We start from the raw sequence: 288358 nt of genomic DNA, 5'->3' as shown, positions 1-288358 counted from the left end.
ATTAAAGGAATGCACGACCTTCTTTTGGCCACTAAGTACTCTTAACTTCTGAATCATCTCTCTCAATCTCCTCCTTTCGTTTTGATTCAAATATCATTTCAGTAGTATTATAAAAACTGTTCAAATATATCTCTATTCCACACCTCACTTTTTTGCTGTTATTATTATACATAAAAATTACATATTTTGTATGTATGTATACATATATGTCCATAAACACATTCTATAATTACTTCCATATGTAGCTGTTTTCTGAATAAGAGAAAAACATGTCATGAACTTAGTAGGGACACCTGATTGACATAGCTCAGAAAGCCCTGGACTTAAGCAGTCCTCCTCAGCTTCTCAAGTAGTTAGGACCACAAGTGTGTACAATCACATCTACCTCTCTAATTTTATTTCTGGAATATCTTCTAATCTTCATTTTGGAAGAATATTTTTCCTAAATATAAGGTTCATCATTGATGTTTTCCTCCCAGCATATGTACCATCCCACTGCATCCTGGCCTCTGTACTTTCTGATGATAATTGATCTGTATTTACTGAGGGTCCCTTGTATATGACACATCATTTTACCTTTTGACAATTTTGATACTCTTTTATTGTGTTTAAGTATTTTGAATGTCTAGATGAAGATCCCTTTTTGATATATTATACTTGGAATTATTTTATTATTTATTTATGTTTCTTGAATGCATTTATTCATAGTTTTCCCCAAATTTGGAAAGTTTTCATTTTTTCTATGTCTTTCTTCCTCTCTTACCTAGAACTCTAATTATGTGCATGTTGCTATGCTTAATGGTATCTCAGAGGTTGCTGGGCTCTGTTTGTATTTGTTTGTTGTTTTATCTTCAGTATGGTGGCTGTGCCTTAATTCACTGCTATTTCAGCCAGCAATTGTGACTCTGTAGTTACCAGCCTGCTTCTCTGCCAGTGGTCTACCCACTCAGGCCACAGCCTGGTGGGAATTCTTTTCCCACAGGCACTGACTCTGCCACTGCCACTAAGGGTTGTAGACAGTTTTCCTGTCCCAACTGCCTGCTCCCAAATAACTGGCAGCCGCTTCCCAAATAACTGACTTGGAGACTTAATATAAATTATAAATGCCCAGCCAATAACTCAGGCTTGTTACTAGCTAACTTGTGGTGATATTTTATTTGTGCACCCCAATAAAGCTTATCTGGGAATCAGAGGAAAAAGCCAGCCTCTATATTAAACATAGAGGTCAGGCAGTGGTAGCACATACCTTTAATCCTAGCATTTGGGAGACAGAGATTCATCCAGATCTCTGTGAGTTCAAGGCCACACTGGGAATAGAGCCAGACATAGTGGCACATGCCTTTAATCCCAGCACTAGTTAACCATAGAGGTCTGTAGGTCAGTACAGACAGACAGGAAATGATAGAGCTGGGCAGAAAAAGGAAAGTGATGTAGCTAGGAGGAGAGAGGAAGTAAGAGGGCAGGGACAGACAGTATATAGGTGTGAGTATACAGGAAGTAGCTCCCTCTGGAGGCTGAGGAGTTGGTAAGGTGAGGTTGGCTGTGGCTTGTCCTGTTCCTCTGATCTCTCAGTTTTCACCCCCAATATCTGGCTCTAGAATTTTTTTTAATTAATAAGAACGTTTAGCAATTCGGGATACACTAACTCTTACATTTAAATTAACCCATATTTCTTATCTATGGTTTGCCATGTGGCTCATAGCTTGTTACCTCATTTTCTACACATCCTTCTTCCTTGATGGCTGGCTGACCTCTCGCCTGATTCTGTCCTTCTTCTCATCATTTTTGTACTTTGGTTAGCCTGCCTATAATTCTTGCCTGGCTACCAGCCAACTATCTTTTTATTAAAACAATCTGAGTGACAAATCTTCACAGTGTATAAAAGGATTATTCCACAGAAATTCCCCCCCCCTTTTTTTTATCTAACTAAAAGGGAAAGTTTTAACTTTAACATAGCAGATTATATCAACAAAACAGTTATTAAGTAGGAATTACAGTTGCAACATCAAGTCCATTTTTTAAAATATTTTTTTATTTTATAATTAATTTAATTTTACATATTAGCTATGGTTTCCCCTCCCCTCCCACTCCCCAGCTTACCCCCCAATCCACCCCTGATTCCCACCTCCTCCAAGGCAAGGTCTCCCCTGGGAAGTCAGCCCAGCCTGGTAAATTCAATTGAGGCAGGTCCAGTCCCCTCACCCCTACACCAAGGCTGAGCAAAGTGTCTCAGCATAGGCCCTAGGTTCCAACAAGCCAGCCCATGCACTAAGGACAGGTCCAGGTCCCACTGCCTGGGGGCCTCCTAAACAGTTCAAGCTAATCAACTGTCTCACATATCCAGAGGGGCCTGGTCCAGTTCCATGGGGGCTCCTCAGCTATTGGTTCACAGTTCATGTGTTTCCACTACTTCAACACTGAGATACAATCTTATACCTGTCAGAATGTCTAAGATCAAAAACACTGAAAACAGCTTATGTTTGAGAGGATGTGGAGTAAGTGGAACACTTCTACACTGTTGGTGGGAACGCAAACTTGTACAGTCACATTGGAAATCAATATGGCACTTTCTTAGAAAATTGGGAATCAACCTCCCTCAAGACCCAGCTATACCACTCTTGGGCATATACCCAAGGAATGCTCAATCATATCACAAGAACACATGCTCAACTATGTTTATAGCAGCATTATTTGTAATAGCCAGAACCTGGAAACAACCTAGATGCCCTTCAAATGAAGAATGGATAAATAAAATGTGGTACATATACACAATAGAGTACTACTCAGCAGAGAAAAACAATGACATCATGAGGTTTTCAGGCAAATGGATGGAATGAGAAAATATCATCCTGAGTGAGGTAACTGAGACTCAAAAAACAAACATGGTATGTACTCACTCATAAGTAGATACTAGATGTAAAGCAAAGGATAACCAGACTGCAACTCACAACTCCAGGGAGGCTACCTAGTAAAGAGGACCCTAAGAAAGACACAGGGGTCGCCCAATGACAGAGAAATGGATGAGATCTACATGAGCAAACAGGGGATGTGGGGGTTAATGGAGGCCAAGGGTCGGGGGAAAGAGAGCTTAGGGGAGTGGGATGTCCCAGCTGGATCAGGAACAGAGAGGGAGAACAAGGAAAGAGAGATCATGATAAATGAAGACCCCATGGGAATAGGAAGAAGCAAAGAGCTAGAGAGGTCCCCAGAAATCCATAAAGATACCTCCACAATACACTACTGACAATGGTCAAAGAGTGCCTGAGCTGACCTACCCTGATGATTGGATGGCTGAACATCCTGGCTGTCATGATAGAACTCTCATCCAGTGACTAATGGAAGCAGATGCAGAGATCCACGGCCAAGCCCCAGGTGGAGCTCCAGGAGTCCAATTGGTGAGAGAGAGGAGGGATTATATGAGCAAAAGATATTGAGACCATGATTGGAAAAAGCACGGGGACAAATAGCCAAACTAGTGGAATCAAGTCCATTTATATTTGACAAAATTAGAGAAAATGTTCTATTATTTATCCTATTTTTGATACTCCAAAGTTTTGTACCTAATTTACCTTCTATTATAACTAGGGAAAACTATAACTCTTTAATCTTCAACTCCATCAAAGACCCCAGAAGGATGAAATGTTACCAAATGACATGGACATTAGGCTTCCTGAACAGTCACCCAAAGTTCCTTTGCAATGTTGAGGCATCCAGCTATCGCCTACAGGCCTAGCATAGCTGACAGACTTTCCTGTGAAGCAGGGAATTCTGAAGGACTGTTACTTTGTCTTGGCAATGTTCAGCAGTCACCTTGCTTGTGTCCTGCTGGCCCAGTTTGGACAGTAACTGTCAGCAACTGAGGCAAGGGCAGTTTGTTTGCCCACAAGGCTAGATTTTGTCATAAAGAAAACAAACTCCATAAGGAGTTTCTTCAATGCCCATCATTTTCTCTGAAGTAGATTAGTGCTGCCAGGAGCAGACATTTCTCATAGTCATAAAAAGCCTTAGGTTATTGAAGTGTTTGAAGACCAACTATCTATCTAAATATATCTGTGTAAGAGCTTACAAACATATGTAACAAGAATTATGAGTTTGTCTATTATAGATGACTAACTAATCTGTATTTTTAATTATACATTACATTTTTGAATGAGTTGCATAAGCACAATACCTTAAACAAGAGTAGAGATATACATACAGTATAAATAAATTAACTTTAAAATTGTATCAATAAATAAGAATTATGTATCTATAAATATATTGATCTATACATGATTAATCACTCCTGTGACACAATTGCCATCATGATCCAAACATCTTCCAGTGATCTCACCTCTGAACAATGCTGCATTAAAGATCAAACCTCTGTGTTTCTTATCTTAGCCATTCTGACAGGTGTAAGGTGGTATCTCAGAGTTGTTTTGATTTGCATTTCCCGGATAATTAGGGATGTTGAACAATTCCTTAAATGTCTTTCAGCCATTTGAACTTCCTCTGTGGAGAACTCTCTGTTTAGTTCTATAGCCCATTTCTTAATTGGACTGTTGGGCATTTTGATGTCTAATTTCTTGAGTTCTTTATATCTTCTGGATATCAGCCCTCTGTCAGATGTGGGGCTGGTGAAGACCTTTTCCCATTCTGTAGGCTGTTGCTTTGTCTTGTTGACGGTGACCTTTGCTCTACAAAAGTTTCTCAGTTTCAACAGATCCCATTGATTGATTGTTTCTCTGTGTCTGTGCTACTGGTGTTATATTTAGAAAGTGATCTCCAGTGCCAATGCATTCAGGACTACTTCCTACTTCCTCTTCGATCAGGTTCAGAGTAACTGGATTTATGTTGAGGTCTTTGATCCACTTGGACTTAAGTTTTGTGCACGGTGACAGATATGGATCTATTTGCAGCCTTCTACACATTGACATCCAGTTATGCCAGCACCATTTGTTGAAGATGCTTTCTTTTTCCATTGTACATTTTTGGCTTCTTTATCAAAAATTATATGTTCATAGGTGTGCGGGTTAATGTCAGGGTCTTCAGTTCGATTCCATTGGTCCACATGTCGGTTTTTATGCCAGTACCAAGCTGTTTTTATTATGGTAGCTCTATAGTACAGCTTGAGGTCGGGGATTGTGATGCCTCCAGAGGTTGTTTTATTGTACAGGATTCTTTTGGCTATCCTGGGTTTTTTGTTTTTCCGTATGAAGTTGAGTATTATTGTTTCCAGATCTGTGAATAATTGTGTTGGTAATTTGATGGGAATTGCGTTGAATCTGTAGATTGCTTTTGGTAAGATCGCCATTTTTACTATGTTAATCCTGCCTATCCATGAGCATGGGAGATCTTTCCATTTTCTGACATCTTCTTCAATTTCTTTTTTCAGGGAATTACAGTTCTTGTCATATAGGTCCTTCACATGCTTAGTTAGAGTAACCCCAAAGTATTTTATATCATTTGTGGCTATTGTAAAGGGTGATGTATCTCTGATTTCCTTCTCAGTCTGTTTGTCTATTGTATATAGGAGGGCTACTGATTTTTTTGAGTTGATCTTGTATCCTGCTATGTTGCTGAAGGTTTTTATTAGCTGTATCAGTTCCTTGGTTGAATTTTTGGGGTCACTCATGTATACTATCATGTCATCTGCAAATAGGGAGAGCTTGACTTCTTCCTTTCCAATTTGTATCCCCTTAATCTCCTTAAGTTGTCTTATAGCTCTGGCTAGAACTCCAAGTACTATATTAAATAAGTATGGGGAGAGGGGACAGCCTTGCCTTGTTCCTGATTTTAGTGGTATTGCTTTGAGTTTCTCTCCGTTTAATTTGATGTTGGCTTGCTGTAGATTGCCTTTATTATGTTTAGGTATGTTCCCTGTATTCCTGATTGCTCCAGGACCTTTATCATGAAGGGGTGTTGGATTTTGTCAAATGCCTTTTCTGCATCTAGTGAGATGATCATGTGGCTTTTTCTTTGAGTTTGTTTATATGGTGTATTACATTGATGGACTTTTGCATGTTGAACCACCCTTGCATCCCTTGGATGAAGTCTACTTGATCATGGTGGATAATTGTTTTGATGTGTTCTTGGAGTCTGTTTGCCAATATTTTATTGAGTATTTTTGCATCAATGTTCATGAGGGAGATCAGTCTGTAGTTCTCTTTCTTTGTTGCACCTTTGTTTGGTTTAGGAATCAGGGCAATTGTAGCCTCATAGAAGGAGTTTGGTAATACTCCTTGTGTGGAACAATTTAAAGAGTATTGGTATTAAGTCTTCTTTGAAGATCTGGTAGAATTCTGCAGTGAAACCATCTGGTTCTGGCCTTTTTTTGGTTGGGAGACTTTTAATGACTGATTCTATTCCCTTAGTGGTTATTGGACTATTTAAATGGTTTATCTGGTCTTGATTTACTTAGGTATGTGGTACCTATCCAGAAAATTATCCATTTCTTTTAGATTTTCCAGTTTTGTGGAGTAGAGCTTTTTGAAGTATGCCCTGATGATTCTCTGGATTTCCTCATTGTCTGTTGTTATGTCCCCCTTTTCATTTCTGATATTGTTAATTTGGATGCTCTCTCTCTGTCTTTTGGTTAGTTTGGATAAGGGCTTGTCTATCTTGTTGATCTTCTCAAAGAACCAACTCTTTGTTTCATTAATCATTTGTATTGTTCGCTTTATTTTTATTTTATTGATTTCAGCTCTCAATTTGATAATTTCCTGGCGTCTGTTCCTCCTGGAAGACTTTACTTCTTCTTGTTCAAGAGCTTTCAGGTGTGCTGTAAAGTCACTAGTGTGAGATTTCTCCAGCTTCTTTATGTGGGCATTTAGTGCTATGAATTTCCCTCTTAGCACTGCTTTCATAGTGTCCCATAAGTTTGGGCATGTGGTGTATTCATTTTCATTGATCTCTAGGAAGTCTTTAATTTCTTGATTTATTTCTTCCTTAACCTATTGGTGATTCAGTTGAGCATTATTCAGTTTCCATGAGACTGTAGGATTTCTGTAATTTTTGTTGTTGTTATTGAAATCTAACTTTAAACCATGGTTGTCTGATAAAACACAGGAGTTTATTCCAATTGTTTTGTATCTGTTGAGATTTGCTTTGTGGCCAAGTATGTGGTCGATTTTAGAGAAGGTTGCATGGGGTGCTGAGAAGAAGGTATATTCTTTTTTGTTTGGGTGGAATGTTCTGTAGATATCAATTAAGTCCATTTGAGTCATAACATCAGTTAAGTCCATTATGTCTCTGTTAAGTTTCAGTTTGGCCGATCTGTCCAGAGGTGAAAGTGGGGTGTTTAAGTCTCCCACTATTAATGTGTGGGGTTTTATATGTGATTTAAGCTTTAGTAATGTTTCTATTACATATGTGGGTGCCCTTGTGTTTGGGGCATAAATGTTCAGAATTGAGACTTCATCTTGGTGGATCTTTCCTGAGATGAGTATGTAATGTCCTTCATCATCTCTTTTAATTGATTTTAGTTTGAAGTATATTTTGCTGGATATGAGGATGGCTACACCAGCTTGCTTCTTAAGACCATTTGATTGGAAAGTCTTTTCCCAGCCTTTTATTCTTAGGAGCTATCAATCTTTGAATTTGAGGTGTGTTTCTTGTATGCAGCAGAAAGATGGGTCCTGTTTTCATATCTATTCTGTTAGTCTGTGTCTTTTTATAGGTGAATTAAGTCCATTGATATTAAGGGATATTAATGACCAGTGACTGTTCATTCCTGTTGTTATTTTTATATTTTTGTGGTAGTGTGTCTGTACTTCTCTTCTTTGGGGTTTACTGCTGTGGTGTTATCTATTGCCTGTGTTTTTGAGGGTGTATCTGCCTTCCTTAGGTTGGAATTTTCCTTCTAGTGCTTTCTGTAGGGCTGGGTTTGTGGATAAGTATTGTTTAAATCTGGTTTTGTCTTTGTTCACTCCACCTATGATGATTGAAATTTTGCTGGGTATATTAGCGTAGGCTGGCATCCATGGTCTCTTACTGTCTGCATTGTATCTGCCCAGGTGCTTCTGGCTTTCAAAGTTTCCATTGAGAAATCAGGTGTTATTCTGATGGGTTTGCTTTTATAAGTCACTTGGCCTTTTTCCTTTGCTGCCCTTAATATTCTTTCTTTACTCTGTACATTTAGTTGTTTAATTATTACGTGACGAGGGAACTTTTTTTTTTGGGGGGGGTGTCTAGTCTGTTTGGTGTTCTATAGGCTTCTTGTATCTTCATAGGCATTTCCTTCTTTAAGTTGGGAAAGTTTTCTTCCATGATCTTGTTAAATATATTTTCTGTGCCTTTGAGTTGGTATTCTTCTCCTTCCTCTATCCCTATTATTCGTAGGTTAGGTCACTTTATGGTGTCCCATATTTCTTGGACATTTTGGGTCATGACTTTATTGGTTTTAGTGTTTTCTTTGACTGATGAATCTATTTCTTCTAACGTATCTTCAACACCAGAGATCCTCTCTTCCATCTCTTGCATTCTGTTGGTTATACTTGCATCTGAAGTTTCTGTTCATTTACTCAGATTTTCTATTTCCAGCATTCCTTCTGCTAGTGTCTTCTTCATTTTTTCTATTTCCCTCTTCAGCTCTTGGACTGTTTCCCTCATCTGTTTTGTTCCTTTTTCATGATTTTCTTTCAGGGACTTATTGTTTTCTTCTGCTTTTTTTGTCCTTTCCTCTATTTTTTTTTATAGCATTCTTCCCCTATTATTTTTAATTTCTCCATTTTATTTTTAATTTCTTCTATATAAGGCTCTAGCCTCTTCATGATGTTACTTATAAGGTTGTTATCTTCTGCTTCTTCCATTCTGTGATGTTCAGGTCTAGCTGTTGGAGAAGGGCTAGGTTCTGGTGATGCTGTATTGCTCTTTATTTTGTTGTATGTACTTCTGCCTTGATGTCTGCCTATCTCCTCGTGGATTCGTTCTTGGTCTTATCTGTACTTGGTCCAGACAGAGCTGACAGATTTAGGGAGCCTCTGTCTTGTCCAGGTGGAAGCTCTGGGCCGGATGGGAGCTCTGGTCCAGATGAGAGTGCTGGCTGCATAGGAGCTGGAGGCTGGACTCTGAGTCTCAGAAGTCCCTGGGGTCTCCTTATCTTATCCAGATGGGAGCTCCTTTTGTCCACATGGGAGTTCCACAGCAGGATGGAAGCTCTGGTTCAGATGGGAGTTCTGGGGCGGATGGTAGTTGGGGGCTCTCTGGTCCAGATGGGAGTTCCGGGTCAGGATGGAATGCTGGAGGCTGATTTCTAAGTCCGGAAGTGGCTGGGGTCTCCCGCAGATGGGTGTGGGGGCAAGGCATTGAGCTTGTAGTGTCCACCAGAGGGTCTCTCTAGTCCAGATGGGAGTTCCGGGGTGGATGGGAGCCGGAGGCTCTCCTCTGAGTCTCAGGAAGTGGCTGGAGTCTTGGAATGGGTGTGGGGGCAGGGTGTGGAGATTGCAGGGTCTGCCTGCAGTCTTTGAAAAGGGGAGCCTTCCCATAGGACCCACCAAATGGCTGGAAACTGGGGCCAAGTTGGGCAGGTCCTCCCAGGATGGCTGGTGCCCAGGGGTGGGACCCAGTGGTGGCTGCCTCTCTGACTATAACCCCAGGCACTCAACTCTGGTCCAGATTGGAGTTCTGGGGCAGGATGGAAGCTGGGGACTGGTTTCTAAGTCTCTGGCAGTGGCTGGGGTATCAGGAAGATGGGTGTGGGGGCAGGGCATGGAGGTTGTTGGGTTCACCGGAGGGTCTTGGAGAGGAGGAACCTTCATGGTGGGGATGGGGGGGTCCTGCCCTATGGCCAGAACCTGGGGCCCAGTTGGGCAGGTCTTCCCCAGAGTGGCTGGTGCCCAGGGCTTTGACCCAGGTGAGGGCATTTCTGAGTGTGACCCTAGGCACTCACCTCTGGTCCAGGTGGGAGTTCCAGGGCAGGATGGAAGCTGGGGGCTGGTCTCTGAGTCTCAGGAAGTGGCTGGTGTCTCAGGCAAATGGGTGTGGGGGCAGGATGTAGAGACTGCAGGGTCTGCCTGCAGTCTTGGAAAAGGGGAGCCTTCCCACCATTATTTGTAAATGTTTTGGCCCATTTTCCAAGTTTTCATTTTTTTATGCTTTTGATGTACAACATTTCTAAATTTTTATCAGTTCTAACAACTATTTTTGTGGTTTTTCTAAAATGCCATTGCTAAAACCAAAGTAATAAAGATTTACTGATGTTTTAATATTTTAATACTTACAAGTTTTTACATTTAAACCTTTAATACATTTTAATTAAACTCATACATGATATAGGGTAGGGGTCCACCTTCATTATTCTGTGCAGATATTTAGTTGACAAGTCATCAGCTGTTGAAAGGACTATGGTTTCCCCCATTCAACTGTCCTGGTATTTTTGTTAAAATCAGTTCACCATATACACATACATTCATTTCTGGAGTCAATTTGATTCACTGTTAGTGGAGAACAGTATTTGAAGTCTAGCATCTTGGTAGCAGGTGTGCTCATTAGCTACCGAAGTGCTATTTCTATTCTCTCTTAATGGCAGAGGTAAGAACTGGAGGTATACAGATAAACTGATCATTCTCTCAATTGATACACAATCATGTTAACTTTCTATTTCTATTCAACATCATGGGGGGTAATTTTATCTTTCCTTTTTACATATCTGTAAAAAAGTCTCAAGCATGAAAAACTAGCTTCAATTTTCCTCAATGCCTTTACTTATTTGCTCTATCATTTTATTTAATGAAAGGGATCATTGTCTCTGCTTCACTGTGAGGGTACTGACACAGGACAACTTTCACTAAATCTTGTTCCTGCCCTGCTGCTACAAGGCTAAGAACTCTTATGCCTTCATGAAGTAACTCCAGACACTAGGCACCATGACACCCCATCTGCCCATTCCTCCTCATACATAACTATTCTATACATTCCAACTCTATTTTTAAAAAAATCCAAATTGCTATAACTCTATAACAGTGCAAACAGTTTAAAAGGTGACAGAGATGTTGAGGTTGCCTGTCTGAATTCCAATTTGTGCACATGGATGCTTCTGTTCACTAAGGTAAGAAATATAAAATATAGGTTGGGCCAGAAACATGTTAAAATTTAGATTTATCAAATTCAATGTGGTAATAAGACTGGCTAGTGGAAATATATAATGGGCAGCTAGAAATCTAAGTCTGGAGTTCAGAGATGTAGAGAGAAATGGATTTGTTTATAACTGCATGGAGAAGCTTACAAATGAATTTTAGAAAGAACAGATAGGAAATAATAAAACACATGGTAACAAAGTGGTAGATTTGGAAAAATGACCAACTGTGTCAAGCCAGAGGTTTATTAATGGCAGTTTTCAAAAAAGAATGTAAGTTTGACTATGTGGAAGTTATTGGTGAGTTTAGGAGGAATGGTTTGTCCTAGTTGTAAGATCTTCAACTGTAGAACTTCAAAACCAATATTATGGTAATGGTATAATACTGCTAGGTAGGCTACAGACTTTATTCACTTCTACTAGATTTTACATGCATTGATTTTTCTATATATAAATCTATAAAATGCTAGCACAGGAACAGATTTATGTACTAAACACTAAATTTAAGAAATAAAACTGTTTCATCAGCCTAAATGAACTCTTGTCACACTCCAATAATAATGCATATGCTATATAATGTCCAGTCCCTGACTCTGGAAATCATTAATCTGTTCTTCCTTTTCATTAATTCTAACATTTCAACAATGCTCTAGAAATACAACCATACAATAAGTGAGCTTTTCTTGGGAGGGTGTGTTGAGACAGGGTTTCTCTGTGTAGCTTTGGAGCCTTTCCTGGAACTCACTCTGTAGCCCAGGCTGACCTCAAACTCAAGAGATCTGCTTGCCTCTGTCTCCTGAGTGCTAGGATTAAAGGCGAGTGCAACCACAGCCTGGCAGTAAGTGACCTTTTAAGACTTGCTTTTCTTTCATTTACTATATGCCCCAAGGCTCATCTAAATTATATAGATATTAGCAATGTGTTCCTTTCCACTACAGAGTAGTATTCCATGGTTAGAATGGCTTATTTAGCCATTTACCCACTACGGAACATTTGGGTTGTTTCTAATTTGCAGCTACCAAAGATAAAGCTATCAAGAAAAATTTTGTAAAAGTTTTTGTGCAAAGACAGTGTAACTGCTGGGTCATGTTAAGTATACGCTCAACTTTATAAAAATTTCCAAACTCTTCTACCCAGTAGCTGTATTTTACATTCCTGTCATTGTATATCTATATCCTCAACAGTATTTGGCACTTTTACTATTTTCTCTTTAGCAATTCTGATAAGTATATACCATACCACACTGTAGTTTCAATTTGCATTTCCCAGTGACTTATGAGGGTTAATATATTTTCACATAATTACTTCTATTTATCCTCTTTAGTAACAATGTTTATGTCTTCTTTTATTTTCTAATAGAATTGTTTATTTTTGAGTTTTGAGCATATCTTTTCCATTGATCAGACATGGTTTAGAAGTAATTTCTTGCCTTTCCTCTTAATACTTTGCAGAATAAAAAGTTTTAATTTTGATGAAGTCTAAATATTTACTTTTTTCTTGTAGACTGTGCTTTTGAGTTGAAGATTAAGTACCCGACTCTTGAAAATTTTTCTTGAATTTTTTTTTTAAGTTTTCCATCTTACATTTAAATATATGACATTTTGAGGTACTTTTAGAATATATTTTGTTGGCTTGTGGAAATTCAATTTGTTGAAATGACTGGCCTTCCTTCTTGATCACTTTGTACTTTTTCAAAATTAGTTAAGCATATTATTGTGTTTATTTCTGAATTATATTTCCTGTTCCATTGATTTATACATCTGTTCTTCTGCAAATATCATAGTATCTTGATTACTGCAGCTTCATAGTAAGTCTTGAAGTTATATAATGTGGGTCCTCCAACTTTACATTTTCAAAATTGATTTAGTTTAATAAATTGTATACCTGGTATTTTCAGCTGCCCTATAAAAAAGAAAATGAATAAAGAATAATTTTGGTGGAAGAAAATTAGAGAAAATACAGCATTTACATTTCATATGCCCTAAGAATATTTATTTTCAAATACAAGTATGCCTCAGAATCAGCTAAGTAGGTCATATAGATATCTGGGTTTGAGCCTCAAAGATTGAATTTGAACTTTGAAATTCAACTGATTCTGATGCAAGTGATTCTGAGATTTTGAAAACAACAATCTAGGCAAAAATGAGACAAACCAAAACCTCCAATTATTATTGTGGTTGGAACTGATACTGTTTTTTTCTTTTTATTCTTTTTCCAATTCCCACTTCAGTTTCTGAAGACACATATCAATTAGTGGCTACATATGAATGAATAATAAAATATAGTCATTACATTTTTTGAAGTATGATTTCTATTATAACCTAAATCCTAAAAAAATCATGGTCATCTTATAATTGAATTCTTAGACTGGATCACTAAGAATTTGCTTTAGACTCAAATAAGCTAGAACTCAATTGTTTGCTTAAAAAAGCATTTACACAGATCCAAATTTTGGTAATCTCATAATATGTATTTAGAGATCAAGAAGGAAATCCTGACACATGATTCTAAGTGAGAATAATCAACAAATGTGAATGCCAATGAGCCACCTGCACATCTTTCCATTAACCCTACAGTACTTATGATTTACTTGCCTAGCAAAAACATCAAACTATAACATAGAAATACTAAGTGTTCTTCCTTTATCATATTATATAGGATGGATATATCTGAAAATAAAAACCAAGACTTCAAATTCTAAAAAGTTTATGTTGCTGCTGCACATCTTTAACGCCACCATTCAGGAAGCAGAGGCCAGTGGACTTCTGTGAGTTCCAGACCAGCCACAGCTACCTTAAAAAAAAAAAAAAGTTTATGCTGGGTATTTTCATATTTTCTTTGAGAATAAATATTTAATGCAAGCATGGTAGGTGGTACATGCCTTTAATCCCAGCACTACAGAGGCAGAGGCAGGTGGCTCTCTGAGTTTGAGGACAGCTTAGTGAGGTATGCATAGTGAGTTTGAGGGCAGCTAGGGATACACATTGACACTTGGCCTCAAAAAAAAAAAAAAAAGAGAACAAGTACTTTTAAGTTTTAAAATAAACTTATCAGACATTTTATTTCCAGATATTCCTTGCTAATGTACTTCCTATACCTCTTACAAAATAACTTTCATATTCTGTTTAAATCATCCTACATTCCTGTGAAAGAAACCAGCAGCTACAGGTAAGAGGATTCTATAAGCTCTGGGGAAATTTTAGGAACACAACTTGTATTTTTAGATACATAAAACTATTGGGTATAAAAAGTACTCCAGAATTATCTGTCTACATAGGAGTTACACATAGTTTTCAACTATATTTCAGCACACAAACTGAAATATTACCGTACTTCTGTCCTCTTGCTTTATTCTAGGGAAGACAGCTCCTCCATAAGCTCTTCCTTTTCTTGTTGCAACTCCTGCAAATGCTGCTGGTTTTGCTCCAATCTGTCCTCCAACCACTGTAGTAGAGGCCCACTGACTGCTGACATCTGGCTGCACAAATTCTTGGTAAACACTTCAATAAGAAAAGGGAAAAAAAACCAGATAACTATGAAAAGTACTATTCACTGGCATGCTCCTACTATACTACCAACAATACCTTAGTTTGGGGCAGAGGAAAAAGGGACTGGAGGAATAAGTTTCTAAAGTATAGTAAATAGGACTGGTAGTCAACTATTTTCAGTAGTCAACTAGGGGGAAAAGAGCTGAGCAAAGCAGATGCATATTCTGAAGCCCTAGATCCATAAGCCAAATAGAAATCTAACTATGTAAAAAAAATAAAATTAAATTTAAAAAAGGAGAAAAATGGCTAGCTCTTCATTTCTTCAAGTGAAAGGGCTAAGAAAACACAGAAGGGTTCCCTTTTCCAGTAGGACTCTACAGTCTCCTCAAATGGAAACAGAATTAAGTCCATGGAAGTTAAGCTTGTCTCTCTTGATCAGCACTAGAGTCTTGTGTCTAAAAAGCTATCTGGCAGAAAAAAGGTACTTAAACTTCTTTTTTGATGAATAAACAAATGAATGGATGCTATTTAGTAACTAACCTATCCATCACTAATTTTAAATTTTCTATTAAATATGAATTCTTTCATATATAAGTGCCTGTCTCTAGGCACTGCCCAGGTACACTGATCAACTTTTCTACTTTTGAGCTGTTACTACGTTTTTTAAATCATTGTGATTTTAGAGTATGGTTGTATGCCATACATTACCAATCTTAACTCTTTGTCATGTTATATTGAGATAAACATGATGAGATATACCAAGCCATGCTTCCTTTCTTGTCTTCACAAAGAGGTTTTCTACCAATCAGAAAATTTTCCACTGGTTGTTGTGGTGCACGCCTTTAAGCCCGGCACTTTAGAAGCAGAGGCAGGCAGATCACTGTGAATTTGAGAATAGGGTGGCCTATATAGTGAGTTCTGGGACAGCCAGGGCTACATAGAAAGACCCTATCTCAAAATAAATAACAAACAAACAAACAAATAAAATAGAAAAGAAAGCTTTCCACTGTTCTTCACCAGTGACTTAGTTAATAAATGTTTTGTTGTTGCTGTTTTTGTTTTAGTTTTACTTTTTTTTTAAAGTCAGGGTCTCACTCAGTAGCCAGGTTTTATTCTGGAATTCTCTGTAAAGACTAGGTTGGCCTCAAACTTATGGCAGTCCTCTTGCCTCTGCCTCCCAAGAGCTGGTACTACAGACATACAACACCACACCTCAATTAGTCATTAACTCAGGAAATCAGGGTTAGCTGAATAGTAAGTGTAGCTAGGGATGTGTGTATGTTGAAAAAAGTAAATTGGTATGTATACTATACTGAGTTTTTTGCTCCTTAGACTTACCCAGGAATTCCTCTATTTATTCACATGGAAAACTTCCTGCCTGATGTATTCCCTTTCCTCTATCTGACTATCTCTTCCAACTCTTAATACAAAAGGTTGGTAGTAATGTGATAAAATCAGTTCATAATGGTATATTGCTAAAATTTCTGGAAGTTACTGAGCATCCATGCTATGGAATACTACAGGAACTAGGGTTCCCTAAGAGGTAGTATTTAAACATATACCAGCACAACACAGAGCTAGTCTATAAAAAAGCTTTTCTGGTTTTCCTTCTGTCTTATCATAAAGCCACATTTATAGTATTTAAGGGTCTGTAGGGTTCCAAGGATATGTAAGGAGCAAGCTTAGTTAAATTTCTTGAGACAAAAACTCCAAAATAAACTAAAGTTGCTTCTATAAATGAGTATGTCAGAAATCACTTCATATACTCCAGAAAAAAAAAAAAAACAACTTACCTGAGCCATTATGGATCTTGGTTACTGAGTCCAGATGTGTAAGACTAAAGGGATAAGATACTTTCAGTTAGCAATGAAGCAGAATCAAAATGGTCAGGTGTTTAATAAAATTTAATAACCTGCATCAGACCTTTGACAATTGGATTAGATGAACACAATGATTTGAGTTCCCACCATTGTTCATTTTAAATTTATTTTGGGGATATGGTTTCATTTAAAAATTCAAAAGATAATTCAAATAAATAATTATGAAATTACTCTCTCTCACTAAAGCTCTTGATACACTACACATTTAGTAGATAAGGCCTAGTACTACACAATGGGACCACTATGGTGGTTTATTTTAACAACCAGAAAAGGAAATGTGTTTTGACTTGAAGGATCCAAAACCTATGAGGCAAGACAGTAATGTCAAATAGATCACTACAATATGGTATGAGAAACATGATTTGAAGCTGCTGTGAAGCTCTCTCCCAGACAGGTAGAAGGAAAGGGGCCTCAAAAGCTGAGCTGTTAAATAAAGGGTTTTCACTGCAGTTAACAAGAGAAACAATAAGAGTTTCTACCTGTGAATCCTTCTATATGCATCCTGTTCTTCCTGACACAGGATCTTTGGCAGCTCTACTGCTGATTCAAGGCATACTTTCCCAATAGTGATATGAGGTACAATATGGATTGGAATTTCAATTCTTTCATACCTGCAAGGCAACCAATTTAGGTCACATTTTATCCCTTAATTAGGATAAGTTCTCTACACTTTAACGACTTTGGAATATGGAGTGCTTCAAAGATTATATATTACTATAATCCATTAAGTTGCTCAATTTGAAAGTGGAGAGAGTTCAAATTGGGCTTTTCTGGAGAGCAAATTAGAAGTCTATTTGTACACTCATTCGATAGTCCCTTAGTGAGTTTGAATCCATTTCTGCAAATTTAATACAATCCTTTAGGAATTCAAAATCAATATGGCCAACTGTCCAAATAAAAGAAACAACTAATAATGCTTTTAGTCAATAAGTTGCCATGAAGCTGAATAAACTGACTCCAATGCAGTGACTATCAAATGCATTTTGTAGATGAAATTATTCACATAAATAACTAGCATCCCTCAATTTTTATTCTCTTCTATGGATAAAACTACATAAGATATTTATACATACTCCCATTCCATGATAGAATGGAAGGTACAGACAAGCTTGTTCGAAGTCCAATCAAGCTACCTGTATATATTTCTCACTCCCAATATGCCTAAACTCTACATTAACAGTGGGGTCAGTGGATGATCCAGTCTAGGGGCCTTCTACATTATGAAACCCATGGGTACATGGTAGTAAAGTAGAGTAAGATCTAGTTCTCTGCTGTTTTCTCTTCCTACCCACCAAAATGACTTTGGGTCCTATATCATAACTTAGATGAAACATACATGACAGGATATTACAATTATCCTTCACTTATCCATATTCACATAATCAGGAGAGAGTTAATGAAACAATATACAATAGTGGCCTTTGAAGAAGGCCACTTTGTGGGGTAAAACACAATGATTATTATTAATGATGAGTCCAGAAACACTAAACAAGTCAGTCTGCTATTCTTAATTCCCTTAACAAGGTTTCCAACTAAATTTGCTGGGTGTATAAGCATAAATGGTCCCAACAGTATACCATATTTGAACATACATTTCCATAAATCCATTGAAGAAACAGCAGAGTTTCTGTTAGTTGACCAAAAGTGAAATCCTAGAACCAAGGTAAACCATAGATATCTAAAGCTTATGACAGAGATTCTGCCTCTGATAATGAACTAGTTGTTATAACCAATCTTCCTACTAAAAAATTAAAACTCACTTAAATCAATAACTGTCTCACAGAAGTGACTGGAGAGCTACCAACAGTAAGTAATGGCAGAGCCAACAACTAAAGAGAGAGAAAATTTCAGAGATGAGCCTCACAGTTGGATCCAGTTTTCCCAGAAAAGTATGATTCTAAGTGAGGAAATGTATAGGAAAGAAGTTGCAAAGAGTTTTCAAAAGTACTGATGAGTTCAGAAAGACAAAATTATAGCTGAGGACATGTAATGGTAGAGAAGCTCTGAAAACTGTTCTCGGGCATATAATGGTAAACATACAAGGAACAAAAATAGAACTATATATTATTGTACTGGCTGGTTTTGTGTGTCAACTTGACACAAGCTAGTCATCAGAGGAAGGCGCTCCAGTTATGGAAATGCCTCCATGAGATCCAGCTGTAAGTCATTTTCTCAATTAGTGATCAATAGGGGAGGGGACAGCATATGGTGGGTGGTGCTATTCCTGGGGTGGAGCCTGGGTTCTATAAGAGAGCAGGCTGAGCTAGCCAGGAGGAGAAAGTCAATAGCACTCCTCAATGGCCTCTGCATCAGCACCTGCCTCCAGGATCCTGCCCTGTTTGAGTTCCTGTCCTGACTTCCTCCAGTGATGGACTATGATCTAGAAGTATAAGCCAAATATACCCTTTCCTCCTCAACTTGCTTTTTGGTTATATGTAGTACGGATCTTAAAGGTCTTATTAATAAAAACAAACCCAGAGCCAGGTATTGGAGTGAATGCTGAAATATCAGAGAAGCAGAACAAGCCAAAGGTACCTCACGTTGCCAATTCCTCAGCTGATCCTGTTTCCTCACACCGGAAGCCTCTGAGTCCTTATCCAGAATGGGTCTCAGCTGAACTGCTGCTAAAAGCCTAAAAGCTTAACCAGGCTCTAGTTCCTGGTTTTCATGCCTTATATACCTTTATGCTTTCTGACATCACTTCCTGAGATTAATGGCGTGAGTCACCATGCCTGGCTGTTTCCAGTGTGGCTTTGAACTCAGAGATCTGGATGGGCTTTGAACTCAGAGATCTGGATGGATTTCTGCCTCTAGAATGCTAGGACTAAAGGTGTGTGTGCCACCATTTCTGGCCTCTGTATCTAGTGGCTGTTCTATTCTCTGACCCCAGATAAGTTTATTAGGGTGCACAATATTTTGGGGAACATAATATCACCACATTTCCCCTTTTTTGTTTAAAATTTTTAAAAAGCTTATAACTAATAAAGAAAAACTATATCCACTAAGTATATACAATATACACAGTCAAGAATTATACTAACAATGTCTAGTCCATTAACATTAGACAGATTCAGACAAAAAACTCCATTATATACATTAACAATATCCAGTTCATTATCATTTGACAAATTCAGATAAAAATATTCATTACTTATCCTATTTAAAACAAGTAGTTCCTTTTTAAAAGTAGATTTAATAATCTCCCTTTTTATCTTATCATATCTATATTCCCTCTTTTTTCTTCCCATAATAGATTCAATACTCTACCTTTTGTCATTTTTATATCTTTGACTTTTTCTTTTTAGAGTAGATTCAATGAATGATCTACCCATTTATCCCATTATTTATCTTTTTTCTTGGAGTAGATTCAATGATCCACCTCATATCTATATTCTTTTTTTCTTTTTCTTTTATGTTTCAAACAAAAACTCTGAATCTAATCTCCTTATTCAGCTTTTTTCCTGACCATTAACAATTAACAACTTGTAACCAACCATCATAAACAATGACAATTATCCATAAGCCACTGAATGACCAAAAAAAAAAAAAAAGGAAAAAACCCCAAAAAACAAAAATCACGCACTCCACCTCTTGGGAATGTGGGCATCATTTTCTTAAAATTACCTCCTGTTTTCCGGGGGCAAAGACATCTTTAGGGGATCCTGAAGAGAAAATTTTGGGGTTAATTGTCAAGTCCTGTATCATTTGTCCAGTTTCTGTATAATGGGGAAGTTCAGGGCTTATCTTAAGTCCTTGTTCAAGTAGTCTGTGAAACTGGATCATCTCAGCAAACCATCTCAAAATTTTCCTGAGCAGTTTGTAGTCCAAAGCCGGCTGATCTTTCCTTGGTGTTAATCAGCTTAATGGCTTTACCATAGTCCATGTGGAATCATCTTTGTGGGGTCCTATCATCCTTTTGAAGATTTCAGTTGCTGTTAGGTATGGTCATGGTTCCCTTTAGAATTTGTGTGCACCTCCTCTGTGGTTTGGAGCAAACACAGTCTGATAAATGTTTGTCTCTCAGAACCATGAACATTCTTCCCTAGAAGAGAAAATCTTCACAGCAATTTCTCCCCACCATTTGTCTTGCCAAACTTTTCCAAAATGACCTTTGCTGATGCTTTCTTGTAACATGATGGTCCTGGCAATTCTTCTCTGAACAAGAAGCAGTAAACCCTTTGTCCCAGGTAGCAGCATCACCAACATGAAGAGAAGCAGCCAGCAACTTGGAGCAGTAGCCGTTGCCTCCATGGTCCCACCACCACTGTTTGTGGCTCGGCCACAGCCACAGCCACAGCCTCTTCTTAGCAAGCCTCTTAGGCTGACCTCAAACTTGGGATCCTCCTGCCTCTGCCTCCTTCAGTAAATCTAACCAGTGTGCCACCACAACTGGCAATGTGTAGCTCGGGTCTGAGCTGGGGCCTGTAAGGCCACACAGGCAAGTAGCTTTTTCTGGAATTCATACCATGAACGTTGGGCACCAGATGTAGCACAAATCTTAAAGGTCTTATTAATAAAAACAAACCCAGATCAAGGTATTGGGGTGAATGCTGGAAGATCAGAGAAGCAGAACAAGCCACAGTTACCTCACCTTGCCAATTCCTCAGCTGATCCTGTTTCCTCAGACTGGAAGCCTTTGAGTCCTCATCCAGAATGAATCCCAGTTGAACTGCTGCTCAAGAGCCTAAAAGCTTAACCATGCTCTAGTTCCTTGTCCTCACGCCTTATATACCTTTATGCTTCCTACCATCACTTCCTGGGATTAAAGGCATGAGTCACCATGCCTGGCTGTTTCCAGTGTGGCTTTGAACTCACAGAGATCTGGATGGAATGCTAGGACTAAAGGTGTGTGTGCCACCATTTTCTGGCCTATGTATCTAGTGGCTGTTTTGTTCTCTGCACAATATTTTGGGGAACACAATATCACCACAGTTATAATATTTCATCACAGCAATAGAAACCCTAACTAAATATAGGGTCTAGAAGCCTAAACTTGAATTATCTCAATTCCTAACTAAATACAAAGTGATCTGGTAGTTCTACTAGCTAGAATATAGAAAGCTACAAAAACCCTTTCTCTCACTATAGAAAATATCAGGTAATAAAATATAAAAGAAAAATATCTATTAAGTATGAATACAAAAGTAATTTCAAATAAATTATGTTCTAAAAAGGAACAATGAATAGACTATGAGTAGAGAACAGTGACCACTCCTCATTTGAGACAGAGAAAGGTACATGATAGGGCTTTGTCTAAAGCTTAACTTTGCTAGGAGTAAGGAGAAATGAACAAGGCTTGTAATTATGCAGGTGTATGTGATAGACTGAAACATGTAGAAGCCTTAAACAGAATTGATTCAACTCCACAATCAAATTTAAGCCACAAGCTTTACTAAGAACATGGGAATGAGATTTGGGCTGAAAAGCAGAGAGATCTTCAGTATTTCATATTTCTTAAATCTAAAATCCATGCAATGCATGGGAAATGTGATGACCATAGGGCAGATGTCATCCTGTGCTCATATAACAGCAATAAAGATAGGTAGGTAGGTAGGTAGGTAGGTAGGTAGGTAGATAGATATACAGATAGATAAATAGGAAATTAAAAGAAAAAAAAGGAAAAAAAGAAGGAATTTTAAAAATAAAGTTGGAATATAGTTCTGACTTAAGTAACTTTGGAATAGATGGAAATGATAAGCCTTAAAATTTATATAAAATACTTCAATTAATAATGAACTAATTCTCTTTTTAAAATTTTAGACAGGGACTCTTGATATAGCTCAAGCAGACCTGGAACTCACTCAGTATCTCAGGCTGGTCTCTAACTTGTGATCTTTATGTTTCAGCCTTTCTAGTGTTGGGATTACAGGCCTGCATTATAATATCTGGCTCATATCTATTCTCAAATGTACATGGAATTCTCTCCCCAGAATATACCACATGTTAGGCCATAGGTATCTTAGCAAAATTTAAAAGTATTTTTTTCTGATTTCAGCATAAGGAAACTAGAAATGAATGGCATGAGGAAAAGTAGAAAATCCACAGATGAATAAGTTAAACAAGATACTCTTAAACAACAAATGGGTTAAAGAACTCCTAAGAGAAATGAGAAGAAACCCTGAGACAAATGAAAATGAAAACACAGTTAATCTATTACGAGATGAAGAAAAATATTTTTTGATGAAGAAAGTCAACACAGATTATTTATAGCCACAAACATGTACACTAAAAAAGAATTAATAAGAAAAGCAAGATGGCTCAGTGGGTAAAGGTATTTGTTGTACAAGCATAATGACCTGAATTAGATTTCCAGGACCCAAACAGTAGAAGGAGAACTCCAGAAAGTTGTTCTCTAACCTTGACATGTATATCATGTCATAGCACACCTCCACACATCATACACATGTGCATGCAAAAGCACACACATGTAATAAATATTTTTTAAAGTTGAGCGTGGTGGTACACGCCTTTTATCCCAGCACTCAGGAAGCAGAGGCAGATTGATCTTTGAGTTCAAGGCCAGCACAATCTAAAAAGCAAGTTCCAGTACAGTCAGGGCTACAAAGAGAAACCTACACAGAGAAACCCCATACCAAAAACATACATACATACATACATAAATGACATTTTCAAAGAAATTTACTTTGCTACAGATGCAGATAAAGAGTTCCAGAAATTCATCCATTTAAGACCCTGTCTGAAAACAAAACAAAAATTCAAGAACTTAAAATAGAGATTAGGGCTGGTGAGATTAGGATGGTTCAGAGGGTAAAAGCACTTGTCAGGAAACTCTGACAATTTCAATTTAATTCATGGAAACTACAGTAGAACAAAAGAACTGACCCCCAAAACTTGTTCTCTGACCTGCATGCCATGTGTGTACACACACCGCATACACAAGAAAATAAGCCAACAACCCAATTTCATACCTCAAAGAGAAAAATTTGACTAAACCTAAACCAAGCAGAAAGAAATGGATAATAAATAGTAGATAAAATAGAACAGAGAACATAAAATCAACAGAAGGAAACAAAAATTTGCTTTTTAAAATGAACACAACTTTAGCAAGATAAACTAAGGGGGAAAGGAAGGATCATTCAAATAACTAAAATTAGAGTTGGAAAGGATAATTAAAACCAGTGGCAATGATGAGGCTTGGGAGATGGTTTAGCAGTTAAGAACACTGGCTGCTCTTTCAGGGGACTGTTGTAGTTAGGTTTCCATTGCTATAACAAAACACCATGACAAAAAGCAAATTATGGGGGAAAGGGTTTATTTGGCTTACACTTCAGCATTGCTGTTCATCAGTGAAGGAAGCCATGACAGGAACTTAAGCAGGGCAGGATCCTGAAGGCAGAAGTTGTTGCAGAGGCCATGGAGGGGTGGTGCTTACTAGCTTTCTCCTCTTGGCTTGCTCAGCCTACTTTCTTATAGAACTCAAGACCCAGGGATGGCATCACTCACCACCGGCTGGGCCCTCCCCCATCCAGTCACTAATTAAGAAAATGTTTTACTTATGGAGACATTTTCTTAATTGAGGTTCCTTCTTCTCAAATGACTTTAGTTTGTGTCAAGTTGACATAAAACTAGCCAGCACAAGGAACTCAGTTCAGTTCCCAGTACCCACATGGCAGCTTACAACCATATGTAACTACAGTTGTAGGGGATCCAACAACTTCTGGCCTCTGTGGGCACTGCATACACATGGTGCACAGGCAAGCATTCAGGCACAACAATTCATACACATAAAAATAAATAAATCTTTTTAAATGCCAATGAAATAAAAAGGACTATAAGAGGATATTATAAACAACTGTATACCAATAAATTGGATAACAACTGTATCATAATACTCTGTAATAAAAAAGGTTATTGTTCAGGCTGGAGAGGTGGCTCAGCAGTTAAGAGCACTATCTGCTCTTTCAGAGATCCTAAGTTCAATTCCCAGCAACCACATGGTGGCTCACAACCAACTATAGTGGGACCATATGATCTCTTCTGGCATAAAGGAATACATGCAGATAGAGCACTCATATACATAAAATAAATAAATAAAATTTTAAAAAGTTTATTGTTCTTTTTTAAACCTTTTATTTATTTTATTTTATGTTTATGTGTGTTTTGCCTGCATAAATATCTGTGCACCACATGCATGAAATAACCATGAAGACCAGAATAAGTTGATGGACAATTGTGAGCCAACTCACAATGTGGGTGCTGGAAATCAAACCCCAGTCTTTTGGATGAGCAGCAAGTGCTCTTAACTACTGAGCAATCTGCCCAACCCCTAGTTTTTTGGTTTTCTTAAATGTTGAGGAAATATTTTATGAGGAAATAGTAGTTATCTGTGTAGTTAACTAAGGTACCAATTTCTGAACACTCAAATATAATTTTTGAGGACACACTTGAACTTTAAATATAATGGTCCTTACTCGGTCCTCAGAATTAGTGTCTTTCTGGGACCAAAACACACTGGATTCTCCATCAAGCCATGTGATGAGAATGGTCAATGGTGGAGACAGCAGACATTCACTATGAGACCAGGATTCTGTATAAACCTCCCCCAGCAACAATTTCCAAAGACAAGGCACTAGTGAAATTGTAAACAGACAAAATAAATAACCTTTTAAAAACTAACCTTTTAAAAATTATTAGAACCAGGTGCAGTGTCTCATTTCTGTAATCCCAATTACTTGAGAAGGAGAGACAGCACTTAAATTCAAGTTCCTCCTGGGCAACTTAGCAAAACTCTGTCTCAAAATAAAATTTCAAAAGGGGACTAGACATGTGGCTCAGTTGATAAGAGTACTGGCTTAATGTGTATGAGGCCCTGGATTTGATTCCCAGCACTGCATAAACCAGCAGTGGTAGTACATGCCTGTTACCCCAGCACATTGGAAGGTTTAGGCAAAAGGATGAATGAATGATCTTTTAATAATATGAAAATGATATGCCCTCCTTATACCTCTGTAATGTAAAGACATCTCTCCCAGAGCCCTCAACTCTACTGAACTCAGTGCAGGAGCCAGTCAAGTTGGGAGTGAAACATCTGATATTTTAGATGTTTATTCTGTCCCTTCCGATCAAGAACATTGAGAACAGAGCTAATTATTTGATTCAGTTAGTGCCATTATTATTTATCTAACAAATACAGAAATCATGTTTGTTTCTTTATCTGAAATACAACCTAGCCTTTATGTACCTATTTTCAAGGACTGGGTTCTTCATATCCAATACTACTAAGTATTCTAGACCAACTTATCTTTAGTACACAGTATTATAAAGGATTCTTTTTTAAAAAAATAACGTGTGTGTGTGTGTGTGTGTGTGTGTGTGTGTGTGTGTGTGTGTGTATTTGTGCAGAGATCAAAAGACAACTTGCATGAGCTGGTTCTAGCCTTCTACCACACGGGTCCCAGGGATCAAACTCATGATGCTAGGCTTAGCAGCAAGTACCTTTACCCACCGAGCCACCTCACTGGCCCAAGGATTCTTTTTTTTTTTTTTTTAAATTGGCCTCACGTTTTTAATACATTTTATATCCTAGTAGCTACTACCAATTAAGATATAGTTCTCTTCTCCCTTCTTTCTCTCTTTTGCAAGAGTTTCACTCTGTAGCCCAGGCTAGTTTCAAACTTGTGACAATACTTTTGCCTTGGCCTCCCAAATTCTGGGACTTTAAGTATGAGCCACTGCACCACATTCAGTTCAGCATGGTTAACTTCTAATTACAAAAGTATCAATAACAATGTATAGTCTATTTGCATTTGAAAAATTCAGAGAAAATAATTCCATTATCTATCCTATTTTGGTAAGTCCAAAATGTACCTGATTCACTTTCTATCCTAACTTATATTGCTAACGGAACTGTCTTATAATGTCTTTCAAATTTATACACTTACAGCTCTTAGTGAGTTTTTCTGAAATCCTTAACAAAGATAATTATAACTATAACTAACTGATCTTCAACTCCCTCAGAGACCCAATAACAAAATAAATTAATAAATACAAAAATTTAAAGTGCTCACTTTGGCAGCACATATACTAAATGATACAGAGAAGATTAGTATGGCCCCTGCACAAGGGTGACACACAAACTCATGAATCGTTCCAGACTTACAAATAAATAACTAAACAAATAAATGATAATAATTACTTATATATTCATGATTATGGGGTGCCAGAGTCACTACCATTTACGGAACACTGGCATGTGCCAAATACAAATATGGTAAATATTTGATCTACATTACCTCAATGAAGTCTCACAACATACATGCAATACCACCTACGCTTATTTACTTATCTCTTTTTTTTGTGGTTTTTCGAGACAGGGTTTCTCTGCGTAGCTTTGTGCCTTTCCTGGAACTCACTCTGTAGAACAGGCTGGCCTCGAACTCACAGAGATCTGCCTGCGTCTGCCTCCCAAGTGCTGGGATTAAAGGCAAGCACTCTTATTTTTTACTTTTAAAGATTTTTTTTATGTGTCTGAGTATTTTGCCTGCATGTATGTCTGTTCACCACAGTGTACTTGGTACCCAAGGAGGTGATAAGAGCACATCAGATCCCCTAGAATTGAAGTAGCAGATGATTATGAGCCATTGTGTAGGTGTTGGAGACTGAACCTAGGTACACTACAAAAGCAGCAAGTGCTCTTAACTACTGATCCACTTTTCCAGTCCACTACCTCTTTTACAAATACAAAAACCAGATGTTTAGCTGGGTATGGTGGCACATGCCTTTAATCCCAGCACTTGGGAGGCAGAGGCAGAGGCAGACTGATCTCTGTGAGTTTGAGGCCAGCCTGGTCTACATTTTAAGTTCCCGGACAGCCAAGGGTTACACAGTGAGACACTGTCTCAAGAAAAAAAATCAGATGTTTAGAAAACTGCACTAACTTTGCTAATTCATAGCCACAGGGATAAGTAGACTGTATATTTAGTCTTCAAAGTCAGGCTGTTGGACTCCAGAGTGTGAGTTATAATTGCTGCAACACATTCATAAATTTTTGTGTTCCATTCTGTCTTGTATCCAACATAAATATAACTGTTATAATTTTGGGCCAGGCTTGTATATATAATCTCAACATTCAGGAAGCAGGATCAGGAGGATTGTCACAAGTTTGAGGCCAGCCTGGTCTATACAGTGAGACCTGGCTTTAAATAACAATAAAATAAATTGTCTTTCAGAAAGACTAGAGCAGCTGGGAGTCCCATTTACCACCAGCAATACAGAACAGCAGCCACATCCAAACTAATCACTACTTAAAGCAAAACTAAAATAAAACTACGACAATTTGACAGGGGAAACATGTTATCAATTTATAGCTTAAAAATAAAACCTTTGTTTTAACAAATAATTTTGCCATCTACTGTCATCCATGTTTTCACTTCAATTGAAGATTTTTGAATTGTTATATGGTCAAACCTGTCAATCTTCCACCATGCACCATTCCTTTGATGTTATATACTTAGAAAACCTATCAGTAATTCATGTGTTCTTCAGTTCCCCACTTAAAGCCATCTCAACTTTTTGTTGGAACATAGCCAGTTAAAACTGAAACTCATCTGCAGATTAGTATGAGCAGATAAACACTTCTACCTTATTTCTTTCTAATATTTTATAAAAAGGTCAATGTGGAAAAAAAAATTCTACGAAACAGTTGAAGACTTCTTCCATTGACCTAAAAAGAAATAGCCATCAGAATGAATAAATCAGTAGAATGAAATTTCAGTAGTTCTTGGTCTTATGTCAATGCCTTCTTGATTGGGTCAAGTTTCTACAATACATTGTTACCCATCCCAAATTTGTTAAACGGGTGTTTGGGATTCCCTATAGTGTTTTCTGACTGGAAGAATATCCAGGTGTCATTCATCACATTCTTCCCATGTTCTGAATCAACTGTAGTCACCTGCTTTTACAACTAGAATCAAATGAGGGGCACAGAAAAAACTGAGCAAACCTGTCTAGAGCTCCTTCTAAGTGTCCATTAGAAACATTAAAATAGTAATTTGTATGCTCTCCACTAGAAAAGACATTTTGACTTGCACCATGTTCATTAAGAAACGGACTGTAGCCGGGCGGCAGTGGCGCACGCCTGTAATCCTAGCACTCGGGAGGAAGAGCCAGGTGGATCTCTGTGAGTTCGAGGCCAGCCTGGTCTCCAAAGTGAGTTCCAGGAAAGGCTCAAAGCTACACAGAGAAACCCTGTCTTGAAAAAACAAAACAAAACAAACAAAACAAAACAAAAAAAAACAAAAGAAATGGACTGTATTCATTTTCTTTAGGATATTTACCAAACAGCATATGTTCAAAAAAGTGACTTAAGCCAGGAATATTTGGAGAGCCTGACAATGAATCTATGTTCACAAGTACTGCTGATGACTTGTCTGTGGTGGGATCACTGATTAGAACCACTATGATACCACTAACCAATTCTAGTCCATGATATTCTTGATAATCTTGGTCTTCTATTCTCTGGATAAGAGTATTATCCATTTTGCCATGGAGGCATCTCCCCAGTCCCTTATTATTATTATTTTTTTACTACCTCTAAATCTATAGTCATGTCAACTATTTCATTATTATATTATATTGGTAGTTCATGTCTCTCATCTCTTTTCCAAGACAGAGTCCCACTGTGTAGCTCTGTCTGGCCTAGAACTCACTATATAGTCTATGCTGGCCTTGAACTCACAGAGATGCACCTAACTCTGAGTGCTGAGATTAAAGGTGTGCACCACCATGTCTGGCTCACTCATCTTTTTATTGATAATTTGTCTTTATTGTTTTTGACTTTTTGAGACAGGATCCCATGTAGCCCAGAGTGGCATTGAACTTGCTTTGCAGCCAGGGTAATCTTGAACTTCTGATTCTCCTGCTTTCACCTGCCAAATACTGGTAGATTATAATTATTTACCACCAAATCCAGTATTAAGACTTGTTTGAGACAGAGTTTGGCAATGATCTTATGGTGTGGTCTAGGCTGGACCATAACTCATTATGTAACTGAGATTTTCTTTGAACTCACTGCAATCCTCCAGACTCTGCCTTCTAAGTGTTTGTATTACAGGAATGAACTATCATGTCCAATGCTAAGATTTCTTTCATAATATTCTAGATAGTATACCTTTACCAGTTATAAAATTGGCAAATATTTTCAACCTTATAGGCTGCCTTTTCACTTTCTTAGTATCTTTTCACACACAAGTTTTATGTTTTGCAAATGTATCTATTCTGTTATTCATGTTTTGCTGTCACATTTATGAAAACTTGTCATATTGCAAAACTCAAATGTCATGAAGATTTAACCTATGTTTTCTTCTAAGTGTTCATGGTTTTAGCTTGTACATTTAGTTCACTGGTTTATCTGTAGTCAATTTCTATATATGCTATGAGGTAGGGGTCCAACTTAACTATTCTGTATATAGAGTTGTCAAAGCACCACTCAGAAGAAAATATTCGCTTCTTGTTCAATGACATTGACAACCTTGCTAAAAGCTGATTTTATTTTATTTTGGGTCTCTCAGTTTGTTCCATTGGTCTATATCTATATTCTAGTTTCACACTATGTAAGTTTTAAAAACGTATTTCTCTGATTTGGTCTTTTTATCAATATTGGTTATTCCATGCCTCTTAGATTTCATAATTATCTTGTCCATGTCTGCAACAGAAAGGACCTTTGTAATTATATAAGTATTTTGTTGACCCTAGATATCTTTGTAGAGTATTTTCATTTAATAATATAAAGTATTGCAGTATATCATTGTGTTAGTTTTTGTTTACTTGATAAAAATTAGAGTAACCCGAGAAGAGGGAACCTTAATCAAAAAATTGCATTCATCATATTGGCCTGTGGGAATATCAGTGGAAGCAATTTCTTGATTAATGATTGATGTGGGATGACCCAGCCCACTGTGGATGATACTACTCTTGGGCAGGTAGTCCTTGGTGCTATAAGAAAACAGGCTGAGAAAGCCAGTAAGCCACACTTCTCCATGTCCTCTGCACCAGTTTCTGCTCTAGGTTCTTATCTTGAATTGCTACATTACTTTCCTTCAATAACAGATGGCAAGATATAAGGTAAAACAAACCATTTCATCCTCAAACTGTTTTTGTCATTGTTTAATCACTGAAACAAAGAAGCAAACTCAAACAATCATATACATATACATATACATATAAGTATATATGTATATTTTTATTTCTTTTAGTACTTTCTAATTTTAATGGATCAAGTTTCTCCTTGCCTTGGTTAAATTTTCTCTTACATATTTTACTAAATTTAATGTTATTTTAAATGGAATTTTTTCCCATTTTCTTTTTTTGCACTGCTGATAAATAAAAACTGATTTTGTGCTTTGAACATGAACCATGAAACTTTGCTTGTCTAACTTTGAAGCTGAACCTGTTGCTCTGGATAGAACTATGAGTTCAATACTGAACAACAGTGGCAAATGTTTATTCTATTTCTTTGTTATGTGACAAACTTATTTGTCAACAATGAGTATAACAGCTAATTTGCAGTTTTAATAAATGCCCATAAATGTTGTAGAAGTTCCCTTCTATTTCTAGATCTCTAAAGAGAAAGGGAGGAATTTTAGAGGGATGTGGAAAAAAGTATTTGACATAGGTCCTAGTAAGGAAGAGAAAACTGTAAAGAAGATGTTGATGTATCTGCTTCTGCTAACTATAAGGTCACACTAACCTTGATTTCAGGACTTCTGCCTCAATTCTCATAACTATTATTAAGAATAAAACATTTCAAATAAGTAGGACTCAAAAAAATGTCTCACCATTCTTAGGAATTTACTAGAGGATCTCTTCAGCAAAATGACAATGAATCAAGAATACAAACTATAATGGATAAAACTCAGGAGTAAAGAAACCAGCCCCCCATCACCCTGAATGTCAGTTGAGCAACAAGCCGAAAGGAGATGTCAGATGAGGACAGGATGATTTCATAGAGTAATCCTTAAAATGTAGGGATTCCAAGTGTTTTAATATTATTTCTAAGAGTTTAGAACTCAAGGAAGTGATAAAAATGAGGGAGAAAATCTATTCAAAACATCACATAAAAGCAAAGCAAAAATTAAAAAAAAAACCTATGCAAAAAAAGCAGAATCATCATAGTATACTAGTTGACATTAGTTAGTTGAAGAGGGAATAACATTTACCTAAGTACAATGATGGAATTTATTTTTTATTATAATTAATCAATATACAAAACATAAACAATGAAATTATTATTATAATCTTGAGCACAGATGTTTGTAACTGAAAATTTAGTAATCATGAAGAGCTAAATCAATATCATCTAATGTCAATTGTTAATACAATACAATGGCAAACTTTAGGTGGGTTTGGAAAGCCCAACACAAAGGAGGCACAGGCAGCAGGATTACAAGCTCAGACTGGAGTACATAAGACCCTGTCTCAAAACACAAAAAAGAAGCAAACTTCATTAAAGATCAGAAAAATATGAATAAAAATAGTAGCTACATTTTAGAGAATAGAAGTTGGATAGTATCAGTGACTAGCACCTTTATTTGTGACAGCAAGATAAAACAAAAACAATAACAGTACATAGAGTTTAGGTTGTTTGTTTTGTTTTATTTTTATTTTTATTTTTTTGAGACAGGATATTACTATATAGCCCTAGTTGGCCTGGAACTCACAGAGATACGCCTGCTTCTGCTTCCTCTGTACTGAGTGGGAAGGTGGGATTAAAAGCACACACCACCATGCCCAGTAATAGATTACTATGGGTTTTTTTGTTTGTTTTTTTTTTTTTGTATTGGTGTTTTGCCTGCATGTATGTCTGTGCAAGGGTGTCAGATCCCCTGGAACTGGAGCTACAAACAGGTATAAGCTGCCATGTAGGTGCTGATAATTGAATCTGGGTCCTCTGGAAGAGTAGTCAGTGTTCTTTACCACTGAGCCATCTCTCCAGGCCCTGATTACTATATTTTAAGGAGAAAATTAATCTATACAAACATTTAAATGAAATATTATAATTTTGAAATGACTTTTTTGGCAGGAAGGCAAGAGTTACATGTAGTGGATAGCCATCCCAGCATTGGCCTGGAAGTTCCAACCCCCATTGAGGCTTCGGTAATGATCACTCCCACAAGGCGGGGCAGAGGAGGGAGCAGAAGACCCAGGATCAAGAGGAGGGCTCTCGCTTGGTTCCGGGACGCTGGACATTGGAGGTAGACCGAGCAGAGTTCTCCAGAGAACACCGCCGGACTGCACTATACCTTTGCCAGACCCTGCAACCTACCCCTTCATTTGTAAGTTACCCCACAAAATAAACCTCCCTTTTAACTACGTGGAATGGCCTTAATAATTTCACCAATAGTTACATTCACTGAAAATGTTTATGTAGCAACAGAGAAGTATCTACAAAAATCTCTAAATTTCTTCACATTTGGTCTTTGTTTTAGAATACACCAGAGAAAGGGAAACTAGCAGTACAATACAATTTGGGAAATGTAGACCAAGACTATGGTAATATAGCTATAACAAAGAAACTATGTATCTGGCTCAAGCTTCCTAGACTTTTACAATACCCAAACTGGTGAAGAAATTCTAATTTTTCCTAGTAATGTTAGTAGGTAAGAGTAGAAATATAGTACTATTAGTATCTTACTAATGAAAAAAATTAAATGAAACAGAACAATCAATTCCATGACTATGCATCAGTCCCTCAATAATAACATCTCGGTCATACTTACTCTGAGCTTTTTTGGGCTTGTATGGATTGGAAGCAAGTATAGAGCACCCGACCAGTCTATTAAAAAAAAAATAGAAAGGAAATGTCATACACAAAAGGATTCACTTTGTTGTTTTTTTTTTCTTGAGACATTATATCTGGATGTCTTTAAAGAGTACATTATAGTACTCAATATACATATACAATGTGTAATACCTGATTCAGTATAACAAGCATTTCTGTCTTTAACCACTAATCATTTTTTTTGTTTGTTTTTTGAGACAAAAAGGTATTGCCTTGGCTGTCCTGGAGGTCGATCACTAGACTAGGCTGGCTTCAAACTCTCAGAGATCCACCTGCCTCTGACTCCTGAGTGCTGGGATTAAAAGCATGAGCTACCACCACCACCCAATGTACCAGTAATGATTTTTGTGTTGGAAATTTCATAGCAATTTAGTAGACTCTAACTTAAAACTCAAAGGCTTTTATGACATATTAGGCTAAAAGAGATTCCAAAGATTATAGAATATGCCATAAACAAATCAATTTCTGTGAGAAGAATCATATACACAATCAATACAACTCTAGCCAAACATCTTCTCATGAGACAGAATTATTAATAACTATGAGAACCATTTATTATTTATAATGACAATAAGCAAATTAAAAGTGAAAAAAACCAAAAGCATTTCAAAAATAATTATAAATTTCCAAATATTGAATTCTAGTGTTTCTGGAAGACAATGAATTTATGGAAAATATTCATTATTCACACTATGATCAAAGCTGTATTATCTTTTGCCTAGATTACTGGCAATATCTTCCTAACTGGTTTCTCTGATGCCATTAATTTCACCCTTCCCACGCTAATCCTGTCCAGTTCATTAGCAATATAACCTAGAGTAATTCTATTAAGACATAAAGTCACCCTGTAATGGCTTCCCAACTCAGAGGCAAAGTAAAGGCCTTACAAAAACTAGTTCCCATTATATTTTGGGCCTCTTTAAGGATGACCAAATCAGAATACTTCCAAGAGATAAAAAGACTAGTGAAATAGGGTATTGCAAAGTAAGTATAAAAATTAAGGCTGAGGCAAATTGGAATATATTGTTATGGTCTTTTCTCTACTACAGCCAGACCAACTTCCTTAATGTTACCTGAAAATGCCACACTCACCTTAGGGTGCTTGCACTTCCTATTTCCTCTGTCAAGGATGATCTTCCCCCAAGAAATATTCAAGATTTGCTCCTTTACCTTCTTCTAATCTTAACTCAATAACCCTTTCCATTGAAAACTGCCCTGGCCATCCTATTAAAATTGCAGAGATTTTTCTCTATTCTGTATCTATTCTGTGTACAAACACACACATACATACACAAATGTGTATGTACACACATACACTTATACATACAATACCTTTGTGTTTTTATCTTCTATGAAACAGGAAAAAATAAGTCCTACAAAGCCTTGATCCATCATTTGGTACATGGCTTGTGTACGAACATCTGAAATATAAATAAAAATATTCTGTTAATAACTTGTATTTAACAGATTTTATTTAGAGATAAAAGTAGTAACTAGTTACCTTGTCAACATTCATATTCTACAGGCAAAATAGATACTGTAATGATAATATGAATGTCAGGAAACAGTTTGCCAAATTAAAGATTATGAAAAGTTTGCTATTAAGTAATAACTCCAGGGTACTTAGCCCAAGAGTAGCCCTACCACAAAATGTAGCATAGAAAAAAATTGAAAACTTCAGCTATCCCTAAAACTTGATAATTTCCTTTAGACTAGAAGATAGGCTTTTTCTTAGAAGGAAAGCCTTTTGATGTCTATGCTATGTAATGGAGGAAAAATTATATTCATTTGAGGGAAATAAACAAACACTGCAATCTTATAACACTTACCAACATGGGATGGCCAAACAGTTATATGAGGATGGGAATGATACCAGCCAACAACTCTCATGGGACGGCCTGTTAGTTCAGCCAACCTGTATGTTTGTCAAGGTATTTTCAAAATAAGAAAAACCCTGATGCTTACAATAAAGGCTCAAAATACATAGCTAAGGTTGATGCTCAGAACTTCCAATGTTATTCACTTAAAGTCAAGTTTTTCTTAAAATATAACTCATATTTCTATTATATCATCTTACTCCAATTGTGCAAATGTTTGGTCATTCAAATCGTTACATTCTCTGCAAAAAAAGCTTGTTTAAATCTTCAGAATTCATTTATATTCTCAATTTGAGAATCTTCTGTCCTGTCTACTCCCATTTTCAGTAAATAAAGAAATAAAAGTGTGTGTTTGTGTGTGTAAACACAGATGTATATTCATATTCACTGGTTCACAACCTTTCTAATACTGTGACTCTTTAATACAGTTTCTCATGTTGTGGTAACCCCCCAACCACAGAATTATTTTCATTGCTACTTCATAACTGTAATTTTGTTGCTGTTATGAATCATAATGTAAATATTTATAGAGCCAGAAGGTTGTCAAAGGGGTCATGACCCACAGGTTGAGAACCCTATATGCTGATATGTGTGCATTGTAGGAAGGAACAGGCATGCTAGGCAAGTGCTCTACTCCTAAGGAGATATACTTCAAGCCATAATATTTTTTTAATTTATTTGATTTCTCTATAGTAGGCTATCAAATGTTAAAAACAGCAAAGTAAAGTAGTTACAGGCCACATAAAGTCCACAGTTCGGTTTCCCATGTCCTGTAAAATGCTGCTTAATTTTCCTACAAATTACCTATATTAAAATACAACCAATGATTGCCATTTCGACTGAAGTGAAATGGGATCATAACATAATTGATTTACACATCCTTGATGGCTGGATGTTAAACACTTTTGAAATATTTATTGACTGGTCATGCTTCTTCTTCTAAAAAAGGTCTATTTTTTATTTTATCTGTGTGAGTGTTTTACTTGCATGTATGTATGTACCATGTGCATGCCAGATGCCGAGATGCTTCTTCTTTTGAGAACATGAACCATGAAAGAGAATTTAATGCTATTTTTTCCTAGTTTCAACTCTGTTATAGTTTCTTCTTTTTGTATAGATAAGTGAATAAAAATGTAATTGAGGAACTGAGGAGGTTAAGAGGTGGTTGCTCTTCCAGAAGATCTGGGTTCAATTTCCAGCACCCACATGGCAGAGTGCCAAGGGATTTGATGCCCTCTTCTGTCCTCCAAGGCATTGAATGTACATAGTGCACAGACAAACATGCAGGCAAAACACCCACACAATTGATAATGAAAGTAAAAATCCCTAAGTGAAGCTCCACTGCTTCAGAATGGCCATTCTAACAGTATTGAGATGTATAGAGCTTGGGACTGGGCAATTGTTTGGTGGCTAGGTTAAACTAGCTGTTTTTATTTGAGGTAATTAGAATAGTTATTTAATTTTAAAAAGAGAACACTGTCTACTCAGTTCATTGTGCATATATTGATTCACAGGGTTTTCTGGTGTTTAATTTTTGCAATACTTTATACATTCTAGATATTAATTGCTTGTCTGAAGTATAGCCAGCAAATATTTTCTCCCATTCTATGTATGTATGGGCTTAGTGGTTAAACAGCACTGGCTGCTTTCCTAGAGAATCCAGTTTCGATTCTGAGCATCCACAGGGCAGCTCACAACCATCTTTTAACTTCAGTTCTAGGAGATCCGACACCTTTTTCTAGTTTCATGGGCACCAGGCACACATACACAGACAGACACAGACACACACAGACACACACACACACATACACAGGCAAAACATCCACATACATAAAATTAAACATACACACACACACACACACACACACACACACACACACAATACATTTTATACAACTAAGTCTGAGGAACAGTCCACTTTTTGAGATAGGATCTCACTATATAGGCCAGGCAGGCCTCAAATTTGCAATCCTCCTGCCTCCACTTCCCACAACCTGGAATTACAGGTGGAACCATCACACCTTGCTTAAATGTGCTTTCAATGTTCAAACAATGAGAAAAATTGCTTATTCCTCTAACTGTGGTGGTATTGTGTCCCCCCAAATATTGTGTGTTCCCTGAAATAAACTTATCTGGGGTCAGAGAACAGGACGGCCACAATATTAAACAGGATAGGCAGAGGTAGCACACGCCTTTAATCCCAGCACTCGGGAGGCAGAACCAGGCAGATCTCTGTGAGTTCAAGGCCACATTGGAAACAGCTAGGCATGGTGACACACGCCTTCAATCCCAGGGAGTGGGGGCAGAAAGAGAAAGATTATATAAGGTGTGAAGACCAGAAACTAGCAGCATTTGGCTGGTTAAGCATTTAGGCTTTGGAGCAGCACAGTTCAGCTGAGATTCATTCTGGATGAGGACTCAGGCATCCAGTCTGAGGAAACAAGACCAGCTGAGGAACTGGTGAGGTGAGGTAGCTGTGGCTTGTTCTCTCTCTCTGATCCTCCAGCATTCACCCCAATAACTGGCCTCAGGTTTGTTTTCATTAATAAGACTTTTAAGATTCCTGCTACATCTAACCTATCTCTTTAGCTGTAGATGGGGAAGAATGTTTCACATGGTAGTGAAGAGTAGATGTGGCACTCTGTTTAAGGTGTGCCTGGCTCCCAGTAAATGCTTGACAAATAGTAGTTGTAATGGTAAAACATAGTCTTGTACCCAGCCATTACCTGTTTGGGAATGGGTTGGTTTTCACTTGAATATAACAAGTAATCTCAATTTAAAAAAAAAAAAAAAAACGTAATTTTCAGAACTATAGGAATTTTTGTTAGGGCAGTTAATTCTGTTTGTTTTTAAAATATACAAAGTAACAATGTCCACTAGACAGGAAACAGATAAAACAAGCCTATGAGATGACTTCCAGACCACACAAGAGTAGGGAAGGAAAACAAAAGTCAAACCTGGTGGACTACTTAGAGCTTAAGTGGATCATTAAGTCTAGTGGCTTTCAGGGCAGAGAACATCTTCAAAGAGACAGAACCCTAGATATGTCCAGTGGGTCCCACTTGAGTACTCCACAGGGCACAGAGGAACACAAGTGTGTGAGGGAAGGACCTGAGGCCTAAGAAAAAGTAACTACCCTTTACAAGGGTAATGGTAAGGAACTACTTGACTCTGAGAAGCAGGATGGGGACCAGCAGTTATTTCCCCCTACACATACCCTGCCAAGGTAGAGAAACATCTTTTAGGAGGTAGGGGGGAGAGTGCTTAGAAGGGTCCTATCATAGTAGTGACAAAAACCTCCTACACTCAGAGTTGCTCTGCTCTACACAGTTCACCCTGAAAAGGCTCAGATGCTCTCCAAGTTGCTTAACAGAATCCTAGAAGCCAGCACATGGGTCTGTATACCAATACAGAAATACTCAGAAAATAAGGAAAAGGTAGACTGTGACATTAAAGTCCACATGGCCAGGATACAAAGTAGCAGCAAATGTAAGGTAAGGAGATGAAGAACACATTTGTGACTGTCAGGGATTAGGTGTTGACAGGGAAACATTGGATGTGACTATGAAAAGGTAGCATAAGAAAATAGTTTTATATCTTTAAAACTTTTATTATTATTGTATGTATGGTTTGTACAGATGCAATGTGCCACAGTGAGCATGTGGAAAGCAAAGAACAACTTTTTGTAGTCAATTATCTACCTTTAAGTGGGTTCAAGGGACAGAATTTAGGTTACTAGGCTTTTGTACAGTTACCCATGGAACTATCTCATTGGTCCCCAATTCTGAAAGTCGACTATTTCAGTGGCTATTTATATCATGTTGACAAAGTAGCATAGAACTATAAATATTCTATCTCTGTCAATTTCCTAGTTTCTTTTTATGCTATAATTTTGTAAGATATAGCCTATAGACAAACTGGGTCAAGGTTACAAAGACTTTTCTGTATTATTTTTGTATTCCTAATGAATTTACAAATATTTCAGAAACAGAATTTTTAAAAATGTAAAGGGTAAACAGTCAGGATTAATAAATCAACAAGAAAATATAAAAAGAACTACAATTTTATTAGGGAGCACATATAACAGTAAACACATTTCCAAGTAAACAGGAAAAAAATCACTACCCTTCTTTCAAAAAGATAATTTTTATAACTATAAAAATCCTCTTGAAAAATAAAAGATTTTCAAACCTATAAAAAACAAATTAAATAAACAGATAATTTAGTAAAAAACACTATCAACTCTTAAAAATGAAAACCTAATTTTAAGCTACATGTAATGAAATATATCTTTCATCGCAGCACTCAGGAGGCAGAGGTAGATGGATCTCTGTGAGTTTGAGGCCAGCCTGGTTTACACAGTGAATTCTAGGCCAACAAGAGTTAAATAGTGAGACCTTGTCTCAAAAAAAAAAAGAAAAGAAAAAGAAAAAGAAAAAACAACAAAAATCCTGTTTACTTATAAGAAAAATATAAGTGAGGTACAAGACAGATAGAGCTACATAGTGTGACCCTGTCTCAAAGAACATGAAAAAAAAGTTGAAAGAAATAAAACTATTTTATTATTGAAACAGAGTCTCACTACATACTCCAGGCTGGATTCTACCTTGTAAGTACTGGGATTACAGGCATGTGCTATCATACCCTAGCTGACAAATTATTTTCCTAGGCAGATTAGCAATAGTGAAACACAAAAGAATCATTTAGATGAGGCATCACATTTGGGGGCCTGTCATGACACTAATGCCCCAGTTTCACACAGAGCTGTAACCTTGAAATGTGCAATAGCTCTACAAGCTGACAGCTAGTTTGCTTTGTAGTTTTTCATGAAGTAATTAATAGCATTTTTGGTCAGGCTTATGTTCTCTATAGAGATCATCACACCATTTGGGATTCAACAGAATGTGTGTATAAGTGCATACTCTAGAAAATGTTAGCAAAGTTTTCAAAGCTTTGGTTGGTAAAAATGTATCTGATGAAGGAGTATCTCAACAATTGGATCAGTTGAATTCTTGAATTAGTTTCCTCAATAGGACCATGTAAAGCTTGAAAGGTAGGGAAGATGAAACCAAGCAGGCCATGTTAGGAGAACCACATAGCTTACTACTGAGATACTTGCACACTCATGCTCACTGCTGCTTTATTTACAACAGCAAGGAAATGAAAGCAGCCTAGATGTCATCAACTAATGAATGGATAATTAGAATGTGGTGGTGTTAGAAAATATTATATTGAGTGAGGTAACCAAGACCCAGAAAGACAAACGGCATATGTTCTTTTTCATATGTGGATCTTAGCTTTTAATTTTTATATATGTGTATTTTTGTGGGAATAAATTTTGTGTAGAAGTGAGGAAACCAGAAAGAGGCTTATGAGGGGCAGGAATAGGGCTTTAAGAAAGCACAATGAGGAGGGTAATTGAACATATGTGGAAGCAGAAAGAAAATACTGAGGAGAGGTTTAAGTGGGTGTGGGGGGCAGAGAGATGGTGGAGCAGAGGGAATGGAGGGAGGGTAAACTGAACATAAGCATGTAGGAAAATATCATATGAAAACTTGCTACTTTGTAAAGTACAACTTTTTTAAAGGTAGAAAATGTTTAAGAAACAATACCTGAATACACACACACACACACACACACACACACGAGAGAGAGAGAGAGAGAGAGAGAGAGAGAGAGAGAGAGAGAGAGAGAGAGAGAGAGAATGAATTAGATCTAAAGGGTCAATATGGAAACCAGAGAACATTCACCAGGGAGAAAATTTATGAAACCACCTAAAGTAAGATGACACTAACAATTGCATCAGTGTGGCCCAGAAGCCCCACAGCACACAAAGCTTTTAATAGTAAGGATATTTCTGCCTCTGTTGAGGCTGCAGACAACTGCTCTGGAGAAATTTCTACACGGTCCTTTCTCTTATCAGAACGTCGCAAGATGATGACAGAATGAATGTGAACAATTCTGATGGTATCCATCTAAAGAAAAATTCAAAGAAATGGTTATTTCTCTCTCTGGCCAATTACATTTCTCTCTCCAATTTCCTGTAATTATAGGATTACATTTTATTAAAGTAGCAGTAGAGAATTTCAGTTTTGAAAACTGATGCTTTTCTTACTAATGATGCAATATTATATATATATATATATATATATATATATATATATATATATATATATTTAAATTTATATTGTATTTTTGAGACAGAGTTTCATATAGTCTAGGTTGGCCTCCAACTTGCTGTGTAGCTGGAGCTGGGCTTAAACTCCTGATCTTCCTGCCTGTACCTCCAAAGTGCTGGCATTACAGGCATGCATCACTATTCCTAGTTAACAAATGTTTTCAATACACCATATCCCAATCAAGATACATATTTCATAGTATTTAGATCAAGGATGTACTTTTTGAATAATCATCTAAGATGTGCAAAATGAATTATCATATGAAGGAATATAAAACCATTCAAATGCTAATAATATGGTTGATGAGAAAGTATTGTACATGATACTACACTAAAATAATGGAGAAAATCAATGTTAGAGGAAATCAGAAGAGTAACTTACATTAGAAAAAAATAATTATAGAGAAGGTAGGTAAATGTATGTATTTGTTGATTGCTGTACATGGACATACAGAATTCCTACAGTTGCCGTGTAGGTGTATGTATATATATATATATATATATATATATATATATATATATATATAAGCTACAGAAGAGGTAACATGTGAGTAAAATGTTTGGGAGACAAGTTGGTTAAGTGATGTAGTTGTACAGCTTGAGGTGGAATGGAAGATAGTAAGACTAAGAAAAGACAGAATGAATGAAAGGATGTACAAAGTTTCTAATATCATGTAGTAGATTTCAGGATGAACTAAAAGGAAATTAAATATGGCAATGTTTTTCTGGTAGTGGTTAAGCTTCGGCTCAAACAGAATCAGTTTGGAAACCATCAACAAAATTTTCATGAAGTAACAAAAGAAGTATGGAGAGTGGGGCCAGAGGTCTGGGCCTAAATCAAGAGGGGTACCCACATTTATAATAGTGTAGAGTAAAAAGGAGAAAGACAAGACATAAGGAAATGGTTCAAGTTTGGGATTGAGGTGGGACAGTTGGCTTTCAATGACAGAAGTGGTAAGATAAAGATGAAATCTGAGAGGAAGTTTTTGACATAAGCTATGATCTCTCTACTGTACAATATAAAATCCATTAGGCACAGCTCTTAAATATGTCAAGTCTGATTTTAAATGAAACATAAATATGATGCTCACTGTAATTAAAAGGCTTAGTTCAAAAAAGGGGAGGGGGAAGAATGTGAAATATCTCAATGTTTCTTAAATATTGACTACATATTGAAATAATACTTATATATAATAAAACCAAATAAAATATACCCTTATATTAACATTATTTTCATCCTTTTGCTGTAGCTACTTATTAAAGAAAATGTGAATATAGTTGAAAGCATTTTGGTATGAAAACCTATCCTGAATAGACAAAAATCAAGACAAGGTATCAATTTTGTAACAAATACTGACTATTCTTTAATAAATAAAATGTTGCTTAAGGGACAACCTGTTCTTTTTGCTGTTGTTGTTTGACAATGTCTTACTCTACAGGCCCAAATGGCCTGCAACTCACTATGTAGTTTAGGTTAGCTTGTAACTCCTTTGCCTGACCTCTTGAGTGCTGAGATTACAGATGTGCGCTACCTGGCTTTATAATTTGTTGAAAACACAGATAGCTCTAGAGGGCTTATATCTCAGAAGGTTGTTATGCTTTTGTATTATTCAGTTATTTAGACTTCCCATAAATCATGTGTTTCTATTTTATGTGGCTTTTCACATAGTCTCCCTTCTGTGTACATATTTTCACTTGGTAAGCTCTTTCATATTAAGTTCCTGACCATACTATAAATAGCTAGTCATTTTCCTCTCATATATATTCTTTCATAATAGATAAACACTTATTTCTGCTAGAACACAAATTGTGTTCTATTTATTTTCACACTTTTCTCCTGTACTAGAATACAAGCTTCTCAAAGCAGGGCCATATTTCACTTATGACTTTCTTACTAGCAACTAATACAATGTGTGGTGGGCATAGAGTAGACGAAAAATAAAATTAGAAACAGACAGATGAATCCCCTCTCAAAGAATAACAAGACAAATAACTGACTTTTCAACAGGATCTATGAAATCCCAAAGATTACATCTTAGAGAACTAAAATAAAATACATGCAAACCAAGAATTCTATACTCTAAGAATGTATCCTTTAAACTGCAGACAAAATAAGGACATCTTCAGATGCCTAATGAAGGGACTCTATTATCAGGATAGAAATGTTACAGTTCTTCAGACAGAAAGATAATTCCAAAAAATGAAGAAATGATTAAGTGCCATAAAAATATTTGCATAAACACAATGAATACAGAGTGAACAAAAAAGCATTATCAATGTTAAATAAAGCTCAAAATACATATAAGATTAAAATGTATGACAATAATCCAAAAGGTAGAAGGGAATAAATTAAAATAAAAAATATTTAAAAGTTTTAGTATAAATACTCCCCAACATACAATTATTCAACCAAGGAATTTTTAAATTTTACACTGATGGGGATGTGGTATATAGTCAGCAGAAATTGTACTTCAAATTTAAATCTTTTCCTGGGCTGATGATAAACATGTAGCATAATAGCTACGATGTTTGGTCTATATTTTCAACTTACAGTGAGTTTATTCAAGATATAACAAATTGTATTATTGGAGAGATGGCAAAAATAGTTGTATTAAACTGTAACAAATGACGAATACATAATGCAATATGTAGGATAACCACTAAAAATATAAAAGGCTATTATAAAAAATGGAGGGTCAAAATATAATAATTGAAATATATTTGATTAACACAAAAGAAGGCAAGAAAAGAAAGTAAAATAAAAGGTGGATTAAATAGAAAGCAAAAGAATGGTAACTGTAATTCATATATATTGGTAAATACTAAAAATAACAAACTCCAAATAAAAAGATCATCACACTGGATTTTTATATGCTGCTAATAACAGCTATAAATATTGGTATATAGACATGCTAAAAAACAAGAAAAAAACTTTACAAAAGAGTAGTGACTAAAGGAAAATATAGAATTAATAATTAGGTTTTCTTCTTGAAAATGAGAGTGACTTAAGTATAGTATTTGTAGTCTAATGTGACTTTTTAAAAAAAAAGATTTATTTATTAAATGAACTTTATGTATATGGATGTTTGTCTGCATGTACATTCTCACACCAGAAGAGGGCATCAGATCTCATGGGACTACAGTTATAGATGGTAGTGATCCACCATGTGAGTGATGGGAATTGAACAACACTGGAAGAGCAGCCAGTGATCTTAACCATGGAGCTATCCCTCGCCCCTGTGACATTTTTTTTTTAAATAGGAGAAGTGTTATGGTTAATCTGGGTTGTCAACTTGGCTGGATTGACAAATGCCTAGAGTAAGATTAGGAAAGCTCACTTCTAATGTGCCTGTTACAGCATCATTTTCAGAGAGGACTTATTCACAGGAGAGTAATCCTGCATGTGGATTCTCTATACAGTAGTCTGGGAGCCCAGGCAGAATTAAAGAAAAATAAGAGAAAGCCTGCCAGGGCAGCCTAGCTCCATCCTTCCTGAGCTAGTGCATGTAGCACTGTCACCATCGCCCATGGCCACCAGACTCCAGAGCCTTCAGCCATCTAATGAAGATGCATAGCAGCTATGATCCAGGGAGCTCCCAGGCCTGGATTGGGGCTGCATCATTTGTCCTCTTTGCTCTGAACTGAATTATCCTGCTCTCCACTATGCAGAAAGTCAGTTTTGGACCACCAGCCCCCCAACCAGGTAAGAAATCCTATATTGCCTTTTATAACAAATATCACAGAGAGGGAAAGAAAGAGATCTCAATTCTATTGCTTCTGTTCCTCTAGAAAACTTTAACACAGGAAGAAAGGCAGCTTAAGTTATTATGGTGAAGGAGTTTGTATATAAAGATAATAAGTAGATGCTTTAAGGCCTAATAGCTTGGAGAAAGGATAAGAAACAATTATTTTTATTGTAGTTTACAGAATCATTAGCTTCTGTTATATTGAAGGAAAATCTAACTGATTTTATACAGTTAGCTTAGAGAATGGCATGAAAAGTGGGGTGGGAGTGCACACTCATGAGACAAGCCAGAGTGGGCTAAAAGTCATGACACCATGAATAGATTGCCTATGAGAAGTATGAATAGACTACTTGGGACTAGGTAAAAAGGAAACAAGAATATGAACCAAACCTCAAAGTCTTAAGTATAGTAGGAGAAAGGCTAGAAAACAGGCAGTGACAGTAAGGAGAGGAATGGGGTAATGTTGATCAGATTATTTCTATTGATCAAGTAAAGTTCCCACTTGTAAAGAACAGAAACTAACTAGGTCCCATTCTAGTGAGATTTTTTATCTGATTTTAGTAGAAAAAAAAAACAAAAACATGCCGCACAATTACAAGTGGATTAATATCCTGGCTGAAGTCAAACAGACTGCAGAAATTCCTCCCCAGCTGAAAATTTCCATCATGCAAAATTTTTATCATACATACCTTTTCTGCAACTGTGCGCATTTCAGTTCCAGTGTATGTAAATTTGGAGTCATTCCTATTGGAGATAGATTAGAAAAGGGGGGAACTAGGGTTTGGAATAGAAAAAGGAGTCAAGGAAAAATAAGATCAACAACCTTAGCTGAAACAAAAGAGTGGGGAAAGGGAACAGAGTAGACTCCAGGTATTAAGGAGGGGGCTTGATAAACAATAAGCTATGCTTTGCATTTTAAACAAAGGAGACCCAAAGGTTTTACCATCTTGCAAGATTTCAAGGTACTAGTAACCTCTACCAATACTGTAGGGTTCACAGGGGTGGGGGTGGAACAGGACAGAAATCCACTGATGATTTAGATGGAGGAATAGATCAACAAGAGAAAAGCCTCTCAATGTGTGGATATTATCTGCTACAATGAAAGTTACTGGCATATATATCCCTGACATTTAAGGAAAGAGAGAATGTAAAATACAAAGCAAGAAAATGGAAAGCAATAGAGCCAAATGTCAAGTATATTGATAGTCATTTTTAATAAGCTGCCTTTATTTCAGTTAACAAAGTTCTATTCGTGTACCTATCATGCAGTAGCCAATTGGGCTCCTGGAGCTCCAACAAAATTCTATTTATAAGAACTTTTTACAGGTTCACTTATGATGTTGGTTTCTTCAGCCAGATTTTTCTACATGAGAGTATAAATGTCTCAAAAATCATGCTATAATATAAGGTTAAAATGAATCTTTAGGGCTGTGGTAGAATTCAGATTGTATTGTTAAAGGAGCTCTGAACTGTAAATGTTAAGATACAACCTGTACACACTATTACCAAAATTGTTGTAGTTCTTCACTAAGAATCAGTTTAGAGATTATAATATGATGTAAGTAAACAAATATATTCTTACCTTATGTCATCATTCAACTGGAGTAGGAAAGAGCAGAAAACATTACTGACACATTGTTTATTAAATTATAGGGATGCAAATTTACATGAAAATTAGGTCATATGTTCATACACAACAGCATGAAAGACTGGAGAATTCAATCTGAGCACTTTAAAACTACACTTTATTTCCTCATCTACTTACACACCTTTGTAACATTTAACCACAACAGACTTTGGAGTCCACAAAACCCTTCTGACCTGAGTACTTTGCCCTACTTTAAAATGCTTTAGTGATAGCTCTGCTTCCCATAAGGAAAACTGGTAGCGAGACGAGAAGCTTTAACTGTGGTCTGCTTGTTTCCTAATACCTCGATATCCTCATTATACCAGAATGTGTTTTTGGCTTGATTTTCAGCTTTGGTCACTGGTGTGACAACTCCCACCCCCGTTGGCTCATGCAGACCGCTGAGGGTTTGCAGGAACATAAGCATGGATCGCAGGGCCAGAGGAAAAGGATCCCGCGACAGCATTACAAAACGCAAAAGACCTAAATCGCTTTCCTGTGGCCTCCCAGCCGCTTCGGGTACCAGTGGGGTCTGATCAGCAAGGTTTCAGCCAGGTTGGCCGACCTACTCACCTCCCCTATACACAGACCCATCACCTCCTCCTTTTCAGTGCTCAGAGCATGGTTGAGACAAACTAGAAAAGCGTCAGACTCAAGATGAACCGCTTGAACAGCTTGCACCACCTGCACCGCCATCTTTGTCGGCTCCACACGTCCGCCTACCGCCCACAGCAGTCTGGCCAATCGCGTACTCCGACGCAACCTTCCCAGCCGGCCGCTCAATGCTCCGCCCAATCCTGGCCTAGCGGCGCGGTTTTCACAGAGGCGGAGCCTGAGGCGTGGAGGCGGTTCCCGCCTAGCAGCACCTGGGAGACTCCCTGGTCGGTCTGGGCTGGTGAAGCAGTGGGACACTGGTGGTGGCTGACAAAGGCAGTCTCTGCCCTGCTGTCAGGACCGCTGGGTGACTGGGTGGCAGGGAGGCGGTATTTTTCCGCCAGGGCGGACGTGGGCTGTGAGCAGCTCCCAGGCGCAAGGGCAGACGCCTCCACAGTGCTGGCGCCCATTTTGCCCGCCCGCTGAGGAGAACCCTGAGCGGCCTACACGCATCAGGGACAGCTCTTTGAGGTGACATCGCCACGAACTACGGCCTCTTTTGAAGTTGGTCCTAAAACAGTTAAGGTTTTATTTTATTTTGTTTTATTTCCAAGTCACAGCCCTTGACTCTCTCTGGACCACGTCTTGATGCTGGCCTGACCTCCTAACTTCGGTTCTAGTGGCCTCGACCTTCGCCTTGGGCTTACATCGCGATCCCTGCTTGAGTGTCCCCGGGTGGGAGACCTGGAAGTTTTAGCGTAACTGTTCCGGAGAAGGTGTAATTAGTCCAAGAAACATTATATACATGTGAGTAACCTTTTACAGAAACAGTGTTTTACTGTGTCTGAAAAAGTAACTCCAGTTTGCTTGCTGTTACTTTTTACAATAGCTCTTAGATATATATTTATTTGATACAGGAAAAGAAGGATTGAGGGAGAGACGTAACTTTTATTCGGGTTTGAATATATCACATTAAGTAACTAATTCTAGGAAATTACAGATTTCCCCTGATCTCTTTCCTGGTGTCAGACATGATTAACTTATATGTAAAACTTATTTTATTTTAAAATATGCCAAAGAACTAAGGGATAAATAAATGTACAAACCTTCCTTCCAAATTACAAGTTTACCAATTACATGAGGGATTTAGTATTGATTATAAATGAAAGCAAAATATATGCTATGCAGCCTCCACAGCTGATAGGCTTTTGTTTGAATTTGTTTTTTAAAATTCCTTTTTTAATTCTGAAGCCAGACAGATATGGCAGTACTGGAAGGGAACTTATTCAAGGCGCTATTTGAAGAGGTGTTGATGCTTTGCTCTTCTCTCCCAAGTCAGTTCCAACCCAAGTCTCCCCACAAATACTGTCCCAAATCCAAGGCACTGTGGTGCAATATATATGCCAATAACCTCTCTTTTTACCTTATGCTTATGTCACATCTTTCCATGATTAAGTTTCATAATGATAAAGGTTGGAGAAACTGCTGGGGTGTAATTGGACCTATCTGCATTTTCTCTTTAAGTTTCAATTTTATGTCTTATGTTATTTTCAGTTATTGTTCATAGCTAACATGTCCTGCCTTGGTGGGGCAGCAAGAACTGCTCATCTTATTACATTGCTTAAGGGATATTTTTGAATTTATCAATTTGTTTAGCTGCCTTCAAGAAGAAAAGTACTTTTTTTTAGTCAGTCTCATATTCTAGAATATTCATGCTACCTTTTACAGCTCCAAACATTTGGCCAGAGAGGGAAATAATGATTAACATTTATAGCAAGCTTATTATGTGCTAAAGACTCTAAGAATTTACATACATAGTGTGTATAAACTGCTTCAACTGGAATTAGGCTCTGAAATCTCTAGCTGTGTGAACTAGTTGGAATGGTTATCTAATTTCTCTGTCTTACTTTCATTACCTTTAATCGGGAATAATACCAATGCCCATCTCATAGCATCCCATGAAGATCAAATGGGTCAGTGTACCTAAATATATGTTTTTGTTTCTGTTTTTTGTTTTTTTTGTTTTTCATTTTCCAAGACAGGGTTTTTCTGTGTATCCCTGGCTGTCCTGGAACTCTCTCTGTGGGACCAAGCTAGCCTTGCACTCAGAGGTCAGCCAGCCTCTGCCTTCACTGGGATTAAAGGTGTGCGCCACCACCACCCAGCACCTAAACATATGTTAAACATATGAGAAGTGTTTAATAAGTACCATTGTAGTCAATATGTTCATAATTTTACACCTCAGGGAAACTGAGGTAGAGAAAGATTAGGTTGTCTGAAGGTCACAAAGCTTCTAAGTGGCACAAGCAGGATTCATTCATCAGCCAAGCCGATACCTGGACCTATGTTCTTTGGCAACTGAAATCATAATTGGATGAGGATATTAAATGGCTTCAAATAATTAGCATATTCAACTTATTGATGCTACTTAAAAACTCAAATACTTCAAAATAAGGCAAGTCATACTCTTGTAAAGAAAAAAAATACAAAACCATTCTTCCTGTAAAGGAAAAAAAGGATGGTTTTATTTAAATTATAACCAAAGGAATCTCTTCTGTATTCTGAAATTCATTTAGAACCTAATTTACAAAGTGTCTAAAATAATGTGTCTAGGACAATATGGCTTTTGGAATCAAGGCAACTTCTGTGGAGGCCATATCTTTTAGTGGATGCTATAGCTGTAAAGTTATGCAAACATATTTTGGGATGCATTTGTATCTGAAACTGGTAGTATTTTTAAGTTAAATTGCATAGGTTTATATTCCATGTATTGTATTGTACTAAATTTGTAACTAAATTTATCCTGCAGTTTTAAGAGATTCCTTAGTTTGGAAAATCCTGTATTTTGTGAACAAATACCATATGCCAAAAAAAAAGGTTCTCTAGTCAAATAAGTTTGGGAAATGTTAAACAATATAAAAATCTCTGTACAGTATAACTTAGTTGGAGTTTTTACTATACTAATATGCTTTTATGATCTCCAATGTTCCCAAACTTACTTGACCAAGGAAAATGTTGGGATTGAGGGTTCTAAAGAATCACATTTATGGAAATGATGTTCCATTCATCCAACATGTTATTTTTATAGACTTTGATCTAAATGCCTTTTGCTCAGCCTTTGTATTTATCTACTGAGGGTGTTGATGTTTTCATAGTTATATGGTGGCTTATCAGTCTTTTGATCACTGCCATTGCCTTTTTCTGGGCCCTTATACTCTGAATGATAGGACAGAAATCCAGGCTAACATGCTGAGTGTTGTTCTCAGGGTCATCTTGTCAGTGCCCAGCCTGTTAACCTTTGGAGATCACAGCAGCACACTATACGGCTTTTCTTCTGAGAATATTTTGTAGTGCCTCATAGTAATTTAGAATATCACATTCTATCTGCCTTCTCTTCCACTGGAATTATTTCCTTCCAATGTCAGTATGACCAATAAAGTTTTGTTTTTATTCAAAAGAAATTTAAATGTCAACATGTTGGTTGTTGCTAGGACCTATCTATATCTATGAAGTTGAGATGGTCTTGAAACCCTTAACAGTTGGCTCCTGCTTTAAAAAATTCTCTCTCTCTCTCTCTCTCTCTCTCTCTCTCTCTCTCTCTCTCTCTCTCTCTCTCTGTCTCTCTCTCTCTGTCTCTCTCTCTCTGTCTCTCTCTCTCTGTCTCTCTCTCTCTCTCTCTCTCTCTCTGTGTGTGTGTGTGTGTGTGTGTGTGTGTGTGTGTGCGCGCGCACACACTCTATTTTTATATTGGAATTTACTGGGGGTGTTGTGTATATGTCTAAAGCTCTACAAGAGAGGCATAACACTTGTATTTGCTAAATGAAAAAATGGCTTACAAATGTATATCTAGAGACTCACGTATATTAGGCAGATAGAAAGGAAGAGAAAGGGTATGCAGCTTGAAACAGACCTGTTATTTGAAAGAAATTTTAGTTTGAATACAGTGGTAATGGTGATATTTGCTGGAACTGGTGATATAGGGTGTAGCAACTGAATGAGAAGAAGAAATTCAAGATAACTTATAGTTTTTGAGTGTACAGAAGACTTGACATTGCCATACAGAAAGTAGAGTTTTGTTAAGGAGAAAAGGATACTAACATAAATAAGTTGGAAATGAGAGAGTACATCTAGATGAAAGAGGGAATATGTGAGAGGTTCAGAATAATCACTTGGGAAATAAATGGATAACTATCATACCTATTTATTTGTCACAAAATGTGACCATATTATCTCTCTCTCTTTCTCTCTCTCCTTTTTTTTTTGAGACAGGGTCTCCTTATGTAGTTAACCTAGGGCTTAGCTATAATATACTAGTTGGCCTCAAACTTACTATATATATAGCCCAGGCTGGCTTGAACTTTGCTCAGCTTCTGGCATGCTAGGATTGCAGGCATGCACCAACATACCCATTTTGAGACAATAGTTTTTATTCCTCCTTTCCTTTTAGGCAGAAAAACAGTGTTAAGGGGAGGAAATCAAATTCAGGATGGTGTCCTTGAAAGAAAGAAGGACTAGGTTTAACATCATTCCTTTATTTCTGGCTTCTCATTCCACATCATGATTGACATCTGGTTTTCTCTGGACAGTATCACTTTGAGGACTCTAACAATCTCCCAAACTATGCTTCATTTCCTTTCCCATTAATAGCTACTTATTGGGAATGGGGGGCAGTCTCTATTGTGACACAGATACCCACTGATGTATTTGTGCTCTGTAAAAGATAGAAATACAGTGAATCTGCATCATGATGCTATGAGTGGTTCCCATGAGATTCTGTTCATGAAAAATGCATCTGAAGTTATGAAATCTAAAGCTGGGCATAGGACTATTATGGAGAGTTTCCTTGCCACCCCAAACTCTGAGAACTGTACTTTATTTACATCTTTTAAAGAGCAGAGAAATATTTTTGACCTAGTTTGTAGAATAAAAATTTACAACTATGCCTCTTACAAAAACAGGCTTCTGTGACATCCTGCTTAAGTGAAACAGGGAGCTAGATGGATGGCTGTTGTTTGCTTTCAGAAAGTCGTGAAACTACACTCAATATTTTTCCTAAAATGAAAACCCCTTTCTGGATAAGCCTCAGTAGTATAAATAACTTTTAAAATAAAAAGACAGGTATTTCTTTTACCCTTGTAACAAACTTAGTCTCATTTTAGAAAGCCATATACATCATTGAGAATCTTATTTAAAATGTAAACTGCTTGGGAGTGGTTTTTTATCTGAAGAATATGGCATGCATGTGTCTGTTTCACTACTTTTCTGCCAAAATCATGTATCCTTAGGTACACTTTTACGCATTTTTCTATTGCTAACACACTACCATTGAATACTGCTTTGTATATGCAAAAGAGAGAAAAACCAATGCCCAGCCTCCTACAGTTCTCATCTCATCTCCCCACAGAACAAACTTAGAATTCTTGAGTGCTTTGCCATAGAAAGTTAGCATTACCTAGGCTTTGCCTGAATATCACTTCAGTTTCATTTTCAGAAAGTTTAAGATGCCATTTGATATGTGTAGGTTTACAAATAGATATGTATGAGGTTTGGTTCTGGTTGGTGGTTGCTAGTCCCAGGTCACCTTGCTCACTAGTGAGTTCATCCAAACCTCAAAAGTCACACCTGTGTCCTGTGCGCGGATGCTGCAGGCTTAGGTGGAGAAAAGCAGGGCTAGAATTGGAACCCAAAGCCCAGAATGGCAAGAGAGGATGTGGGGGCTCCACCCGATCATCTCTGGGTTCACCAAGAAGGTGTCTACCGCGACGAATATCAGCGCACATGGGTAGCTGTGGTGGAAGAGGTAACTGCTTTAATTTTAGTTTTTTTTTTTTCTTTTACTTTCAAGTAACCTGGTTTCTATCTAGTCTCAATATTCTGATGTCTTTGGTTTTATCTTTGATCATTCCTATTAGGAGACAAGTTTCCTAAAGGCTCGAGTCCAGCAAGTTCAGGTTCCCTTAGGTGATGCAACTAGGCCAAGTCACCTTCTTACTTCCCAACTACCTCTCATGTGGCAACTCTACCCAGAGGAGCGCTACATGGATAACAACTCTCGCTTGTGGCAGATTCAGCATCATTTAATGGTACACATTTTGCTCAATCATTTTCCCTTGTACTGGGGATCTTACAACGGAGTGCTTTATAAACTTTCTTTTTTTCTGATAGGTCAGGGGAGTACAGGAATTACTGCTTAAACTTTTGCCTGATGATTAACCTGGTATGTATTTCTATTTTTTTCTCCTTCTTCCCATTCTTTGTTTTCACTCTATTCAGTTGTAGTAATTTGAATGATTTTTTTTTTCAGGTGCTGGAATTCTAGGAAGATATGTTCCTCTGTTCTATTCACACCATTCACCACTACAGTGCTCCTACCCTTGCGGGCTGCATGGGGAGAGGGTAGTTTGAAAAACTACAGAAGTTTAGGAAGGGTCATGAAGAACACTGCCAATGACACTACAGAGAGGGTTACACAGGGAAGAAATCAAGCCAACAAAAGCATTAGTCAGGAAATGTAACTTGAAATTGACTCCTCTGGAAATTGCCATAGAACCTTTAATGGACTTCATCGGTTGAACCTGGGATCTGGTGAATCCCACAAAAATCAGCACATGCTACAGAACAGATGCCCTCATCACCAAGGACTTGGTACTGATTTAGAGAGAAGAGAGCAGCTTCTAGCAGCATCAACATGTATTTGTTGCTTATTTCCCCTGCAGCAAATCACCTGTCTTTCCTTCTTCCATTCTGTAAATATCTGAGGTTTTGTCCTAGTGTTTCCCATCCCAGTACTGACCTAATTTGGATCTACTGAGATCTTAAGGAGTTCTGGGAGAAAAAGGTTATTTGTACTTATAAAATTAGTTTCAAAGGCTCCTGTGCCTTTCTGCTTTCTGAAACTGTGTCTTTGAATTGTTTTTACAAGTTTCTCATCAAAACCTTGTGAATCTAAATTCTTTGATTACAAATATTTTATATATATGGCTTCTATTTGACCTCAATAGATAATGTTAACTTTAATTGGCACTTTTCTCAAGAGGTAATAGCAACTAACATTGCTAATTCCAGGGAAAGTGTTTATTTTACTTGTAAAATTTTTCCTGAATTAAAGCAGTCATGACAGTTTATGTACATTAAAGTAAGGTTTTGCTTTTTAAAATGTCTTGGGCCCAGAGCAATGGTGCATGCCTATAATCCCAGCTATTTGGAAGACTGAGGCAGGAGGATCACTTCACGCCAGGAGTTTGATGCCAGCCTAAGAAAAATAATGAGGCTCTGTCTTAAACAAAAAAGCACTTGGGTATAATAGCTGCTGTGTATTGAGTTCTTAATACTTTCCAGTTACTATTCTGTGCACTTTATTTATTTTATCATGTTTAGTTCTTCCATCAGTTCCTTGAGGTATGTATAATTACTGTTAACATGAATAGTGAAAGAAAAAAATGTTCAAGAAGTTTAATCATTTACCAAGGGTTTCTTTTGTGAATCATAGAACCAGGCATTGGGCCAGGCCTTTAAAACAGTGGTGTCATTCTGACATTTGCTTACAATATTCAAGATGACTAGATTGAATTTTTTCATGTCTATATCTTATATACTTGAGATGGAAATATAAAAATATAGTTGATTCATCTTATGAATTGAGAAAGAGTATTTTTTTCTAACAATTGTAAGGTCATTCTACTTGCCCTAGAAGAAAATTCTATGTAGATAGGCTTCAAAGTCTTTATAACTAAAAAAAAAAGCAACATTTTAATAATTTTTTTTGTTTTAGTTTTCTGGATATGCCACAGAAGGATCCATGTCAGAAACAAGCCTGTGAAATACAGAAATGTTTACAAGGTAGTATATAGATTTTTTTAAATAATATTTTTAAACTTTATCAACTTATAAGAAACTAATGATATTATCAGCAACTTTCATTAACTTTAATTAACTAATTATGAATATTTTCTTCATTGTATCATGAAATGTCTAGAATATTAAAGGAGTTGTTATGCAAGGAATGGGAGGCTATCTTCAGTGGTAGCACTTGCCTAACATGTGCAAAGCCCCAAGGGTTCCATCATCAGCACCACATATACACAAAAAAGTGATGTCGTTTAAGCTATGGGTTCTTGAGTTCCATTGTACATTAGAATTACCTAACATTTTTTTGTTGTTGTTTTGGTTTGGTTTTGATTCAGGGTTTCTCTGTGTAACAGCCCTGGCTGCCCTGGAACTTATTTTGTAAACCAGGCTGGCCTCTAACTCAGAGATCTACCTGCCTCTGCCTCCCAAATGTACCTGGAGAACTTTAAAACTTGTTTAGCACACTTAAAGCAGACTTCCTGGAGGTAGGGTCTGAGCAGGAATCATTTTACAAAGCTAATCAAGTGATTTTAATTCACAACCCCAGCTAGGAATTACTGAGCTAGCCAGGCTGTGGTGGCAAATGCCTTTAATCCCAGCACTCAAGAGGCAGAGGCAGGCGGATCTCTGAGTTCGAGGCCATTCTGGTCTACAAAGTGAGTTCCAGGACAGCAAGGACTAAAAAAAATTACTGAGCTAAGCAGAGTCCTTCTGTGAAAAGACTGGTTTGGAGTTGAGGATATGGGGCTGTGTGGTTTACTCATACTATGCTGACTTTATCAGTTCTAAAGCTTTTCATGGAGTCTTAGGCTTTTCTAAGTATAGAATTGTATTTATAAATAGAAATAATTTAACTTCCTGCTTTCCTATTTGTATTTATTTTATTTCTTTCTCTTGCCTGATTTCTCTGCTGAACATTTCTAGTACTATATTAAGTAAAGGTAGAAAGAATAGAAACCCTTTTCTAGAGGAAAAAGTTGCTTTAAGTTCTCCCCTATTCACTATGATATTGGCTACAGGTTAGCATTTATTCTGTGAAGATACAACCCTATTATACCTAGTTTCTTCAGGGTTATTTTACATGAAAGGATGTTGATTTTTCTATTTATTTGTTTGTTTGTTTGTTTGTTTGTCTGTCTATCTATCTAATCTATCTATCTATCTATCTATCTATCTATCTATCTATCTATTTATTTAGGAGCTGAGGACCAAACCCAGGGCCTTGTGCACTCTACCACTGAGCTAAATCCTCAACCCTTTTTTTTTTTAAAGATTCATTTATTTATTATATACACAGTGTTCTGTCTGCATGTATGCCTGCAGGCCAGAAGAGGGCACCAGATCTCATTACAGATGCTTATTAGCCACCATGTGGTTGCTGGGAATTGAACTCAGGACCTCTGGAAGAACAGTCAGTGCTCTTAATCTCTGTGCTATCTCTCCCGCCTAGGATGTTGAATTTTATTGAAGGTCTTTTTCCTACATATATTGAGGGGTTAGTGTGGTTGTTTTGACTCTATTTATATATTGTATTTATTGGTTTCTGTATATTGAACCATATTTGAATCCTTGAAACAAGACTAACTCTTTTCGTTGAATTAAGTTTTAAAGTAGTTAATTTAGACTTTCTATATGTATGTTCATTAAAGGATCTTTGATGTTGTATGTTTTTTACTGTTTTGACTCTTTGTTCTTTTGGGAGCCCGCCACCCAGCTTCCAAATAAATTACACATAGAGGCTTATTGTTAATTATAAATAAATTATAAATAATACTCGGCCTTAGCTTGGCTTGTTTCTTGCCAGCTTTTCTTAAATTATCCCATCTACTTTTTGCAACTGGGCTTTTCCTGTTCTCTTACTTCTATAAATCTTACTCTTACTCTGTGACTTGCTGTGTAGCTGGGTGGCTGGCCCCTAGTGTCCTCCTCTCCTTGTTCTCTTGCTCTTTATTCTCCTCCCAGATTTCCCCTTCTATTTATTCTCTCTGTCTGACAGCCCCACCTATCTTTTCTCCTGTCTCACTATTGGCCATTCAGCTCTTTATTAGATCATCAGGTGTTTTACACAGGCAAAATAACACAGCTTCACAGAGTTAAACAATGCAACAAAAAAGAATGCAACACATTTTGCATCATTAGGAGGGAGGAGATGGGATCTGTGGGTGGTATGTAGAGTGAGTGGAAAATGTCTTAATAAAGAAAAATGAAAAATAACATTTTGCATCATTAAATATTCAACAGCATAAACATATGTAACACATCTTAAAATAATATTCCACAACAATATTGGTTTTGTAAAATAAATTTGGAAGAATTCTTTTCCTTTATTTTTTGTATATGGTATTTTGCCTGCACATATATGTCTGTGTATCACATGTGTGCCTGGTGCCCATAGAGGCCAAAAGAGGGTTTTGGATCTCCTAGAACTGAAGCTACAGACAGCTGTGAGCCATCATATGTGTACTGTGAATCAAACCTAGGCCCTCTAGAATAGCAGCCAGTGCTCTTAACTGCTGACTTATCTCTCCAGCTCCATTCTTTCCCTTTCTATTTTATGGTCTAGTCCAAGGACCATTGGTGTTAATTTTTTGTTTTTGTTTTTGTTTTTAAAATAGTGGTTGTAGACCATCTGCATAGCGTGCGCAAAGCCCTAACTTCAACTCTACTACCACAAATATGTCAGGATCTGTGCTTTTCTTTGATGGGAGGTTTTTTTTTTTTAAATTTTACTTTCAGTTTCATTGCTTGCTATTGATTTATTTAGATTTTTATATTTGGGAGTTCAATTTTGATAGGTCATATATGCAGAAATTTGTCCATTTTCTTAGACTTTCCAATTTATTGACATACCATTTTCAAAATATTATTTCAGTTGTTTTTAGTGTAATATTCCTTTTGTCTCCTATTATTATTATTGCTTATTATTATTATTATTGCTTATTATTATTATCATTATTATTATTATTATTATTATTACTGCTGCTGCTGCTGCTGCTGTTGTACTGGAAGTTGAACCTGGAGCCTTGTGCAAACATTCTACCAATGAGTTATTTTCTCATGTCTCTTGTTACTTTTTAAATTTTGAAGTTATCCTGTCTAGCCTTGAACTCACTCCATGGCCCAGGTAAGTCTTGAACTTGAGATCCTCCTGCCCCAGCCTCCTGAGTATTTTAGGATTATAGCTCCATGCCATTGGGCTTGGATTTTAATTTTATGAATTTGAATCTGAATCTTCTTTCTTTTGATTAGTTTAGCTTATTTGTCAATTTTGTTTCCTTTTAAAAAGTCAGCATTTTCATTGATTCTTTGTATTTTTTGTGTTCTCTATTAATTTTCTACTTGATTTTTATTTTCTTTCCATCTATTAGTTTTGAGTTTGGCTTGCTCTTTTTTTTCTCTAAAATCTTGAGATACATTCTTAGGTATTTATATGAGATCTTATTTTTTTAATATGGGCATTTATAAATTGTGAGTTAAAATGCACTATAGATAAAATAGACTTGACATACTTCTAGAGAATATACAATCTAACAGCAGCAGAATACATATTATCTTCATCAGCCTATGGAACTTTCTCCAAGATAGATCAGGATGTCTGGCTAAATGGTATGTTGTTCCCCATTCCGAGAACTTTTGGTATATATAGCCAGCCTGAGCCACCACTAGCCCATGTTTATATGTGGCCAAGTGAGGATTCACTTGAGGCCCTCAGTCTGTGTAGCTGAGAGACTGACAAATGGCCTAGCCACATGCTATAATATCCCCAGTGCCTCTGAGTTCTGAGCTGTAGGTGGAGGAATGCAAGAACTAAGCAATCCACAGGTGTTGGTCTTAGCACTCTCAGTCTTAGAACTCATAGTAAACCACATGCCATGGTCACCTTACCTTTATGTTTTATAACCCTTTCAAGACCTAAAAAAAACATTGTTAGCTCCCACTTTTATTTTTAAAGAAGGGGGATTAAATTTGGCATTCAAGCTTCAGTTTGCTATGAAACTATGAAAATGTGGCTTGTGTGCATTTTTTCTAATTCATCAAATTACAAAATGGGACTAGTGGCCACTAATCATATTGAGAACTACTGCCAAAGACACTTAACTAAAACAGAAATTATATATTAAAATAGCATTCAACCACTTAAAAATTGTGATTTTTTTCTTCCTATTAGACCTTTTTAGATAGTTATTAATGAATTATCCTTTTACTTCTTGACCTGTTGACAGATTTCTAAATCAGAAAGAATTCAATAGAGTTGGGTATATCTTCCTTCTAGGTGCTAAGTGAAAAGTGTTGGAAAATGCTTAATTACCTGGTACCTTCTTAGTTCTATGAGATCATTAATAAAACTTGCCTGTTTTTTAGCCAACAACTACATGGAATCGAAGTGTCAGGCTGTCATCCAAGAACTTCGTAAGTGTTGTGCTCGATATCCCAAGGGAAGATCTCTTGTCTGCTCAGGATTTGAGAAAGAAGAAAACCTGACACTAAAGTCTGGATCCAAGTAAAGTTGTGCTGAGAAGTTAAATTCTGCTTCATGTTTCCCTTAAATGTGTTTTATTTACTACCTCTTCTCCACGCCAGATAGCAGCAAATAGCAAATGAAAAAGTCAATTGTAAGAGTTAGCAAATATGCCATCTATGCAAAATAGAACAAAATAACCTGTTAGAAAATAAATATGTGTAATGTAAAAGGGAGCTGCTAAAATAAACCTGTTTTACATGAAAATTTTGGTTTGTTACTGACTGTATTTTAAGAGACTATTAGATTCAGATATTAATGAATTCTCCTTTAATTCCTGAATTGAGACTGTTATCTGTATCTTGACCTTGTTTGCCAAATCTTGGATCACTGTTGAATATAGATGAGATACAGAGCATTGAGTTTATTACAGAATAACATGAAACACTCTGAAGAGTAAGTGGGTAATGGTCAGAGACCATTATGCCAACATACCAATAGAGGTAGTTTGTATACTATTTTCTTTTTTTGTTTTTTAACCTTTATGTGAATAAGTATTCTGCCTACATGTGTGTCTGTATACCATGTGTCTTGGATCTCCTGGAAGTAGAGTTACAGATAGTTGTGAGCTGCCATGTGGGTGCTGGGAAATGAAGCTCTGGAAGAGCAACCATTGCCTTAACCCCTGAGCAGTCTCTCCAGCCCTTATTGTATACTATTTCCTAAATTTCTAGAACAGGCAGATTTCTCAGGGGTATTTTCCTGTTCAGGTGACTGATAGTTCATTTGGATTAACTTGCAAGAATAAGGGAACAAAGTTATAGCTTTGTTCTTTACCAGAAGGCCCCTGGCTTGATAGTAATCTTATGACCTTCCCAACAATTCAGAATATAATCTACCCACAGCCAAAGGTACTCAGATCCCATTCTTTGGATCAGTAATCAAAGTCCCACAGTTTCAGTTCCTGGTTTTACAAACTGCTGATTATGGAAGAAGCCATCCTCAATAAACTTCAAGCCTGCTAATACATAACTAGCTATTTAACAAGACCAGTAGTGTCAGTGATAAAACCTAAGTTGCATGAGGCCCTCTAGCATTAGAATCATAATACCTTTCATAGATTATATGCTACAGTATTTTAAAGTTTTTTTTAACCTAACTCAATACCTATAATTCAGTTTCCTTCCAAATGCCAGTAAGAACATTGTTCTTTTGCATCCCCACCACAATGCCTAGCCACAGATATTTAATATTTCCTCAGTGATAGGAAAAGCACATACAGAATTTTCCCTCACAAGGGCATCTTGGCGGTTGGAAGCCAAGGAATACCACAAAGTCATACCATGCAACAAACCTCACACAAGAGATTTATAGTGGAGAGACACAGAATGGCAGCTGCCTCTGACCGGAAACAGACAACAATAGGCTGGGTAGAGGGGCAGCCTTGTGAAGGGTCTTTGAAGCATGCACAGTGAGCTAATGGGAAATTACAGTGTAGTTAGATGTATTGCTTGGACATTAACAGAGTCACAGGAGCAGGGAGGGGGCAGGGTAAATTTCCACTGGCCTGTTACTGTGTTACAGCTCTAAGGAGAAAAGTTTCTCCAATATAAGTGTTGCAGCTCTGAGGGGAAACCTTTTCCCCAATTCAAGTATTACAGCTCTCTGAAGAAAAAGACATCTTGGCAGTTGGGAGAAGCAATGAGTTTTATTGGAGTTAAATAAGGAGCATAAACGACTCAAAGGCAGCTGCTTCTACAAAGCCCACTCCAGCACAGGTGACAGCTCATAATGGTGGGAATCTGGAGCACACTGCACAGCCTGCAGGCAGTTCAACAGCTTGAGTATCTCAAGTGACTCATTTGATCTAAACCTCTTCCATGTAGTCCAGCTGGTTTCTGATTTTTCCAGGAAGCTGGTTTGGTCTTAGCATCTTCTTTGCAGTTTGGCTGGTCTGAGAGGCTTCTTTGTAGTTTTATTGCTTGCTCTGGGAGGGAGGAGCCTAGTGAATCGGGTCAATTTCAGGGACTTCCTGAAGCTATTTTGAGTTGTTTACCTTCCTGCTTAAGGAGCTTCCCTGCAGGATGGAATATTTCAATCTCAGAGGAAACTGTTACAGAACAGTCAGGCAGGCAGCAACAGAAGTAAGAATTTTAGGTGGTTTATTTATTATTTATTTCCTTATAACCAAAACCTATTGTAGTAGATCCAGATAATATCAAAACAAAACTGCTGAAGGAAAGAAACCTGTTGATAGCTGGTAGCTATTTTATATCCATTTGCTTTCCTTAAGTAGATGTTAGTTCTACTGTTGTCCCTCATCCCTCAAAAAGAAAAATGCCTTTTGGAACTGGGGATGTAGCTCAGTTGGTAGAGTACTTGGTTAATGTGTACAAGGCCCAGGGTTTGACCACCAGCACTGCATAAACCAGGCATAATGATACAAACCTGTAATCCCAGCACTCAGGTGAAGTCAGGAGGATCGGGAGTTCAAGGCTATCCTCAGCTATATAGAAAGTAGCCTAGACTAGGTATGACCTATCTCAAACAAAAACAAAAACAAAAAAGAAAAGGAAAAAGATGCCTTTGTAAAAACGTGAGCAAGAAAAATCTTTTGTTTTCTTTTAAGTGTCTGTGTGATATGACTGCACTCATGTGCATACCACTGATACAATCTAGGGGTCTTGATTGAGTTCATTTTCTCTGCCATTTAAAGAATTGAAAGGCATGAAAAATCTCAAGGGCAACAGGTGGCAGCAGGAAAATCACAACCACCACAGAGAGAATCAGCAGTTGAAGAAAGGCTTTTGTTGTGAGTGAGGGGACATATACGTACAACAGACACACAGAAAAAGGACCTTTGCAAAGCAGAGTGAGGCCTTGGGAAGACAAAATATCCAGTCTCTTCTTGGGGAGTTGGGATTTTTAAATCTCTGAAGTGTTCCTTCCCTAATAGGGTTCATTAGTTTGAAGAAATATAGGATGGCTCATTGGCCCATAACTGTTCTGTAACATTGTTGAGCCAGTTCATCACCAGGGGAGGCTTGTATTAAGCTGCCAGACTAATCTCAAGTCAGGAGTGTCTGCCTACCATGGTGCACATTTGGAAGTTCTCATCCCACAATGGCACAGCCTGGTGAATTCTGCCTAACCCTCTGTCGTAGTTAGGGTTTTTAATGCTGTGAAGAGATACTATGACCATGACAACTCTTATAAAGAAAACATTTAATTGAAATGGCTTGCTTACAGTTTCAGAGGTTCAGTCCACTATCATCATGGTGGCCAGCATGGAGGCCTACAGGCAGACATGGTGCTGGAGCTGAATGCTACATCTTTTTGTTTTTTTTTTCTTTTCTTTAGAGGCAAAGAGGCGGCAGAGAAGCAGAGAGGTGGCAAAGAGGCAGAGAGATGGCAGAGAGGCCAAATGCTACATCTTGCAGGCAACAAGTAGTCAACTGACACACTGGGTGGTATCCTTTAAGAAACCTTAAAGCCCACCCCCATGGTGACATATTTCCTCCAACAATGCCACACCTAATAGTGCCACTTCCTTTGGAGGCCATTTTCTTTCAAACTATCACACCCTCCACACACCCTCTCCAATTCAATTCTTTTGTTCAAAGCAACATTTTTTTCTAAAGCATTCCTAGGAATCACTGTAAAAATGAAATAAAAAGGCTTCTTCTGTGGTTAAATACTTGAAGAATGTTAGTCTAGACACATATAAATGGTTAGTTTCCTGCCAGAGTTTAGTTTTTCATGTTAATATGAGATACAATTCTTTGTAGTATTTTTCTGTTGCAAATTGAACCTCGTTTGTAGACAAGCATTTCTTTGAGTGATTTTTCTCCAAAGTGACTTTCTGGAAATATGCTATCTGAGAGATATTTGGTCCTCAAAGAAGGGTAACAATTCTAAATTCTCATGAAGTAATTTAAGTGAACTCTCATTAATATTAAAACCATTTTAATAAAGCGTTTTACAATTATAATGTGTATATCACCTATGAATCTAAATTGCACTTAAAATAACATTTGATAGTGATTGCTTAGGACTTAGATATTACTCATAAAAATCAAACAATTGCTTTTTGCTGTTTTATTAGTTATGTTTACTTAATAAAGCTTTAAAGCATTTTAAATGTTTGTCTCCTAAAGTATACTGCCTTATTTTGAGTTTCAAAAGCTTCCAAGTATTTGGTCCTTTCTTTAAACTATCCTGTCTTAGTTTAAGTCAACAAATCTATTGAAAGACATTGACTTAAATTTTATTCTATTTAGCTATTATGGCATACAGAAAAATGAGTATTTTTTATTTAACACTGACCAAGACTAACACTGAAACATAGTCCTCCGGGAAGAACTCTTGTGACAACTGTGGTCTCATCTCTCATTTTGGAAATACAAAGCCCTCCAAGTAGCTATTAGTGATTCTAAGTTTAATCACTTGGTTGGTGATTGACAGACCTTAGCAAAGATGTTGCTTTTCAATAGCAATGGGTAAAATCAATTGTAGGGTGACATTTGGGCAGCAAGTGAACATTCTATTACTCTACAGCCTTTTATTCAGTAATTTCAGCATATACTGATGGCAAAAATCCCTTTTTCCATTTTGTTATAATACACCTTTCTTCCTTACAATGTAGCTCAGTAAATTGTGGTATTACATTTGTGTTCAGTATCCAGAAATCATTTCAAGTTAATTTTAAAATAAAATTTAAAAAGTAGTCGCTTAACAGAATGTGGGGCATTTACCCACCAACCCTACAGCTCCCCAGAGTTTTCTTGAGTGTGAGCAGCATGAAATATTAGATAGAAGGATTCATAGTGTGAAGATAAACAGATAGAAAATAAAGGATAGCCTAGAGAGGGCCTGGAAACTTTTCCAATGGTCCCGACTGTCTCTGCCCCAGGGTATTTATAAGAGATGCCAAGGGGGTGGAGCAAAAGACCTCCTCCCCCAGCACAGCCAAGTGCAGACCATTTCAGACACCTGCACTCAGACCTGAGGCCCTAATCATCCTCTATGTGGACCTGCTGGGTAAAGCCACAAAGAACCCGAAAATGGGCTCCCACAGGTCCCCCTTTCTTAATATATAAAAAATAACTCATTATTAATAGCTTACAGCAATCTCCACAACTGTTACACCTCCCAGTATAGGAGTAGAGGATGATATAGATGGCTTTTCTTTTTTGAATCAGGTCCAAGGTGACTACAGCAGTCTTTAGCTGCATCAAGCCCTCTTTAAACCAAAAAACTCAATGCAATCACAAACTTAGAATCCCTTAACTTCATCATTACCATTAACAGACTAACAAAAATATTGCTATACATAGTCACAATTCCCCCAATCTTACAACTAAACGCAAACTCTTAACAGAACCATTTGAACTAGCATATATGGTGCTATATATAGTTAACAATTTTCTCAGTCTTATAACTTCAACTCTTAATCATTTGAATTTTCTTGCTAACTGAACATAGGAAAAACTTCTGATGTATTCACATCAAACTTAATTATTTCCTTAATTCCACAAAACCAGGGTGCATTAATACCAATAGGTTAAACATAATTTCTGCAAATGTAATTCAACCTTAATTCACTCATAACTCCTCCTTTTCTTTATAGTTTTTTAAATAAAATCTCAAACATGGTTAGCAAAAACCCAAACTTATACAATTCCTACAAACCCATATTGAAAAGCAATATTCTCAATCTAACCATTAACACTTTGAAAACTTTTGGCAAAACATCCAAAAGCAGTTTCATAATAAAACTCTTAACACTTTAATCTTAGTATACCCATTTGCATTTCTTACTAACAAAACATAACATTAATTCACTCAAATAAAATATTTTTAAATTAAATAGACCAAGGAATATTAATTCTCTCTTTTCTTTATAATTTTTTAAGCAAAGTCTCAAGCCTAGTTAGAAAACCAAAACTTTTCCATTTAAACAGTTCCATTTGCAACACAAAAACAGTTCCAAAAGTAATTCCATTTGTACATAAACAGTTCCATAAAACAATTCATGAATCACCAGTTAATAAAGCATATATGCATACATAAAACTTCATCTTGACTCTAGGTAGAAACAATCAATTTCTTCATTTAAACAGTTCCATTTTTAACCCAATTCCAGAAAACAGTTCCTAGGTCATTACTATAAGTAAACTCACTCAAAATTGTCCCGTCGCAATGAAATCTCTATTGTTCATTTCATTTCTTAAGTCCCAAAATTCAAATGATAAATTCTGGTACTAGCCTTCCAAATATGAAGAAATCCATAACCAAAATTTTTTTGTAGTTTTATCTCATTATTTTAAGTTCAAAAAATTCAAAAAAGTAAATTCTGGTATCAGGCTTTTACTTCCAAATACGAAGAGATGTTTTACAACCAAAACTTTGCAGTTAACAATTTTAGTTCAAACAAGCGTCTCTGCAACTTGTGTTCTCAGAGAGATCTTTTTAGTTACATTAAGTATTGTAAACCACACCATTTTTTATGTTAGCTCAGGTTTTTCTGTGTTGCGTTGATTTTCCACGGATCTCAGCTGTGGATGCCTTGCTGTGCTGGTTCTGGCATCCGCCATTCTTAGCTGCTTAGCGGCTTCTAGAGTTTTTGAAACCATTCAGACTGCCTGCTTTGCAATCTACTAGGACACTACCTTCTGTGTCTCAGGTTCTTTCACCATATACATTAAGCATAGATTCACACTCAATATTTACACTTTTTCACAAACTTACATATAACATGTGCTTAAGTATAAACTCACTCAACATTACACATTTTTACAAACTCACATATAACGTTAACATCTACTTATTTATACTCCTTAATGAAACTATAGAACTACTTTAGCAAATATATTTCTTATTTACTTCTTATATGCTTATATTCATTTCATCTTCTTATTTCTTAAACTTAGCATTTACAAGTAGCATCTTTACTTCTTACAAGCTTATTAAGACTACCTTAGATATTTCTTGCAAGCTTATATTCTTAAAGGAACTCTATAGATCTATTTTACAAACTTATACAGGGCTACCATTAGCATATATTTAACTTAGCAAACACCTAAAGACTTCTTAACACAGATCTAACAAGACAGAATAATTTCTATAAACTCACATGTCTTACTTATCTTTTTCTACTTACTCTTAATTATCACGGTCTCTATTTAACTAGACAGGAAGTACATACATCATTTCTAAAGTTTAGAGTTTATAGTCAGCTTTGCTATACAACACTGGGATTTAGTGAGTGTTGTCGTTATAGAGTTGTGATTCTAGTTGCTAGGGAACTGTAACATTCTCAGGACGAAGCCACACCCCAATGTTGCAGAGGTTTCTCAGCCGTTCTGGAACTGGTAGAGATGCACTGTCAGTGGTAAACGGTTTTTAACTAGAGGCTGTCCCTTCACCCAAATTCATAATAGCTCCCCTAAGTGCTTCAATTCAGATAAACGTTTCTACTGCAGCAGTACTTTTGGTTTGTTCTACCTAAAAACTTCACTTCACACTGAGGGTGAAATTATCGTATTTAGCTGCTGTGAGCTCTAATATGGCCCACAAAGCATGTCAGTTTTCTTTTGTGGAATAGCATCTTGAATTTGACACATTTTGACTTGATTGTTGTTAGTTAGTTCCTATATTTTTACCAAAACTGTTACTATTCAAAGGAGTCAAGAACATAGATGTTCTTTCATGAAACATATCCTTCATTAACTTATTCTGAGAAAAAGCATTTTCAGGATGTAGTATTTTCACTTCATTAGCTTTAACTCCTGATATTATTAGCAGCTGTGGTATTTAACATTGATTTCTTATAAGGAACTTTCAGGTGAAGCAACTCTTGTAAGACAGCTAGATTTTCTGAAGTTTCTTCCCCATCTATAAAGCAGTCATTTCTTTTATGAATGACTGTTTCCTTTGTCTCCCTTATTAGATTTGCAAAGGAATCACTCATTGCAGGCTGTTTGTTCAAAAGGCAAAGAACTTTATTTCAACGTAAGTTTCTTCATAAACTGCTTTCCCTTGTTTTAAGGATTTTAAAGTGGCTTGTTTGCTCTTATAGGTAGCTTTTTTCTGATCTGAGTTCTCAAGAGGTAAGATTAAGCTTTCTAGCATTGCTTTGAGAAGAAACTTCATTTTGAGCTGAAAAGATTTTGGACAGTATCGTCATCTTTAGCTGAAAAACTACATTTCCCAGAATGCATTTCTCTTATCAGCTCCCTGTTAAGAGCTAGCTTATAAACTCCATTTCCCATAGCTCTTTTTGGGTCCAGGAGTCAACTTCCAGTATTTTTACCGGACTTGCTTATGAAGTTTTTGCTTTTGCAACAAGAGATTTGAACCAACAGTTTTAAGTTTTCAATTACGAGACGTTGGGAGATTTCTGTTCTGAGCTGGCTTCAACAGGTGTCTCTCTTTCATTTGACACTGGCCCCCGGAATTAGAACTGCACCTGCCTAGTTAGCCAGCATTAAGGCTGGCATTCCTGATAGCAACTTTCCTCGGGGCTCAAGTTTGCCTTAGCTAGTCAGTGGAAAAACAAACTTTTACAAGAGAGCTTTTTCATAGTTCAGAGATTTTTTTTCTCCCTCTGATAGATCTTTATCATATTTCGTTTTTTCCTCCCCACCAGATGCAGAGCTTCAGATATCTCAGGCTGCTCTGTTCCTCTGCTAGGGTCTCCCCACCCCCCCCCCCCCCCCCCCCCCCCCCACCCCCGCCAAATCTGCCTCAAACTTTTAGCAGCTTTCACAAGTCATGCATTTTCTGGGGAGGAATCTGTCCCAGACAGTTCCCAGTTTAGTCTCAATTTATCCCTTCTACCCCAGAAACATTTCCCAATGCCACAGTGACAGCTTTTTTGCTTCTGAAGGTAGGGGCTTTAGTCCCCTTCTGTTTTCGGGGTCTGTGTGGTTTGCATACAGACTGAAAATCTAACAAGGGAGGTTTTTGCAGTTTCTACTCCCATTAGGGCAGGTGTTTTGCCTCATCAGGCCTTCACCTGACCCGGTCCCCCAGTGGGTTGCATTTGCTTGTCTGGGTGCTCAAGGACAGAGCTTATGCCAGAGGCAATCACCCCTCAGGGCTACACTCCCTCATCTCAGCAGGAGTCAGTTGAAACAAAGCTTTTCTCAAAGAGATGCTTTCTCTGATAGAAAAGAAAGCTTTACTCCTGGATAGTTCTGTTCTGCCCTGGCTGGGCTCTTTCCCCAGACAGCGTTCTGACTCAGCAGCACAACTGCTTTCCCAGAAAGGTCCTTTCTCTGGTAGGAAAGCTTTTCTCAGGTTTTTTGCAGCTGTGGACCTATCAACCCGGGTATTTATAGAGATGCCAAGGGAATGGAGCAAAAGACCTCCTCCCCCAGCACAGCCAAGTGCAGACCATTTCAGACACCTGCACTCAGGCCTGTGGCCCTAATCATCCTCTATCTGGACCTGCTGGGTAAAGCCACGAGGAACCCAAAAACAGGCTCCCACAACAGAATTGTAATTTTATTAGCACCTACTTTCAACTCCTTCAGTGTTCTCTGTCTTCACTGCTCATCAAGAAAATCTGAGATATGTGAAGCCTCAACCTACCACAATGGCATCCTGGACCAGTCAAGTCAAAACCCCTAGTGTAAGAGCCACAAATCAACATTTAAAATTCCACAGGTGATTCCCTTGTGTAAACAAGGATGAGAACTGCTGCTCTTGGTAATCACATCATTTCTTAACATCTTAATATTGGAAAAAGTAGATAGTTTTGATACAGCAAAAATGTGAAAAGAGGCACTGGGAACAGAAAGGAGTGGGAGGAGGGAAAGAATGAAGGAAGAAGCCTAGGTTTTCTTCAAATTCTCCATTTCTTAAGGATAAAAGCACCACAGATCTGAACCACACTGCATGGTTTCTGGGAAATCAGGTTCAGAACTAAAAGGTTTCTCCAATGGCTCATGGTTATCTGATTAACTGAACAGAAAACCTATTTTAAATACTCTATTTCACAAAATCAACTTCTCATGACAAAAAAGAAAGGAAACTGCTAATTTAGGCAGCAGATTCATTTCCCTGCAAGGGTGGCTAGATAAGAGCTTTCCTCTCAGATGAAACAAACACTGATGGTACACAAAAATTTCAAATTCATTTGCATATTACTTTTCCAGGAAGAGATTTGTAATATTTTTCCAACTATAAAAGTATAGCTTTCAAATAAGAGCTTAACCCTTAGTTATGTCCACCTTTCTGGCAAATATGAAAGAAGAATAAAGAGGACATTCCTAATAATTAACTACAGAAGACCTCTGCCTTCAAAAAACCACAAGCACACACCTTAAAACTACAGTAGCTAGAATCACACAGCTCATTCTTTGCTGAACCATTAGATTCTTCCACTCTAATTATGTATGGTCTGCCAAAATTCTAGAGACATTAACCTCCTAGATCCAATAGCATGGGCTCTGGCCCAAGTGATGAGTCATATGGGGGAGTCAAAAACCTCAAACTGTTTACCAGTGTCTATAGAGGGGTGAGAGGTCAAGGCAAACAAAGGCTCATTTGGGGGAAGTCTTGTTAGCATTTTATCAGAATGATGACACTTACTGCAATGAGTGGGCTGCTCTTACACAGGTAGGCATCCCCTGGGTTCCTGGTTTAAAAAAAAAAAAAGGTTTCACAGAGCCTTGGGTAGAGTGGAAATGTTGGAATTTATCTGTTCAGCTCACACAGGTATGCCAGAAAAAAAGAGTGCCTCTGCCTCTCCCCCTTGGCCTTCTGTCTGATGGAGAATGTCATAAACATTGTAACTCTGCAGCAGCATCCTCATCCTACCCTGTCCCTTGTGGGAGGCACACTTGGTCAAATGGTTGTCCAGACTAGTAAGGATGCAAGGCAGAGCCATAGTACCCCTGTGGGGATTAGAAGTGAACCAGGGGCTATAGGGTACTGATGGAATACACTGTTCCTGCATTTCTGCCAGTAGGGTAAACAAAAATATCAACACATTGTCAAACACCAAGCTTCTCAGTGCCTTATATATTGACAATGATCAGTTGTGGTGGTTCTGTGTTCCCCAAAATATTGTGCACTCTAGTAAACTTATCTGGGATCAGAGAACAGAATGGCCACTAGATAAAGAGGCCAGAAAATGGTGGCACACACGTCTTTAATCCTAGCATTCCAGAGGCAGAAATCCATCTGGATCTCTGAGTTCAAGGCTACACTGGAAATAGCCAGGCATGGTGACTCACGCCTTTAACCCCAGGAAGTAATGGCAGAAAGCAGAAAAGTATATAAGGCGTGAAAACCAGGAACTAGGCTGGTTAAGCTTTCAGGCTTTCAAGAAGCAGTTCAGCTGAGATCCATTTGGATGAGGACTCAGAATCTTCCAGTCTGAGGAAACAGAATCAGCTGAGGAATTGGCAAGGTGAGGTGGCTGTGGCTTGTTCTGCTTCTCTGATCTTCTAGCCCTTCACCCCAATAATTTGCTCTTATTAATAAGACTTTTTAAGATTCGTGCAACAAACCTCTCCATCAAAGAAAATCAATTCCATCACCTCTGGTAAGGAGACTATCATGTTGTTTGACTCTGGGCACTTGAAACAAATCATGTGCCCTTCCAAACAGGTCTTGATAATCAAATGAAAACAAATGCATTCAACAGTGTAACTGCCTAACCCTGTTATCATTTCGGTTGTGCATGGAAAGACAGCTGATTTTTTTCAGAAAACTTAATTTCCCATTCAAAGTCAGGCCTGCCTAGCTCTTTTCTTGCAATGCTGGGGATTGAACCCAGGGCCTCACACATATTAGGCAAATGCTCTATCACTGAGCTATAACCCCAGTAATCTCCCATTTAAGATGAAAAAATATGCTGACACAATGAGGCGTCAATAAAGGTTCCCCAAAGTGCTTTAGGCTACTTATGTGACCAATGAGCTAAACTGGAACTTGACACGTGCACACTGTGACTAATCACCTTCCGCACCAGCTCTACACAAACACAAGTGACCACATGGACCCTGACCAAACTTCAAAACAGACCTATAGATTTTTGTTTGTTTTTGTTTTTTGAGACAGAGTTTCTCTGTGTAGCTTTGCACCATTCCTGGATCTCACTCTATAGACCAGGCTGGCCTTGAACTCACAGAGTTCCACGTGGCTCTGCCTCCCAAGTGCTGGGATTAAAGGTTTGTGCCACCACCATCCGGCGACCTATAGATCTTATTTCATTCAGACAATGAGGGTAGAATGTGACTTTAGACTATTACCTATTACAACCTTTCAAAGGAACTCCAACCTGATAATCTTGATTATAATCAAAGCAGATGGGCCAGAAGTTAGCTACCAATCCACCAAAGTAGTAGTAGATGACCACTCCCCACCACATACCCAAAGGGGCATTGTAATAGCTTTTGCTGTCACCATTTTTTGATGTGGGTAAGACATAGGGAGAGTAACATGGCTACAGGCAGAATCAACATAAAGGGCACAACTCCAAGAATGATACAGAGAACTATAAAACAGATGATATCTCACAGTTATCAATATATATTACAAGTAGAATAAGTAATATTGGCTTAAATTTTAATACCAAAATGTAATGAGGAAATACAAACAGGTGAATCCTAAAGAGTTTTATACATTCACTGGTAATTTCAATTTTAAAATTCAATACATCATTGTTAAGGTATGTCAAAAAGTAACTATCTTTAATGTATGACCTTAAAAAAACACACTATTGCACACGAGATCATCTACATATCTAAAAATTCATTTGGGGTAAACCTAATCTTTAACAGGGAAGAGTTTTCTTTATACAAATAAATATACTCAATAAATATTTGAAATCTATTAAGTGGTAGGCCCTGTGGGTACAATGAAGATGACAGGAGACTTAGCTTTTGGAAGATGATTTCCTAATTGGAGATGAGATCATGGTAATAGGCATTATAGCAAAATCTGAAGTGCATACAGACTTTTATTTTAAAGAATAATTTTGATGGAGACTGCATTTGATGGAAATAATTTATTTCACATAAACTATCATTGTCTTTCTAAATTCTGAATGCCTGGAACATCTCTTTAAAATTCTGGCTTATATGTCATATTTCTAACTGGATAAAGAAACAGTATTTCCATAGAGGAATACTGCTACCCCTAATATTTTAACAAATGTGAAGAATATTTGAAATTTCAAAGCACAGAAGCCTTTCTATGAAATAAATATTTAACAGTTTCTTCCTTTTCCCACCTAAATCACTTGAAAACAGCCATGACATGAGATGCAGTATGTGGTAATGGTGGAAAACATTTCTGGACTGGATCTTTTTTTTTTTTTGTAGTTTTCGAGACAGGGTTTCTCTGTAGCTTTGGAGGCTGTCCTGGAACTCGCTTTGTAGACCAGGCTGGCCTCGAACTCACAGATATCCACCTGCCTCTGCCTCCCGAGTGCTGGGATTACAGGCGTGCGCCCCCACCACCCGGCTTGGATTGGATCTTAATACCAAAAAATGACTCATCTGACCATCTAACAATGAATTTCTAGCAGTTGGTTTCCATAAAGACTCACCTATCAAATACAATACCTATATTACTTCATACATCTTTATCAGAAGTTCATTTCATATTCAATCTTTTTAGTTACAGTATTTATACTATCATTTTGGCAGGATAATTAAAGCAAGTATAAAAACCTCTTTTGCCAGGTGGTGGTGGCACATACCTTTAATCCCAGCACTTAGGAGACAGAGACAGGCAGATCTCTGTGTGTTTGAGGCCATCCTGGTCTACAGAGCAAGATCCAAGACAGCCAGAGCTACACAGAGAAACCCTGTCTCGAAAAAAATAAAAACAAAACAAAACAAAAAAACAACAACCTCTTTGTATAATCTAAACTCAACTGAAAAAGAAAGCACATGCCAAGATACCAAAATCTTTAATGCTTAAAGGCAAATGTATTTCGTTCCTTTCCATGTAACACATACTAAAGTAATTACATGCTTCTTTTCCAAATCAAGTTTGGAAAAGGATTTTACATAGAGGAACGGGAACATTCTTATTAAGCTACTAATTGACCAAGTAGTGAGGAGTATACTGGGAGAGTTAATATCTACTGTCTTTTCCAACATGTCAAGCTCATGAGAAGGCCTATATTAACCTTGTACCAGAAGAAGCCTATGGAAGTCATTCAGATTTGCTACAACAGGGAGGAAGGCATGGGAGGAGAGGAGGAAGAGGAGTGTTGATTATCCTATGTTTGAGTGTAGAAGCTGCTGGAAAGAAAAAAAAAAAACAATAAAATGAAGTTGTATTTCTTAGGATGCCATGCCAAGCAGAAAGCCTCCAAAAAATCCTCCAGTCACTAGAACATTCTTCTTTACAAATGACACAACCTGAAAGACAGAAGATTTTGATACAATGAGTTATTTTGCTAAGGATGTTGATCATTTCCATTACTAATGACTGTAGATATAGTCTTATTTCCTTATTTTCCAAAGCTGCCACCTTCTTGCAAAAGTTTCTATTCATCTGACGTTTGGCACATACATGGATAGGCACCCTGTATGGCTCTCCTATCAACTTATTATCTCTCCTGACCACTTCCCTTACTAAGTAAATGTGAAATATTATATCTTACATTCTGGCTTAATCATTTCTTGTTTTTACATTATGTGGTGTGTTTTTGTAAATGTATGTATGTGTTATACATACTACATACATGTATGTATACACACATGTGCACATACATGTGGAGGGCCAAGATTGAAAGGTGTCTTCATAGCTCACTCCCACCTTATATATTGAGGCAGGCTCTCTTACTGGACCTAGAGATTACCATTTGGCCTAGTCTGGCTAGCCAGCTTGTTCTGGTGATTTTTGCAATAGCCCTGAGACTGAAGACAGGCCACCATACTTACCTGGCATTTACATGTGTGCTGGGGATCCAAAACTATGGTCTTTAGACTTGCATGGCAATCGCTTTACCAACTAAGCCATATCCCCAGGCCTGGCCAAGTCATTTCTTAAACTTAAGCACAGTGTCTTCATTTTTCCAACTAAGTAAGCCATTTTGCACCATTACATTACATTCCCATCACTGTCCATCCTCTTTGCACCATTATGCAAAGTCCACAGAGTCTTATCTACCACTGTATTTAGAGGTCCTGGTTAGCTTTAACTGTCAACTTGCCAAAATCTACAATTATCTGAGAAGAGAACTCAACTGAAAAATTGCCTAGATCAGCAGTTCTCAATCTGTGGGTCATGAGTCATCCTAGACCATCAGAAAACGCAGATATTTACATTATAATTCATAACAGTAGTAAACTGTGAGCAGCACTGTTCCCTAGGCAGATGATCCTGAACTGTACAAGAAAGCTAGCTGAGCAAAAGCCTATCTGCCAACCAGCAAACAACATTTTCTGTGGTTCTTGCCACATGGTCTCTGGCTGTGAATTAAGTTCCTTAGTCAGAGGTGATAGCTGTGTGGGATAGCAAGTAGGCAGCAAAGATACATTTGTTTCTCTCTGCTCTCAATTTAGGATTAATGTGATTAGCTACTCAAGTTTCTGCTTTGACTTCCCCTCAACAATAGCCTGAACCTGGAACTGTAGGCTGAATAAACCCTTTCCTCCCTTATATTGCTTTTGGTCAGAATATTTTATCCTAGAAACGAAAAGGAAGCTAGGATATTATGTCTCCTTGCCTCACCTCCACTGCAGCTTTTAACTTTCCATGACTCCCACATTTCTTTAAACAAAGTACTACCAGAGGGAAACAAAAAAAAATTTACTTACATTTTTTATATGTGTATCTGGGGAAATATGTATATATGAGTGCATATTCATGATATGTAGAGGCCACATATCATCTATGGCTATTTTCACTCTATATGAGGAAGTCTGATTGTTGTGACAGAGACCATAACTCAAAAACTGAAAATATTTACCATCTGGCTATCTTCAGAAAAAAAAAGTCTACCAATCCATTATTTAAACATTTTTATTAGTCATGTGCAGAACAGAGTTTGGCTATCTCAAAGATAAGCAGGCATAGAGATAAAATGTAACTCAAAATGTTCACATTGGCAGTATACCCCACCCACAATGATACCTTTGTTCCTATAAGAACTAGTTAACATGCCGGGTGGTGATGGTGCATGCCTTTAATTCCAGCACTTGGGAAGCAGAGATAGGTGGATCTCTGTGAGTTTAGGGCCAACCTGGTCTACAGAGTGAGTTCCAGAACAGCCAGGGTTGTTACATAGAGAACCTCTGTCTCAAAAAAAAAAAAAAAAAAAAAAAAAAAAAAAAAAACAAAAAAAAAAAAACAAAGGAAAAAAAAGAAGAAAATAGTTAACACAACTACTATCTTCATTTGCTTTGTATTCCCATTCACTGACAAAGGTCACCAAATATTTCAATTACTAAGCTTTACAAGAGGCTGGAGATACACTTCAGTAGTTAAGAACACTGGCTGTTCTTCCAGAGGACCTGGGTTCAATTCCCAGCACCCACATGGCAGTTCACAACTATCTGTAACTCCAGTTCCAGTGGACCTGATACCTTCTTCTTGCCCCTACAAGCAGCAAGTATGTACATGGTGTATACATGTAGGCAAAACACCACATAAAAAAATAAGGTAAAATCTTTTTTAACAAAAAATACCTTCTTCACTTTCTCAGAAAATTGAGAATAGATCTTCCTCAAGACCCAGCTATATCACTCTTGGGCATATATCCAAGGAAAGCTCAGTCATACGTAGCTGAAAGTTTTCCCGTGTCTCACCTGGCTGTCAGCTGGGACAAATCTCTCCCACTCAGGTCCCCCAAGTAAACACATAAAGGCTTATATTAATTATAACTGCTTGGCCATTAGCTCAGGCTTATTAGTGACTAGCTCTTATACTTAAATTAGCCCATAACTATTAATCTATGTATTGCCACATATTCCTTAGCTTTACCTGTGTCCCATTACATGTTGCTCCTTTGGCGGCTAACTAGTGTCTCTCCCCACCTTCTTCCTGTCTTTCTCTTTGAATTTCTCACCTGCTTCAAAGCTGTCTTTCCATAGGCCAAATGGCTTTATTTATCAACCAATCAGAGCAACACATATTCACAGCATACAGGAAGACATTCTCCCATCAATCATACAAGGACACTTGCTCACCTATGTTCATAGCAGCATTATTCACAATAGCCAGAACCTAGAAACAACCTAGATGTCCCTCAACTGAAGAAATGGATAAAGAAAATGTGGTGCATATATACAATGGAGTACTCAGCAGTGAAAAAGAACGACATCATGAAATTTGCAGGCAAATGGATGGAATAAGAAAATATCATCCTGAGTGAGGAAACCCAGACTCAGAAAGACAAACATGGTATGTACTCACTCATAAGTGGATACTAGATGTAAAGCAAAGGATAACCAGACTACAAGTCACAGCTCCAGAGAAGCTAACTAACAAGAAGGACCCTAAGAGGGATGCATGGATCACCCTGGGAAGGGGAAATAGATGAGATCTCCTGAGTAAACTAGGGTTGAGGCAGGGGAGTGGGGGTAAAGGGTAGGGGATAGGGAATGAGAACATAAGGGAATGGGATGGTCGAGCTGGAACAGGGATGGAGTGGGAGAGCAATGAAAGAGATACCTTGATAGAGGGAGACATCATGGGGATAGGGAGAAACCTGGTGCTAGGGAAATTCCAAGGAATCGGTAAGAATGATCCCAGCTTAAACTACTAGCAATAGTGGAGAGGGTGCCTGAACTGGCCTACCCGGTAATCGTTTCAGTGAATACCCTAACTGTCATCATAGAGCCTTCATCCAGTAACTGATTGAAGCAGATGCAGAGATTACAGCCAAGCACCAGGCAAACCTCCAAGAGTTCAATCGAAGAGAGGGAAGAGGGATTCTATGAGCAAGGGGCATCAAGATCATGATGGGGAACCTACAGAGACAACCGATCCAAGCTAGTGGGAACTCATGAACTTTAGACCGACAGCTGTGGTACCTGCATGGGACTAGACTAGGCTCTCTGCCTAAGTGAGACTGCTGTGTAGCTTGGTCTGTTCAAGGGGCCCTGGCAGTGGAATCAGATCTATCCCTGCATGAGCTGGCTTTCTGGAGCCCATTACCTATGGTGGGACAACTTGCACAGCCTTGATGCAGGGGGAAGAGCTTGGACCTGCCTTAAGCGAATGTACCAGGTGCTACTGACTCCTCATGGGAGGCCTTACCTTTTCAGAGGAGGGGATGGGGGTGGGTTGGGGAGGAGGACTGTGGAGGGGCTGGAAGGAGGATGAGAGGGGGATCTGTGGTTGGTATGTAAAATAAATAAAAAAATTCCTAATAAAAAATGCCTTCATGAGCTGGGTGAGGTAGCCTATGCTTATTATGCTAGCACTCAAGAAGTTGAGACAGGAATTTAAGATTTTGTCTCCTACAAATTGTTTCTACAGTAATGATATTCTAAGATTGACATACAGAATATAGTTTTTATCTCACTGCTCCAAGTTCTTTGTAATCATAAAGCTTTTTATACTACTGAGACAATTATGTATCCCATTTTGTGCACAAAACTGCTTGTACTTTTGATATACTAAATCTGAACAAGGCAAGTCTTACCTCCTCAGCTTTGCTCTTAACCTCAGTTGGTATTTGGTTATTCTTACGAATCTTCAACTGCTCTTTGGCTTTTTTCATGTCTTTCTCTACTCGTTGCCAGTCAACTTTGATGTACCCAGTATGGTTTGCCAGCTACAATTTTAACAGTGAAAAAAAGAAGTGAAAAACACGGTCTTTGATATTTCTTTTTGTCAAGATAAATCATGAAGTAGGTAGACAAACATTCTTCTAACTTTCTGTTTTCTGAGACATTTGCTATTTTTTTTAATGATCTTCAGGCAAAATGTCCATACTATATTCAAGGTTCCATGCTTGGTAATGGAAATAAACAACTGTCCTCAATTGCTGGCAATCCTTTAATGTATATGCTGAAGTTTTCTTTACAAAGTTTTAAGTACAATTAAAAAATAAGATGGTAAAATAAAAGTCAATGTACTAAGTTTAATTGTTCAAAAATAAAAATTTTAAATTAAAAAATAAACAATTTTTCAAGGAATTGTGAATAAAATAAAATTGATTCAAGTATGTTGTTTCTGATAAATTAGGGTTATCCAACTAATAAAGAGAATGACTATAGTCCATCAACCAATCCTCCATCAATACAGCCTTTTCTTTCCTATAAAAATTTTGATGTTATATCTAAAATTGAAACTCTCCATTTTTTTCTATCTAGAGTCTGTAGGTGAATTGCTAAATGATCTTATTAAATAAAAAACATGGAGCCAGATACAGGAGTGAAAACTTGAGAGATCAGAATAGGGAAAGCCACAGCTAACCTCACCTCACCAACTCCTCAGCTTCCAAAGAGAGCTACTTCCTGTCTATCCATGCCTATATGGCTTTCTGTTCTGTTCTCTCATTGGCTCTCTCAGCCCAGCTACATCACTTCCTCTTTCTGACCAGCTCTGTCACTTCCTGTCTGTCTGTACAGACCTCCAGACCTCTAGGGTTAGTGCTGGGTTAAAAGCTGTGTGTCACCAAGCTTTGCTCTGTTCTCCAGTGTGGCCTTGAATTCACAGAGATCCAGACAGATTCCAGCCTCCCAAGTGATAGGATTAAAGGCGTGTGCTACCATTGCTTGACTTCTATGTTTACTTATAGTGGTTGGCTTTTCCCTCTGATCCTCAGATAAATTTTATTGGGGGGACACAGTATATTGGGGGGACATAATACATCATCACATTTCCCCATTTGTCTATTAAAAAAGTTATAACTAATATAAGAAAAACTATATACAATAAGTATAATAACTATATACAATATATACAAACAATAAATACATCAACAATGTTTAGTCCATTTGCATTTGACAAACTAAGAGAAAACATTCCATTATTTATCCTATTTTGGTAAGTCCAAAATGTACCTAATTCACTTTCTATCCTAACTTATATTACCAACAGAAAACTATCTTATGCTGTCTTTCAAATTCATACACTTAGTGAGTTTCTTTTCTGAAATTGTTAACAAGGAAAACTGTAACTACAACTATCTAATTTTTAACTCCCTCAGAGACCTGCCAGGCAGGATGTATAGGCAGGGCGAGCAGACGAAGATAATTCTGGGAAGAGGAAGAACAGAGTCAGGAGTCACCAGCCAGACACAGAGGAAGCAAGATGACAAGGCAGAACTGAGAAAAGGTACCAAGTCACGTGGCTAAACATAGATAAGAATTATGGTTTAATTTAAGTGTAAGAGCTAGTCAGTAATAAGCTAATGGCCCAGCAGTTACAATTAATACAAGCTTCTGAGTGATTATTTTATAAGTGGGCTGCGGGACTGTGGGGGCTTGGCAGGACCGAGAAACCTTCCAACTATAAGTCTTTTCTTAAATTAGTTACCCAAATAAAATGGAGAAAATATGTATATATCAAAAGGAAAACATTGTCAGTCATAATCAATGAAGTTCTTATAGAAATCAAGAAAAAGAAAAACATTTGGGCTGGAGAGATAGCTCAGTGGTTAAGAGCAATGGCTCCTCTTCCAGAGGATCCAGGTTCAAGTCTCAGCACCCACATGGTGGCTCTTACCCTTATAAATGTGAAATAAAATGACACTAATGATTAAGATTTCACTCAATGGTTAGTAGCATCCAAAATAGTACACAAAAACAAATGTATAGACTATTTTAGAACATTACAGCCAAGGTTACAATTTCTTACAATTGTTAATTGGCAAGTGGAATTTCCAAACTAGGAAACTTAATAGACAAACCTGAAGTAGAAAGAATCCACCTCCTACAGCTGTTGCAGCCAATTTTCCAACTTTCTGGAATATGAAACCAGTGCACCTGTGAAACCAAACTAACATTAGACAAAGTGATAGTCTATCAGATGCCCACAAACCTGAACTTCTGACAATGCTCATATTCTACTTACTTTGAGATGATCTAGCTCCATCCTACCATCTATAGAAATAGAAGGCCATATTAGCCTCCAGCCTCCTACAGTCCCTATTCATAAGTACCCATTATACATTCCAAAGTTCACACTAGCATCCTGGCCCATCTCACCTCCCCCTCTACCCTAAACTTGTTTCAGTTAACAAGTTTTCCCTCCTCTTATACCCCTTTGTTGTCTATATAGGCCAGGTTGTTTCCCCTATTTTAACTATTCCTATTGATCTCTGGTCTCTACTTGCTGTCTCCTCTTTTTCTCTTGGATCTAGACTTTTTCAGATGGCTCTAGATGTTCTTTTTCTTTCTTATCCACAATAAAAAAACTCCCCCACCCCCAACAATGGAGTGGCCATTTCAATGGTTTCATTACTGCACCCTTTACATATAGTAAGAATGCATGCATGTACTACCATATTAAGCTCATCAATTAAAAACATACATGCAAGCTGGGCATAGTAGGGCAGATCTTTGATCCCAGCACTCAGAAGGCAGAGGCAGGTGGATCTCTATGAGTTTGAGACCAGCCTAGTCTACATAGAGAGTTCCAGACAGCCAGGGCTATGTACAGAGATAGTGTCTCAAAAAAAAAAAATTACATGCAAATAGTCTAAATACCATTCAAAAGGAAGAGATTTCAAACTGGATTTTTAAAAGATTCAGGCTGTAAAGATAGTTTAGTGAATAAAGTACTTGCTGTATACACACGAGGACTTATGTTCAAATCCATATAACACATATAAAAGTGGGTGCTTTAAAAGAGTAAAATCTGGCAACTGTTCCCTGAGGCAAAGCCTGCCAGCACCCGACTGGAGTAAGAGGTGAGTCTTTGACCTCATACTGGAACACCCCAGCCCCTAGGCTTCGGGGCAAGGGACACAACCCTGCGCGCCCACACCACCACTCATTGCAGTCCCAGTTACAGGCCAGTTGGTAGGCAGACCTCCTGCAGACAGATCAGACTACAACCATCCCCCATCAGACCCTGAAACCCACAAGCCCCACCTCCCCCATATCCCACTCACCCTCTGACACTGCAACTTTTCCCTGAGACAGAGCCTGCCAGTGCCCCATTGAACTAAGAGGTGAGTCACTGTCTAGGTGGGTCCCAAGAGCACAACCCTGTGCCCCCACACCATCACCCATTGCAGCCCCAGTCTCAAACCAATAGGCAGGCCTCCTGAAGACAGGTCAGACTACCACCATCCCCCATCACACCCTGTAACCCACAAGTCCCACCTCCTCCAAATCCTCCCCCACAACCGAGACCAGACGGCAAGTTGTTCCCTGAGACAGAGCCTACCAGCGCCAGATTGGACTAAGACCTGCTCCCTGAGACAAAGAGTCCATCAGCACGGATTAGACCAAGAGCTCCCACTGGACCAAGAGTATCTATCAGACCAAGAGAGGCTCCCTCAGATACAGATAACGCTTGCATCAAGTGGAGAAAGAGAAGGGTAGACACCAGTGCAAAAATACAGTCAACAACATAAAAACCAATATGGTTCCATCAGAAGATACATCAGCAAGACCTGAACAGTCCAACAAAGAAGAAACAGTAGAAATTGACCTAAAAAATGACCTTAAGAAGATGATAGAGATCTTTAAAGAGGAAATGAAAAATTCCCTGAAAGAATTCAAAGAAAAGTAAAAAAAAAATGGGAAGCAGTCAGTAAATCCCTTAAAGAAAGCCAAGAGAAAGCAATTAAACAAGTGAGGGAAACAATCAAGATTTGAAAACTGAAATCAATACAATAAAGAAGACACAAACTGAGGGAATGCTGGAAGTGGAAAATCTGACTAAATGAACAGGAACTACAGATGTAAGCATAACCAACAGAATGCAAGAGATGGAAGAGCAGATCTCTGGCATTGAAGATACGAAAGAGGAAATAGAAAATCAGTCAAAGAAAACAAAGTCATGACCAAAAATGATCAGGAAATTTGGGACAACATGAAAAGACCAAACCTAAGAATAATAGGGATAGAAGAAGAATAACAAATCAAAAGCACAGAAAAGGCACATCTTCTATGATTCAACAAAATCATAGAAGAAAACTTTCCCAACCTAAAGAAGAAAATGCCTATAAAGATACAAGAACAAAACGTAACACCAAGTAGACTGGATCCAAAAACAAACAAAAAAAGCAGACCTATAAGAATAACACCTGACTTCTCAATGGAGACTCTAATAGCCAGAAGGTCCTAGACAGATGTTATGCAGACACTAAGAGACCATGGATGCCAACCCAGACTATTATACCCAGCAAAACTCTCAATCTACAGAGACAAAGTAAACAAAATATTCCATGATAAAACCAGATTTAAACAATATCTTTCCATAAATCCATCCCTACGGAAAGCACTAGAAAGAAAAATCTAAGGAAGTTAGATACACCCATGAAAACACAGGCAATAGATAGTTCCACACCAACATATACCAAAGAAGGGAAACATACAACACTACCACCAAAAAATAACAGGAATTAACAATCACTGGTCATTAATATCCATTAATATTAATGGTCTCAATTCGCCTATAAAAAGACACAGGCTAACAGAATGGATAAGAAAACAGGACCCATCCTTCTGCTGCATACAAGAAACACATCCCAAGTTCAAAGACAGACACTACCTCAGAATAAAAGGCTGGGAAAAGACTTTCCAATCAAATAGATTTAAGAAGCAAGCAAGTGTTGCTATCCTAATATCTAATAAAATAGATTTCAAACTAAAATCAATCAAAAAAGATCCAGAAGGACATTACCTATTTATCACAGGGAAAATCCGACAAGATGAAGTCTCAATTCTGAATATTTATGCCCCAAATACAGGGGCACCTACATTTGTAAAAGAAATATTACTAAAGCTTAACTCGCACATCAAACCCATATACTAGTAGTGGGAGACTTCAACACCCCACTCTCACCAATGGACAGATTTACCAGACACAAACTTAACAGAGAAATAAGGAAACTAACAGACATTATGATTCAAATGGACAGAATAGACATCTACAGAATATTCCACCCTAACACAAAAGAATATACCTTCTTCTTAGCACTGCATGGAACCTTCTCCAAAATTGACCACATGCTTGGTCACAAAGCAAATCACAACAGATAAAAAAAAAAAAAAACTGGAATAACCTCCTGTATTTTATTGGACCACCATGGCTTAAAGTTAGGTTTCAACAACAACAAAAATTACAGGAAGCCTACAATCTCATGGGAACTGAATAATGCCCAATTGAATTGCCAATGGGTCAAGAAAGAAATAAAGAAATTAAAGATTTCCAAGAATTCAATGAAAATGAAAGTACAACATACCCAAACTTATGGGACACTATGAAAGCAGTGCTAAGAGGAAAATTCATAGCTCTAAATGCCCACATAAAGAAGTTGGAGAACTCTCACACTAGTGACTGAACAGCAAACTTGAAAGCTCTAGAACAAAAAGAAGCAAACTTACCCAGGAGGAATTGAAGGCAAGAAATAATCAAATTGAGGGCTAAAATCAATGAAATAGAAACAAAAAGAACAATACAAAGAATCAGTAAAACAAAGAGTTGGTTTTTGAGAAAATCAACAAAATAGACAAGACTTTATCCAAATTAACCAAAAAGCAGAGAGACAGAGCATCCAAATTAACAAAATCAGAAATGAAAAGGGAGACATAACAACAGACAATGAGGAAATCCAGAGAATCATCAGGTCATACTTCAAAAACCTGTACCTCACAAAATTAGAAAATCTGAAAGAAATGGATGATTTTCTGGATAGGTACCACATACCAAAGTTAAATCAAGACTAGATAAACTATTTAAATAGACCAATAACCCCTAAGGAAACAGAACAGTCATTAAGAGTCTCCCAACCAAAAAAAAAAAAAGCCCAGGACCAGATGGTTTTAGCACAGAATTCTTCCAGATTTTCAAAGAGCTAATACCAATACTCTTCAAATTGTTCCACACAATAGAAACAGAAGGAACATTAACAAACTCTTTTTATGAGCCTTCAGTTACCCTGATACCCAAACCACACAAAGATGCAACAAAGAAAGAATTACAGACCCGTCCCTCATGAATATTGATGCAAAAATACTCAATAAAATGCTGGCTAACCAAATCCAGGAACACATCAGAAAAATTATCCACCATGATCAAGTAGGCTTCATCCCAAGGATGCAAGGATAGTTCAACATACAAAAATCTGTCAATGTAATACACCATATAAACAAGCTGAAATAAAAAAAATAACACATGATTATCTCATTAGACGCTCAAAAAGCTTTTGACAAAATCCAACACCTCTTCATGATAAAATTCTAGAGAGATCAGGAATACAAGGAACATACCTAAAAATAATAAAGGCAATTTATAGCAAGCTGACAGCCACAATCAAATTAAATGGAGAGAAACTCAAAGTGATTCCACTAAAATCAGGAACATGACAAGGCTGTCCATTCTCCCCATATATATTCAACATAGTACTTGAAATTCTAGCTAGAGCAATACGAAAACAAAAGGAGATCAAGGGGATACAAAGTGGAAAGGAAGAAGTCAAGCTTTCACTATTTGCAGATGATATGATAGTATACATAAGTGACCCCAAGAATTCTACCAGGGAGCACCTATAGCTGATAAACTCCTTCAGTAAGGTGGCAGGATACAAGATTAACTGAAAAAAATCAGTAGCCCTCCTATATACAAATAATAAATGGGATGAGAAAGAAATCAGAGAAACCCTTTACAATAGCCACAAATAATATAATATACTTTGGGGTAACTCTAACTAAGCTACTCTTGCAAGACTCCCGAAAGTTGCTTGCGTCCTCCCATTTCTCAGGTATTATTATATTCCTTCTCAGGTCTTTGATGGGATTAAAGACTAGCAGTTATAGTTACAAACTTAGTATATATTTAATATCTTAGATAGAACATATTAACTATCAGATTCAGGTTCTTTAGGATAGGACACTTTTTGAAATGATCTTTGTAACACGCAATTTACCTACACTCTAGACTTCTCTGGATTTTAGTATGTGTTTTTTGCTTGATATTGTTCACATTGGTGGTAGTTCATCTTATCTAGGTCATTATTCCTCATTACTCCTTGACAATATTTGATAACCATTCCTTTGTATATAGTCTTGTATTAGGTTAGAACCTTCTTATTTAGACAAAAGGGGGAGATGTAGTGGGTAGCCATTCCAGCTTTGATCTGGAAGTTCCAACCCCCATTGAGGCTTTGGTAACTGTCATGCCTACAAGGTGGGGCCAAGAGAGGACCCTGAAGACCTGAGAGCTGGATGCGCCAGCTCTTTTGGTTCCTGGACCCTGGACACTGGGGGTAGACTAAGCAGAGTTCTCCAGAGAACACCTCTGGACTGCGCTACACCTTTCCCAGATCCTGTAAGCTACCCCTTCACTTGTGAGTTACCCCACAAAATAAACCTCCCTTTTAACTACGTGGAGTTGCCCTAATAATTTCACCAATATCTATGTTTTACAATGGTCTTAAGGCAACCCCTATAAAATGGTCGTTCTACTGGAGATGGAGGAGTAGAGGGAATGGAAGGAGAAGAGGGAGGGGAAACTGTGGTCAGTATGTAAAATAAAATGAAAAATTTAATTAATAAAAAAATTAAAATTAAAAAATTTACAAAGTGTTATCCTACTCCCAAAGGTGCCACAACCCGCAAGTTGAGAACCACCATCCTAGAAGATTATCAAACACAAGAATGTCTTGAGGAGTCTCAAACCCTGCAACCTAACAAATGACTTTAGGAAATTGCATTTCCATATACAAGTAATGAATAACAGGAAATACAATAACATCAAAATATGAAATACTTATAGGCATTTAAGAATCTATGTTGTGCTGAGGGTGGTAGTGCATGCCTTTAATCCCAGCATCTCAGTGAGTTCGAGGCCAGCCTGGTCTACAGAGTGAATTCCAGGAAAGGCGCAAAGCTACACAGAGAAACCTTGTCTCAAACAAACAAACAAACAAACAAATAACAAATCTATATTGATCATATATTGTGATATATTGATCTCATATCATTAGACTGTATATAAATTACAAAGCTGAAAAAAATCAAAGAAAATAAAGTGATAGTGATCAGAATAATACAATACTGGCACCAGGACCAATTTTTAAATGAATTATTTTTATTTTTTCAAGTATTTTATTGGTGTGTGTGTGTGTGTGTATCATATGCATATGTGTACACATGTGTGCACATGTGTAACTTGCCATGACATACATGTGGAAATCAAAGGACAACTTGTATAAGTCAGATCTCTCCTTCTACAATGTGGGTCCCTGAGATTGAACTTAGGTCTTCAGGCTTCATGGTAAGCGCCTTTACCCACTTAGCTTTATGCTGGCCAAAAGACAGATCAATTTAATGCATAGATGGTAAATTGATTTTTTAATACTTTTATTATTTTTTTAAAAGATTTATTTATTTATTATGTATACAGTGTTCTGCCTACATGTATTCCTGCAAGCCAGAAGAGGGCACCAGATCTCATTACAGATGGTTGTGAGCCACCATGTGGTTGCTGGGAATTGAACTCAGGACCCTTGGAAGAGCAGCCAGCGCTCTTAACCACTGAGCCATCTCTCCAGCCCTGGTAAATTGATTTTTAATACAAGTATAAAGACATGGGATTAAAGCACGCCCTGTTCCATTCCCTTTTCATGTATGTTTATATTGTTTCTACTTTCAGGTTATAAATAAAACTTGGAACATTTGTGTGAAAAATTTTGTATAAGCATCTGCTTTCATTTACTTGTGTAAGTGCCAATAAATAGTATGGCTGAGGCATACTATAAGTTTGGTGGTATACAATACCACTTGGGAGACAGAGGAAAGAGCATCACAAGTTCTGGGCCATGCTGAGCCATAGACACCACTGCAAAACAAAACAAAACCAAAACACACAAAAAAGCCTCTTAAAACTCAATACTATAAAAAAAATGACAACTTCACAGGGGGAAAAACACAAAATTTAATAAAAGACAAATCTAAGTGGTAAATAAATACATGTAAAACTTTTCAGTTTTACCCCTATTTGGGAAAACGCAAACAAAGATCACAACGAGAAAACCCCAACCTTTTTTTTTTTTTTTTTTTTTCTCGAGACAGGGTCTCTCTGTGTAGCTTTGCGACCTTTTCCTGGAACTCACTTGTAGCCCAGGCTGGCCTTGAACTCACAGAGATCCACTCTGCATCCCAAGTGCTTGGATTAAATGCGTGTGCCACCACCCCCCTGCCTGAAAACCACTATCTTTAATGGCTGGCAAGAAGTTACCAGTAAGGCAACAAAAAACATGGTCAAGGATGTAGTGCAACAGATACACTTGGTCCTTGTTGACAAGTGTAGCCACTTTTGGGCAGCAGCCTGTCACCTCATCAAGTTGAAGATATATACATACAATGACTTAGCAACTACTAGGTACATACACCAAAGAAATATGTATCCATGCACAATAGGAAGTTTGTATAAGAATTTTATTTTGCCAAGTGGCGGTGGCACATGCCTTTAATTTTAGCACTCTGAGTTCAAGGACAGTGTGGTCTACCGAGCTAGTTCCAGGACAATGAGGACTATACAGAGAAACCCTGTCACATGCAAAAAAAATTTCATATCAGCATTGTCTGCGTTATTCAAAAATTGAAAAAGGTCAATATCAGACATCAACTGCACAAAAATATACTATGGTATATTCATATAATGGAATTCTAAATACAAATGGCAGTAAGAAATTACAGCTTCATATGATATGGTTGAATATAGAAAACATCAAAAAAGCAAGAAGCAAAAGAATTCATAGTAATTGTGTTTATTCAAAGTTTAAAACTAGGTTAACTACAATAAATTATTAAAATCATAAAGGCAAAGAAACAACTCCCCAACAACTTTTAGAGTTCTGGGGGATACTAGCTGTATTTTTTAGCCTCAGTGGTTGTTAAATGGGAGTTTGTTCTCCAACTATTCCATATAGACAGCTGTTCTGTGCATTTGTATTACAGTAAGATTTTTCAAATGGAGTTTCTGAGATAGATAGATTGGTTATTCACTCACTAAACTGGCTACTAGTGTAATAAATATATCAAAAAATGAAAACTGACACATTAACATCTGACACAGCTAATAGCTTCTTAATCTACCACTTGCTGACTATGTAACCTTGATCCAGATTCTAGATTCTAGATAAATATTCTGAGCCTCAGTTTCTACAAAAAGCATAGATATTAAAAGTACTAAGTTCAGAGTCATTTTTAAAAAGGAAATGAGATATCTATATATAAACTTGAAATAGTGCCTGACTTGTACCAAGTACCTGCATGCAAGAGTTTTGGCACCAGACATAACCATTCCATGGTATGGTTAAGAGGACAGTATTTATTGTACATATGAGAGAAAGAACAGCCAGAGGCATTTGGAAGAGTCCAGAGCAGAAAGAGGAGTAGATTAAATTAAATTGGCCAGCACTGGACGTGGCTAAGGCTATCTAGGGAGAGGAGAATAGCAGGGGATAGAGAATAGAGAGAGCATAGTAAGAACAGGAAGAACAGAGAATAGTTAGAATAGCCAGATTATAAGAAGGGTGAGTAGTTGGGGGAAGGGAAAGGCCAAGAGATAGGTGTGAAAGTTTGGAAATATATACAAGTACTTGTGAGTAAAGGACTGAGGGACCCTGGAGGCTAGCATGGACCTTGATATGCTGATAGGTGCCACTAGTATATGTTAATTGGACAGCCATATGTTTCTTTTGTCAGAAGTAAGGGAAATGACTCCTTTTGGCAGAAGAGAACCAACTTCACAGGTTCCTGAGGAATGCTGGCCTTTATCTAGACACCAGAAATCCTCCTATAGTTCAGGTTGAGTTCATTTCTGTATATTTGAACCATCTTTTGGAGTTTGGGGAATTGGAGTATCCTTTGGGTCTGACAGTAGCACACATAAATACCAATAGTCCTTTAATTTGATGGTTCACTACATGCGTTGACCAATTTCAGGGAAGTCAGTGTGTTTTAACTAATTAGACAGTTTCTGTAACTATGCTACTAAATCAGGCACAAAAGAACTGAAAATCTTTAACAGCACTTACCATCCAGTAACACCTCCAATTAACAGCTGAGTTGCTACACTATACTTTTCAGCTGATGGCCCAGATTCCTGCCCAAACAGCTTACGCCACCATGGTTGCTTTTTAGTTAATTCTGCAAGATCCAGTGCCTCAAATTTTTCATCAATGTTTCCTATAAGAGAATTAAGATATGCAATTAATGGTTGCTGAGAAAGGAGACATTTTCTTCAGTAGTATAGCCAATGGCAAGGTGCCTATGCTGTAGTAAATAAACTCTCATCCATGTTCCTGTAAACAACTCTAATTAAACTCAATGGGTCATCAAAAATAAAGTACAGTGAAGACAAGATATAACAATTGAAGGGGGACTATTATGGAAAAGGATGGGGACCAGCAGGAATAAGGAAGGACAAAAAAGTGTTATGGGGCGTATATATGATCAAAACACATATAGATGTATGAAAAGTCATAATAAAGTCTATCATTGCTTATGGTTAATATATACTAATAAAAAAACAAAAAAGAACTAAAATAAGAAAATATTTACTTTTATAATAAATTACCACCATTCTTAACTAGATTAAGAGATTTTTAAGGAATACAGAATACACACACATTATATTTTAAATAGTTGGAATTTTGGAAAATCTGACTAAAATAAATTATTGGACTTCTATTGTTTTTCCTCTCAAATTTAAAAACAATTAAACTGACCTAGAAAAAGCAAGTACTATTGGATAAAAGCATTCTAAATATAAATATTTTTAATTTCTCTCTTTAGGAGCTACCTACAAACCAATTTTCTGTATTATACGGATCTCCAGTGAATAAGGCAAACAACATTTGACTAAGAGTTTACTAATTTACTAGTCAATATGTTTAATAACAAACTATCTAATAATGCAAAGAAAAAGGTAGGTACCACTTATTAATCCCACTTTGTAAACAGGAAACAAAGCTTTGGAATGTAATGCTTAGACCAGGAAAGGAAAACAAGCCAATAAAAAGTCTAATCCCCTTGTTTGTACAAAGATCATCTTGGGTTTACCTACTCTGTCCAGACCTTCCCTGGAAACATACTGCATTGAGACAAATGTCAAAAACTTACTATCCAATGCTGTGTACAAACAAAAGAAAAAGCCAAGAATTGTCATTTAAAATATAGAACAGAAAATAGAGGCAAAACCAGAGATGATCCAAGATATTAAATTATGCAAAAATGTTCAAAAGGTTATACATATATATAATTGGAGTCCAAGAAGATTACTGGAATAGGAGAGAAGTAACATTCAAGAGGCATGTTGATGTGACTCAAGCAAGAAATGCCAAGTGGGCTGGGTGGTGGTGGCATACACCTTTAATCCCAGCACTGGGGAGGCAGAGCCAGGCAGGTCTCTGTGAGTTCGAGGCCAGCCTGGTCTACAGAGCGAGTTCCAGGACAGGCTCCAAAGCTACACAGAGAAACCTTGTCTCAAAAAATAATAATAATAAATTAAATAAAAGCCAAGTGGAACTCTAGAAATGAACAGGGGAATGAAGGGTACTTGAATGAGTACTCAGGTTTATATACAAATGAATGTTATTGTATAAAACAATACCTAAAGTAGCTTGTAAAATTTAAAATATACATAAAATTAAACAAGTGATTTCTAAATTACCAGCACGCAAAATAAAAAATGGTAAACTATGGAATACCTGTGGTGGTATTGTGTTCCCCAAAATATTATGTACCCTAATAAACTTATCTGGGGTCAGAAACAGAACAGTCACAATATTAAACATAGAGGATAGGCAGTGATAGCATATGCCTTTAATCCTAGCATTCCAGAGGCAGAAATCCATCTGTTCAAGGATACAGCCAAGCCTGGTGACTCACACCTTTAATCCCAGAAAGCTAGCCTTTAATCCCAGGGAGTGACGGTAGAAGGCAGAAAGATATATAAGGCGTAAGGACCAGAAACTAGAAGCATCTGGCTGGTTATGTTTTTAGGCTTTGAGCAGCACAGTTCAGCTGAGATCCATTCTGGATGAGGACTGAGAGGCTTCCAGTCTGAGGAAACAGGATCACCTGAAAAACTGGCGAGGTGAGGTAGCTGTGACTTGTTCTGCTTCTCTGATCTTCCAGCATTCACCCCAATAACTGGCCTTGCGTTTGTTTTATTAATAAGACCTTTTAAGATTCATGCTACAAATACCCTCCCCTCCTAAATTTATGGAGATTAAGAAAGCCAAGCCTATGAGCTATACTCCTACCTGAGTTTCAATATTAAGATGTTCATTTTCTTTATAATATAGTCCTTAGCAAAAAAAAAATGTCCATTACAGGTTAAGGCAGATGTTCTCAACCCCTTTGGGGAGAGTTGCACATCAGATATCTTGCATATTAGATATTTATATTATGATTCATAACAGTAGCAAAATTACAGTTATGAAGTAGCAATGAAAATAATTTTATGGTTGGGGGTCACCACAACATGAAGAGCTGTATTAAAAGGTCATAGCATTAGGAAGGTTGAGAACCACTGGATTAAAGGATCCTAAATTTTATATAGATAGGCAAAGAACCAATAATAGAGTTCCAGTTACAATAGCTGTACAACAAACTGCCCCCAAACATCATGAAACAAAGCTATTTTGTCTATGGTCTCCAGTTCTTTGCATGTGAAATTCAATCACAGCATTAAGACTTCTTTATTATTCTGTGATACCTGAGGATTTAGCTAGGAAACTTATAGGGCAGAGTCTGGAATAATCTGAGAAGTCTATAGTCACATGTGCAGACTACTTTTCTAAGAGGCTAGAGTGGGCTTCTTTAATACCATTGTAGTTAGGTTCCTCTCGAGTGGAGGAAAGATCAAGGACCTGAAAAAAACAAAACAAAACAAAACTGTGTAATCATTTTAAATCCTAGCCTCGGAAGTCATACAGTTTTACTACCATCAAAATGAGATAGAGTAGTTCCCACCCAGATTCAGAAATGAGGAATATAGACTCCAATTCTTACTGGGAGGGGAATATCAAAGTCCCACTTAAAACAGGCCATGTGGGAGAATACAATCTTCTATATGATACATGGCCACAATAATCTTAGGGAGAAAGTTTAAGTGCATTCAAAACTTACAAAACTACAGTATAACAGAGCCACTTAATTTAAAGATTTATAAAGCTACAATATTCAATAAGGTGTTACATTAACCCAAGTATAGACAAAAATATTAATTGAAGACAAAAGTCTAGAAATGGATTTATACATACTATTATGTGATTTTCCTAACAAGGTACACTAAGGTAATTCCACAGTAGAAAACAATTCTTCTCAGTTGTGTTAGAAGCAGTATTCATTTTTTTTTCTAAAGAAAGGTTCTACCTTACATCATACACAATAAAACAATCTATGTAACATAACAGTAACATATCACCATATGTTTTAGAGAATATCGCTGAAAACAAGATTTTTTAATGTAATTTTATCAAGCCCATTCACTCAGTAGATGGCTCCAGTCAAAAGTGGGATTTAAATTGGATGTAGTGCCACGTGCCTGTAATGCCAACACTGAGGTTGAGTGAGGCTGGAGGATTTGAGTTTGAGGCCAGACTGGTCTACACAAAATTCTCTGTTGGTGGGTGGGGTGGGGTGGATAAAAATCAGAATGCCCTCTAGCCCACTCAATTTCATCAGTCGCTCACTAAACACTGCTAAACAAAATTTACAAGTCTTGTCTATGGGCCCAGGAAAACAATAATTATTATAAGCACTACAATTCATGTAAGCCTCAAGACTTCTCAAAAATTCCTAGGAACTCTCTTTAGCAATTGCATCACATGCGCTGGTTAATGAATTGACAGATTTAACGTTAACCAAATTTAGAGTAAGAAGCATAATTTAAATGAAGTGCTCCACTGGAGTTTTCTCTTGAGTAGGCCAACTAAAAGTACCATCCTATACCTTCTACTATTTTCAAAAACATCAATAATACAATTAGGAAAGCATCAATGAAAATGAGGGCTGCCAGGCATTTGAGGGGCACATCCTAAGAGATAAACTCGCTTGTGTCAGGAAGCCAAATCTCTTGAGAACAGGAACTGAATCTCAATAGGATACCTCGGTAGGGGAGGTGCTAGCTGGCTGGAGGAGCTGAGCAGAGCATGACCTTGGCCAGGCCCCAGAGCACCCACCGGAAAAGTCTCCGACCCATCCTGTCCGGGCGCTACTGAGGCTCCCAGAGGCAGGAAGAATGCTGCAAGCCCTCAGCCATCCCTCATCCTAAGCCAGGAAGGTGATTCCACCCTGGCCCCCCACGCGCGATCCCGCCTTTACCTTGACTGGTCGCAGCCATTTTGGGGGAACTAGTATCGCGAGGACACAGCTGCAGACCGCGAGACCATGGACAGGCTTTAGTCATCCGCAGCTGGCTTCCGGCAGGTGAGGCATGTATTTCCAGTCCCCTGGAGGCAAAAGAGGGCGGGCCTGGCACAAAGAGACAGCTTTCCTGTTCCGGAGCAACTGCTTCACCAACCTCAGTTGCAGTCCCACGCACGCGCAGAGGAATGCTTACTATCCCGGAGAAAGCCTTTTCACCTTAGGGATGACAGGGTTTATTTTCGCTTTATTCATTTATTTCAGATTGTGCGTATTTACGTAAACAGTGAGTTTACGTCATTCTGGCTCTCGTTCCAACGCTGTTTCAGGCTGGAAAATGTATCTTACACATTTTTAAAGCATTCTAAGTACATTAATAATGTATACTTGTATTATAATGGCTGCTTCTTGTCCCTCTTTTAAGAGAATTATTTTTATATTATGTATAGGGATGTTTTGCCTGCATATATGTCTGTGCAGCATGTGTGTGCAGTACCCACAGAGGCTAAAAGAGGGCATAGGATCCCCTAGAACTGGAGAGTAATGTGATATCGCAATTAGAGCTGAGACCTTCATTTTCTCTGTACACTTACTAGTTGTGAGTCTATTGCAAAAAGAAGCTTCTCAGATGAGGGTTGAAAGATGCTCTATTTTGTGGGCATAATGGGAAGAAATTGGGGGGGGGGCACTTTATTTCTGTGTCCATTTAGGAAAGCAGTAGTATTAGGTTCTTCCCTATGACTTAGGCAGCCATAGAGTTTTGGCCCCGTAACAGGTATGAATTCTATCCTGTTGAGCCTTAAATACAAACATAAAGTGATTGGGAGTATCTTGCCATGCCAGACATTATTGTAGCTTACAGGGTTCATAGCAGTTGCATAAGACTGTTGGTAACTTGTCTCTCCAAATAGCATGCATATAACCTTACCGCACTGTGAAATCTTGTCAGTGGGGGTAAAGCTGTTTGGTTTTTTTTTTTTTCTGTCTTTCTCCCCCACCCCGCATCTATTTTTGTTAGATAGGTCATTGTCAGCTTGATTTCCCTATGTTTTATGACCCAGGTATGTTGTAACTTCAGCAATAGGGTCTTACCATCAAGTTCTGTAGACTAAGTGCCAGTAATGTTGGCAATAGCCTATAATGTTTGGATGTTTATGGGGCCATTAACTCCAAAGGAGTTAACCTATTCCTGGCAGTGGGCATTATATTTATTAGCTTGTGGTGTTTAGTAGGGACATTGTCACCCTGTTGTAGGGGAAACTCCATTTGAACTCTTATGTATATATACATGTATATTTTAGAAAGCTACAGTAGTAGGTTTCCATATGGTCTTTTCAAATATCTTTAGTGTTAGTAAACACTCCCCATAGTCCCTTCTCTATTTGGACCTCCCATCCTTACCTTCACTTAACCCTTCTTGTTCAGTTGGTCCTCTTCTCTTTTCCTATCACCTGCAGTCTATCCCACTTCCCTTGAAATCTGCCTTCCCTTGCTGGCCCTGGCCTTGTTTCCTGGTCTCTATGGATACTCCAATTTAAAAACACATAACTAAATATTCAGAGTTAACATTCACATATGAGAGAGAACCTGATTTGTTTTTCTGGGTCTAGGCTACCTGACTGAGAATGATTATTTCCACCTCTATCCATTTACCTGTAAATGTGATAATTTCATTTTTCTTTACAGGAGAATAATATACTATTGTATGAATTTACCACATTTTCTTTATCCATTCCTCAGTTGATGGACACCCAGGCTCTTTCCATTTCCTGAGTATTGTGAATTTAATAGCAATTAACATGTTATCACATTTACAGGATATAGAGTCCTTTTGGATGTATCCAAGAGTGATATAGCTGGGTCATATGGTAAGTTTGTTTCTAGCTTTTTGGAGAGGGAGGGTGTCTTAGTTAAGGTTTCTATTACTGTGATAAAATACTATGACCAAAAGCAACGTGGAGGTGACAGGGTTTATTTTGGAGGTGACAGGGTTTATTTTAGCTTATAAAACTTCCAGATAACAAACCATCACTGATGGAAGTCAGGGCATAAACTCAAGCAAGGCAGAAACCTGGATGCAAGAACTGAAGCAGAGACCATGGAGGAACACTGCTCCTTATAGCTTGATCAGCTGCTTTCTTATACAACTCAGGACCACCTGTCCAAGGGTGGCTCTGCCTATGGAGACCTGAGGCCTCCCATATTAATCATTAAATAAGAAAATGCCCAGCAGACTTTCCACAGACCACCTGATGGAGACATTTTTTCCTACTGATGTTCATCTTCACGAATAACTCTAGTTTATGTTAAGTTGACAAAGTAACAACAACAAACAGGACAGAGGACAAAAGTATCTTACCTGGGTCTCTAGGTCATATAGGCAGCTTGAGAATTTCTGTGGGGAAAGCAGGCTGGGATCTGGTGTATCCCAAAGGGGGCTGCTACAGAGAAGCTTTTACATTTCATTCAGATTCCAGAATCTTCACCATCTATAGTTTCTTTGCTGCTGGTACTGAGGAAGAGACTTTTAGAACAGTCTAGGAATCTGAATACAATTGAAATCTCTTCTTCAGCATTCTGTTCCTTTCTCAAGTATTCAAACTTGGGAGGGTGCTCTCAGGGAATGGGTTAAGCCTTAGCTCAGCCACCCTTTTCCTGTTCCAGTTTTTCCTGTGCCTGTTTCCTACTGTTAAAAAGGAAGCAATCTTTTCAGTTCTGCTTAGTGCTAATGAGACTGTTACTCTTAGAATATACATTTCCATAAAATCCTCTGCAAAATATTTAGGAGGTTTCACTAAATCATAAAAATTTTACATTTTTTTCTTCTCGAGAGCTAAAGATATTTTAGAGAAGAGTTAATTTTTCACTTCTCTAGTTGAACATTTTCTAGTAATAAAAGCCATGCAAATAGCACTTTTCACTTGCATCTTTCTGAGCCCTTTCTATTTCTGCTCTAGTGCCACCAGAAGATATTACCTAGGTGCAGTGGAACTGTACTGGAACTATAGGCAGAGTGACCTGCTCAATGTGCTGCATACGGACACAAGGTAAAAATGCTCTGTTGAGTGTAACATTGTGAGGATATGATTTTGACTAGAAGAAGATGCAGACACTAGGCAAGGGTGGATAACTCATAGTTAAATCCTTCAAACATTTGCAGGTAAGGTGTGCATGCAGTCTGATTATTTGTACCATGCTGCTTGCCATTCCTTCTCAGGGACCTAAGCTTTTCATTGATTTTTGTTGTTTGCTCATTGATTCTTTGTTGCATGCTGCCACTGTGATTTAGAGACAAGGAGAGTGAAGAGGCAAGGAGCATGGGAGAGAAAGAGTAGAATTTCCCTTGGCCTAACCTAACCTTCCATAGAAAGAACTGAAACAGTGAAATTCTCAGGAGTATGCATATGATAAACTTTTTATATGATATTTGCCATGGCATTAGAAGCTTTTCATCTTTAGGAAGGGATTCTGGTTTATCTCATGAGATTAGACCATTAAATGAGCTCCTCAGTATTATAGTGGTCATTGACTTATTTCAGTTTTCCCTCTTCTTAAATCTATTATACCTTGATTTGATAAAGTATTGAAACTGAATTATATACTAGTCTCTGATTTTGTTAAAGTACTGTCTGTACTTATATCTCCTTTGTCATTCTTAATCTTTCTTTCCCTCTACGCCCTTCTCTCTTTTTCTCTCCCTCCTTTTAAAAATAATACTTACAGGACATTTCCTGATTTTATTGGTTTTTGTCAATAAATATCTTTTGGGTTGATTTATCATTTTTTTCATTACTTCAGTTTCTGCTTTTTAATTTCATTAATCAGTTCTTTCTAATTTTATTTGGATCACTTTGTTATTCTTTTTCTTACCAAGTTGAATGCTGAAATTAGTTATTTTACATTTCACTGTGGTTTTTTTGTTTTGTTTTGTTTTGCTGTTTTATTTTTCTAGGCAAGGATTTTCTGTGTAATAGCTCTGGCTGTCCTGGACCACACTTTATAGACCAGGCTGGCCTTGAATTCACAGAGATCCACCTGCCTCTGCCTCCCGAGTGCTGAGATTAAAGGTGGGGGCCGCCACCACCTGGCTTATTTTGTAATTTTTATTTGTTTTTTGTTTTGTTTTGAAACAGGGTCTTACTTTGTTGTACTGACTGTCATGGAACTCACTTTGTAGACCAGGCTGGCCTTGAACTCACAGAGATCATCCTGTCTCTGCCTTCTAAGTGCTGGGATTAAGGGCATGCACCACCACACTAGGCTTTCATTGTGTTTCTTTAAATGTGTACTATAAAGTTTTAAACAGAGACAGGAATATGAAAGCAGAAAAATCAAGCTTTCAGTCCAGGTTTGGCTACATAGTACATACATGGCCAGCCTGAACTACTGGTGACCCTATCTCAAAATACCAAAAGAGAGAACAGAGATTTAAACACAATGTATATATTATACTAATGTAAATGCTTCATAGAGTTATATTATAAATACTGCATAAGTATTTTTGGTTGTGTTTCACTTCCTCATTCCTCTTCCACATCACCCAGTCTTGTTCAACACACACACACACACACACACACACACACACACACACACACACAGAGTTTTGCTTGGTCGTTATTAATTTTATAAAACTGGGATATTATACATACTTTACATACTTCACTCACTAACAGCTTGTAGAATTCTCTACACATCAATAGACACAACCTTACTCATTCTTTTTAATATCTGTATAAGAGCTGTGTCATACAAATAAACACATTCATCTCATTACCATTTTGGGGGGTGGGCTGTATCCTATATTGTAGTGTACTGATATAGTCAATCATTCACTCATTCATTCACTCCTTTTTTGGTGCTTGGGGTGGACTTCAGGGCCTCCTATTTTAATCATGAGTGCGTTATCACTGAGATACAGTCCCAGACACATTGTTGTTATTTTAGAAGATTCTCTGGTGGTATCGTGCACAAATGAAATAGATGTTTTAGTTTTTGTTTTGTTTTGTTTTGTTTTTGAGACAGAGTCTCTCTATATATAGTTCCAGCTGGCCTGGAACTCACTTTGTAGACCAGGATGGCCTAGAACTCATAAATATCCACCTGCTTCTGCTTCCTAAATTCTGGGATTAAAGGTGTGCATCACCACAACCAGCTGTTTTAATTTCAATTTCTAGAAAGTTTAAGACTCTTCATACATTTCTATCTTCAAAGTGTGACATTATACTTACCTCTGCATTTGCATCAGAAATGTCTTATGTTATTGTTTAACTTTTGTCTGTCTTATAAGCATAGAATAATATTATATAATTAATTGTAGTATTTTTATTTCTGCTGAGATTGAGCATCTTTTAAAATGCATTTTGTCTATCAGAGTTGATTTTTTTTTTTTAGATTTTACTTTTTACATACTTCACCAATATTTCTTTGGGGTCCTCCCAAATAAAACACTTTTATTACAAGTATTCATTATCCTTTATGTATATTACAGTTTCTCCTAAGATTATTTATCTGTTGTCTTAGTTTATAACTATTTTCAAAACAATTTTTACAGTCAAATATACATTTTTCACATCCATAGATTAGTTGTTTAAAAATGTCTTCCACATCTCAAGTTTATATGTATATTCTTCCAGATTTTGTTGTATGAATTTTACATTTATGATTCCAGTTTATCTTCACATTTTATTTTGCATGGCATGAGAGAGAGGGATTTATTTAGCTTCATTTCCATCTGTGTCAGTAGCCTATCATAATGGCATCACCATACTCAACTCTCTAGCTTTTTATTTTTATCATCATTATTGAGTTTTGGTATTAAAGTTTGATTGACTATCATATAAATTAATGAGTATTCCAGCATTTTCTATAGAATTATCTATTGTTTAAAAACTAGGCAATACTCATTTATGATTCTATTTGGTCACAATGAGATTTAGGATAGTGTTAGTAAACTCCAGTGGGCAGCTTTTTCAGTTTTACAATTGCTTTACTACAGTGTTTTGCTTTTTCATGAGTTCTTTATATTCTCTATAGTTGCCTGCCCTTAAATTCCTGTGTCTTTGCTATTTATCTGCGAATAAGCTTGCCAAAAATTAGTTTGTTTTGTTGTTGGTGGTGGTCCTTTGAAAGAATGAATTCTGGAAGTTTTATTTTGTTTGAAACAGGATCTCATATAGCCCATGTTGGCTTCCAACTTACTATGTAGATGAAGATGACTTTGAACTTCTGATCCTCCTGTCTTTACCTTCCAAGTTCTAGAATAACAGGTGTGCATCACAACATCTAACATTTCTAAGTTAATTTTAAATGTTTCATTATTTTTGTATTTAATACATTGTTTCTTCTTAGTTTCTTTTTGTTTATCTTGCTATGCTTTCCAATACCTATGAGAAGTTCTTTCCTTTTTTCAACTTTGTCTTATATTTTTTTATTTTGAAGATTTTATACATGGGTATACTCTATTTGCATCATTTTACCCCCTTATTCCATTCCAACTTTTCTCATATAACCACCAATTTTCTCTCAAATTTATGAGTTCATGGGTACAATATGCCTGTTCTGTCCAGAAGGCACTATCAAAAGCAGTCATTCTGGTCCTTAGACTCTTACAGTCTTTCTGCCCACTTTTCCATGCATGATGTTTCTTGAGCCCTGTATATAGACACTTTGTTATAGATGTCTCTTTTGGGACTGAGTCCCCATGATTACCATTCTCTGCATTTTGACAAGTTGTGGCTCTCTCTAATAGACTCCATCAATTTCAAAAGGAAGCTTCTTTGATGAGATATCAGAGCTGTTCTTATCTATGGTAAAAATATGAGTGTGGAAGGTGGAAACTATATTATTTTAATGATAGGGTAGTAATGGGTTCTCTTATACGGCCTATGAACTCTTCAGCCACAGGTTCTTGTCTAGGTTTATATGCCAGGCAATGAGTTCCCTCCATTGCCATCCCATCCCTGAATGGATTTTAGATCCAATTAGACAGCTATTGGTTACCCCAAAGATACAAGTGCCAGTATTTCATTACTGAGGCATATTGCTGGTTTCATCATTATTGTTGTTCTTGGGCTTTACAACTAGGTAGGACTGAGGATAACTTTCCTTTCTTGGTAGCTTTCATAGCACCTTCTGACACTATGAGTGCTAGTCCTCAGGGAGTGGGATTCTAGGTTAGTACTAACTCAATTCTTCCAAGTTCCATGACCAAAGTGTGTGATGTCTTCAACAATAGGATGTTATCTTCATATTTTGGCAGGTAGGCAAGAGCAATGACAATAGCCTATATTGTTTTGGGGTGTCTCTTGGACCCCTCCCAACAACTTGAAAGGAGATATCCTTTGCCTGACCCACTAACATATTTGGGTTTTTATTAGATAGACTATAGCTCCCAGGAAATATTATTTCACTGTGTAGGGTAACTGCATTAAAATGTAGTGTGGGGAGTGGAGGGAGAAGGGGGAAGGGAGGGAGAGAAAGAGCACATATGTATTGTATGTAATTTTTTCTTTTTGTTTCTTTTTTTATTTTTTTCTTTGAGACAGGGTTTCTTTTCTGTTTTTTTGTTTGTTTGTTTGTTTGTTTTTGTTTTTTCGAGACAGGGTTTCTCTGTGTAGCTTTGCGCCTTTCCTGGATCTTGCTCAGTAGTACAGGCTGGCCTCAAATTCACAAAGATCCGCCTGCCTCTGCCTCCCGAGTGCTGGGATTACAGGCCTGCACCACCACCACTCTGCTTAACTTGTAATCATCTATAGTAGTACCTCCTACAATAAGAATTCTTTTTGCTTGAGATTCTTTGACTATTGGGACCCTTTTTGTTTCTATATGAACTTAAGATAGTTATTTTTATATTTCTATGAAGGAGGAAGTTGCAATGCTGATGGAATTGCATTGAATCTGTACATTATTTTTGATAGGATGGTCATTTTCATAATACAAATTCTTCCGATCCTTGAGCATGGGAGGTCTTTCTGTCTTCTAATGTCTTCTTTAATTTCTTCAGTGTTTTAAAATTTTGCTGTAAAGGTCTTCCACTTCCTTAGTTAGATTGATACCAAGGTAATTTTTTAAAACAAATTTATGGCTTTATTCATTTTATGTGTATGAGTGTTTTGCCTGTGTGCATGTCAGTTCATCACTTGAGTGCCTAATATCCACCCACAGAGGTCAGAAGAGGGATCCCCTAGGACTGGAATTCCAGTCAGTTGTGAGCCACCACATGGGATTTGGGAACCAAACCTAGGTCCTCTTTAAGAGGAGCCAGTGCTCTTAACTGATGAACCATCTCTTCAGCCCCCATCGGGGTAATTTTTGAGACTATTGTTAATTGGGTTGTTCCCCTGCTTATTTTCTGTTACATTGATTTCTGACCTTGTGCTGGCTAGTTTTATGTCAACTTGACACAAGCTATAGCCATCTGAGAGGAGGGAACCTCAATTGAGAATATATCTCTATAAGTCTGGGCTGTGGGCAACCCTGTGGAGCATTTTCTTAATTAATGATTGATGGGGGAGAACCCAGCCGATTGTGGGTGGTGCTGTCACTGGGCTGGTGGCTCCAGGTTCTATAAGAAAAGAAGGCTGCTGAGCAAGCTATGAAGGGAAAGTCATTAAGCAGCACTCTTCCATGGCTTCTGCATCATCTCCTGACTCCAATTTCCTCTCTTGAGTTCCTGCACTGACTTCCTTCAATGATGAACAATGATATAGAAGTGTAAGCCAAATAAATTGTTTCTTCCCCAGGTTGTTTTTGGTCATGGTGTTTCAATATAGCAATAGTAACACTAAGACAAATTGATACCAGGATTGTGGCATATGGCTGTGACAAGCATGACCATGTTATTTTGGGGAGGATTGTGGAAGGACTTTGGAACTTTGGCATGGAAAAGCTGCTGAGCATTCAGACCTTGGTGAACTGTTCTATGGGAGTAAGAGATGAGGATGTTAAGAGAAATGCAGAGAATGGAGTCCTGGTTTGTGAAGTTCCAGAGGGAAGTTTGAGAGTCACATAAAGACTCTGTCGGGGCCATTGCATATCTTGAATTAAGAATTTGTGGTTTTGGTCAGCTAGGACTGAATAGTCAGCCATGATTAACAAGAGACCAGCACCATTAAAGTGAAACCTTTGTGTTGCTGAGAAATTGATAATGGTTAGCTGGAGCTGAGAAATTAGTGGGGATTCGGAAGAGACCAGCATCACTGAGGTAAAATCTGGGAAGTGTTTCTGACAGCACACAGAATCTGTGCTCTGCAGGCAACCAAGCTGTACTGCTGTGGATATCACTCAAAAAAAAAAACATGCTGACAGCTGAACTTGGTAGAGCAAAAGTCACTCAGGTGGTACTGGTTTTGAAGACATAAAGGGATGGAGAGCAGCTGAGGCTTAGCACTGTGAGTGCCAGGACAAGCCATTAGTGAAGATGCAGCCTCACTAGCAGTAGGAGGTCCAGGATTAAAGGAGTGATGCAGAGAAATTGAGGCTTGGCAACATGAAGAGAGCCTAAAATTCTATTGCTAAAAGTGCATGTATATCTGTGCACCATGTGTGTTGCTGGTGCCTCAAAAAGGCAGAAAGGGCATCAGATCTCCTGGAGCTGGCATTACAGATGGTTGTGAGCTGCAATGTGGTGCTGGGAATCAAGCCTGGGACCGCTGGATGAGTATTAGTACTCTTAACTGCTGAGCTATCTCCTCAGATCCTGTATTGTCTATTTTGTTTTTCTTTTTATTATTATTATTATGTGTTTAATTTTACACATCAGCCACGGGTTCCCCTGTCCTCCCCTCTCCTGCACTCACCGCCATCTTCCCCCCAGCCCCTCCCCTCCTTTCACATGTCCTCCAGGACCAAGACTCCCCTGGGGATTCATTTAACCCGGGTGGATTCAGTACAGGCAGGACCAGTCCCCTCCTTCCAGGCTGAGCGTGTGTCCCTGTGTAAGCCCAAGGTTCCAAACAGCCAGCTCATGCACTAAGGACAGATTCTGGTCCCACAGCCTGGGTGCCTCCCAAACAGTTCAAGCTATTCAATTGTCTCACTTATCCAGAGGGCCTGATCCAGCTGGGGGCTGCACAGCTGTTGGTTCATAATTCATGGGCTTCCATTCAATTGGCTATTTGTCCCTGTGCTTTTTGCAATCTTGGATTCAACAATTCACACTCTTACAGTCCCTCCTCTTTCTTGCCAGTTGGACACCTGGAGCTCCACCTGGGGCCCAGCCGAGGATCTCTGCATCCACTTCCATCAGTTATTGGATGAGAGTTCCAGCATGACTGTTAGGGTGTTTAGTCATCTGATCACCAGACTAGGTCAGATCAGGCTTTCTCTCGACCATTGCCAGCAGTCTACAGAGGATATATCATTGTGGATTTCTGGGGACCTCTCCAGCACTCTGCCTATTCCTGTTCTCATGTGGTCTTCATTTATCATGGTCTGTTATTCCTCGTTCTCCTTTTCTGTTCTTGATCCAGCTGGGATCTCCTGCTTCCCTAAGCTTTCTTTCCCTCAAATCTTGCCCTGCATTACTCCCACTGTCATCCAGGTTGTTCATGCAGATCTCATCCATTTCTCTGTCATTGGGTGATCCCTGGTCTTTTCTTGGGTCCCGTTTTCTATGTAGCCTCCCTGGAGTTGTGTAGCAGTCTAGTCATCTTTGTTTTACATCTAGTATCTTCCTATGAGTGAGCACATACCATGTTTGTCCTTCTGAGTCTGGGTTACCTCACTCAGGATGATTTTTTCTAGATCTATCCATTTGCCTGCAAACCTCATGATGTCATTGTTTTTCTCTGCTGAGTAATACTCCATTGTGTATATGTACCATATTTTATTTATCCATTCTTCAGTTGAAGGGCATCTAGGTTGTTTCCAGGTTCTGGCTATTACAAACAATGCTGATATGAACATAGCTGAGCAAATGCCCTTATGGTATGATTGAGCATTCCTTGGATATATGCCCAAGAGTGCTACAGCTGGGTCTTGGGGGAGATGGATTCCCAATTTTCTAAGGAAGCACCATATTGTTTTCCAAAGTGGCTGTACAAGCTTGCATTCCCACCAGCAGTGGAGGAGAGTTCCCCTTGCTCCACATCCTCTCCAGCATAAGCTGTCTTCTGTGTTTTTGATCTTAGAGTCGTTTTGATTTGCATTTCCCAGATAATTAGGGGTGTTGAGCAATTCCTTAAATGTCTTTCAGCCATTTGAACTTCCTCTGTTAAGAATTCTCTGTTTAGTTCTATAGACCATTTCTTAATTGAACTGTTGGGCATTTTGATGTCTAATTTCTTGAGTTTTTTATATATTCTGGATATCAGCCCTCTGTCAGATGTGGGGTTGGTGAAGACATTTTCCCATTCTGTAGGCTGTCGCTTTGTCTTGTTGACTGTGTCCTTTGCTCTACAAAAGCTTCTCAGTTTCAACAGATCCCATTGATTGATTGTTTCTCTCAGTGTCTGTGCTTCTGGTGTTATATTTAGAAAGCGATCTCTGGTGCCAAAGCAATCAAGAGTACTTCCTACTTTTTCTTCTATCAGGTTCAGAGTAAATGGATTTATGTTGAGGTCATTGATCCACTTGGACTTAAGTTTTGTGCATGGTGACAGATATGGATCTATTTGCAGCCTTCTACACATTGACATCCAGTTATGCCAGCACCATTTGTTGAAGATGCTTTCTTTTTTCCATTGTACAGTTTTGGCTTCTTTGTCAAAAATTATATGTTCATAGATGTGCGGGTTAATGTCAGGGTCTTCAATTTGATTCCATTGGTCCACATGTTGGTTTTTATGCCAGTACCAAGCTGTTTTTATTATGGTAGCTCTATAGTAGAGCTTGAGGTCGGGGATTGTGATGCCTCCAGAGGTTGTTTTATTGTACAGGATTCTTTTGGCTATCCTGGGTTTTTTGTTTTTCCATATGAAGTTGAGTATTATTCTTTCCAGATCTGTGAATAATTGTGTTGGTAATTGGATGGGGATTGTGTTGAATCTGTAGATTGCTTTTGGTAAGATCGCCATTTTTACTATGTTAATCCTGCCTATCCATGAGCATGGGAGATCTTTCCATTTTATGACATCTTCTTCAATTTCTTTTTTCAGGGACTTAAAGTTCTTATCATATAGGTCCTTCACATGCTTAGTTAGAGTAACCCCAAAGTATTTTATATCATTTGTGGCTATTGTAAAGGGTAATGTATGTCTGATTTCCTTCTCAGACTGTTTGTCTATTGCATATAGGAGGGCTACTGATTTTTTTGAGTTGATCTTGTATCCTGCTGTGTTGCTGAAGGTGTTTATAAGCTGTATCAGTTCCTTGGCTGAATTTTTGGGGTCACTCATATATACTATCATGTCATCTGCAAATAGGGAAAGCTTGACTTCTTCCTTTCCAATTTGTATCCCCTTAATCTCCTTATGTTGTCTTATGTCTCTGGCTAGAACTTCAAGTACTATATTGAATAAGTATGGGGAGAGGGGACAGCCTTGCCTTGTTCCTGATTTTAGTGGTATTGCTTTGAGTTTCTCTCCATTTAATTTGATGTTGGCTGTTGGCTTGCTGTAGTTTGCCTTTATTATGTTTAGTATGTTCCCTGTATTCCTGATTGCTCCAAGACCTTTATCATGAAAGGGTGTTGGATTTTGTCAAATGCCTTTTCTGCATCTAGTGAGATGATCATGTGGTTTTTTTCTTTGAGTTTGTTTATATGGTGTATTACATTGGTGGACCTTCTACATACTCCAGAAGGAAGGGGCATTCTGTGGCCATTGTTCCTTGAAGAAACATTGTTTCTAGAAGTGCCCTGTTTACAGCCCCTTTTCAAATGTCCTTGCTTTCCACATCCAAAACATCTGACCTTCCCCAAACCTCTTAAAATTGCTTCTCCCCACATATTATTCATGATCATGAGTCTCAACATTAACTGTGTCTCTAATTCAATCTTCCAAGGGTGCAGATCTTGCTTTTAACAGCCTGATTATTCTCTTGCATGTTGCATTTGCATTCTCAATAGCCAAAGATTCTGTTATTATGTGGCTGGCTTCTGAATTTGGGACCATTCTCTTTACTGCTGAAGTCAGTCTTTATAAGAAACCTGTGAAAGATTCTTTTGGGTCCTGTATAACCTTTGTAAATGACTCAGTTTTCTTTCCTGGTTCCTCAACTCTGTCCCATGCATTCAAGGCTGCCATTCGACATAGAATTAGGGTTTGGATATCATATGTGTTTGTGCTGCAGCATATTGGCCTTCTCCAACAAGCTGGTCCTGGAAGACTTGTATACCTTTATCCCTACATTGTTTTGCTATGTTTTTAGCTTCCTCTTTGAACCACATTTGCCACTGGAGCTGTTGTCTGGGTTCCAGAACAGCCTGTGCCAGCTCCTGCCAGTCCTGTGGTATAATCCTATTATAAGTTGATCAGGAGTTTAACATTTGCTTTACATATGGGGAATGCATGCCATAAGATACTATTGCCTCCTTAAACCTTGGTAAGTCTGACATTTCAACTGGAGTCCAAATATTTTGCATATTCACTTGACCAGGTAGCTGTTGTATGGTTACTGGATAAATTAAGTGTGATTGTGTGAAAACAGGCTTTCTTTCTGTAACCTTGTAATCCAAACCTGAAACAACTTCACTGTTAATTTCTTCTGTCTGAATCTGAATTTCTCTATAATTCATTTTAACAGGTTTAACAAGTTTTTCTAAAATTTTTATCCTGGCACTTAAATTGACAGTCTTTTTAAATTGTAAAATAAGGATAAGAAGAATAATAATGTACATAATTCGATCAACATTAATCTTCTCATATACTTGTTCCATTGTCAGACTGCCTAAAATTTCAAACAAAGCCCAATTTTCTTCCAATGTACACATAAAACCCATTTTTTTTAAATATGGAAAAAAATTCTCTTTTAAATAGTGTCCTTTAAAATATCTGATATAATTGACTCACCAATTCTGCGTAGAACAGTAGAAATCTGAGGGAATTTCAAAACAGCTACCTAGCGTCCGAGGTGGGAATCCAGAGAGAAAGCGTAGCCACATTCTGGCTAAAAGCTTGAATCCAACCACGTTTTCCAATCCAACCACGTTTTCCCACTTGAGCCGAGTCGAGCCTGGGCTCTGGCTTCTTTAAGTTCCAATGGACCACATGCGCTGGCATTTCAACCAAAAGCAGCCTATCTGCAGTTGCATGTAGCTACTGCAATTAGCAGTAGCTCCCGCAGGCCTGAGTTGTTCCTAGCATTGGCTTTTTAAGCAAGTAACTCCAGCTGCGGAGGTAACCACTTGTAGCTAAGGTTGTTTGGGCCTGAGTCCTAAGCTGAGCTAGGCCCGAGCTAGGCCCGAGCTAGGCCTGAGCTAGGGAGCTGGGCCTGCCCAGGCGGGAAGCCAGACCCACTGCCAAGCCAAGTGGTTTTTTTAATGAATTCTCATCATGTTGGGCACCAGATGTAGTTGGAATCTTAAAAGTTCTTATTAATAAGATCAAACCTGAGACCAGTTATTGGGGTGAGTGCTGGAAGATCAGAGAAGCAGAACAAGCTACAGCTGCCTCACTTTGCCAGTTCCTCAGCTGGTCTTATTTCCTCAGACTGAAAACTTCTGAGTCCTCATCCACATGAGTCTCAGCTGAACTGTGCTGCTCCAGAGCCTAAAAGCTTAACCAGCCAAATGCTTTTAGTTTCTGGTCTTCATACCTTATGTATCTTTCTACTTTCTGCCATCACTCCCTGGGATTTAAGGCTCGCTTTCTGGGATAAAAGGCCTGTGTCACCATGCCTAGCTGTTTCCAATGTGGCCTTGAACTCACAGAATTTTTGCCTCAAGGATGTTGGTCTCTACTTAATCACCACTAATTCCTTACCTCCAGTTGGCCAGCATCTATTGTCCCAGTAAAACATTATCTCTGTTCTCTTGTTAATTATGGCTAATTCTTCAGCCCCATATAACCATAACCACAAATTCTCATCTTTAGTCTTTAAGAGACTCTAAAACTTCCCTCTGGAATTTCACAAGCCAAGCCTCCATTATTTGCTTTATTTTCAGCATTCCTGTTTTCCAAGCTTCCACAGAAAAGGTCATCAATCTTTGAATTTTTTTTTGGTTGTTAAGGATTGGGTTTCTCTGTGTAGCTTTGGAGCTTATCCTGGAACTCACTCTGTAGAACAGGCTGGCCTCGAACTCATAGAGATCTGCCTGTCTCTGCCTCCCAAGTGCTGGGATTAAAGGTGTGAACCACCACCACCCAGTGTGAACTCTTTTTTTTAATTAAGAATTTTTTTATTAATTTTACACACCAATCACAGATCCCCTTCTCTTCCCTCTTCCCACTCCCCTGCCATCCTTTCCTCCTCGACCCACACGCTATTCCCTCCTCTGAAAAGGTAAGGCCTCCCATGGGGAGTCAGCAAAGCCTGGTACATTAAAAAAAGCCAGCTCATGCACCAAAGGCCCTTAAGCAGATCAAGCTATACAACCATCTCATTTAGGCAGGGGGCCTAGTCCAGTCCCATGTAGGCTCCTCTAAAGTTCATGAGTTCCCAATAGCTTGGTTTGGTTGTCTCTGTAAGTTTTCCCATCATGATCTTGATGCCCCTTGCTCATAGAATCCCTCTTCTCTCTCTTCGACTGAATATCTGGCACTTGGCTGTACATTTCTGCATTTGCTTCCATCAGTTACTAGATGAAGGCTCTATGATGACAGGGTATTCAGTGATCTGATTACCTGGGTAAGCCAGCTCAGGCACCCTCTTGACTATTGCTAGTAGTCTAAGCTGGAGTCATTTTTATGGATTCCTGGGAATTTCCCTAGCACCAGGTTTCTCCCTATCCCCATGATGTCTCCCTCTATCATGGTATCTCTTTCATTGCTCTCCCACTCCATCCCTGTTCCAGCTCGACCATCCCATTCCCTTATGTTCTCATTCCCTATCCCCTACCATCTATTACCCCCCTTCACACCCAGTTTACTCAGAAGATCTCATCTATTTCCCCTTCCCAGGGTGATCCATGCATCCTTCTTAGGGTCCTCCTTGTTAGCTAGCTTCTCTGGAGCTGAGGCCTGTAGTCTGGTTATCCTTTGGTTTACATCTAGTATCCACTTATGAGTGAGTACATACCATGTTTGTCTTTCTGAGTCTGGGTTTCCTCACCCAGGATGATATTTTCTCATTCCATCCATTTGCCTGCAAATTTCATGATATCATTGTTTGTTACTGCTGAGTAGTACTCCATTGTATATGCACCACATATTCTTTATCCATTTCTTCATCTTTCAGCATCTAGGTTATTTCCAGGTTCTGGCTATTACAAATAATGCTGCTATGAACATAGTTGAGCATGTGTCCTTATGGTATGATTGATCATTCCTTAGGTATATGCCCAAGAGAGGTATAGCTGAGTCTTGAGGTAGATTGATTCCCAATTTTCTGAGAAACTGCCATACTGATTTCCAAAATGGCTATACAAGTTTGCACTCCCACCAAGAGTGGAAGAGTGTTCCCCTTGTTCCACATCCTCTCCAACATAAGCTGTCTTCAGTGTTTTTGATCATAGCCATTCTGACAGGTGTAAGATGGTATCTCAAAGTCATTTTGATTTGCATTTCCCTGATGACTGAGGATGCTGAGCAATTCCTTAAATGTCTTTGGCTATTTGAGATTCTTCCATTAAGAATTCTCTGTTTAGCTCTGCAGCCCATTTTTTTTTAATTGGATTGTTCAGTATTTTGCTGTCTAGCATTTTGAGTTCTTTATTTTTTGAATTCTTTATATATTTTGGAGATCAGCCCTCTGTCAGATGTGGAATTTGTGAAAACCTTTTCCCATTCTGTAGGCTGTCATTTTGTCTCATTTTACTATGACCTTTACCTTAAGAAGCTTCTCAGTTTCAGGATGTCCCAATGATTAATTGTTGTTCTCAGTGTCTGTGCTACTGGTGTTATATTTAGGAAGTGGTTTCCTGTGCCAATATGTTGAAGGCTACTTCCTACTTTCTCTTCTATCAAGTTCAGTGTAACTGGATTTATGTTGAGTTCTTTGATCCATTTGGACTTGAATTTTGGGCATGGCAATAGATATGGATCTATTTTCAATCTTCTGCATGTCAATATCCAGTTATACCAGCACCATTTGTTGAAGGTGCTTTCTTTTTCCCCATTGTATAGTTTTGGCTTCTTTGTTAAAAATCAGGTATTCATAGGTGTGCATATTAATGTCAGGGTCTTCAATTCGATTCCATTGGTCCACATGTCAGTTTTTATGCCATTACCAAGCTGTTTTTATTACTATCACTCTATACTAGAGCTTGAGGTCAAGGATGTTGATGCCTCCAGAAGTTGCTTTATTGTACAGGATTGTTTTATCTATGTTGGGTATTTTGTTTTTCGATATGAAGTTGAATAGTGTTCTTTCCAGGTCTGTGAAGAATTGTGTTGGGATTTTGATGGGGATTGCATTGACTCTGTAGGTTGCTTTTGGTAAGATTGCCATTTTTACTATGTTAATCCTACCTATCCATGAGCATGGGAGATCTTTCCATTTTCTAATATTTTCTTTCTTCAGACATTTAAAGGTAATACAGGTCTTTTACTTGCTTAGTTAGAGTAACCCCAAAGTATTTTCTATTATTTGTGGCTATTGTAAAGGGTGATGTTTCTCTGATTTCTTTCTCATCCCATTTATCATTTGTATATAGGAGAGCTACTGATTTTTTTAGTTAATCTTGTATCCTTCCACATTACTGAAGCTGTTTTATCAGCTGTAAGTTCCCTGGTAGAATTTTTGGGGCCATTTATGTACACTGTCATATTATCTACAAATAGGTAAAGTTTGACTTCTTCCTTTCCAATTTGTATCCCCTTGATCTACTTTTGTTGTCTTATTGCTGTAGCTAGAACTTTGAGTACTATATTGAATAGATATGGGGAGAGTGGACAGCTTCTCTTGTTCCTAATTGTAGTGGAATCGCTTTATTTTCTCTTCATTTAATTTGATGTTGGCTGTTGCCTTGCTATAAATTGCCTTTATTATGTTAAGGTATGTTCTTTGTATCCCTGATCTCTCAAAGACCTTTATCATGAAGGGATGTTAGATTTTGTCAAATGCTTTTTGAGCATCTAATGAGATGATCATGTGGGTTTTTTTCTTTCAGTTTGTTTATATGGTGGTTTACATTGACAGATCTTCTTATGTTGAACCATTCCTGCATCTCTGGAATGAAGCCTACTTGATCATGGTGGATTTGTTTTATGATGTGTTCTTGTATTTAGTTTGCCAGTATATTATTGAATATTTTTGAATCAATGTTCATGAGGGAGATTGGTCTGTAATTATCTTTGGTCCATCTTTGTATGGTTTGAGTATCAGGGTTAACTGTAGCCTCAAAGAGTTTGTCTAAGTCCCTTCTGTTTCTATTGTGTGGAACAATTTGAAGTGTTAGCTCTTTGAGATTCTGGTAGAATTCTGCACTGAAACCATCTGGGCCTGGCCTTTTAAAAAAACTTTTTCTTGGTTGGGAGACTTTTAATGACTGTTTCTATTTCCTTAGGGGTAATAAGTCTACTTAAGTTGTTTGTCTGATATTGATTTAATTTTTGTATGTGTTACTTATCCAGAAAATTGTCCATTTCTTTTAGATTTTACAGTTTTGTGGAATACAGATTTTTGAAGTAATGACCTGATGATTCTCTGGATTTTCTTATTACCTGTTGTCTCCCTTTTCATTTCTGATTTTGTTAATTTGGATATTCTCTCTCTGCCTTTTGGAGAGTTTGCATAGGGGTTTATCTATCTTGTTAATTTTCTCAAAGAACCAACTCTGTTTCATTGATTCTTTGTATTGTTCTCATTGTTTCTATTTTATTGATTTCAGCTCTCAAATTGATTATTTCCTAGTGTCTAATCCTCCTGGGTGAGTTTGCTTCTTTTTGTTCTAGAGCTTTCAGGTGTACTGTTAACTCAGTCGCTTGTGTGTGATTTCTCCAGCTTCTTTATGTGGGCATTTAGTGCTATGAATTTTCCTCTTAGCACTGCTTTCATAGTGTCCCATAAGTTTGGGTATGTTGTGCATTCATGTTCATTGAATTATAGGAAGTCTTTAATTTCTTTCTTTATTTCTTCCTTGACCCATTGGTGATTCAGTTGAGTATTATTCATTTTCCAAAAGATGGTAGGCATCTAACTTTAAGCTGTGGTAGTCTGATGAAATACAGGAGATTATTCCAAATTTTTGTATCTTTTGAGATTTGCTTTGTGACCGAGTATGTGGTCCATTTTAGAGAATGTTCTATCAGGTCTTGAGTATATTCCTTTGTGTTAGTGTAGAATGTACTGTAGATATCTATTAAATCCATTTGAGCTATAACATCTGTTAGTTCCTTTATTTCTCTGCTAAGTTTCTGTCTGGCAGACCTGTCCATTGGTGAGAATAGTGTTGAAGTCTCCCACTATTAGTGTGTGGGGTTTGGTATGCATTTTAAGCTTTAATATTGTTTCTGTTACATATGTAGATGCCCTTGAATTTGGGGCATAAATGTTCAGAATTGAGACTTCATCTTGGTGGATTTTTTCTGTGATGAATATGTAATGTCCTTCCTGATCTCTTTGATTGATTTTAGTTTGAAGTCGATTTTGTTAGATATTAGGATAGCTACACCAGCTCATTTCTTAAGTCCATTTGATTGGAAAGTCTTTTCCTAGCATTTTACTTTGAAATAGTGTCTGTCTTTGAAGTTGAGGTGTGTTTCTTGTATACAGCAGAAGGATGGATCCTGTTTTTGTATCCATTCTATTAGCCCGTGTCATTTTATAGGCAAATTGAGTGCATTGATATTAAGGGTTATTAATGACAAGTTATTGTTACTTCCTATTATCTTTTGGTAGTGTATGTATATTTTTTTTCTTTGGGATTTGCTGCTGTAGGGTTATCTATTGCCTGTGTTTTTGTGAGTGCACCTAACTTCCTTAGGTTGGAGTTTTCCTTCTAGTACTTTCTGTAGGGCTGTATTTGTAGGTAGATATTGTTTAAATCTGTTTTTGTCTTGGAATATCTTGTGCACTCAGTGTTTGGTGATTGAAAATTTTTCTTAGTGTAGTAGTCTGAGCTGGCATCCGTGTTATCTTAGTGTCTGCATAACATCTGTCTAGGATCTTCTGTCTTTCAGAGTTTCCATTGAGAAGTTGGATATTATTCTAATGGGTCTGCCTTTATAAGTCACTTGGCCTTTTTCCTTTGCTGCTCTTTTTGTTTGTTTGTTTTTGTTTTTTGTTTTTCGACACAGGGTTTCTCTGTAGCTTTGCACCTTTCCTGGAACTCGCTTTGGAGACCAGGCTGGACTCGAATTCACAGAGATCCACCTGCCTTTGCCTCCCGAGTGCTGGGATTAAAGGCGTGTACCACCACCGCCCAGCTCCTGCTCTTAATATTCTTTCTTTATTCTGTATGTTTAATGGTTTGATTATTATGTGGTTAAGAGACTTTTTTTGGGGAGTCTAGTTTATTTGGTGTTCTGTAAACTTCTTGTAATTTCATAGGTATTTCCTTCTTTAAGTTGGGGAAGTTTTCTTCTATAATTTTGTTGAATATATTTTCTGTGCCTTTGAGTTGGTATTCTTCTCCTTCTTCTATCCCTACTATTTTTAGGTTTGGCCTTTTCATGGTGTCCCAGATTTCCTGGATGTTTCGTGTTATGACTTTTTTGGTTTTGGTGTTTACTTTGACTGATGAATCTATTTCCTCTATCATATCCTCCATACCAGAGATTCTCTCTACCATCTCTTGTATTCTGTTGGTTATATTTACATATGTACTTCCTGTGCATTTACTCAGATTTTCTATTTCCAGCATTCCCTCAGTTTGTCTTCTTCATTGTTTCTATTTCAATTTTCAGGTCTTGAACTGTTTCCTTCACCTGTTTAATTGCTTTTTCTTGGTTTTCTTGGCTTTCTTTAAAGGATTTATTGATTTCTTCCAATTTTTTGTTTATCTTTTCCTCAATTTCAAAGGGATTTTTTTCATTTCTTCTTTAAAGGCCTCTGTCATCTTCATAGTTATTTTTAAGGTTGCTTTCTTCTGCTTCTTCTCCATTGTGATGTTCAGGTCTTGCTGTTGTAGAATCACTAGGTTCTGGTGGTGCCATATTGCTCTTTATGTTGTTGTATTTTTGCACTGGCATCTACCCATCTCTTCCTGCAATAGGTACCTTGTCTGAGTAAGCTTCTCTTGGTCCAGTCTGTGATTGCCGTGTCTGTGTCTCAGGGGGCCACTCTTGGTTCAATTGTAACTCTTAGTCTTATTGGAGCTGGTGGATTCTGTGTCTCAAGGAGCTGCTCTTGCTCCAATCAGATCTGGCAGATTCTGTGTCTCAGGGAGCCACTAAAGTGTCAGGGGGATGCGTGGGTTTGGTGTAGGGAGAGGTTCTTGTAGATTGCAGGGTCTAATGGGGGGGTTTGGTGGGTAGGCCTGCCTTCAGGAGTCTTCCTTTGCAGCCTGCAACTCTTGGTCCAATCAGAGCTGGAAGATTCTGTGTCTCAGGGAACCACTGAAGTGTCAGGGGGATGAGTGGGCTTGGAGTAGGGGTGGGTCTTGTACATTACAGGGTCCAATGGGGGGTGTTGGTGGGGAGGCCCACCCACAGCTGTCTTCCCTGCTGGCCTGCAACCCTTGGCCCAATCAGAGCTGGTGGATTCTGTCACAGGGACCCACCAAGGTTTCATGGGGATGGGTGGGTTTGAAGGTGGCTTTGAAGTAGGGAGTGGTTCTTGTAGGTTGCAGGGTCCAATGGGGGGTGTTGGTAGAGATGCCTGCCTCAGTAATCTTCCTATTGGCCTGCAACTGGGGCAGTGATGAGTAGGAGTTCTAATAGTATTCTTTCAAACTCAAAGTCTTTCATTTTGATTAAGTCCAATTTATGGGTTTTTTTTAACCTTAGTTACATATATTTTTAATATCATATGTAAGAAATAGTTGTCATATCTTAGGCTTCATTTTCTTCTAAGCAGTTTATATTTTTAACTCCTACATTAAGGTCTTTGACTCACTTGTGGTTTGTTTTTGTGTATGGTGTGAGAAAGGGATAAAGGTTCATTATATAGTTTATATATCCTGCTGTTGAGTACCCTGAGTAGTAGCCCAGAGGATCAGGTACCTGGTGTCTTATTGAAAAGTTGTCCATTTTGTAGCTGGAGAGTTTCTCTCAAGCTCCCGCCAAGCCCCAGCAGTCCTGCAACCCACTTATAAAATAAACACACAGAATCATATTATTTAAACTGTTTGACTGAATGGCTCAGGCTTCTTGTTATCTAGTTGGGCGCCATTTGTATCTGGAGTTTTCTCCAGTCCTGCCTGGCCCAGAGTCAGGACAAATCTCTCTCACCCACCAGTCCTGCAGCCACTCAGACCCAAACGAGTAAACACACAGAGACTTATATTGCTTACAAACTGTATGGCCATGGCAGGCTTCTTGTTATCTAGTTCTTATACCTTAAATTAACCCATTTCTATTAATCTATAAGTTGCCACATTGTGGCTTACCGGTACCTTACATCTCACTTGTCATGGCATCTCTCTGACTCAGCCTTCCACTTCCCAGAATTCTCCTCTCCTGTTGTCCCGCCTATACTTCCTGCCTGGCTACTGGCCAATCAGTGTTTTATTTATTAACCAATTAGAGTAATACATTTAACATACAGCACATCCCACAGCACCATTTATCTGTTTGATCTTGTTAACAATTAATATTGAGATGATTATATATCACAAAGTGCTTTGTATTATAACTTCTAGTGGCCTGGCACAATGAATGATACTTTTGGTATAAAATTTTATTTAGGAGGCTTGGGAAATGACTCAAACAGTAAAGTGCTTGCTTTACAAGCATGAAAAACTAAGATCAGATCACCAGCACCCACATAAAGATTCTAACATTGGTGAAGCAGAGATAGGCAAATCCCTGGAGCTTACTCTATCTGTAAACTTATCTGAATCCATGAGCTCCAAGTTAAGTCTCAAAAAAGAAGGTAGAATCCTGAGAGATGGCCCAGTGGTTGAGCTGTTTCTGCTCTTGCACAGAACCCAAATTCAATTCCCAGCACTCACATGATGGCTCACAACCACCTGTGGCTCCATGTCTACAGGATTCAAAGCCATTTTATGGCTTTTGCAGGTACCTGCACTCATGTGGTATATACTCACACAGACACAAAAAGATAAAAATAAGGTGGAGAGAGATAGAAGACACTTAACATCAACATCTGACCTCCATATTCATACACACACACACACACACACACACACACACACACGAGCACAAATTGTACCACACACACTAAAAATGGATTTAATGAAGTAAATAATTCATTAGCAGGAAGTCACATGGATTTACCAGAAAAAAAACAAATTTTTTGTTTTAATGTTAACATTTTATAATCTAGATTATTTTGACAACAGGATAAGCTGACTCTAACTTCCTGACAGTCTCTGCCAAGGTTTAAAATAAACAGCTAAGGAAATTCAAATTTATATTATCTGTTCCTGCAGCTGCTCAGCTTCTTGTAAGCAAGGGTCAGAAAATATAATGGTTTTTCCAACTTTTTTTAGATAAAAATTGAAAGAACAATTCATGTCAGGGATAATTATTGCCAAGTACATTTGGCAGACTTTATATATCAAGTTTCAAGGGAAACACAAACAACATCCTCAAAAGTTAGGAGGAAACAAAGTTAGCATGGATTGTGAGACATTTTATCTATGTTGTTTTGTGTTTCTTCAACAGTGGAAATTTTCTGATAGAATTAACATGTGCTTTGAAGATCTTTCTTCTTTACACTCACTAATATGTCTCTATACCAGAAATCTATGTCACTGTTCTTCTAGCCCTTACTAGACTACTGACAAGAAAACAAAGACATTTGTTGCTGAACACAATCTGATATAACAGGCATAGTCTGTATATAACTGAACCCTGTGCAATTTATCTTTTTTTTTCCTTTTGGTTTTTTGAGACAAGGTTTCTCTGTATAGTTTTGGTGCCTGCCCTGGATCTCACTCTGTAGACCAGGCTGGCCTTGAGCTCACAGAGATCCGCCTGGCTCTGCCTCCTGAGTGCTGGGATTAAAGGCGCACGCCACCACTGCCGGGCGCAATTTATCTTTTAACATATTGAACAATTAGTAGCATTGGTTAAAGTTTCACACATTGGGGGCATTTTTTCCTCTACCACTATATATCATTGCCATCAACAAATGTGTTATGGTATACTAATGGTCAACTTTTATCTTAAACTAGTGTGTGATGTGGATCCATCTATATAAGCCCAGGGACATGCCTCTCCCCAGGAATTGATCATCATCAGGTATCTCCTGCAAGGCCACGAGTGTGATGAGGCAAAAGAGGATTAGAGGGGCCCTTGGCACCCTCTTTATACAGTTGTCTTAGCCCTCTGACCATGCAGTTTCCCCCAATCATTTCTCTGTAAGGAAATTCTATTTACTGGAAGAGCTTCCTTATCAACCCCTGACCCTTGGCCCACAGCCAGTCTTTTGTCAAGGCCTTCAGTTGGCAGAGCCAGTCAACTGGCTCTCAGGTATCTTGGAAACACTGGAATGGAGTAAAATTCAGGATTAAATTCAGAATGTTGTAGGGGTGAGGTCAGCTCTACTTTGCCTTGCTTGGTCAGAGTCCTTGACAAGAGGTCTCTAAAAACAACGTATTTGACTGCTAGATCCTACAGAAGACTGTTAAGGTCTTCCTCTATGACTGGATTGTTCTAACAGGTTTTTCTTTGTGTGAATGGAACCAAAGCTGGCCACCACTTGAGAGATCCCTTCCAGAGTTACCTTTCTTAGGAGGAAATATATTTCATTCTTTCAGCTACAACTTTCAACCTTCACATCTACATTTACACACTCTAGGAGGCACAGAGCCTCCCTCTGAAAGAGTACAGCCTTCTCTCTGGTGTGTCTCTGTGTTAGGCTCTCTCCTTTCTGTTGTTCATCCCTTATGGGTCCTGTGGTATGTAACTGCAGAGGACTTGCACATACATGTGTGGCAGGGCAGGGCAGAGTTTGTTCTATAGGCAGACAGATATAGTTCTATGTTTTGCTAAAAGCGTTCAGACATCACATCTTTATCCATCACATCTGTCATTCACACTGCTTTTTATAGCTTTGGGGTACAAACACAGGGACCTGCTGGGTGGTTCTACAATGTTATGTGCCCAGATGAATTTTCCCATGGTCACCATTGTGTCTCCATGGTTTAGGTATCTGTATGTCTCATGAAGGAGATCTTTTTAAAAAATGTTTTATTTTTATTTTCTATATGAGTGTTTTGCCTGAATGTGTATGTATATGCACTTCATGTGTACAGAAGCTAGAAGAGGGTGTTGGATCCCCTGGAACTGTAGTTATAGACAGTTTAGAGTGCCCCCATGGATTCTGGGAATTGAATCTGGGTTCTCCACCAAAGCTACAATTACTCTTAACTGCTGAGCCGTCTCTCCAGCCCCTTTATGAAAGAGGTCTTATAACCTTGCTCCCAAGCTTTGTGTATAATACAGTTGCTGCATTTAAGCTTTCAGCTTAGGGATTAGTGTTTCTATGCATTTATAGCTTACAGTAAATTGTCTAAACCAAATTAGACAAAAAACACTTCCAACTGACATGGTTAAAATACTGATAGTTTTTGTTCATCTTTATATGATTTTTATAGCTTAGGGTAGATTAAGGTCCTGCTTGATGAAGTAAATGCTTGAACAAAAGCTGACCTTGATTTTACAGCTTTTGAACAAACACACAAAGGTTACTGTCTGCATTTTCCTCATTTTTATTCTTTCTTTTGCATGCAGAAAATTATTGTGGAGAGGCAGGGCAACATCTATATCAACAACTATAGGGAAGTGGAGGAAGCAAGTTCTGGATTCATGTGCAAATTCTAATTTGCTTGTAGATAATAGAGGAAAGTGAGAAGAAAGAAAATACTTCCAGCTGATTTTTGAAGTGGGATCAAATAAAGTCCTTCAAAATGAATGACATTTCCTTTTCTTCATCCAGATTTCTTCCTAGAATGCCATCATCATTTCCATTCAACACCTCCATCATGTACAAAAAGACTGTGTTTGTAGAGTACATGGACCACCTTTTCAACATTGCCAAGCCCAGGCCACCCTGGATGGGTAATGAAAACAATATTGAATGCTAATTATGATACTAGGTACCTCACTTCCTAGCAAAGATCCCTAACCTCAGGGCTGTACTTACAGAGGGTGGTTACCAAAGGTTATATTCTTTAATCAGGTGTCCTTAAACTGGCTAGACTTTCTGTCTCCTCCGCTTGGCTTCTACAAGCTTGGACTTGGATTATTTTCTTTTCTTTCTCTCTTCAATCTAGTTTTACCTTCTATAGTTTGAAGCTTTAAATTTTCATCTGTTTTTAATAACTCCACTTCTATTTAATTTTTACCCCTTCTCTAAATATCAACTCCTTATCTCCACTTAGATGTCAAATAAGCATGTAACAAGATCTTAAGATATTTATTTCATTAACAATGTTTTTATCAATGCTAGGGATCCAACCGAGGGCCTTGTACATGTTAAGCAAGTGCCCTCCTACTGAGCAAAACCACCATTACCTGTCTTAGAACTGTTGCTGAGAATTGTAGGAGACAAATACTCTCATATTTAAAGAGAGTGCTGAGCCTTGATTAAGATTTTTTTTTCATGTAGTAGCCATAAACTGGTTCTTTAACCCCTGGCTCATGACCCCTCTGCTGCAGCCTATATGAAAGAAGGCTAGGAAGATACAAGATTTACTTTTGAGGATGGGAAAACATTTTTGGTACGTTCTCTACTCAAAGATGGGAGGGAGGCCACTTGAGGATTAGGAAAAGAAGTCAGCAAATGTATGAAGCTGACAATAAAAGTACTTTTACTTGCTGAAGTTTTTTTGAGCTATTCAAAACTTAGCCAGAGGATAAATGGAGCTTTAAGATTCAGAGGACATCAGGCTGGAGAGATGGCTCAGAAGGTCAGGAGAGATTGCTCAGAGGTTAAGAGCACTTGTTGCTCTTGCAGAGGGCTCGGGTTTAATGCCCAGTACCTACATGGTGGTTTACAACCATCTGGAACTCCACTTCTAGATTCAAAACCTTTTTCTGACTTCCTTGGGCACCAAGCACACATGTGGTGCACATAGGCATGCAAGCAAAACACACATACACATAATATAAAATGAATAATAAAAAATAGATTCAGAGGACATCAAAGTTTGTCATTAAAAGGGTCTGAAATTTTTAACTTATAAAAACATTAGCAACTGTTAATATTTGAAGATGACTAGGAAAGATTTATGCTTGATCAAAGTACAAGAAAGAAAAATTCCACAGAATGCAGCTTAAAAAACTGTGGTCATCTAGGAACAACAAAACTATTTCATATTTTCATGCCACTGACTCCAGTTCATTCAATAAACCATTTATAGGCATCTTATAAAAATATCCACAGACTATAACTCTTAATTTCCTCTTGATTTCTGTGTTATGAACTATCCATTTGTCATAATCTAAATTCAATCATATGAATCACCTATTATCTCCCTTTGTTTTTCTTTCCTCCCTCCCTCCCTTCCTCCCTCCCTCTCATAAGGTCCTACATATTATGTTCCCTGTATATATCTGTAATCTTATTTATTCTTATTCTGCTGGCCATTCACATTATTTCAGCCATATTATTCAACTATGCCAATTGCATCAAGACTTTGGCATTTGTTTTATTTGCTTTTAATGTTGTTCTCCTAGATAGTTGAATTAATGAAACACTGAGTGACTTATCAGAAATATTTCCTCAGAACAACCCTGAGGCTGGGCTAGGGTTAGTGCAAAGCATAACTGCTATTCATCAGTTTCAATGTGACATGCTTTTCCTCTGTGACTTTAACCTTCACTTTTATAATGACAGGCTTTTTGGTATGTTATCCTTCAAGTAACTTTTGAGGGACATCTCATTTTAACAGGTCTGCTGGGTCCTACCATTTGGACTGAGGTTCATGACACTGTGGTCATTACACTTAAAAACATGGCTTCTCATCCTGTCAGTCTTCATGCTGTTGGTGTTTCCTACTGGAAAGCTTCTGAGGGTAAGTCAAATTATCTCCTATTGTCCTGTCATTCTAGTTGTAGAAAGATGAGAAGCATGTTCTTGGTAATAAGGGCATGTTCCACTTTGGATTTCATTTTTCTTTTTTTTTTTTTGTTTTTTTTTTTTTTTTTTTTGAGACAGGGTTTCTCTGTGTAGCTTTGCACCTTTCCTGAAACTTACTTGGTAGCCCAGGCTAGCCTCTAACACAGGAATCCACCTGGCTCTGCCTCCCGAGTGCTGGGATTAAAGGCGTGCGCCGCCACCACCTGGCCCACTTTGGATTTCTGTAAAATAAAACACTTAGCTTGACACCTTACAAGGCAAGAGGATTACATAATTAATAGTTCTGAGTTCTAAGAGCATCAGTTATTGTGACAGCTCCATGTCATATAGTATAAGAAGTGATCATAGATGTAAACATCTGAAACAATGAGCCAAAATTAACCTTTCCTTCTTAAATGCCTCAATACCATTACATTGGGACAAAGAATTCAGCACAAGAAACTTGAGGGACATGTCTAAACCATAACAATGTCACACTTGGAATTGTATCAATTTTCTTGGATATAAATGTATTGAAATTTAATAACAATAGCAGCAGTAATTACTTATATGGACTGGGTTCAAGGTGCTTGCCAGTGGTGGAAACAGATCCACAACTAGGCCTATCCAACCCTAAAACTTGTGCTATGAACCACTGTTCTACAGTGCAAAGATTTGTATATATAATGTTGTATTTTGTTTGTATAACTGGAAAATTCCATGAAGTGAACTTGGTGAACTAAGGATTCATTAATGCCTTCAGCATCATTTTTCTCACAGTCTCTCCTCTTTATTCCTTCTTTTTGGTTTCATTCTTGGGCAAACTTCTTTAACATTATGACAAAGATAGCCACTGAAAACTTACTTTGATTTTTACAGATGGAGATGATGATAATGAAATCTTTTCCTATATGTCTTGATGCTGAGAAATATGGAAGAGCTATAAAGGGAGGGGGAACATCAGCCTTATTTAATCTGCCTATGAAAAGGTCTTGTCACATAAGAAAGAGAGTTACATTAATATAAACTCCTATAAATAATTCCCAAGAAAAGCAAAGACTCAAGAAACAAAGAAACACAGTGATCTTCGGTTGCCGCCTCTAGCATTCAGTCTCTGATGTTAGTTCTACCATTTGTATCTCAAAGTTACTAGAATATAAATATTTCAAGATAGGCTCATTTTATGCATTTGTTGTTTCCTAGCATATAACTTAATACCTAGCATACAGTCATTGCTCTGTGTAAGAACAATGCCTTTTCTTCCTAATAATATATATGCTCCTCACCCATTAGAATTACTTTTTTGGGGGGTGTTTTCAAGACAGGGTTTTTCTGTATCTTTGGAGCCTATCTTGGACTAGCTCTGTAGACCAGGCTGGCCTCAAACTCACAGAGATCCACCTGTCTCTGCCTCCCGAGTGCTGGGATTACAGGGTACGCCACCATAGACCGGCCCTAGAATTACTTCTTATGGGAGCAGGGATATAGATCACTGATACAGCTCTTGTCTATCACATGTTTTATTTTTAATATTGGGAGCAGAGAAGCCACAAAGTATTGCTAATAAAGCTTGATAGTAAACACCTCTAATCCTCTAATCTCAGCACTCTTGAGGCTGAGCCAGATCACTATAATTTCTGGGCCAACCTGAGCTATAAAGTAAGACCCTGTATTTTAAAAACTTGTTCCTTCTAAATATATTTCAAACAGAATATGCCACTTTTTAAAGCCCAAATCTCCATGGTTACAGTGATTGGTCTAGAGATAAGCAGTTGATCCATGTATCCCATCTTCTTGGTACAGTTAATTGGCCTTGAGATGAATTACCTAACTAAGCTAGGACAAAAAAAGAAATTTCTTCCTTTAGGACTCTAAAGTTTCTGAGAAAGGATCTATTATTACAAGATAATCCTGTAACTTTTAGGATAAAGTGAAGTTCTTACTTCTTCATGGATTCCTTGTGACCCCCAAAATGGACATTATAATGGTTTGAATAAGAAATGTCCCCCATAGTCTCATGTATGTGAACACTTGATCATCAATTGATGATGATTGGGGAGGTAATGGAACTGTTAGGACATAGAGCTTTTCTGGAGAAAATATGTCACCGGGAATAGGCTTCGAGGCTTTATACCCCCACTGCTACCTCTAGTTAGCTCTTTCTACTTCCTTTGTGTGATTGAGATGTTATCTCTCAACTACCTTCTCCAGATATATGTGTCAATGTCTTCCCTTCAATTATTGATATTTAGCCCACTGGAACCATAAGCCAAAATAAACTCTTACTTAACTTGCCTTAGTTCATGCAATTTTATCACAACAAAAGGTGACTCTGGGTCAAATTGATAATGGAAACTAACTAGGGCAGATAGTGTAAGCTAAACATCCAGTACTATTATGATGTTGCTATAGTTGGATTTTTTTTAATTCTTTGGGAGCCAACCATCCAGCTCCCAAATAAAAACACAGAAACTTGTTCTTACTTATGAATGCCGGCCTTAGCTCGGCTTGCTTATAGCTAGCTTTTCTAACTGAAATTATCCCATTTCTCTTTATGTTTTCTCTCTGGACTTTTTAGCTTTCTTTATTCTACATATCTTTCTTTCCTTCTTACTCAGTGGCTGGCTGTGTGGCTGGGTGGCTGGACCCTGATGTCCTCCTCTCCTCTTTTTCTCACTCCTCACTCTTTTTTCCCCTAGATTTCTCCTCTTCTTTATTCTCTCTATCTGGCAGCCCCACCTATCCATCTCCTGCCTAGCTACTGGCCGCTCAGCTCTTTATTAAACCAATCAGGTATTGTAGGCAGGCAAAGTAACACAGGTTTACAGAGTTAAACAAATGCAACATAAAATAATGCAACTTATCTTTGCATCATTAACAAATATTCCACAGCATAAATGAATGTAACACATCTTAAACTAATATTCTACAACATATTGCTGCTTTTATTCTAATCCTCTATGTTCTCCCTTGTGGAGCCAGGCTGAGAGTCCTAAAAATCCTCATATCAGCCTTCCTCTTCCCAGAAGAATTTCAAAGGAAGATCAAATCTCATAGTATGGAAATGAAATGGAATTCTCATTTTTCTTTAGATTCTGACTTTTATAAGGAAAGAACTTTTCATGTTGCTAAGAGCCAGTTAGCAGAAGATAAAGATGAGATCATTAAAATAATGTATTGATCCCTAGCCCCCACTCCAGCTAGCTTCTGTTTAACACTGTTTGTGTTCCTCACAGTGTAGGAAAGGAGTGAATGGGATGCCACTTGACTCCAGTATTTTCAAGATAGTCTATAGCATTTACAAATCAAGAAAATCATCAATAAATTATTGATGCATATGTTCTATATTATATACTCTAAGTTCTCATTCTGAAATGGAAAGGCCTTAACTTGGGAGTTTTCAGATTAATATGGCCAAATAATCAAGACACTTCCCACCCTTTGGTAATGCCTAATGAAAGAGATGGAATTGGAAGAGACTCTTTAAAGACAGATATATTTGTATGCTTCTGAATGTTTCCCTATATTAGTGCAGAAACTCCCAAGTGCATAAACCTCATGGAAGAAGCCTGATAGTTGCCAAGAAGAACAAGAAATAGTTTTTCTCTATACATGTAAAATCTCTGTGCTCCATGTATAAACTTATTTATATTCTCAGCTTGTAGATGAGCCTGATAAAGAACAAAAACTCAGTAAATATTTAAGTAAATGAGTGAAAATTTAAAAATATTTATTTATTTTATGTTTATACATGTATGCCTGAGTGTATGCATGTATACCATGTGCACATGAGAACCCACAGAAGTCAGAAGAGGGTATTGGATCCCTTGGATCTGGAGTTATCTGTAGTAGTAAGCTACTATGTGGGTGTTGGGAACTGAACCCAGGTCTTCTGCAAGAACAATAAGCACTCTTATCTGATGAACCTCCTTCAGAACCATTAATAAATTTTTTACCAGTATATTATTTCTATGTCATTCATCAAATAGAGTGTTGTCACTCTAAATAAAAACCTGATTTTTAAAACCTTTCTATCAATCCTAGTATGTAATAACAATCAATGAAAAAGGAGGCCATGAATTTGAAAAATGCAAGGAAGGATATATAGTAGGGTTTGGAGGAAGGAAAACAAAGATGGGAATGATATAATTATCATCTCAAAAACTAAAAGAAATATTTTTAGAATATGTGTCCAGGGCATATTAGTTATTGAACTGAATAAGTTGAATTAGGCTAAATATGCAAGAATGGAGGCAATATTACTGGTTAACAGAATCTAGAGGTCTCAAGAAAAACATAATTTTCATTACTTATGTTAGGATTGGTGATCAAGCACCTCTATAAGATACAAGGTTTATCCCCTCTATAAGATACAAGGTTTATCCCCATTTATAGCTGCTCCTTTTTAATATTTCAAATGAAGTTATAAAAAGTCGTGTGTGTGTGTGTGAATGTGTGTGCATGTGTGTGCTAAAGAGGTCATAGTCCCTAGGAGAGAATCCACCACTATTCTGCTAAATAAACATAGTATTAAACCTACTCCTAATGACTTATTAACATACCCATAGATTAGTGCATCTTTTGTGAAGCTTCTTCACTTAGTAGATATCTACTAACATAGCGGCCCATACTGGTCAAGGTGCAGAGAATGAGAGACTGTGGGATGCTCATCTATAAACATCCCCTTTACCCAATGCTCAGGGATCATTTCAGAAAAAAAAAAAAAAGAACAAAAACCTTGCAAAAGCCAGAGGCAATGGATAATAAGGAAGGCTGTTACACATATGAATTCACAGTGGTTTTGGTTTATGCCGCCTACCTCTTTTGTTTTGTTTTGTTTTGTTTATTGAGACAGGATTTCTCTATGAGCTCTAGCTGTCCTAGAAATTGCTCTGTAGACCAGATTGGACTTGAACTCAGATATCCACCTGCCTCTGCTTACTGAGTGCTGCTCTGAGCTTCCCTTTTTTAAACAGTAGTTTGGGGCATCAAAGTCAGATCCTAATGTTTTTTTTAAATATAAAGAGAATTTTTGTTGACAAATAATAGTTACTATAGTTGTGGAGTTTTTGTTTGTTTGTTTGGTTTTTTTTGTTTGTTTGTTTGTTTTACTTTTTAGGAGCCCACCACCCAGCTCCCAAATAAATACCCAGAGACTTATCATTGCTTATGAATGCCCGGCCTTAGCTTGGCTTGTTTTTCTAGCCAGCTTTTCTAACTTAAATGATCACATTTCCTTTAACTACATTTTGCCTCTGGGCTTTTTTTTCTCTTCATTCTATGTATCTTGCTTTCCTTTTTACTTCATGGCTATCTGTGTGGCTGTGTAGCTGGACTGTGGTGTCCTCATCTCCTACTTTTTTCACTCCTTGCTCTTCCCATTCCCTTATTTATTTTGTCTACCGGGCAGCCTCACCTATCCCTCTTTCCTGCCTAACTATTGGCCATTCAGCTCTTTATTAGATCAATCAGGTGTTTTAGGGAGACAAAGTAACACAGCTTCACAGAGTGAAACAAATGCAACATAAATGAATGCAACACATCTTTGCATCATTAAACAAATATCCCACAGCATAAATGAATGTAACACATCTTAAGCTAATATTCCCCAACAAGTTGCATATGTTTTGGAGGTACAGTGTAATGTTTTGATACACTGTGCTTTTAAAGTTATTTTATCATATATATATATATATATATATATATATATATATATATATATATATATAACATAGTAATGGTATAATATATGATGTTTAAAATAGATACATATTGTGCAATATTTAAAACAACTTGAACATATCTATCTCCTTGAACATTTTATCATTTCTTTATGGTGAGAGCTTTCAACATTTTGGAAGTCTATTTATTGTGTAGAATCCATTAACAAATTGGAGTTTGACATGTTCTGAGGTGACAGTAGACACAAAAAAGAACATTTTATACCTTCTTTCTTTAGGAGCTGAATATGAAGATCAGACAAGCCAAAGGGAGAAGGAAGACGATAAAGTTTTTCCTGGTGAAAGTCATACCTATGTTTGGCAGGTCCTGAAAGAGAATGGTCCAATGGCTTCTGACCCTCCATGTCTCACCTATTCATATCTTTCTCATGTGGATCTGGTGAAAGATTTGAATTCAGGCCTCATTGGAGCTCTGCTAGTATGTAAAGAAGGTAACTATATGAAAGAATGGAATTGATATGAAACAGAGAAGGGCAAAACAGAATCTGTTGGTAACTGTGAGCTTTTGAATTCATTGCTCTGAAAAGGGCTTCTTTTCCCTGAAATTATATTAATAGAAAGGAGAATAATCCAGTTTTTTTTAAGTAATAGTATCTGTTCTATGTAATACAGTGAACTCTAGCTCAAGAACACCTAAGATCTGCAATTAGATCTCTGTTTACAAATAATTTCTATATTCCACCTGAAATCCGTGTGCTATCTCAGCAGTGTTTTTTCTCTCTTTTGCTTTTTGAAAACGTGGAATTTTCTTAAAAGTTTCATGGAGACAAGCATGTGTGTGTGTGTGTGTGTGTGTGTGTGTGTGTGTGTGTGTGTGGCAGAGAGAGAGAGAGAGAGAGAGAGAGAGAGAGAGAGAGAGATCAGTGATATATTGATTGGTTCAGGTGCTTATTGTGTAAACCAAAGGTATACACAAATAAAAGAAAATATTCATTTACTCATAACTTGTTATTCTAAAGATAATCTTAATCTGGTTATTCTGTTATTTAATTTATAATTTAATAGCATATACTTATAAAGAAGTAAACATTATAATTTGATTTTAATTATCTTGTGTGGAAAGTCAGCTTCATTGGAACTTCTTTGTTCTAGTTATCTATTGCTCAATAACTCCATAATTTTGTGAAGTAATAATAATATGTTATTTCTGATAGTTTTCTTTAGTGTCATGGAATTAGAAATTGTCTCGTGTATGGATACATCAGTTTTAGCCAGAAAAGTGGTCAGAGCTGAGATCACCTCAAAAGTATTTCATATGTTTTACATCTATGATTGAAAGATGTCTTTTGTATATCTTACATCTATGCTTATCTGAGATCATCTCCACATGATACCTTTAGTATAAGCAATACAAGGGATACAGACATTTTATATGGTCTCAAGAAAGAGTTAATTAGAAGATGTATTATATTTCTAGTTACTTCTGTTTCATTCTGTTATGTCATACATACTCATTCTGTTATGTTATGGAGGATAGACAAAGAATCTAGGAACATACCATTTCTGAATAATAATGAATGTGTTTCAGAGGAGGTGGAGAAAACAAAAGTTTATAATTACTTCATTTAGAAACTTGGTCTCTCTTATATTGATTTCAGTTTCATAGCTACAATTAATAACAAAGCAAAAACCCATAATTTGTTATTTGTGTGATGTAAAGATTGTAACATAACATACAAGTAAGTTTATAAGCTAATGGTTTTTGACAGAATTAAATTATTACTAGAGGTCTAGTTCTGGATAACATGAAGTGAACCCATTTTACTCTTTTCTTTTTTCTTTTGAGACAAGGTTTCTCTGTGTAGTTTTGGCACTTTTCCTGGATCTCACTTTGTAGACCAGGCTGGCCTTGAACTCACAGAGATCCGCCTGCCTCTGCCTCCCAAGTGCTGGGATTAAAGGCTTGTGCCACCGTTGTCTGGCTCACATTTTACTATTTATCCTTGACTAAATTCAGTGATTTGACAAAAGAAAAAAAAACTTGACAAAAATTACAACCTAGTCCTTTGAAATTTCTAAAAGTAAGTAAAACAACCCGTAGATAAGGAAAATCACCAGAATTCAAAGGACCAGTAATGATAGGGAGGTTACCTTTTTTCCCTTGTAGGATTCTCTAACCTGTATTAAAGCATAGCTTGAAACTTGGACATGAATGCTGTGCCTCTGGGAACTGGAAAGGTATCTGTTAGTGCTCAGAGGGTAGGGAGAAATAACAGTTTCCACTCCTTTCCTCCATTCTTTCATACCCCAGCTTCAGCTATATCCATGGCAGAGACAATAACTGGCAACAGAAGCCTTCAGGAGCCAAAATCAAAGGAAGAGGATCTGGTTCAGAAGTAACAGTTGACGGCTTCTGGTTAAGGAACCAAAAAGAGATATCTGAGCTTTCTAGCTCAGAAAACTAGAAAAATAAAAGGATGAGAAAGAAAGACCCCCATATGTTCTCCCTTCATCATCTCCTCCTGCTAGTTTCCTTCCTTCCTACAGAGAGTTTTGCTTCTACTTTCATATATGTATACTATTATGTGTTTTATATATATATTACACAAAAGACAGAAAACATGCAATATTTGCATTTCTGAGTCTGGCTTATTCCCAGTGGCATCCATCTTCTTGCTGATGACATAATTTTATTCTCTTTCTTTGTTGCTGAATAAAACTCAATTGGGTATATATTTACCACAACAAATAAAGAAAAAAAGGAAAGATCTCACACCCATAAAGGTATTCAAAAGAATTTGAATTTGTCTCCAACTGGCATATACTTATCTAAAAGACAGTGAAAACTTAAACATGCATTTTTGATACTTAGAAAAACCAATAAAATATTATATGACTATATATAATAAAGTTAAAATCGAGAAATTAGGGCATAAAAGGAGAAAGAGGAACAAAAATACAAGAAAAATATAAAATGATATATTTGTAACTAAACATAAATAATTATATTAGATATAAATTATCTAAATATACTAAAACCAGAAACTATCACACTGTATATAAAAAGAAAGGAATACTTTTATATTTTGTTATAATAAATACATTTCAAAAACAATAGCATAGGTTACAAGAATAAGGATGGAAAAAAGACATACAAAGCAAATATGAATATAAAGAAAATTGGAATACTATGAACACATAATCAAGAGTGGTACTGCCATAAGTACAGATATAAAGATCTGTGCAATAGAAATGAGAGTTCAAAAATAAACCCATAAATGTATGGTCATTTGATTTGGTAGACACTAGCTTCTTCAGGATGTTGGAAGACTTGGCTGTACCCATGAAAAACAAGTAATGGAATTGGGCTTTTCCTCATATTACATACAAAATTTAATTCAAAATGGATCAAAGATATAACATACAAAATGAAAAGAAAACACAAAAGTCAAAATTTTATAACTATAGGTTTAGCAATCATTTTTAAAATAATCCACCAACCTTTTGAGCTTTAAGGTGTATCAAGGAAATAACAAAAATAATGCTTAGAATGGGAGGAAATATTTGCAAATCATATTTGATAAGTGAGTTATAACTGGATTATGCAAGGAAATATTAAAGTCAATAATAAAAGGACAACTCAGTGTTAAAATGGGTAAAAGACCTGTAAAGATATGTATCCAAAGAAAATGTGCAAATAGTCCCTGGATATTTAGCTCAGTAGTAGAGCCCTTACCTAGCATGTGAAAGGCCCTAGTTTACATCCCCACCACAACAAAAATAAATAAAAGAAACAGAAAATATAGAAATGGCCAGTAAGTGCACAAAAGACACTAATACTATTAGCCATTAAGGAAAAGCAAATAAAAATAAAAATATGATATCACTTCACATCCACTAATATGGATCTTTCGTTTTTAAAGTAAGGCTGGAGAGATGACTCAGGAGTTCCCTGCACATATGTCAAGCAGCTCACAAACCCCTGGAATATCCAGCTCTGGAGGGATCCAGTGCCTTCTTCTGGACTCTGTGGGTACCTGCATTACACATAGACACACAAGTACACATAATTAAAAAATGAAATCTTTATAAAATGAGAAAAGTAGTGAATGTTGAGGATGTGAGAAATTTTAACACTAACATTGATTTAGAAGATGGTTTGGTGCTTCCTCAAATTTTTACAAACAGAATTACCATATAATCTAATAATTTATAAATATAAGCACAAAAGAACAGAAAAACAGATATTCAAACAAAACAATGTATGTGAATGGTTATGGCAGAGCTAATCACAGACGTTAACTACAACAAGCAATGAGTTATGGTTAAAAAAAAAAAAGAAGGGAGGGAGGGACGGGAAGAAGTGAAGAAAAGAAAATCCCTCAACTAGCAATAGAAAGGTACTTCTCAATCTGATATCTTAAAGCAAAACAAAACAAAACCCTTGAGGTTAAATCAGGAGTGGTGCTATATGTCTAGAAGCTCAGTATTTAGGAGTTGGAGGCAGGCAAATCAGGAATTGACAGCATCCTTGTTACAAAGCAAATTCAAGGCCATCATGAGATACATGAACCTTGTCTCAAAAATAACATTCTAAAAGATCAATAACACCCTACAGTTAGTCTCTCAGTGATGAAAAACTAAATGCTTTCACACTATTAAGACTTGGAACAAGATTTTCTTAACTATTTTTATTTGGTATAGCACTGGCAGTCTTGCCTATGATAACATAAGATTAAAAAATATAGATAGCAGTATTATTGTCCCTATTTACATAAAACATAATTGATTATGTATAAAAATCCCAGAGAACTTTTAAATAAAACTCCTATAAATAAGTAAGTTTAGGAGGATTGCAGGACCCAAGATCAACATATAGAAATCAGTTGTACTTAACATACTATCAAAGAATAATTAGAAAGTTTTTAAAAGAATACTATTGCACACAAACATTTAAAACTTTTTTTTTTTAAAAAAAACAAAACATGTACAATTGCCTGTAAAGTTAAAACTACAAGATGCAAGTGAAAGAAATCAAAGAAGACTTAAGTAGAGAAACACACTATGCTCATGGATATGCTGATTAGTTTGTTTGTTTTTTGTCAGCTTGACATGAACTACAGTCATATGAGAGAGGGAACCTCAGTTAAGAAAATGCCTTTATAAGGTTGGCCTGTAGGGCACTTTCTTAATGATTGATATGAAAGGATCCAGCCCACTGTGAGTGGTACCACCACTGGCAGGTGGTCCTGGGTGCTATGAGAAAGCAGGCTGGATAAAGTATGGGAAGCAAGCCAGTAAGCAGTGTTCTTTCATGCTGCCTGCTTCAGTTCCTGCCTCAAGATTCCTACCTTGAATTCCTCCCTTGGCTTTCTTCAGTGATGGACTACAACTGTAAGCTGAACACCCTAATTTACTTTTGGTCATGGTGTTTATCACAGCAATAGAAAGCAAACTGTAACAGTGGGCTACAAAATTCAACATAGTAAAGACATCTGTTCTCACCAATGTACACATTTACTGTAATACCAGTCAGATTTCAAGTGTAACTTTTGTTGATACACACAAATTTAGTCTAAAATTTCTATAGACTGGCTATTGCTGAATTAGTCAAACATATTTTATAAAAGAATAGATTTTATTAATCACTACCCTAATTTATAACTTACTATACAGCTGAACTGTTATTACACATTCCTCAAAAGTTAATTAAACAGGTTAGACAGGCTAGTAGATCCACAAAAAACTGATTTGGTGTAAAATACAATCAATGGAGAAAGGGTAATTTCTTCTACAAATGGTGTTAGAATAACTGGACATTCATATGCAAAAATGAATCACAACCTAAATCATACTCTTTATACAAATATTAACTCAAAACAGATTAAAGTTTTAAAATGTAAAATACAATACCATAAAATTTTTAGGAAACATAGCAGAAAGTCTTCATTATTGGGGAAAAGAGAGGGGGCTAAAACTGATTCCAAAAGCCATTAAAAGTCACATCAAAAAGAAAACATGAAAGTGGGAGGGGGAATTGTTGGAAAGAAAGGTATCAGTAGCAGACAGAGGATGAGATGGGAGAGTGGTGGGTAAAAATGACTAATATTCATTATATACATATATGAAACTGCCAACAAATTGAAAAATGTGAGTGTATAAACTGGACTGCATCAAAATAAATAACTTTTGCTTTGTGAAATATACTGTTAGGAGAATGGGGGAGAGAGCCAGGCACAGCAACACTTCTGTACCCACATACAAATGTACACACACACACACACACACACACACACACACACACACGCGAACATATATGCACAATTTAAAAACTATATTGATAGATGTTTAAAGTGAGTTTTGTTTTTTACCCATAACCTTTACTCATTTGCAATTACATAAGTATAAAAGTTACAAGAGTAAGAGAAGATTCCTACATTAATTGCCCAGATACACATCTCATTAACAATGCTTACTGTTTTATAATTTTCTGCTATGAAATTTGTCTATTTGTCTGTCTGTCTGACTATCTATCTATCTATCTATTTACCTATCTATCTATCTATCTATCTATGTGTTTTATTTGGGCTTGTATTTTTGTATTTTAAATTCCATTTCTAGCAATAGTTTTTTTTTAATTTTTCAAAAGTAATGATTTAGAAGAAATTTGAAACTTGTATAAATAACTATTATTAAGTTTCAAACCCAAGACAAATGGCTGAGGTACCTATTTAACATATCAAACTGGACCAGGCATCCAGGTTCTCCCAGTATCCCTCAGCCTCTACCTGTTACAGGGTATGGCTTGCATACCCCGCCCTTTACCCTGAACTTTCTGGCCAGAGGCTCTTATATAATCCAGACATTTTGGTTATCCTTACCTTTGGACCTTTGGCCTCCTGGATGATTCACTTGGTTCCCCTGTCTCTCCTCTGCCTTCCCCTCCCCCCTGTACCACATGGCTCAGCTCAGTTTGGTCATGTCCATTCTGGACTCTCCCAGGTGTCCCGCTTCTGGCTATGTTTTCCCACATATCTTTAATAAACTTTCTCCTCCAACATACATAAGGATCAATCATGTCCTTTCTTTTCCTTTTATTTTCTTTTTTATTCAATAGCAATGTTTTTCAATTTATAAATATCAATTTAAAGAACTTTACACCAAAGAACATTACAGCAGAGTTGACATTAGGCAAAGGATTCTTTTTTTTTTTTTTTTTAAATGCTCAAATGGTTTGTGAAGAAATGGCTCCTCCTTGTGGCAATTTTCTACAATGGCATTTTAAATGAAAGACAACTGCTGTCATTTCTTTTTCAGGAAGTCTTTCCAAAGAAAGAACACAAATGTTGCACCAATTTGTACTACTTTTTGCTGTGTTTGATGAAGGTTAGTGAGCTTCAATCAGATATTTGAATTCCTAAAAGAAGTCAAATATGTAACAAGTATATTTATCCGATGTTGGAGAATGTGGGTTATGTATGTTCAGAAAAGGTGATGTTGATTATAGGAAGACCACAAACTGTATTACTGTTCAAGAGTGAAGAAAATGGAAGATGAGAATGACTCTAAGACAGAAATGTAACCTAAGTTCCAGTTGCATCTATGAAGTAAAAAGATAGAGCAGCTTGGTTTTAGGTAATAAATACTTTTGGCTCTACTTCTTAAATATCTTCTTTTAAAATCTTGTTACATTTTAGTTATTTATTTATATGACTTTGGGGAGAGGAGGAGTATCCATGCCATGGTGCTTATATAGAGGTCAAAGGACACTTGTGGAAATCAGTTCTCTCCTTCTCCCATGTGGGTTCCAGTCAGGTCACCAGGCTTGGTGGCTGGCACCTTACCCACTAAGAATTCTTGTTAGCCCCTAAATACCTTCTTTTAATAATTGTCTATTGCCAAGTGCACAACATTGGGCAAATTACTTACCTTTCTCTGCTTTATTTTCTCACATCTAAAATTGAAATAATAGTATTTTTCATAGGATTGTTATAGGGACTAATTGATTTCACTTAAGTAATTTAGAACATTGTATAGCAGAATAGGTATGTAATCCTCTCCCCTTTTATCCACTTGCACTGTTATCTTCTTATTTGAGGCTGTGTCATCTTTATCCTGACTAGTCTCTTTTTGTTTTTCACATTCTATTTTTAGTAAAGCAGTCCAAGTAATTTTTAGTTGTGGTGATATATTGTTTACCCTAATAAAATTTGCCTGAAGATCAGAGAAGCAGAGCAGGCCACAGCCACCACCTCTTACCTCACCAACTACTCAGCCCATAGGCCTCTAGTTCTTGTCTCCTCACACCTTATATACCTTTCTCCAACCAGCCATCACTCCCTGGGATTAAAGATGTGTGTGCTTCCCAAGAAAAGCCATGAGGTATCAAGTACTTGGATTAAAGGTGTGTGCCACCACTGTCAGGCTCTGTTTCTCTCCTAGACTGAGCCAATCTCATGTAGTCCAGGGTGGTTTTGAACTCACAGAGATCCAGATGGATTTCTGCCTCTCAAGTGCTAGGATTAAAGGTATGTGCTGCCACTGTTTGACATCTATGTTTAATCTAGTGGCTTGTTCTGTTCTCTGATCTTCAGGCAAAGTTTATTAGGGTAAGCAATATATCATCACATTTCCCCTTTTTTGCCTAAAATAATAATTTCAGTGCTTCAGCTTTTGTTAGTTTTGGAGAGGAGGTTTGGAAGCCTTCAAGTTCCTGGGGTTTCCTTGCTACAGAATAAGATGAAGCAATTTATGATAGGGCAAGGACTGACAACACTTTTAAATCTACCATCTAACTTGCAAAATGAAATTCTTGTGGCTCAAACTAACCAGTATTCTTCCTTCTCCTAGTTATCATTTGCCATTATTCTTCCCCATATTATTATATTAACAAATATAGGGAGAGAAAATTGGTTTGAAAAAAATGTAATTTCCTTCTCAGTGACTCTGAGTTTGTTGCCTACTCTGCTGACAAAAATTCAGAGTGTGAATAGTCTGTGTCACAACGGAGGAAAACAAAGAAGAAAAAGGGGAGTGTAATTCATGAAACAAGAGTTCAGCTGACCTTGTTTCCCTCCATTCCCTCTCTCACCAGGGAAGAGCTGGCATTCGGAAACAAAAGACTCCTTCACACAGGCTATGGATTCTACATCTACTGGAGCCTGGCCTAAAATGCACACAATAAATGGCTATGTAAACAGGTCTCTGCCAGGTATGTACATGACTGTTCAACAATTGTTGTTTGAATCTTAGATGGTCTTTTAATTAAAAAAACCCAGAGCCAGGTATCAGTGTGACAGCTGAAAGATCAGATAAGCAGAACAGCTAGCCACTACCTCAGCCTAAAAAGAGAGAGAGTTCCTGTTTCCTCATGTATTATATACCTTTCTCTGTCCTTCCATATTACTTCCTGGGATTAAAGGCATGTGTGCTTCCTAAGCAAAGGCATGAGATCTCAAGTGCTGGGATTAAAGGTGTGTGCCACCACTGCTTGACCTCTATGTCTAATCTAGTGGCTGGCTCTGTCCTCTGATTCTCAAGCAAGTTTATTAGGGTACACAATATATCACCAAAAACAATCCTCAGAGTTTTGGGAATTCAAAACCATAACTCTTTTTTATTAATTTTTTTTATTTTACATACCAATCTTTCTCCTCTCCTCCTGTTTCATCTACACAGCTCCTTTCTACACCCCCCCATCCACTCCTCAGAAAGGGTAAGGCCTCCCATGAGAATCAACAAAACATGGCATATCAAGTTGAGGCAGGAACAAGCTCCTCCTCCCTGCATCAAGGCTGAAGTGAGGAATCCCACCATAGGGAGTATGTAGCATGAATTCTAATTGATCTTAATAAAATGCTGAAAAATCAGAGAGACAAAGGAACAAGCCACAGCCACTTCCTACCTCATCAACTCCTCAGCCTGAAAAGGGAGCTCAGCTCCTGTCTCCCTCTGCCTTATATTCCTCTCTCCATCCAGCCATGCCACTTCCTAGTGTTAGGATTAAAGGCATTGGCTTCCCAAGTACTGAGATCAAAGTCATGAGATCCCAAGTGCTAGGATTAAGATCTGTGCCACCACTGCCTGACCTCTATGGTTAACTAGTGGCTAGCTCCATATTCTGATCTCCAGGCAAGCTTTTGTTAGAGCACAAACAAAGTATCACCACAGGAGTAGGTTCCAAAGAGCCAGGTAATGCTCCAGGGACAGATACTGGTCCCATTGCTAGGGGCCCCCAAAACAAACCAAGCTACAAAACTGTCACTCACATGCAGAGGGCCTAGGTCATTCCCATGCAGGCTCCCTAGCAGTAGGTCTAGAGTCTGTGAGCTCCCACGAACACAGGTCAGCTGTCTCTGTGGGTTTCCCCTTCATTTATCTTGACCCCCTTGCTTATATAATCCTTCCTCCCTCTCTTCAACTTGACTCCTAGAGCTTGGCCCAGTGCTTGGTTGTGGATTTCTGCATCCACTTCCATCAGTTACTAGATGAAGTTTCTATTATGACACTTAGGGTAGTCACCAATATGATTACAGGACAAGGCCAGTTCAGGTACCCTCTCCACTATTGCTAGGAGTCTTAGCTGGTATTATCCTTGTGGATTCTTGGGAGTTTCCCTGTCACCAGGTTTCTCCCTTACCCCATAATGGCCCCTCTATCATGATATCTCTTTCATTGTTTTCCCTTTCCATCCCTTCCCCAACCCAACCATCCCAATCCGTTATGTTCCATCCCTCTATCTCCCACTCCCAGTTTACCCAGGAGCTCTCATCTATTTCCCTTCCCAGAGCAATCCATATGTCCCTCTTAGGGTCTTCCTTGTTACCTAGTTTCTCTGGGGCTGTGGATTGTAGCCTGGTTATCATTTGCTTTACATCTACTATCTACTAATGAGTGAGTACATATCATGTTTGTCTTTCTGGGTCTAGGTTACCTCACTCAAGATGATTTTTTTTCTACTTCCATTCATTTACCTGCAAATTTCATGATATCATTTTTTTTAACCACTGAATAATACTCCATTGTGTAAATGTACTACATTTTCTTTATCCATTCTTTTATTGAGGGGCATCTAGGTTGTTTCCAGGTTCTGGCTATTACAAATAATGCTGCTATGTGGATGAGTGTTCCCCTTACCTCACATCCTCTCCAACAAAAGCTGTCATCAGTGTTTTTGATCTTACCCATTCTAACAGATGTAAGATGATATCTCAGAGTCATTTTGATTTGCATTTCCCTGATGACTAAGGATGTTGAGCAATTCCTTAAATGTCTTTTGGCCACTTGAGATTTTTCTGTTGAGAATTTTCCGTTTAGACCTGTACCCCATTTTTTAAATTGGATTGTTTGGTATTTCCATGTCTAGCTTCTTAAGTTCTTTATATATTTGGAGATTAGCCCTCTGTCAGATGTGGAGTTGGTGAGGATCTTTTCCCATTTTGTGGGTTGCCATTTTGTCTTATTGACTGTGTCCTTTGCCTTACAGAAGCTTCTCAGTTTAAGAAGGTCTCATATTAATTATCAATCTCAGTGTCTGTGCTACTGGTGTTATATTCGGGAAGTGATCTCCTGTGCCAATGTGTTTAAGGCTACTTCCCACTTTCTCTTCCATCAGGTTCAATGTATCTAGATTTATGTTGAGGTCTTAGATACATATGGACTTGAGTTTTATGCATGGCTATAGATATGAATCTATTTTCATTCCTCTACATGTCGGCATCCAGTTATGCCAGCACCATTTGTTGAAGATGCTTTTTCTTTTCCATTGTACAATTTTGGCTTCTTTGCCAAAATTCAGGTATTCATAGGTGTGTGAATTTATGTCAGGGTCTTCAATTCAATTCTGTTGGTTCATATGTCTGTTTATATGCCAATACCAAGCTGTTTTTATTACTATAGCTCTATAGTTGAGCTTGAAGTCTCCAGAAGTTGCTTTATTGTAAAGGATTGTTTTAGATATCCTAGGTTTTCTGTTTTTCCATATGAAGTTGAGTATTATTCTTTTAAGGTCTGTGAAGAATTGTGCTGGGATTTTGATGGAGCTTGCATTGAGTCTGTAGATTGCTTTTTGTAAGATGGTTGTTTTTACTATGTTAATCTTACCTATCCAAGAGCATGGGAGATCTTTCCATCTCCTATCTTCTTGAATTTCTTTCTTCAAAGACTTAAAGTTCTTATCATACAGGTCTTTTACTTGTTTGGTTAGAGTTGACCAAGGTATTTTATATTATTTGTGTCTATTATAAAGGATACTGCTTCTCTGATTTCTCTCTCAGCCCATTTTTCATTTGTATATAGGTGAGCTACTGATTTTTTTGAATTCATCTTGTATCCTGCCACTTTCCTGAAGGTGTTTATCAGCTATAGGAGCAGAATTCTTGGGATCACTTATGTATACTATCATATCATCTGCAAATAGTGAAAGTGTGACTTCTTCCTTTCCAATTTGTATCCCCTTGATATCCTTTTGTTGTCTTATTGCTCTAGCTGGAACTTTGAGTCCTATATTGAATAGATATGGAGAGAATGGACAGCCTTATCTTGTTCCTGACTTTAGTGGAATCGCTTTGAGTTTCCCTCTGTTTAATTTGATGTTGGCTTTATGTTTAGGTATGCTCCTTGTATTCCTGATCTCTCTAAGACCTTTATCATGAAGGGATTTTGGATTTTGTCAAAGGCTTTTTGAGCATCTAATGAGATTATCATGTGGCTTTTTCTTTCAGTTTATTTATATGGTGGATTACATTGACAAGTTTTTGTATGTTGAACTATCTCTGTATCTCTGGGATGAAGCTTACTTGATCATGGTGGATGATTTTTCTGATGTGTTCTTGGAGTCTGTTTGCAAGTATTTTTTGAGTATTTTTGCATCAGTGATCATGAGGGAGATTTGTTTGTAATTCTCTTTCTTTGTTCCATCTTTGTGTGATTTGGGTGTCAGGGTAATTGTTGCCTCATAAAAAGAGTTTGGCAATGTTCCTTCTGTTTCTATTGTGTGGAACAATTTGAGGAATATTGGTATTAGCTCTTCTTTGAAATTCTGGTAGAATTCTGTGCTGAAACCATCTGGCCCTGGGCTTTTTTTGGTTAGGTGACTTTTAATGACTGCTTCTATTTCCTTAGAGGTTATAGGTCTATTTAAATTGTTTATGTGGTCTTGATTTAATTTTGGTAAGTGATACCTATCCAGAAAGTGTCCATTTCTTTTAGATTTTTCAATTTTGTGAAGAACAGGTTTTTGAAGTATGACCTAACATTTTCTGGATTTCCTCAATGTCTGTTGTTATGTCCCCCTTTTCATATCTGATTTCGTTAATTTGGATATTCTCTCTCTGATTTTTGGTTAATTTGGATAAGGGTTTGTCTGTTTCGTACATTTTTTTCAAAGAACCACCTCTTTGTTTCATTGGGTCTTTTCATTGTTCTCTTTGTTTCTCTTTTATTGATTTCAGCCCTCAGTTTGATTATTTTTTCTCATCTACTCCTTCTGGATGAGTTTGCTTTTATTGTTCTAGAGCTTTCAGGTGTGATGTTAAGTTTCTAGTGTAAGATTTCTCCAACTTCTTTATGTGGGTATTTAGTGCTATAAATTTTCCCCTTAACACTGTTTTCATAGTAAGTTTGGGTATGTTGTGCATTCATTTTCATTGAATTACAGAAAGTCTTTAATTTCTTTCTTTATTTCTTCCTTGACCCAGTGGTGATTCAGTTGAACATTTTGCAGTTTCCATGAGTTTGTAGGCTTTCTGTAATTTGTGTTGTTGTTGAATTCTAAGTTTAAGTCATGGTGATCCAATAAGATATAAGGGGTTATTCAAATTTTTTTTGGATCTGTTGAGATTAGCTTTGTGACTGAGTATGTGGTCAATTTTAGAGAAGGTATATGAGGTGCTGAGAAGAAGGTATATTCTTTTGAGTTTGGGTGAAATGTTCTATACATGTCTTTTAAGTCCATTTGAGTCATAACATCTGTTATTTCCCTTATTTCTCTGTTAAGTTTCTGTCTGGCAGACCTGTCCATTGGTGAGAGTGGGGTGTTGAAGTCTCCCACTATTAATGTGTGGGGTTTTATGTGTGATTTAAGCTTTAGTAATGTTCCTTTTACAAATATGGATGCCCTTGAATTTGGGGCATAAATGTTCAGAATTAAGACTTCATCTTGATTTTTTCCTGTGATGAATATAAAATGTCCTCCATCTCTTTTGATTAATTTTAATTTTAAGCCTATTTTGTTAGATATTAGGATAGCTACACAAGCTTGTTTTTTAGGTCTATTTGATTGAAATATCTTTTCCCAACCATTTACTCTGAGGTAATATCTGTCTTTGAAATTGAAGTCTGTTTCTTGTATGCAGCAGAAGGATGGGTCCTGTTTTTTTATCCATTCTGTAAGCCTAAGTCTTTTTATAGGTGAATGGAGTGCATTGATATTAAGGGATTTTAATGACCAGTGATTGTTAATTCCTGATATTCTTTTATTTTGTTGTGGTTGGTAGTGTGTGTTTCCCTTTTTTGGAATTTGCTGGTGTGAGATTACCTATGCCTGTGTTTTAGTGGATGCAGCTAACTTCTTTGGGTTGTAGTTTTCCTTTCAGTACTTTCTATAGGGCTGGATTTGTGGATAGGTATGGTTTAAATCTGGTTTTGTTATGGAATATCTTGTTTTCTCCGTCTATGGTGATTGAAAGTTTTGCTGGGTGTAGTAGTCTGTGCAGGCATCCATGGTCTCTTAATGTCTGCAAAATATCTGTCCAGTACCTTCTGGCTTTCAGAGTCTGCATTGAGAAGTCAGGTGTTATTCTGATGGGTCTGCCTTTATATGTTACTTAGCCATTTTCCTTTGCAGCTCTTAATATTTTTTCTTTATTCTTTATGTTTAGTGGTTTGATCATTATGTGTTTTTGGTCTAGTCTATTGGTGTTCTGTAATCTTCTTGTATCCTCATAGGTATTTCCTTTTTTAGGTTGGGAAAGTTTTCTATGATTTTGTTGAATATATTTCCTGTGCCTTTGAGCTGGAATTCTTCTCCTTCTATCCGTATTATTCTTAGGTTTGGTCTTTTCATTGTGTCCCAGATTTCCTGGATGTTTTTTGTTAAGAATTTGTTGGATTTAACATTTCTTTGACCAATAAATCTATTTCCTCTATCATGTTTTAAATGCCTGAAAGTCTTCCATCTCTTGTATTCTGTTGGTTGTGCTCACATCTGTATTTCCTGTTCATTTACCCAGATTTTCCATTTCCAGAATTCCCTTGGTTTATATTTCTTTATTGCCTCTATTTCAATTTTCAAGTCTTGAACTGTTTTCTTCACCTGTTTGATTGTTTTTTTTTCTTCTTGGTTTTCTTAAAGGGATTTATTGATTTCTTTGAATTTTTGTCTTTTCCTTGATTTCTTTAAGGGAATTCTTCATTTCCTCTTTAAGGGCCTCTATCATTTTCATAAAATTATTTTTAAGTTGTTTACTTCTGCTTCATCTGCATTAGGATGTCCAGGTATTGTTGTTGCAGAATCATTAGATACTAATGGTGCCATATTACTCTTTATGTTGTTGAATGTATTCTTACACTGCCATCTGGGTTTAGGATAATTATATGAGTAGGTGTTGATTCTTGTGGTATCTTTGTTGGATGGGTCTTTGGTCCTTTATTGTCTGTTTCCTTTATTGTCTTTTGGCCTGAATGGCCAAGGGTTCTGGTGATTGGCTGGTTTTCAGGTTGAGTTGGGTTGTCTCAGCTGAGGTTTGTGGGGTATTGTGCCTTATAGGATCTGCTGATGTTGCCGGAGATGGCTGTTCACAAGGAGGCTGCTCTTCTTCCACTTGGTGCAAGTGGTGCCTGTGCCTCTAAGGGCTCTTCTTCCAAATAGTGGAGGTGGTGCTTGTGCCTGTAGGGGATGCTGATTTTGTGGGAGGGGTGGTTGGCCAGGAGGAGTATGATGGGTTTGGTGGGTTTGGGCAGCAGAGTGGGTCTTGTTGGTTACAGAGTCCAGTGGGTGGCAGTGATGGTGGAGTGGCCTGCCCACAGGATTCTTACCTGCTGGCTGGCTGCTGGGGCTGAGGTGGGAGTTGGAAGAGCACAGAATGTGCCCTGGGGTTTAGGGCTTAGGGATTGGGGCAGCAAAACCATAACTCTTTTCTCCAGCTCTCAGAGAGTTCTGTATCCAAGTAAAAAGCCCACTAAATTCTAGCCTCTGATTTTGTTTGTTTGTTCAAATATAGCAGCTGAATCCTCTTTATGTTACCCAAAATTAAGGCCCTTTCCTTTTGCTTAAATGAATGGACTTTCAGGATGAACATATATTTAAGAGGAGCTGGAAACATGAAAGCAATATGCAAAGATAATAAAATAATCCCAAAGGAGAAAAAATTTGAACAAGAAGGTGTTCATAAAATTAGAAATGTGATTGTCAAAATACAAACAATGGCAAGTAGATAGACAAAATCTCCAATAAAGTAAAATCTAAAAAGAGAATACATTTTAAATTGACTTTAAAAAATAATAAAAACAGAAATGTTAATAAATAAAAGATATTAGTATTCAGAAATAAAATTACTGTTAGTATAAACAAAAACAGAACTCCACACAAAATGATCATTGTGACAATTTGGAGTACAACGATAAGATGCTTGAAGCTTTTCCTGGAAGAAGTTGTTCATATATGAAAGAAGAGGAATTAGATGGACAATAGAGTAGGACAGTATTTTTAAAAGAGATCTAAGGGAAAGATTATTGTTAAACTAGAATTTAGAGCCAAATGGTGAATCAGCTTTGGGGAATAATAATAGAAAATATTATCAGCTATGGAAGGCTTTAGCAACCACTGAATATGTACTAAAGCAAAACTAAAGAGTAAATTAAATAAACATGTTCATGTTGTTTAGCATTATGATAGTCAATTGTGGCTTTGGCAAGAGCTGTTGGTTTGGTAGTGCCCTAACTAACATCCTTGGCAACTTTGTTTTTTTGTTGTTGTTTTGTTTTTTAGCAGCAACCACCTTTATTTGTGGAAACTATTCTTTGACATTCATTTGTTATTATGAACAAATGTTTGGTCCTGAAAATAAACTAACTCATTCCACATGGCAACTTTGCTTATAAGTTAAGGTAGCAGTAAAATTTGTAGGGTCATTTTGTCTATCCTAGTCTAGCAAGTACTTTCAGTTTCAAGTTCCCTATTTCTTTGCCATAGCTGTCTTATTCCCGTTTTACAGGTCTAATTGGATGCCATGGGAAATCAGTCTACTGGCATGTGATTGGAATGGGCACTACCCCTGAAGTACATTCAATATTCCTTGAAGATCACACATTTCTCGTGAGGAACCACCGTCAGGCTTCCTTGGAAATATCACCAATAACTTTCCTTACTGCTCAAACACTCTTGATAGATCTTGGACAGTTCCTGCTATTTTGTCATATCTCTTCCCATAAGCATGGTACTACTATTTTGGATTTTAAAAATGAATATTATAAAATATTTTATTCTAATCTTAATGAAATTTCCTGGACAGTGTATAATACAATGTGTTGCAGAAATGCTGTTATAGAGTTAAAATTATGTTAGATTTCAACTGAAATCTAATGTAAAAATTTTTATCTTGAGTATATGAAGACTTTATTGTTAGTACAATAGTATTGTGGGGTTCTAGTTAAATATCTGTGACAGAAGGAGGAGACATAGTTTAGGAATGAATGAGATAGAAAAAATGAAGGAGAGTATGTTATTGGTTTCTTAGCTTGACCCCATTAACTAGGCTTCAGTACTATGGGAAGAAATGTTTCCATGAGAAATCTAGGGAAATGAGGTGTCACATGATGTTTTCAAGGACTATTTTGATGGATGTTTTGCAAAGGAGCAAAGATCCTGTGAACAAATATGCCTACAGTATCAATTCCTGGTCACATGATGTTTTGGGTAGTAGTTGTGCAGATTCATATCAGATAATCCTTTTACTTCCATTTTCTTCTTGTGTATTAACTTTGTTCATGTTTTGTCTTGAATCAACCTAATAACTCTTTCTTAGTCGTGTCCATTTAAGGCTTAGCCTATTATATTGCCAGAACAGAATACCAGAAATAGGGTAATTTATAATAAATAAAGTTATTATCTCACACAGTTCAAGAGATCAGGAAACACAATATCAAGATATTGTCATTTGATAGGTGCTTTTTTCTGTGTTACAGTACAGGAAATGATAATCATGGCAGAGGGGGAAAAGAGAAAGAGGAAGAGAGAGGGAGGGAGGAGAGAAGCAATCTTCTGACATTGTTTGGGTTGTCTGACTGCAGATGGCATGGAAGCTTATGTCAAAGTAGATAGCTGCCCTGAGGAACCCCAATGGCAAAAGAAAAATAATGAGGAAATGGAAGATTATGATGATGATCTTGATTCAGAAATGGACATGTTCATACTGGATGATGATAACTCTCCTTTTATCCAAATTCGCTCGGTTGCCAAGAAGTACCCTAAAACTTGGATACATTATATTTCTGCTGAGGAAGAAGACTGGGACTATGCTCCTTCAGTTCTCACCTCTAATGATGGGTAAACACCTTTGAACTCTTGGTACTACCCTCCCCTATGCTCAAATTCTTCTTACTTATTCAAACTAACAAATACTTAAGCCATATTTAAGAGTTAATATGTCATAGGATCAAATGGTTAAGGATGTTTTGCTAGCCACCATTCCATCACTGTGGCAAAATACCAAAATTAACAACTTTTAAGTAGGAAAGGTTTGTTTTGACTCATGGGTTTGACTCATAGAATTTTCAGTCCATGGTTGCTTGACTACAGCTTTGGGCTTGTGACAGTACAGAAATTCATAATAAAGTGCACAGTGCAAGGGACCTGTTCCATACACAGCTGTCAGGAAAAAAAGAATAGATAAAAGGGGCCTGAGTTTCCAATATCATCCATTCAAGGGCATATGTTCAATGACCTAAGTTCTTGTCACTAGGCTCCAACTCCTAAGGTTCCATTACTTCTCACTAGTTCCATATCATGGTGACCAAGTCTTTAATACATGTGCATTCTGTGAAGATTCATAGAACATTAGATGTTAGCATAGGTAAGCCTAAGACTACTTATACTTCTCTTACTCTTTGCTTTGAGGAAATCATATTAGAATTGGATTTTTGACTATCTAAAAATTTTTGTCTCTCATACAGAAATTATAAAAGCCAGTATCTGAGCAATGGTCCTCATCGGATTGGTAGAAAATACAAAAAAGTCAGATTTATAGCATATACAGATGAAACTTTTAAGACCCGTGAAACTATCCAGCATGAATCAGGAATCTTGGGACCTTTACTTTATGGGGAAGTTGGAGACACTTTGTTGGTAAGTCAAGGGAAAATAAGAGATTGCTTCAGACAAAGAGAAGTTTCAGGGCTGGAGAGATGCTCAGTGGTTAAGAGTACTTGTTATTCTTGCAGAGGAACTGGGTTCAGCTCTAAGCAATCACATGGCAGCTCACAACCATCTGTAACTCTAGTTCTAGGGAATCCAAAGCCCTCTGCTGACCTCCATGGGTACCAGGCATATATGTTGTACACATACATACATACATACAGGCAAAATACTCATATGCATAAATAAAATGAACCTTTTTAAAAAAAAGTCTGGAAGGGTTTGAGTTTCTATGATCCTTTAAAATTTAGTCTTATCTCCAATGGACAGAATCTTTTAAAAATTATTAATGTTGTGCAAATAAAATATACTCATTTAATGAGTATATGGAATAAAAATATAATGTGACCAATCACACTCTCAACTTCTTTTAACTACTCACTATTTAGACTGATGCATACATATACTTCTAAAACTTTCTTCATTAATTGTTTTTTCCTTCATTAACTTTTATTTTAATATGGATATTTGTGTTTTAATTTTACATATCAACCATGGGTTCCCCTGTCCTCCCCCCTCCTGCCCCCACCCCACCTTTCCCCCAGGCCCTCCCCCCATTCCCATCTCCTCCAGGGCAAAGACGCCCCTGGGGATTCAACTCAACCTGATAGATTCAGTACAGGCGAGTCCAGACCCCTCCTTCCAGGCTGAGCAAAGTGTCCCCACATAAGCCCCAGGTTCCAAAAAGCCAGCTCATGCACTAAGGACAGGTCCAGGTCCCACTGCCTGGGTGTCTCCCAAACAGTTCAAGCTATTCAACTGTCTCACTTATCAAGAAGGCCTGATCCAGTTGGGGGCTCCACAGCTTTTGGTTCATAATTCATGTGTTTCCATTAGTTTGGCTATTTGTCCTTGTGATTTTTCCAGTCTTGGTCTCAACAATTCTCGCTCATACAATCCCTTCTCTTTCTCATCAATTGAACTCCTAGAGCTTCACCTGGGGCCTGGCCAAGGATCTCTGTATCCACTTCCATCATTTATTGCATGAGAGTTCTAGCACAACAGTTAGGGTGTTTGGCCATCAGATCACCAAACTAGGTCAGTTCGGGCTTTCAACCATTGCCAGTAGTCTACAGTGGAGGTATCATTGTGGATTTCTGGGGGCCTCTCTAGCATTTTGCTTCTTCCTGTTCTCATATGGTCTTCATTTATCATGGTCTGTTATTCCTTGTTCTCCCTTTCTGTTCTTGATCCAGCTGGGATCTCTTGCTCCCCTAAGCTCTCTTTCCCTTGAACCTTGCCCTTCATTACCCCTACTCACATCCAGATTGTTCATATAGATCTCATCCATTTCTCTGTCATTGGACAATCCCTGTGTCTTTCTTAGGGTCCTGTTTTCTAGGTAGCCTCCCTGGAGCTGTGAGTAGCAGTCTAGTTATCTTTGTTTTACATCTAGTATACTACTAAGAGTGAGTACATACCATGTTTGTCTTTCTAAGTCTGGGTTACCTCACTTAGGATGTTTGTTTTTTCTAGATCTATCCATTTGCCTGCAAACCTCATGATGTCATTATTTTTCTCTGCTGAGTAGTACTCCATTGTGTATATGTACCATATTTTCTCTATCCATTCTTCAGTTGAAGGGCATCTAGGTTGTTTCCAGGTTCTGGCTATTACAAACAATGCTGATATGAACATAGCTGAGCAAATGCCCTTATGGTATGATTGTGCATTCCTTGGGTATATGCCTGAAACCGACATGTGGACCAATGGAATCAAATTGAAGACCCTGACATTAACTCGCACACCTATGAACATAAAATTTTTGACAAAGAAGCCAAAACTGTGCAATGGAAAAAAGAAAGCATCTTCAACAAATGGTGCTGGCATAACTGGATGTCAACATGTAGAAGGCTGCAAATAGATCCATATCTGTCACTGTGCACAAAACTTAAGTCCAAGTGGATCAAAGACCTCAACATAAATCCAGTTACTCTGAACCTGATAGAAGAGAAAGTAGGAAGTAGTCTTGAATGCATTGGCATAGGAGATCACTTCCCAAATATAACACCAGTAGCACAGACACTGAGAGAAACAATCAATCAATGGGACCTGTTGAAACTGAGAAGCTTTTGTAGAGCAAAGGACACGTTCAACAAGGCAAAGCGACAGCCTACAGAATGGGAAAAGGTCTTCACCAACCCCACATCTGACAGAGGACTGATATCCAGAATATATAAAGAACTCAAGAAATTAGACATCAAAATGCCCAACAGTCCAATTAAGAAATGGGCTATAGAAATAAACAGAGAATTCTCCACAGAGGAAGCTCAAATGGCTGAAAGACATTTAAGGAATTGTTCAACATCCCTAATTATACCACCTTACAAAGATACCACCTTACACCTGTCAGAATGGCTAAGATCAAAAACACTGAAGACAGCTTATGCTGGAGAGGATGTGGAGGAAGGGGAACTCTCCTCCACTGCTGGTGGGAATGCAAGCTTGTACAGCCACTTTGGAAATCAATATGGCACTTCCTTAGAAAATTGGGAATCCATCTCTCCCAAGACCCAGCTATTCCTTCATTAACATTTAAAATAGAATTCATACCCTCAGATCTAGAGGTAATCTTCAGGCATCTTCATTACTGTTTCCATGTTACAGTTTTTTTTCTTTTTTATTCTTCTTTAAAGCTCTTATAACCAGACAGTGTCACCCGCCACCCTTGCTTGAGGCTATTTATTGTCTTCCTTGTTATACCTGCTTATTAAGTGATAAATCTTATAACCTGAACCACTGTGTCCTCCTCCAGTGTTGAGGAATTAAGTGCCAAGAATACAGAAAGGCTGAGGAAAAGTAATGTCCTTAGCAGACACCCAAATTTCACTTCGTGTAGGAGATGTGGGCAAGACTTACTGAAGTAATTCAAAATGAAAGGATCATGACAAAACTGAGCAGCTACCTAATCTTCCTTTTCATGAAAATAATGAATATATTGAGTTTTATTAAGGGCTCAGATTCCTGTAATGTGGATATAGGAAGCTTTTGATTTTCTGGAGCTAGGCTACAGTTTGCTTCTTGATCCTAGTTATTTTAGGAGTTGATCTCATATCTCACCTATACTTTCAGATTATATTTAAGAATCAAGCAAGCCGACCATATAACATTTACCCTCATGGAATCACTGATGTCAGCCCTCTACACTCAAGGAGATTGCCAAGAGGTAAGTAGTATCTCAGTTTATAGGTCTTTCTTGATGTAGATACACTTGAGGTACAACTCCAGCTGTTGACACACAATTTTTTTTTGGTTTTTTGAGACAGGGTTTCTCCTTTGGAGCCTGTCCTGGAACTCGCTCTGTAGACCAGGCTGGCCTTGAACTCTCAGAGATCTGCCTGCCTCTGCCTACCAAGTGCTGAGATTAAATGCGTGTACCACCACTGCCTGCCTGACACATAATTTTTAAACTAATTTTACATAGTTCTTCTTTGCTTTTTCTAAACATTGATTCTAAAAATAGTATTTGTATCATTTTAGTAATGAAAGGTCAAGGTCATTTTATCAATTTATTAACCATAGAACTAGGTAATAGGCTGTGGTTATTTTCTTGTCCACAATCCTAATAATTTTATTATTAAAATAAAATAGATTCTTCTATATGCAAGAATATGCAAATATTCTTATTTTTCTGTTATTTGTAGTAAGAGGTAAATTTGTTCAAACTAACATTTAAGAAAACATGGTATAGGTGAGGGAGAGATGCCTGCCTCCCCAAACCCCCCATCCCCACCACCACCCTCCCTACCCTTTGCTGTCTGTGGCAGGTTGGAGAGCAGGTCCTGAGGTCATGAGAGCAGGAGAGCTGGCCCTTCCCCTCACCAGCTGCAGCACTTGGGAGAGCATGCCCTGCACCTCATCTGGGCAACACAATAGAGCTGGCCTTGGTGGTATAGGTATGGGTGAGCCAGCCCTGAAGGTGAACCTGTCCTGCCCCTTGTTACTTGTTGCATATGGTGAACTAGCCAGGGCAGTGCTGGAGAGCCCACTCCAGTGGTGAGAATGGGGAAAGATGGCGAGTTGACAAACCCTGCAACCACCCAGGCCCAGAACCAGGGCTATGAGTTGGCCCACCCCAACATCCACCCCATTTATGATCTGCTGGAGCATGTGAAGGGGCTGGTCTGCAGACCCAAAGCTTTAGGATCTCCATGACACAGGGCAACAACAGGATATCTGAGAGGAGTCCCAATGAGGGCCCAGTATCAATAGTGTAGCAGAGACCAGAGGCCTCGAACCAGACCAATGACTCATTGCAATGAACACTTGCAAGCAAAGATATATGAGCTAAAGGGTATAATGTGTAACTCACTGTGTCACAGTACAGCTTCCACAATGAGGTTTTTCTTTTCTCTTTAATTTTATTTTATATTATTTTTGGGGGCAGGTTTGCAAGGGCAGAGGGCAGATACAAAGAGATGGAGAGATGAATGGGATCAAGATATATGTTGTAAAAACCACAGAGAATCAATAAGAAAGTTTTTTGAAAAAACATCTTCTGGGCCCATTTTTATTGTATAAAATAATTTTTTGAATCTTCAGTTTACAGCAGGTGTCATTTTACTTTCTTTTTACTGAAAATTTCCATCTATACATATGGGTTAGTAGTTCCCTTGAAATAAAAACATGATTATTGTTAAAAGGGGAACTTTAGATACCTTACTATACATACCCACAGATTATTTACAGACAGAGAACAGAAAATGACATAGAAATAACCTGATTAAATGCTGCTAGCAGTTGTCTTATATGGTGTTTTCACAGCTTCAGCCTTAAATGGGCTGGAGGCTCAACTGTTATGATTTGCTAAGACTCAGCTACTTGTTACAAGAGTGTACTTCCAAGTTAAAATTGTTTATATAACAAGTTAGGTTGCAGTGTCTATGCACAGAGACCTTTAACACAAAGTTGAAATATGTATAGAAGCAGGTTTAGGCCAAACTTAATTCAACATTACTAAATATGTAGCTCGCTGTACTCTAATTGATCTATTTCTATTTTGGGTGTGGGTAGGTATTAAGCACGTGAAGGATTTGCCAATTCATCCAGGAGAGATATTCAAGTATAAATGGACAGTTACTGTAGAAGATGGACCAACTAAATCAGATCCACGGTGCCTGACCCGCTATTATTCAAGTTTCATTAACCCTGAGAGAGATCTAGCTTCAGGACTCATTGGCCCTCTTCTCATCTGCTACAAAGAATCTATAGATCAAAGAGGAAACCAGGTGAGATCTTCCCTTACCAAGTGTTAAGTTTGAAACTAAAAGTGAAATAAAATGCCTATGAACTTATAGATAATCCCTATACTCTTTTAATATAGGTACCTCTATAACCTGTAGAAAATATAACCCAATAAAAGTGATTAAGCTGAGTTCCACTTAGCTTTTTATTAAACTGAGTTTTCTAAGAAACTTGCTTTTTGGATAAACAGAAAAGCCAGGACACTAGATTCTTTCTATAATATTCAGTCCCAATCTGGGATTTTGCTTCCCCACAAGGATCTTGCCCATTTTTACCTGCCTATACCTTCTGAATACTGGAATTACAGGTGTGTGTCAGTTTATGCCCAGTTTGTGTAGTATTGGGCATTAGACCCATGGCTTTGTGCATGCTAGGCAAACCAACTGAAATACTCTTCCAACCTATGTAATTTTTTAAACTTACAAATTTATGTCTACAGTCTGTGTTTCTCTCCTGGACATCTCATTATGAATGAATTGAAAGCACATTAAAATTAGCCATGTAGGTGACACGTCCCTCCAATCTCAGTAAAGGGAGGCTGCGTTAGGTGAATTTTGAGTTCAAGGCCAGCCTAGAATACATAGGAACTTCTAGGCCAGTTTCTCTTATGAGCAAAACCCTGTCAGAAAACAAAAGTAGTACATATGCAACATCTACAACACTATGTGACATTTAGTAAGGGGCAAATATTTGTTGAATAAAATAGAGGAAAATATAAAACTATTTTGGATATTGTTAGAATTTAGACCATTTCCATTGCTTTAGAAAATTATCTAAACTGGGCAGTGGTGGCACATGCCTTAATCCCAACACTCAGAAGGTGAATCTGTAAGTTTAAGGCCAACCTGGTCTACAGAGTGAGTTTCAGGACAGCCACAGCTGTTACTCAGAAAAACCCTGTCTCAAAAAAAAACAAACCCAAAAGAAAAGTGTCTGAGTAAGAAAAACTTATTTCTTTACAAAAATCTTATTTCTTGGCTCCAGAAGAAATCATTAGTATATTTTGAGCTTGACTATGCATTCATTTTGGCTGTTTAGGATACATAAATTTGCCATGGTCCATGGCATAATACAGCAGATGGAAATTAATAATTCAGATGTCAACCCACCAGATGAATAATTCTCTGATGGAGGAACCTCATTTTAAGCAAGGCTTATGAGGCCATGGACTCCAAATATTGTTTGCTTCTGTCTATAATTTCACATGTGTAAAAACAGCTGTGGAATCTCCCCACTACCTGTAATGTACTGCAATGTGTCTATATCATGATTACATCTCATCTTTTGAACATTTATTCTGTGGACTGTGTAGAAGATGGCTCCTAATTAAACTGTATTGTTCATTTGATATCAATAATATTAGTTTACACAGGGTTTGATGAATAAATATGTATACAAAGAAATACTGCACAAGTCAGGAATTATAAATCCCTGAGAACTCTTTTATATCAGAGCTCAGGCTGACATAGGAAAACAGTTGATTCCAGACTGGCTAAATTCCTTTAATCTTTATGCTGAGAATTACAGTTACAGGTTTCTTGTACATCATTAGATTACACAAAGCTTCAAAAGAGCTTTAGATTAGACCAGGTGCCTTGTATCCACAGCTGAGTTGCCTGGCTAGGTTGTAAATACAAACACAGCCCTATTATTACTAGCTGGCAAATGATTTAGTCCTTTCACCCATTCCTAACCTCAATTTGTAAAAATATATTCTGACTAGTCAAGGCTACAGAAAATAACTTCACGCTAGCCCCTAATGAGGGATACAGGTGTTCTTAGATAATCAGAAGTTACATACAATATATTTCAAGATTTAAAAATGCTTTTATCATCACTGTGCTATTGGAGAATGTCCTAGTGAGCTCATATTAAGAAAAGGAAGGCAAATCTGAGTTCCTACCAAAGCATTTATGACACAGCTCTCTTTTTGTAAACACTTCTAGAAAGCCCAGCATTTCTGCTAAGCACAAAATGCTAGATAATGTAATAACTGATATATTTGCTGCTGCAGTTGTACTTTACAGCCAATTAAGAAGTTGAGATTTACTACTTGTAAGTATAGGGATGACTCTGTTTCTTATCATTTACTGAAATGTGACCTTAAAATGTACTCCTATATGCAACATAAAAGTTTCTCTTAAATATATGTAGCTGTAAGAAGAGCAAGAGAGTGAGAGCGAAAGAGAGAGAGAGAGAGAGAGAGAGAGAGAGAGAGAGAGAGAGAGAGAGAGCGCGAGAGAGCTGGGTGGTGGTGGTATACGCCTTTAATTCCAGCACTCAGGAGGCAGATCCAGGTGGATCACTGTGAGTTCAAGGCCAGCCTGGTCTCCAGGACAGGCACCAAAACCACACAGAGAAACCCTGTCTCAAAAAGCAAAAAAAGCCAGGCAATGGTGGTGCACACCTGTAATCCCAGCACTCAGGAGGCAGAGGCAGGTGATTCTGTGAGTTCCAGGCCAGCCTGGTCTTAAGAGCTAGTCCAGGACAGGCTCCAAAGCTAAAGAGAAACCCTGTCTATAAAAACAAAACAAACAAACAAAAAAAGAATAAAGAGAGACTTCATAAGAAAATAGAGAAGCCTAGATGAGAAAAGAGAACAAATGCAAAAATAAAGTTACCATCTGCTGTGGATGGTCTTTCTGTATGCTGTGATATGTTTTGTTACCATTGGTTAATAAAGAAGGTGATCTGGCCTATGGCAAGACAAGTTATAGCCACGCAGGAAATCCAAGGAAAGATACAGGGAGGAGGAAGGCGGATGGGGGTAGACATGATCCAGCTGCCCAAGGAACAACAAGATGCCAGAAGATTGGTAATGCCAAGGCTGTGGGGAAAAATATAAATTAATAGAAATGGGTTAATTTAAGATTTAATAGCTAGCTAGCAATAAGCCTAAGTCATAGACCAAACAGTTTGTAATTAATAAAGCCTCTGTTTGTTTACTTGGGACTGAACAGCTGTGGGAATGGGTGGGACAGAAACTTGCAGCTACAACCATCAGAGCATATATGTTTCTTCCTATACCCCTCAGATTAAAAAAAAAAAGTTTTAAGTTTTACTATGCTGCAGCTTTTTCTTTGAGCCCTGTTCTGCAGCCCTTGGAGCTGGTCTCTCTGGGCTGTAATATAAATTCTTACTAGTTGAAGGCATTTCATAGGTTTAATGATCAAAGTACTTAAGTGAAGGTATAACATATGGTATACAAATACAGAGTAGTGGGACTTTGAACTTAATATTTTGATATGATTAAATATCTCTCCTAAGAATGTTTCATATTTGTACTTTTCCCACCAGCTTTTGGAAGATGGCTGACATACATATTTTCCAATTTCCTCTTCAGCATTTTGGCTTTTGCAACTGTGGGTTATACAAAATGAAATTTACACATATGAAATTTAGATATTAAATCTTATACTCAATTACCAGGTAAAACTCATGAAGTTAGCTCACTATACAAAGTGCTATTCTAAGATATTGAATTTTTTAGAACAAAATCTTTAAGGTATCAGTATTATCCATTGTTCATCCTGTCATATCTTAATTCCTTTTTAGATTTTTAGTTTACTATAAGCTGGTAGGTTTATGTAAAAATATTTGCAGGATAGGAACTTTTAATTGTCTTGGATGACTTATCTTTAAGATCTATATTTCTCTATATTAATGAGGCTATAAACTGTACCAGTATATGATCTTGAGTCCAGAAAGAATGAAATTTATTAGATCCAGCTACTTTCCTGCCTTGAGGTTGCATTAGTTCTAAACATATATTCATCATTCAAAATGCCTATCCCTCTTCCAAGATATTCCATAATAGTGACTGTTCAGAGGAAATGAAATGAGCCAAAGAATTAGTACATGCCATCCCTCCATCCTACACAGCTAGCTCCTACCTACAATATGAGTGGCATTTCCTTCTCCCTTTTAATATATGTTATTAACAGATGATGTCAGACAAGAGAAATGTCATCCTGTTTTCTCTATTTGATGAGAACCAAAGCTGGTATATCACAGAGAACATGCAACGATTCCTCCCCAATGCAGCTGATACGCAGCCCCAGGACCCTGAGTTCCAGACCTCCAACATCATGCACAGTAAGTAATCACTTATAACTGGGTTGTGTTGGCACACACCTTTAATCACAGCACTCGGGAGGCAGAAGCAAGCAGGTCTCTGAGTTCCAGGCCAGCCATAGATACACAGAGAAACCCTGTCTTGGAAAACAAAAACAAAAAAGAATCATTTGTGTTTAATGCACATCTGGTAAAGGGAAATTGATGGCCCCAAGTGATGTCTAAATAATATCTGTTATGAATGGACTATAAATAAATATATAACTGTGACCATATAATGCACATTTTAAAAATCCACTAACCACTTTTCCTTTCAATGTTTATTTGGCTACCCTGGCCTTTTAATTTGTATTTTATCTCTTATATTACTCCTTTTCACCAACTATTCTATACCAAGATAACTCATTTCAAAATACTTTCTTTTTCTTTTTTTATTAAGAGATTTTCTATTCATTTTACATATCAACTGCAGATTCCCCTGTCCTCCCTCCTCTCACACCCCAGGATTCCCCCCAATCCACCCTGCTGTGGGATGTTCTGTATGTCAAATGTGTTGCTCTGATTGGGTAAAATAAAGTGCTGATTGGCCAGTAGCCAGGTAGGAAGGATAGGGTAGGCGGGACAAGGAGGAGGAGAATTATGGGAAGTGGAAGGCTGGGAGAGACACTGCCAGCCGCCGCCATGACAAGAAAGATGTAAAGTACTGGTAAGCCACAAGCCACATGGCAAAGTATAGATTAATAGAAATGGGTTAATTTAAGATAGAAGAAGTAGATAACAAGAAGCCTGCCACGGCCATACAGTTTGTAAACAATGTAAGTGTCTTTGTGTTTACTTGGTTGGGTCTGAGCATCTATGGGCCTGGCAAATGAGAGAGATTTGTCCTGACTGTGAGCCAGGCAGAAAAACTCTAACTACACCACCCCCCTTTCCCACCTCCTCCAAGACAAGGTCTCCCATGGGGAATCAAAAGAGCCTGGTACATTCAGTTGAGTCAGGTCCAAGCCCCTCCTCCCTGCACCAAGGCTGCACAAAATTTCTTACCATAGGCACTAGGTTCCAAAAAGCTAGCTCATATACTAGGGAAAGGTCCCGGTCCCACTGCCTGGGGGCCCCCTAAACAGTTCAAGCTAAACAACTGTCTCGTTTATCCAGAGGGCCTAGTCTAGTGCTATGAGGTCTCCTTAGCGGTTCACTTTTCATGTGTTTCTACTAGTTTGGCTAGTTGTCTCTGTTCCTTTTCCAGTCATGCTCTTAATATCTCTTGCTCATAGCATCCCTCCTCTCTCTTGTTGATTGGACTCCTGGAGCTCCACCTGGGATCTGGTCGTGGATCTCTGCATCTGGTTTCATCAGACACTGGATGAGGGTTCTATGATGTCAGTTAGGGTACAACAGAGTGGGTCAGCTCAGACACCCTCTTACTATTGCCTGTAGTCTATGATGGAGTCATCTTTGTGGTATCTCTTTGCTTGTTCTCCCACTCTGTTCCTGATCCAGCTCAGACCTCTCACTCCCCTAAGCTCTTATTCGCCTGTATCTTACCATCCATTACCCCCTTCACCACCAGTTTGCTCATGTAGATCTTATCCATTTCTCCATTGCTGGGCAATCCCTGTATCTCTCCTAGGGTCCTACTTACAAACTAGTCTCCCTGGAGCTGTGGGTTGCAGTCTGGTTATCTTTTGCTTTACATCGAGTATCCACTTATGAGTGAATACATACCATCTTTGTTTTTCTGAGTCTGGGTTACCTCACTCAGGATGATATTTTCTTGTTCCAACCACTTGCCTGCAAACCTCATGATGTCATTGTTTTTCTCTGCTGAGTAGTACTCCATTGTGTATATGTACCACATTGTATTTTTCCATTCTTCAGGTGAGGGGCATCTAGGTTGTTTCCAGGTTCTGGCTATTACAAACAATGCTGATATGAACATAGCTGAGCAAGTGCCCTTGTGGCATGATTGAGCATTCCTTGCATATATGCCCAAGAGTGGTATAGCTGGGTCTTGGGGGAGATTGATTCCCAATTTTCTGAGAAACTGCCATACTGATTTCCAAAGTGGCTGTACAAATTTGCATTCCCACCAACAGTGGAGGAGTGTTCCCCTTGCTCCACATCCTCTCCAACATTAGCTGTCTTCAGTGTTTTTGATCTTAGCCATTCTAACAGGTTAAGATGGTATCTCAGAGTCGTTTTGATTTGCATTTCCCTCATGACTAAGGATATTGAGCAATTCTGTAAATGTCTTTCAGCCATTTGAGAGTCTTCTGTTGAGAATTCTCTGTTTAGCTCTATGGCCCATTTTTTTTAAGTGGACCGTTAGGTATTTTGATGTCTAGTTTCTTGAGTTCTTTATATATTCTGGAGATCAGCCCTCTATCAGTTGTGGGGTTGGTAAAGATCTTTTCCCATTCTATAGGCTGTCATTTTGTCTTATTGACCATGTCCTTTGCCCTACAAAAGCTTCTCAGTTTCAAGAGGTCCCATTTATTAATTGTTGTTCTCAGTGTCTGTGCTGCTGGTGTTATATTTATGAAGTGATCTCCAGTGCCAATGTATTCAAGATACTTTATCTTCTATCAGGTTCAGAGTAACTGGATTTATATTGAGGTCTTTGAGCCACTTGGACTTAAGTTTTGTGAATGGCGACAGATATGGATCTATTTGTAGTCTTCTACATGTTGACATCCAGTTATGTCATAATCATTTGTTGAAGATACTTTCTTTTTTCCATTGTATACTTTTGGCTTCTTTGCCAAAAATTAGGTGTTCATAGGTGTGCGGGTTTATGTCAGGGTCTTCAATTTGATTCCATTGGTCCGTATGTCAGTTTTTATACCAGTACCAAGCTGTTCTTACTACTGTAGCTCTATAGTAGAGCTTGAAGTCAGGGATTGTGATGCCTCCAGAGGTTGCTTTATTGTACAAGATTCTTTTAGCTATCCTGGGTTTTTTGTTTTTCCATATGAAGTTAAGTATTGTTCTTTCTAGGTCTATGAAGAATTGTGTTGGTATTTTGATGGGGATTGAATTGAATCTGTAGATTGCTTTTGGTAAGATTGCCATTTTTATTATGTTAATCCTACCTATCCATGAGCATGGGAGATCTTTCCATTTTCTGATATCTTCAATTTCTTTTTTCAGAGACTTAAAGTTCTTGTCATAGAGATCCTTAACTTGCTTAGTTAGAGTTACCCCAAGGTATTTTATATTATTTGTAGCTATTGTAAAGGGTGATGTTTCTCTGATTTCATTCTCAGCCCATATATCATTTGTATATAGGAGGGCTACTGATTTTTTTAATTAATCTTGTATTCTGACACATTACTGAAGGTGTTTACCAGCTGTAAGAGTTTCTTGGTCAAATTTTTGGGGTCACTTATGTATACTATCATACAATCAGCAAATGTGCAAGTTTGATTTCTTCCTTTCCAATTTGTATTCCCTTGATCTTCTTTTGTTGTCTTATTGCTCTAGCTAGAAGTTGTTTGAGTACTATATTGAATAAATATGGGGATAGCAGACAGCCTTGTCTTGTTCCTGATTTTAGTGGGATTGCTTTGAGTTTCTCTCCATTTAATTTGATTGTGGCTGTTGGCTTGCTGTAAAGTGCCTTTATTATGTTCAGGTATGTTCCCTGTATTCCTGATCTCTCCAAGACCTTTATCATGAAGGGGTGTTGTATTTTGTCAAAGGACTTTTCATCATCTAATGAAATGATCATGTGGTTTTTTTTCTTTCAGTTGTTCATATGTTGAACCAACCTTGCATCTCTGGAGTGAAGCCTCCTTGATCATGGTGGATAATTTTTTTGATGTGTTCTTGGAGTCTGTTTGCCAGTATTTTATTGAGTATGTTTGCATCAATGTTCATGAGGGAGATTGGTCTGTAATTCTCTTTCTTTGTTGCATCTTTGTTTGGCTTGGGAAGCAGAGTAAATGTGGGCTCATAAAAGCAGTTTGATAATATTTCTTCTGTTTCTATTGTGTGAAACAATTTAAAGAGTATTAGTATTAACTTTTCTTTGAAGATCTGGTAGAATTCTGCATTGAAACCATCTGGTCCTGGGCTTTTTGTGGTTAAGAGACTTTTAATGACTGTATATTGGTAAAATTATTAAGGCTATTCCACGTAGTTAAAAGGGAGGTTTATTTTGTGGGCTAACTTACAAATGAAGGGATAGGAAACAGGGTCTGGCAAAGGTATGGCACAGTCCAGCGGTGTTCTCTGAAGAACTCTGCTCAGTCTACCTCCAGCGTCCAGGGACCCAGAGCCAAGAGAAAGCTCTCCTCTCAATCCTGGGTCTTCAGCTTCCTCCCTCAGCCCTGCCTTGTGGGCGTGACCATTACTGAAGCCTCAATGGGGGTTGGAACTTCCAGGCCAATGCTGAGATGGCTATCCACTACATTTCCCCCTTTTGTCTAAATAAGAAGGTTCTAACCTAATACAAGACTATATACAAAGAAATGGTTATCAAATATTGTCTAGGAGTAATGAGGGATAATGACCTAGATAAGTTGGAATTACAATAAATGCAAACAATATCAAGCAAAAAACACATACTAAAATCCAGGGAAGTCTAGAGTGTGGGTAGGTGGCACGTTACAAAGATCATTCCAAAAGGTGTCCTATCCTACAGAACCTGAGTCTAATACTTAATATATTCTATCTAAGATATTATATATGTATATATACTAAGTTGTAACTATAAGTGCTGTAGATATCGCTCTTATAAATAAAATGCTGTTTGGCCACTGGAGCGGAGAGATACTGCAAGCCGCTGCGATGACTAGGAGGATGTAAGGTAATGGTAAGCCACGAGCCACATGGCAAAGTATAGATTAATAGAAATGGGTTAATTTAAGATAGAAGAAGTAGATAACAAGAAGCCTGCCACGGCCATACAGTTCTGAACAATGTAAGTTTCTGTGTGTTTACTTGGTTGGTTCTGAGCATCTATGGGCCTGGCAAGTGAGAGAGATTTGTCCTGACTGTGGGCCAGGCAGGAAAACTCTAATTACAACTGTTTCTACTTCCTTAGGGGTTATTTCTAGTGATATTTTAATTGTGCTGAAATGTGATTTTATTTGTATGTTAATAAATAAAATTTTCCTGGAGATCAGAGGTCATTAGCGAGCCAGGAACAGAATTCAGGTGGTAGTAGCCCATGCCATCTTCCAATCACATGGCAGGCAGAGTCTCTGTGTGGTCAAGGACACAGCTATGCATGGTGACCCTTGAGTCTTTAATCCCAGTACCAACCATAGAGACCAGGAGGTCTGTATAGACAGGCAGTGACGAGGAAGTCATGTGGTTGGGCTTAGAGTGAATTAGGAGGAAGAACAGGGAAGCAATAAAACTCAAGACACACAGGAAGAAGGTCTCAGGAGAAGGACAGCAGCAAGTGGTAAGATAAGGTGGTCTTGGCTCTTTGCTAGTGCTGGGATCTCTTGGGCTTTTAACTCTTTATTTGGCTCTGTGTTTCTTATTTAATAAGACCATTTAGAATTTCGTCTACAGTTATTGGTCTATTTAACTAGTTTATCTGGTCTTGATTTAACTTAGGAATGTGGCAGCCCGTTTTTGGGTTCCTTGTGGCTTAACCCAGCAGGTCCGCATAGAAGATGATTGGGGCCACAGGCCTGAGTGCAGGTGTCTGAAATGGTCTGCACTTGGCTGTGCTGGGGGGAGGAGGGCTTGGCTCTCTATAAATACCCTGGGGCAGAGACAGTCTGGGCCCTTTGGAAAAGGTTCCAGGCCCTCTCGAGGCTATCCTTTATTTTCTATATGTTTATCTCTGCAATATAAATACTTCTATCTAATATTTCCTGCTTCTCATACTCAAGAAAACTCTGGGGAGCTGTGGGGTTGGTGGGTAAACGCCCCACAGAATGGTGCCATGAACAGGGACTAAAGAAAAAAAAAGGGACTAAAGAAAAAAGGGAACTAAAGAAAAAAAGGGACTAAAGACAAATGAACAGGGACTAAATACAAAGTAGTAGGGACTAAAGAAAAAGGAAAATAATAGTTTTTTTTTTTTAACAGAGTTTTTGGCGAAAGTGTGAGTCAGCCCTGCCAGTGTTATGGAATATATTATTATTGAGGGGCAGGGGTTTTATCCTCAGGAGAAAAGGAAAACGGACTGGAAGGATGTCCGATGCTGCAGCGCAAAATTCTCTGTCAAAATTTTCTGTCTTCTATCCCTTTCACAATTTCTGTCTGTGAAAAAGTATAAGGCATAGTGAGGTAATATAGTGTAGGAAAAACTTAGAAGTGTAAGATCGTGTAGAAAAAATAAGGCAACTAGACAGAAACACTCTTCAATTTTCTGACTTGGAGGCTATGAATGCAAACTGGGGAAGAAAAGAATCTTTGAGGTTTCCTGGTAGTAAAAAAGCTCTTCTTTGAGCTTATGGGGAAGAAAAAGTTTCCTATGGAAGCTTTTGGCCTAGGGACAGCTGAAATGCTAAGTCCAAGCGGCAGGAGAAAGTGATTTCTCCCAGAGGCAAAAATGCGGGTGTAAAAAGCCAAAAAGTTTAAAGTTGGGAAGCTTTGGGAAAAGTTGGTCTTTCTCTCTCGGGAAAAAATCTTAAAGCTTTTCTTGAAAAATTTGGGAAAAACTCTAAAAAGCCTTAATCTTTCTCAAACTAAAAGCTCTCTTAAACTTAAAAACTAAAGTCTTTAACTTTCTCTCTCAGAAGGACAAAAAATTAGAATCACCTGAAGATACCAATATGGGGACCACCTGTGATTAGTTCTAAGGGAAAACAACAAACCTCTTAAGACAGCAAAACCTCTCTAACTTCTCTTTCAAGCTTTAAAATCCTCCCTGCAATGCAGGAGGCAGGGACAAGTTCCAAAAAAAAACCTCTAAGTTCTGTCTCTTCAAGCTAGTAAAAGACAGTGAGTCAAAGTCCCCTGAGGGAAATGCTGGGAGAGTGTGGGTGAAAAGCTACAGAGCCCAAAGGGCAGAAAACCTTACCTGAAAAAAAGCAAAAGAGCCAAGCTTTTCAGTTACAGCTGAGCTGAGACATCAAGGGTTTTGTTTCTGAGTGTTTCAGAATGAAAAGGTGCTCCTAATCTTCCTAATGCAAGATCCCCTGAAGCATTGTATCCTCACTTCTGACCAAAAACCCAGAAGCCACTGGCCAGGTCTCTGAGTTGGAGTGCATTTTGAGGATATTAGGGTTCCTGCAGTTGCAAACTTCCTGGAGCACAGAGCTGAGGCAGAAAGGTGCAGGACCCAGGGGAAGATTGCTAATGAACAAACAAGGCTAAAGCCGGTGGGAACGGCACAGTTGTCTGCTTTTCTATAACTCCTGTGTTGATAGGTCCACAGCTGCAAAAAGAAATCTGAGAAAAGCTTTCCTACCAGAGTAAAGACCTTTCTGGGAAAACAGTAAAACTGAACTGTGTCTGAAGCAGTTGTGCTGCTGAGTCAGAACGCTGACTGGGGAAAGAGCCCAACCAGGGCAGAACAAAACTATCCAGAAGTAAAGCTTTGTTTTCTATCGAGAAAGAATCTCTTTGAGAAAAGCTTTGTTTCAACTGACTCCCTGTGAGATGAGGGAGTGTAGCCCTGAGGGGTGATTGCCTCTGGCATAAGCTCTGTCCTTGAGCACCCAGACAAGCAAACACAACTCACTGGGGGACTGAGCCAGGTGAAGGCTTGATGAGGCAAAACACCTGTCCTAATGGGAGTAGAAACTGCAAAAACCTCCCTTGTTAGATTTTCAGTCTGTATGCAAACCACACAGACCCCGAAAACAGAAATGAACAAAAAGCCCCTACCTTCAATAGCAGGGAAAGCCGCCACTGTGGTGTTGGAAACTGTTTCTGGGGCACAGGGGATAAACTGAGACGGAACTGGGAACTGTTAGAAAGACTCTCTGAAGAAACGGAGAAGGGACAGATTCCTCCCCAGAAAATGCATGACCTGACAAAGCTGCTAGTATTTGAGGCAGATTCAGGGGGAGAAAAAAGCCCCTACATCCAAAGACAGCTAGCAGAGTAACAGATCAGCCTGAGATATCTGAAGCTCTGCATCTTGGGGGAAAGGAACAAGCAAAATGAGAATAAAATCAGTGGGAGAAAAATCTCTCTGAAGGAGCTATGGAAAAGTTGTTGTAAATGTTTTTGTTTTTCCACTGACTGGCTAAGGCAAACACAAGCACCAAGGAAAGTTGCTATCAGGAATGCCAGCCTCAATGCCTGCTAACCAGGCAAGTGCGGTTCTGATGGGGGAGGGGGGCAGTGTCTAATGAAGAAGAGACACCTGTTAAAGCCAGCTGAGGAGAGACCAGAAATCTCCCAATGTCCCATGGTTGAAGATGTAAAATGCTTGTTCAAATCTCCCATTGCAAAAGCAAAAAAACTTGGTTCAAACCTCCCAGGCAAGAATTTGTAAGCAAGTCTGTAAAAGAGAACTGGAAGTTGACTCCTGGACCCAAAAAGAAGTATGGGAAATAGAGTCCATAAACCAGCTCTTAACAGTGTACTGTTGAACAGAAATGAATTCTGGGAAATGTAGTATTTCTGCTAAAGATGGCAATACTGTCCAAAAACTTTTCATCTCAGAATATAGTTTCTTCTCAAAGCCAATGCTTGAAAGCTTAATCTTACCTCTTGAGAACTCAGATCAGGAAAAAAGCTACCTATAAGAGCCTACACACCACTTTAAAATCATTGAGAAAGCAGTTTATACACTGAACATTGTTTTAGATATGAAGAAACTTATGAGAAAATAAAGTTTTTTGTCTTTAGAACAAACAGCCGGCAATGAATGATTACTTTGCGAATATAATAAGGAGACAAGGAAACAGGCATTCAAAATAATGACTGCTTTATAGACTGGAAACAAACTTCAGAAAAGCTGTCTTCAAAAATTGTTGCTTCACCTGAAAGTTCCTTATAAGAAATCAATGCTAAATATCACAGCTGCTAATAATATCAGGAGTTAAAGCTAATGAAGTGAAAATAAGTGCTTTTTCTCAGAGTAAGCTAATGAAGGATATGTTTCATGAAAGAACATCTATGTTCTTGACTCCTTTGAATAGCAACAGTTTTGGTGAAAATATTGGAACTAACAACAATCAAGTCAAAATGTTTCAGCAAATTCAAGCCACTATTCACAAAAGAAAGCTGCCATACTTGTGGGTCATATTAGAGCTCAGTCCATTCTTCCTGGTCCATTAGCTGAGGGTAATGCAATGGCTGATAAGTTAAAGATAGCTGCATTATCCCAAGTGGAAATGGCTCCAACAGTCACATGCTCTTCATCATCAAAATAGCAAAAGCTTAAGAAAGCAATTCAATCTTGCCAAAGAAGCAGTTCATCAAATAGTTAAATGATGTGGGGTATGTCCAAAATATTTTTCTATCCCTCACTTAAAGGTAAACCCTCGAGGTCTTCCTAATCACCTATGGCAAATGGATGTTACTCATATTGCAGAATTTGGCAAATTAAAATATGTACATGTGACCATTGACACTTATTCAGGATTTTTAATGGCTAGTGCACAACCTGGGGAAGCTACAAAACATGTAATTGTGCACTGCTTGATGTGTTTTTCATATATTGGTATCCCAAAAATTATTAAAACTGATAATGGTTCTGAATATAGTAGTAAGGCATTTCAACAATTTTGTACCCAATGGGAAATCGTACATAAAACAGGTATTCCTTATAATCCTCAGGGACAAGGTATTGTAGAAAGGGCTTGAGGCAGCTAAGACTGCTGAGGTCACCTTGGACCTAATTTAAAAAAAGAAATGCCATCTATATCATCCTCTACTCCCATACTGGGAGGTATAACAGCTATGGAGATTGCTGTAAGCTATTAATGAGTTATTTTTTATATATTAAGAAAGGGGGACTTGTGGGAGCCCGTTTCCGGGTTCCTCATGGCTTTACCCAGCAGGTCCGCATAGAAGATGATTGGGGCCACAGGCCTGAGTGTAGGTGTCTGAAATGGTCTGCACTTGGCTGTGCTGGGGGGAGGAGGGCTTGGCTCTCTATAAATACCCTGGGGCAGAGACAGTCTGGGCCCTTTGGAAAAGGTTCCAGGCCCTCTCGAGGCTATCCTTTATTTTCTATCTGCTTATCTCTGCAATATAAATACTTCTATCTAATATTTCCTGCTTCTCATACTCAAGAAAACTCTGGGGAGCTGTGGGGTTGGTGGGTAAACGCCCTACACCTATCCAGAAAAGTGTCCATTTCTTTTAGATTTTCCAATTTTGTGGAACACAGGTTTATGAAGTATGGTCTATTGATTCTCTGGATTTCCTCAGTGCCTGTTGTTATGTCCCCCTTTTCATTTCTGTTTTGTTAATTTGGATATTCTCTCTCTGCTTTTTAGTTAGTTTGGATAAGGGCTTGTCTATTTTGTTGATTTTCTCAAAGAACCAACTCTTTGTTTCATTGATTCTTTGTTTTGTTCTCTTTAATCTCTATTTTATTGATTTCAGCTTTCAATTTGATTATTTCCTGGTGTCTATTCCTCCTGGGTGACTTTGCTTCTTCTTGTTCTAGAGGTTTCAGTTGTGCTGTTCAGTCTCTAGTGTGAGATTTCTCCAACTTCTTTATGTGGTCGTTTAGTGCAATGAATTTTCCTCTTAGCACTGCTTTCATAGTGTCCCATAAGTTTGGGTATGTAGTACATTCATTTTCATTGCTCTCTAGGAAGGCTTTAATTGCTTTCTTATTTCTTCCTTGACCCACTTGTCATTCAGTTGGGCATTATTCAGTTTCCATGAGATTGTAGGCTTTCTGTAATTTTTGTTGTTGTTGAAATCTAATGTTAAACCATGATAGTCAGATAAAATACAGGAGGTTATTCCAATTTTTTGTATCTGTTGAGATTTGCTTTGTGACTGAGTATATGGTTGATTTTAGAGAAGGTTCCATGGGGTGCTGAGAAAAAGGTATATTCTTTTTTGTTAGGGTGGAATGTTCTGTAGATATCGTTTAAGTCCATTTGAGTCATAATATCAGTTAAGCCCCTTATTTCTCTTTTAAGTTTTGTTCTGGCAGATCTTTCCAGTGGTGAGAGTGGGGTGTTGAAGTCTCCCACTATTAATGTGTGGGGTTTTATATGTGATTTAAGCTTTAGTAATGTTTCTTTTACATATGTGGGTGCCCTTGTATTTGGGGCATAAATGTTCAGAATTGAAACTTCATCTTAGTGGATCTTTCCTACGATGAGTATGTAATGTCCTTCTCGATCCCTTTTGATTGATTCTAGTTTGAAGTCTATTTTGCTGGATATTAGGATGGCTACACCAGCTTGCTTCTTAAGACCATTTGATTGGAAACACTTTTCCCAGCCTTTTACTCTGAGGTAGTATCTATCTTTGAAGTTGAGGTGTCTTTCTTGTATGCAACAAAAGGATGGATCCAATTTTCATATCCATTCTGTTAGCCTATGTCTTTTTTATAGGTGAATTAAGTCCACTGATATTAAGGTGATTATTCATTCCTGTTATCTTTTTGTGATTGTGTGTGTGTGTATTTCCCTTCTTTGGAATTTTATGCTGTGGGATTATCTATTGCTTGTGTTTTCATGGGAGTATCTGACTTCCTTAGGTTGGAATTTTCCTTCTAGTGCTTTATGTAGGACTGGATTTGTGGATAGGTATTGTTTAAATCTGATTTTGTCTTGGAATGTCTTGTTCACTCCATCTATGGTGATTGAAAGTTTTGCTGGTTATATTAGTCTAGGCTGGCAGCCATGGTCTCTTAGTGTCTGCGGTCATCTGTCCAGGTCCTTCTGGCTTTCAAAGTCTCCATTAAGTCAGGTGTTATCTGATGGGTCTGCCTTTATAAGTCACTTGGCCTTTTTCCTTTGGTGCTTTTAATATTCTTTCTTTATTCTGTATGTTTAGTTGTTTAGTTATTATGTTGCAAGGGGACTTTTGGGGGGGGTCTAGTCTGTTTGGTATACTATATGCTTCTTGTATCTTCATAGGTATTTCCTTCTTTAAGTTAGGAAAGTTTTCTTCTATGATCTTGTTGAATATATTTTCTGTGCCTTTGAGTTGGTATTCTTCCCCTTAGTCTATCCATATTATTCTTAGGTTTGGCCTTTTCATGCTGTTCCAGATTTCCTGGACATTTTATGGTATGACTTTTTTGGCTTTGGTATTTTCTTTGAGTGACAAAACTATTTCCTCTATTGTATCCTCTACACCAGAGATTCTCTCTTCCATCTCTTGAATTCTGTTGGTTATGCTTGCATCTGTGTTTCCTGTTCATTTACTCAGATTTTCTATTTCCAGCATTCCCTCTGTTTGTGTCTTCTTTATTGTTTCTATTTCCCTTTTTAGGTCTTGCACTGTTTCCCTCACATGTTTAATTGCTTTTTCATGATTTTCTTGGCTTTCTTTAAAGAATTTATTGATTTCTTCCAATTTTTTAATTTGTCTTTTCCTCAATTTCTTTATTAATTTCTTCCAATATTTTGTTTGTCTTTTCCTCAATTTTATTTTTTATTTTTTCTTGAAAGGCCTCTAGCATCTTCATGAAACTATTTTTAAGGTCGCTTTCTTCTTCTTCTTCTTCTTCTCCTTCTCCTTCTTCTTCTTCTACATTGTGATGTTCAAGTCTTGCTGTTGGAGAATGGCTAGGTTCTGGTGACACCATATTGCTCTTTTGTTGTATGTATTTTTGCCTTGACGTCTGCCCATCTACTCGTCTAAGAGGTATAAGAGGTGCCTGTGTCTGAGCGAGTTGCTATTGGTCCACTCTGTGTTTGTTGTGTCTGGGTCTCAGGGGGCCCCTCTGGGTCCAGTCTGGGCTCTTGATCTAATTAGAGCTGGCAGATTCTGTATCTCAGGAAGCTGTTCTTGGCCGAACCCATACTAGTTGATTCTTTGCCTCACAGATCCACTCCTGCTCTTATCGGGACTCTTGGTCCAGTCAGAGCAATAGATTCTGTGTCTCAGGAAGCCTCTCTTGCTCCAATGAGAGCTGGTAGATTTTATATCTCTGAAAGCCACTCTTGGTTCAATGAGGGCTGGTGGATTCTCTGTCTCTGGAAATTATTCTTGGTCCAGTGTGAGCTCTTGTTCCAATGAGAGCTAGCGGTTTGGTTTCAGTGCCTCAGGAAGTTACTCTTGGTCAAATGAGAGCTGGTGGTTTGGTTACCATGCCTCAAGAAGTTACTGGGGTCACAAGCAGGTGGGTATCGGGCCAGGGTGTGGAACTTGTAGATTGCAGGGTCCAATGTGAGTTTTGGTGTGTGTGTGGGGGGGCTTCCTGAAGGAGTTTTCCCTGCTGGCCAGCAACTGGGGCAGAGTTGCATGGTGGTTCCTGGGGACCCAAAATACTTTCTTATTATTATGTAATTATATACTACATACATGGTATTAGCCTTTCTAAAATGTTAGATTTATCTCCTCACTGTCTGAGACCAAAGTGTCAGAAGACTTAGTTTCTTCTTCAGTATCTCTTTAGCTTTTAGATGTTGTCTTGTCCCTATACCCTTGCATGATCTTCTCTCTGTCCCTGTCTTTCTGTATTGTAACCATCTCTTCTTATAAAGAACTTAGGATCTACACTAATAACCTAATTTGAACTAATTTTCCTCTTTAAAGACCTATTTCCAAATGCAGCCACATTTGGAAGTATTTGAATTTCAAGCATCAACATGAAAATTGGGGAAACAATTCAGCATATAAATTATTCATGTGTATTTTTTATGTATAAATACATATTTGAGTTGCTAAAACATAGTAAAAATTTAATCTTACTATACAACTAGGAAAGGATTCTATCAGTGAGACAGATAACGTGGCATACCTATCAAACTGCAAAATTAGGATACCATTATTACTAGTGGGTATGGGTAGAAGGAGACTGTCATACAGTACTAGTAGGTAACACTAATAGTTCTTTTGAAGACCACCTTACATATTAAATTTTTAAGTATATGCTTTTGAAGTCCTGATTCCCATTGGGATGGAATAAGTACATATCACCCTGTCTATTTCATATAATGTAACTATAATTCCTAACCAAAACTTGGAAAAGCTGACTAAGAACAGAACCTTCATAAGTTATATTGTAGGTTATACTCACCTTCCACTATGTGCCTTCTATCAGAATTCTATGCCCCTTATCTCCTAATGTTAGTCCTTAGCTTCAAGTTGAGCTGTGCCTCACATTTAATTTGAATTTCTGGTAATAGTTGCCTATTATATTCTAGAGCCATAGTACTTTATTCTCACTTCTTCTAAAACTTTTGTGCTTGAGCAGTTGTTTTTGTTAGCTTTAATTGTCAACCTGACAAAATCTATAGTCATCCAAGAGGAGAATCCTCAATTGAGGAATTGCCTAGATCAGGTTGGTTTGTGGGTGATATATATATATATATATATAAAAATCCTTAAGAGCTGTGAATAAATATGTTTGTGTGGTTTTAGATTCCTACTCTATAGTATATTGTTATCTCTAGCAAGCTAATGTTGTAACACTCCTCTATCTCCAGTTGTTCATAGTTCACAAAGGACATGTATTAATCCATGTGAAAGCTACTTTTGTTAGTGATGTAAAATGATGTAGAATGTATTTTTCCAAATGGACAGTTGTATTTTCCATAATCATTTACCAAGTAGGTCGTTATTTTACCTATTTTCTGAGATGCTGCTCTTTTCATATGTATTTAGTTTCTACTTATATCTGTGTCAGTTTCTGAACTTTGTATTTTGTTTGATGTATTTGCTTACATTAATAATGCATTTAAGGGAGCTGGAAAGACGGCTATTCTAGTTTTATATTGTGGGTATGATAAAACAATCTGACCAAAAGAAACTTGGAGAGAATGGGGTTTATTTGGCTTACATTCCAGGCCACAGTCCACCACTGATGGAAGGTAAGGCAGGAACCTGAAGACAGAAACCACAGGGGAACATTGCCTGCTGGCTCCCTCACTCTCTGGCTTTTTATATAACCTAGGACTGCCTACTTTATGAATCTTGCTGCCTACAGTGGAATGGACCCTCTTACATAAATTAATAATCAAAACAATTCCTCACAGATATGCCCACTGTATTAGTCAGGGTTCTCTACAAGAACAGAACTTATTGAATGAATCTATAAATAGAAAGGTGATTTATTAGAATGGCTTACAGGCTGTGGTCCACCTATTCAAACAATGGCTGTCTACCAAGGGAAGGTGTAAGAATCTAGTAGTTGTTCAGCCCAGAAAGCTAGATGTCTCATCTGGTCTTCAATATATACTACAATCCCAAAGAAGTAGGTTCTGATGCCAGTGAAGAGCTTCCTTTATCCATGTCCTTTATATAGGCTGCCAACAGAAGGTGTGCCCCAGATTAAAGGTAGATCTTCACATTTCAAAAGATACCTCAGAAAATCTGGATTAAAAGTGGGTCTTCCCATTTCAAATAATTTAAGAAAAAATCCCTTACAGGTATATCCAGCCTCCTGGGTTTTAGTTAATTCCAGATGTAGTCAAGTTGACAACCAAGAATAGCCATCACACCCACAAACCAACCTGATCTAGGCAATTCCTCAATTGAGGATTCTCCTCTTGGATGACTATAAATTTTGTCAGGTTGACAATTAAAGCTAACAAAAACAATTGCTCAGCAGTTAAGATGGTGTTCTGCTTTCAGAGGACCCAAAAGTTTGAGTTCCAGCACCCACGTTGTGCAGCTCACAACTGCCTATAATTCCAGCTCCAAGGGATCTGACATCCTCTTCAGGCAGCTGCAATCATGTACACATTGTACACACATACACCCCCACACAAATATAATTAAAAATAAAAATCTTGTAAAAGGATTCATTTTAAATTTTTTTTGTGTGTATGTGTGTATGAAAGAAAGAAAAGAAAGAAAGCAACAGAGACAGGGAGAATGAATGTGTGCTGGCATGATGATTCCACAGTACATTTGTGGAGGTCTGAGAACAATTTTCTGGAGTTGGCACTCTACTCTTGCTAAGAATAGGTTGGAGGTATCATCCCCTATTGTTTTTAATATCTCATCATGTATTTCCTTTGAATAAAGATATATGTTGTGATAACCAGTGTCATGAAATTCTGGGCACTTCTCATTGATATAATACATTTTGGTGTCCATATTTTAGTTGTATTTGCCATTGCATTTTCTTCATATGGTACAGAGACCTAGTACAAGTATTTAGTCTTTTGTTTCTTTGAATCTGGAGCATTATACAATGCTAACATTGATCATATTTTTGAGTTTATCTATGTAAGTTACTTTTTTTTCATTGCAACTAATAATTTGTAGGAAAATGCTTTGAGATCTTATAAATACTTTGTTCCTTATCAAACTTTCTATAATGTACATCCAAATCTCTCTTAATATGACTCTGACTCTTTCCTTACTTTGGGATTGGAGTTCAGTGATTAAATATTAACAGTTTACCTGATTGATAATTCTTTTCTGTGGTAAGGTAATGAGCATAACATATAATAATTTTCTAATTGTATCCTAACAATCAATCCAAAATAATAAATCCAGATATAGCTGAATCTCTTGTTCCCCATTTCTTTTGTAGGCATCAATGGCTATGTTTTTGGTAGCTTGCAGTTGTCAGTTTGTTTGCATGAGGTGGCCTACTGGTACATTCTCAGTGTTGGAGCACAGACAGACTTCTTATCTATCTTCTTCTCTGGATATACCTTCAAACACAAAATGGTCTATGAAGATACACTTACCCTGTTCCCATTCTCAGGAGAAACTGTCTTTATGTCGATGGAAAACCCAGGTTAGCTATTTATATTATCATTTCACTAACAACTGTGAATGTTTCATTGTTCTTTTGCCTTGTATTTGAACAGATAGTAAATATTTCAAGTGACTTTGATATGTGACTTTGGTGATTGGAAAGTATTTTAATGAGGAACAAAGAGCTTAGAACTTGGTTGAGATATCAACAGTATATAAATAATAATATATAAATAATACTGCTATATGTACCTTTGCATATAATCTTTATATATAATACTTTCAAATATGTACATTTCATTCATTCTTCTAAAACATTTATTAAGGATCTTCTATATACTGGTCACTGTAGGTATTGGTAATATATGACAGCACCAACTCAGTACTGTTGTTTAGTGTTACAGTGCTTGCCTACTACACATAAGTTACTGTATTCAATTCTTAACCTTGAAAAACAAAGCAAAGCAGCAAAGCAGCCTTTCATGTAAAAAATAAATAAAAAAGACTTTTTTCTTTTTCTTTATTATTATGTATTTTAATTTTATACATCAGCCATGAGTTCCCCTGTCCTCCCCCCTCCCGCCCCCACCCCCACCTTCCCCCGAGCCCCTCCCCTCCTTTCCCATGTCCTCCAGGACTAAGACACCCCTGGGGATTCATTTAAACCTGGTGGATTCAGTACAGGCAGGTCCTGTCCCCTCCTTCCAGACTGAGCAAAAAAATAGGGATAGAGGAAGGAGAAGAATACCAACTCAAAGACACAGAAAATATATTTAATAAGATCATAGAAGAAAACTTTAAAAAAAAAAGACTTCTTTATCTGTCATGAGCCATAATTTTAAGTATGTTTGCTAAATGGTATCAGTGGGCTCTAGCTTGCCAATAATTTCTAAAACTTGACTTAGTAGATCTTCTAGTACCAACCATGCAGTTGGTTGGTTACTTTGCTCCTGAAATATGGTTTTCTTCTGGCTTCCAAGAAAACACTATCTTTGGTTCTCCTCACTTACTGATATCTTTGTAGTCTCCCTATTTTAATCTGTATACCTTCAAGCATTTTTCCTTATTTTCATTTTCAATAGTTTGAATATAATATTTCTATGCTTAGAGAGGGAGGGAGAAAGAGAAAGCAGAGAGGGGGGTTAGTTTATTTTGTGTGGTGTTCTCTTACCTCATTATGTAATTTTGTGTCTCATCAATTTTGAGAAATACTTGTCTATCTCTTTAAAGTACTTTTTCTGATCCTCTTCTCCTTGTAGAGTTTTAATTATCTATATGTATGTTGTTTTTGTTTGTTTCATTGGTTTTTACTGTTTCCCCTCCTAGTTTTCCAGTTAACTTAGAAAATTTATTTCATTTCATATAATATTCAGTTTTTGCATCTGTTTCACAAAGTTTATTCCAAGTCATAAAACCACTATTAGATGAATACTCTTAGTCAAAAAATAAGTCTTCCAGATCCAGTAAGGTTTTCCTTCTCAATTCCACCTTGTTTTTTGAAACACAGTCTCTCAATGAACTTGGAGTTTGTGGATTAACTCAGATTTCTGAGTTTGAGGCCAGCCTGGTTTACACAGTGAGTTTCAGATCAGCCAGGGATCACACAGGCAGTCTCAAAATAAGAGAGAAGTGGGAAGAGAGAAAGAGACTTTTGTCTTTAGTTTAAGTACATTGCCTGAACTTTTGTAATACAGCCATCTTCTTGCATTACAAATATGACTAAATATAAATGAAAAAGAACATTATAATTAGTTCTTACATCTCAATCCAGTATTTTAAATAATAGATACTTTGGACCAGGGAGATAGATTTATGGTTAAAGTACTTGTCATAGATCACCAGAAAGAACCCATGGAAAAAGCCAGGCATGGTAGCATATGTCCATAATCCCTGTGCTCCTACAACAAGGTAGGAATCCAAGACAGGAGAATCCTTGGAAGTTTGCAGTCCATCTAGCCTGGCCTATGCAAAGGAAAACAGGGAGACCTTGTCTCAAACAAGGTGAGAGGCAAGGCATGTATTGACACCCAAGGTTGTCCTCTGACCTACAAACATACACCATGGCATATGCATGCACACATAAACACACACCATAGAGAGTGAAAGCATAATGTATTATACTCTGAATGTCCTCAGCTCTGGGCTCATTCTTTCTAGACCTAAGTCTAAATTATCAGCTTGGGACTTTTCTCCACCTCAGAATTAAAACTTTGTTCCTGCTTTCTATAAATGATCAGTACTCCAATATTTTGTTGGGAAAAAAACTCTATAATCACTTCTTGAGAATATCTACATTAGAAAGAGTTAAATGTTACATAATTGAACATTGCAAATATTTTTTTATTACATTTACTGTGTGTGTATGTGTTTAGGCACATATGCCATAGCACAAGTGTAGAGGTAAGAGGACAACCATAGGACTAAATTCTGTCCTTTTACTATGTGGATTTTAAGGATTACATTCAAGTCATCAGGCTTGGCAGCAAGCACTTTTACCTTCTGAGCACTCTCAATGGCCCTCAGTATTCCTTCCTTGTGATCAGAAACATCCATAGCATAGTAGCAGCAATGCAATAATGAATTTTACCACCATTGTGGAATTATTTTATATGTTGAGAATTTGACCAAATAACATATGATGTAATAGTCTTGACTAGCATTTCTTCATTTGTCTAGGAATAAGAGAGAACCCCTGATACTGAACTTCCCTAGAAGCTGGGTTATGAGTAACTGTGGTTTCATTCTTTCTCATTTTAAGGTCTATGGGTCTTGGGATGTCATAATTCTGACTTTCGGAAGAGAGGTATGACAGCCTTGCTGAAAGTTTCTAGTTGTGACATGAGCACTAGTGATTATTATGGAGAAATATATGAAGATATTCCAATACAGTTGGTGAATGACAACAATGTTGTTGAACCCAGAAGCTTTTTCCAGAATTCAAATCATCCTAACACTAGGAAAAAGAAATTCAAAGCCACCTCAATTCTAAAAAATTATATAGAGAAGATTGAGCCTCAGTTTGGAGAGACAGCAAAGATACTTAAAGTACAAAGTGTCTCCTCTAGTGACTTATTGATGCTCTTGGAACAGAGTCAACCTACTCCACATGGCTTATCCTTATCAGATGACCAAGAAGCCGTCTATGAGGCTATTCCTGATGATCATTCACTTGATGCAATATGCAGCAATGAAGGCCCATCAAAAGTGACCCAAGTCAGGCCAGAAGGCCATCAAAGTGGCAAAATAGTATTTACTCCTGAGTCAGGCCTCCAGTTAAGATCAAATAAAAATTTGGAGACAACTATAGAAGTAAAGTGGAAAAAACTTGATTTTCAAGTTTCTGGTTTGCCAAATAATCTAATGACCACAACAATTCTGTTAGACAATTTGACAGCAATTTCTGAAAAGACAGATTATTCATTATCTCCAGATATACCAGTTCACTTTCTTAGTAAATCAGGCACCACTGCATTTAGTAAAAAATTATGTCCCCTTATTGGGTCTCATGTACCTCTGAACATTAGTAAAGGAAATAGTGATTCCAACTTGTTGGATGCAACTTTAATGAATAATCAAGAAAATTCACTAGGAGATAATATATCATCAATGGAGAATGATAGATTACTCAAAGAGAAGAGATTTTATGGAATTGCTTTGTTAGACAAAGATAATACTTTATTCAAAGATAATATCTCTTTGAAAACAAACAAGACATATAATCATTCAACAACTAATGGAAAAGCTCACATTGACAGCCCAACATCAAGTGAGAATATTACAGCAATCTTGCAAGATAGTGTATTTAAAATCAATAGTGAAATTCAAGAATTAACATCTTTGATTAATGATGGAACACTTTCAGGCAAAAATACTACATATTTGAGACTGAATCATATGCTGACTAGAACTGACTCATCAAAAACTAAAGAAATATTTCCTAAAAAAGATGAGGATCCTGTTCCACAAGATACAGAAAGTACAATCATGCCATTTTTCAAAATGCTGTTCTTGCCAGAATCAGCAAATTGGATGAAACAGACCAATGGAAACAACTCCTTGAACTCTAAGCAAGGGCCTGGTCCAAAGCAAATAGTATATTTAATTTTAGAAAAGTCTGTGAAAAATCAGAATTTCTTGTCAGAGAAGAATAAAGTGATAATAGAACAGGATGGATTCACAAAGGACACAGGACTCAAACACAAGGTTTTTCCAAGCAACATGAGCATATTTCTTACCACCTTGGCTAATGTACAAGAAAATGATATGTACAATCAAGAAAAAGATATTCAGGAAGAGATAGAGAAGGAAGCATCAATCAAAGAGAATGTAGTTTTGCCTCAGGTGCACATAGAAACTGGCTCTAAGATCTTCCTGAAAGACATTTTCTTTCTAGGTACTAGAAATACTTCAATACTTCAAGACATCAGCTCAATAAACAACTCAACAAATATAGTAGAGAGTCACATGGCCCATTTCTTTAAAAAAAGGGAGGACGGGGAAATAAATTCAGAAGGTTTGGTAAATAAAACCAGAGAAATGGTAAAGAACTATCCAAGCCAAAAGAATAATATTACTCGACGTAGTAAACGAGCTTTGGGACAATTCAGACTCCCACTAAATGAAATAGAGTTTGACAAGCAGCAAATTGTAAATAATGCCTCAACTCAATGGCCTCAAACCATAAACTATTTGACACAGAGTATCATTATACAGATAGACTACAGCAAGTGGGAAAAGTCCATTATTAGATCTCTCTTATCAGATTCTTCTAGGATTAAAAGCACCACTCAGACAAATAGTTCTGGATCACACATTGTAAAAATATCAGCATTTCCACCAACAGATCTCAAGAGGATCCCATTCCAAGGCAAATTTTTTCATGTTCTAGCATCATCCTACACTTATGATTTTAAGACAAAAAGTTCTATAATTCAAGAAAGCAGTCATTTCTTAAAAGAAACCAAAAGAAATAACTCTTCTTTAGCCACCCTACCATGGGAGATGATCATAGATCAAGGAAAATTTGCCTCCCCAGGGACAAGTAATACAAACTCAGTCACATATAAGAAAGTTTCCATTCATGAGAAAGAACTTTTACCTACAAAAACTAGTCATGAATCTCCTGGACACCTGGATATCATGAAAGAGATCTTTCTTCAGAAAACATATGGGCCTATTAAATCCAATAAAGCAAAGAGACATGGGGAAAGACTGAAAGGAACAAGAGAGAGCTCTGAAAAGATTCTCTCTAAACTGCTGGACCATCATGCTGCACAGATATCAAAAGATAAGTGGAAACCCAAAGAGAAGTCACCAGAAATAACATCCACTAAGAGAGAGGACATGATTTTGTCTCTGAACCCTCATGAAAATAATCATTCAGTTGTGGGAAATGAGAGACAAAATTGGTCCCAAAGAGAAGCCTCTTGGGTAAAGCAAGGTCAGAGTCAAAGGTTGTGCTCTCAAAATCCACCACACTTGAAACGCCATCAAAGGGAACTTAATGCTCTTCAGTCAGAACAAGAAGCAACTGACTATGATGATTCCATCACTGTTGAAACAAATGAGGATTTTGACATTTACGGTGAAGATATAAAGCAGGATCCCCGCAGCTTTCAACAGAAGACACGGCACTATTTTATTGCAGCTGTGGAGCGGCTCTGGGACTATGGGATGAGTACATCTCCTCATATTCTACAAAATAGGTTTGTATCTATTGGGGTTTTTTCTATGCTGTTGTGACCTTTTGCATTACTAGGTGCCAAAATGTTTTTTTTTTTTTTTAAGTCACCATCATCTATCAACCCTAAGAGCTGCAAGAGGAATCTTTTCTTGAAAGATCTCTGAAAGTGGGAGAAGGGAAGGGTGTGGTAAAGAAGTTGAAGATATAGGTAGGGATGTTTTCTAAAATATGGGAAATCCGAAAGAAAAATGAATCATTTGATTTAGTAGAGCCAAAGTAGGTTGTGCTAGGGAAGAGACTCAAACTTGGGTCCTCTGCAAGAACAACAAGTATTCTAAATTGCTGAGCCATCTGTCCAGCTCCTGATCATGTTATTAATGACCATTCCTTCATTTCGTTTTTTTTGTTTGTTTTTTGGTTTTTCGAGACAGGGTTTCTCTGTGTAGCTTTGCGTCTTTCCTGGAACTTGCTTGGTAGACCAGGCTGGCCTCCAACTCACAAAGATCCTCCTGTCTCTGCCTCCCAAGTGCTGGGACTAAAGGCGTGCACCACCACCGCCTGGCTCATTTCGTTTCTTTAGACCTTAAATTTTGAAGTAATTCCTGACTCTTCTTTTCCCTCATATTCAGATCTGGTCCATCAGAGGATCTTGTTCATTATAGTATGTTTTTACAAAACAAATTTTTGAAATGTACTCAAATATTAGACAAGATAAAAACATAGTGAAATGGAAAGGTGAGGATGACTGGGGATAAAATCAGATTACAAAACACTACATAATAATAAGAAAATCACAGGCTGCTCCATCAGGCTGAGACTTGATGATGACTCATGGCGGTGGACTAAGTTCTCCACACCCCACCTGCGTGCTGAACTGATTACTGTCTGACTCCATATCTCCATGAGCTGGTTCAGAAGAACTATTATATAGCCTTAAGAATAAAATAGATTTGCCTTTCTAGATGGATATAAGCCTGCAGTTCATCTAAATGGAAGTTTACAGAATGAAATGCTATCACAAAAACTGAAAAATGACCTGAATGAACTGACTTCTTACATTGGAATATATCAAAATGCTTCCATCAGAGTCAATAAGGAAAAATTCTACCTCAACAAGCACTTGGAGCAAAGCCATTAGATGAACAGATAAAGCCACAAACATCTAAGAAAACAGGATTTATTAATCTCAGAGTGGGAAAATAAAAATAATTTACTTAAGATACATGAAGAATTAGCCAATATAATATCCATTTCACTGCTTTAAAATTATGAACTTGGAGCTAGAGAGACTGCTCAGCATTTAAGAGCACTTGCTGCTTTTGTAGAGGACCTGAGTTTTGTTCCCATGATTCAAATGGCAGCTCACAACTGCCTGTGACTCCAGTTTCAGGAGATCTGACACCTTCTACTGGCCTCCATGGACACTGATATGCATTTAGCATGCACACATGGACATATATGCACATAAATATAAAGAAATCTTTAAAAATAATTAAAATAAATAAAATTATGAACTTGATGTTTTGCATCAAAAGTATGCCAAAGAGAATGGTGATATTAACTATAGAATGGAAAAACACACCACCTTATTGATCATGGAAATGTAAAATAAAACCACAATGAGACACTACTGTGCAATCACCAGAATGGACAAAATGTAAAAGTATGGTCAAGTGTTTGTGAAGATTTGAAGCAAAGGGAACTCCCACATTTTATTGTTGTTAAAAATGGAAAATAAAACAGCTGATTTAGAAAGCAGTATCTACAAAGCCTAAAATATGCCTGTCAGCAATTCAATTCCTGCATGTGTGACCAAAGGAAATACATGTATTTGTTCACCAAAGACATATACCTGAAGGTTCATAGCAGGACTATTTGCAAGTTCCAAATTTAATAGTAACTCATATGCCCATAATTGGAGTATGTTAATCTAATGGAATACAACAGTGAATAACAGAGAATACATAAGTTATAATTACAACATAGATGAATGTCTCAATTACAATGCTTAGTGAAAGAAAAAAAACAAGGATATGTATACTGTTGCACCTTATATAGTAAGCAAAACTGAACAATTTTTAAGAATGTATGGTTAGAAAAGATACATTTATAAAAAAGCAAAGAAATAAGATTATTATAAACATCAGAAGAGTGGTTACCTTTAGTGGAGAGATAGCAGGGTATGAGTAGAAAGGGATATATAGTTTTCTGGGACATTCCTGCATTTCTCAAAGAAAGACATTTATGTGTATGTTTCAGTTCAGAACTTTAAACTGTTAATTTTAAATTTTTAAAAGAGATCCAAAGAATAGAAACTTGGATCTCTTATATTTAGGGTGTTTTAAGGCCTACATTTATTCAACATTCCATAATAAATTGTGAATATGTGCCTTGTATTAGATACTGTTCCAACTTCTGGGAATGAAGCAGTAGACAAAATAGACAAAAATTCTGCTTTTAGGGAACATAAATAAATAAATAGATAGATAGATAGATAGATAGATAAAAATCCTAAGAGAATATTTCAAAGGAGATGGAATGGTTAACCATTATTTTGGCTAGGGTTTCAATTGCTGTGAAAAGGCACCATGACTATGGCAACTTTATAAAGGAAAATATTTAATTGAGTCTAGCTTACAGTTTCAGAAGTTTAGTCTATTATCATCATGGCAGGGAGCATGGTGGCATAAAGGCAAGCAAGGTGCTGGAGAAGGAGCTGACAGTTCTACATCTTGATCAGCAGGCAGCAGGAAGTGAACTGTAACACTGGGTGCAGCTTAAGCATAGATCTCAAAGCCCACCCCAACAGTGACACACTTTTCCAATAAGAGCACATCTACTCCAACAAGGCCACATTTCCTAATAGTGCCACTCCCTTTAGGGGCCATTTTCTTTCAAACCACTACAACCATGCAAATTATTTCTTAGCTCTCTAATAAAATAAGGACATAAATTTTTGTGAACTGCTGACTTCTAGATATTTGGCATTTGCCAATTCAGGACACATAGTGTTGTGTATAACCAAAACCAAAACCTACCCCTCAAGCACTATCCATCTTTAAAAAACTGCATCACCATATACTTATTTGTTCAAACTAGAAACCTGAAGATTTTTTTTCTTGTAAAAGGGTCTTAGGTACTTAAGGCTATTCTCAAATTTGCTATGTAGCTCAAGCATGTAGTGATTCTTCTGCTTCAGACTTCTGGGTGCTGGAGTTATAGCCACCATACCCAATTTATGCTGTACCAGAAATGGAACCTGGGGCTCCCTGCATGCTAGGTAAGCACTCTACCAATTGAGCCACCTCCTTCACTCCTGAAAATTATCTTTCATCTCTCTTTCTTTCCTCCCTACACCATTGCATTTACTATCTATCATCAATTTTATTAAACATATCTCAAATACAGGGAAAGCGAAAGTGTGAGGCATCCTTCCTCACGCGTCTATCAAAGTACTGCTTTTCTTCTGCTTTTTCTCCAGGGATCAAAGTGGCAATGCACCTCAGTTCAAGAAAGTAGTTTTTCAGGAATTTACTGATGGCTCCTTTAGTCAACCCTTGTACCGGGGAGAACTAAATGAACATTTGGGGTTGTTGGGGCCATATATAAGGGCAGAAGTTGAAGACAATATTATGGTAAGTTAAGGACAATGGAATTACAAAAATTCTATATGTTTAGTTTGCTTCTGATTATAAAAATAATATATGTACATATGGCATGAAAGTAGAAGTTAAACAGGCTAGGCCAGTGGTACTCAACCTGTGGGTCAAGATCTTTTGGGGGAATCTAATGACTCTTTCACAGGGTCACCTAAGACTATCAGAAAACACAGATATTTATATTACAGTTCGTAACTATAGCAAGGCTAGAGCTATGAAGTAGCAACAAAAATAATTTTATGGTTGGGGGTCACCACAGCATGAGGAACTATATTAAAGGATCAAAGCATTAAAAAAGTTGAGAACCACTAGTCTAGGTCCAACCTACAGCCTGCAAACTACATGTAAACAAATATAGATCTGTGTGTCCTAGCACAAAATCACAAATTTACTTAAAACATTATGGAGGGTTTTTTTGCATTTTTTGAAATTCAGTTGTACAATTCTTCAGTGTGAATGTTAGTAGATAACATCATGTCATAGTGTGAAAAGGCTAAACGCACCTGCTCTGTGGGAACAAAAATAACTAATGAAAGAGGAGGAAAAGAAGGAGAAGGTAGAGGAATGTATGATGAATATGTTCAAACTGCATTATGTACATGTATGAAAATACCTTTGTGTAACACAGTACTATGTACAATGAATATACACCAATGGGAAAATTAATATACTCCAGTGGGAAAAATAATGTGTTCTATCATCTGAAAAAAAATTAAAGTACATAAAAGTTAAGAAGTTGAATATAATCCTATAATTACCATTTTAATGTATATTTCTTATCTGTTCCCTGGTTTTTAATCTTTATGTATTAGAAATTATCCCATATGCAATATATGTAATTCTTTCTCTTTTTAATTATATATTATGCAATAAACATTTTACATCATTCAAACACTTCCTAAGAAGGAAGGACTATGTGTCTGGGCATGGTTACATATGCCTTTAATCCTGCCCCACTCCTTCCCTCACTCCCACTCCCACTCCCTCACTCAGGAGGCAGAGACAGAGGCAGGTGGAACTCTATGAGTTTGAGTTCAACCTGATCTATGTAGGGAATTTAAGGATAGCCAATGTAACATAGGCTCTATCTGAAAAAAAAAAACAAAACAAACAAACAAAAAAGAATGACTACATTATATTCTATTACATGAATTGTTGGGACCATAGGTTACTTAACCACGTACATTGAATAACCTTTGAGATAATTTCCTTTTTTCTTTTCTTTGTTTCTTTGAGACAGCATCTCACAATGTAGCCTTGTGTCTTAGTCAATGTTTTATTGCTGTGAAGAGACACCATGACCTAAGCAACTTTTATAAACTAAAGCATTTAACTTTCTTATACAGGTTTAGTCCAATATCATCATGGTGGGAAACAGAGCAGCAGGCATGGCAGGAATGGTGCTGGAGAGTTAGCTGAGAGCTACATACGGATCCACAGGCAAAAAAAGAGACACTGAGCTTGGCATGGACTTTTAAAACCTCAAAGCCCAGCCCATAGTGACATACTTCCTCCAACAAAGCCACACCTACCCCAACAAGGCCACACCTCCTAATAGTTCCACTCCCTATGGGACTATGGTGGCCATTTTTATTCAAACCACCACACCTTGGCTGACCTGAAACTCACTAAGTAGACTTGTCTGGCCCCAGACTCACAGAGATTCTCCTGTCTCTGCCTCTTGAATATTATGATGAAAAGTGAATGCCATCATACCCAGTGTATTAGTCAGGGTTCTCTAGAGTCACAGAACTTATGGAATGAATATATAAAGGGAATTTATTGGAATGACTTAAAACTGCAGTCCAACTAATCCAACAATGGTTAGCTGTGAATGGAAAATCCAAGAATCTAGTAGTTGCTCACTCCTATAAGGCTGAGTGTCTCAGCTGGTCTGTATATGCTGGAATCACAAAGAGGTAAGCTGCAATGCTAATGAAGGAATGAATGTGCTGAGAAGACAAGGGCAAGCAGACAAAGAACCAAACCTTCCTTCTTCCATGTCCTTATATATGTAGCATGAATCTTAAAAGTTCTTATTAATAAAAAAGAACCCAAGGCCAGGTATTGGGGTGAATGCTGGAAGATCAGAGAAGCAGAACAAGCCACAGCCACCTCACCTTGCCAATTCCTCAGCTGATCCTGTTTCCTCAGTCTGGAAACCTCTGTGTCCTCATCCCAATGGTTCTCAGCCGAACTGCTGCTCAAAATCCTAAAAGCTTAACTAGCCTAAGTTCCTGGTCCTCATGCTTCCTACCATCACTTCCTTGGATTAAAGGCTCTTGTTACCACAGCTGGCTGTTTCCAGTGTAGCCTTGAACTCACAGAGATCTCCAGGAGGATCTCTGCCTCTGGAATTCTAGGATTAAAGGCGTATGTGCCACCATCTTCTGGCCTCTATATCTAGTGGCTGTTCTATTCTCTGACCCCAGATAAATATATTAGGGTGCACAATATTTTGGGAAACACAATATCACCATATTTCCCCTTTTTGTCTAAAATTTTTTAAAAGTGTATAAGTAATACAAAAAAACTATATCCAATAAGTATATACAATATATACAGTCAAGAATTACATTAATGATGTCTAGTCCATTAATATTTGTCAGATTCAGGTGAAAAATTCCATTATATACATTAACAGTGTCCAGTTCAGTAACATTTGATAAACTCAGACAAAAAAATTCATTACTTATCCTGTTTAAAACTAATAGTTCCTTTTTAAAAGTAGATTCAATAATTGACCTTTTTATCTTATCATATTCATATATAGGCTTCTGGCAGAAGGTGTGGCCCAGATTAAAGGCATGTCTTCCAGCCTCAAGATCTGGATCAAAGGTGTGCCCTCCATTTCTGGATTGTAGTTCATTCTAGATATATTCAAGTTAACAACCAAGAAAAGTCCACACCTTGTCAACTTGATACACAATCATATCTCCTTATGTAATGATTAATTTCCAAATAAAAAACAACAACCAGGTCATAATAATGCCTAAATATAACTATCCCACATACAACTGCAAATGTATTATATATTTAACCAGATCATAATTATGCCTAACATGATTTAACTATACCTTGTACAACCACAAACACAGCAACTCTTATAAAGGAAAACATTTAATTGGGGCTGGCTTACAGTTTCAGAGGTTTAGTCTATTAACATCACAATGGGAAACCTGGCAGTATACAGGCACACATGGTGCTAGAGAAGGAGCTGTGGGTGCTACATTGTGATCCACAGGCAGCAGAAGGAGACTGCCACATTAACTCTAGCTTGAGCATATGAGACCTCAGTGCCCACCTCCACAGTGACACACTTCCTTCAGCAAGGCCACAATTCCTAATAGTGCCAACCCCTATGGGCCAAGCACTCAGACACATGAGTCTGTAGGGGCCATTCCTATTCAAACCACCACATCCAGCTTTGTTTTTTTTTTTTTTCTATTTATAATTGTTTTCCTTTTCCTAGGATAGAACTCTAGATCTGCACTATACAGGAACTATGAATTTTCTGTTAATGTCCTTTATAAATTTGTCTTTTGGGAGTGGATAATTTTATTAATATTACCTTACATATTAGATACAGACCAGTGATAATTTTAATTGAAAGTATTTTCCTAAGTTTACTGTCTCTTAACTTCACATGATTTTTTAAAATAAGTTTTTTAGGTAGCAACTCATAAAACTTTCCTCTTTGACATTTTCATTGTTTTTATATTCACAAAAATTTCTCTCTACCCAGAAGAGTTTTAAATAGTTTCTTATATAGCTTCATTTTTATATTCAATTATTTAAACCATCTCTCAATAACTCCTGTAAAATTGTAATTTTTGGTGCATTTTAAGAAAAATATCAAAGTTATTTTATTCCATTTATTTTCCCAGCTGACTGATAGTAAAGATATGGAAGCATCTAAAGCTATGGGATTGTAGATATGTTTCTTTCTGACTTGGAATTTATTTTACTTTGCATGTGTTCTATGATAAATATGCATAGGTTTTTAAATCCAAAAAGCAAATCTTTTAAAAAGAAGATACAAATTTGGGGAGTAGGGTTGTATGGTTTGATCTGGAAGAAAATTAGAGGTAAATATAATCAAAATACATTGTTTGGAATTCTCAAAGAACTGATTAAAAATAAATAAAAATTTAAAAAGATAGTACACATCCATCTTGGTATCTGTTATGGCAAATCTTAAGTAGTCACTTCTGAAGTTATAATGACATTTTCTGTTTACTTTTGAATTACTTTTAAGTGATTAAAATTTTCTCCTTCATAATTTTCATATTATAAAATTAGAGTTTAAATTTTTCTCATAACTTTAAAAAGTCTGAGGTAATAAAAATTGAATAAAGACCAAAAGATAGAGGGAAACAAATATAAAACTGTATAACTCTTTAGGATTTTATTATTCTAAAAAAATTATTCTTAGGGTTGGGGATTTAGCTCAGTGGTAGAGCACTTGCCTAGCAAGCACAAGGCCCTAGGTTCAGTCCTCAACTCAAAAAAATTATTCTTTCTGGGTTTTTTTTTTCTCTTCAGGTAACTTTCAAAAACCAGGCCTCTCGCCCCTACTCCTTCTATTCTAGCCTTATTTCTTATAAGGAAGATCAGAGACATGGAGAAGAACCTAGAAGAAACTTTGTCAAGCCTAATGAAACAAAAATTTATTTTTGGAAAGTACAACATCATATGGCACCCACAGAAGATGAGTTTGACTGCAAGGCCTGGGCTTATTTCTCTGATGTTGATCTTGTAAGTGGTTCTTTATTGGGATAGTCATATTCTCACTTAAAAGAAATGGCCTTTATCTTTTTTTTATGGATATGGGTGTTTTGCCTGTGTGCATGTCTGTGCATCATGTATGTGCTTGGTGCTTCTGGAGATCAGAAGGAAGCTTTGGAGTCCTTGGAACTGGAGTTGGAAATGGTTGTGAGCTGCCATGTGGTTGCTGGGAATAGAACACAGATCTTCTGGAAGAACAGCCAGTGCTCTTAATCATTGAACCATTTTCCAGCCTGGTTTTTATCTTCTAATGCTAAGGATTTTGTTATTTATCCTAAGCACAATGAGAAGTTTTAAAGTGAGGGAAGTGATGTCACTTTTCTGTGTTAGAAATATCACTCTGGAATCTAAGGCAGAGAATAAATGGTATTTTGGCATACAAGTTGATAAGAGAGAACTCACACTAATACAATTAATGTCCTGGGAACTCTAGGAAAGAGATATGCACTCAGGATTGATTGGACCCCTTCTGATTTGCCACACGAACACACTGAATCCTGCTCATGGGAGACAAGTGTCAGTACAGGAATTTGCTCTGTTTTTCACCATCTTTGATGAGACCAAGAGCTGGTACTTCACTGAAAATGTGGAAAGGAACTGCAAGAAACCCTGCAATATCCAGATAGAAGACCCCACTTTGAAAAATAATTATCGCTTCCATGGTAACATAATCTACACATAAGTATTATTCTTTATGAAATATAGTGTGTACTTTTTCAAATGAGCTTTGAGCCAGAGATTTGAACAGTAATGAGAATTGAAATCCTGATGGATTATCAGGATTTTCTGTTGATAAAAAGGAAGAAAACTTCAGTAATACATTTTGATAATTTTCTCTTTGTTCTTCTCCAGCAATCAATGGTTATGTGATGGATACCCTACCAGGCTTAGTAATGGCTCAAGATCAAAGAATTCGTTGGTATCTTCTCAGCATGGGCAGCAATGAGAACATTCAATCTGTTCATTTCAGTGGACATGTGTTCACTGTACGGAAAAAAGAGGAGTACAAAATGGCAGTGTACAACCTCTACCCAGGTGTGAGATAGTTTTTTTCCTACCTACTGTATGTATTAAGTACTTACTTTAAATGGTCTTAGTACTGGTGATATAATTAATAACAAAGCAGAGAAGCTCCTTTCTGAAATACCTTTCTTTTTCAAGTAATTTTATCCTGTACAGAGAGAGAAATAAATTAGCAAATGAACAAGATAATTTTAAGTATATAAAAACTACTAGAAATAAATAAGTACCATATAGTACTTTCCTGAGAATCTTTTATCATTTTCCCCTTAAATTCCACATGGCACCAGTAGTTATCAAGACTGATTTGTTTGTGTGTGTAACCAATATATTGGTGAGGCAATAATTAAAGTGTTGATCAAAACACAATTTTATTTTTAAACAGTATATTTGTGTGCGTGTCTGTATGTCTGTGTGTCTGTATCTGTGTCTCTGTTGGCATGCACATATACATGCCTGGTGCCCACAAAGACTAGAAGAGGTCATCAGAACCCCTGGAATTGTGATTGCATGTAGTTGTGGGCCACCTGACATAATTAGTGGATACCAAACTCAAGTCCTCTGCAAGAACACAAGCACTCTTAACCATTGAGCTATCTGTCCAGCTTCTCTCCTCCCTCCAACTTCTTACAACTTGAGATCCCTTTACCTAGTACCATGGATCCAAGATGATCTTACTGTGATTTCTCTTCCCCTTGAAGAAGACATCTGGTCAATAGTAAAGACACCCAATTGATTTTTGATATAGAAATATAGGTTATAGATATGATAGGATGAAAAGGGTAGATTATTGAACCTACTTTTAAAGAACAACAACTTGTTTAAAATGTTTTACATTGGTATAGATTTTAGTTTATTGATATGAATTTAAAGTTAATTTTGTTATACTGTATGTATATTTGTACTCTTGTTTGAGGTATTTTGTTTGTGCAGCTCATTTAAATTGTAATGGATAATTAAAAAATACAGATTAATAGTTAATCATCTATGACAGTCAAACTTACAGTTATGTTAGTTTAGTTTTTCTAGGTCAGACTGGATTCCTCCTCCTTCTCCCAGGAATTCTGCCCCTTTCAGCTGCCCTGCCCTCCCCCTTTAAAGGCTGAATTGTGCTTGGAGCTCTACTGTGCTCCAGTGCCTCCTGCTCCATCCCTTGCTATGCGGATCTGCTCCCTCCTGCCAGCCAGTGCCCTGCATTTCCTGTATTTCCAGCAGCAGAAGGACGGGCCAGGAGATGAAGAGCAAAGCCATGCTTCTGGTGGCCCTGGGAGTGTCGTTTCAGAATTTGTCAGCCTTCCACAGAGGGGTGGGGGAAGAGATTTTGCAGACATTGAAGGTAAATTTGCCCTAAAGACCCCTGAAGGCACAGCTTAGGACACTTGTCACCTAATTCCTGGAGTAGCAGAATCTGTGTCTAACTGCCACTTCAACCACAGCAGCAAGACCTTCGTGGTGATCCATGGCTGGATCGTGACAGGAATGTATGAGAGTTAGGTTCCCAAACTTGTGGCCACCCTGTACAAGAGAGAACCTGACTCCAACGTCATTGTAGTGGACTGGCTACATCGGGCCCAGAAACATTATCCAGTGTCTGCTGGCTATGCCAAACTGGTGGGAAACGATGTGGCCAGGTTCATCAACTGGATGGAGGAAGAATTTAACTACCCCCTGGACAGTGTCCACCTGTTGGGGTGTAGCCTCGGAGCCCACACTGCTGGGGTGGCAGGAAGTCTGACCAACAAGAAGGTTAACAGAATCACTGGCTTGGATCCAGCCAGGCCTAACTTTGAGTATGCAGAGACCCCCAGTCGCCTTTCTCCTGATGGCGCAGATTTTGTGAATGTCTTACACACATTCACCATAGGGTCACCTGGCTGACGTACTGGGATCCAGAAACCAGTAGGACATGTTGACATTTATCCCAATGGAGGCACTTTCCAACCAGGATGCAACATAGGGGAAGCCATTCCTGCGATTGCAGAGAGGGGCCTTGGAGATGTGGACCAGCTGATGAAGTGCTCCCATGAATTTTTCAGAGCAAAAATGCACTTGAGAGATCTGAGAATGATGGAACTGAATTGGTAGCTTATTGTGATGACACATATTGTAAATAAGCCAATGTATTTCATACTCATTTTTAATGAAAAATAACTTTTGTTCCTTTTGATTTTAAAAGGAGTTTTTGAGACAGTGGAAATGCTACCATCCAGAGCTGGAATTTGGCGAGTAGAATGTCTTATTGGCAAGCACTTACAGGCTGGAATGAGCACTCTTTTTCTGGTGTACAGCAAGCGTAAGTAATTGTGGGTAGAAGCTCTCTAGCTATTCAGTCTATTTCTATACAACTTTCCTCCTGCTTGAAGTAGTTGTCTTTATCAAGAAATAAATACAAGCTTATATTATTATTAAATTTAAAATGAATGTTGCTGGTAGAAACCATCAGAGGCCTCAGAGGAGATAGAAGCTTTGGACCCTTTGAATATGAATCTGTGGTATTTAACAAACTGGTGGTTAAACAGTCTTCAATTTCACAGTAGTAGATTTTGGGACTTAATTCAGTTAACCAACAATAACTTACGAACTTCAGATGGAAGAGTTTGGGGATATAACTTTAAACAAGTAAAAGAACCACCACCTATCTAAATATTATAGTTTATCCTTGTTTTCATGGATTCTGTGTCATTTCTAGCTTCTGTGTTTGATTTCAGGGTGTCAGATTCCCCTGGGTATGGCTTCTGGAAGCATCAGAGATTTTCAGATTACAGCTTCAGGACACTATGGTAAATACTGTTATTCTTGCTATAAGAATCTGAGCTGATTTTTTTTTTTTCATTTCTGTTGGAGAGTTTCAAGTAACCAATCCACTTCCTTCCATGCTTTTCTCTTTTTTACATTATTTAAAATTATATATATATTCCCTGCATATACACCTGTGCACCACTGGCATGCCTGGTGCCCACAGAGGCCAGATAATGGCATAGAATTGCCTGGAGCTGGAGTTACAGGTTGTTGTGAGCTGCCTTGTGGGTGCTGGGAATTGAACCTGGTTCATCTGGAAGAACAGCAAGTGCTCTTAACTGCTAAGTCATCTCTTAACCCCCCTCCATGTTTTCCCTACTTCTGCTCAGTAGATTCCTCTCAAGTCTGTACACTTTCCATTTCCCACTGTGACCATCTTAATTCAGGCACTTTCATTTCTTACCTGGGCAATAACATTGACCCCTGAAATATCCTCCCTACTGCTCCCATGGGTTCATTCTACTGTGCATAGTAGGAAGCTATACTTTCTTCTGAACAGTGGCAGCAAAGCTTGAATAGAGTCTATAGAAAATTCTCACACATTATTCTAGAATAAGAATTTACAGATCATTGTCTATAGGCCCTTTCACTATTTTCATATGTGAGTTAAGAATAATTTTCCATTTTAGTGTATATTATCTAAAAGTATAGATTTTATTGTGACATTTTTGTCTTCCTATTTGAATATAATATACTTTGATTCTAATCACCGTCCTCTATTACTCTCTGATACTCCTCTTCCCACTTTCTAGTTTGCTTCCTCTTCCCAAATAGTTAACTTTTCCATTTAAAAAATTTATTATCCTTATGTATGTATGTGTTTATGTGCACAGACATGTCTGTGTGCACATATAGAAGTCAGAAGTCTTTTCTCTCCTGAGAAAATGTAGATAAAATTATCCATCTGGATCTCTGTGAGTTCAAGGCCACACTAGAAATAGAGCACATGCCTTTAATCCCAGGACTTGAGATCTCGTGTCTTGTTTGAGAAAGACATATGCCTTTAATCCCAGGAAGTGATGTCAGGGAACAGAAAGGCATATAAGGCATGAGGACCAGGAACTAGAGCCTGGTTAAGCTTTTAGGCTTTTGAGCAACAGTTCAGCTGAGATCCAATTGGATGAGGACTCAGAGGCTTCCAGTCTGAGGAAACAGGATTAGCTGAGGAGTTGGTGAGGTGAGGTTGGCTGTGGCTTGTTCTGTCTCTCTGATCTCTCAGCTATCACCCCAATATCTGGCTCTGAGTTTGTTATTAATAAGACTTTTTAAGATTTGTGTTATAGAGGCATCTCACTGGCCCATCTTTTTCATTTTTAAATGACTTTTAGAAAGTTTCATGACATGTTAAAATTATAAAATTCAAATTGAAGTATCCATTAAAAAATACTATTTTGAGCCTGCCGGTGGTGGCGCACACCTTTAATCCCAGCACTCGGGAGGCACAGCCAGGCGGATCTCTGTGAGTTCGAGGCCAGCCTGGGCTACCAAGTGAGTTCCAGGAAAGGCGCAAAGCTACACAGGGAAATCCTGACTTGAAAAAACCAAAAAAAAAAAAAAATCTTATTTTGAAACATAGTCATACCCACTCATTTACATAGCATCTATAAATACAATGGCAGTTATGTAGCTAAAACAGAGACCATATAATCTACCTTTCTTTTTTTATTTCTTTAAGAAATTTTTTTATTCATTTTACATACCAGCCACGGATCCCCCTCTCATCCCTTCTCCTACTCCTCCCCCATTCTTCCCCCCACCAGGTCCACCCCTCACCCCCTCCTCCAAAAGGGAAAGGCATCCCATGAGGCATCAGCAAAGCCTGGTACATTCAGTTGAGGCAGGACCAAGCCCCTCCTCCCTGCATAAGTCTGAGCAAGGCATCCCACCATAGGGAATGGGCTCCAAAAAGCCAGCTCATGCACCAGGGATAGATCCTGATTCCACTGCCAGGGCCCCTCAAATAGACCATATGGTGATATATTGTATAGCCCAATATATTGTATACCCTAATAAACTTGTCTGGGGATCAGAGGACAGAGCCAGGCACTAGATTAGACATAGAGGCCAGACAGTGGTGACACACACCCTTAATCCTATCACTTGGGAGGCAGAGATCTGTCTGGATCTCTGTGAGATCAAGGCCACACTGGAAACAGAGCCAAGTGTGGTGGCACATGCCTTTAATCCCAGCACTTGAGATCTCATGCCTTTGCTACCAAGTATCAGGGAAGGACACATGCCTTTAATCCCAGAACTAGGAAGGAAGGAAGATGGCAGGGCACAGAAAGGTATATAAGGTGTGAGTAAACAGGAAGTCTCTCTCTTGAGGCTGACCAGTTGGTAAGGTGACATTGGCTGTGGCTTGTTCTGTTTATCTGATCTTTCAGCTTTCACCCCAATATCTGGCTCTGGGTTTTTTTAATTAATAAGACCATTTAGCAATTCATGTTACAAGACCAAGCTACACAACTGTATAGATAAACAGTCTTATTAAATAAGAAACACAGAGCCAATTGCAGAGTTAAAAGCCCAAGAGGTCAGAGCAGTAGCTGAGAGCTGAAACTTAAAACTGTCTTTCTTACCTTAGCTGTCACTGTCATCCTTTCCTCAGAAAGAGGCCTACATCCTGTGTGTCTGTTCTTTTTATTGACATTCTCATTGGTTGTAAACCCAACCACATAACCTCCTCGTCACTGCCTGTCTATACAGACCTCCAGGTCTTCTATGGTTGGTATTGAAATTAAAGGCATGTGTCTCCATGCTGGCTGTATCCTTGAACTTACAGAGATCCGCCTAGCTCTGCCTCCCAAGTACTGGGATTAAAGTCATGTGCACCACCACCGCCCTGGCTTCTGCTATGGCTTGCTATTAGCTTTGACGCTTAGGCAACTTTATTTATTAACATACAGATAACATCACATTTTAGTACAAATAAAATATCACCATGTTTCCCCTTTTCTATTTTAATAAAAGGAAAAAAGTTATAACTAATGTAAGAAAAACTATATACAAAAGTACAATAACTACATACCATATATACAAGCAATAAATACCTAAACAGTGTCTAGTTCATTTGCATTTGACAAATTCAGAAAATAGTTCCATTATCTATCCTATTTTGGTAAGTCCAAAATGTACCTGATTCACTTTCTGTCCTAACTTATATTACTAACAGAACTATCTTATAACATCTTTCAAATTTATACACTTACACCTCTTTAGTGAGTTTCTTTTCTGAAAGTCTTAACAAGGAAAACTATAACTAACTAATCTTCAACTCCCTCAGAGACCCAAGAAGGAAATAGTATTACCTAATAAAAAAATAAAATCAGGAAGCGCATGCAATCAGCTTCCAAGAAAAATGTGAGTTGACAGAAACAGCCAGCTGCCTGGACAGTCACCTGTGGTTTCTCTGCAGTGTTGGGGCATCGTCTTCAGCCTATAGGCTTAGCGTATTTGACAGACTCATTTGTGAACTAGGATGTATTCAAGGTCAACAGTTCGATCTCATATTTGATGAGAGCAGTCCATGTACCAGAAACACCTGAATTCCACTAGTGTCATGTCATGATTCAGGATTTTAAATTCTGGAAATTGTTGATGTTTTTTTAATTCAGCTGTCCATTCTTCTTGGCTGTGTGTGTGGGGGGGGGGGGGGGACTTCATCTTGGCATCCCATTCTTCTCCACATCCTTCTATTAAATGCCAATCTACTATTGAGAGGTATGAGCTTAGTTACTCTTCAAGAATAACTATTTCAGCTGCTGTTCCATTGCACATCAGAAGCCATTGGCCCACTGCCTGTTCAGCTGCTTTCGAAGAAAAGGGCATGGTACCTTTTCCAGATTGCAAAGGCCACTCACTCCAGGGATGGTGCCATATTGTCCTGGCTTCAGAAGATGCCTTTTGTTAAAGCCACAACCACACTTGTCTTGGCAAGATTTGGTAGTCTTTTGTTTCCTGTCCTGGCTGCCCTGTTTGTCAGCAGTTGATTCGAGGATACTTTGTTGTCCAGTGGCTAACTTTTGCCACAATAAAAGTTAACACCATATGCAGTTTCTACAATGCCCATATTTTCTCTGAAGTAGATTGGTACTGCCAGGAGCCGACATGCCTCATAGTCATAACAAAAAGAAAAATTTTCTAAGTTATTAAAACATTTTAAATGCCATATTCTGTAGATCTCTGAAGGGTTTGAAGATGACCTGTCTATCTAAAATATATATGCTCAATCTTGAAAACATACCTGATATGACTGCACGTTCTATTATAAGGTCTAACTACTAACTTTCATTACTTTTTATCCTAATAGTTGGTAATAATAACATTCAAGGATTAGTAAATTGCATTACATTGTTAAATGAACAGTATAAGTACAATATCTTGAGCAAGATTAGAATTATAGGCATGGCATTTTCTAACAATATCAATCTCAATATATATAATTTGTATACAATATTAAAAATCCAATCCAATGTAAAGTATTTAACTAGTAATTGTCTCTTTTTTTTTTAAAACAAGAACCTTAAATCTAATCTCCTTTGCTTAGCTCTTTTCCTAACCCTTAACAACTTGTAACCAACCCTCCTAAACAATGGAAATTATCCCAGACCCAAAACTCATTAAAAGACCACCCGCCCCACACCACCTCTTTAGGGATGTGGGCGTTGTATTTTTAAAATTGTTTCCTTTTTTTTTTTGTACTATAACATTTTAATTCCTTCCCAAATACAGTTTTGTATGTCAAAATGTAAAATTATATGTTAATAAAAATGACATAATATTGTTTTATTGTTTTCATACTTTATATATGTATAACTGCTATGATCAATAAATTATTCTGAAAATTACATATTGATTCAGAGCAAAGTTTCTGAGATTTATCTTTCTTGATGTTTTCTTTTTTTAAATTTTTTTCTTTATTATTATGTGTTTTAAATTTTATACATCAGCCATGGGTTCCCCTGTCCTCCCCGCTCCCGCCCCCCCCCCCACCTACCCCCAGCCCCTCCCCTCCATTCCCATGTCCTCCAGGATCAAGGCACCCCTAGGGATTCATTTAAACCTGGTGGATTCAGTACAGGCAGGTCCTGTCACCTCCTTCCAGACTGAGCAAAGTGTCCTTGTGTAAGCCCAAGGTTTCAAACAGCCAGCTCATGCACTAAGGACAGATCCTGGTCCCACAGACTGGGTGCCTCCCAAACAGATCAAGCTATTCAATGGTCTCACTTATCCAGAGGGCCTGATCCAGCTGGGGGCTCCACAGCCTTTGGTTCATAATTCATGTGCTTCCATTTGATTGGCTATTTGTCCCTGTGCTTTTTGCAATCTTGGATTCAACAATTCAGGCTCTTGCAGACCCTCCTCTTTCTCGACACTTGGACACCTGGAGCTCCACCTGGGGCCTGGCATCTCTGCATCCACTTCCATCAGTTATTGGATGAGAGTTCCAAGACGATTGTTAGGGTGTTTGGCCATCTGATCACCAGACTAGGTCAGATCAGGCTTTCTCTCGACCATTGCCAGCAGACTACAGAGGATATATCATTGTGGGTTTCTGGGGACCTCTCGAGCACTCTGCCTATTCCTGTTCTCATGTGGTCTTCATTTATCATGGTCTGTTATTCCTCATTCTCCCTTTCTGTTCTTGATCCAGCTGGGATCTCCTGCTCCCCTAAGCTTTCTTTCCCTCCAATCTTGCCCTTCATTACTCCCACTGTCTTCCAGGTTATTCATGTAGATCTCATCCATTTCTCTGTCATTGGGTGATCCTTGGGTCTTTCCTAGGTTCTTGCTGGGTATGGGCAAAGGTGTCTTTATTCTAAAAAGAAAAATTTTGGGTTAATTGTCAAATTCTAGGAAAGGTAGCTATATCCTTTGTTATCCAGTCTATGCATAATGCCAAAGTTCAGGGTTTATCTCAAGTCCTTATTCAAGTAGTCTTTGAAACAGGATCATCTCAGCTAGCCATCTCAAAATTGCTCTGAGCACTTTGTAGTCCAAAGCTGATCTGTAGATGATGTTTAACAGCTTAGTGGTATTATTATTGTCCACGTGGAATTGTTGTTGTTGTGGGGCCCCATCTTCTTCCTGGAGAATTCAGTTGATGTTAGGCCTGGCCATGATTTCCTGCAGAAAACTGATAAGAGACTTGAACAAAAGAACATGTATAGGCAGCTAATTAAAGCCTTTTTTCTAGAATTAGTTAGTACTCTATATTACCATTAATATCTTAACAAAGTTTAAAATGTATATATACTATATATTAATCTTGTAAATTTTGATATAAGATTCATAATTTAAGAAAAGTTTAAAGAATCATAATAGAATCAAAGAATTGAGATTTGTATTAATAGAATAGTCCTTAATTAATTTGGTTTTTCTCCTGTCTCATATCAGAAGATGGCTTTCTTTTTCTGGCATGATACAGGGAGTTTGCATTTTCCTTTTAACAACATGCTTGAGTTAAAGAAGGAGAGAGCCATTCTCCAACTCCAAAGTCAGCTTTAAATTTTAATTGAACTGGGACTACAAGAAGACCAATAATGTTAAATCTCTTTAGAGAAGAGCAGAAACAAACATTTAGGAAGACTTATGAAATTTTACAGTTGATATACCAATAGGGCATTTTACTCTTTTTCTTGGGACAGATGATTTGTCCTTTTTCTTCAGTTGTCTCATTTGTCCAGTGTTCTTCAGATTCCTTAGCCTTCATTCTCCTGAGAGACAAAAACAAAAACCTTTCCCCAAGACTAATTTTGGGGAGGTTCCCTTTCAGCAAGTTATTATCTGATTAAATGAAAAGGCATGTGTTAATGGTATAAGTTAGTTTAAATTGAATGGTCATGCTGATTGATGAACTATCACCTCCTCTAATTAAGAGGTCTCTCTTGTTCAAATCAAACCTTTATCAATTTTGGTGGTGTCCACAGTTTATCTTCTGTGGAAACAAAAGGGAAACCTTGTCCCCAAAGTGACACATATCCTGGTTTCCAATCTGAGGTCAGCACATCCTTAAAGTATATAGGCTGATTTAATTCTGTAGTTTTTTCTATTATCCAACGTCTCTCTTCAGCTGTTGTTCCTTTCTCATTAGCATTGAGAAAATTCAAAGTTAATAGAGCATTATGTAATCTATTTCTAGGGGTATTTGTTACCCCTTTCTGTTTATTTAGCATATCCATTAGAGTTCTGTTTGATCTGTCTATAACTGCTTGGCCTGTAGGATTGTGTGGTATACCTGTAATATGCTTTATATTGTAATAAGCAAAAAACTGTTTCATTTTACCAGAGACATATGCTGGAGCATTATCAGTTTTAATTTGTGCAGGTATACCCATGATGGCCATAACTTCTAGCAAATGCGTGATTATGGAATCTGCTTTTTCAGAACGTAAAGCAATTGCCCATTGAAATCCTGAATAAGTATCAATGGCATGCTATATATATTTCAATTTTCCAAATTCCACAAAATGAAACACATCCACCTGCCAGATTTCATTCCTCTGAGTACCCTTTGGGTTACATCTTGCTGGTGATGACGTCTGATTGCAAAAGGAACAGTAGGACATTTCCTTATACAAGTGTCTCCTACATGCAGAGGGCTGAGTCTGATCCCCTGCAGGCTCCACAGTTGTTGGTCTATAGTTTCTGATTTCCTATGAGCTTGGTTTAGTTGTCTTTGTAGATTTCCCCATCATGATCTTGACCCCCCACTTTGCTCATACAATCCATCCTCCCTCTCCTCAACTGGACTCCAGATACTCGGCCTGGTGCTTGACTATGAATCCCTACATCTGCTTCCATTAGTTACTGGATGAAGGCTCTATGATGACAACTAGAGAATTCACCAATCTGATTATTGTGGTAGGCCAGTTCAGGTTACCATCTCCACTATTTCTAATGGTCTAACCTGGGGTCATCCTTGTGGATTCCTGGGAATTTTCCTAGCACCAGATTTCTTGCTAAACCCATAATGTCTCCCTCTATTAAGGTATCTCTTTCATTGCTCTCCCACCCCATCCCTGTTCCAACTTGACCATCCCATTCCCTCAAGTCCTCATCCCCTCTCCTCTCCCCTCTATTTCACCCCTCAACCTGTAGCTGAAGTTTTCCTGTGTCCTGGGCTGCTGGCTATCAGGACAAATCTCTCCCACTGGCATCCCCCAAATAAACACACAGAGACTCATATTACTTATAAACTGTATGGCCATAGCAGGCTGCTTCTTATCAGTTCTTATATCTTAAATTAAGCCATTTCTATAAGTCTATACCTTGTCATGTGGCTTGTGGATTATCGGATCATACATGTGTAGCTTGAATCTTTTCTTTTCCTTTTTTTTTGGGGGGGGGGTGTTTCGAGACAGGGTTTCTCTGTGTAGCTTTGTGCCTTTCCTGGAACTCGCTTTGGAGAACAGGCCTCCAACTCACAGAGATCTGCTGCCTCTGCCTCCCCAGTGCTGAGATTAAAAGCATGTGCCACCACCGCCCGACTTGCAGCTTGAAACTTTTTTTTTTTGGCATCTTCACCTACATTCTTTTATTATTATATATGTGTTTTAATTTTATATATTAACCATGGGTTCCACTGTACTCCCCCCTCCCCCCCCCCCCCCCACCTTTCCCCCTACCCCTCCACTCCCTTCTATTCCCATCTCCTCCAGGGCCAAGACTCCCCTGGGGGTTCATTTAAACCTGGTGGTCCTGTCCCCTCCTTCCAGGCTGAGCAAAGTGTCCCTGTGTAAGCCCCAGGTTCCAAACAGCCAGCTCATGCACTAAGGACAGGTCTGGGTCCCACTGCCTGGGTGCCTCCCAAACAGTTCTAGATATTCAATTGCCACACTTATCCAGAGGGCCTGATCCAGTTGGGGTCTCCACAGCTTTTGGTTAATAATTCATGTGCTTCCTTTCATTTGGCTATTTGTCCCTGTGTTTTTCCAATCTTGGTGTCAACACTTCACACTCTTATAGTCCCGCCTCTTTCTTGACAATTGGACTCCTGGAGCTCCACCTGGGGCATGACTGAGGATCTATGCATCCACTTCCATCAGTTATTGGATGAGAGTTCCAGCATGACTGTTAGGGTGTTTGGCCATCTGATCACCAGACTAGGTCAGATCAGGCTTTCTCTTCACCATTGCCGTTAGTCTACAGTGGATGTATCATTGTGGATTTCTGGGGACCTCTCTAGCACTTTGCTTCTTCCTGTTCTCATGTGGTCATAATTTATCATGGTCTGTTATTACTTGTTCTCCCTTTCTGTTCTTGATCCAGCTGGGATCTGCTCCCCTAAGCTCTCTTTCCCTCAAATCTTGCCCTTCATTACTCCCACTGTCTTCCAGGTTGTTCAAGTAGATCTCATCCATTTCTCAGTCATTGGGCGATCCCTGTGTCTTTCTTAGGGTCGTGATTTTTAGGTAGCCTCCCTGGAGGTGTGTAGCAGTCTAGTCATCTTTGTTTTAGATCTAGTATCCTAATATGAGTAAGTAAATACCAAGTTTGTCTTTCTGCGTCTGGGTTACCTCACTCAGGATGATGTTTTTCTAGATCCATCCATTTGCCTGCAAACCTCATGACATCAGTGTTTTTCTCTGCTGAGTAGTATTCCATTGTGTATATGTACCATATTTTCTTTATCCATTCTTCAGTTGAAGGGTATCTAGGTTGTCTCCAGTTTCTGGCTATTACAAACAATGGTGATATGAACACAGCTGAGCAAATGCCCTTGTGGTATGATTGAGCATTCCTTGGGTATATGCCCAAGAGTGCTACAGCTGGGTCTTGGGGGAGATGGATTCCCAATTTTCTAAGGAAGCACCATATTGATTTCCAAAGTGGCTGTTCAAGTTTGCATTCCCACCAGCAGTGGAGGAGAGTTCCCCTTGCTCCACATCCTCTCCAGCATAAGCTGTCTTCAGTGTTTTTGATCTCAGCCATTCTGACAGGTGTAAGGTGGTATCTCAGAGTCATTTTGATTTGCATTTCCTGGATAATTAGGGATGTTGAGCAATTCCTTAAATGTCTTTCAGTCATTTGAGCTTCCTGTGTTGAGAATTATGTTTAGTTCTATAGCCTATTTCTTAATTGGACAGTTGGGCATTTTGATGTCTAATTTCTGGAGTTCTTTATATATTCTGGATATCAGCCCTCTGTCAGATGTAGGGTTGATGAAGACCTTTTCCCATTCTGTAGGGTGTCACTTTGTCTTGTTGACCGTATCCTTTGCTGTACAAAAGCTTCTCAGTTTCAACAGGTCCCATTGATTGATTGTTTCTCTCAGTGTCTGTGCTACTGGTGTTATATTTAGAAAGTGATCTCCGGTGCCAGTGCATTCGAGACTATTTCCTACTTTCTCTTCTATCAGGTTCAGAGTAATTGGATTTATGTTGAGGTCTTTGATCCACTTGGACTTAAGTTTTGTGCACGGTGACAGATATGGATCTATTTGCAGCCTTCTACACATTGACATCCAGTTATGCCAGCACCATTTGTTGAAGATGCTTTCTTTTTTCCATTGCACAGTTTTGGCTTCTTTGTCAAAAATTATATGTTCATAGGTGTGCAAGTTAATGCCAGGGTCTTCAATTCGATTCCATTGGTCCACATGTCGGTTTTTATGCCAGTACCAAGCTGTTTTTATTATTGTAGCTCTATAGTAGAGCTTGAGGTCAGGGATCGTGATGCCTCCAGAGGTTGTTTTATTGTACAGGATTCTTTTGGCTATCCTGGGATTTTTTTTTTCCATATGATGTTGAGTATTTATTCTTTCCAGGTCTGTGAAGAATGGTGTTGATAATTTGATAGGGATTTCATTGAATTTGTAGATTGCTTTTGGTAAGATCACCATTTTTACTATGTTAATCCTGCCTATCCATGAGCATGGGAGATCTTTCCATTTTATGACATCTTCTTCAATTTCTTTTATCAGGGACTTAGAGTTCTTGTCATATAGGTCCTTCACATGCTTAGTTAGAGTAACCCCAAGGTATTTTATATCATTTGTGGCTATTGTAAAGGGTAATGTATCTCTGATTTCCTTCTCAGCCTGTTTGTCTATTGTATATAGGAGGGCAACTGAGTTTTTTGAGTTGATCTTGTATCCTGCTATGTTGCTGAAGGTTTTTATTAGTTGTATCAGTTCCTTGGTTGAATTTTTGGGGTCACTCATGTATACTATCATGTCATCTGCAAATAGGGAAAGCTTGACTTCTTCCTTTCCAATTTGTATCCCCTTAATCTCCTTTTGTGGTTCTGGCTAGAACTTCAAGTACTATATTGAATAACTATGGGGAGAGGGGACAGCCTTGCCTTGTTCCTGATTTTAGTGGTATTGCTTTGAGATTCTCTCCACTTAATTTGATGTTGGCTGTTGGCTTGCTGTAGATTGCCTTTATTATGTTTAGGTATGTTCCCTGTATTCCTGATTGCTCCAAGACCTTTATCATGAAGGGGTGTTGGACTTTGTCAAATGCCTTTTCTGTGTCTAGTGAGATGATCATGTGGTTTTTTTCTTTGAGTTTGTTTATATGGTGTATTACATTGACGGACTTTCATATGTTGAACCACCCTTGCATCCCTGGGATGAAGTCTACTTGATCATGGTGGATGATTGTTTTGATGTGTACTTGGTGTCTGTTTGCCAGTATTTTATTGAGTATTTTTGCATCAATGTTCATGAGGGAGATTGGTCTATAGTTCACTTTCTTTGTTGCATCTTTGTTTGGTTTAGGAATCAGGGCAATTGTAGCCTCATAGAAGGAGTTTGGTAATATTCCTTCTGCTTCTTTTGTGTGGAACAATTTAAAGAGTATTGGTATTAAATCTTCCTTGAACTTTGCACCGAAACCATCTAGTCCTGTGTTTTTGTTTTTTTTTTTTTTTTTTTTTTTTTTGGTTGGGAGACTTTTAATGACTGATTCTATTTCCTTAGGGGTTATTGGACTATTTAAATGTTTTATCTGGTCTTGATTTAACTTAGGTATGTGGTACCTATCCAGAAAATTATCCATTTTTTTAGATTTTCCAGTTTTGTAGAGTAAAGGTTTTTGAAGTATGACCTGATGATTCTCTGGATTTCCTCATTGTCTGTTGTTATGTCCCCCTTTTCATTTCTGATTTTGTTAATTTGGATGCTCTCTCTCTGTCTTTTGGTTAGTTTGGATAAGGGCTTGTCTATCTTGTTGATCTTCTCAAAGAACCAACTCTTTGTTTCATTAATCCTTTGTATTGTTCTCTTTATTTCTATTTTATTGATTTCAGCTCTCAATCTGATAATTTCCTGGCTTCTGTTCCTCCTGGGAGACTTTGCTTCTTCCTGTTCAAGGGCTTTCAGGTGTGCTGTCAAGTCACTAGCGTGAGATTTCTCCAACTTCTTTATGTGGGCATTCAGTGCTATGAATTTCCCTCTTAGCACTGCTTTTAGTATCCCATAAGTTTGGGTATGTGGTGTATTCATTTTCATTGATCTCTAGGAAGTCTTTAATTTCTCTCTTTATTTCTTCCTTAACCCATTGGTGATTCAGTTGAGCATTATTTAGTTTCCATGAGATTGTAGGTTTTCTGTAGTTTTTGTTGTTGTTGAAATCTAACTTTAAACCATGGTGGTCTGATAGAACACAGGAACTTATTCTACGTGTTTTGTATCTGTTGAGATTTGCTTGGTGGCCAAGTATGTGGTAGATTTCAGTGAAGGTTCCATGTGTTGCTGATAAGAAGGTATATTCTTTTTTGTTCAGGTGGAATTTTCTGTAGATATTGATTAAGTCCATTTGAGTCATAACATCACTTATGTCCATTATTTCTCTGTTAAGTTTCAATTTGGCCGATCTGTCCAGAGGTGAAAGTGGGGTGTTGAAGTCTCCCACTATTAATGTGTGGGGTTTTATATGTGATTTAAGCTTTAGTAATGTTTCTTTGACGTATGTGGGTACCCTTGTGTTTAGGGAATAAATGTTCAGAATTGAAACTTCATCTTGGTGGTTCTTTCCTTTGATGAGTATGTAATGTCCTTCATCATCTCTTTTGATTGATTTTAGTTTGAAGTCTATTTTGCTGGATATTAGGATGGCTACACCAGCTTGCTTCTTAAGACCATTTGATTGGAAAGTCTTTCCCCACCCTTTTACTCTTAGGTAGTGTCTATCTTTGAATTTGAGGTGTGTTTTTTGTATGCGGCAGAAAGATGGGTCCTGTTTTCGTATCCATTCTGTTAGTCTGTGTCTTTTTATAGGTGAATTAAGTCCATTGATATTAAGGGATATTAATAACCAGTGATTGTTCATTCCTGTTATTACTTTTATTTTTGGTGGTAGTGTGTGTGTACTTCTCTTCTTTAGGGTTTACTGCTTTGGTGTTATCTATTGCCTGTGTTTTCATGGGTGTATCTGACTTCCTTAGATTCAAATTTTCTTTCTAGTGCTTTCTGTAGGGCTGGGTTTGTAGATAAGTATTGTTTAAATCTTGCTTTGTCTTGAAATGTCTTGTTCACTCCATCTATGATGATTGAAAGTTTTGCTGGGTATATTAGTCTAGGCTGGCATCCATGGTCTCTTAGTGTCTGCATTACATCTGTCCAGGTCCTTCTGGCTTTCAAAATCTCCATTGAAAAATCTGGTGTTATTCTGATGGGTTTGCCGTTATAAGTCACTTGGCCTTTTTACTTCGCTGCCCTTAATATTCTTTCTTTATTCTGTACGTTTAGTTGTTTAATTATTCTGTGGCAAGGGGACTTTTTTGAGGGCGTCTAGTCTCTTTGGTGTTCTATAGGCTTCTTTTATCTTCATAGGCATTTCGTTCTTTAAGGTGGGAAAGTTTTCTTCTATGGTTTTGTTAAATATATTTTCTGTGCCTTTGAGTTAGTATTCTTCTCCTTCCTCTATCCCTATTATTCGTAGGTTTGGTCTTTTCATGGTGTCCCAAATTTCTTGGACATTTTGGGTCATGACTTTGTTGGTTTTAGTGTTTTCTTTGACTGATGAATCTATTTCTTCTACTGTATCTTCCACACCAGAGATCCTCTCTTTCATCTCTTGCATTCTGTTGGTTATGCTTGCATCTGAAGTTCCTATTTGTTTACTCAGATTTTCTATTTCTAGTATTCCCTCTGCTTGTGTCTTCTTCATTTTTTCTGTTTCCCTCTTCAGGTCTTGGACTGTTTTCCTCATCTGTTTTATTGCTTTTTCATGATTTTCTTTCAGGGACTTATTGTTTTCTTCCGCTTTAATTGTCCTTTCCTCTAGTTTTTTAATAGCGTTCCTCCCATTTTTTGTTTGTCTGTTCCTCCACTTTTTTTTATTTCTTCTATATAAGGCTCTAGCCTCTTCATGAAGTTCTTTATAAGTTTGTTTCCTTCTGCTTCTTCCATACTGTGATGTTCAGGTCTAGCTGTTGGAGAAGGGCTAGGTTCTGGTGATGCTGTATTGCTCTTTATTTTGTTGTATGTACTTCTGCCTTGATGTCTGCCCATCTCCTTGTGGATTCATTCTTGGTCTTATCAGTGCACTGGTCCAGACAGAGCTTCAGATTTAGGGAGCCTCTCTCTGGTCCAGATGGAAGCTCTGGGCCGGATGGGAGCTCTGGTCCAGATGGGAGTGCTGGCTGGCTGGGAGCTGGGGGCTAGTCTCTGAGTCTCAGGAAGTCACTGGGGTCTCTGTATCTTGTCCAGATGGGAGCTCCTCTTGTCCAGATGGGAGTTCCAGGGTAGGATGGAAGCTCTGGTCCAGATGGGTGTTCCGAGGCAAATGGGAGCTGGGGGCTGGTCTTTGAGTCTCAGGAAGTGGCTGGGATCTCCTTATCTTGTCCAGATGGGAGCTCGGGCAGAATGGGAGCTGGGAGCTTGTCTCTGAGTCTCAGGAAGTGGCTGGTGTCTCAGGCGGATGGGTGTGGGTGCAGGGTGTGGAGATTGCAGGGTCTGCCTGCAGTCTTGGAAAAGGAGGACCTTCCTGCAGGGCCCTCCCAATGGCCAGAATCTGGGGCCAAGTTGGGCAGATATTCCTGGGATGGCTGGTGCCCAGGGGTAGGACCTAGAGGTGGGGGCCTCTCTGACTATAACCCCAGGCACTCACCTCTTTTCCAGATGGAAGTTCTGAGGCAGGATGGAAGCCGGGGCTGGTTTCTAGGTCATCTGGAAGTTGCTGGAGTCTCTGGCAGATGGGTGTGGGGTAGGGCGTGGAGGTTGTAGGGTCCACCGGAATGTCTTGGAGAGGGGGAACCTTCCCAGTGGGGATGGGGGGGGTCCTTCCCTATGGCCAGAACCTGGGGCCAAGTTTGGCAGGTCTTCCCCAGAATGGCTGCTGCCCAGGGCTGGGACCTACGTGGGGGCCTCTCTGGTTGTGACCCCAGGCACTAACTTCTGGTCCAGATGGGAATTTCGGGGCGGATGGGAGCTGGGGGCTGGTCTTTGAGTCTCAGGAAGTGGCTGGGATCTCCTTATCTTGTCCAGATTGAAGCCCTGGGCTGTAGCTTGAATCTTAAAAGGTCTTATCAATAAAAACAAGTGAATGCTAGAAGATCAGAGAAGCAAAACAAGCCACAGCTTCCTCACTTCGCCAATTCCTCAGCTGATCCTGTTTCCTCAGACTAGAAGCCTCTCAGCTGAACTGTGCTGCTCAAAAACCTAAAAGCTTAACCAGCTCTAGTTCCTGGTCTTCATGCCTTATATATCTTTCTGCTTCCTGTCCTCACTTCCTGGGATTAAAGGCTCACTTCCTGGGATTAAAGGCATGAGTCACCATGCCTGGCTGTTTCCAGTGTGGCTTTAAACTCACAGAGATCCAGATGGATCTCTTCCTCTGAAAGGCTAGGATTAAAGGTGTGAGTGCCACCATTTTCTGGCCTCTATGTCTGTCTAGTGTTTGTTTTCTTCTCTGACCCCAGATAAATTTATTAGGGTGCATGATATATTTTGGGGAAAATAATATATCATCACATATATCATGCTTCTCCTCGTGGTGGCTGGCAGTGTCTCTCTGCCTCAGCCTTCCACCTCCCAGAATTCTCCTCTCTCCTTGTCCCACCTACACTATCCTTCTTGCCTGTCTACTGACCAGTCAGCATTTTATGTATCAATCAATCATAGCAACATATATTCATAGCATACAGGACATCCCACAGCATCAACCCCAGTTTACACTGGAGATCTCATCTATATCCCTTTCCCAGGGTGATCCAGTCATTCCTCTTAAGGTCCTCCTTGTTAGCTAGCTTCTCTGGAGCTGTGGGTTATAGTCTGATTATCCTTTGCTTTACATCTAGTATTCACTTATGAGTGAGTACATACCATGTTTGTCTTTCTGAGTCTGGATTACCTCACTCAGGATGATATTTTCTAGTTCTATCCATTTGTCTGCAAATTTCATGATGTCGTTTTTTACTGCTGAATGGTACTCCATTGTATATATGTACCACATTTTCTTTATCCATTCTTTAGTTGAAGGGCATCTAGCTGGTTTATAGGTTCTGAATATTGCAAATAATCCTGCTATGAACATAGTTGAGCAAGTGTCCCTCTGGTATGATTGAACATCTCTTAGGTATATGCACAAGAGTTGTATCATTGAATCTTGAGGTAGATTGATTCCCAATTTTCTGAAAAGTCACCATACTGATTTCCAAAGTGGCTGTACAATTTTACACTCCCACCAACAGTGGAAGCGTTTTCCCTTTGCTCTACATCCTCACCAACAATAATCTGCCATTTTAAAAATACTTGCTATCTAGCCTTTGACATAAAAAGTTTGTCAAACTTCTACTTTAAAGGAGAAAAAAAAAAAAGAAGGTTTGAGTATTATTTAAAGAGTTTCTGGACAGAAAGACTATGCTTTTTATTTCTTTTATTTTTACTATTTTTTAATTTTCTGACTTTTCTATAATAAATGTATATTATATGAGAAAGCAATATTATAGTACCACTTGTAGATTGCATATATACCTCAATGGTAGAGTACTTGCCTAACACATGCAAGGGCCCAAGTTTATTTCTCAGTACTGTCCTGACACAAAAAAAGTAGAACATGGGATATACAACATCAAAAACCAAGTTCTTTAGATAGTAATCAATGCAATCATATTTAAAACTTTTATGCTTTTCTCTGTGTCTTCCACAACTAGGATTAACCTTTCTCTAGATAATACTATTGTTCCAGAGTTTTTAAGATAAATGCAGTTGTATACATAAAAATATAATCTCTATCTTCTTTTTTGGACAAAGGACAGTGGGCTCCAAACCTGGCCAGACTTCATCATTCTGGATCAATCAATGCCTGGAGTACCAAGGAGCCCTTTTCTTGGATCAAGGTCAGAAAACTATGAGAAATAGATCAACATTCAACAAGTTCAAAACACTATACATACCCTTTTATTCTGCGGTCTTTTCTATAAAACCTCAGTTAACATATGAGGAAACTGTATAATAGAATGACTTATTAATTTGTGCAAAATATTCACAAATGAATGCTTGCTCTGGTAATTTGAATAAAATAACCCCCTAGGCTCACAGGGAGTGGCACTACTAGGAGGTGTGGTCCTGTTGGAGTAGGTGTGGCCTCATTGAAGGAAGTGTGTCAACAGGTGTGAGCTTTGAGGTCTCAGATGCTCAAGTCACACCCTGTGTTATATTCTCTTCCTGCTGCCTTTGAATACAGATGTAGAACTCTCAGTTACTTCTCCAGCATCATGTCTGCCTGCATGACACCATGCTTCTTGCCATGACAACAATGTACTAAACCTCTGAATTGAAAGCCATATTAAATATTTTCCTTTATAAGAGTTTCCATAGTCATGGTGTCTCTTCACAGCAATAAAACTTTAACTAAGATACTTGAGTATAGATTTAATATACAGATGTGTCCCATTTCTTTCTACTTGGAATATAACATCACAATGATTTCTGTAATTGAATTTACTATCTTTTAAGACCATGTATTCTGTATTCTATGAGACTATATCTCTAGCTGAGTGGGTGCCCCTGAGTCCTCTGATGCTCGGCATTTTTATACAAAAGGGTAGCCCAGTAGTTCATCTTAAAAACAACTAAATTGTAGCTTCTTTTGTATAATTAAATCTGTCTTTTTCAGGAACTTTATATCCCTTGGGTATTAGGAAGTGCCTACTTAATGTAGTCCAATATGGTAAACTAGGATGGAGTAATGCTTGATGCAGGTTAGCTGAACTTTTTAAAATGCATATAGTCTTTCAGATTGTCTCACTTTGCTATTTCCTCTAGACCAGCCCTGACCAATGGAAATATGATGTGCACCACAAATAAAAATCACGTGTATTATTTTGCATGTTCTAGTAGTCATATTAAAATGAATATGAAATTTATCTTTTTATTTTTAATGTTTGTGTAAGTGTATATGTGGTATGTATGTATGTGTGTACATGCATGTGTGCACCTATGCATAGCACATGTGGAGACCAGGGGTGAATGTCAGTTGTATTTGTCTGTTACTTTCCACGTTATTTTAACCATATTTTTTTAATTCTTTGAGAATTTAATATAATGTATTTTTAACATCTTCACCCACTCCCCCATCTCCTTCCATAACCACCCTCTCCACTCTCCCTTACCTTTCTGTCCAACTTTTGAGGTTTCTTTTTTTTTTCCATTTCAAGTCCAGCTTGTATTATACAGCTAGTCTTGGGAGTCGGGCCTTCCCTGTTTGTGCTCAATCTATTAGGTGTTATTCCATTGAAGATGAAATTTTCTGATTTTCCTTCTTCCAGCAGTTATTTAATGCCAGAAGCTTATCAGTTAGTGGTAGGATTTTGCATCCAATTCCCCCCTCCCATATTGGGATTTTTTTCTGGCTGGAGCTTGTGAAGGTCTTGTGCTTGTTCACAATGGCTTTGAGTTCATATATGTAACTACCCTGTATATTTGGAAAACACTATTCCCTTGTTGTTATTGACTACCTCTGGCTCTTAATATCTTTCCACCCCATCTTCCATAAAAATCCATGAGCTATAGGAGGGGTTTGATATGTATGTCCCACTTAAGGCTGAGTACTCCACAGTCTCTTATTCTTTGCACGTTGACCATTTGGAAGTTGTCTTAGGGTATTTATTGCTGTGAAGAGACACCATGACCACAGAAACTCATAAAGAAAAGAGATAATTGGGGTGGCTCATTTACAATTTCAGAGGTTCAGTCCATTATCATCATGATAGGGAGTATGGCAATGTGCAGGCAGACATGGTACTGGAGAAATAGGTCCTACATCTTGCAGCCAACAGGAAGTCAACTGAATGTCACACTGAGGGAAGCTTGAGCAAGAGACCTCAAACCCACCCCCATGGTGACACACTTCCTCCAACAAGGCCATACCTCCTAATAGTGCCACTCCCTTTGAGAGCCATTTTCTTTCAAACCACCATAGAGGTCTTTGTATTAGTTGCCATCTACTACAAGGAGAAAGTTCTCTGATGAGGGTTGAGAAATACTCTGAGTTCTGAGTATAGCAATAAGTCATTAGGAGTCATTTTAATACTGTGTCCACTTAGCAAAATAACAGTATTGAGTCCTCCCCTAGGGCCTATAACTTATCAAATCACAAGTTCTCAGACCCTTTAACAGTACCAGCTATGGGTTCCATGTCATGGAGCAGGTCTTAGATCCAAGCAGAAAGTAGTCAGTCACTTCAATAACATTTGTGCCATTATTACACCAGTGGGTATATCTTGCCAGATCAGTCATTATTGTAGCTTACAGAGTTCATACTTGGATAAGATTTTGACTACTTTTCTCCCCTGGCAGTGTGCATAGACAATTCTTGCACAATGGAAACTAGCCACTATGGATGAACCTTCCATATCAGTGCCAGCTTGATTTTATCCATGTTCCATGACTCAAGTGTGGTGTCTTCAGCAATTGGGTTTTACCACCAAGTTCTAGAGGGTAAACAATAGCATTGTCAATAGCCTAAAATGTTTGGGGATCTATGTGACCTCATTGACTAAGAACTCCAAAATAAGTAACCCATTCCTAGCACTGGGCCTTTTATTTGTTATCTTTGGAATCCACTAGAGGCATTGTTGCTCCATTGTAGGATATCTCCATTTTAATACTCCCCTTCTCTGTGTGTTCATCTCTTACTTACTCTATCTTCTCCCTCTTTCTCTGCCTGTATATATATGCATCTTCTACAGTAGTAAATAGGTGTGCCTTAGTCAGTGTTCTGTTGCTGTGAAGAGACACCATGACCATGGCAACTCTTTAAAAGGAAAACATTTAATTGGAGCTTGCTTATAGTTTCAGAGGTTTATTCCATTGTCATCTTGGTGAGGAGCATAGCAACATATAGGCATACTGGTGCTGAAGAAGTAGCTGAGAGTTCTACATCTGTATCCACAGATAGCAAGAAAAGAATGACACTGGACCTGGCTTGGGTTTTTGAAACCTCAAAGCCCACCCCCAGTGACACACTTCCTCCAACAAAGCCGTACCTACTCCAACAAGGCCATACTTCCTAATGACTCTCAAGTAGTGCCACTCCCTAATGAACAAGAATTCAAATATATGAGCCTATGGGGGCCATTCTTTTTCAAAATATCACAGTAGGTTTCCATATGACTTTTTCCAAAGGCCTTTTGTGTTATTTACCCTCTTTTCCCTGTCCTTCCTATCCCCACCCAAATTTAGCCCTTCCTTTTCCATAATTCCCTTTTAACCCTTTTACTAATGTGTTCTATCTCCCCTCCCATGAAAGCCCCCTTCCATGGCCCCTAAGTAACTTCCCAACTTGTATGAATATCCCAAATGAAACACATATTTCTACAAATTCAAAGCTAATATTCACAAATTAGAGAAAACAAGTAACATCTGCCTTTCTGTCTGGCCTAGGTTACCTCACTTAGAATGATTTTTTTCCAGCTACATTCATTTGCTTCAGTATGTCATAATTTCATTTTTATAATAGCTATATGTCCCATTTTGTGAATGTGCCACATTTTCTTTATCCATTTGTCAGCTGATGGACATCTAGACCATTTCCATTTCCTGGCTAATGTGAGTAGAGCAGCAATGAACATGGATGAGCAGTAGGCATCTCTATAGTATAAAATGGAGAACTTTGGGTATATGCCCAAGAGTGGTATAACTAGATCATGTGATAGTTCTGGTAGTTCTATTTCTAACTTTTTGAGGAACCTCTACATTGTTTTCGTTGTACCAGTTTCTGTATCTCGGTTTTATATTGGTGCTAAGGATCCAAATTCAGATCTTTATGCCTACACAGCAAGTACATTACTCAATGATCCATGTAACTGGCCCATGAAATTCATCTTAATATCACATTTTATTTAAATAAACATACCCCCCAAATAATATGATATTCTAATATCAATCAGACCCATAACTCCTTCAAAGGCAGATAAGTAAAATCTTTTTCTGAGGTGGGGTCTCTTCCCATGAAACATGGATGCTGAGGACAACTTGGAAGTACCAACTCATCCTCTCTACCCAAACACAAGTTGTCTCCCTTATAGCGCCACAAACAGTAAATAGTGAACTCTGAATGACATATTCTGTTAAGTTTCTATTTACCAGATCTGGACCATTACTTTAACTGGCCAAGCTTTTTTGTCCCAAAGTATTTCCTGTTCTTCTCAATTTCACATCAATTACTTAATACATCTGTGAACTTTTATTACTACTCTAGCAAAGTCATGATCAAAATATTAAGACAGACTTCCTTAGTATGTGCTCAACACAAACCAAGCTATTAAATCCTTGTCACTTATGAACTAGATGCTAGTATTAATCGTTTCAATTAAGAACACAAAAACACAGAGATATTACATAGCATTACAAATCACACCCACAAAAAATACCTGTGCCAGGGCTCTTGCACCCTAATATGAACCATTATATTATATGATGTGCACAATGTCCATTCTAGCTTGATAGTCATTTCTCAATGGTTACTGTGGTAATTAAACCAGTTACAAATCCCTTTAATTGTATTATCATTCAATCTTTCTTAAGTTACAGAATACTATATCTTAAGGGAGTTGATGTCATCTGTTCCACTTAGAACAGATAAGCAAAGTGGGAGTTTAGGGAGATGTTTACAAGGAGGGGAGTTCAGATAGGCATCCATTATGCTGACAAAACCTAAAAGGTATAAAACAGTATGACCCATAGGTACACAAGTGCTTGAATTGGCTTGAAAAGAACTAGGCAAGGAGTACTAAACAATCAGCAGCAGGTAATTGGCAGCCCCCTTTGAGTTATGCAGCTGTCAGATTTGCAATGTTTGTTGCCTGAAAACTAACATAGTATACAGTGAAACTTATTAACACCTTATAGAGGGAAGTTTCTCCAGACCCGCCTGGCCCTGTGGTCCTGAAGATGTTTATAAAATAATCACTCAGAGCCTTATATTATTTTCTAAGTGTATAGCCTAATGGCTTCAGCTTCTGACTAGCTAACTCTTTCATCTTAAATTAACCCACTCCTATTAATCTATATGTTACCACATGGCCATGGCATTACCTGTCTGCTGGAATCTTGTTGCTCCTTCAGCAGTGGCTGGCATCTCTTCCCACTCCACTCTTCTTCTCTCTGTATCTCTGCTTGTATTTCCCACCTGGCTGTAAGCTTTCTTGCCATAGGTAAACAGCTTTACTTATTATCCAGTGAGAACTGCACATATTTACAGCATACAGAAAGATATCCCACAGCACTTTCCCTTTTCTGTCTAATCAAAAATGAAGGTTTTAACTTTAACATAGTAGAATTACATATAACAAAACAGTTGTCAAGCAAGAATTACAGTTACAATATTTGTATTTGGCAAAATTAAATAAAATATTCTATCATCTATTTTTGTGAGTCTAAAGTTTTATATCTAATTTATCTTTTATCATAACTAAGGAAAATTGTAACTATCTAGTCTTCAACTCCATCAAAGACCCTTTTTTGCCCAGTGGCTTACTTTTGCCCAAAGAAAGCAAACTCCATAATGAATTTCTTCAATGCCCATCATATTTTCTGAATTAGATTGGTACTGCCAGGAGCAGACATGTCTCAATGTCCAGAAAAGTCTAAGTTCTTAAAACATTTTAAATGTCATATTCTATAGGCATTTGAAGTGTTTGAAGATTACCTACCTAATTGAAATATATCTATGTATACCTAAAAACTTAACTAACATGACTATAAGTTTGATTATTCTAGATGATTATTAATCTGTATTTCTTAATTATATTTTATAATTTTAAATTAATTGCATAAACATAATACTTTAAACAAGAGTAAAAATATGCATACGGTATAACAAAATTAACTTTAATTTTGTATCAATAAACTAAAATCTATAGCAATGTAAAATATTTCAAATGAGTTGTTGCTTTTTAAAAATAGATTCAATAATCTACCCTTTTATCCTAATATATATATGTATATATATATATGTATATGTATATATGTATATATATATATCCTCTTTTCTTCTTTAGAAAGAGATTGCATTTAAAATCAACATACTTAAAATAAAAATAAATATGTATGAACAATGTTTTGGGAATTGGGGTGTAGTTTCTTATACTACTTCCTGCTGGTTGAGGGCACTGGCAATATTATGGGGATCCTGAGAAAATTAAGAATTATACTTAAATCTTGGTTGTAAATATAGTCTTTGAGGCTGTATTGACCTTTCAGGGGGTCTTGGTTGAACAAACCATATTAGCCTGGAAGAAATCCACAGGTTCTCATCTGTAGTGGGTAGCTATTCCAGCTTTGGCCTTAAAAAACTGCCCCTGGTGAGGCAGCAGGTAACTTCTGTGAAAACCAAAGCAGAACATCTTTTCCAAAGCAACATGTCCTTACACACAAATTTTGAAGTCAAGATACCTTTAAAATATACATATTGCAGCCAGGTGGTGGTGGCGCATGCCTTTAATCCCAGCACTCAGGAGGCAGAGGCAGGCAGATATTTGTGAGGCCAACCTGGGCTAATAAGTGAGTTCCGGGAAAGGTACAAAAGCTACAGAGAGAAACCCTGTCTTGAAAAACCATACACACACACACACAAACACACACACACAAATATACATATATATACATATATATGTATGTATGTATGTGTATGTATATGTGTATGTATATGTATGTATGTATGTATACATACATAGGTTTAACTGAGTAATCCCTACAATCAAATGTACTTTGCAATTAAAAATCCCAAGGACAAAATAATAATAGACAGTATCCAGATTCTTTTTGTAATTTTCATCTTTATGTGGCTTAATTTTTATATTATATTTACTGTCTCTTTATGTACCTATAATCATTTTCTGATCATTGTTTTAAACTGTAGCATGGCTAGGAATGAAGCAGCAGCAGCCCTGGCTGCTGGCCCTGCCCCACTTGGTTTTTCAACATGGTACAGGTATCAGTGAGTCACACTTCCCTCCCTAATTCTGGGAAATAGTATTAAGTAGTATACCTGTGGGTTTTTTCCCCTTTTTTAAATTATATTTGTGTTTTAATTTTACACATCAACCATGGGTTCCCCTGTTCTCCCCCCTCCCGCCCTCACCCCCACCTTTTCCCCCTCCCCTCCCCTCCCCTCCCCTCCATTCCCATCTCCTCCAGGGCCAAGACTCCACTGGGGATTCATTTAAACTTGGTGGATTCAGTACAGGCAGGTCCAGTCCCCTCCTTCCAGGCTGAGCAAAGTGTCCCTGTGTAAGCCCCAGGTTCCAAACAGCCAGCTCATGCACTAAGGACAGGTCCAGGTCCACAGCCTGGATGCCTCCCATTTCCAAGCCACTCACCTATCTCACTTATCCAGAGCTGGGGGCTCCACAGCCTTTGGTTAACAATTCATGTGCTTCCATTCATCTGGCCTTTTGTCCCCATGCTTTTTCCAATCCTGGGCTCAACAATTCACACTCCCACAGTCCCTCCTCCTTCTCGACAACTGGACACACGGAGCTCCACCTGGGACCTGGCTGAGGATCTCTGCATCCACTTCCATCAGTCACTGCATGAGAGTTCCAGCCGGACCATCAGGGTGTTTGGCCATCTGATCACCAGACTACATCAGATCAGGCTGTCTCTCGACCACTGCCAGCAGTCTATAGAGGAGGCATCACTGTGGACCTCAGGGGACCTCTCCAGCACTCTGCCCACTCCTGTTCTCATGTGGTCCTCATCCATAATGGTCTACCATTCCTTGTTCTCCCTTTCTGTTCCTGATCCAGCTGGGATCTCCTGCTCCCCCAAGCTTCCCTTCCCTCAAACCTTGTCCTTTATTTCTCCCACTCTCGTCCAGGTTGTTCATGTAGATCTCATCCATTTCTCTGTCATTGGGTGATCCCTGTGTCTTTCCTAGGGTCCCGTTTTCTAGGTAGCCTCCCTGGAGTTGTTTAGCAGTCTAGTCATCTTTGTTTTACACCTAGTATCCTCCTCTGAGTGAGTACAGACCATGTTTGTCATTCTGAGTCTGGGTTACCTCACTCAGGATGATTTTTTTCTAGATCCATCCATTTGCCTGCAAACCTCATGATGTCATTGTTTTTCTCTGCTGAGTAGTACTCCATTGTGTATATGTACCATATTTTCTTTATCCATTCTTCAGTTGAAGGGAATCTAGGTTGTTTTCAGGTTCTGGCTATTACAAACAATGCAGATATGAACACAGCTGAGCAAAAGCCCTTGTGGTATGATTGAGCATTCCTTGGGTATATGCCCAAGAGTGCTATAGCTGGGTCTTGGGGGAGATGGATTCCCAATTTTCTAAGGAAGCACCATATTGATTTCCAAAGTGGCTGTACAAGCTTGCATTTCCACCAGCAGTGGAGGAGAGTTCCCCTTACTCCACATCCTCTCCAGCATAAGCTGTCTTCTGTGTTTAGATCTTAGCCATTCTGAAAGGTGTAAGGTGGTATCTCAGAGTCGTTTTGATTTGCATTTCCTGGATAATTAGGGATGTTGAGCAATTCCTTAAATGTCTTTCAGCCATTTGAACTTCCTCTGTTGAGAATTCTCAGAAATAAAGAAAGAAATTAAAGACTTCCTAGAGATCAATGAAAATGAATACACCACATACCCAAACTTATGGGACACTATGAAAGCAGTGCTAAGAGGGAAATTCATAGCACTAAATGTCCACATAAAGAAGCTGGAGAAATCTCATGCTAATGACTTGACAGCAAACCTGAAAGCCCTTGAACAGGAAGAAGCAAAGTCTCCCAGGAGGAACAGAAGCCAGGAAATTATCAAACTGAGAGCTGAAATCAATAAAATAGAAATAAAGAGAACAATACAAAGGATTAATGAAACAAAGAGTTGGTTCTTTGAGAAGATCAACAAGAGAGACAAGCCCTTATCCAAACTAACCAAAAGACAGAGAGAGAGAGAACATCCAAATTAACAAAATCAGAAATGAAAAGGGGGACATAACAACAGACAATGAGGAAATCCAGAGAATCATCAGGTCATACTTCAAAAACCTCTACTCCACAAAACTGGAAAATCTAAAAGAAATGGATAATTTTCTGGATAGGTACCACATACCTAAGTTAAATCAAGACCAGATAAACCATTTAAATAGTCCAATAACCCCTAAGGAAATAGAATCAGTCATTAAAAGTCTCCCAACCAAAAAAAAACCCTGGACCAGATGGTTTCAGTGCAGAATTCTACCAGATCTTCAAAGAAGACTTAATACCAATATTCTTTAAATTGTTCCACATAAGAGAAACAGAAAGAACCTTACCAAACTCCTTCTATGAGGCTACAATTACCCTGATTCCTAAACCAAAGATGCAACAAAGAAAGAGAACTACAGACCGATCTCCCTCATGAACATTGATGCAAAAATACTCAATAAAATACTGGCAAACAGACTCCAAGAACACATCAAAACAAGTATCCACCATGATCACATAGGCTTCATCCCAGGGATGCAAGGGTGGTTCAACATACAAAAGTCCATCAATGTAATATACCATATAAACAAACTCAAAGAAAAAAACCACATGATCACCTCACTAGATGCAGAAAAGGCATTTGACAAAATCCAACACCCCTTCATGATAAAAGTCCTGGACCAATCAGGAATACAGGGAACATACCTAAACTTAATAAAGGCAATCTACAGCAATCCAACAGCCAACATCAAACTAAATGGAGAGAAACTCAAAGCAATACCACTAAAATCAGGAACAAGGCAAGGCTGTCCCCTCTCCCAATACTTATTCAATATAGTACTTGAAGTTCTAAACAGAGCAATAAGACAATATAAGGAGATTAAGGGGATACAAATTGGAAAGGAAGAAGTCAAGCTTTCCCTATTTGCAGATGACATGATAGTATATATGAGAGACCCTAAAAATTCAACCAAGGAACTGATACAGCTAATAAAAACCTTCAGCAACATAGCAGGATACAAGATCAACTCAAAAAAATCAGTAGCCCTCTTATATACAATAGACAAACAGACTGAGAAGGAAATCAGAGATACATCACCCTTTACAATAGCCACAGATGATATAAAATACCTTGAGGTTACTCTAACTAAGCATGTGAAGGACCTATATGATAAGAACTTTAAGTCCATGAAAAAAGAAATTGAAGAAGATGTCAGAAAATGGAAAGACCTCCCATGCTCATGGATAGGCAGGATTAACATAGTAAAAATGGCGATCTTACCAAAAGCAATCTACAGATTCAATGCAATCTGCATCAAATTACCAACACAATTCTTCACAGATTTGCAAAGAATAATACTCAACTTCATATAGAAAAACAAAAAGCCCAGGATAGCCAAAAGATTCCTGTACAATAAAACAACCTCTGGAGGCATCACAATCCCCGACCTCAAGCTCTACTATAGAGCTACCATAATAAAAACAGCTTGGTACTGGCATAAAAACCGACATGTGGACCAATGGAATCAAATTGAAGACCCTGACACTAACCCACACACCTATGAACATATAATTTTTGACAAAGAAGCCGAAAATGTACAATGGAAAAAAGAAAGCATCTTCAACAAATGGTGCTGGCATAACTGGATGTCAATGTGTAGAAGGCTGCAAATAGATCCTTATCTGTCACCATGCACAAAACTTAAGTCCAAGTGGATCAAAGACCTCAACATAAATCCATTTACTCTGAACCTGATAGAAGAGAAAGTAGGAAGTACTCTTGAATGCATTGGCACCGGAGATCACTTTCTAAATATAACACCAGTAGCACAGACACTGAGAGAAACAATCAATCAATGGGACCTGTTGTAACTGAGAAGCTTTTGTAGAGCAAAGGACACGTTCAACAAGACAAAGCGACAGCCTGCAGAATGGGAAAAAGGTCTTCGCCAACCCCACATCTGACAGAGGGCTGATATCCAGAATATATAAAGAACTCAAGAAATTAGACATCAAAATGTCCAACAGTCCAATTAAGAAATGGGCTATAGAACTATACCTGTGTTTTTAAGCCTCCAGCTGTGCTCCCAAGCCAGAAGGCAATGGTTGGGAGAAGTCTCTTGGTATTGCAGCCTGCCATGTTGCTGCTGAAGCCTGCCAAGACCTAGGGACATGGCTGGTAATGAGAGACATGAACTAGGAAGCTGTTCTTAGCTTCATTTTAGAATCTCCTTTTAAGTTTTCTCAGGTTTTACGTGGAACTCTTGCCACCATGTGTGGGCACCATTTGTAGGCACAAGTTTTCCTGTATCCTGCCTGGTCCTGCAGCTGCTTGGTCCCAAGTAAATACACAGAGGCTTATATTACTTACAAATTCTATGGCCTATGGATCAGGCTTCTTGCTAGCTAGCTCTTATAACTTAACCCATTCTATTAATATGTATGTTGCCATGTGGCCATGGCATTACCAGTCTGCTGGCATCTTGTTGCTCATTTGGCAGCAGCTACTGTCTCCCCTGACTCTACCCTTCTCCATCTCATCTTCACTTTGAATGTACCACCAACCTTATCCTGCCCTGCCATAGGCCAATGCAGCTTTATTTATCAACCAATCAGAGCAACACATATGCACAGCATACAGAAAGACATCCCACAGCAACACCTTGCTCACTTCCTAGTAGAGACATATCTATTATAGTCAAACTGAAATACCTGTCTCCATACATAGGTGAAGTTGTTGACGTTTTATGTGATGAACTGTTAAAAATATAAAAGGTACCAGTTATAACTTAAAAGAGATGCAGCAAAAAGTGGAAGTAGATAAGTTAGCATCCATCAATCATAGAATGTAGGTAGACTGGCAAAACTTTATTAGACTCACTAGAAAATATATTAGCAAGTGGTAAATGAACAAACAAAAGCCTGTTATATGATACATAAAGAATAGTATAAACCAATTCTGGACAAATGTTGATTCTTGAATATGATATTTTTTGTTGATTATACCATAGTACTTAGAAGAAAAGTAGAGTATCTTCAATCAGAAATACTAATCTGGGAGAAGGCAAGGATATCTTATCTAAAGATAGGATCACTCTATGACTCACTATTCTACTTCATTATTTTCCTGAATTAATTACCACTATACCACAAACAATCTTTTGTGCAGAGTAAGCACTAGAAATATTCTTTTAGTGAATGGATATATAAATGTCACTTACAATCAACTCAAGAAGATAGAATCATTAAATAAAAAGTTGTGTGATCAGAGCAATTTGGTCATGTCTTTTGTCTTAGTCAGTGTTCTATTGCTATGAAGAGACAACATGACCACTGCATCTCTTATAAAGGAAAACATTTAATTGGAGCTTGCTTACAGTTTCAGAAGTTTGGTGTATTTTATGATCATGTGGGGAAGCATGACAGCATGCAGGCAGGCATGTTGCTAGAGGATGAGCTGAGAGTTCTACATCTGGATCCACAGGCAGCAGGAAGAGAGAGGCACTGGGGCTTGGTTGAGCTTTTGAAACCACAAAGCTCACCTCCAGTGATACACTTCCTCTAACGAAACCATACCTACACCAACAAAGCCACACCTCCTAATAGTGCCACTCCTTGATGACTAAGCATTCTATTATATGAGCCTATTGGGGCCATTATTCAAACGACCACAGCATCTATGAGAATGTTAACTCTGACTTGCTTATGAAGACTTTAACCTATATCTCTTGCCATGCATGCATGGCTCATTGTTCTATTGATCATTCAGTTCTCTTTCTTTAGGAACTTATCATTTCTTACCACTCTTCCATTATTCACTCATTTATTCCAAAGCATTTTCTAAGCATCTGCATTTACATACTACCATGTTAAATACCAGAGACAGAGGGAACATTTATTTGTTGCTTAGTATGTGTTAGTTACTGGATTCATCATATTATACCTATTACCTCTTTAATCTTTTGAGATAAAAATTATCTTCACTTTACATATAAACAGAGACATAAGAAGGATCTCAGACCAATAAGAAAAGAAGACAAGCAAAGCACCTTTATAATGCAGTGCAATAATTTGCTAGAATGAAGTTATTATATATAACATGAAGTAGAAACACAGATAAAGCCATACTAAATTTGTCTGAGTCAGGGAAAACTAAGCAGGAAAAAAATTTTACAATTAACATTTGAAAGAAGTGTAATGATTTATTCCTGATAGTATTACAGAGATAGTGCTAGTCTAGGAAGGGGAGGACATTAGTTTTGGCTGGTGCAGAAATATTGATTAAAGCATTGGGCCATTCTGGTTCATATGTGCAGCCCCATGGATGTGTGTGAGGAGGAAATGACTCAATGATTTGAAAGTGATCTGGTTTTCCAGGAAATAGATAATTCAACAAATACCTTTCCTACTCATTCCTACCATATGTTCCAGGGTTTTAAATACATATATGTTCATATTTCAACATTTGTGCCTACTTCCCCTGACCATGCAAGGCAATTTGTAGAATTAGAGTCTTCCTAAGTGGATAATTAATAACAATAACTAATTGTTTTCAGAATATAATATGTACTTTTAAAATAGATTAAAATAAATTGTTGTTTTAATTGGTAGGTAGATCTGTTGACACCAATGATTATTCATGGCATCAAGACTCAAGGTGCCCGTCAGAAATTTTCCAGCCTCTACATCTCTCAATTTATCATCATGTATAGTCTCGATGGGAAGAAGTGGCTGAGTTATCGAGGGAATTCCACTGGAACTTTAATGGTATGTAATTAGTTCTTTCATGAGAGGGCATGAAAACTTTAAAGAGCTTTTGACAGGTGATACAACCTACAAGCTCCCCAAAATGAATTTTCTTCCTATGGGTAATATGAATGTTTATGGACATACTAACAAAAAAGTCAAAGTTTTAATACTTTCATACATGATAAAAAATACAGACATGTTGTATTATGAGAATGTGAATTTTCTTAGGGATCTGTACATGAAAGACTTTAGTTTATCATCCAAAATCGTAAGTGGAGATTAAGATCATTTACATGAAAGAATTAAAAGACCTTGGGAATTTCTTCTCTAGAGGTAACCTTGAGGTTGGCTATACTTCTCTAATTTTACATCCCTGATTAGCTGCACCAGAAATGTATCCCAATTCTCTCTTTTTGTGTCCCTCCCATTTTTCCATTTTCACTTATATGACTATTACTTCAATGCAAAGCCCCATTCCCTCATACTCAGACTATAATATTATCCATATGCTGAGGCTATAGGTGGGTATGACACAGGAGCTAAGGAGAGAGTTAGAGTTTTACTGACAAAGAGCAAAATAGCTCTTGACATGCTATAAAAACACCCCAGTGGTACCTATTATATTGATGATATGAATGATGCTGACAGGACCTGGTAAACAGAAAACAGTAATTGCTCTAATGTATTGTGATTCACACACAGGGATACACACAAATAAGCCTACTTTGTTCTTGAAATGCAACTGTATCCAATGTTTAATATGTTTCCTGTTTGTTTTAAACACATACTGTTCATCATGTATAAACAGTTTCCTTCTAGCCATGCATAATAGTGCACACCTCTAATTCTAGCACTTGGAAGACAGAGGCAGTTGGATCTCTGTGGGTTCAAGGCCGGACTGGTCTACATAGCTAGTTCTAGAGCAGCTAGAGCTACATAGTGAGACTTCATCCCCCCAAAAAATTCTTCTATTTCTATATTGTTTGTAATTACAATTGAATTTTATTAAATACTTTGCAAGCACTTACCTCCCTATCTTTTCATACAACATATTTTGAGCATGTGTTTTCCCTCCCCCAACTCTTCTTAGATCCTCCGCACCTACCCAACTTTATGTTCCCTCTCTATCTCTTCCTCACTTTGAAAAAGAAACTCAAAAATGAAAATCAAAACAAAGCTGAGTGGTGGTGGCACATGCCTTTAATCCCAGAACTTGGGAGTCAGAGGCAGGCAGATCTTTGTGAGTTTGAGGCCAGCCTGTTCTATAGAGCAAGTTCCAGGACAACCAGGCTTACACAGAGAAACCCTATCTCTAAACAACTCAAAGCAAAGTAAAACCAATAAGACAAAAAATGCCAAAATGAAAAAAAGTACACACACACACACACACACACACACACACACACACACACACACACACACACACACTAAAAACATAGAGGTCATTTTGTGTTGGCCAACTTATCCTGAGTATGGGCTCTGCCCTGGAGTATAGTTGATATACCCAGTAACAATCCATAGGAGAAAACTGACTTTTCATTTGCCAGCAGATATCAATTGCAAATAGCTTCTTGGTTAGAGTTGGGAGCCTGTGTCAACTTCTCCCTCTCACTGATGGAACCACATCTGGCTTGAACTTGTGAAGGTCTTGTGCATGCTACAACAACAGTCTTTTTGAGCTCATATGTTCATCAGTCCTGTGTGTCTGGAAGACACTGTTTCCTTGGAGTCATCCATCACCTCTGGCTCTTACAATCTTTCCTCTTCCTCTTCCATGTAGATAATGGAGCCTTGAGAATAGGGGTTTGATAAAGACATTCCATTTAGGACTGAGTGCTCCAAAGTCTTTCACTCTTTGCACATTGTCCAGTTGTGTATCTGTGTTAGTTCTCATCCGCTACAAGAAGAGGCTTCTCTGATGAGACTTGAGCAAGGCACTGATCTATGAGTATAGCAGCATGTCATTAGGAGTCATTTTGTTGGTATGTTCCTTTAGCGGAATAGTAATATTACGTTTTCTGTTTATGATATTTTGTTTGTGTTCTGACAAATAAGCTTACCTGGAGATCAGAGACTGGAGATACCCACTACTTAATCATAGAGGCCTGGTCCTGGTGGCACACACCTTTAATCCTAGCACTTGGAAGGAAGAATCAGGAAGATCAGGAGTTCAAGGCTACCCTGGGCGACATGAGATTGAACCAGTCTAAGAGATACAGAGCCAGGTGGTGGTGGTGCATGCCTTTAATCCAAGTACAATCAGGATGTAGAGACAGGAATATAAGGTGGGTGGAGACAGGATCTCATTCCCCCATTCAGTCTGAGGATTTGTAGAGGTAAGAAGTTTCTAGTGGCTGCTGCTCTGCTTCTCTGATCTTTCAGCTTTCACCCTCGATATCTGACTCTGAGTTTTTATTGTTAAGACTAATTAGGATCACACTTCAGTTTTCCCCGTAGGCCCATGACCTACTTAGTCTTGGGGTTCTTGGCCACTTTAGCATGTTAGGTATGGGTTCCATTTCATTTCACGGAGTGGGCCTTGGATATAATTTTTAAATAATGTAACATTTGTGCCACTATTGCACCAATATATCTTACAGGTAAGTCTCACTTGTAGGTCACAGGGTATGTAGCTGGGTGATATTGATGATTACTTTCCTTCTTCAGTAGCATGCAGAGTATGTTCCAGCATCATGAACACTATAGTCAGTAGGAATGAACCTTCTATTTGGTCACCAGCTCAACTTCTCCATGTTCAGTGACATAAATAAATGTTGTCTTCAGCAATAGGGCCTTACCATAAGGTTGTAGAAAAAAAAAACAATAACCTTGGCAATTGCCTGTGATGCCTGGTGATGGGTATCCATGGGACCCCTCTGGTCAATGACTCAATGATTCCAGACATTGGAAGTTTTGTTTGTTAGCATAAGGTGTCTAGTGTAACTCGAATTTTAAAGGTCTTATAATAAAAAACCCAGAGCCAGATATTGGGGTAAATGCTGAAAGATCAGAGAGAGACAAAGGATCAAGCTACTGCCACGTCTTACCTCTAGGCCTCCTCAGCCTGAAAAGGCCTCTAGCTAAAAGACTTTAGTTCATGTCTCCTCAAACCTTATATACCTTTCTCCAACCACCATATCACTTCCTTCTTAGTGCTGGAATTAAAGGCATGTGTGCTTCCCAAGCAAAGGCATGAGATCTCAAGTGCTGGGATTAAAGGCGTATGACTTCTAAGTACTGCAATTAAAGGTGTGTGCCTGGCTCTGTTTCTCTCCTAGACTGAGTAAATCTCATATAGTCCAGTATGGCTTTGAACTCACAGAGATCCAGACAGATCTCTGCCTCCCAAGTGCTACGGTTAAAGGTGTGTGTCACCACTGCCTGACCTCTATGTTTAATCTATGGCTTGTTCTGTGTAACACAAATTGCTAAACTCTCTTATTAATTGAAAACTTAGATCCAGATATTGGGGCAAAAGCTGAAAGATTAGAGAAGCAGAGCAAGCCAGCTACAAGTTCTTACCTCTAGGAATTCCTCAGTCTAAAGAGAGCTACTTCCTGTGTACTCATGCCTTATATACCTTTCTGTGCCCTGCCATCTTTCTTCCTCTATCTGCTCAGCTCCGTCACTTCCTGTCTGTATAGACCTCCAGACCTCTATGGTTAACTAGTGCTGGGATTAAAGGCATGTGCCACCATGCCTGGCTCTGTTCCCAGTGTGGCCTTGAACTCACAGAGATCTGAATGAATCTCTGCCTTCTGAATTCTAGGATTAAAGGCATGTGCTACCATTGCCTGATCTCCATGTTTAATATAGTGGCTGGCTTTTTCCTCTGATCCTCAGATAAGCTTTATTGGGGTGCACAAATAAAATATCACCACAGTTCTGTTCTCTAACCTTCAGGCAAATTTTATTAGGGTACATAATATATCACCACAGTCTAGTCTATGCATTGTCTCTTCCATTATATGGTGACTCCATTTAGATTCCTTTCATATATGTCTATGTTTTAGGAAGCTTCTACAGTAGTGCATTTCCATACAGTTTTTCAAAATGCCTTTAATATCAGTTATCCCTCCCCATATTCCTGCTTTTACCCTTCTCTCTCATTCCTCTCCCTATTTTATCCTCATATTCTAGTATCCACTTTATCTCTTTGTGACACTGTATTTAATTTCCCCATTTTGGGGAGAACTTCTCCCCCCTGGTCCTTTACTAGGTACCAAACCTCTATGGGTATTCAGATTGTGGCACAAATACTGAAAGATTAAAGTCAGGCAGTAGTAGCATATGCTTTTAATCCCATCACTTGGGAGGCAGAGGCAGTCATATCTCTGAGTTCAAGGCCAGTCTGGTCTACAAAGTGAGTTCCAAGACAGCCAGGGCTGTTACAGAGAAAACTCTGCCTCAGAAAAAAATCAAATGAAAAAAAAAAGAAGAAAGATTAAAGGATAACATCAATATATGAGAGAAAACATACAATATTTGTATTTTTTCTGTCTGGGTTGCTTCATCAGGATGACTTTTCTAGCTTCACACATTTATATGCGAATTTGATGCTTTCATTTTTCTTAACATCTGAATAATAGTCCATTGTGTAAACACTTCATTTTCATTCATCAGTTGATGGACATCTAGGCTGTTTCCAATTTCTAGCTATTATAAATTGAGCAGTAATAAATATGGATGTGAAAGTGTCTTTGTAGTAAAATTTAGAATCCTTTGGGTATGTTCCCAAGAGTGGTATAACTGAATCTTGAGGTAGGTTGTTTTTCAGCTTTTCAAGGGACCTCTACACACTGATTTTTGTAGTGGCTGTACCAGTTTACATTCCCACCAGCAATGAATAAGTGTTCCCCTTTCCCCACATCACCCTAGCATGTGCTGCCATTTGCTTTATTGATCTTGGCCATTCTGACTGGAGTAAGATGAAATCTCAAAGTAGTTTTATGTTACATTTCCTTGATGGCTAAAGATGTTGAACATTTCTTTAAGTGTTTCTTAGCCATTTGGGGTTCATCTTCCAAGAAATCTGCTTAGTTCTGTTCCCCATTTTCTTGGCATTCAGGATATTTTATATAGTTTAGATATTAACACTCTATCAAATGTATCTTTCATAAAGGTCTTCTCCCATTCTGTAGGCAGCTTTCTGTAGTCTGCTGCTTTGCCTTAATGATGGTGTCTTTTGCTGCACAGAAGCTTTCCGCTTAATGAGGTTCCATATATTAACTGTTGTTTTTAATGCCCGTGTTTTTTGGTGTCCTGTTCAGAAAGTTCTTTCATGTGCCAATGAGTCAAGCTTATTCCCTACTTTGTCTTCTATCATATTCAGGGTATCTGGCCTTTATGTTGAAGTGTGTGTGATCCAATTAGAATTTAGTTGTGTGCAGGGTGATAGATATGAATCTTCTATTTTCATGCTTCTGCATGCAGCCATCCAGTTTGACCAACACCATTTGTTGAAGATGCTGTCTGGTCTCCAGTGTGTATTTTTTGGCTTCTTTGTCAAAAATTGGGTGTCCATCATTGTGTGGAATTATGTCTGGGTCTTCCATTTGATTTTATTGATCAACATATCTGCTTTTATGTCAATACCATGCTTTTTTATTTTTATTTTTTTTAAGCTGAGTATCGAACCCAGGGCCTTGCGCTTGCTAGGCAAGTGCTCTACCACTGAGCTAAATCCCCAACCCTGCTTTTTTTTATTATTATTATAGCTCTGTAATACAACTTGAAATCTTGGATGAAGTTTCCTCTAGCAGTTATTTTATTATTTAGAATTATTTTATCTATCCTTGGGTGTTTGTTTGTTTACATATGAATTTTTTTTTTCAATTTCAGTGAAGAAGTATTAGAATTTTGATGAGGATTGCATTTACTGCTTTTGATAAAATGGCCATGTTCATAATAGTCATCCACTAGCATGGGTGATCTATCTTCAGATGTCTTTAGTTTTGTTATTCAGTGTCCTGAAGTTCTTGTTGTACAAGTCTTTTACTTGCTTGGTTAGAGTTATCTCATGATATTTTTTGAAGCTATTGTGAAAAATAGTTTCCATGATTTCTTTCCTCAGTATATTTATCATTTGTATACAGGAAGGCTATAGATTTTTTTATATTTAAAAATGTTTTTATTCATTTTACATACCAACCACAGCTTCCCATCTCATCCCTCCTCCTGCTCCCCCCAGTCTCCTGTCCCACCCCCACCCCTTCCTCCAAAAGTGTAATGGGGATTCAGCAAAAGGGCTATGGATTTCTGTGTGTTAATTTTGTATTTGTACTTTGTGGAGAGTGTTTATCAGCTATAGAAGTTTCTTGGTAGAATCATTAATGTCTTTTATGTATAAAATCATATGATCTGCAAAAAAAGATATTTTTACTTCTTCCTTTCCTATTTGTATTCTCTTGATCTCCTTCAGTTGTCTTATTGCTCAAGCTAAGACTTCAAATACTATATTGAATAGGTATGGAGAGAATGGACAACCTTGTCTTGTTCCTGATTTTAGTGGAAATGTGTAGCTGGTTTTCCTGGTCCTTCCTGGCTCCCGCAGCCCTTGCGGTCCTGCAGCTGCTCAGACCTGTGAGTTTCTTTCCATTTAGGTTGAGGTTGGCTGTGAGTGTGGGCGTGTTCTGAATTGCCTTTATTATGTTGAGTATTTTTATCATGAAGAAATGCTGTATTTCGTCAAAGGCTTTTTCTGCATCCAATGAGATGATCATATGGTTTTTGTCTTTCAGTCTGTTTATGTCATAGATTGTTTATTGATTTATATATGTTGAGCCATCCCTACATCTGCAGGTGAAACCTATTTTTTCATGGTGAATAATCTTGTTGTGTTCTTGAATCCTGTTTTCAAGTATTTTATTGAGAATGTCTGCATCTCTATTCATAAGGGATATTGTTCTAAAATTTTCTTTGGGGGGAAGTTTTGTGTGATTTAGGTATCAGGACAATGCTGGCTTTATAAGAATTTGGAAATGTTCCTTCAGTTTCTATACTGTAGAATAAATTTGAGGAGTATTAGTGTTAATTCATCTTTCAAGATCTGGTAGAATTCTACACTGAATCCATCAGGCCTGAGGCTTTTTTGTTTGGGAGATTTTTAGTGACAGCTTCTGTTTCACTAAGGGTTATAGATCTGTATAAATTGCATATTTCATCTTGATTTAACTTTGGTAAGTCATATATATCAAGAAATTTATACATTTCTTTTAGGTTTTCAAGTCTGATGAAATAAAAATTTCTAAAGCATGTCCTTGTGATTCCCTGAATTTTCTTGTTGAATGATATGATGTATCCATTTTCATCTCTACTTTTATTAATTTGTATCTTCCCTCTCCTTTTGGTTAATTTGAGTTAAGGTTTGCCAATTTTGTTGAGTTTTCTCAAAGAACAAACTTTTCACTTCATTGATTCTTTCTATTGTTTTGTTGTTTCTTTTTTATTAACATAAATTTTATTGATTCTTTGGAAATTTCACTTCACACACCACAATCCCACTCATTTCTCAGTCCTTCTATGTCCACCTTCCATCCTTGTAACCCCCAAGAGAAAACATAAATTAATTAATTAATTAATTAATTAATTTTAGAAAAGCCAGGTGGTAGTGGTACACACCTTTAATCCCAGCACTCGAAGCAGAGGCAGGCAAATCTCTGAATTCGAGGCCAGCCTGGTCCTACAGAGCAAGTTCCAGGACAGCCAAGGCTACACAGTGAAACCCTGTCTAAAACATGATTGTACATGTGAGTGAGAAAAACAAAAACAAAATCTACTTCACTTCTCTGTCTTTCCCACCTCTCCATCACATACTCATTTGTTGTAGTGATTTTGGGAGCTACAATATGTTACACATTATACCCTTTTGCCCAAACAGCTTTACTTGCAAATGTCCGCTGTAATGAGTTGTTAGTCTGGTTCAAGGCCACTAGCTTCTGCTACACCATCAATACTGGACACCAAAACTCCTCTCAGATATCCTTCTGTTACCCTGAATCATAGAGATCCTGAAGGTATTGCTGTGAAGGACCAGTCCCTTCATATGCTGCTACAGGTCATAGATGGGGTAGATGTTAGGATGGGCCAATTCAAAGCCCTGAATGTGGCTCTGAGTGGTAGGTGAATTGGTCAGTCTGGGTCTCCACCAGGACTGCCCCCTCCTCAGGCGAGGAGCAGGGCCAGTTCTCCCAGGAGGTGGGGGCAACTCTCCCACTGAGGCATCCAGTCAGGGTCAGGACCAGCTCTCTGGTGCCCAGGCCAATGGGGCAGTTCTCCTATGGCCCCCAGTGGTAACACAGGCCACAAACATCAAAACAGACCCCAGATGCTGTGATAGGGACACGAACCCAGACATGGCTCTCCACTGCAGTTTGGGTCAAGACATTACCATGGCCCTGAGTGGCAGTGCAGGCCACTCAAATCAGTATGGCCCTAGAGGCAGCAGGGCCCTCTGACACCAACATGGCCTGCGGTGACAGCCCAGACCATGGGCATCCATCATGGCCACAGACATTAACAGACCCCAGCTGCAGTAGGTCCACGGACCCAGACATGGCCCTCAGTGACAGCACATACTGGGACATCACATAGCCCCTTTTTGCAAGGTAAACCACCCATATCAGCCTGTTCCTCACTGCCATTGTATCTTTATTTCCACTTCTCTCCACAGTGCATGAATCATTCTACTCTCCCATTTCAACGCTTCATACCTGTTCATTGTAGTGGTGCCCAGCACCCTACTGGCTTCTGCCCATCCAGGCCACAGGGCACTGAGCCTGATGCTGTTTCTATTTCATTGATTTCAGCCCTGAATTTGGTTATTTCTTCCTGTCTACTCTTTTTATTGTTTCTTCTTGCTTTTCTAGAGCATTCAGGTGTGTTGTTAAGTTACTAATATTAAATCACTCCATTTTTTTGATGGAGGTACTTAGTGCTATGAATTTGCCTCTTAAAACTGCCTTCATTTGTTGTTCAAACCCAGAGCCAGATATCAGGGTGAAAGCTGAAAGATCACAGAAGCAGAGCAGCCAGCAACTAGTTTTTTTTTTGTTTTTGTTTTTTGTTTTTTGTTTTTTGTTTTTGTTTTTTGAGACAGGGTTTCTTTGTGTAGCTTTGTGCCTTTCCTGGAACTCACTTTGTATCCCAGGCTGGCCTTGAATTCACAGAGATCCGCCTGCCTCTGCCTCCCGAGTGCTGGGATTAAAGGCATGTGCCACCACTGCCCAGCCAGCAACTAGTTCTTACCTCTATGAAATCCTCAGCTTAAAGAGAGTGAGTTTCCCTTTCCTCACACCTTATACACCTTTCCCCTCCCAGACATCACTTCCTAGGATTAAAGGTGTGTGTGCTTCCCAGTACTGGGATTAAAGGTGTGTGCTACCACTACCTGGCTGTGTTTCCAGTGTGGCCTTGAACTCACAGAGATCCAGATGTATCTTTGCCTTCCTAGTGATAGGATTAAGGGTGTGTGTCATCACTGCCTGACCTCTATGTCTAATCTGGTTGCTGGCTCTGTCCTCTGATCCTCAGGCAAGGTTATCAGGGTACACAATATATCATTTTGATTGAATGTGGTTTCTATAGTGGTCTCCATCTGTTACATAGAGAAATTTTCTTGATGAAGGATGAAGACTACACTTATCTGTGGGTATAAGAAAAAATGTTTCTCCCCTGGAAGTGTGTATAGAACATTCCATCACTATAAAAACTAGCAACTATGGATACATCTTTTATGTCAGTGACAGCTTGAATATTTTCTGTGTTCTGTGACTGAAGTGTGTGGTATCTTCAGCAGTAGGGCCTTACCATAAAGTTCTGCAGAGTAACTTATAGCATTGGGAAAAAGCCTGTAATGTTTAGGAGCCTATGTAAACTCACTGGCCAACAAATCCAAAAGATGTAACCCATTCCTATCACAGGGCTTTTGATTTGTTAGCCTCTGCTGCCTAGTAGGAATATTGCTGTCTCTTTATAAGGTAACTCTGTTTTAACTCTCTCCATATAAGTATATTTTAGTATCTTTTACAGTATCAGGTTTTCATATGACTTATTCAAAGTGTCTTTAGTGTTATTTATACCTCTCCATATTCCCTCCTCCTAACCTGCCTTACCCACTTCCACCCAAATTTAACCCTTCCTGTTCCATTATTCCCTTTTAACCCTATATACCAGTTTTCTTCCCCTCTCTTGAAAGCCCCTCTATAGCCCCTTACTAATTTCCTGACCTCCATGGGTATTCCATATAGAATACACATATCTGATTCAAAGATAAAAATACACAAATTTTAAAAATATGATGGTTGTCATGCTGTATCTAGGTTATCCAACTCAGAATGATTGTTTCCAACTCCATCCATTTATCTGAAATTTTCACAATTTTTTTCTTTCTTTTCTTTTTTTTTAGATAGGGTCTCTCTACATATCCCTTGTTGTCCTGGAACTCATTATGTAGACCAAGTTGACCTTGAACTCACAGAGATCTGCCTGCCTTTGCCTCCCAAGTGCTTGGATTAAAGGTATATGCCAGTACACCTGGCTAGTTTTGTTTTTGTTTTCTTTTTTAGCTGAGGATCAAACCCAAGGCCTTGCACTTGCTAGGCTTGAGCACTCTACCACTGAGATAAATTCCCAACCCAGTTTTGTTTTTCTTAATGACTGAATAATATTCCATTATGTAACTGTACCACATCTTCTTTATCCCCTCATCAGTTGATGGACATCTAGGCCATTTCCACTTCCTAGCTATTGTGAATAGAGCAATAGTGAACATGAATGAATAGCAGGCATCTCTGTAGTATAAAATGTAGTCCTTTGGTTATATGCCCAATAGTGGTATTGCTGGATCATGTGGTAGATCTATTTTTAGCTTTTTAGGAACCTCCCCCATTAATTTCCGTACTGTCTACATAAGTTTGCACTCTCACCATCAGTGAAAAACTATTCTTCTTTCCCTGAATCCACACCAGACTTGTCCTTTATATATATATATAATCTTAGCCATTCTAACTGGGGTAAGATGAAATCTCAAATTAGTTTTAATTTGCATTTCCCTAACAGCTAAGGATGTTGAACATTCTCAAAAATGTTTCTCAGGAATTTATATTTCATTTTTTGAGAACTCTCGTTTTAGTTACATGTTGCATTTTTCAATTATGTTTTTTCTTACCTTCTCTTTGTTGGTTTTTAAATTTTCTTTCTTTCTTTTTTTTCATTTTTTTGATAGGGTCTCACTATATAACCCTGGCTGGCCTGAAACTCGTTATGTTGACAAGGCTAGCTTCTAACTCAGTGGTTCTCAACCTTCCTAATGTTGTGACCCTTTAATACAATTCCTCATGTTGTGGTGACCCCAACCATAAAATTATTTCATTGTTGCTTCATAACTGTAATTTTGCTACTTGTATGAATTGTAATGTAAATGTCTAATATGCAGAATATCTGATGTGCAACTCTCCCCAAAAGGATTGTGGCCCACAGGTTGAGAACTGCTGCTCTAATTCATAGACATCTGCCTGCCTCTGCCTTCAGAGTGCTAGAATTAAAGGTGGACACACTGGCTATTTGTTTTCTCAATATATAAGGTGAGGTTTTTTGTTTTGTTTTTGCTTGTTTTTTACTTATTTTTATAGTCTAGATACTAACCCTTTGTCACACTAATAACTGCATCAGGAAGGAGAGATCAGACAAGAAGTGGGGACAAGCTATAAACCTCAAGGCCCAACCCCCAGTGACTTACTTCCTGCATCAAGTTTCTGCTTCCCAAAGTTCCTGAGATTTTCCAAAACTGTGCCACCAGCCTGGGACCAAATATTCCAAACATAAATGCTTCTGAAAGGCATCCACATTCAAACAACAGCTCAGTACATTGTAAATACAAGATATTTGTCTGGCTCATACTTCTAAAGGTTCAATGTCATGGCATTAGCTTCTCTTCAGCTCTACTGAGATCCAGAAGGCAGATAGCATCACAATAGTAGAAGTATCAATGAGACGGAAAGATCATATGGCCATATAGGAAATTGGAAAATGTTCAGGATGAGGTTTGCTCTTTTATGGCAACTTAATCTTGTATGAAAACAAGAATTCTATAAGAACTACCTCAATTATTTTTTATTATTTAATTTTATAATTTAATTTAATTTTACATATCAACCACAGATTCCCCTGTCCTCCCCCCTACCCTCCCCCCAATCCACCCCCCCCCCCCCCGTTCCCATCTCCTCCATGGCAAGCACTCCCCAGGGGATTCAGCTCAGCCTGGTAGATTCAGTCCAGGCAGGTCCAGTCCCCTCCTCTCTATACCCAGGCTGAGCAAAGTGTCCCAGCATAGAACTACCTCAATTCTTTCTGAAGATAATGCCCCCCAATGTCCTCTTACTAGGTTCTTTCTCTTCTCTCTCCATTGCCCCCTCTCCCCTCTCATCTCACTGTTTATCTCTGGATGTCCTGGATATCTTAAGTGGAAGTAGACCAGGCTAACTTCAAACTCAAAGATATATTCACTTCTGCCTCTTGAGTGCTTGAATAAAAGATATGTGCCATAATGCCAGGCTTACATTCTATCTCTTAGAAGGTCTACTATTAAGGGAGAATTGGAGAGTCACTTCAATCATTTGTGGTGTGGCCTAAGGTTAGGGAGACCTTTCCTACAGTATCTTCTCAGATACAGAAGCAGAAACCAGAAGAAATGTTAAGGAAACTTGTAATGAAACCAGAGTTTAGGGAAAGGATATTATATCTTACAAGAAAGGATAAGGCAAGCCGTGTAGGAAAATAAAGAACCAAATAGCAGGTTGGGGATTTAGCTCAGTCGTAGAGCGCTCGCCTAGCAAGCACAAGGCCCTGGGTTTGATCCTCAGCTCAAAAAAAAAAAAAAAAACAAAAAAGAACCAAAAAGTATCAAGTCTTTGTTTATTGAGGGTTTTGTTGCTCAAATCCTAAATGGTCTTATAATAAAAAAACAAAAAACAAAAACAAAAAAAACCAGAGCCAGACATTGGGGTACAGCTGAAAAATCAGAGAGACAAAGGAAAAAGACACAGCTACTTCTTACTTTGCCAACTCCACAAATCCTCTGAGCAAATCCTCTGAGTTTCTCTGAGGCCTCAGCCAAAAGTGGTCCAGCCAAAAGTGCTCCTCAGCTGAAAGGGCTTCAGTGGAAAAGCCTATAGTTCCTGTCTCTTCACACCTTATATACCTTTCTCTGCCCAGCCATATCACTTCCTTCTTAGTATTGGGATTATAGGCATGTGTGTTTCCCAAATACTGGTAGCAGAGGTATGGGATCTCAAGTGCTGGGGATAAAGGTGTGTGCCACACTGCCTGGCTCTGTTTCTCTCCTAGTTTAATATAGTGGCTTGTTTTGTTCTCTGATCTTCAGGCAAATTTTATTGGGTACAACAAAATATCACATTTCCCCTTCTTTGTCTAAAATAATAAAAGGTTATAACTAATGTAAGAAAAACTATATACAATAAGTATACACAATATATACAGTCAAGAATTACATTAACAATGTCCAGTCCATTAACATTTGACAGATTCAGAGAAAATACTCCATTATTTATCCAGTTTGGTGAGTCCAAAGTATACCTAATTCACTTTCTGTCCTAACTTATATTACCAACTGAAAATATCTTTTGATGTCTTTCAAACTTAAACACTTTACACCTCTTTAGTGAGTTGATTTTCTGAATTTATTAACAAGGAAAACTATAAGTATCTAGCCTTCAACTCCCTCAGAGACCCAAGAAGGAAATAATATTACCTAAGTAAATAGGAAGTGCAGGCAAGTGACTTCCAAAAAATGTGAGAAATGACAGAAACAGCTGCCTGCCTGGACAGTCACCCAAGGTTCCTCTGCAACATTAGGCATCCATCTTTGGCCTACAGGTCTAGCATATCTGACAGACTCATCTGTGAAGCAGGATTTTCTGAAGGGCCTTCCTACTGTGTCTTGACAACGTTTGGTAGTCCTTTCCTTGTGTCCTGCTTGTTCCATTTGGACAGCATACTGTCAGCAGTCGAGGCAAGGGCACTCTCTTGCCCAATGGCTAACTTTTGCCACAAAGAAAGTAAACTCCATAAGGAGTTTCTTCGATGCCCCTTATCTTCTCTGAAGTAGATTGGTGCTGCCAGGAGCAGGTTTTATTGAAATAGGCCTGAAAATTGCATTCTGATGAGGTTAACTTGATTGATGGGTGTGACAACTGTATTCTACCTCCTCAGGCCACCTAGTGAATAAATAATTAACTGCATTCTATTGCTTATGGTGCAATTTTGAAGTCAGTTAAAGGAAGTTCTGTGTGGTTCAAAACTCAGCATGGATGTTTGAGATAGGAGATGGCTAACCAAACTTACTACAACAAGTTTGCTTTTCAGCTACTGCTAGTATGGGGCCAGAAAGAAATAGATAATTATATTACTTGTCATCAGTCCACCCTTTAGTTTTATGACTAACTTAGGACTCCAAGTTGCTCTTCTAGTTCATTACTTAACTAAGCAGTGAAAAACAACTTGAGGATTGCTTAGTGAAACATTGGCATTTGAAAGTGTTAAGCTGCTTTATTAAGAATCTGTCTTCTCTCTCACTTCTCTAATTTCTTGCCTACTTATCATAAAGATGCTGTTAGAAACTTAGATGGGATTTTTGTATCTTTCCACAAGGTCATAATTTATTGAATAAATAAATTCAGAAGTTATATTGATTTCATTGGCTATGATTTGGAAAGTAGTTCCAATTTTACCTTGATAATTGGTTATTGGAAAAATGGATACCTTTATTTCAATCTTATCTACTAATATTAATTCTTGGTTATTAATACTAATACTAATAATAATTCTCAGCAAATGTATTAATATTTCACACAATAATAAACAAATATGAAGGTTACAGAATGACTAAAAAGGGTTAAAGAGGCTGTGGAGTTCAGAGATACCATTTTGAAGTTATAGAAAGAGAACTGATGCACACTCCAAGGAAGAGTCTGTAGGGGACCAGATAAAAAGTCTTATGAAGCAAAGCACAGAGCTGTTTTCAGTTGCAGAAATGTCAGATGCAGTTATATGTAACAAGACATTTCATCTGTCAATTTGAAGTTGGCCAAGTGTAACAGGCAAGAGGAACTGTAAACTGCACTATAGCTTGAGCTCAGGAACAGAGGCAGAGCCTTTTGATGTGGCAAATTTCCTGGACAAGGCTCATGACAAGTGACATGACTGGTTAGTGTGCCTAACACACTTTGGTCTTGACATGCTCCTTCTTTTACAGTCCCAAGTGAGGGGTTCTATGTGGTAATTTTTTTTAAAGTATCACCACATTGTGTGGTAGAATTGATAAGTTCATGTGCCTGGTGTTTCTGATATGATTCAATACATTTGGGGATATTATTTACTGGTGTAAATAAATTATTTATCATTTTATGCCTCCTGATGTTCTGTCAAATAGTGGTTGTCACTTGTGTAAACAAGATATAGAGTTATTTTCTCTTGGTCCTTATACTCAAAAGTGAGTAGCTCAGGACAAGACTTGCTTTATCAAAATGAATAATTTAAGACTAAGCAGACTAGCTTCTTATCCTCTCTACCATAACACCTCAATACCACCACACTCAGTATCAGTCCTCCAACACATAAAACCTCAAGAAAAAACTCATCTAAACCATAGCTGCCTCTTACTAGAGGTACTGATAAAAATGGCCCTTCCAAGGTACTTAGGTGGATAGAGCTAGTGTTAAGACTACACATGAGTGGGGTTGGATCTGAGTCCACAAAAGGCAGTCTGCTTCTGAATGTATAGCCAGGATTATAGGCAGCAGGCTGATATCAAACATCTATATTTGGTTTGGTGCTTCTGTAGTATTTCTCAGCCTCCTGTGAGCATCCCAAGATGTCTAGAGATGTCTGCCAAATTTTTGTTCCCATGAAATGAGAGTTAGGTATCCCTTATTTCACCAACTTACTGGTGTAATTATTCAAACACTGCCTTTCTGATTGCTCTATGCTGGAGTTACAAAGTGCTAATGACCTCCTCAATTTTTGTGAGGTAGCCAAGGTAGAAAAACATTTCTTTTTTTTGTTTTTGTTCTTTGGGTTTTGTTTGTTTGTTTGTTTGTTTGTTTTCCGAGACAGGGTTTCTCTGTGTAGCTTTGCGCCTATCCTGGAACTCACTTGGTAACCCAGGCTGGCCTTGAACTCACAGAGATATGCCTGCCTCTGCCTCCTGAGTGCTGGGATTAAAGGCATGCACCGCCACTACCGCCCAGCAAAAAACATTTCATTTGACCAAGACCACACTGAACTACCTTGTCCCACTCTTCTTCTTGGTGCATTAAAAACAAAACAAAACAAACAAACAAACAAAAACAAAACAAAAACCCAAACCAAAACAAAAAAAAATCATGTATACCATCTATCTAGTCAGCATATTGAAAAAAATGCCAAAGGCAATTTTATAAAGAAAATGTAATAGAACAACTTTATGCTTTGTATTTACTTTCCACATATTTTTGATAATCTCTTCTAATAGGTCTTCTTTGGCAATGTGGATTCATCTGGTATTAAGCACAATAGCTTTAATCCTCCAATTATTGCTCGGTATATCCGTTTGCACCCCACTCATTATAGCATCCGCAGTACTCTTCGAATGGAGTTGATGGGCTGTGATTTAAACAGTAAGTGCCAAGTCATCCCATATTATTTTCTTTTTTTTCTCAACCATAGATAGAATAACTGTTTTAGTTATCCTGAGTGTGAGGAGGGATTTCTATCACAGAATACAGAACTGTCAGTGATAAAAAACAAACAAACAAAACCTCAGCACAGTCCTGAAATAAACAACAAAAAAAATAGGAGTATGTTACTGTAGTTATACTAACCATAGGGTTCTTCAGAAGCAGTCATCTCCTATACTTTTATCAACAAGGAAATTGAAATCAAGCATAGCTAAGCAGAACTGACCAGAAAATCTTGGCATTTTAGCAATAACAGAAATTGTGTAAAAGTTGATGCCTGAAAATTATCATGATGACAGTATATATAAAGGATTGAAGGCAGCTCAGTGAAACCTAGGCTGCAGCCTACCCATGTGGCAACATTGCAATTTTGTTTCTTTGAGGTTGTAGCATACCATTGGGAATGGAGAATAAAGTAATATCAGATACACAAATTACTGCCTCATCCTACTTCACCAATATGTTTGCCAGTTGGTCTCCTTCACAAGCTCGACTTCACCTCCAGGGAAGGACTAATGCCTGGCGACCTCAGGTAAGAGCAACATATTTACCACTTAACTAATAAAAGTAGACAACAGAGCCTGGGAAAATAGGAGAAGCTTTTGTTTTGCATAAGTATTTCTGTTCACTATTCCTAAGAATGTTTAGTGAGGTCAACAATGCTCCACAGGCATTTAGATGATATACCATATGATTTTACATTCACTGAAGAAAGAAATGATCATTTAATGAACTACCTGGAATAAGAATCTCTGTATTTGGTACTAGGCTAATATCTGTGAAATCGTCATGGTAACTAAAGTCCAATCTAGAGCTGGTGGGATGGTTCATCAGGTAAAGGTGCTTGCCACCAAACCTGATGACCTGAGTTCAGTCCTTGGAATCCACATAGAGGGAGGAGAAAAACCAACTCCTTCAAGTTGTCCTCAGACCCCCACGCAGGCTCTATGGCCCATGAGTGTGTGTGTGCGCACACACACACACACACACACACACACACACACACACACCAGAACAAATAAATATAACAAATTTAAACTCCAGAGTATTATTATTTTGAATTAAATAGTTTGGCTACTACATTGCCAGACTTTTTATTCTAGTAGATATGGTTCCTAGATTCATTCAGCACTTACTAGACCCCTATTAAGTGGGTGACACGAGAAGATTAAAAAAGAAAAGAATTATGAAAAATTTGGACCTCAGGATTCTTAGTCAAATAAAGGAGGCAAACAAACTATTATGTAGGGTCATAAAAATAGAGTTGTGGGTTTCTGGAAGCAAATAGTGACAAAGGAGGTATTATTTCCGTATCTTTTCCTCAGATGAATGATCCAAAAGAATGGTTGCAAGTGGACTTACAAAAGACAATGAAAGTCACTGGAATAATAACACAGGGAGTGAAATCATTCTTTACCAGCATGTTTGTGAAAGAATTCCTTATCTCCAGCAGTCAAGATGGCCATCACTGGACTCACATTTTACACAATGGCAAAGTAAAGGTATGTTATCATAAGAAGGGCACAGTGGGTATAGTGACTCAAGCCTATAATCCTGTCACTCAGTTTAAGGCCAGTTTGGGTTACAGAGTGAGACCTGGCCTAACGAATGACATAATAACTGTCTTAGTTCTTGAAATTTAGTGATAGAACCAGACTGATTTATGACCACCCTCTCAGGACAAAATTTACTAAGTACCTACATTAACGGAACACTGTAAATGATATTCTAAGAGAACACAGCAACTCCAAGCAAGGAAGTAAAATTCCAAAGGAAAACAAATTACAGCTCATCATGATGCTCATACAGAATGATGGTAAGAATCAAGGCTAAAGACAGACTTGTGTTTTGGGTTTTGTTTTTATTTTTGTTTTTATTTTTTGACAAATGCTTAATGATGCTCTTATGCTCACTAGCAAGGCTAGACCCCTAAACCTTATTAACTCTAGTTGTCCATATATTCTTCAAGCTTGATCTGGATTTCCTAGATAATTCAACAAAGCATACCAATTACAAGCATAACACAAGGTCTTACTGTAGGGAAAAGGGCCTGGCTAAAGAAACTCACCCTGACCCTGGAGCCCATAACTAGGGAAAGATGGCTCAGATCAGGGCAGAAAGAAACACAGTTTGGCTCAGTCAGATCAGCGCCATCTCTGCTCCTAGCCAACTGACTTGTGAAACCAACCAATCACAGAGCAGGACAGTAGAACCCTGGGCCCCAAGTCAACCCCTGGTTGACTCCACCTCCAAGACATCATGTGTAAACCACCCTGCCTGGTCAGTTAGAAAAAAAGGCTGTTCTCTCCACCCTGGTAGAGGCAGATACTCTCCTGGACTCCTCCTTCCCAAATAAATCTCTTTCTCAAAAGAGTTTTGGGTGTGAAGATCTTCATTCACTGGCATAGAGAAGATCCTTGCTGAGACATGACTCAGTGGACAAAACAAGGGAGAGCTGAAAGAGCAGAGCGAGGAGGAGCTGAACAGATGATCTTTGCTGAGATCTTCTCAGTGGACACAGCAAGAGAGAGCTGAAAAGGTAACACTTTTCTCCAGAGCCAGAGGAGATTGCTACATTTCTGCAGGGATTTCCCCTTTTGCAGAGTGAAGCAAAAGAAACATCTTACTTAGGCCGGAGAAGCAGAGCTCTGCTAGGAGGCCCCATTAAGTGGGGGCTGAGCAAAGCTCAGCTGTAAAGGCTCTCCAGGAGAGGAGCAGGATTGCTATATCCTGCGAGGAGACCATCCCCCATCACATCAGGTATACCTTGACTTTCCCAAACAGTCAGGATACTCTTACCTGCTGAAGCAGTTCCAGGCCTGACTCCCCCGAGAAGTAAAAAAAAAAAAAATCCTTTCCAGGGTTGGGCTGCTTCTTTGTAGTTCCAGCCATCAGAGCTGGGCTAAATAGCTCCAAGTGTCCAGGACACCTTTAGGGCAGAGCTGTTGTTCTGAGCAGCTCAAGGTGTCTGAGATACCTTGCCCTCTAGGGCTGAACTGTCTCCTTGAAGTTCCAGCCATCAGATCTGTCCTAAGCAGCTCAAGGTGTTGCCTGACTTTCCAGGTAGTCAGGACACCTTTCCCCAGAGTTGTTGCAACCAATTTACTTACATTGTTGGTGCCAAAAACTGGGACCAAACCCACAGAGTTGCAATCAATTTACTTACACTTACTATGCCATAAATTTATGTTACCTGTAGTTGTAGATGTAACCGGCTTGTTAAATAAGAAACACAGAACCGATTGCAGAGTTAAAAACCACGAGGTCAGAGCAAGAGCGGAAAACCTTACCCTTCACTGCTTCTGCTGTTCTTCCTCTCCACAAGAGACCTACTTCTGTGAGTCCTGTCTATTTAAAGACTTTCTGTTCTGTTTTCTCATTGGTTGTAAACCCAGCCACATGACCTCCTTGTCACTGCCTGTTTGTACAGACCTCCAGGTCTTCTATGGTTGGTATTGAGATTAAAGGCGTGTGTCTGCCATGCTGGCTGTGTCCTTGAACACACAGAGATCCGCCTAGCTCTGCCTCCCAAGTGCTGGGATTAAAGGCGTGCCCCACTACAGCTCAGCTTCTGCTCTGGCTTGCTCTGACCTCAAGGCAACTTTATTGACATACAAATAAAATCACATTTCAATACAAATAAAATATCACTATATGTAGTAGTTTGTAATATATTTTAAATCAAGAATTAAACATGGTGTGGTATGTCAGCTTTCCATTACTATAACAACCACTTGAGATATCCAACTTATAATGATGGATTGATAGTTTACTTAGAACATATTACAACAGCAGCATAAATATCATAGTGGAGGGAAATAGAATAAGGAATTATAAAATTCTAGTATTATCTTGGAGGTAAAAGTATTGATTAATATTAAATGTTGATAATTTAATGCATATTGTATTTTCCAGAATAACCAGTCAATTATAGGAAAGGTTATAAGACTCCCTAAATGGCGTAAGAAAAATATAAAAGGATAAACTCAACAAATATAATAAAATCAAGCAGATAGAAACATTAAAGGTCAAAATAAGCAGGAAAAAAAATAGCATGATGCGATGACAGATTTGCCAGGCATGGTAGTATACACCTTTAAACCCAGTACTTGGGAGACAGAGGCAGATGAATTTCTGTGAGTTCTAGGCCAGCCTGGTCCACATAGTGAGTTCCAGGCCAGCCAAGTTACAGAGCAAGACCGTATCTCCATGGATAGTATGGTTCCCAAAATTGAGATGTTTGTACAGGCTGTTGCAGGGCAAGAATTGGAATGGCTGTTGAAGTGTCAGGAAACTGGTGTCTCTAAAGAGTAAAAGGGTACTGGTGGTGATGAGGAAGAGGAAATGGGTTTAGGGTTGCAGAACATGGAGTTTAGAGTTACACGTATAAGAATGATAGCCACCATGAGGGAATATTGTAGAGGAATGCAAAGGAAGCAAGAAGTTACACAGAGTGACCCATTGTTACTTCCATAGGTACAGAGAAGACTTGGGAATTCATTTAGAATAATCTAATGAGAGATCTCACACAACTTGCATTGTAATGTGGATTCAAATTGTCTAATAACCTCAACTATACTGTCTATGGGGGTGGCTGGTGCTTCCTCAAGGGATCTAAAAATTACCATTCCTCTTTGAGAGGGTCTAAACCCTACCATATAGATGTAGATCTGTCTTATAACCCCCTAGGCCCATTTTTATCCCAAGGATCTCAGATGGTGAAGGTGACCATACATTGTGCCAGCCTACAACAGAGTTGTTGAGGCCATATGCCCCATGCTGGCTCATAATAATGGTACTTACACCTCCAATTTGTATACCCATCCCAGGAGGGCCATCCATGAAGGTTGGATTTGTTTGGTCTTGGAGAAAACAAAGATATTTGGTATTATTATGGTAATTAAGGCTAGACTTATCATTACCAAGTTTACAGAAACAGGCTGCCTGGAATTGAAAAACAGAGGAATCTCTAAGCAGCAGCTGGAAGTCAGGTAAAGGAAGGAACCAAGGAGTTTATTAGTTTGAACAGCATATATGTGACATTTCTACATTTGTTGTTCTGCCTAGGAGGCCAGGAAGAAAGGGCCCCCACACACAAACAAGAGTAGGAAGAAAGTGCCCATATTAGGAATCCTCAGGCATAGAAGGCAAGAGAGAGAAGTTTTAGGATCCTTTGACTGACAGGAATACTTATCAGAAAAGGGATCCAGAGCCATTTGAGCTGTGACAGGTAGATCCAAGTTGCAGCCCCTTGAAGCTTAGCAGTAATTAGTATGGTGAGGATGACCAGATATGGATCCATCCAGTGTGGTTTGAGGGCCTGTGGGCAAGTTTTTTTTTCCATAAATTTGTGTCCTGGTAAAATGGTTTAGGTGATAATATCAGTAGAAGACTGAGAGAGGATAGCATGTTCTTGAAGAAGGTGTCTTAAGATAATGAGAGAAAGTACATGGTCATAAAGTGGGGCTGGTTCCAGAGGAGGTAAATTTCCTAGAAGAAAAGAGCCCATACATTAACTCAAGTGGATTGAGAAAGGAGGGGTTTTAGGGCATGACCTGAATGCAAATGAGGACTAGAGGTAGGAGTTGAGTCCACGAAAGATGAAGCTCAGAAAACAGCTTTGATAGATGAGTTTTAGTGGGTCCATTAGTCTTTTCTACCTTTCCTAAGGACTGGGAACAGCAGGGAATGCAGAGGTGCCACTTATGGAGTACACAGGAATCTGGGGGTTTAGCTACATACATCATAGGATATCTGAAGGAAAACATCTACATACACTATGCTCTTATGTCTGTTAACTTTATTCCTCTGAGACAAAATTCTCTCAATACAGCTATAGCTCCATCAGGCATTCAGTGTAGAAATAACTCTAGACATATCAAGCTCTATATCCGTCTACTTTATTTCTCTGGGATGAAATCCTGTTTCCATAACTACAGTTCTGTCCAGTTCTCTAGCTCATAGTCATGCTAATGACTAAACTCCTATGCTACCAGCCTCATCTTCATCCTCTGTTTCCTCATTCTCCATGTCCACTACTCTCTACTCAGAAAACTCTACACAAGATCTGCTTGCCCTCTATGGAACCTCTGTCTTCCTCTCTTCTCTCTCACCATGCTATTCTTTCTGTTTCTACAGAAAATGTCTACCCTTTCTTTCCCTGGGAACGTGGTTCTCTGCTTCCTCAGGAATGTTATTCTACCTCCCACCTTGATATATAAAAACCTCTTTTGTTCTCAGTTTCTGGAGAGCCACTAGGCTTCCAGTCAAGGGGATGGTTTGAGCTTCATTTGCACAAGAAGCAAGGCTATGCATCTCCCACCAGCTTGCATTTGTTTAGGTGACCTTATTCAGGTACTGGCTCTAGCAGGGAAGTTACCTATTTCAGCAGGTCTGAAAATATTTGGTCACGCTAGAATTTCATAGTAGAAGACAGCTAGAATATTAAAGGCTAGATAGCACCAAATATTCATAATAAATGGCTTGCCTCTTGAGAGGCCATTGGGAGGTCAAGGTATAGCTTTAACACACAGCTGAATCTCTATGATATATTCTTGTGGCCCACAAGAGCCACTGTACCCCTAAGGCCCTTGAGGCTAACTCAGTAACTTTAGAGGTGAATGGCAGGCCATTATCCAATTGTATGTGTATAGAAAGTCTAAATCTGAGATGAGAAAAAACCCTTCTACAGTCTCAGCTATAGTAGAGAAAATGTCTATCCATCCTGAGGAAGTGTAGTAAGAAGATACCTATGTTTCTTGTTAGGAAGCATATGTGTGAAATCTGTCAGTCCTTCCCTGGAAGATTACCCCCAAATTTATGTGGGTTGAAGGGAAGAGGGGATTGAAAGGCCCCCTGTGTGGATGTTTGAGTGCAGGTATAGAATCCTGGGTGATAGTCTAAAGGAGGGGAGAAAGCTGAGATGGAAGAAGAGAGATTGAAGAAAGTGGTAGAGATATCAAGACCCATTGTGAAAGGATTTGTGAATAACTGTCAGGAACAGCTTTGCATAAGCAACAGGGAGAAAGTACCTTTCCTGTAGATGGAGCCAGCCCTGAGTACCCATAACAGGCTCCCATATCATGGAGGACCTGACATTGAGACTCAGAGTAAATAGGAGTTAGGCTTGGAGGTGCCAAGAGGAGAATAGGGGAAGGAAGGTAGAGATGTTACCTGACCTCATTACCAGGCTTCTCATTGAAAGCATTTCCCAAAGTTCTATCCCTCAAAGGGGCCTGGAGACCTCAACTGTGAATAACAGCCACCTGCTTGGGAAAATAAGAAGCTTGTAGCTGGAGAGCTTTTCTCCAGGTCCCATTAAACCCTAGCAGTCCAGTAGCCCACTTATTAAATGAACACACAGACGCTTATATTATTTAAACTGCTTGGCCACTAGTTCAAGCCTGCCATTGTCTAGCTCTTACTCTTATATTTAACCCATTTCTATTAATCTATACTTTGCCATGTGGCTCGTAGCTTACCTGTACCTTACATCTCACTTGTCATGGCAGCGGCTCTCCTTCTCTGCCTCCCACTTCCCACAATTCTCTTCTCTGCTTGTCCCACCTATACCTCCTGCCTGGCTACTGGCCAGTCAGTGTTTTATTTTAACCAATCAGAGCAACACATTTGACATACTTGAACATCACACAGCAGAAGCTTCTAGCAGCTTTAAGATTAGAGACCCACTGGTAATAGATGTACCCCTTGGTAGTAAGGAATCCCCTCTCCTGCCAAACGGAGGAATGGTAGTGTAGGATGTAGACCGCATATTTAAAATCTGTGTATGTGTTGATGGTTTTATCTCATGCTAAAATAAGGGCTCTAATTAGGTCTATGAGCTCTGTCTTCTGATAAGTGGTGCCTAGTGGTAAAGAGACAGACAGACAGACAGACTCTACAACTTTGTCAGAGGTGACTATGGCATAGCCCATTTGACTGGAGCCAGTGGAGGTAACAGATGAGCTTCCACCTATGAACCAAATATAGTCAGGACATGTCAAGGGAGAATTAGAAAGTTATGGGTTTTTATAGGTAAGGGTTTCACATTCTAGGCAAGAACAAGAAGGTTGTGGTCTTAGAAATGAGGGTAGCAAGGTTGAGAGGAGAGCAGGAATCAAGTGAGATATAAGGATTTTCTAGGAGGGTAATGTGAAAAAGTTAGAGCTTAGAATGGGACAAAGTGATAGGAAACCCTTGAGCTGGTCTGGTGAAAGCTCAGAGTGACCAAATGTGAGCTTAGAGGCCTCCTGTGCTAATAGGGAGGTTGCTGCTACTGCCTGTAGGCAAGGTTACCATCCCCTAACTGTTTGTATCTAACTATTTGGAAATATAGACAATAGGGGCAAAAGTGGGTCCTCTCTCTGTCCCCAAACCCCCAGAGCCACACCCCATTTTCAGTAGTATACAGGATAAAGGGTAGTCAAGGTCAGGGAGAGCCAGATCAGAGACCTTGAAAGCAAGAGAAAACAGGCATGACTGGTTTAGTAGGATCTAGAGGCTCAGTTAAGGGACCCTTAGCTGCTTCATAGAGGGGGTAAACAAGAAGAGCCAAATTGGGGATCAAGGTTCTAAGGTATCTCACCAGGCCAAGTGTGAGGGACTTCAAGTACTTTCCTCCATCAAGAGTGAGTTTGTAGCTGTTGGGGGATAACAGAAACCCTAGATACTTGACATGAAGGACAGAGAGTTGAGCTTTAGAGTGGTAGAGTCTGTATCCTTTGTTTCCCTAGAATCTTAAGAAGTTGGGCAGTATATAGATATGACAGTGCCAGCAAGGGGCTGCATAGTAGAAGGTTATCTACATAATTAGATTAAGTTGCTGGGAGACAGGTCAAGAGAAAAGAGATCAGTAGCCAGAGCCTGGCTGAAAAAATAGGGGATATCTCAGAACTTCTGGGGAAGGACAGTCCAAGAAAGCTGAGACACTTTCTCATGTCTGTAGATGAGTTAAAAAAAAAAAAAAAAACCAGAGCCAGATATTGGGGCTAAAACCTGAGAGATCAGAGGAATAGGAAAAGCCATAAGCCATCCTCACCTTACCAACCCTCAGCTTCCAAAGAGACCTACTTCCTGTATATCCACACCTATATGCCTTTCTGTTCTGCTATCTCTGCCCAGCTACATCACTTCCTCTTCCTGCCCAACTCTGTCACTTCCTGTCTATACAGCCCTCCAGACCTTTATCGTTAACTAGTGTTGGAATTTAAGGCATGTGCCACCATGCCTAACTCTGTTCCCAGTGTGGCCTTGAACTCACAGAGGTCCAGGCAGATCCCTGCCTCCCAAATGATAGGACTAAAGGCATGTGCTACCATTGCCTGACTTCTATGTTTACTGTATTGGCTGACTTTTTCCTCTGATCCTCAGATAAACTTTATTGGGTGACACAGATAAAATATCATCACATTTCCCTTTTTTAAATCTGATATAAAAAATAACTAATATAAGAAAAACTATATACAATAAGTAAAATAACTATATATAATATATACAAGCAATAAGTACATCAATAATGTCTAGTCCATTTGCATTTGACAAATTCAGCAAAAATATTCCATTATGTATCCTATTTTGGTGAGTCCAAAATGTACCTAATTCACTTTCTATTCTATCTTGTATTACAGACAGAAAACTATCTTATGATGTCTTTCAAATTTATATACTTAACACCTCTTACTGAGTTTCTTTTCTGAAATCCTTAACAAGGAAAACTATAAATATAACTACCTAACCTTCAACTCCCTTAGAGACCCCAGTAGGAAATATTACCTAGTAAAACAGGAAGTGCAAACAAGTGACTTCCAAAAAATGTGAGTTATGACAGAAACAGCCATATTGCCCTGGCCTCAGAGAATGCCTATTGCCAAAGCTGCAACCACACTTGTCTTGGCAAGGATTGGCAGTCCTTTGTTTTGTGTCCTACTTGTCCATTTTGGAGAGCATACTGTCAGCAGTCAATGCGAGGGCACTTTCTTGCCCAGTGGCTAAATTTTTCCACAATGGAATTTCTTTAGTGTCCATCACTTTTTCTGAAGTAGATTGGTGCTGCCAGTAGCAGATATGTCTCATAATCATAAAAAAGAAAAGTCTACATTATTAAAACATCTTAAATGCCATATTCTGCAGATCTCTGAAGGGTTTGAAGATGACATGTCTATTTAAAATATATCTCTGCTTGACCTTGACAACATACCTAATATGACTATAGGTTTGATTGTAATGACCAATTACTAACAATTATATACCAATTAATTGTTAATAATAACTTTCAAGGACTAGCAGTTTGTGTTACATTGTTAAATGAACTGTATAGGTACAATACCTTGAACAAGATAAGAAATATATACATACAGTATTTTCTATCAAAATCAATCTCAAATTTGTATCAATATACAAAAATCCAATCCAATGTAAAATATTTAAAGCTAGTAGTTGCCTTCTAAAAGTAGATTCAACAATCTACCTTTTTATCTTATCATATCTATATAAATCAATCTAAAATTTATAGCAATATACATGTGTATATGATATACAAAAATCCAATCCTATATAAAATATGTAAAACTAGTAGTTGTCTTTTAAAAGTAGATTCAATAATCTACCTTTTTGTCTATATCATATCATATCCTCTCCTTTTTCTTTTCAGAGTAGGTTCAATTATCTACCCTTTATTCCATCATTTCTGTATCTTTTTTTCAGAGAAGATTAAATAATCTACCTCTTATCTATAGCCTCTTTTTTCTTTTTCTTTTCCTTTTTCTTTTCTTTCTTCCTTTCTTTCTTTTTTTTTTTTTTTTGAGACAGGGTTTCTCTGTGTAGCTTTGTGCCTTTCCTGGAACTCACTTGGTAGCCCAGGCTGGCCTCGAACTCACAGAGATCTGCCTCCCAAGTATTGCGATTAAAGGCGTGCGCCACAACCGCCTGGCTCTTTTTCTTTTATTCAAACAAGATCATTAAATCTAATCTCCTTTGTTTAGCATTTTTCCTGACCATTCACAATAACAACTTGTAACCAACCATCCTAAACAATGACAATTATCCAAAACTCATTGAAAAACCAAAAACCACCCACCCCACCTCTTGAGTATGTGGGCGTCTTGTTTTTAAAATTACTTCCTGCTGTTTGAGGGCAAAGGCATCTTTAGAGATCCTGAAAAGAAAAATTTTGAGTTAACTCTCAAGTCCCGGGAGAAGTAGCTGTATAATTTGTGGTCCAGTCTCTACAGAATGCAAAAATGCAGAGTTTATCTTAAGTCCTTTTTCCAGTAGTCTGTGAGGCTGGATCATCTCAGCTAGCCATTTCAAAATTGTCCTGAGCAGTTTGTAGTCCAAAGCTGATCTTTGGGTGATGTTAGTCAGCTTAGTGATATTATTATTGTTCATGTGGAATTGTCATTATGGGGTCCCATCACTGTTTTGGAGACTTCAAACTCACTGTTAGGCTTGGTCATGATTCCCTGCAGAAAACTAGTAGAGACTAAAACACAAAAACATGTACAGGCAGCTAGATGAAGCCTTTTTTTTCTAGAATTAGTACTCTATATGACCATTAATATCATAACAAATTTAAAATATTTATATGTAAATTTTATAAACTTTGATATAACATTCATACCTTAAGAAAAGTTTAAAGAATCAAAATAGAACCAAATAGTTAAGATCAGTGGCAATATAATAGTCCCTTAATTTTGGTTTTCTTCTGTCACATATCAGATGGCTCTTCTGACATGATACAGAGATACTGCATTTTCTTTTAACAATTATGCTTGGGTTTGAAGAAGTAGAGATCCATTTTCCAAATCCAAAGCCAGCTTTAATTTTTAATTGAACTGGGACTACATAAAGACCATTTATGTTAAGTGTGTGTAGATAATAGCAGAAACAAACATTTAGGAAAACTTACAAAATTTTATATGTGATATACCAGTAGGCCAATTTATTCTTTATCTTGGGACATTTTTCTGGATGATTTGCCCATTTTATTCATATGTCTCATTTGTCCAATGTTCTTCAGATTCCTAAGCCTTCATTCTCCTCAAAGACAAACGCAAAAACTTTCCCCAAGACTAACTTTGAGGAGGTTCCCTTTTGGCAAGTTATATCTGATTAAATGAAAAGCATTTGTTAGCGGTATAAGTTAGTTTAAATTGGATGGTCATGCTGGTTGATGAACTATCACCTCTTCTAATTAAGAGGTCTCTCTTGTTCAAATATAACCTTTATCAATTTTGATGGTATCCATAGCTTTTCTACTCCTGTAGAAACAAAAGCCAAATCTCATCCCCAACATAACATACATCCTGGTTTCCATTCTGAGGTCAGCACATCTTTAAAGTATATAGATTGATTTACTTCTGTAGTTTTTTCTATTATCCAATGTCTCTCTTCATCTGTTGTTCCTTTCTCATTAGCACTGAAAAAAATTCAAAGTTAATAGAACATTATGTAATCTATTTCTGGGGGTTGTTACACTTTTCTGTTTATTTAGCATATCCTTTAGAGTTTGATTTGATCTTTCTGTGACTGCTTGGCCTGTAGGATTATGTGGTATACCTGTAATATGCTTTATATTATAATAAGCAAAAAAACTGTTTCATTTTACCAGAGACATATGCTGGAGCATTATCAGTTCTAATTTGTGCAGGTATACCCATGATGGCCATAACTTCTAGCAAATGCATGATTACAGAATCAGATTTTTCAGAACTCAGAGCAGTTGCCCATTGAAATCCTGAATAAGTATCAGTGCTGTGCTGTACATATTTCAATTTTCCAAATTCCACAAAGTGAAACACACCCATCTGCCAGATTTCATTACTCTAAGTACCCTTTGGGTTATATCCTCCTGGTAGCAGAGTCTGACTACAAAAGGAACAAGTAGGACATTTCCTTATAATTTCCTTGGCGTATTGCCAGGTTATGGAAAAATCCTTTTTTAAACCTTTACTAGTTAAATTATTTTTTTATGAAATTCTGAGACCTCCAGCACATTTCCTATCAATAATTTATAAATCTCATCATTACCTTGTGCTAGAAGGCCTGACAGACCCATATGGGATTGGATAAGAGTTATATATAAGGCATGCTTCCTATTTCTGATTATATCTTATAACTGAATAAATAGTGAAGTTAATTCTGACTCATCATGGATAAATTCTGCAGTATCAATATGTAATACCACTCTTTCAGCATACTGAGAGTCAGTAACTATGTTGAAAGGTTCTGAAAAATCCATTAATACCAACAGAATAGCATATAATTCCAATTTTTGAACTGAATTATAAGGACTTTGAACCACTTTACTTAAATTTTCTGACTTTTAACCTGCCTTTCCTTGTTTGCATCTGTATAAAATGTATAGATATGGGTGTTTCGAGGCAGAATCCAATCATCTCTCTTTATAAGTTGAATTCTATCACTTTTGGGATATTTGCTGTTAATCTCTCCCCAAAAATTACTGCAAGCTCTTTGCCAAGGTTCACTTTCTGCCCATAATTTGTCAATGTCATCCTTAGTTAAAGGTACTACAATTTCTGATGGATCTATTCCTGCTAATTGACACAATCTCAATTTCCCATTTAAAATCAAGTCAGAGATCTTTTCCACTTAAGTTTTTAATTTTTTACTCTGTTTTTTTGGTAGAAATATCCATTCCAATATAATACCTTCCCTCTGCATTAAAATTCCCATAGGAGAATGTGTAGAGGGTAAAATAACCAAAATGCAATCCAACTTTGGATCCACATGATCCACATGTCCTTCATGTACTTTTGTAGATGAAGTTTTCTACAGTCCTGCCTGGCCCACGGTCAGGACAAATCTGTCTCACCTGCCTGTCCCGCAGCCACTCAGACCTAACCAAGTAAACACACAGAGACATATATTGCTTACAAACTGTATGGCCATGGCAGGTTTCTTGTTATCTAGTTCTTTTATCCTAAATTAACCCATTTCTATAAATCTATACCTTGACACATGGCTCGTGGCTTACCAGTACCTTACATGTTGGTACTCATGGCAGTGGATGGCAGCATCTCTCTAACTCAGCCTTCTATTTCCCAGAATTCTCTACACTGCTTGTCCCGCCTATACTTCCTGCCTGACTACTGGACAATCAGCATTTCTACAGAGCAATATCCACAGCACTTCCCCTTTATCTTTTCTCAATAAGAAGGTTTTAACTTTCACATAATAAAATTACGTATAACAAAACAATTCTCAAGCAAGAATTATAGTAACAATATCTAGTCTATTTATAATATCTAGTCTATTTGTATCTGACAAAATCAAAGAAGATATCCTATCTATCTCATATTTGTAAGTCTAAGGTTTCATATCTAACGTATCTTATATCATAACTAAGGAAAATTATAACTATCTCTGGTCTTCAAGTACACCAAAGACCTCAGAAGGATATAATATTACCTGAGAAATGGGAGGATGCAAGCAACTTTTAGGAGTCTCTCAGTCACTTTTCTCTGTGTCCTGTAGAATGTCTGGCAGTTTCCTCTGTGAAGCAGGAACCTGAAGGACCATTTTGCCAAGCAAAGTTCAGTGGTCACCTTCCTATGGGTCCTGCATGTCCAGTCAATCAAGCAGTCCAGGCAAGAACAGTTTCTTGCCCAAATGGCTATTTTTGCTAAGGTGAAGATAAACTCTATATAGAGTGTCTTGGATGCCCATCCTCTTCTCTGAAGTAAATTGGTGCTGCCATGTCTCATTGTCCAGAAAGTCTAAATTTTTAAAACATTTTAAATGACGTATTCTGTAGGTCTTTGAAGTATTTGAAGATTACCTATCTGTCTGAAATATATCTATGTATACCTAGAAAACTTAACATGACTATAACTTTGGCTATCATAGAAGACTAATTGTTCCATTATAATTTAAATGAGTTGAATGAACATAATACCTTAAACAAGAGTAAAAATACACATACAGTATAACAAAATTAACTTTAAATTTGTATCAATAAACTAAAATCCATAGCAATGTAAAACATTTTTAAACAAGTTGCTCTTTAAAAGTAGGTTCATTAATCTACCCTTTCATCCTATCATATCTATATCATATCCTCTTTTCTTCTTTAGAAAGAGATTGCATTTATAATCAACCTGTTTTAAATAAAAATTGTGGTTTTTCTCTGTCCCACACAAGAGGGCTCTTCTGATATGGGACACAAGAATCTTTCAACCCCTCTTTTTTTAGCAATATGCCTGGGTTTAGAGAAGGAATGAGCCAGTTCCATCTTCAAAGCTAGTTTTGTATATTTGAGAATTTCGGTGTAGCTTCTCATAATACTTCCTGCTGGACGGGGGCTCTGTATCTTATGGGGACACAAAAAAACTTTTAGGATTATGGAGTAGTCCATGAGGGTGTATCATCTGAGCCAGTTGCCTTGAAACCATTCTGGATGTTGGATTATCTGGGCTATGGTGTCATTGGAGACCTTTCAGGGGTCTTGGCTGGTCAAACCTGATGTATCTTAATCTGGAACAAATCCATAGCCTCTGGCTTTCTGTGGAAACAAAAGCAGAGCCTCCTTTCCAAAGCAACATATCCTTATATCCAAATTTTGAAGTCAAGGTATCTTTAAAATATATATATTGGCTTAACACAACAGCTTTTACAATCAAAGGTTTTTCTGCAGTTAACAATCCCAAAGACAACACAATCCAGATTCTCTATGTAATAGCCATCCTTATGTGGCTTATTTTTTTATACTACCTTTACTGTCTCTTTAAAAACTTTATTTTTAAAAGCTATGTATTTCATTATATAACTGTATATATTCCTTATTATCTCTCTTTGAAGCCTATGTACATTTTTACACGCATTGTAAAGCATTTAAATTCTTGTTTCATCTGAATCTGCCTTATTGTATAACTATTGCTTTAAACTGCAGCAGTTAGTACTAAAGCAGAAATCTTGGCTGTTAGCTCCGCCCAATTTAGTTTTTCAACATGGTGGTGATAATTCACCACTAGCTCTGTGAGCCATAGTGGGTCTAGGCTTCTATCCAAGCAGCGTGTAACCCAGAAACTTCTTTTTCTTTTTTTTTTTTTTAGTAGCAAAGACTAGATCCACCACACAACATAATGTGCCACTTGTAGAAGCCTCATTCCCGCCACACTGCCAGTCAAGCTCGCATGCCATGAACCCACCATAGTAGCACAAACCCGCAGGCTGCCACTAAGTTGAGAAAGAAAACAAGGAAGCTGTTTTTAGCTTGGTTTTTCAATCTTGTTTCTCAGGTTTTAGGTGGAAACCTGTTGGGTGCCATTTGTAGCTGGAAAGTTTCTCTCCAGCTCCCACCAAGCCCCAGCAGTCCTGCAGCCCACTTATAAAATTAGAAAAAAAAATTTGTTGACTATGAGACATGTCTGCTCCTGGCAGTACCAATCTACTTCAGAGAAAATATGGGCAATGAAGAAACTGCATATGGTGTTAACTTTCATTGTGGCAAAAGTTAGCCACTGGACAACAAAGTATCCTCAAATCAACTGCTAACAAACAGGACAGACAGGACATGAAACAAAGGACTACCAATTCTTACCAAGACAAGTGTGGTTGTGGCTTTAGCAACAGGCATTCTCTGAGACCAAGACAAAATGGCACATCCCTGGAGTGGCCTTTGCAATCCAGAAAAGGTACAGTGCCCTTTTCTTCAAAGGCAACTGAACAGGCAGTGGACTGATGGCTTCTGATGTGCAGTGGAACAGCAGCTGAAACAGTTGTTCTTGAAGATTAACTAAGCTGAAAGAGTCTAACCTCTCAATGGTAAACTGGCATTTAATAGAGGGATGTAGAGAAGAACGGGATGCCAAGATAAAGCCATAAACACACACACACACACACACACACACACACACACACACACACACACACACACAGCCAAGAAGAATGGACAGCTGAATTAAAAAAACATCAACAATTTCCAGAATTTAAAATCCTGAATCATGACATGACACTAATGGAATTCAGGTGTTTCTGGTACATGGACTGCTCTCACCAAATGTGAGGTCAAACTGTTGACCTTGAATACATTCTGGTTCACAAATGAGTCTGTCAGATATGCTAAGCCTATAGGCTGAAGATGATGCCCCAACACTGCAGAGAAACCTCGGGTGACTATCCAGGCAGCTGGCAGTTTCAGTCAACTCACATTTTTTTTTTTTTTGGAAGCTGCTTGTGTGCATTTCCTGTTTTTATTTTTGTTAGGTAATATTTCCTTCTTGGGTCTCTGAGGGAGTTGAAGATTAGATAGTTATAGTTAAAGTTTAGATAGTTATAGTTTTCCTTGTTAAGAATTTTAGAAAAGAAGCTCACTAAAGAGGTGTAAGTGTATAAATTTGAAAGACTTTATAAGATAGTTCTGTTAGTAATATAAGTTTGGATAGAAAGTGAATCAGGTACATTTTGGACTTACCAAAATAGGATAGATAATGGAATATTTTCTCTGAATTTGTCAATGCAAGTGGACTAGACATTGTTTAGGTATTTATTGCTTGTATATATGGTATATAGTTATTGTACTTTTTGTATATGGTTTTTCTTATGTTAGTTATAACTTTTTTCCTTTTTTCTTTTTATTAAAATAGAAAGGGGGAAATATGGTGATATTTGATTTGTGCTGAAATGTGATTTTATTTGTATGTTAATTAAGTTGCCTGGGGGGTGTCAGAGCTAATAGCAAGCCACAGCAGAAGCCAGGTGGTGGTGGTGCATACCTTTAATCCTGATCACATGACAGGAAGATCTCTGTGTGTTCAAGGATACAGCCAGCATAGAGACACGCGCCTTTAATCTCAATACCAACCATAGAGACCTAGAGGTCTGTACAGACAGGCAGTGACGAGGAAGTCATGTGGTTGTGTTTACAACCAATAAAAAGGCAGAACAGAAAGTCAATAAAAAGACAGACATACAGGAAGTAGGCCTCTTTTGGAGGGGAAGGACGGCAGTGGCAATGAGTGGTAAGAAAGGGTTTTAGTCTCTGCTCTTAACTACTACTCTGACCTCTTGGGCTTTTAACTCTGTATTTGGCTCTGTGTTTCTTATTTAATGAGACTATTACATCTACATACTTTCTTTTCCACCAAGGCCAATTCTCTCTCAGCTCCACCTGATAATTCACTTGGACTATTTAAGTCTTTTGTCACCTTCCAAGGTTTTGAACAAATTACTCAGTTCATCATTTTTCACTCTAACAACAGTCTGTAGGTAGGAAATGTCTCTGAATAATTTTTGAAAGTCATTAAGAGTCCGTAATGGATCTCTCCTAGTTTGCACCTTTTGGGGTCTAATTCTTTGTTAGACCTATTTTATATCCTAAATAATTACTAGAATCTCCTCTTTGTATCTTTTCAAGAGGAATTTGTAATCCCCAACAAGGCATTTTTTCTACTTCTTCAAACATTCTTTCTAAAGTATCTACATTTGAATCAGCTAGTAAAATATAGTGCATGTAATGATAAATTATAGATTTAAGAAAATTTTTACGCATCACTTCTAATGACTGTTGTACAAAATATTGGCACATGGTTGGGCTATTTAACATTCCCTGTGGGAGAACCCTCCATTGATATCTCTTAACCAGCTGAGAATTATTATAAGTGGGCACCGTGAATACAAATCTTTCTCCGTCATTTTCCTATAAGGATATTGAGAAGAAACAGTCCTTTAAATCAATAACTATAAGAGGCCATCCTTTAGGTAACAGAGTAGGCAAAGGAGTTCCAGATTGTAGAGAGCTCATTGGCTGCATTACTTTGTTAATTGCTCTTAGGTCTATTACCATTCTCCATTTACCAGATTCTTTGTAATAAGAAATTCAGAATTCCAAGGACTGGTTGATTCTTCAATATGCTGAGCATTTAACTGCTCTTCTACCAGCTCTTCCAAGGCCTGCAATTTCTTTGTTGTTAAAGGCCATTGTTGAACCCATACAGGCTTGTCTGTTAACCATTTTAAAGGTAGAGCTGTTGATATCTTTGAAAGATCAGCAGTTGTTGTTGTGCCCTGTTCTCATACAATCTAGTTGGCCAGTGATTGCTCTTTTTAATAATTCCTAATATTTCTCACAGAAACATGTGTTAGTTTATGGTTTGTTTCTGAAGTTGGAGGAATGTTAACCTGGGTATTCCATTGTTGTAATAGATCACAGCCCCATGAATTCATAGCTATATTAGATACATATGGCTTCAATTTTCCTCTTTGTCCCTCTGGTCCTATGCATTTGACTAATCTAGTACTCTGTTTCACTTGAGATAATGTTCCAATCCCTAACAGCTGAACATCTACCTCCTGAAGAGACCAATTTGGATGCCAAAATTCTGGTGCAATTATTGTGAGGTTTTCACCTATATCTACAAGACCTTCCAAGAGAACATCATTTATTCATATTTTTAATTTTGGTCTTTGTTCATTTATAGAAGTTTGCCAAAAATTTGCTTTATGGTTTCTCCTGAATTTCCTATTCTCTCTGTCAGAGATTTTCTATCACCCTGAGCAGTCTAGTTTATTCCAATAGGTATTTGGTTATTTAATTACTCTGAGAAGTGGTTTCTTCTAGGATGGTAGGAAAGAACTGAACTGAATTTGCCACTGGAGCCTGCAAACAAAAGAAAGATTAGGGATAGATGCTACTCTTTGGAGCCAAGTCAGGAGCTTAGCAGGAATGCAGCCACAGATCCCCTTCATATATATATATATATATATATATATATATATATATATATATATATATATATATATATATCAGTTATCTTGAAGGTTATGCAGCCTTAACAGCAAATGTAGCCTTCTTTCTATCATTTGTCTTACAATCTTATGTAAGTGGACCAAAACACATTTTAAAGCCAATAAAGTTACTATTGCTAAAATCAAGGGCAACACCTGCTAGGACAAGAAATCTATTAAAGTGACTTATAGGATTGAATGAGGCTATGGTATCAACTAGATTTTCCATAATATCCATTCCTGTTGTATCAGGCAACTTTTTTGCAAAAGTTTCTTTGATTTCTTTCTGTAAATCAAAAAACATGAGAAGAATTAGGGTGACCCAACAAATGCATCCTAACCTTTTCCCAATCATACTTGCTTGTATTAAATCTTAAGGGTGTGATACAATAACAAGAAACATTCCAATCACATTTTAATTTTATCTGCTCCTTCAAAATTTCTAACTGATCCCCTAACAATACAACAGCTTGCCTTAATTCAGCTAGTTCATTTACTATCTCATTATCAATTTTGCTCAGTCCAAAGGTCTTCTGAATGTCTACTCGAGTCTCTAATGAATTCAGCAGTATGGATTTCTTCATGAAGTGCCACTCCAGCTACTGCTGCCATAGCTGTCAATGCAATGATTCCCATAATAACTGCAACCACCAGTCCAACCATATGATGATGTGCTCTTTTTAATATTCTTTCAACAAGCTTCTGTACCAGGATCATCACAGAAAAGTCTTGCCATGGCCTCGACAATTTCACTAGTATCCAGATTGCTGGCCTTGCTCTAAGAATATATAAACTTTCAAGGGTCATTTTTAAACATATTAGAACTAACACAGGTATGAAGGGTACACTGTTCACAGATGATGCTGTAATTATTTGGGTGCCATTGTACCAGCCCCTTTAATAGCAAATAAGGTAATGGCACACATGCCATAAAAGGATGGCTTTGATTTAGTCTAAACAACAGAGTGTACTTATCATCCTTAATGTTTAGTTTTCCTTCCCATGCCTTAAGAGGGTGGAAGGCACTTGCCAATTTCCACAAATTAGTCTGAATTGAATCACCAAATTGTAGGAGAGAACTTGCCATTCCAACTCCATGCCACCGAATAGGTTCATTAATAGAAGCACTGGTTTCCACAGTTCCATTTATATTATACCATTTCCATCTTAACTCTGAGTAAGAATATTTCCCTTGAGGGGTGCTGTAAGGGCTCCAATCAATGACATCTCCTTGGCAGATATTAATTAGCACTCAAGGTTTCTCACTCTTACACCGTTACAAATGTACACAGTCAGATTCCTTGTTGGTAACCCTCATCTTGCAGAATGGTAGATTTATGAAACTAGTAGCATTAATCTCTTGTCCTTTAAAACCAGATGCATGAAGCATATGATAATTTTGGATAGTATTGACTATGGATAGCCATACTTGAGAGGTTATTTTTAGGCATGGAATTCTATTTCCCATGCAAATAGGAATTCCTTGTACTCCAATGGTGTTATTGTCAACACTTTACCCCCCTCCATTGGCTGAGCGGAACCTTGGTTGTCATAAGGACCAGGTAGCCAAGAAGATTCATTAACCACTACAGGAATATTCCTATCTCCCCAACTTACTGCTATGTTAATTGGAGGATTAGGGATATAAGCCCAATAATTATGATTCATCCCTTTTACCTGCATCGTTACCATGGAAAGCATGGCAAGAAATAAGTGTAGCATTCAGAGGCTTGTGAGTCATGTGAGGTATAATCTCTCCTTTGTCACATAAACTCTTAAACTGTCCTCAAGTGAGAGGATTAGTTGTTTGTTGCAAAGGTCTCCTGTGTCTTCAGCAGAGGCATTCTGGCATCTGCAGCATCTTGGAGATGTCTTTTGCTCATGGCGAATTTTTATAAATTTCTATGGAATACACAATTTATTATCTCCTGTGGAAACATAAGCATAACCCCAACCCCATAGAAACACCTCCCCTTTTTGCCAAGCAGAAGTCATGGTATCCTTGTAGTACACAGGCTGATTTAAATCAGCAGTTTTTACTATGGTCCAATGCCTTTCTGCTGCTGTTGTCTCTGTATCATTAACATTTAGAAAATTTAAGGTTAATAGGCATTATATAGTCTATCTCTGGGGGTTCTCATGTCCCCCTTCTATTTAGCAAGCATCTGTTTTAGGGTGCTATTACATTTCTCAATAATTGCTTGTCCTGTAGGTTTGTATGGTATCCCTGTAACATGTTTTATGTTGTAATGCACAAAAAAATGTTTCATTTTACTGGAAACATAAGCCAAGGCATTATCAGTCTTAATTTGTGCTGGTATGCCCATTACAGCCATTGCTTCTAATAAATGTGTAATTATAGAATCTGCCTTCTCAGAACTTAAGGCAGATTCCCATTAGAATCCAGAATAAGTGACAATGGTATGATGAAAATATTTTTATTTTCCAAAATCTACTAAATGAAATACATCCATTTAAATTTTATTCTTTTCTGTACCTTTAGGATTAGTTCCTACAAGTAAAGGACTTGATTATAAAAAGAACAAGCAGGACAGTTTTTTATAATTTCCTTAGCTTGTTGCCAAGTAATAGAATTTTTTTTCTTTAAGCCTCTACTATTAACATGATGTTTCTTATTAAATTCTGAGGTTTCTAACACAGATCCTATCAATAATTGATCAATTTCCACATTTCCTTCTGCTAATGGCCCAGGCAACCCAGCATGAGACCAAATATGGGTAATGTAAAGTGGGCAATCACTTCCTTGGATTCTCTGTTGTAGTTGTACAAACAATAAAGTTAATTCTGAATTATCAGGAATAAATTCAGCAGTCTCTATATGCAATACAACCCTTTCAGCATATTGAGAATCAGTAATTATGTTGAGAAGTTCTTTAAAGTCTAATAAAACCATCAAATGACATACAGCTCAGATTTCTGAACTGATTCATATGGACTTTGAACAATCTTACTGATGTTCCCTGACTTATAACCAGACATTTCTAGTTTATTTGCATCAGTATAGAATGTAAGAGCCCCATAAATAGGTGCCCTTTTTATTATGCAGGAGAGAATCCATTCAGTTCTTTTTATAAACTGGATTCCTTTACTTTTTGAATATTTGTTAATTTCTCCTAGGAAATTGTAGCTAAAGTTTTCCTAGTTCTGTTCAGCTCCTGTGGCCCTGTGGCCAGCCAATTGGACCCAAGTAAACACACAAAGACTTATATTACTTATAAACTGTATGGCCGTGGCAGGCTGTACCTACAGTTTTCTTGGTCCTGCTTGGCCCACAGTCAGGACAAATCTCTCTCACCCACTAGTCCTGGGACTGCTCAGACCCAACCAAGTAAAAACACAGAGACTTATATTACTTATAAACTGTATGGCTGAGGTAGGCTTCTTCCTAACTGTTCTTATATCTTAAATCATCCCATTTATATTAATCTATAAATTGCCACATGGCTCATGGCTTACCGGTATCTTCATCTTCTCATGGCGGCAGCTGGCAGTGTCTCTCTGACTCAGACTTCCTCTTTCAAGAATTCTCTCTCCTTGTCCCACCTATACTTCCTGCCTGACTACTGGCCAATCAGTATTTTATTTATTAACCAATCAGAGCAACACATTTAATATACAGAACATCCCATAGCAGCAGGCTTCTTGCCATCTATTCTTATATCTTAAATTAACCCATTTTTATTAATCTATAAGTTGTTATGCAACTAGAGACTTACCAGTACTTTACATCTTACTTCCTCTGTGTCTGGCTGGTGACTCCTGACTCAGCCTTCCTGTTCCCAGAATTCTCTTCTCTGTTTGTCCTGCCTATACTTCCTGCCTGGCTACTGGCCAATCAGCATTTTATTTATCAACCAATGAGAGCAACACATTCATAGCATATAGAACATATCCATAGCAGGAAATTACTACAAGCTCTTTGCCAATCATCATTAATCTCCCACAATTGCCTAATTTCTGTATTAGTATAGGATACCACAATCTCAGCTGGATCCCTACCTGACAATTGACAAAGTCTTAATCTTCCTTTTATGATTAGTTCATAAATCTTTTCTATAAAGGTTTTTAACTTTTTACTCTGTGAGCTAAGAAAACCCATTCCAAAATATAACCCTCTCTCTGCATAATGAGTCCAGTAGGGGAATGATTTGAAGGTAAAATTACTAAAATACATCTCTTTGTAAGGTCTAATCTATTCACATAGGCATTTTGTAATTTTCATTAACCAGGGCTAACTCTTTTTCAGCCTCAGCTGTTAACTGTCTTGGACTGTTTAAATCTGAGTCACCTTGCAAAATTTGAAACAAATTAGTTAATTCTTGAGTAGAAAATCCAATTGTAGGCCGTAACCAGTTGCTATCACCCAATACTTTTTGAAAATCATTGAGAGTATGCAGTCGATCTCTCCTAATCTGTGTCTTCTGTGGCTGAATTCTCAGTTTGCTTAATTTATAGCTTAAATAGCTAAGAGAATATCCTCTTTGGACTTCTTCAGAAGATATTTGTAATCCCCAACATGGTAAATTTTTCCGTACTACATTAAACATTTAATAAGTTATCTGTATCAGAAGCAACCAATAAAATATCATCCATATAATGATAAATAATAGATTGAGGAAATTGTTTATGTACTGCTTCCAGTGGCTTAACAAAATATTGACACAAAACTGGGCTATTTAGCACTCCCTGTGGGAGGACATTCCAATTTTATCTCCTTATGGTTGAGCATTATTGTAATAAGTAGGAAATGTAAAAGCAAATTTTTCTCTATCCTATTCTTTTAAAGGGATGGTAAAGAAGCAACCTTGTAAATCAATAACTATAATAGGCCAATTTTTAGGTAATAAAGAAGGAAACAGAATCCCAGACTGTAAGGATCCCATAGGTTGAATTATCTTACTAATAGCTCTTAGGTCAGTTAACATTCTCCACTTTCCAGATTTCTTTTTTATTACAAATACAGGAGAATTCCAGGGGCTAGTAGTTTCCTCAATGTACTTAATGTCTAACTGTTCTTTTACAAGTTCTTCAAGCACCTGCAATTTTTCTTTTAGTTAAGGGCCACTGCTCTACCCATACAGGCTTCATAGTTAGCCATTTTAAAGTCAGAGCAATTGGGATTTTGGCAGGGGCCCTATTCTAAATATGGATATCCAATTCCTGTCCTATCTTGCATTTGTACAACCAGCATAGCCTGTGAGCTTCTCTTATAGTTTTTCCCAAGGCCTCTTTAAACATTAATTTAAACATCAATTTCTGAGCTGTTTCTGCAATTGTAAGAATATTAATCTGAGTTCCCCATTGTTGTGTCCCAGCCAGCAGGTTCTTCAGCAGAGACCCTAGAAGGGGGACTGGTGAATGAAAGGGAAAAGAGACACAAAGAATTGACAGCAGGGTTGGGGATTTAGCTCAGTGATAGAGTGCTTGCCTAGCAAGCACAAGGCCCTGGGTTCAATCCTAAAAAAAAAAAAAAAATTGACAGCAAGACAGTATTCTGATCAAGCTGCAAAATTTTATTTTTCTCAAGTGGGTTTTATAATAAGCAGACCAGGAAGCTTTCTTTGGGAAAAGATCAGGGGATTGTTGAGTTGCTAAGCAGCCCAACCACAAAACATTGTTACTAATGGTCAGTGTAGCATAAAGATAAGGAAATGTTAAGTTATTTTCTAATAACTCAGGACTTGTCCAGGCATGTCAAACGTTTCTGGTTAGTGGCTCAATACTGGACATCAGAAACTTAACTCAGGCAAGCAATATAGCATGGCTCTTAAAATTGTCCTTGACGTTGTAACAAATCTTTTCCCCATAAATTCACATCTGTATCAACCACATAAGGCTTTAACATTCCTACCTGTCCTTCAGGCCCTATACAATTGATCCACTCTATACTCTGTTTTACCTGAGATAAGGTTCCAATGCCAACAAATTGAGTGGATACTTCTTGTAGAGACCAGTTGGGATACCAGGATTCTTGTGAAATTATAGATACATCACCAGAATCCAGTAATCCTTCAATCTCAATCCTATCTAATTTTACTTTTAATTTTGGTCTTTCATCAGTAATTGTTGTTTGCAAAATACCTTTTTCCATTACTTCCAAAACCTGTCCTGCTCACTGGAGCTGCTTTGCCTTTTAAATATGGGAGTAATAACAATTGAGCAATTCTATCACCAGCCCTTATCTACATCTTTTTACATAAGCCATGATTTTAATTTCTCCCTAATAATCTTCATCTATAATTCCTGTGTGAACCATAAGTCCCTGAGATGTTAGACTGCTTCTACCAAAAATTATTCCTACTGTTCCTTGAGGAAGGGGACTGTACACCCCAGTGGCTATCTTGTAACAAAAATTTTGTTGGGACAAAGTTAGATGTCTGCTTATTGCCAATTCTAGAGCAGTGCTCCCTGAAGTAGCATGCATTAAATCTCCAATGCTGAGCCTATGTTCCTGTGATGGCTCTGTTGATGAGCCTTTCCATTGCTGACAAGAAATTGGCAGCTCATGTTGCTTGTTACTGGACCCCAAGCTAGGCCCTTCAGCCAGTTTCCAGAAGGCAAAGGATTACCATGCATATCTCTCTTTGATCTACATTCATTAGTCCATTGTTTACCTTTACCACATCTCTTACAAATTCCTGAGGGCTGAGGCTTTCTATTATGATTATCCTCTAGAGAGGTATCTTTTTAAGTAACAGAATGATAACAATCTTTCCTTAAATGTCCCAGTCTCCCACAGTTAAAACATCTTGTATTCTGAGCTTTAAGGCCTTTAGCTATAGCTTGTCCAACTATATTAGCATTATATTCTGTGGATCCAATATCAGAAGTAGCTTTAATCCATTCCTCTAAAGGAGCTCTCTGAGCCTTCAAGGGTCTTGTGGCCTTTTGGCATTCAGTATTAGCATTCTTAAAAGCCGAAAACTCAATTAGAACCCTTCTAGCATCTGGATCAGCTATTGTTCTATGCACTGCTGAAGTTAATCTTTGCAAAAAATCAGTGTAGCCTTCTCCTGCATTTTGTGTGATTTTTGTGAAGGATATGGATCTTTCCCTGGCTCCTCGACATTATCCCAGGCCCTTAAAGCCACTAGACAACACTGCATTATAGTAGCATCATAAAACTGCATTTGTCTTTGTAAATTAGCATACTGACCCTCTCCTAATATAATCATTCCTCTAGTCTGATTACACTGTTCCATGACTGCTGCTTCCTCTCTCCACCAAATAAACCACTGTAATTGAGGACTGGCTTCTAGTATAGCTGCCATGAGGTCCTTCCAATCTTGTGGAATAATTTTATTCTGAGTAGCCCAGTTATTTAAAAATCTGTTTTATGTAGGGCAAATGCATCCCATATGCTACTATTGCTTCTTTTAATCATTTCAGATCTTTCATTTCTGTAAATCTCCAATCAATCTGAATATAACCTTGAGGCTATTGATTATTTGCAGATATCCTCTGCATAATAACTGGGAACACCTGTGGAGGTGTCTTTATGACCCTAGGCTACCATTCCTCGAATGCATCATAAGGTGGAGCCATAGGTCCATAATTGAACACTTCCCTTTCTTCTATTGGGAAATTTTTTCTTTCAATTCTTTCTTCTTCCCTTTTTACTACTGGGAAGATTTTCTTACTTTTGCTTTTCTTTACTGGGAACTTTCCTTTTTTAATTTTTTTGTCTCAGGAGCTTTTGTATTTTTAAATGTGCAGTTAACCTTTCAGCCTTTCTAGTTTCTGAATCTGTTTCAACGGATGAAGAAGGAGAGTCATCTCCAGTATCCTGTCTTTCCTCACTTTTACTGTCCTCTGAAACAGTGTTCCTATCTATCTGTGAAGGAATATTTTCCTCTGCTGACTGACAGTTTCTAGCCTGAGTGTCTTTCCTTTTATTTTCCTGTTCAACTTCAGATATAGCTTTCAGTGTTTCCTCACTCCAGAGCACTTGATATTAAATTACATAAGGATCAAATTTTAATGGTATGGGCTCTCCTTTCTGATGAGCTCTCCTCAGAGCTCTAATAACTTGCTTTCATACCTTCAGTTTCAATTGAATGTGAGGAGTTGCCTGAATCCAATGGCAATGCCATTAAATTAATACCAAAAGCTCTGTAAGCTGTTTTTCCTTCACTTTCACTCTAGTTCCTTGTAACAGGCATTTTAATAACTGCATATACCCTTACTCCTGAGATGGGAAGTTTCCCATGGCCCTGCTGATCCTGGAGTCCTCTTACCCTGAGAGCAATTCCCTCCAGTTCTTAAGGTGGTTGACTCCTCTGTCCTTCTTCACCAGACTTTGTCCTTCTGTCGCATTGGTGTCAAATATAGCTGTAGTTGTGGCACAGTTATGTGAGTTCATGAGGATCCATGGAAAGAAGGCTCGGAGGCACCTTAAGAATGAATTTAGCCTTTGGTGGCTGCAGGGGGGTCCAGCCTCTAAGAACTGAAGCATTTTCCCTCCACTTGGGGCATTTTTTATTTATTTGTGTGTTTGTTTGTTTGTTTGTTTGTTTATTTATTTGCTCTCTATTTACAGTTTGGCTAGTTAATTTCTGTATCTTCAAAGCAACCTGAAAGGAGCTCCCAGAGATAAAATGCCAAGTGCTAATTACTTGTTTGCTCAGGTATCATGGTTTTCTGGGTTTCCTGAACCAAGTTTTGCATAGGCCTTTAATCCTCGGGAGACTCTCTGATCCTTGACTCTCAGACAAGATTCACATAGGGCAATAAGAGAAACAAAAGGCATAAGAGAAACAAAAGGTGTGGTCAATCAAAGGAAGGATTAGGGATAAGTGCTACTCTTTGGAGCCAGGTCAGGAGCTCAGCAGGAATGCAGTCCCAAATTAGGATCTAGTTTTGTGTACTGAAGAAGAGCCTATGTGAGTTGGTTGAAGAATTCAGCAGGATTTTTATCTGTCCTCTGGGTGACCCACCTCAGTTTATTGAAATTAGACACCTTATAGGAGTCCTTTTGGAAGCAAGTTAAGAGGCAAATAACCATTTTCTTATGGGATATTCTACCAAGGCACTGATTCTCAGTATTTACCTGATAATTCCAGTGGTGATCTGCCCAGGGAACTGCCACAGCTCCCATGGGATAGGAAGTTTACATGTGGTGAATATCATCTGCATGGGCTTGGGCAATTGTCCAGTCCCTCTCATTTTCTTCATGGGTAAGAGTAGAGAAAAAAATAACAGAGGTCATGCCAAGTGAGGCACTTGAACTCTTTGCTGAAGTTAGAAAGATAAGCAGAGAAAGAACCAAGGCACTTTTCTATGTGGGAGAGATCAGCTATAGAAAAAGGGATATGTACGTGGAGTAGTCCATTAGGACCTGCAATTTTTCTGAGAAGATAAAGACCATCTATATGGGAACAGGTATAAGCTGCTAGAGGTGATGAGGCAAAAAAGAGTGAGGTTGAGTCAGGATAAGGAGGTAAAGAAGACTGGAAGGGCATCTATAGGCAAGGCTGGTGTGGTGCCCTAGAAGGGTCAGACTGAGGAGGTGCCTGCATATGGGGCCTCATCTTCTATATCAAAGTCAAAAGGAGAGGGAGCAGACGGATCTAGGTTCTGATCAACTTTGAGGGGAGGTTTGACTTTTGCCAGGAGTATGGCCTGAGATATAGATGGAAGGGTGAGAATGGAGGGCAAAGAAAGCCTAAATACAGGAGTTCTCAGACCACTTGCCCATGCATTTGGTTAAGAATTTGTCAAGATTTGTTAGAATTTGGTTAGAATATGCCATTCTCTGGCCATTGAGACAGATTGTCTAGCTTGCATGTGGTCAAGCAGAACTGCAGTTAAAGAGGGGGAGCTTAATGTTGTCTCTGGGTCATAGAAAGGAAAGAGACTTAAGGAGAGAAACAAGCAGAGATGAAGGGTCCAGGTTTGAGTGGGAAGAGCCCATGATTAATTCAAGGAAAGAATTGGAGACACCCTTGAAAAGATAGCAGTAGATAATTTCCAGGAACAAAGCAAGGAGGAAGTGGAAAAGACTATGAAAAGGAGCCATAGGAGTTCTGTCATAAGAAGGATTTCAATAGTATAGGAATGCAGACACAGGAAAGGGAAGGGAAGAGAAGGGAAGGGAAGGGAGTAAGTGCCATAGGGACAGAGTCTCAACCTGAGGACATTCCCAAGGGGAAAAAGACTTTTCAGAAAGTTGTCCTGAATTGCAGTGGATAAGGTGTCCCTTTCCATGTGATGAGTGCCCAGTATAACAAAAGAGGAGCTGCTTGAAACACCAATACAACTTTTGTTGAGTAGGCTACAGAGAGACAGAAAGACAGCAGGCTCCAACAAGCCAATTAAAAAGACAGACAGAGAAGGCAACTCCAAGGAGGCATGAGTGCTGAGGAGAGTTAAGGAAAAATGAGTGAATAGAGTGGGTGAAGGAGAGCAATAGCTGGAAAGGTGAACTTTAAAATTTGAAGTCAAATATGGTGGGTGGCAGGAGCCAGCATAAGCAAGTGATCTTCACCCAGGGAGTCAAAATCGGCAATTTGGTTCAGTTAGAAGAAGCCAGGCCCTTTGAATCGGATTCAGTGTTCTTCTCCAGAGTTTCAGCACCATATGTAAGGGCACCAAATGTACAGTGAAACCTTCAAACTAGATGGCTCCATTGGTAGAAAAAAAAGTTGTTGAGGATCAAACTGCCAAGGCTACTTCATGGGGGTGGGGCACAAAGAGAAGCAAAATAGTGGAAAGGCAAGCAGATTTTATATGATCATTATCAGGGTAGGGGATCTTTGAACTGTTGAGATTGGTCAGAAACCAGATACTCTTTCCTAATGTAGTTGACCTTTGGGAAGTATTAAGGGAGGTTCCTGGTAAACAGAAACCTGCCTTAGGAGACCTGATTTTCCACCTTTAGCCTTGATACCCAATAATAATCTTTCTGTTTATTCAGCCAAAGTCCTTCTGTTGAGGACATTGTCATTGTCACCAGCACTGCCTTGGACTAATACTTTGTTTTGTGTGGGAGCTTGTGATCCCTTCCTGCTCCATCTAAAGTGTTGACTGGCTGGATCTTGTACAGATCTTTTTCAGGCAACTATAGCTGTTGTAGGTTCATGACTGCAACAGTCCTGATATGTCCAGAAGACTATTTTGCTCCAGTCTTCCGTGACCTCTGGCTGTTACAATCTTTCAGCCACCTACCCATACAGTCTTTCTGCCCCTTTTTCTAATATGGTCTCTGAGCCTTAGACAAGGGTGGGGATGGGTTGAGCACTCCACAAATACTTCCCTGCAGTTTGATCAGTTATGAGTTTTTGCATTAACTGCCATTTGCTGTACAAAGAAGTTTTTCTGATGCTCACTCAATGTTGCACTAATCTATTGGCAAAGAGGTGGGAATTTAGAAGGTAGTTTGCTACTATGTCTATTTAGCAAAATAATAGTAGTGGGTTCACCCCCTGGGGCCTGTGACTCCAACCATGCATTCTTGGCCAGATTAACAGTTCCAGGCATACAAGTACTCCTTAAATCTGCCTTAAATCCAATCAGAAAGTTACCTTTCTAACATTTATTCCACTGTTGCACTCATGAGTGTATCTTATCATACTAGTCATTATTGTAGGCCAGGGGGTTCATAGCTGTGTAAGACAGTTGACTTTTTCTCCCCAGTAGCATACATAGCAACTTCAGATACTATGAAAGCACACCAGCAGGCATGAAGCTTTTTCAGTGCCTACTTGATTTCTCCAAGGGTTACAACCAAAATGTGTGGTATCTTTAATAATAGGCACTTACCATCAAGTTCTGGTGGACAACTAAGAGCAATAACAATAGATTGTATTGTTTAGGGGGTCTCCAAAACATCCCTGATTAACAAGGTGGCTGTATTAGTACTCTCTAGAGGAACAGAACTGATAGAGTGAATATATATATGTGTGTGTGTGTGTGTGTGTGTGTGTGTGTGTGTGTGTGTATAATATACATGATAATATATAATATGTATATATTAAAATTGGATTTATTAGAGTGGCTTATAGAGTGTGGTCTCACTAGTCCAACAATGGTTATTTCCTGACAGAAAATTCAAGAATTCAGTAGTCATTTGGTCTCTGAGGCTGAGTGTCTCAGCTGGTCTCCAGTCTCCATTAGAATCCTGAAGAAGTAGGTTCTAACACCAGTGAAGAAATGCCTCAGCAGAACAGATGAACTTTCTAGTGAGAGTGAAGGCAAGCAGGCAAAAAGCAAAAGATTCCTTCTTCCATGTCCTTTTATAAAGGTTGCCATCAGAAAGTGTGCCCCAAATTTAGGGTGAGTCTTCCCACCTCAAATGATCCAATAAAGAAAAATCACACACATGTATGCCCAGCTACTTGGATTTTAGTTGGCTCCTTGTGTAGTAAAGTTGAAAATAGATTAGCCATCACAGGAAGGTATCACAAACTTGGCCCTCGAATTTTTATTTCACCTCCTATGGCTTCTGTAGAAGCATTGTCTTCTCTATAGTATAAGTCCAGTTAACTCTTTTAGATAAACATGTGTAAAATAGTGGGTTTTCATATAGTTTTTAATCATCTTTAGTGTTAATTATCCCTCTCCTCTCTCTTCCTCTAACCTACTCTCCCATCCCTCTCCCCATTTAAACCTCCCTCACCATTATTCCACTTTCTCATTCATATCACCTGTGTTCCACTGTTCCACCTTACTTAAGATCTTCCTTTCTCCTCCCCACTAAGCAGACTCAAATTTCAGAGAATTTTTTTTGTTTTTTTTGTTTTTTGTTAGTTTGTTTTTTGAGACAGGGTTTCTCTGTGTAGCTTTGCACCTTTCCTGGATCTTGCTCAGTAGACAAGGCTGGCCTTGAACTCACAGAGATCCACTTGCCTCTGCCTCCTGAGTGCTGGGATTAAAGGTGTGTGTCACTACTGCCTGGCAGTCAAATTTCAGAGAATTTTAAAATTAAAGTGTGTTAATTATTTGATTATTAAGCTAGGTATGAATATAAAGATAACTGTAAAATCTTCATAGTAATAGAGAAACTTTTATGTCACAAAAATCATGAATTATAAAATGCTTAGCTGGGTGGTGGTGGTGCATGACTTTAATCCCAGAATGTGGGAAGCTAAGGCAGATGAATCTCTGTGAATTTGAGGCCAGCCTAGTCAACAGAGAGAGCTCCAGGACAGTCAGAGATACACAGAGAAACTTTGTCTTGAAAAACTTTTATATATATATATATATATATATATATATATATATATATATGAATAATAACAAAGCATTACATATCAAAATGGAAGGCAGAGCAAGATGGTGGCTAAGATGATTCTGACCTCAAGCTCTAGTATAGAGCTATAGTAATAAAAACAGCTTGGTACTGGCATAAAAACTGACATGTGGACCAATGGAATCGAATTGAAGACCCTGACATTAATCCACATACCTATGAACATATGATTTTTGACAAAGAAGCCAAAACTGTACCATGGAAAAAAAGAAAGCATCTTCAACATATAGTGATATTTTATTTGTATTGAAATGTTATTTTAACATCTGGAGCCCAACGTACAAATTCATGAAAAAGCCTCTTGCCTGTGGCCTTGCAGGCCCCAGCTCAGACCCAAGCTACACTCAGCCAGTTGTGGTGGCCACACTGGTTGGATTTACTGAAGAAGGCAGAGGCAGGAGGATCCTGAGTTTGAGGCCAAACTAGGAGAAGCTTCGGCTAGGACCGAATCACAAACAGTGGTGGGACCATGGAGGCAGCACCTGCTGCTCTGAGTTGCCGGCTTCTTCTCATCATGTTGGTGACTGCAATGATGCTGCTACCTGGGGCAAAGGGTTTACTGCTGCTTATTCAGAGAAGAATTGCCAGGACCTTCGTGTTACAAGAAATCATTGGCAAAGGTCAGTTTGGAAACGTTTGGCAAGACAAATGGTGGGGAGAAATTGTTGTGAAGATATTCTCTTCTAGGGAAGAACATTCGTGGTCCCAAGAGACAGACATTTATCAGATTGTGATTGCTCCAAACCACAGAGGAGACACACATACACACACACACACACACACACACACACACACACACACACAAACACACACACACACACACCCAAAGTCTAAAGGGAACCATAACCATGCCTAACAGTGACTTTGGAATCTTCAAAAAGATGACAAGATCCCACAACAATAATTCCACATGAACTATGATAAAGCCATTAAGCTGATTAACACCACAAAAAGATTGGCTTTGGACTACAAACTACTCGGGAGAATTTTGAGATGGCTAGCTGAGATGATCCAGCCTGACAGACTACTTGAACAAGGACTTGAAACAAGCCCTGCACTTTCTCATTATGCAGCGGCTGGACAAATGATACAGGACTTGACAATTAATCCAAAAACAGAGTTGAGGTTTAAAAAAGAAAAAGGAGAATATAGATGAGGTAAATCACTGAATCTACCCTGAGGAAAAAAATAAAGAAATAATAGGATAAATGGGTAGATCATTGAATCCACACTAAAAAGAAAAAGGGAAGATATAAAAATGACAAAAGGTAGGTTATTGGAACTTTTATGAAAAGACAAAAGAGAGAATATGAATATGATAAGAAAAAAGATCAATTTTTTAATCTACTTTTAAAAAGGAACTACTTGTTTTAAATAGGATAAGTAATGAAAATTTTTTTGCCTGAATCTGTCAAATGTTAATGGACTAGACATCATTAATGTAATCTTGACTGTGTATATTGTATATACTTATTGGATTCGATTTTCTTGTATTAGTTATGAGCTTTTTTTAATTTTAGACAAAAACAGAGGAAATGTGGTGGTATTGTGTTCCCCGAAAAATTGTGTGTTCCCCGAAATAAACTTATCTGGGGTCAGTTCATGCACCTGGGATAAGTTCTGGCCCTGCTGCCAGGGACCCCACAAACAGATCAAGCCACACAACTGTCACCCACATTCAGTGGGCCTAGTTCAGTCCCATGCAGGTTCCCAAGGCCACATTAGAAACAGCCAGGCATGGTGACACATGCCTTTAATCCCAGAAATTCAGCCTTTAATCCCAGGGAGTGATGGCAGAAAGTAGAAAGATATATAAGGCATGAAGACCAGAAACTAGAAGCATTTGGCTGGTTAAGAATTTGGCTGGTTAGGCTTTAAGGCTTTGGAGCAACACAGTTCAGCTGAGATTCATTCTGGATGAGGACTCAGAAGCTTGCAGTCTGAGGAAACAAGACCAGCTGAGGAACTGGTGAGGTGAGGAAACTGTAGCTTGTTCTGCTTCTCTGATCTTTCAGCATTCACCCCAATAACTGGCCTCAGGTTTGATTTCATTAATAAGACTTTTAAGATTCATGCTACATCAATAAATGGTGCTGGCATAACTGTATGCCAGTATATGCAGAAGATTGCAAGTAGATCCATATCTGTCGCCATGCACAAAACTCCAGTCCAGGTGGATCAAAGACCTCAACATAAATCCAGTTACAGTGAACTTGATAGAAGAGAAAGTAGGAAGTAGTCTGGAATGAATTGGCACAGGAGACCACTTCCTAAATATAACACCAGTAGCACAGACAGTGAGAGCAACAAATTAGTAAACGGGACTTCCTGAAACTGAGAAGCTTTTGTAGAGCAAAGCACACGGTCAATAAGACAAAACGACAGCCTACAGAATGGGGAAAGATCTTCAACAACCCCACATCTGACAGAGGGCTGATCTCCAAAAGGTATACAGAACTCAAAAAACTAGACAGCAAAATATTGAACAGTCCAATTTAAAAAATGGGCTGTAGAGCTAAACAGAGAATTCTCAACAGAAGCTCAAATGGCTGAAAGACATTTAAGGAATTGCTCAACATCTTTAGTTATCAGGGAAATGCAAATCAAAGTGATTCTGAGATATCTCACACCTGTCAGAATGGCTAAAATCAAATACACTGAAGACAGCTTATGTTGGAGAGGATGTGGAGCAAGGGGAACATTCCTACACTGTTGGTGGGAATGCAAACTTGTACAACCACTCTGGAAATCAGTATGGTGGCTTCTCAGAAAATTGGGAATAAGACTTCCTCAAGACCCAGTTATACCACTCTTGGGCATATACCCAAGGAATGCTCAATCTTACCACAAGGACACATGCTCAACTATGTTCATATCAGCATTATTAGTAATAGCAAGAACCTGGAAACAACCTAGATGCCCCTCAACTGAAGAATGGATAGAGAAAATATGGCATATATACACAATGGAGTACTACTCAGCAGTAAAAAACAATATCATGAAATTTGCAGGCAAATGGATGGAACTAGAAAATACCATCTTGAGTGAGGTAACCCAGACCCAGAAGGACAAACATAGAATGTACTCACTCATAAGTGGATACTAAATGTGAAGGAAGGGATGGCCAGACTGCAACCCACAACTCCAGAGAGGCTAGCTAACAGAGAATGACTCTAGGAAGGACACATGTATGACCATGTGAAGGATAAGTGGATGAGATCTACATGAGTGGACTGGGTGGGGGTGGGTGGGGGAGGGTGAGGAGTGGGGGAATGTAGTTGGAGAGCTTCTCTCCAGGTTCCACCAAGCCTCTGCGGTCCCACAACCCACGTATAAAATAATCATACAGACACTTATATTATTTAAACTGCTTGGCCATTAGCTCAGGCCTACCATTGTCTAGCTCTTACTCTTATATTTAGCCCATTTCTGTTAGTCTATACTTTGCCACATGGCTTGTGGCTTACAGGTTTCTTTAGATGTTGCTTCTCATGGCAGTGGCTGGCAGTATCTCCTCCCAGCCTTCCTGTTCCCAGCCTTCTCCTCTTGTCCTGCCTACCCTATCCTTCCTGCCTGGCTACTGGCCAATCAGCACTTTATTTATACAGAGTGATATCCACAGCAAGGGAAGAGAACATAGGGAAATGGGAGGATCAAGCTGGAACAGGAACAAAGTGGGAAGGCAGGGGGGAAGATACCATGGTGGATGAAGACATCATGGGAATGGGAAGAGGCAGGGTGCTTGGGAGGTTCTCAGGAATCCACAAGGTTGACCTCACCTTGGTCTGCTGGCAGTGTTCCAGAGGGTACCTGGACCAGTATACTCTGGTGACCAGCCTAGCAAATAAACTAGCTGTCATCATAGAGTCTTTGTACAGTGACTGATGGAGGCAGATGCAGAGATCCACAGCCAGGCACCAGGTTGAGCTCTGGGAATCCCAATTGATGAGAGAGAGGAGGGGAATCCCAATTGATGAGAGAGAGAGAATTCAAGATCATGATGGGAGGATGTGCAGAGATGACCAGCCACACTAGTGGAATCCCATGAACTGTGGACTGGTGGCTGTGAGCCCCCATGGGACTGGACTAGGCCCTCTGGATGCAGAAGACGGTTGTTTGGCTTTAACTGTTAGGGGAGCACCCAGGCAGGGAGATTGGTATCCGTCCCTGGTGCATGGGCAGGCTTCTGGAACCCGGTGTCTGTGGTGTGACACCTTGCACAGCCTTGGTGCAGTGGGAAGGGGCTTGGACATGCCTAGGTTTAGTGTACTGGGCTCTGCTGACTCCCCATGGGAGACCTCAATTTGGGGGATGTGGGGATGTGGGGTAGCTTGGGAAAGAGGGCTGGGGGATGGGAGGATGGAGGAGGGGGGAATCTATGGATAGTATGTGGAGTGAGTAGAAAATTTCTTAATAAAGAAAAATAAAAAAATTTTCCCATTGAGTATTTCAACTTCTTTGTAATTATCTGTATTTTGTTAATATGCATAACTAGAAAATTTTTTAAAAATGGCCAACTGAAAAAAAAAAGATGGTGGCTGAGTAAGCTGTTTCAGTAACCATCTCCACTTGGGCACACCAAGTTGAATAGTTATTCATATATAAATTACTTTCACATGAGATAAGGAAAACAAATAAAAGACACTATAGTGTCTGCTTTTGCTATTAAAAAATAAATCAAGATATATTAAAGAAAGCAGAAAAGAAAGAGTTGCCTCTGACACGCCTTCCTTAACTTTAAGCAGCACAGCTTAGAGAGAGTTGAGGAAGAGAGAAGAAAGACTTAAGCTCAGGCCTTAAACTTGCAACCTAATTTCTGGCCTGACAGTGAAATCTGCTGCTGAGTAATACCTTACCCCTCCTACCACCATGCCAATACCCAGGTTCTGAGATGCAAAAATGAGTTAGGAAAGCATCAGAGAGACCAGTTCCACCATTCTTTGAACCCCCTTTCCCAACCTCTGGTGACAAATAGGGAGCAAGACTCCACCTGCTGAGGAGCAGGACATGAAAGCTAACACAGCATTTGTCTTTGCCGGAGTGCTGTGGGATGGTCTTTCTGTATGTTGTGGATATGTGTTGCTCCCATTGGTTGATAAGTAATGCTGCTTTGGCCTATGGTAAGGCAGGATAAGAGCCAGGCAGGAAATCCAAGCAGAGAGACAGGGAGAAGAAGGGTGCAGTCAGGGCAGACACCATCTAGCCATCCAAGGAGCAAGGTGCCATCATATCAGTATTGCCATGGCCACATGGCAAAATATAGATTAATAGACATGGGTTAATTAAAGATGTCAGAGCTAGCTAACAATAATCCTGAGCCATAGACCAATGGGTTAATTTAAGATGTCAGAACTAGCTAGCAATAAATCTGAGCCAAACAGTTTGTAATTAATATTAAGCTTCTGATTGATTATTCAGGAACAGGCAGGTGGGAGAGATTTGTCCATTTACAAATGGCACCCACTGTTGAGCATGGACCCACACAGACCTGAGAAAGCTTAAAGTAGATTCTCAACTCACAGAATTGGAGCCACACTGGGCTTCCTAGTCTCACAGTTTCATGCCAACAGCAGCACAGAGATGTGTGTCCTGACAGCTGCCTGCGAGATTGAGCTGGCCACCAGCTGCCATGACCTAAACAGTATGTCAGATTTCTTCAGTCTCTCCCACAGACTGCAGTACAGCAAGGACTTTCATGGCCCCTGCCTGCAGGCTTGAGCTATCAGCACAATTTCCAACAGCACACTACATGGAGGATTTAGGCTTTTGCTCAGACAAATAAAAAGGCTAGAGATACTCATTAAAAGAGGTCCAGATGGAAAAACTTCTAAATAGGTTACATTATGTTTAATAATATGTGTAGGCTTAAGAAAAGAAAAAGGGTATAATCATAGAAAGAAATTAATAGTTTAAAAATAATAATAAAGTCTTTAAAGAAATAGTAAAAGTAATATAAAAATAAGCCATGTAAAGATGGAAAATACACAGAGAGTCTTTATTATATATATTTTTGTGTTTTCTTTGAATTTTTTTACTCTTAATGAGCTAACTACAAAAGGACATTTGATCATAAGCGCTGCTAAGTTAAACCAACATATATCAATATATATTTTAAAGGTATCTTGATTTCAAAATTTATGTCTAAGAATATGTTGATTTGGATAAGAGGTTCTGCTTTTATTTACACAGAAGATGCGAAGCTGTGGATTCTTTCCAGATTAATATGGTTCCATCAAGGAAGACCCTCTGAGAGGTCTCCAATGGAAGCTATGGCCCAGATGTTCCAAAATACAGAAAAGCTTCAAGGCAACTGGCTAAAACAATGCAGCCTCACAGACTACTACAGCCAAGATTTAACCATAATTCTAAATTTTATCAGGGTCCATCAAGATCACCAGTACTCCCTAATCAGCAGGAAGTAGTATAGAAGACTATGCCCCAAATCCCAAAATATTGCCTATGAATGTTTGTTTTCATTTGAAGGGCATTGGTTGTGAATGGTTAATGGTCATGGTCAATCTCTTCCTAAAGTAAAAAGAGGGATAGGATATAGAAATGGTAGGATAAAAGGGTAGATTATTGACTCCACTTTAATCCAAAAAACAACTATTAATCTTACATATTTTACATTGGTAAGGATTCTGGTTTATTGATACAAATTTAAGGTCAATTTTGTTATACATGTGTATGTCTACTCCTGTTTAAGGTATTATGTTTATACAGCTCATTTAGAAATGTAATATATAATTAAAAATACAGATTAATAGTTATCTATAAAAGTCAAAGTTATAGTCATGTTAGTTAGGTTTTTTAGGTATACAAAGATATATTTCATATAGGTAATCAAACACTTCAAAGACCTACTGAATATGGCATTTGAAATATTTTTAAAACTTAGACTTTTTATGACAGTGAGACATGTCTACTCTTGGCAGCACCAATATACTTCAGAGATGATGATGGGCATAAAAGAAACTCCATATGGAGTTTACTTTCTTTGTGGCAAAAGTTAGCCAGTGGACAAAAAACGTACCCTTGCCTCAACTTCTTGACAATATGCTGTATAAACTGTACATGTAGGTCCCATAAAAAATGACCTCTGTACTTTGCCAAAACAAGGCAAGATGGTCCTTCAGGTTCCCGCTTCGCAGAAGAAACTGCCAGACAATTTGCAGGACACAGAGAAAAACAACTGATGAACCTTGCCAAAATAGGCAGAACAGTTTTTTTAAATTTCCTGCTTCACTGAAAAATCTGCCAGATACTATAGACCTATAGGCTGAACATAGATGTCCCAACATTACAAAAGAACTTTGGGTGACTGTCTAGGCAACCAGATGTCTCTTGTCATTTCTAGAGTTTTGGAAGTTGCTTACAATGCACTTCCTGTTTACTCACCAGGCCCTCTGGATAAGTCAGACAGCTGATGAGCTTGAACTATTTAGGAGGCCCCCAGGCAGTGGGACCGGGACCTGTCCTTAGTGCATGAGCTGGCTTTCTGGAACCTAGGACCTGTGCTGAGACATTTTGCTCAGCCTTGGTGTAGGGAGGAGAGGACTGGACCTGCCTCAAATGAATCTACCAGGCTGAGCTGAATCCCCAGGGGAGACCTTGCCTTGGAGAAGGTGGGAATGGGGGGAAGATTGAGGGGGAAGGCTGGAGAGTGGGAGGATGGAGGACAGGGGAATCTGTGGCTGATATGTAAAATTAAATTAATTATAAAATAAAAAAGAATATAAATATCTGTATTCTAATAATTAGTAACTATAGATGAAGTTCTTAAGCATGTTCACTATGTCATTCTTTTAATTCCTCTAGGCTTATAATTTTTATAAATAAAAGTTTAAGAGGACATAAGAAGAGTTATATCTAACGAAAGATGACTAATGTGGTAATATATTGTATATCCTAATAAACTTATCTGGGGATCAGAGGACAGATCCAGCCACTAGATTACACATAGAGGCCAGGCAGTGGTGGCACACACCCTTAATCCTATCACTCGGGAGGCAGAGATCCATCTGGATCTCTGTGAGTTCAAGGCCACACTGGAAACACAGTGAGGCAGGTGGTGGCACACACCTTTAATCTCAGCACTTGAGATCTCATGCCTTTGCTTGGAAAGCACACATGCCTTTAATTCCAGGAAGTGACATGGCTGGGTGGAGAACTGTATATAAGGTGTGAGGAAACAGAAACAAAGCAGCAGTTCAACTGAGACCCTCAGGGGTGAAGACTCAGAGGCTTTCAGTCTGAGGATTTGTGGAAACAGGATCAGCTGAGGAGTTGGCGAGGTGTGGTTGGCTATGGCCTGTTCTCTTTCTCTGATCTTTCAGTTTTCACCCCAGTATCTGGCTCTGGGCTTTTTTGTTTGTTTGTTTGTTTGTTTTGGTTTTGTTTTTGTTTTTGTTTTAGTAAGACTATTTAGCGATTTGTGTTACAGACTAAGCCTCCAAATATATTGTAAAATCTGGAACCTTAATGTTTCTTAAAAGTTTGATCAAGCACACAGACTTTAATGCAACAAATATTTACAGTATATTTGCCATGCTATGTTGTTGTGTGACACTATTCCTGAGGAGATATGAACAATGTCTACTCGTTCCAAGTAGTGAATTGATTACAGACCAAAGATACCACCGAAGTTCAACTTTGTGAACTGTGAGTTTTATTGGGATTAATCACAGGAATATGGATGAGAGCTTACAAGAGCAGGAATGACCCAAAAACAGCTGTATTATCAAAGCTCACCCCAACATGGGTGACAACTCATGAAAGCTAGAATCTAGGAGCACACTACACAGCTTTCAGAGCTCAACAGTTTGGAAAGCAGTCTTTCTAAGTACTTCATTTGGCCTGAATCTCTTCCAGACAGCTTGACTTCTTAGCAGTCTCTACCTCTTATATATTCTCACAGATAGAGATGCCTAGTAAATCTGGTCAGTTTCAGTGACTTCCTGATGCTATTGAGATGTTTACTTCCTGATCTTAACAAGTTTCCCTGTAGGATAGATTGTTTTGTCTATCTATCATATTTTAAGTCAAGAACCATATTTTAGAGGAGGAAAAGTTTTCTATGAGACATGAAGGATAAAAACAATAAAGATGAGGAAATAGTGGGATAAAAGACTTCTTCTTAGTAGAAAGAATCATGCATACAAAGGTTCTCATATTAACAACAACAACAACAACAACAACAACAAAAAGAGTTGCCACTGTTCAGTAACTAAAAAAAGATAAATGTGTCTACAGTGTAAAATAGGGGGTAAAGCAGTGGGAGGTGAGATCAGAGCCAACAGTGGCCACAGGCCATATCATGCAAGGCTTGGAGTTTGGATCTCATTCTAAGTGGTATGGAAGGTTTTGTTTTGGAGGGTGTTTGCCTGCATGTATGTCTTTGTACCATTTAAATTCAGTGCTCAAGGAGGCCAGAAATGAGTGTCAGATTCCTTGGAACTGGAGTTACAGACAGTTGTGGACTGTTATGTAGGTGCTGGAAATTGAACCCAGGTCCTCTAGAAAAACAGCTAGTGCCCTCAACCATTGAACCATCTCCAGCCCTATCATAGAAGGTTTTAAGCAGGAATGTGGTACCTCTAGGCTTACATATTGAGAAGCTTTTTCTAGGTACCATAAAAGGGGGTGCCAAAGTAGGAGAATCAGTTAAATTGACATCTCTGGGGTAAGAGCTAGACCAAGCCTCAATTGTTTTAAGAAGCTCCCTAGGTGATTCCATTAAGCAGCCATGGGAAACCATGGATGGGAACCTAAAAGGAAAATGAAGTAAAGAACATACCTTAGACTTTGTTTGTACTTATAGTTAAATTCTGTAAAACCAGCAATATTTCTACCATGTTTTCTGAGAAAAGTCCCTTTTCACTTGGAATCTGAAGTGAAACTCACACCAACTTTGTAAAGATATAGTTCACAGAATGGTTGCAGGTAAATGTCATCTAAATAGTCCCAGGAAACAGGAGTCCTTTCTTTGTTGTTTAACCATTTTCCCATGACAATAGCCTAGCTCTTACTGTTCCCTTCCATGCAAACTACCTAGGTATATCTTACAGATGTCATTAAGTCTGTGCTTGCAAAGGTATTCCTTACAACAGTGTCACCACTTCATGTTTCTCTAAGATTCTGTATTACTCTTAGACTTTGACTGGGTCCTCTACTGTATGATGTTCCTGGGATACACAAACACACCACACACATCCTACTGAGTTTCATAGCTGCCTGTAACCACACATTTTGAATATTCAGTTTCATTTCCTCAAATATGACTGGCTTACAAATGGACTTACCTCCAAAATCTCAATGTAGCAAGACACCTTGAATCTTGGACTCTATTCCCAACTTTCTCTGTTCTGCACCCTCTCGTCAAATTACACACTTTGTTGTGTTGCTACTAAACTGTGAAAACATTCTATATGACTAACAACAGTACCTACCATTTATTGAATATTTACTATGTACTCATCTTACAATAACAAATGCAGTGACTTTGGAGTCAACTAGTTAAGTCCTGACTTCCACCTCCAGATTACCTGACACACAGATATTGTGTATGACCTCAGGCAAAGCATTTTGTTTCATTGAGATTTTTTTGACATGGGTGAGAATATTTCAGATATAAGGCATAGCTAGAGCAATCTTACATAGCAGGTTAATCTCAATTCTACAAGTCAAAACAACCTTTCGGCCCATGGATTCATCTAATCTCCCAGAGTTCAATCTTAAAATGCTAAAAGCAAATTGAAGTAAGTCACTCATATGTTGTTATAAGCATTGTGACAGATGCAAAAAGGGGAAAGGGCCGTGAAGAAGAGGAGCCATGGATGAGTGACTAACAGAAGAGGGAGAAACTGAAGTTGAGGCTTCTAGCAAGAATGTGGTGGTATAAATGGTACTTTTGTTATTCAGTTAATAAATATTGTCTATCCTCTTTCAGGTTTTTCAGGGGAATCAGGACTCGTCCACACCAATGGTGAATTCTCTAGACCCACCATTACTCACTCGATACCTTCGAATTCACCCCCACGTCTGGGAGCACCAAATTGCCCTGAGGCTTGAGATTCTTGGATGTGAGGCCCAGCAGCTGTACTGAGGTGGCTTCTGCATCCTCTGCTTGTTAGCTTTTGCCTCCTTCTTCAGCTCCAGGATTGTCTTAGTCAGTGTGTTGTTGTTGTGAAAAAATCACCATGACCATGGCAACTCTTAATCAAAGAAAGCATTTAATTGGGGCTTACTTATAATTTCAGAGTTTGATTCTATTATTGTCATGGTGGAGAGTATGGTAGCATGTAGGCAGATATGGTACACGAGAAGCAGCTGAGAGTTCTACATCTGAATCCACAGGCTGCAGGAAGAGAGAGAGAGAATGGCGCTGGCTGGGCTTTTTAAACCTCAGTGTCCACCCCCAGTGAAATACTTCCTCCAACATGGTCACACCTACGCCAACAAAGCCACACCTCCTAATCCTCTGTAGTTCCACTCCCTGATGACTAAGAATTCAAATATATGAGCCTATGAGGGCTATTCTTTTCAAACCACAAGGATGTTCTCTCACCAATTCAAGACCAGTATCCCTCTCAGGTTTCCACATACATACTACCCCACACTGTTTATGCCCCCATCATTTTATTTAAAACCATACAGTAATATATGACTCTACTCTGATACTTCACAAATTATTCATTCTGCATTTTCTGAAAACTTAAGTGTCAACATTCATAATGGAAGCTGTTAAGAATCACACTGTTTTATACTTTCAGTATCAAATATATTTTATGTACTACCAAAACCAAAAAATTTGTGACAGAATCAGAACTAGAAAAACAATTAGCTTATACCCTCTTAAATAACTCATGTCCATTAGCTGCATTCAGTCATTCTTGACCCCTTTATATTTAGCCTTCCTTGTTCTATTTTCTTCAATGTTATACTGTACCCAAATGTACATTTGTTTACACATATACATATATTATTAGCTATATGCATATTTTTTTCATTGAGATTGTATGACCTCACTTAATAATATACATTCAAAGTCTATCCATGTTCCTGCAATTTTACCTTCATTTAAACCTTAATTTAGAACCTGAGGCACTGAAAGTTTTAGAAGAAAACACAGAGGATAGCCTTTAAGATATCAGAGTAGTCAAGAACTTTTTAATCTAACACTGACAGAGTAGGAACTAACCCCAAGTATCAACAGATGGGACTACATGAAAATAAAAAGTTTCTGTACAGTAAAAGAAACAATCAGCAGTTAACATACAGCCCACAGAATAAGAGAAAATTCTTTACCAGCTACATCTCATAAAAAGATAAATATCCAGAATTTACAAAGAACTGCAGGAATTAAATACTAATAAAATTAAATTGTTAATCAACTAATAGGCAAATGAACATCATGCCCATTTTTTTAAAAAAAAAAAAAGAAACACAAATGGTCAATAACTATTTTTTAGTGTTCAATATCCCTGGCCATCAGGGAAATGCAAATCAAACTATTTTGAGATACCACTTCACCCTAGTCATAATAGCTATCAACAAATATGATAAGAAATGTTAGAGGGGATGTGGAGAGAAAGCATACTTTATTTGCTGTTGGTGGCAATTAATATTACCATTGTGGAAACCAATTTTGAAATTTCTCAAAAAAATTAAAAATAGAAGTGCCATATAACCCAGCTGTTTCACTCCTGGACATATGCCCAGAGAACACCATACCTTACCATAGAGATATTTGTATCTCTGTGTTTATCCTGTTTTATTAACTATAGCAAAGAATTAGAATCAACAGATGAATGTATAATAAAAATTTGGTATATACAAATATATATATTTATAATAGACTGCTACTTAGCTCTAATAATAATACTCTTCTAAAGGACATTTTTGATATTTCCATAGGAAAATTATAAACTTTGAAGTTCTACTAATGCATTTGTTTTAATCCTTCCTTCACTTAATTTCCTGCTAAAACAAAAATATAACAGAACATTTTATACTATATCTTTGTCATTGAATCATAAGAAAAATCAACTGATGAAAATTAGTGAATACTCCAGTATTCATTGCCACATTCTCTCCAGAAGCTTGAGAATGCTTCACTGTACAATTTATTATGCACAAACATATCATAGTAGCAAGTTTAGTCCACCAAACAGTCAGAGGATGCATTTAAAGTTTGCAGCCCAGGATGGCTTGAAAACAGGAGAGAAAAAATGTGTCCCAGTTTCAGAAAAGGCAAAACAATGGATGTGGTTGTCGTTTCATCCTAGTACATTTTCTAGTAATCCTATTTGACCCTTCTGTGACTTCTTTGGGAATTATCACACAATTGCCACATTTGTTATAATCCACAACTGAAAAAACTACAGATAATATGGTTTTATTTCCTATAAAATTCTAACCACTCATAGCTAACTTAATAATCTGATTTTGACAGTCTTTTCCATTGATGATGCACCTCTATTTCTCAAATGCTCTTGAAACCTATTGTTTTGTCTTCAGATATGAGTTAAATAAAACATTGATGCATACAAATTTATGTCTTAAGAATAGTTTTTATACTAGAAATAAAAATGTGAGCAATTAATGATACTTTAAAAATAGAGAAGACATGAAGTTGTATAAGAGGGTAAGGGTGGCCCTGGGAGGAGCTGGGGGAGTGTGAGATGAATATGATCAAAAGACATTGGGTGCATGTGTGAAATTCTCAAAAATTAGTAAAAATATTATATGTAAAAACAAATAAAGACATTCAATAGTAGAGAGGACACTAGGCAACCCAACTGTCTATTGTAACACCAGACTAAATTGAACCCAGAATAAGAAGGTATAATCAATATTTTTGTCAACCCACCAGCTCCCCAATAATGACACCAAGATTTATTAATGTGAAAGCTTGAACTTAGCTTAGACTTATTTGTAGAAAACTTTATTGTCAGACTATCTTTTGTGGGACTGCCAGCTCCCTAATAACAACACAGAGACTTAATATTAATTATGGAAGCTTGGCCTTAGCTTAGGCTTTTTTCCAACTAGCTCTTATAACTTAAATTTATCTGTCTCTATTAATCTGTATTCTGCCACATGGCTTGGTTACCTCTGTGCTGTACCATATGCTTGACTTCTTCAGAGTCTCTGGTGAAATCTGCATGCCTAGATTCCTCCTCTTCTTCCTTTCTCTCCCTAGAAATTCCACCTATTGTCCTCTGCCTAGGTATTGGCCATTTAGCTCTTTAAAAACAAATCAGAAGGTGCCTTATGCAAAGACACATCTCTACAGTGTACACAAATATTCTTCAACATTTCCCCCTTTTTGTCTAAATAAAAAGGAAAGGCTTTAACTAACACAATAAAACTATAATAAGAACAATTATCAGGTAAGAATTACATTTACAATATCCAGTCCATTTGTATTTGGCAACATTGGAGAAAATACTCTATTATCTATCCTATGTTGATGAGTCCAAAATTTTATTCATAAACCACTTTCTATCATAAATTGTATAACCATCCTAAAAATATATTTTTAAGCTGGGCATTGGTGCTGCATGCCATTAATCCCAGCACTTGGGAGGCAGAGCCAGGCAGATCTCTGTGAGTTCAAGGCCAGCCTGGGCTACAGAGTGAATTGCAGGAAAGGCACAAAGCTACACAGAGAAACCCTGTCTTGAAAAACCAAATATATATATATATATATATTTAGAGCTAAAATATTTTCATAGATAAACAACTTAAGCTTTTATGTCTCTCAACCTTATGCACTCTACATCTCTTTTGTTTCTTTTTCAAATTTGATCACAATGTAATCTGTAACTATAATTATCTAGTCCTCAACCTCATCAAAGACCCAAGAAGGATATAATATTACCTGAGTAAACAGGAAATGCAGAGCAAACAACTTCCAAAACTATAGAAATGACAGAGACAGCAGGCTGCCTGGACAGTCACTCAAGGTTCCTCTACAATGTTGGGACATCTATCTTTGGCCTAGAATACCTGACAGACTTTTCTGTGAGGCAGGAATTATTGAAGGACTCTCCTACCTTGTCTTGGCAAGGTTTGGCAGTCACTTTCTTTTGCATCCTGCTTGTCTAATTTGAACAGCATATGGTCAGCAGTTGAGGCAAGGGCAGTTTTCTTTGTTCAGTGGTTAACTTTGCCACAATGAAAGCAAACTCCATATGGAGGTTCTTCAATATCCATCAGCCTCTTTGAAGTAAATTGGTACTACCAGGAGCAGATGTGTCTCACTGTCATAAAAAGCCTTCTGTTATTAAACATTATAAATGACATACTCTGTAGGTCTGTGAAGTGTTTGAAGACTACGTATTTAAAATATATCTCTGACCTTGAAAACTTACCTAACATGACTATAAGTTTGATTGCAATGACTAACCTACATTTCTTTATTATCCTAAACAGTTTGTAATAATAGCCTTTAAGGACTAGAACTTTACACTACATTTTAAAATGAGATATGTAGGTACAATACCTTGAACAAGAGTAGAAACATATATACAGTATGTTAAAACAAAAATAATGTTAAATTTGTATCAATATACAAAAATTCATACCAATGTAAAAATTTGAGATTAGTAGTTGCTTCTTTTGTTTAAAGATAGCGTCAGTAATCTACCCTTTTATTCTATCATTTATGTATCCCCCTTTTCTTTTCAGAAAGAGCTTCTTGAATCCAACCTGGATTGTTTAAGTTTCTTTTCTGACCATTACCAATAACAATTTGTAACCAACCCATCCCCCCCAAAAAAAAACAATGGCAAACATCCAATGGATAACCAGAAACCACCCACCCCACCTCTTGGGAATGTAGGTGTCATGTTCTCTAAACTGCTTCCTGTTGTCTGGGGGTGACAGCAACTCTAGAGGACCCTGAAAAAATTGAGATAAAGGTCAAGTCCTGAGAGAACTAGCTGTATTATCTTTTGTTTAGTCTCTATGTAATGGGAAAGTGTAGAGCTTATCTGGAGCCTTGACTGGATAGTCTGTGAAGATGGACCATCTCAGCTAATAGGTTGGAAGTTGTTCTGGATGCAGAATTTTGAGGAAACTGCAAAAGAGGTGTTTGGAGAGGCTAAATCACCTGGATAACTTGTCTTTATTGGTGTTTGGTCCTGTCTATCTGAAAGCACATCAACTTTTAAAGGTAACACATATCTATAAT

General features: G+C 38.1%; 5 protein-coding genes and 1 pseudogene across 7 annotated transcripts; 4 read left to right on the top strand and 2 right to left on the bottom strand.

Annotated features, from left to right (window-relative positions):
• Window positions 1-11829: 11829 nt before the first annotated feature.
• Brcc3 (BRCA1/BRCA2-containing complex subunit 3) lies at window positions 11830-47435 on the bottom strand. Of its 2 annotated transcripts, none has more exons than XM_036175058.1 (11): window positions 47224-47435; window positions 46606-46622; window positions 45713-45767; window positions 40955-41074; window positions 35052-35139; window positions 34555-34643; window positions 33161-33216; window positions 16904-17035; window positions 16338-16381; window positions 14385-14556; window positions 11830-12958 (listed from the first exon to the last, which is right to left on the bottom strand). In XM_036175058.1, the coding sequence occupies exons 1-10, from the start codon at window positions 47344-47346 to the stop codon at window positions 14405-14407; spliced, it is 876 nt and encodes a 291-aa protein (XP_036030951.1). In that variant the 5' UTR covers window positions 47347-47435; the 3' UTR covers window positions 11830-12958; window positions 14385-14404. The 2 variants fall into 2 exon arrangements, with proteins under 2 accessions (XP_036030951.1, XP_036030950.1); XM_036175057.1 differs by having other exon boundaries at window positions 14390-14556.
• On the top strand, window positions 26445-26544 carry LOC118574860 (annotated as a pseudogene).
• A 57-nt stretch (window positions 47436-47492) lies between the features above and the next one.
• On the top strand, window positions 47493-54433 carry Mtcp1 (mature T cell proliferation 1). Of its 2 annotated transcripts, none has more exons than XM_036175147.1 (5): window positions 47493-48051; window positions 52893-53044; window positions 53157-53327; window positions 53410-53461; window positions 53549-54433. In XM_036175147.1, the coding sequence occupies exons 2-4, from the start codon at window positions 52940-52942 to the stop codon at window positions 53455-53457; spliced, it is 324 nt and encodes a 107-aa protein (XP_036031040.1). In that variant the 5' UTR covers window positions 47493-48051; window positions 52893-52939; the 3' UTR covers window positions 53458-53461; window positions 53549-54433. The 2 variants fall into 2 exon arrangements, with proteins under 2 accessions (XP_036031040.1, XP_036031039.1); XM_036175146.1 differs by having other exon boundaries at window positions 47989-48051; window positions 51514-53044.
• Window positions 47988-59826, top strand: Cmc4 (C-X9-C motif containing 4). Its single transcript, XM_036175148.1, has 3 exons — window positions 47988-48051; window positions 55016-55083; window positions 59455-59826. The coding sequence occupies exons 2-3, from the start codon at window positions 55026-55028 to the stop codon at window positions 59595-59597; spliced, it is 201 nt and encodes a 66-aa protein (XP_036031041.1). The 5' UTR covers window positions 47988-48051; window positions 55016-55025; the 3' UTR covers window positions 59598-59826.
• Window positions 59827-73467: 13641 nt separating this feature from the next.
• Fundc2 (FUN14 domain containing 2) lies at window positions 73468-94160 on the bottom strand. The gene is made up of 5 exons (XM_036175253.1): window positions 93997-94160; window positions 89700-89850; window positions 80391-80466; window positions 78177-78308; window positions 73468-73941 (listed from the first exon to the last, which is right to left on the bottom strand). The coding sequence occupies exons 1-5, from the start codon at window positions 94079-94081 to the stop codon at window positions 73864-73866; spliced, it is 522 nt and encodes a 173-aa protein (XP_036031146.1). The 5' UTR covers window positions 94082-94160; the 3' UTR covers window positions 73468-73863.
• A 2741-nt stretch (window positions 94161-96901) lies between these two features.
• Window positions 96902-283359, top strand: F8 (coagulation factor VIII). Its single transcript, XM_036175252.1, has 26 exons — window positions 96902-97085; window positions 120085-120206; window positions 122042-122164; window positions 128168-128380; window positions 135207-135275; window positions 136984-137100; window positions 145103-145324; window positions 146178-146433; window positions 147060-147231; window positions 150373-150466; window positions 152314-152528; window positions 156489-156639; window positions 173171-173380; window positions 176099-179045; window positions 182505-182658; window positions 187228-187440; window positions 187904-188132; window positions 188323-188505; window positions 190667-190783; window positions 191199-191270; window positions 208496-208581; window positions 222277-222432; window positions 238943-239087; window positions 239531-239679; window positions 240473-240649; window positions 283109-283359. The coding sequence occupies exons 1-26, from the start codon at window positions 96940-96942 to the stop codon at window positions 283262-283264; spliced, it is 6894 nt and encodes a 2297-aa protein (XP_036031145.1). The 5' UTR covers window positions 96902-96939; the 3' UTR covers window positions 283265-283359.
• Window positions 283360-288358: the final 4999 nt, after the last annotated feature.

The sequence above is a fragment of the Onychomys torridus genome, chromosome X (assembly GCF_903995425.1).
Source record: "Onychomys torridus chromosome X, mOncTor1.1, whole genome shotgun sequence".
NCBI lineage: Eukaryota > Metazoa > Chordata > Mammalia > Rodentia > Cricetidae > Onychomys > Onychomys torridus.
This window is presented reverse-complemented; position numbering and strand designations above follow the sequence as displayed.

Bases quoted from the DNA above. Each gene is read 5' to 3' on its own strand.
- Cmc4 (XM_036175148.1), top strand. From the start codon at position 55,026: ATGCCACAGAAGGATCCATGTCAGAAACAAGCCTGTGAAATACAGAAA. The intron at 55,084-59,454 runs GTAGTATATAGA...CCTGTTTTTTAG, and splicing joins AATACAGAAATGTTTACAAG to CCAACAACTACATGGAATCG.
- Fundc2 (XM_036175253.1), bottom strand. From the start codon at position 94,081: ATGACTAAAGCCTGTCCATGGTCTCGCGGTCTGCAGCTGTGTCCTCGC. The intron at 80,467-89,699 runs GTAAGTGCTGTT...TTGGTTTCACAG, and splicing joins ATTGGAGGTGTTACTGGATG to GTGCACTGGTTTCATATTCC. The intron at 73,942-78,176 runs GTAAGACTTGCC...TCTGTCTTTCAG, and splicing joins TTAAGAGCAAAGCTGAGGAG to GTTGTGTCATTTGTAAAGAA.
- F8 (XM_036175252.1), top strand. From the start codon at position 96,940: ATGCAAATAGCACTTTTCACTTGCATCTTTCTGAGCCCTTTCTATTTC. The intron at 122,165-128,167 runs GTAAGTCAAATT...TTCTTTCTTTAG, and splicing joins CTACTGGAAAGCTTCTGAGG to GAGCTGAATATGAAGATCAG. The intron at 147,232-150,372 runs GTAAGTCAAGGG...CTATACTTTCAG, and splicing joins AAGTTGGAGACACTTTGTTG to ATTATATTTAAGAATCAAGC.
- Brcc3 (XM_036175058.1), bottom strand. From the start codon at position 47,346: ATGGCGGTGCAGGTGGTGCAAGCTGTTCAAGCGGTTCATCTTGAGTCT. The intron at 34,644-35,051 runs GTAAGTGTTATA...TTTATATTTCAG, and splicing joins TGTTTGGCCATCCCATGTTG to ATGTTCGTACACAAGCCATG. The intron at 33,217-34,554 runs GTATTGTATGTA...TTTTTTTAATAG, and splicing joins TAGAAGATAAAAACACAAAG to ACTGGTCGGGTGCTCTATAC.
- Mtcp1 (XM_036175147.1), top strand. From the start codon at position 52,940: ATGGCAAGAGAGGATGTGGGGGCTCCACCCGATCATCTCTGGGTTCAC. The intron at 53,045-53,156 runs GTAACTGCTTTA...CATTCCTATTAG, and splicing joins GGGTAGCTGTGGTGGAAGAG to GAGACAAGTTTCCTAAAGGC. The intron at 53,328-53,409 runs GTACACATTTTG...TTTTTCTGATAG, and splicing joins AGATTCAGCATCATTTAATG to GTCAGGGGAGTACAGGAATT.